General features: G+C 44.5%; 1 protein-coding gene across 3 annotated transcripts; it reads right to left on the bottom strand.

The window, feature by feature from the left end:
• Nucleotides 1-74,671: 74,671 nt before the first annotated feature.
• Nucleotides 74,672-184,216, bottom strand: LOC147008747 (semaphorin-3G-like). Of its 3 annotated transcripts, none has more exons than XM_085864051.1 (18): nucleotides 183,869-184,216; nucleotides 183,355-183,494; nucleotides 170,439-170,626; nucleotides 168,697-168,759; nucleotides 168,390-168,509; nucleotides 167,952-168,045; nucleotides 163,177-163,302; nucleotides 162,020-162,162; nucleotides 147,202-147,316; nucleotides 138,710-138,779; nucleotides 137,413-137,560; nucleotides 137,051-137,285; nucleotides 134,955-135,046; nucleotides 133,525-133,566; nucleotides 130,901-131,058; nucleotides 130,533-130,600; nucleotides 128,793-128,932; nucleotides 74,672-74,698 (listed from the first exon to the last, which is right to left on the bottom strand). In XM_085864051.1, exons 2-18 carry the CDS (start codon nucleotides 183,470-183,472, stop codon nucleotides 74,687-74,689), a joined length of 1,932 nt encoding a protein of 643 aa, XP_085720177.1. In that variant the 5' UTR covers nucleotides 183,473-183,494; nucleotides 183,869-184,216; the 3' UTR covers nucleotides 74,672-74,686. The 3 variants fall into 3 exon arrangements, with proteins under 3 accessions (XP_085720177.1, XP_085720175.1, XP_085720176.1); XM_085864049.1 differs by lacking the exon at nucleotides 74,672-74,698 and adding an exon at nucleotides 124,151-126,836 and having other exon boundaries at nucleotides 183,869-184,214; XM_085864050.1 differs by lacking the exon at nucleotides 74,672-74,698 and adding an exon at nucleotides 124,151-126,836 and having other exon boundaries at nucleotides 183,933-184,214.
• Between the last annotated feature and the right edge of the window lie 104,142 nt (nucleotides 184,217-288,358).

Genomic DNA, 288,358 nt, shown 5'->3' with positions numbered 1-288,358 from the left:
ATACCAATTTTTTTTTTTAAATACCATTGAAGCAGCTTCCTGAACAAGGGTTATGCTGGCTGGTTTGCCATTGCCTTCCCAGAAGTAGTTAAGGCAGGAATTTGGAATTTGTTCATGGTACTGGCGATAGTTCGCCGAGTCTTCACATAAGATAAGAGTTTCGCATAAGGGATCTTTAACGTCCATCAACTAATGCCGTGGCAGTTCAACATCCATCAAAGGGATAGCACACACATTGGTGAACCACCCGACCTGTGAAACACCGGGATGACAGTTTATCACTTGGTTAGGATCCAAACCCAGGCTTGACAGCTTGGAGGCAAGTGTGCATGCCTCTCGGCCATCCTACCAGCCCTCCTTGCTTGATGTTCAGCAATTAAGAGGGCAGAGCCTGGACAAACAATGCTGGGAAAGGCACTGGCAAACCACCCAGTTTCAGCCTTGGCAAAGAACTGCTTCAGCAGCACCAACGCTCTGAAAAGAGTATGGTACATCAAAATCAAATCAAAATGTATTAATTGACAGTTGCAATGTCTGCTTTGGAGGCTCACAGGACAGCTCAGAAGTAATGTATTCACTTTTGAGCTGTCTTGTCTGGGCTCGATTCCCGGCTTGATGAAAACTGTCACCCTAATGCTTTGCAGGCAGGACGTTGCACCAATGAGTGCACTGTGCTTCAAGGGGACGTTAATCTGCGTGTCCTGTCTGCGAGATTTCACTGATGGACGTTAAAAAAACTTTTGTAAGAGGAGGCCAGTGTGCTAGCACTTTGCCAACATTAAAAATTCCTGCCTTGACTATCACTGGGAAAGGCAAGGGCAAACCACACAATGTGTTCTCTGCCTTGGGACTGCTTCAGCAGCACCAATGTTCTGTAACAAAGATGGACACTGAATTGGCTTAGGATGTCTGCTTTGTTAATTCGGACTTTGTTAGAACTAGGGACATTTTAAAATAACAAGGAGCTGATACTCTACGTCCCCCGTCTTTTGGGTGGTATGAGGAATAGATCTGTGTAATATGAAAGCTAAATCTTGAATGGATTTTGAAATATCGTGTACATAAGCAAAGTTACCGAGGTGATTGCCATAGCAACATAATTCAGCCAATTACAGCCATGATCTGATCAGGTTGAGATAATGTCGTGAGAAATAGTTATCTGCAAGATGAAAGATAAATGTTCAACGGTTTTTGAAATATTGTGTACACAAAAGTACATTGACGGATAATATAATCGGTCATGGATTGACTGAGCTCATTTTAATGTCCCTCGTCTCTGACCTTGTCAAAGGGACAGGGGTCAAAAACCTCTGCTTATGGAATAATGAGGTGACACAAAATAGCTAAGGCAGTGAGAGTGGAGTGGTGGGACAATAGGATGCAACAAGCAAAGGAATGAGCAAACAGGAGGAAAGAGAAGAGAGAAGGAAACAGCAAATTGCCAGGAGAATGGGTGGGTGGAAAAAATAATGGGTATGGATGGAGGATAACCTGAGATGGTAGTGTACTGCCAACTTGAATTCTGCAAGGGAGGATTGAACAGGCTGAAGAAGGCAGTCCCACAGCCAGTAGAATGGAACAAAGGAGTGGAGGTGAGAAGAAATTCTGGATTTTGGAACTTTCACAAGGATGGCGTTGCGGAGAACACTTTTGACGAGGGAGCACGAGGGAGGGTCAGAGGGCTGACAGAGCAGATAGAGTAATATCAGAAGAAAGTCGGTATAAAACAAAGAAGCCAACAATGAGATTGTAATGAGAGAGCAGCAGGCCCCGTGCTTCTGCTTCTTTGTGGGGGATGCCGATGATGTGAAGAGCTTTAGATTTCATAGCGTTCAGGAGAGATGAGTATGACGTGGAGGGATCAGCCCAAAGAGGAGATAAATACTCCTTTGAGCTACCGACAAAGACCTAGTAGGCTGTGAGAATTTAAGGTTTACCAAGGAAGGATTTTGCATCATGTAGGATTTCTAGTCTGCTGCTGGTTTTGGAGGCCAGCTTTGATAGATGATCTGCCAAGGAGAAATCATGGCTGATGGTAAGGCCAAGAAGGTTTCGAGACTGTACTTCTTTGAGCGGTTGATTGTGCAAATAGATAGGTGGGTTAGCTTGATGATCCTTCTGGAGAGATGGGGTTACAATGTGAGATTTTCTTGTATTCAATTATATGTTGCAGGTGTCAGACCACCATTCCATCTTTTCCAGTGGAGAAGTAAGCATCTGCTGCCTGCCTATTGGTGGGATTCAGTATCTCCAGCATAATGTGGCGTTATCTGCACAAATAGAAATGAGCGTTGTATACAAGGAAGAGGAATGTGCCCAAGTCGCTTTGGCCTCTACTGCGAAAGATTGGAGGATTCCATGAGATATACACCCACTGACAGTACGAGTGGAGGAAATGAGGAAGGCAGAAAATAAGGTGGCCTGTATGCCGTAGGTATGCAGAAAGCTTGGCAAATCGAGCAGGGTGTCAGACTGTGTTGCATGTCTGAGATATATCCACAGAGAATAGCCATGTCTTCTTGTTTGAGATTCAGCACCTCCATCCATTTTTGAGAGAATTAGCTGAATAGCCAAAGTTGCTTTGCTGAGACATAATCCAAACTTATGATGAGAGCTTAGATGACTGTGTGGTGGTCAGGAATGAACATGGAAAAGACAAAATTCAAAAAGCGTCTGGTACGAAACAATCTCAAGGAACTGTTTCAGAAATTCAAAAAGAATAACCCTGGCTTGAAAGTTGGATTCGCGAAGTTCACCATGCTCCGTCCCTCGGAATGTGTCCTGGCCAGTTCAGGCGGTACACACAGTGTATGTGTATGTACGATACATCAAAATGTGAAACTCATCATGTTTGGTTCCAAAATGCCACAGATAGCCAAACTTCCTCGCTATCATCATGTGATAGCACGCATAGTTTGTAACCCAGCACAACCGGCATGTTATTTCAGAACTTGTGAAAGTTGCCCATCAATTGAAGACTTCAAAACCGAGCTACTGGGTGCTTATGAACTTGAGGATATTGATGAAATTCAGTTTAAACGGTGGACATCCACCGACAGATCTGAACTGAGCTCCATCGTCCTGCCTTTGGAAGAATTCATTAATCAATTCTGTGAACGCGCGGTGAAATTCGTGAGACACGACTTCATTGCCAAGGCCCATTCTCAGTTTCTGAAAAATAAGAAAGACGAAATTGGTGAAGGAGAATTTGTCATTATTGGAGACTTCTCAGAGAACTATTCGTTTGCCGTACAGGATGCGGCCCAAGGATTCCATTGGAGCTGCTCTCAAGCGACAATTCATCCCTGGGTTTACTATTTCAAATCGGACAATGGAAAATTAAACCATGAGTCGTTCACGATTATATCAGAATGCAATACTCACGACGTTGTCTCAGTCCACCTCTTCCAAAGAATTCCCATTGAACACTTAAAATCTAGCTTTGGAAATGTAAAGAAACTTTACTATTTCTCAGACGGTTGCGCTGGCCAATATAAGAATTGCAAAGCTTTCATAAACCTATGCCGTCACAAATCAGAGTATGGTATTGACGCAGAATGGCATTTTTTTGCCACAAGTCATGGCAAGGGCCCTTCAGATGGCGTGGGAGGTACAGTCAAACGAGAAGCAACACATGAGAGCCTGCCTAGACCTTACGACAGTGAAATTATTTCTCCAAAAGATCTTTTCGCCTTTGCTGAAAATGGTTTGAATGAAATGAAGTTCGGCTATGGGATGCAAGAGGCGTATGACGAGGAAGAACGAAATCTGGAAGAAAGGTTAAAAACGGCCAAAACCATAGCTGGAACTCAAAAACTTCATGCTTTCATCCCTATTTCTGAAACTGCTCTTCAAGTACCAAGTACGCGAATTCAGCCTTAGCGAGGATCACCGTATCGAGTCAGCTATTTCAAAATCTACACCAACTTTTAACGGGAAACTCTCAGGTTATGTCACAGTGCACTATGATGGAAAATGGTGGCTTGCCTGCATCATGGAACCCTTTCAGGACACTCATGAAGTGAAAGTGAATTTTCTTCATCCAAACGGGCCCGCAAATAGTTTCTTTTTTTTCTGACATTGAAGATCACTGCATTTTAGACATTTCTGATGTACTTCTTTCCGTAGAACCAAAAACTGCAACAGGTAGAACCTACACAATCAGTAAAAAAGAAACACAGCTGTCAAATAAAACATTGGTTGGCAAAAATCTTGACTATAATATGCTAAGAAAAACTCTTACTCATACTAGTATCGCTTCCAGTTCCTGCATGTGCATGGGGAAAATTTATGTACAATATACTGATATAGTGTGTTGGAAATCTTGTGTTCAAATATTGTGCGATGTATTGTGGCGTATTGTGTGTCCAGCACCCGAGTCCCCGAACAATAAAACCATCATCACACTTGAACCCATTGAGATCCCATTTTCATTTATGCTGAGGAGTTGGAGTATATGAAGGGGTATTCTCACACGAAAAAATCGGGACCATCGGTTTGGCTGGGGAGCGGGGGCCCAAGGTCAAAGGGCGCCCCAAACTATAACTTTTTGAATTACTGTTTCGGAGTGATTTTACTTAACGCGATTCGAAAGATCTCAATTTTACGAGCATTTTGATACCAAGATCAGCCAAATTGGACCACTACAACCTGTGATATGGTCTCTGGAAGATTGTGGGGCAGCCGGGGGCACCCAAATTTGGGGGGCCCCTAAAACGGGCCCCGATGGGCCCCGATGGGCCCACAGGTCTAAAGGTTGGTATTTTGAGTTTTTTCATCCAAGTGAATAAATGACCAGAATCTTCTTCTTTGAGCTTGCTCCCGTTAGGGGTCGCCACAGCGGATCAACCGTCTCCATTTCGCTCTATCCTCCACATCTTCCATTGACACTACAACCACCCGCATGTCCACCCTCACCGTATCCATGAACCTCTTCTTTGGCCTTCCTCTTCTCCTCCTGCCTGGCGGCTCCATCTTCAACATCCTTCTACCGATATACTCCGCTTCCCTCCTGTGCACATGTCCAAACCATCTCAATCTCGACTCTCTCACTTTGTCTCCAAACCGTCCGACCTGCACTGTCCCTCTAATATACTCATTCCTTATCCTGTCCATCCTCGTCACTCCCAACGAGAATCGCAGCATCTTTAACTCTGCCACCTCCAGCTCCGCTTCCTGTCTTTTTGTTAGCGCCACCGCCTCCAAACCATACAACATAGCTGGTCTCACTACCGTCTTATATACTTTCCCCTTCACTCTTGCAGCTACCCTTCTGTCACAAATCACTCCTGCAACTCTTCTCCAACCACTCCATCCTGCCTGCACTCTCTTTTTCACTTCTTTCCCACACTCTCCGTTACTTTGGACAGTTGATCCCAAGTATTTAAACCCATCCACCTTACCCACCTCAACTCCTTGCAACTGCACCATACCACCACCCTCCCTCTCATTTACGCACATGTACTCCGTCTTACTCCGACTGACTATCATTCCCCTTCTCTCCAGTGCGTACCTCCACCTCTCGAGGCTCACCTCAGCTTGCTCCCAACTCTCTCTACAGATCATGATGTCATCCGTGAACATCATAGTCCATGGAGACTCCAGTCTGATCTCGTCCGTCAACCTGTCCATCACCATTGCAAACAGGAAAGGGCTCAGAGTCGATCCGTGGTGCAATCCCACTTTTACCTTAAACCAGTCCGTCATTCCTACCGCACACCTCACCGCATATATATGTATGTATATATATATATATATATATATGTATATATATATATATATATATATATATATATATATATATTAATTCAGTGTCCCAACGGGGCTTGAACTCAGGATCTTTTGGGTCCCAAGCCACTGCCCTAACCACTGCACCAACACCAAGCTTGACCAGCATATGGGGAGAAAATGAGGTATTAGTGTCGGGAGGGTGTGTACACTTGACATGGAATGCCCCCCTTGCCTCCAATGGCAGTTATCATACGTTGATCACCATTCTGTAGATTCCATATATGATACAGTTCAAGACCTCAATGTAGATATAGCAAGTGTAGTACCTCTGTGCTATTCGGTTGGACAATCTTGATGTCCTCGATACTAACGATATCAGGGAGTGACTTCAGGAAGTGCAATTTGAAAGGAAAGCTGAAAACAAAAGAAAGCAATTCTTGTGAAATAAAAAAAAGGAAATAAGGTTGATTAAAAACAACTGCGTCAAAATTACCAAAGTATTTAACATTAGAGAGGTGCCAATCAAAATCACGAGGGTGTTGTGCGTGTCATCGATAAATTCCAGATTTCTGCTTTGGTCCGTCTACTGTAGGGCAATGGCAAACAAACCAGAATATTACAATCACCAGATCAACTCAAATCAGATGAAATACTGTAAATGCCTGCGATTTCAAGATTGTGGAACTACGTTACAATTGGCTGACAAAATATGAAAATTGTTAGGAATAAGACAGCGACTGAAAGCAATACAATTGAAACGAGGTGCTTAACGAAGCGGAAATTTCACAACCTTGGAGGTTTGAATCCAGGTCAGGAGTGAAGTGGCCAGATCAAGCTCGACGGAACTACTGGGATTCACATACATGCACAAGCTTTGACGGAAATTGCCAAGAGAGATTTTGTGTGACCTTCAAGTACCAAAGCTTCATCAATCCATCAACCTTCAACCTCACTATGAAGTCCCCTGTTGAACCAGATGCGCTCAATGCTCAAGAGTGTGTGGATGACAGGATAACCTAGTGTTAGCATTGGTCGTTGACTGCATCATGGGTTAGAGTCTGGAGCAGCTGGGTTATTTCCCAATGGGAAACTCAGGCCATTGCTCCAAGTGTCCCCCATCAACTTCAGCTGAAGCTCCTCAGCCACCCACCTGCAGTACGATGAAGATTCAGTACAGAGATTGAATACAGCTGGACAACCATGTCAGATTATGGGAAAAACTGCTTTGGCAAGAGCAAAGGAAAGTGTTATGGAACACCATTTCCTTAGGTAATGCTTCATTGGAGATGCCTCCTCGTGAATTGGCAAGCGTTTTTAAAAAGGTGATGTAATGATAATTATAAATGTGTAAATAGTGTAATTCATTTCTAGGCTGACCCTTTGGCATTCTCACTCTTGTCTCTCAACTCGATTTTCCTTTTCTTCTTTACCACCTCGTCTGTGAAAGAAATTTGAATAATTTTTATAGACTTGCATTCCATGGGTGTAGAAAGTGCAAAACTCCAAGAAAAAAATCAAAGAAAACAATGTATTCCTGTGTAGCTACTGTATAAAGTTCAACTTGACTGCTTATATAATCTGCAATTATCTGACTGTAAGAACTGTTACATGGTTGGCAGTAAGTTTCAAAAGCACTCATGAATAATTTAGTTTGGTCTTTCTCCAAGTAAAATGGCTCACCTTGTATATTCACCTCCTGATACCAGCTGTGTCATGAAAACCCTTCGTTTAATGACTTACATGTTATGAGGCATGCGAGTTAAGATAGGAAAGATAAGGCGTGAGGTGTCTGCACAGTGTAACTTGTGGCACAGAAACCCTTCCTTCTTTAGGGACCATTGCAGGTTGATTGTCTTGCTGACAGCCTATGACAGATGATAACAGGGTGCTCAGAGGGGGATCAGGACTTCCGGCGGCCCCATCCATCCTGCCGCCTGGAAGAGGCTGTTTGCTCTGTTGCAGGTAAGACCCTGGAGCCAGAGGGCTGGTTCACAGGCCAATGGGCTAATAGGAAGGCCGCACAAGGGGGATTCAAGTTTGGATGCCTTTCAGATGCAAACAATATGCACAAAAGGAATCTGGAGAAGCTACAATCAACTGAGGCCTAATGCAGGCACAGCTAATTCATGCACATGTTATTAACTGAACTCAGGAACATTCTGGTAACAGGACTCCATGTTTTAGCAATAAATGCTGGGAAACAAAAGCATGCACTCAGGCAGTCTTTCCTTTTCTGCCAGCTATGTGCCAAGCTTAAAAGCCAAGTTGAATCGCTTTCCATTCAAAGTCAATCATTATTCGCTCTCCAGTGCCATATTGCCTGCCCTACATGCTCATTTTATGGGCACTACCTTCCTCATCGAGATGTTTAATCTCAGGTGCTTCATACTACCGTTTTCCCACGAGTGTAGGTGTAGGGTCAAGGAAAATAAAAGCAAGAACAAAAGTTTGCTGTTCCTCGCCATTCTCCGTGACAGTTTTCCTTTCGACCCTCATCTGTGAGGATTAGAAAACCTAAATAAATACAATGGTGATGGAAACTTTGCAGCCATTGGAGAGTATTTGATCATTAACGCTGTCAAATTCTCTTCCCCCAAAAAACATGACAGAATTGTAGATCGGTACAAACAGTTTTCCACTTGCATTTGTTTATCCGTTAACATGCTCAAACTTGAACACTTACTTGTAAAGAGTTGACATTTTATACAAAGTTACAAACCCGAATCCTACATTGATGCAGAACCGTTTAGATGAAGGAAACAATGTGTAAAAGTCACGAATGATTTTAAAGAAATATCTTTATATCTCGAGTCTCGGTACTGCAAAGTCACAGGAGCCTGACATGTAGATTGTGCACACGTATTCACAGTGACACCTTTATAACCATACTATATAGAATTTTGTTTGTGCGTTTCACTTTAATATGTACTCCTAAACCGCTGGACGGAATGAGATGAAATTTGTTGGTTCTATTTGGGTTGTGCTCAGGAATGGTTTGGGCATTAAAAAAATTAATTGGAGGGAGGAGGGAGATGGAGCAAATTATCTATGGAAATGTGTATCGCGTAGTGCCGGTCTCGGTGGAAGAGCACATTATTTACAAGTCCCAGCAGTTTAGAGGATTATAATAATACGAGTAGGGACTCACAATGGAAAACGCGAGTTCAAGTCCTCAACCTCCCTCCGCCCCCACCTCTGTCATTCCCGTTGGGTGCGAGTGTTTCTGAGTTATAATGCAAATTTTCTTTTTTAGAAAATAAATCAAACAAGTCTGAAGACGACGATGGTTCATGAGCGGTATTTGACGATGTAGATTGTTTCAGAAGTCAAGGATGAGACAATGTGATAATGTTTGACCAAGTTATAAAAATGATCAACATGATGTGGTACGAGTGACAGGTTATTAGCTGCAAAATGTCGAAAACCCGGTTTCGTTCAACAACTTTAAAAATTTGACCTTTGCATAACCTTTAAAGGTCACAAAACAATGTTGTGGACATTAAAATAAAGAAACAGGATACGTGCTATAGCTTATTGGAGTTAGTTCATCGAAGAAGGTCGAAAACCCGGTTCGATTCCCACAACTTTGAAAATTTGACCGTTGTGGCCTTTAAAGGTCAAAGGTCAAGGATTATGACCTTTGGTGCAAAACTTCCTCCGGAACATTCCAGGAACAATATAACGTCATATAGGCTATATGGCATTTCGCACTCCTCGGATTATCCATACTTTGATGAAATCAGCGTAAAAACAAACTTGAAGGGGGCGCCACGGGCAAGGTGTTCGAGATAGAGCAAAATGGTTTCAAGACTTTAGGTGGGGAATGACCTCCAGATTATGCATAAAAAATATTGTCATCCGAGCTCTCAAAGTTTGGGCGGCCGTATGATTTTTATGTCAAAATTCACAATGTTCTAAGTTTTTGACCTTGTGACCTTGACCTGGGGACGAAATTGAAAAAAATCGGATAACGACAAGTTTTAGCTAATTCATTGTGCTATTCAAATACCAAAGAACCTATTCCATTCAGTCAATTCCCAAGAAGATAGATTTTTAATCCGACGACCCCCTAAAAATGGCTATTTTTTTGGGCGTGGCTCCGCCCACAATGGGCATAGCCATGCCCTCATCCAGGAAAACACAACTAGACATTGATATCGAACAAATAACCAAGTTTCATCAAGATCGGATCAAAGTCCACAGAGTTATGCTCTGGACAGACAGACACACAGACAGACAAGCCGGTAGGTGGACATGGGTAGTCGACTACCCAATAGAACCTGATGCGATGGGCCTGTTCGATAGGGAATGACCTGAGGATTAAGCACAAGAAAATTGATGATTCCAGCTTCAAGGGTTAATGCTGCAGATTGTTTTTTTCGTTAAAATACCCCCACATTTAGAGGTTTTTCAGCCGTTGCTAGGCAACGGAGTGGTCCATAGCAACGGTTCTTTCTCACACATAACTAGGACATACCATGAACCCATCATACCAGTTTTATGTATATCTGACTCATAGTCTCTGAGATAAAATGAACTTCGTTTTTTTTATTGTTTTCGACCAGGGTTCATTCAAAGTCTATCTTCTCCGACAGTTTTCATAGGATCCGGCTGGAAATTTTTGACAATATGGCTGAATGTACTGCCCACAGTCGCTCGTGGCCCGATTTTTGATTTTCGAAAAAATATTTTTTTTATGATTTTTCAAAAATTTAAAAGTCCCTTTGCTAGGCAACGGTGGTGTCCATAGCAACGGTTGTCATTTGCACACAACTTGGTCATGGTATGACCCTACCAACCAAGTTTCATCGAAATCGCCATTGTATTAACGGAGCACTGGATCGAACAGAGGGACAGACAGACAGAGGGACAGACAAACATATCGACGGAAACACTGATAATAAGGGTAGAAAAAAAAAATCTCCCAAAAAAATTTTTTGAGATTTTTTTTTCTCGACGAGATCGACTACCCAACAGACATAACAAATAGAGTGGTGACTCTGGCTGGCACTCGTGAACCAATTACGATTCTGTTATTAATCATTTAATATACACTTCCTCATACAAAGTTAGACATTTATACACCAGTTCATTTTCATATATACAGGAATATCAGATGAAGGATAAGCTTGGTGATGGCTTCACGATTAAGGAGGTTGGCTTGGGATCTTAAGGTCTTGATGTTCAAGTGCCAGCTGTGCCAAAATTGGAGGAAAAGGAGATGGGATAGAGGGAAGTGAAGGACATGGGAAGGAGTCTTTGAAAGATGAGGAATTTACTCAAGGGAAAGTAAAAAATGTGACATAGCCCAGAATTAGAGAGAATACACCACCATCTCATGTAATCTTCTACTCATGATCTTTTGTACCCCCTTTTCTCCTCTTTTAACTGCGCCCCTCTCACTTGCAAGTTATGAAATGTTTCTTCTCGTGCTCTCTCCTCTTTTCCTGTTCCTTCATTCCCTTGCTTGTTGTCTGCCAAACGTGCCCCATTATCAGTACATTACCTTTTTATCCTGTTACCTTGCTCTTCCATCCATGAGCCGAGGGCTAGTATTTTTAAAAAAGTGGAGCTTCTATGACCATGCATGTGTATTGTTTTGACAAGCTTTTCATGAAGCATGTTCTTTGGTCTCCAGAATGAAGTACAGCACATGTTTAACTTTATCATGATGATTAAATCCTGTCTTTATCATGATATCATGATGATGATGATTAAAGTCTCCCCCGTACAGCGGGAGATGGGGTTTTGCAATTGTGTGTGTTAATTATTTTTTTGAACTACAAATTGATATGAATAATAATAATAATACAATTCATAACAAGTTGTTTGATAGACACCAAGCTCAATTCAGTGGAAAGCAAAATGGACAGGCTGGGTAATATGTGTGCAATGTGCAGGGTAAGGTGTGCATGATTTACTGGTATTGTAAGATCGTGTAGACATTGTTATATGATGCAATGTGCAATGAGGACTGTGAATATATGATAACTCGAGAGGCTAGCACCCGTGGGAAAGCCACGGCCATAGCAGGTGTGACATTTGGACATCTTGAGTTTGATGCATGCAGCACGTAGAGTTTTCCAAAATGGATTCTGGCAATTCGGCAGATCCAGAAATGATGTCATGTGCACAATTTATTCACTTCACATAATATGTGAATACGTGTCCTTACAAAAACCTTCCATTTACTTCACCGTGTGTAGCATAAAAGGCTGGGAAAATGATGGTTTGTAGTTGGTTTATTAAAAACTTTAACATTTCAATACTTTGTCGTATCAACATGCATTATCTGACTGCCTATTTTCTTTCCACTGCATGGGTTGTAAATAAAACGTACCTTTCTTTCATGATACAAGATGTGTTGTTCAGTCTTAAAATGTGCGCAAATTCAGGAGTCCTCTTGAGTGACCAAAAATTACGAAACCTCTCCCTTTGTTTGGGTGGTGTATAGGCAATGGATCGCTGCCTCGATCGCTCCTGAAAATAAAAATAACCCTGGTTATATAGGTCAGATAGAATCCAATTGCAATGGCCCATAGGCTGACACAGTTCCCTGAAACCTCAGGCCTGAAGGCTGAGGCCTACACTTCGTGTCGCCTTCTCAAGCTCGTGTCAGCTATTGGCTCCAACCTTTCAATATTTCAAGATCCTTTTAGAAGTCGCCTGGTTGTTTAACCCTGAACGGGAAACTTATAGGGACGGCATGGCGATTGTGAACATGTTAATGTCTTAAGCTTACCATCGTACCAAGATGACGGACATATGATTTGATTTTTCAGTTTACAATTGTGGTTGGAGTCATGCCAGGAAGCCAATCTCTTCTCTGGACAGACAGAGCTTCAGACTGGTGGAGAATATTACAGTGGAGATACACTAAAGACGAGTAAAAAACGGTAAACATGTATATTGTTAAAGCTCTAAGTAGACAATATGAAAGTAATATTGCATTGCTGCCTTGACTGACTGTAGATCAGGCTGAGGTTGTTGATCTGATGTGAACAGACGGCTGAGGTTGTGGACACATATTTGGAAAGGTTCTGGACTGAAAGGGTCGAAACGTCTATGAACAATGGAGCCCAGCTGATGATTAGGCAGTTGGAAAAGGCCTGGCATTGATGGAAATTTTTGTGAATGTCGATGACCATTCTACACTGCTTCTTTTGGGTAGTGATCTGTGCCACTGCCCTACAGAGATATCTCCTCCTCCTCCTTCTCTCTCTCTCTCTGAAATCCGTACACTGAAGATGACTTTTCTATAGCGATGTAAAAATGGGCTTTTGGATAGAACAGAAAGGTTCATTTATTGTGAACAACTGGTTTGTGTCAAGACTTACCGAAAGACACAACTTCCTTGTGTAGGAAAACAAAACTCCCGTGTATCTGCTTTTGATTTCACCATGACCCGGGGTTTCTCTGCCCTGTGCTTGGAAAGAACGTTTTTTTTTTGTGATTTTTAAATTGCGGGCACTTCAAATCCAGAGCGCCCCTGTTAAATGTCTCCCCTCTCTCTATTCCAGCATTGTTCAATAATGCCTCAGAATGGCTTACACTTCTCACCGTAAAACTTGAAGCAAAACTCTCATCTTACAATGTCCTGCTGTATCTTTCCAGTTTTTGGCACAGAGGCCACAACAGAGACAACTCAGAGTTTTCATTTCCCTTTCACAAAACACAAAGCTGTTTTTTGTTGAAGGAATTTCTTCAAGCTCTGCATGTCTTTAGCTTGAGAAAAAGAAAAAAAACTGCTGGTTCTTTTTGCAGTTGCCTCATGTCAAACAGCTTTGTCTTGCTGGTGAGGACAATCAAGTCTGAAGGGATCATACGTGACTGCTTGTTGATGTAAGCTTTTGAAAACCCACATGGCTATTGCATGTTGCCCTAATTGAGGGTTTTCTCCACAATAACGGCTCAAAAGGTTCCCTGTTTTGGATTAATACCGCCTCGTACTTTCGGTAGAGGCATCTCCCATTTGAATTATCTTCATGTAATCTCGTACACCCGATGACATTTTGTGGAGAGGGAATTCTTTTCCTCCAGTTTCTTGACTTTCATTTTACATTTTTATCCACTATCTTGAAAAAAATTTTTTTTGCTTTATTTCTCTCTTTTAATCTCTTTGTAGATCATTTCTAATGTTCCGTTATTATCCAAGGTTTTTATCACTCATTAGATCTTCATGAAAACTACTGAAACCACTTAGGAATGGTTGCTGACTTCAGTTTTTGTAATCTCATCAGCACTGTGCAGTAATTTTTTTTTTTAGCTGGTGGTCTGTATTTCTCCCTCTTACCTGGGATTTATGTCATTGCAGGTAACCGAATTTATGTCATTGCAGGTTTCTGGATTGCGGTGCTCTTTGATGCAATACATGTATGTCCAACAAGTGGAATTTTATGGTTACTTCTCTTCCACAGAGAATGGAGGAAGGGAATATATGTTGGGTGGGATGGTTGAAGAAATTGAGGGAGGAAGGGAAAACTTTAGCAGCATTATAAAAGTTCTCTCATGCAATTTAAGTCACAATGACCTGTGGCAGGCCACAAGACCCAAACACAAGGCCTGGGTTGTGGGCAATCCTGGCTGCCAAAGCAGACAGCCTGGCCAGGACTCGCATGCAAGCTACCCGTAACAGCTCCTGACAGCCGCTGGGCGTTGGAGTGCGGCGTCAAGCCGCCCGCTTTCTCGCTGTTGGTCCATGGGGGTTACAGTAAGCCCTAGAATGAGCTTTGCATGCAGCTGGTGCTGTGTGTTCCAGAGATGCAGTCTTGATTTCCCTGCAGTTACCCTAGGGTAAAGTGTTTTTGTAAACTTTGGAGAGGAACTTGGGTGTGGCAAAGCTATAAAACCAATGAATCTCAAAAACTGATAATCATCAAGTCTGACATCAAATCATCAAGACAGTCAACCAGAATTGGTTTTTTTTTTAACAATCAGTTGTGTTCATCCATTTCTGCATCTCCATGTTGGTCTGTGTGAGTGGTGGATATATCATGCTGATGAGCCATGAAAATGATCCCTAAGAGAGTCTGAATAATCTGCAGCTTGATTCATTCAGCGATGGGATACGCTTGGGTTAGCTGTGGTTGGACTTTTGGGATTTCTGTGGCTAAGTGTCTTGAAGACTGAAAATTAATCAAAATGTCTGTCTCTGGTCCTTCTATAAACCAAGTCGAAGCTGCATCACACAATCGGGTAGAGTGAGGTGGTGTTGGATGCAATGAAGGCCTTTATCTGATGAAATACTTTGAGGTTTATAAACCATTCACCACCTGAGGGTTGAACTTAATTCACAATCACTGCTGTGCTCAGTAGAACTTGGTGGGGGAGATGTGTCACTGAGGATGGAGGGAACAGTTTTCGATATCAGGGTCTGGCTAAAGCTATGCAGATTGGCCATTCTGTCGGTTTATGTACCTCTATAATCTGACTACCTTTATCTTTGATTATGTTTAACTTGTCATCTTGTCTGTTGTTCTCTCTTGATTATAAAACTATATTTTTGGTACAAACCAACAACTGCTACTGCACTGCAAGTCCTATAAGCTCAATGAGTAGTTACAGGTCACGAAAGGCATTAATGTGACAAAGCAAATGAATGTGCACATAACCGATCCAATAAATATATAAATCAGCCATGACACCAGCACAAAGGTCTACTTTTATAAAGGATATCTTAAGATTTTTAAGGCCGACATGTAAATGCACACAGGGCAAATCAAAGCTGCATGAAATGGCAACAGTGATGGGAGAATTTACGCAAGTTAGGTTCGAAAAAACTACAAGTCTTTACCAACTCAACCATGAACCAATTAGACCCTATCAATAGATCTGTGGAGTGTGTAAACATTGAAATGAAATGAAATGTTTAAATGTAAAGGGAAATGAACCTCAAATGTCAAAAACAGAAATATTAGACTTAATCAGGAACAAATTTTCCACATATGAAAAAGCTGCCCCTGAGAGAGAGGAGGGAGGGAGGGAGATTGTGAAAAGCATGTGACACACATATGCGTTTCACAATGAATTTGTTTTGCGCAAATGTGGATGTACTGTATCGATAATATCATCGATTGGGGATATGCTATTATTGATTGAATGGGGGCATTGTATCAAATAGTGCAGATTTAAAAATTTCCATATATGTATGTTTCTTTACCAATCATGCCACCTGGCATATGGAGCTTCTTATGAACTTTTGCCACTTATGTCGGTCTTGGACCCATGGTCCAATTTTATTCCAGGTGACCTTCATTCCTTTCATTTCCTTCTCGACGGTACGTCACCAGGTCTCTCTTGGTGACCCAATCCTTATTTTCCTGTCTGGGGGCTAACATATTGCTCTTTTCGGAGTGCCGTGATGCTCCATGGGCAAACACATGACCAATCCATCTCTACCTCTGAATATTGATCTCTTCTATGATGGTTTTCCTCATTGTTAACCTTTTAACCTTTCTCACTAGCCATGTCAAGCCAGAAAATTCTCAAGATTTTCTTATGGCTGCTGAAGATGAAAGACTCCAGTTCGCTCTTTCTTTGGTGATTTTCCAAGATTCACATGTAAATAGGAGGATTGATTTCACATTGCTGTCAAAGATCTGACGTGGATTTTTTAAACCCACCTTGTTCTGATCGTTGTCCTCCTGAAGGATTCTAACTGGCCGATTGTGGAATCCTATTTGACTTCAGACAGAGTTTAACGTTTGTCCGATTTGATTATAAAATCCTACAAAAACCCTATCGACACTGATAAAACTGATGTCCACACAAGTCCTTCCTTGTGAAACAATTTATTTTCTAATTATCCAACATACACTTCTCACCCTCGTACAATGAACTTAAGAATACCCATTTGATTGCAAATATTATTTGGTTCTATTTCATTTATTCTTACTTTAGTTAACAGTTAGACCAACCCAATTCAATTCACTTCTACATTACATCAGAGAGTTTTATTCTAACTTGGTACTTGGTCAGTTCCAAGGAGTACAAGCCACTGAGAAACTATACTTCCTCACGTGCTTGCACTGAAAACAATTTTAGATTTCAAAGCATTTTATACTTTCGTGAGAGAGAGGTTGGGGGATATTCACCCAGACTGTAGACCTGTCCTTTAGACGAAAAGCCACTTCGTACATTTCTAAGCAAAGGTTCATTTTTCAGCTCGGTCACTCTGCTCCAGAACAACACATTTCTTATCATTTAGGGCAAAAGTCTTTTGGCCAGAAATGACAGCCAATTCAATTTGCAACATAAAAGTTACATTTCTGAAACTCCATTTGTTACAATTTAAAATACATTAATATAAATTTTTCCCCCACAGATCCTAAGCTTTGTTTTGGTGTTATACTTCTTTGATTTCCAAATCTCCTTCAGTGTCATGAATACATGCCTTTCCTTTTGTATCTGTTGTAGTACATCAGCATCTCCACCTCCTGTTATGGTGACAATGGACAACAGATATGTGAACTTGTCAACTTCTCTGATTGGTAAACTGTTGCACATTATGTTGTTGTTGGTATCTTTTGCATATATCATGTATGATCATGCTTTCTGTTTTTGCGATGTTAAATTTCAACCCCACTTTCACTGGGTACCCTTGCAGCATATTTACTCTGGTGTGTGTGTGTGTGTGTGTGTGTGTGTGTGTGTGTGTGTGTGTGTGTGTGTGTGTGTGTGTGTGTGTGTGTGTGTGTTTCCTCCATAACTTCAAAACCATAAAACCTAGCAGCCTGAAACTTTGCATGCAACCTCAGAAAACTCCAAGGAAGTGCAATAATGAAAATTGGGTGCTTTGGTCAATTAAAACACCCCCTTTGAAGATAATTAATGGCCATATTTAATTATATCCTTCATCAGGTGATCCTCAGCAACCTTGCTGTCTGGGGTCTTAAGGAGTTTCCTGGGTAACCTCGCTAGGGTCTGAAGCTGCCATATTTCTTGGCATGCTCAGCCTTACCTTGACTTGGAACAGGCTGTAACAATTTCTTAACGATGGAGTTTATTTTTCACTTTCCTCACTCAGAGAAAATTGCCTATTCATCATAACTAGAAATTGCTGGGTACATTGCAATGCTTATAAACGCCCAGAGATGCCAGCGTTTGTGCAATTATTTCATTTCTGCACATGCGATAACGTCGAGAAGCTTTTAAACAAAGCTGAATTTCAAATTTTAAGCTCCAGAATCAAACTCAGCAGCAGTTCCATCCATCAGGACCATACTCTATGCAGAGCGTTAGTGCTGCCAAAGCAGACACCCCCGAATCCCTGGCTATTGGGCACAATCCTGGACAGGTTGCCACTCCGACACAGGATAGCAGCAAGCCAGCACTCATTCTGCCGACATCAGAAGGATGACAGGCAGAGTCAACCCCACCTGGTATTAATTCAACAGCAAGTGGGATTTTAACTCAGGATCCTCGGATCCCAAGCCCACTACCCTTACCATTAAGCCAACACCAGGCACAACATATATATTGTTACGGATTTTAGAATCCGGTCTGATGAATGCATCCACACATCCAGGTCCTCAGACAGTTATTTTCTTCAATGCATGTTCAGATTAGCCCTATCCCCATGTCTGGTGGGATCTTAAATGTGATGCATTGAGAAGGGTAAAGGATAGATCCCGTCTCTTCTGGGAAGCTTTTTCTTCTTTACGACAGACACGTTTACACACATTTCTTTCATGAGCTCTGAAGCCCGCCCTCATTTTTCCTCAGCAACGTTCTTTCGCAAGCTCTGATGCCCGCCCTTATATTTCCTCAGCAACACTTATTTCACGAGCTCTGAAGCTCGCCCTCATTCTTCCTCAGCAACATTCTTTCGCGAGCTCCGACACCCGCCTTTTTTGAGAGCGCACGGGTAATCATGGTAATAGTGCGCAAGTGGGGTGGGGTGAGCTTGGGGCGGACTGCACCCGCGGAGACAGCCCACAGACATAAAACGAGTGGAGGTCCGTTCTGAGGCAAGAGGAAAAAGCGGAGGCGAAAGAAAGCGGGGGGAAAGAAAGCCAGGGAGGTAGAAGAGAATGAGAGGTAAGCTTGAGAAGCGAGCAAGAAGTGGGTGTAAGCGCGCAAAAGAGGAGAAGGAAGCGAGAGTGTGGTGCACATGTGGGTGTGAGCAGCGCCGCCAACAAGTGAGGCACGGGTCGGTCAGCAACACCAGGGTCTAAACCCACGATGGACGGTCTTGGTGCCCTCCAGACGTCGACTGGCGGTCGGGGCTATTAGCGAGAGGGTGCACGGAAAGGCTAGGTGCTGGCGACGTGACACGCACGCACACATTTCAGGACGTTTTCACTTCACGGACGACTACTTTCCGGTGAGCGAGATGATTCTTTTCCCCGCCTCCCCCCCCCACCCGAGTGATCTGTTGGGTACCCATGTCTGTGTTTAGCTGTAAATCAACCCCCGATAAGCATCTGCTCTTTGTCTCTTTCCTGGCATTTTGATTGATTTTGCTTTGAAATTTATTCTTTCATTTACATCAGAAAATAAAAAGTTCTTTCCATTTATTTATATTATTATTAATAAATCATTTGTCGATTTCCAACCTGTCCGTTTTTCTCCTTTCCTTCCATTGGTCTAGCATTGTCCGAACCGAGATAGACTGGGAGGCAATTACCACAGATTTGACCAAAAATAGTTGGCACACGCCAGTGGTTAAAACGCTCGGCCGCCATAATTAAAATCTAATCAGACAACATTGGTGCTTTTCCGAGGGTGTGCTCCCCGCTCAGGTAACCACGTGACCTCAAGTTAAACGTAATAATTAGACGGTGGACACGAGAACTCGTGGTTAACTGGGTGGCGTTCGTGGTTTTAAAACAACCCACTGTACCACGACGTTAATTGTGGGTGGTGGCCCCATGTCCGGCTCTAACGAGGACAACCGGAGATTAATCCCCGAGTGACAAGCTGGTGTCTCGGTACCCGTGGCCACAACAATACATATACATACATATATATATATATATATATATATATATATATATATATATATATATATATATATAAATATATATATATATATATATACAATGTTGTGGCCCGGGGGTCTGGGTGAGAAGACCACTGGGGAGGGGGGGAGTCCCACCAGACACCCCGGAATCGCAGGCCATCGCACACGGATAACTCCGTGACGCGGCAGGTCGCTAACCGACCGTGAACGCCAATAACTCAACCATGTGACTTAGGGCCCTCCGTCTAATATCGGTCACCTAAAAACAATCACTTGACCTAATTACCGAGGGACATGCCATCAGTACGCCTTGACCGAACCGGATCACATGCAACCGAGCGACACTGCTAAGGAACGTACCGGCTAAAAGGAATGGATTGTTGGGAATAAAGTCCCGGCTGGGCTAGGATACGGACCATGCTGGATCAATGAAAGAAAAGACAAAAACGAGCTGGAAACATTTCTATAAAAGGATTTATTTCTGGCAGGCGAGGAAAAGTATGTGGCACAGTGAATAGATTTATTGTTGTGTGCAAGTAGAGATAGAAAGAAAAGCGGGGTGCAACAATTCAACAAGCAACTTACAAAAGCAGACACAGAGCAGACTTATCCTGATATAATTCTTCTGCAATCTTAACTTAAGCGAGGACAGGCACTATGACACACACACACACACACACACACACACACACACACACACACACACACACACACACACACACACACACACGATGAAGAGGAGTTGATGAGAAGAAAATGGAGAGGAATTGAGGCTAACGGTCTCGTAATACCTTGCACGATTGACCGACCGCACCACCCAGTACGTTTTGGGGGGGAAGCTCCGCTGAACAATCTCTCGGTGATAGTTTGCGCAATGTATCCTGCGTGGCTATCCATAGAAGGGGCACGACCGTCAGGCGTGAGGGAGGGACTTTGGGTGGAGCCAGCAGCGAGGGGTGGAGAAGGCAGAGTCGAGAGCGAGTGGGCGAAGTGGCAGACAGGATCAGGTGGGTGGGTGGAGCCAGCGACGAGGCGGTGAAGAAGTCTGAGCCAGCAGCGAGTGGGTGGAGATCGATCCCAGGCCAGACAGAAATGAAGAGCAGGATGAGCAGGAACAGCAGACGGCCTCGCGCCTCATCCTTTATAGACCCTGCAGTGCAGGGCAGGGCACTACCCCGAAGTGATGTGTCATCACCCGAATCGGGCACTCTGATTGGGCCCCAGCCACTGCATGGCCCAGCCGCCATGACCGGAAGCGGCCTCACTGTACATCCGGCGAGTCATAGCTGAGCTGCGGAATCATCTCGCTCCGAACCCAATGATATGAATCGCCTTGCACCGAACTCCCGGGCCGTACCCTGGCGACCAGCCGAGGGTCGCATCGGCCCCGCATGCCCACCCAGGCACCCCGGTTAGTGCTGGTCAATGTGCTTGCTTTGTCCGTACGCCATGCAGCCCTAGATTTCCGAGCCGTACAGCATGCCTCTGCTTGGTAGCAGCTGCATTGAGGCGGAGGTGCGGGAGGATGTCTGTCATCCTCGAGAGACATTTGTGGCCGTTGTGGTGAGCGCAGACCGACGGTAAGACGTTATTGTAACCCCATGTGCAGACCCAAATGAAGAGATGCGCTATGCATGCCCCGTACAGTGCGCGCGGGTCCACTATTGCACATGTGGTTATTTATTACGGGGCTGCGCCCGTGTCTGCCATCGTGCTCGCGGTTATTTTATCACAAGAAGGCCTACACAAGGTTTGTGCTATGCTGTATAAAACCCTTCCCAGAGTTCCTCCACAGCTATAAAGACATTCACAAATAGTACACACATGAGAATCCCAATGCTACACACCCCCTCAGCTACCGGACCAGTTTCATCGCTTATTGGTTAATAATCAGCGACAGCGAAGACAGCAATGCATACCAATGAAGCTCCCAAGCATGTACCACGTGTAAACATCAAAAACAGTCAATATGTAAGTAAAGACCCACCCACATCTCTCTCCTGTGAATGGAGGGAATAGCCAATCAGCTCTCACCTCATCAACTAAACCCAGGTGGCTCGGATTATAGATACAATTGATCCCTCCCACACTCCTCCAGCCAAAGAAGCTGCATAAAGCAAATCAAGAAGACCTACACAAGGTAAGCACTATGCTGTTTTGAACCCTTCCCAGAGTTGGGTATGACTGGGTGGAGTGGGTGCAGAGAGTGAGGTGTTGGGGATGTAAGATTTGGAAGCAAACACAGAATTGAGGCACTCGGCCTTCTCACAAGTGGAGTCGGCTGTGATGCCATTTGAAGAGAGGGATGGGATGGAAGGGGAGCATACACCAGATACAGACTTACCAAGGCACCATTAGGTTTTCGAGGAGGGATACAAGTTTGAAAGTTTATTCTTGAGATTGGATAGATGTTGTTTTCTGGCTCTCCTGAGAGTGGACACACACTTGTTGCAGACTTTGTAAAATGAGCTGAGATTGTCTTCGGTTGCTTTGACTTTCCAGGAAGAGAAGGAAAGTTCTTTCAGAGCAACTGCCTCACCACAGGATTCAGTGTTCCATTGGAGGGAAGAAGCGTAGGATAACTGAAGATGAAATTGTATGGATCGGTGCATGAGAGAGTAGGTTTTTGCAGAATTCCCAGGCTGAGTTAATATCAGGGGCTGTGTATACAGTAGAGACGACCGGTCCTGAAGTGTAATGGCTGCTTGTAATCCCTGCCAATCTGCTTGAGTGAACTGCCAGACTCGATGATGCTAAGGCAGCTCTCTGAGAATTGCCAGAGAGATGTTGACTCTCACAAGCATATGATCAAAGGAACTAATTGGAGCAAAGGAAGAGCAGGAGACATTTGTGGGAAATTTCATCATCACCAAGTCCAGAAGGGAGAATATGGCATTTGGAGAAATCTGGGTCTGAAATTCACAGATTGAGGCAATCCCATGGAGTCAAATAAGTCCTTCGCTCAAGTTCCAAGCCTGATGAGAGAGATACTAACACCACTCCATGGGAGGGGGGGTCACCAGGTGCACATGCACCCCCCTTCCCCTCTACGTTTACAATTATGTCACATGATCATTGTGTGTGATATCACTGGACAATCGGCAATCGCATGTCTTTTGCTTTCACTCGGGAATTAATACGAGCTGTTATTTTTCGCCGCTGGTTCTGTATTAATCCCTGCGACTCAGTGTTTAGTTATGGCTCTGAAGAGAAAAGCAACATTTTCGGAATTGTGTCCTACAGCAAAGTGCAGTACAATCCTGAACTCTTTCACCAAGTAATTCAAAGTTTCAGTGGCTACATCATCCATTATTGCAATTAATGATCCGATGATCCGCAATGGCGAGTTTAGGTTTAGTGCTCGGGGACATTTTTCCGCATTTTGTGCTTGTCCGTTCGATATTTTCGTTGATTTGTATTGAAAACATTTTATGTATTTACATTATTGTTGTAAAGATCCATCGCAAAGTTTCCAAAATCATCAGCTTTTCATTCGAATCATTAGAATCAAAATCATTAGAATCGGTTCGTGAAAGGCCTGAGGCCTTTCCATCAAGTAGCTCGATATTCCCAAATTTTCCTGTGGACAATGTAAATTTATGGTCGGACACTGCTAGCTCTGGATAGATTAACCGGTTTTTCCTCGACTATTACATTGACTTGAATAAGGCTTGGTGGTATATTTCACAACAATGAGAACATCTTAACCTTAAAGGTCCCATGACACCCAAAACTTTCTGCTTACTTATATATTAACTTGACCTTCCTAGTGAAGAAATCACCAATGTTGTTGTTTTTTTTAATCAAAAATGGGATAATTAGACCAATATTTCGATCATTTATTGTGCTTTTCACAACTTGCTATGCCCCGCCCCTTAAAAAAGTTGACTTCACCGAACCGCAGCGTTGACGTCACATGCAGAAACTCGTACAGAGTGGATTGACTCGAGATCTCAAGTCTAGACTAGTCCGATAAATCCGTCATCCGTCCGACTTGTCCGATAAATCCGTCGTCCGCCCGACTAGTCCGATAAATCCGTCGTCCGTCCGACTAGGCCGATAAATCCGTCGTCCGTCCGACTAGGCCGATAAATCCTCGTCCGTCCGACTTGTCCGATAAATCTGCCGTACGTCCAACTCGGCCGATAAATCTGACGTGCTGTCGCTTTCTTTTATTATCCTCTCCTCTCCTCTCCTCTCCTCTCCTCTCCTCTCCTCTTTTCTCTCTCTCTCTCTCTCTCTCTCTCTCTCTCTCTCTCTCTTCTCTTCTCTTCTCTTCTCTTCTCTTCTCTCTCTCTCTCTCTCTCTCTCTCGCAGCCTGTGGCTGCTGGTTGCATCATTGGTTGGGACGCGGCTATGCCGCTGATGCAGTGTCCCCTTTACCAGTACACTGGTGCTCATTTTGCAAACCTCGGAAGGATGACAGGCTGAGTCAACCTCCTGGTGTATTTCAATTCAGCGGCCAACGGGGCTTGAACTCAGGACCCTAGGATCCCAAGCCGCCACCCTCACCACTAAGCCAACACCAGGCTTATTGTTTTCTACTGGCGCTACATGACAACAGTAGGAATAAAATAAATAAAAATGCAACAGAACGTCAGATTTATTGGACTACTCGAGACAATTGTGTCACAAGGTGTATTCTGCACACAAGTTGTCATCGTATCCGGACAGCGAGATTGCTTCGTTTTATGCGCGGAGAGACACGGCCGATGACATGCGCTGGCCTTGCTTGCGATTTATTCGCCGCGGAGAAACATGTCCACTGCGCTGCGTTGGTCACGTCACCTCACTAAAATATTTCTGATATTGAGCAGTATGCAAGTCGAATTTACATTATTGAATTACGAATAGGATTTAGTCTAACCAGTTGTTATTGCCAAGTCTTCCTTCGATGTCCTCCCGATCATCATGAACTCCGGGAATTTCATCGCCAGTTTCCTCTGCTTGTCCTGCTTCGGGCTCGAACTGCTAAGGCCGTATTTCATTTCCAGCTGCCTGAACTTCACCTCCCGTGACTACGTTATTCGACAATTCTCCATGTGATTCAGACCAAAATCCTTCATTTCTCTCACACTCACTGTCGTTACCAGACAAATCAAAGTCCATGTCATCCATTATTACCTTCGCATTCTGCGAAAGGTTATGTATTGGTCGCTGTGTATTTATTTATCTGTGAGTATGTGTGTGTATGCCTGGTGTTGGCTTTATGGTCAGGGTGGAAAGCTTGGGGTCCCATGATCCTGAGTTCAAATCCCCCTTGGCTATTGAATTAATACCAGGTGAGGTTGACTCTGCCTGTCATCCTTCCGAGGTCGGCAAAATGAGTGCCAGCATGCTGGTATCCTGTGTCGGAATGGCGACCCGTCCAGGATTGTGTCCAATAGCCAAGGAGACTGCTTCGGCAGCACCAACGCTCTGCACAGAGTATGGTCCCGATGGATGGATGGATGTGTGTGTGTGTGTGTGTGTGTGTGTGTGTGTGTGTGTGTGTGTGTGTGTGTGTGTGTGTGTGTGTGTTTGTTATTCGCAGAACTCAGAAAGTATTAAACCAAATCGCTTGAAATTTGGTGGGATGATGGGTTATTATCCAAGGAACATTTGATTAGATTTTGGGAGCGATCGGGTCAAAGGTTAAGGTCAAGGTCACGGAAAGATCAAATTCGTATTTTTACCATAGCGTGGTCAATTTTGATCTAATTGGCATGCAACTGATGCCAAAATGTTCAGAATTCATTGCCCAATCTTGGGATGGGCAACATGACACAATTACGTCATTACCCTTGTTAGCAGTTGGGGGTCAAAGGTCAGTGGGGTCACGACCATTCAAAATATGCGGTTTTTGTCATAACACGGTCAAATCAAAACCGATTTGCATGAATCCAACACCAACATGTTCACTGTTCTGTTCCCCCCACTCTCATGCCAAGAACAAAAAAGTAGCGGAGGCGAAGGTATGCGCTCTACCGAGTGCCCATTCTAGTTCAAAAACAAATGCTCGATTTTTTTAAAGCAGAAATGAACGAAGCGATTGAGTCGACCAATCGAATGTGGAAACACACAGGAAACCAATAGAATCACGTAGACCACCAACCCGAGTAATTAACGTGCAGTCTTTGTCAAAATGTAGTTGACGTCATGTGGGTTACGCCCCTTTCAGTAGAATTTTTAGGGGCGTTCCCGAAGAGGTTTGTTTTTTTAATTTTACATTTTACAGAATGAGTATTGTGAAAAAACATTGTCAGATCTGAAATCACGATGAAAAACTCCTACAGGACATTATATATATATATATATATATATATATATATATATATATATATATATATATATATATATATATATATATATATATATATATATATATATTGTTGTGGTTGACGAAATTCGCAAACCACCATTCAGGTCCCGTAGGTGAGATATCTCTGTAAGTATATGTGTAGTTAGGCCCAAACCCGTTGTTTAGAGGGAATAAATGTCATTCGTTCGGGCTACGACCCTTTTAGATAGCTGTTTTTCTTTTACTATCTTTATTTTGGACCAGCCGCCGTTACTACCACCACAACCACCACCAACCACGTCTCAACAGCCATCACACAACAACCACCAACCGCAACCCCGCTTCACAACAACAGCCATGACCCTTGCCGTCACATCTCGCTCTCGCAACCATCGCATCACCGCCATTCCCGCGCCGCTTGTGGGCACCGATCCTGGACTCGTACAGGGCGCGCACTGAGCAGCGGGTGCAAAAACACCAGCCTTTCCGAGAAATCGGATCAAGAACGATTCACGCCCACTTCTGTTCCGTCCTATCAGCGAGCGTGGGGCGATTTGGCCCCGCCTCCAGGTGCGTCGGAGTATAATCGCTATATGCAGATTCGCGGATCAAAAATCATTCACGCCCACTTTTCCTCTGTCCAATGGGGAGCCAGCCAGAGGTGAAGGGTCGAAGGTGAAGGAGCGAAGCCCCGGGGGCTATAAAGGGCCGCGTTCGCTCGCCGGAAAGGCAGTTGAGTTGGAAAGAGTTGAGAGTTTCTGAGAAGAGGAAAGCAGTTGGACGGAGTTGAGAAGACTGGAGAGTGGGAGAGTTTAAGGGACGACGTGGGAGCACGAGTTAGTTAGGGGATGCAGATAGAAGGATGGCAGAGTTCAGCGGTGAGTGTGTTGAAGAGTTGATGAAAGAAGTGGAAGCATGTGCTTGGTGAGTGAGTGAGGCCAGCGGGTCTGTGTGAATGGAGCGAATGGGGAATGCATGGTGCGATGAGTGATTGGGGGGAGGAGTGACTCCCGCCCAAGGGACCCCCGGGGTCAGTGTAGACTGAGTTAGTGGGTTAGTCAAATTAACAAATATGGAAGTCGTTTTGCTGTTGGTGTGAATGTAGGCTCGAAACCCATTTGGAGGGGTGCAGGAGCCCTGTTGACGGGCTGGGAGCGTGGCTGCGAAAGGTGAGTATCGCTGAGTGGGTACCCCGGGCACCAGGCTAGTCGGCCGTGGTAGGCCAAGGGCCCATGGGGGGCCGGGATAGCGTAGTGGGCACGGGTGCGTCTGCTTGGTGCGGGGGCCCAGGGCGCCATGAGCCGCGTGGGCAGTGTTGTGGGCACGGGTGACCCTCGGAAAGGGGCCCGGGAAGCCAGCCTGCCACGTGTGCGTTTCAGGGGAGGTTCCATGGGGGGCACTCCCTGGTGTTTAGGGAGCTGGTAGGCTCGGAGGCAGTGTAGTGCCCGGGGGTGCCATAGCGGGAGATTCGGCAGAGGGTCGTGCCTGCCAAAGGGAGCCACGCGTCCCAGCCATGAGACCGTGTGAGGGCACGGAGAGAAAATTGGGGGGCGAGGCCCGAAATTGTGAGGACACCAACACAGGCGACGGGAATCTGGGTTGTTAGAACGAATAGTTTAAGCGAGAGGCGCTTGTTGGAAGCCCCGGGGTAGTTTAACAGGTTAATGGTTAGGGTAGATTAGGAAGTGTACCCCTCCGCACCATCCATCCCCTCGCTCTCGTTGTGGGCCGCTGGACCCACTTTGGGTTAGATCGCTGAAGTCTGGGGAGGCCATTCTGAGGCTTCGTTGGGCCTCGGCGCAGGACGCTAGCTCTCCCTTGTTCCCCTCCGGGAAGGGAACGTAGGGGTTGGGAGTAGGCTAGGTGACAGGATAGGTTAGCCGAACAAGGACAGTACAGGGGGTTAGGGGACGATTTATAGTGGGGAAGTAAAAATAAAAAAATAAGTTGGGGCTAAATTGGGGTTTGACAAATTAAGGGAGTGGGTATAGACAGTGACAGGCAAAGGCGATAGGTTGGGAGGGAGACCGTAGGGTAGGTCCGAGCCCGCCTTCCGAGTGGCCAGCACCACCGCACTCCCTCCACCAACCTCTACTGAACGGCAAAGGCTGGCCAGCTTTATCTGCTGGCTGCATTGCTGCAAGGCAAAGGCCGGCCCACTTCATCGGCAGCTGTTGTTTGGAAGCTTCATCTTCATCTGCTGGCTGCATTGCTGCAAGGCCTGTGCCGGCTGGATCGTCTGCAGCTGCTGTGCTGCAAGGCCTGTGCCGGCCGGATCGTCTGCAGCTGTTTTCTGCAAGGCCTGTGCCGGCCAGTTCGTCTGCCGGCTGTGTTTGCCTGCAGCGGCCTTCTTCTGCAGGCGGTGTTTGCCTGATCACCTTTGCCATGCCATGCCCACTGCCCCTGTTCACCAGCCCCGTTCAATTTTTGCTTTGCCCCCCCGCTGTTCATTGCCATGTGCGCCAGGATCAGAAAGCAACAGTTTGCAAGCTGCGAGAACTGCCCTGTTGGCAGCTACAACACGCAGTGGCGGCCCGTGCATCGTGTTTGCGTCCATCCATTCATCCATCCATTCGTTGTGTTCATTGCGTGTGCCACTTGAGCTGGCACGGAGACTGCGTTTGTGCAGCCCATGCACCGTTGTGGTTCACTGGGTTCATTTCAAAAGGGAAGGCCTTGGACTGCGTGTGAGCAGCCGGCCACGTTCCCTGTCACCTGCATTGTTTGAGCCAGAGACTGCATGCGAGCAGCCTGGCTCCCTGCTAACTGCTTTCTTTTTGCAGAGTCCATTGATCCTGGGCCATGGTTTAGTGTAAAATTTGTAAGTTAAGGTTAAGATGTACTGTAAATATGAGTGCGCCCCCGGCATGTATGTCTTAGCGCCGGCAATTTTATTTAAGTCGTCCGTGTGAGTGAGTTTGTTTAGGTAGTTACTCAGCCCTTAGGTTATTTATTTTGGGGACACGAATACCATGAATGTCGCACTCAGGGATCCGTAGATAAAATGTACTAGGGGAAAACTACACATGATGGCACACGAAAATTTGACGACTCGGGACGAGTCTGTAAAAAAGGGAGGGGGTCGTGTTGTGGTTGATGAAATTCGCAAACCACCATTCAGGTCCCGTAGGTGAGATATCTCTGTAAGTATATGTGTCGTTAGGCCCAAACCCGTTGTTTAGAGGGAATAAATGTCATTCATTCGGGCTGCGACCCTTTTAGATAGCCGTTTTTCTTTTACTATCTTTATTTTGGACCAGCCGCCGTTACTACCACCACAACCACCACCAACCACGTCTCAACAGCCATCACACAACAACCACCAACCGCAACGCCGCTTCACAACAACAGCCACGACCCTTGCCGTCACATCTCGCTCTTGCAACCATCGCATCACCGCCATTCCCGCGCCGCTTGTGGGCACCGATCCTGGACTCGTACAGGGCGCGCACCGAGCAGCGGGTGCAAAAACACCAGCCTTTCCGAGAAATCGGATCAAGAACGATTCACGCCCACTTCTGTTCCGTCCTATCAGTGAGCGTGGGGCGATTTGGCCCCGCCTCCAGGTGCGTCGGAGTATAATCGCTATATGCAGATTCGCGGATCAAAAATCATTCACGCCCACTTTTCCTCTGTCCAATGGGGAGCCAGCCAGAGGTGAAGGGTCGAAGGTGAAGGAGTGAAGCCCCGGGGGCTATAAAGGGCCGCGATCGCTCGCCGAAAAGGCAGTTGAGTTGGAAAGAGTTGAGAGTTTCTGAGAAGAGGAAAGCAGTTGGACGGAGTTGAGAAGACTGGAGAGTGGGAGAGTTGGAGAGTTGTGGCGGCGGCGAAGGCAGTCGAGAGGGCGCTCGTGTCAGAGTCGGGGAGCTGCGCAGAGGGGAGGCCGGTAACGCGACCGAGGTCGCGGTGGAGTCGCTCGTCGCGGGACCCAAGCCAGCGAGATATCCTCTTTCCCCCGAGCATCAACAACCCCCTCCTGTTTCCCCCCGCGCTGAGATAGTGTGAGAAGGGGGCCCCATTCCCACCCCATTCCAGGCAGTGCCAGCGAGGCCCGCGGAGTCGGGGCGCCGCCGCCATTTTGCGGCTCATCACCAGACGGGTAGGCTCGACGCGGTCTCGGCCCCAGGCCCGTCTGCCCCCTTGTAGTTGAGGGTGGTCCCTTTTTCTTTTGCTTTGAGTATATGTGTTGTCGGCGCCGTCTCTGAAGTAAAACTGTATAAGTGTTGCCGTGTGCTCGGTAGTCGGTAGTAGATCTGCATTGTTGCATTTGCTTTTTGTGCAGAATTGTTGTGTTTCTTCTACTTTTACATTTGCTTTTGGTGTATAATTGTATATGTGTGCTTTCCGTTTGCTGCGGAATAAATGTGCTTTATGTTGAACTGTTTTTCCCGTTTCGCTTCGTCTTTTCTTTTATTGAATCTCCATCTTACTTCACGTAAAAAGGGTTGGTCGTGGGCTAAATACGCCCAATAATTAATCGAACCGTCGAGGTTGACGATAACACCGCTCGGTTATCCCGATAGTACGGAACGGGTCGCTTAAAGTGGCCCATGTCCGAAGTCGACCTGCGGCGAGGTGCGATCGCCCGGTCTACCCTCCGTGTGGGTACTTAGGTAGGTCGAATTTGGCGAGCAACCCTATCCCACGCGGGGGGCCGATTGGCACAATCGTGGTGAGGCCGAAAGGCCCACCCGTGACTAGTTCCCGGCGTTAGTCCGAGAGGGTCATGACGGGATTGTCCGTCCGGTGGGCGACGTGCCGCGATTCGAGTTACGTGGCCGCTCGCACGCCGGCGGGCGCGAAATCCGCAACAATATATATATATATATATATATATATATATATATATATATATATATATATATATGTATGTATGTATGTATATATATATATGTATGTATATATATATGTATGTATATATATATATATATATATATATATATATATATATATATATATATATATATATATATATATATATATATATATATATGAAATTTCAGTACTTTTGGGTGTCATGGGACCTTTAAGTGAAACCCCCTAAAATATTTCTGGATCCACCACTGCACCCAGCCAATTTAATAGAATAATACCATTCCTTTCGTGCTGTGAGGCACATAGGGCTGCTGAGGCAGTTTCATTGGCAAGGAGTATAGTCCAGGACGGGTCGCCACTCCGATGCAGGTAACCTAAATGGAAATTACCCCAGTAAGCTGGTACTCATTTTGACGACCTCAAACGATGACAGGCTGGGTCAACCCTATCTAGTGTTAATTTATTGACATGATCGGGGCTTGAACTCAAGACCCTAACTCAAGACCCTAGGATCTTAAGCCAACCACCCCCAGCCAATTTACATGGTAACAATTGAAATTGCCACATATGAGGAAGAGAGAGAGAGAGTTGGGACGAGTGGTTAAAAGTTGGTTCATGTTGTTTGAGAAAGAGAGATGCAGATGTTGTCATCACTGTTTAGGGAATGGTGCATTGGGTACGAGGTGGGACGTTTGTTGTGGGGGGAATTTGGGGGACGAGGTGGGAGTAGAGGGGAAGTCGCAGCCAGAGGTACTCCTGGGGGTTGGGAGGCGTAAGATCAGTACAGGGGCAGTGAGAAGTTGAGTTATTTTTGTGAAGTGCAACTCAGCTGCTGGGGCAGGGTTCAGGCATATCAAATCGGAGAAGACATTGGCCTGGGAGAGGCACAAAGGAGTGACAGACATCCTGTGGGAGGATGATTTCTGTTAAACAGACGATGTCCAGTTTTCGGCAGCATCCTGGATTGAGATATCAGGTTCAATTGCGGACCTTGGATGTTTGAGGTCCGCACAGTTCGGGATAGGGGAAGAAGCGTTTGGTGGGTGCAGGAGTCTTTGCGGGGGCTCGGTGAGAGGGAGGAAGGCATTGAGGGGCAGGGTATGAGGAGGAAGGTTTGAGTGGGTGGGGTATGGGGGAATATTTCAGTGGGTGGGGTGAAAGGAAAGCCTTGAGGGCATGGGATGAGGGGAAACCATTGAGGGGTGGGGTGAGGGGTTGGGGTGGGTAGGGAAAGCGGAAAGAGGGAACATGAAGTGGAGGGATGCCGATTCCAAATTGCCACATCGGACAAACGACAACAAAGATCATTGGTGCAGGAGGTTTGTGGACCAAGCACTTTAATGACAGAGAGTTTTGGAAAATGATCTTTGTGAAGAAGAAGAAGAAGAAGAAGAAGAAGAAGAAGAAGAAGAAGAAGAAGAAGAAGAAGAAGAAGAAGAAGAAGAAGAAGAAGAAGAAGAAGAAGAAGAAGAAGAAGAAGAAGAAGAAGAAGAAGAAGAAGAAGAAGAAGAAGAAGAAGAAGAAGAAGAAGAATAAGAAGAGGAAGAAGAAGAAGAAGAAGAAGAAGAAGAAGAAGAAGAAGAAGAAGAAGAAGAAGAAGAAGAAGAAGAAGAAGAAGAAGATGAAGAAGAAGAAGAAGAAGAAGAAGAAGAAGAAGAAGAAGAAGAAGAAGAAGAAGAAGAAGAAGAAGAAGAAGAAGAAGAAGAGAATTCGATTCGGGTGAAGAAGAACAACACATGGAGTTCTGGTAGCAAAATAAGGAAAACAAAGCCTTTTAAGATGTTGTAAAATGCTTTTAAAGGAAGAGGGAAGACTTGTTCGTATTCAATGAAGATTCAGTTTTGGAGATATTGATAAAAGGAAGAAAAAAGAATGGAGAACAGGAAGTATAGGCAGAAGGAAATTAAAGTAGAACAAGATCGCTGTGGAGTGAAGGAAAAAAAATTGTTTGTTTTTCTTTTTTGAAGCGAGGAGGGGAAATAGGATAAGATTGAGGAGGTCGAAGTAAAATATTTGGGGAAAAAGAAGCAAAACGAGGCAAAAGAAAACACAAAATGGACACAGAATTTTCACAGTTGCTATTCGAGAGGTGGCGAAAGTAGACCTTCAACAACACAAAAACAATTTTGACAAATACAGCACAAACAAGGTTCGATTTAACACAGAAAATTGGACGACATACAACAGCAACACAGGAACAAAGATATAACAGCAAAACACAACAAATCCGGTTCGGAAAACAGCTTTAATGAGGTTGAAGCGGCAGCGGAAGATTAGACCAACACTTGGATAAAATCCCCGAACCGGAAGTCCAAACTTAAACCGATCAATCTATTAATACTTCACTTCTCTTGCTGTTCGTGAAATTTCTGCAAGCAGGACATACAAGAATGATGGCCGTGCACTACCTGTAGAATGTCAGGTCAGCATGGTCCTTCTCGCACAACCAGGCAGCCCCTTTCTTCGGGATATCACTGCCTGCCCTGTGACACGGACGCCCCAAGAAAAGTTTGCATAAACAAATCCCGTTTGCTCTCTGCTGACCGGCATGGCACAGCCGGCGGGACTCTAATACAGTGGCAGCAATATACAAGGAAACAATAAACGTTCGCATATGATGACACTTGCCTGCAGGAATATGGGAACTCTGTCACACCCTTTGGAAGGACTGCGCTACTTTCAAGAGAACCTGGCATATTACAAGCAGCATTGTCTGAAACACTGTTTCAGGGTCAAGCTGAACTGCATGTATGTGAATACACCTTCTTCTGGTCTGGGAAAGATCTAAAGGACCACCATTCATTCAGTGTTGGCTTTGCGGTTACCAATAAACTAGTAAAGAAGTTCACAAGCCTCCCAAATGGTATATCTGACAGTCATGACACTCCGACGACCCTTGGGGCATGATCACTTTGTCACTCTGATGAGCGTTTTTGCTCCGACAATAACAAACCCTGATGAGAATAAAGAAAACTTCTACAGATCACTGTCAAACATAATTGCTGGCATCTCATCTGAAGATAAAGTTATTGTCCTTGGCAACTTCAATGCAAGAGAAAAGGCAGTATAAATTAAAATGCTGAGCTCTTGCTCGATAGGTGTACTGATTACAACCATACCATTGTACAGGTAGTGCCAATCACTTTCCACTTCCGGATAAGTGGTATACGTCATGGCAACATCCATGCTCCAAAAAGTGGCACCTTCTTGACTACTTTCTCGCATGACAAAGAGATCATTCTGACATCTGAATCAACTGTTCTTTGCATCGTGTTGAATGTTCTAATGATCATCTACTTCTTCGAGTGAGATGCTCCCTTACCCTCAGACTTTCTCTTTTGAAATCTGCCCCTAATGTCCTTCAGAAACTTAATGTGACAGCACTCACAAAGGCAGATGTTCGAGAACAACTTGCCACCAATCTAGCTGTCAGGCTAACAACTCATCCCAATGACATCGATGGCACTATAAACGTATAGTGGGATAAGCTGTGTAATGTGGTGTATGAAACCTCTGCCTTGATGTTGGGACAGCCGGCAAGACACCATGCTGAATGGTTCAATAGAAAAGATGTTCAACTTCAGCATCTTCTTGCTGCAAAACAAATGGCTCAGGCTGTGTTACTGTTTGGATATTCGATCAGAACCGAGGAAAAGGATTACAAAACTGCAAATCAATCTTCAATCTGGGATTTATAAAACTAAGGAAGCTTGGTGGGATAATAAAGCTGATGAAATTCAATCACTTGCTGACCAAGCCTCGTGTTGGCTTAGCAGCGAGAGCTGCTATCTGTGGCAGCTTAGGATCCTAAGGTCCTGAGTTTGAGCCCCGTTGGCTGCTGAATTAACACCAGGTGGGGTTGACTCAGCCTGTCATCCTTCTGAGGTTGGCGAAATGAGTACAAGTATACTGGTAGAGGGACAGCATCAGCAGCACAGCCACACTTCCAAGAAATGATAGCTACCCAGCAGCCAAGCTGCCATATGCAATAAGAGGAAGCCAAGCGGCCATACACAAGAACAGAACAGAACAGAGAATTTGCTGACCGAAATAATGCTCGAGGTTTCTTTGCTGTGCTGAAGGAAGTGTATGCACCAACTGGTAATTGTGTGGTGCCTATAAAGAGCACACATGGCAGTACACCACTCATAAACAGAAGGGTCACTTTCAGGATCTTCTTCATCATCCTTCACGCATTGTAGAATCATCTTTCGGTAAAATCCAACAACTACCACCACGACACGATCTTGATTATTCTCCCATAAAAACAGAACTCACGGATGTAATTAGAAGTATGGAAAATGGAAAAGCCCCTCGGTTTCATGGAATTCCAGTTGAAACTTACAAGCATGGAGGAGCCACACTGCAAGAGGCTGTTCTCCCATTTATTTCACGCATGCTGGAATAATGAGAAACTTCCTCAACAGTCAAAGATGCTTTGATCATCATGTCCTACAAATGAAAAGGGGATCGGCATGAGTATGGAAACGACTGCGGAATAGCTCTTCTATCAGCCGGTGGAAAAATCTTCGCAAAAATTGAATTGGCTACAGATTACTCCCTGAATATCAACGCGGTTTTCGTACAGGTCATTTCAAACGGAAGACCAAATACTGTATTGGAGTTATCCAAAAGAACTCGAATAATTAAGAGCAAAGATGGAGTCAGGAGGAACCTGGATAGGATTCGGGTTTCAGCTGCTACTCCATGACCCTCAAACCAAAGGCGCAGCAAAGTCAGCTTTACAGAAAACGTCCTGCAATAATTCATTTCTCCTTAGACAGATAGGTTCTAGAAAGAGAAAAATAGAGTAAAAGAGATAAAAGCAAATAAATGAAATATGGTATTCACTCTCTGACAACTTCAGGAAAAAGCGATTGAATGGCACCCGTCACTGTATCTGGTCTTCATGGCTCTCTCAAAATCTTTTGACAGCATCAGCCGCAGCTACCTCTGAACCATTCTTTATAGATATGGCTGCCCACCAGAGTTTGTCAAAATGATCCAACAACTTCAAAATGACATGAAAGCTCAAGTTTCCAACTGCAACAGCATATCAGAAAACTTATTAGTTGTACATGGGGTGAAACAAGGTTGTCTGCTGGCACCCACTGTTCTCAATGGTCCTGGCAGCTGTTCTGCACAACGCATCATTGCATCAAACTGTGTATGCCCACCTGACAACCACATCAAATGGGAAACTCTTCAACCTTGTCCAACTCGGGACCAAAAGCAAAGTCCGTCATGTTTGTGCATGAACTTATCTATGCCAATGAATTAGCCTTCGTTGCACACTCTCTGCCACATATTCATGAAATTACTGACATATTTGCAATGACGGTCAAATAATTTAGTTTAACAATCAACACGAACAAAATTCTTCACCAACCTCCCCACTTGTACAGTCCAGAGAACTTCAAATTCTACTTAATGGTATAGTACTAACCCAGTGAAAAAGTTCACCTACTTCGGCAGCATGGTTGCAAAAGACAAAACAGTCGACACTCAACTAACTATAACTATATACAAGCTGCAGCAATTGCCTTTGCAGTCTGGTATAGTCATAAAGAGGTATCAGCATTAAAACCAAGTGCAAAATCAACAAAGCACTCATCCTCACACCACTTCTCTACTTCGCTGAGATATAGACACTGTGTAGACAGCATATTAAGAAACCTGCAGCAGTGATGCAATGACATCTGTGGCAAATCCTTAGGATCTCCTGCAAGATCATATTACCAATGCTGAGGTCCTTCAGCATACTGATGCATCAAGTGTAGATACACCCCTCAACACCTTACAGCTTCACCAGACTGGACACACAGTCCACATCGATTAGGACAGACTACCAAAGGCAATTTTCTATGAAGAACCTTCCTCTAGTCCAGAGCAAGAGGTAGTCAGTGGCTGCGGTAAAAATATTTGGTCAAAAGGCATGTCGTAGCAGCTGACATTGTGGTCAACAGTTGGGAAGAGGTAACGCTGGACTGTGCACAGTGGCGTAACCTGGTCCAATGTTTAGCACTCAGAATTAGCAAGCTAGAAGCCAAAGGTGCCATAAAGCTTTAGCCAACCCTGTTCAGCTACAATCAGATGTGCACACTGCAGGTATCACTTCTGGATCCTCATTGGCCTTTGGTTCCACCAAAATGCTTTCAACTGCTCAATTTTCTCCTCATTTCTGCTCTTTTCCTCGAATCATTGAAAGCGAGGACAGCCAGCGATTACAATTACCACTCTTCACACCCCATTCATTTGATCTATCATCCATTGACTTATCATATTGTTACGAATTTGGAATTCGATCGCACACAACATTCAGGTTCCTTTAGCTGAGTTATGTCGATAAGTGTATGTTCCATAGACAGCTCACCTTCCATTGTTTAATGGGCAGAAATCGATTAAGTGCGCTGCGATTCAATTTAATAGTTAGGGAGCGATCACAACACAAAGGAAGCCGACCCTCCCCCTCTTCTAGGAAGAAGAAGAAGAGCCCTCCCGTCCCGTGATTCATGACGTAAACAACTCCCTCCCACCCATGGTTGTGCAGGCACGAGGGGATGAGTCATGCTGGGAGCGGGGGAGGAGTGGAGGAGGATAAAGGAAGAGATCCTCTGTTTGGGAGAGGGCTTTTTGCTTCGGCTTGGCTTTTTGTAGTAGGCCTTGGGGTTCTGCTTGGCTCGGGTTAGGGAGAAGGCTTTTTGGTTCTGCTTGGCTCGGTACGCTTTTTGGGCTCTGGCTTTGTTCGGAAGAGAGGTGGTTCACTTTTTGTGCTTGATTCGTCGAAAGAGAGTTGAGCTGGTTGCTCGGCTCGAGCTTGTTGGTTGTTCATCTAGAGAGGAGCGCGTTGCGAGAGTTGCGCGTGTTTTGCACTCTACTTCGTCGTCCGGTTCGGCTGGCTCTTCTTGGTTCGTGGAGCTCTTTGTTCTCTGCTTGGTTCCCGGCTTGGTGCGACTCCTTGGCCTCATCTTGGAGGTGGTTCTTCGGGGAAGCGACGCATCGACGCGAAGGATCGGCGCGTCGTCTGACCAGCACGTGTTCGGAAGCGCGAGAGGATTCGCTGGAGCTCGGGAAGGATCGCAGCTCACGGTGATTGAATTCAGCTCGCTCTCGCTGGAGCCCGGGTCCGAACAGCTTGAAGAGCACACGAGGTGGAGAGGTTCGAGATAGGTTCTAGGTTTCAGCTCATCTGTTCCTCCGAGTTGAAGTCCTTATTAAAGGCATCACCCACCATTTCTTGGGTTGTGTGTGTGTACGTGTGTTTGTGGGCCTGTCTAATAAGTGGGGAGCTGTTAAGTGCCTGTTTTGTATTTGCTTTACATTTCATAGTAGAACTCGGCTCTAGGTTTTTGCTCGTGTCCTGTCCCCTATCCCCATTCATTCATTGCTTGCATGCCTGTGTTCAAATAAATGTCCCCATTGTTAAATGTCACTTGCTCGTTGCGTCCCTTCCTCCATTGACTGCCATGAAGCGTTTGGGATATTAGCTGGCTGATTATAAGCCGATAAAACGTATATCTGGTCCGACGGGACTTGGCGATATATAACCGCTCGGCAATCGCATACGGAACGAGCTGCTTAAGCGGCTCGTTTTCGTGCAGGTCCCGTTGAGGTATAAACTCCCGGCATTTCTGTCTGCGCGAATAATTAGGTACATCGACAATTCGGTGATCGACCCTGTAGCACGTGGAAAGAAGAGTTGGCTGGTTTATGGTGTGTTAAAAACACCCGAAGCTGGGATTCGGCGTTTTTCCGGAAGCTACGACTGGATTGCTCGTTCGGTGGCCGCGCGGCAGCATTTGGGCTAAGGCGGTCGCCCGCACGCCGAATAGGCGGAGAATCCACAACAATATATATGGAGTAATCTCATTATTATCACTAGAAGCACCCACTCCCTATGGGAACAGTCAGGGTGGGGGGTTAAATTATTATCTTTATTATTATTAACACCATATCAGAATACCCACCCTGTGGGTGATCTTGTTCCAAGTATGTGCAACACGTTCTTCTGACACATCTCTTTATTTGGGTGGTGAAAAGGCATCAGACCGCTGCTTCAATTGCTCCCAAAAATATAAAAATAACCCGGTTACGTATATGAAGGAAACACATGCATACTTCTTATGTGTATATATAATCCAGCGCAGTTATATACAGTAGCTCGGATAATTAGAATTGCAACACGCCTCTCCCCAAAGAAAAAAAAATGGCAAGATGGGTGGAAATGTTTTTTTCCAAAACCTCATGGAATCAAACAAAACCAGGAAACACACCTTCGGGATGTCCTGAATAAACCCTGAAAGTTTCAGCATCCTTGGTCAAATCCTACCGGTTGAATAGATGAAGCATATATAATACACGTGTATTCATACATTCCCTCCATTATATGAGTGTATGTATATATTATATATATATACATATATACATATATACATATATAGATACATACATACATACATACATATATATATATATATATATATACATATATACACACATACATATATATATATATATATATACATACATATATATATATATATATATATATATATACACACATACATATATATATATATATATATATATATACACACATACATATATATATATACACACATACATATATATATATATATATATATATATATATATATATATATATACATACATATATATATATATATATATACACATACATACATACATACATACATACATACATATGTATGTATATATATATATACATATATACATACATACATATATATATATATATATATATATATACATATATACATACATACATACATACATACATACATACATACATACATACATACATATATATATATATATATATATATATACATACATACATACATACATACATACAGTGGGGAGAACAAGTATTTGATACACTGCCGATTTTGCAGGTTTCCCCACTTACAAAGCACGTAGAGGTCTGTAATTTTTATCATAGGTACACTTCAACTGTGAAAGACCGAATCGAAAACAAAAATCCTGAAAATCACATTGTATGATTTTTAAATAATTAATTTGCATTTCATTGCATGAAATAACTATTTGATCACCTACCAACCAGGAAGAATTCCGGATCTCACAGACCTGTTAGTTTTGTCTTTAAGAAGCCCTGCCATTCTCCACTCATTACCTGTATTAACTGCACCTGTTTGAACTCGTTATCTGCATAAAAGACAGCTGTCCACATTCAATCAATCAGACTCCAACCTCTCCACAATGGGCAAGACCAGAGAGCTGTCTAACGACATCAGGGACAAAATTGTAGACTTGCACAAGGCTCGGTTGGGCTACAGGACAATAGGCAAGCAGCTTGGTGAGAAGGCAACAACTGTTGGTGCAATTATTAGAAAATGGAAGAAGTTCAAGATAACAGTCAATCTCCCTCAGTCTGGGGCTCAATGCAAGATCTCACCTCGTGTAGCCTCAATTATCATGAGAAAGGTGAGGGATCAGCCCAGAACTACACGGCAGGACCTGGTCAATCACCTGAAGAGAGCTAGGACCACAGTATCAAAGAAAACCATAAGTAACACACTACGCCGTCATGGATTAAAATCCTGCAGCGCACGCAAGGTCCCTCTGCTCAAGCCAGCGCATGTCCAGGCCCGTCTGAAGTTTGCCAATGACCATCTGGATGATCCAGAGGAGGAATGGGAGAAGGTCATGTGGTCTGATGAGACCAAAATAGAGTTTTTGGTTTGAACTCCACTCGCCGTGTTTGGAGGAAGAAGAAGGATGAGTACAACCCCAAGAACACCATCCCAACCGTGAAGCATGGAGGTGGAAACATCATTCTTTGGGGATGCTTTTCTGAAAAGGGGACAGGACGACTGCACCGTATTGAGGGGAGGATGGATGGGGTCATGCATCGCGAGATCTTGGCCAACAACCTCCTTCCCTCAACAAGAGCATTGAAGATAGGGCATGGCTGGGTCTTCCAGCATGACAACGACCCGAAACACACAGCCAGGGAAACTAAGGAGTGGCTCCGTAAGAAGCATCTCAAGGTCCTGGAGTGGCCTAGCCAGTCTCCAGACCTGAACCCAATAGAAAATCTTTGGAGGGAGCTGAAAGTCTGTGTTGCCCAGCGACAGCCCCGAAACCTGAAGGATCTGGAGAAGATCTGTATGGAGGAGTGGGCCAAAATCCCTGCTGCGGTCTGTGCAAACCTGCTTAAGAACTACAGGAAACGTCTGATCTCTGTAATTGCAAACAAAGGTTTCTGTACCAAATATTAAGTTCTGTTTTTCTGATGTATCAAACACTTATTTCATGCAATAAAATGCAAATTAATTATTTAAAAATCATACAATGTGATTTTCAGGATTTTTGTTTTCGATTCCGTCTTTCACAGTTGAAGTGTACCTATGATAAAAATTACAGACCTCTACATGCTTTGTAACTGGGAAAACCTGCAAAATCAGCAGTGTATCAAATACTTGTTGTCCCCACTGTATATATGTATATATATATATATATATATATATATATATATATATATATATATATATATATATATATATATATATATATATATATTGTTGTTTCCGCCCGTTCGGCGTGCGGACGACCGCCTTTAGCCCAATTACGGCTGCGCGCGCCCACTGAACGTGGCAATCTAGTCGCAGCTTCCGGATCAACGCCGAAACCCAGCTACGGGTGTTTTTAACACACCATAAACCAGCCAACTCTTCTGTCCACGCGCTACAGGGTCAATCGCCGAATTGTCGATATACCTAACTATTCGCGCGTACAGAAATGCCGGGAGTTTATACCTCAACGGGACCTGCACGAAAACAAACCGCTGAAGCAGCTCGTTCCGTATGCGATTGCCGAGCGATTTTATATCGCCAAGTCCCGTCAGACCAGATGTACGTTTTATCAGCTTATTATCCGCCATAACCAGCTAACATTCCGAACGCATCATGGCAGTCAATGGCAGAAAGTGACACAACGAGCAGGTTAACATTCAAAAATGGGGACATTTATTGTCAATGCACATATGCAATGAATGGGGGAATGGGACAGGATACGAGCAAAAACCTACAGCTGATGTCTATTGTTATGTACACAATCATGCACTTAATCAGTTCTACTTCGGTAGACAAGGCGCCACAGACTTTCATCCAAAACCCCAGAAAGAAAGAACCGGGCTCGTGAGCCTTTATAATTGCTCGGAGCCGGGATGACCGAAGGGGTTCTGAGAGACCAAGCAGGCTTCCTGGCCACGCTTGCGGTGACTCGCTGGATCCTGGTTCGGCGACCCTTGGTGTCTGTGCCCGGACCCCCGAGCTCCGATTGGCTCCCCCGGTCATGCGGCCTCCACTGCGGCCTGGTCTAGCCGACGACGCACTAGAGAAGTGAATGGGTCTCGACTCAGGCCTCCTGGCTGCGCTAGCGAACCCCCAGCGAACCAACTGCCCGAACTCCAAACTCTCCAGCTCTCAACGGGGCATCTCTCCACTCCCACCGCCAACTGCAAGCCACGAACTCAAGCGCAGCACGAACTTGGAGTGCTCTCCCAACTCCACCCAACTCACTGACTCTGGACTCCAGACTCTATACTCTCTCCAACGGCCCAGCCCAACTCGCTTCTCGGCGTTCCAGCACGGCTCTTTATCGGGTCCGGGGGTGCTCGCTCTTTTACCTTCGACCCTTCACCCCCAGCTGGCTCCGCCCCTCTCACTTTCGATTGGCCAGCTCTTTCAGAGGGTAACGCCGTTTTGATCCGATCTTGCCATCAAAACGCGGCCGTGTTGGAGATCAGCGGCAAATGCGACGTGCTGGAGATCACCGTCAAACGCGGCCGTGGGTTGTCGTTGTTGTTGTGGTTGTTGTTGTTATTGTTTTTGTTATTGTTAATATAAAGATAGAAAAGAATAACACTCCCTCAAAGATGCACAGCCCGTTATACATTGGTGGGGAAATCTAACCCAAACACACTTACCGAAATAACTGACCTCTGGGGAACCTGAATGGTGTTCTGTGAATTTCCACAACAAGGTATATATATATATATATATATATATATATACATATATATATATATATATATATATATATATATATATATATATATATATATATATATATATATATATATATATATATATATATATATATATATATATATATATATATATATATATATATATATATATATATATATATATACATATATATACATATATATATATATATATATATATACATATACATATATATATATATATATATATATATATATATATATATATATATATATATATATATATATATACACTGCACATATATATATATATATATATATATATATATATATATATATATATATATATATATATATATATATATATATATATATACACTGCACATATTAACTTAACATATACATATGTTATACAATTACCTTACATACACCATACATTTTATTCAAATCATAGAATCTGGTCAAGCACCAGCATACAACGGCCTACTCTTTCAAGAAATATGATGGGAAACCTAAGCATGAACTCGGCTCAACTCTGTGCTTGGCTTTGATGGGGTCAGTCACAATCAAGCCAATAAGTTAGACAAATCGTTTTTGTATGTATTCATTTCATTCATAATTTTAATCCTTTATCTATTTGTTTGGTTGGGTTTAAATAAACGTTTTTGTAAAATATGGAAATTTGCTTCAAATTGACGCATCCACACGTTGTTTCAATTACACTTTCATAAGGAAATCCAGGTGTATTTATAGTTTCATTTACAGATTTACTGCCTTCAACACTTCGCGCAGGCATATCTGAGTCAACCTTTTAAACGCTCCTTAAGATGCAATGAGCTTCCATGAGTCATGTATCATGGCAAGGAGTGGTTTACAAAGGATTTTTTCTTTTAATCTGAATGTGTGGAAGCTGCTTCCAAACGACGACTGTAAAAACAAGGGGCAGTATCGAGAGAAAGTCAAACAAAATGCCTTTGGACAAGTTTATGCGCTTTCGCCTTTATCGCATTTCGAGTCACTCAAAGCAGATCCAATTTACTTACAAACTTACGACGTGCAATAGTAGTGTAAGGCAATAAGCTTGATGGCCCACACTTGCTTGAGAAGGTATTTGTGAGAAAGGCTCGCCTCAAGGCTCCAGCTGGTTAAGGAGAGACCTAAAAGTGATCATGTTCACTTTGACGGATGAGGCAGCCAAAGCTTCCTTGGAATGCACACTCAACCAGTGCCAGATACCTGCAGGGTGCAATCACCAAATGGCTGCAAGTCCTAGTTCAATTATTGAGAACATGTTCATGCATCTCATTCCTTGATATGTTTTTTTTTGCTTGAAGACTACATGTAAACAAATCTCACATTTATATGGTATTAACGACAGACCTGTATGCCTCGAGCCACTCCATGCAAGCAGTTCAGATGTTTGGGTCTGGGTTTGATTTTGACTAAAACTGCTGTCCAATGCAATGGAGGGTAATTAATTGTGGAGTACGTCATTCTTCGGAGGTCATGTTAAGTAAGTCTGTTCACGTGCTTTTTGCAGAAGTTAAGGTCCCCACAGTCTTTCAAAAATTGGAGATTATTGTGTACCATTGCACAAGCCAAATTCCAAATGTGAAATAGCGCTCTGCAATAACCTCAACAAAAAAGGTAATGTTTCAAGCACCTGTCAGCTGTTGAAATTGACATGATGATGAAAGACCAAAGCCCTGCCTTCGGCCCAATCGGACTCTAACGGTTTGCTCCCAATGCGAGGTCTGTGTAAAACAGTGCGTCTCTGGATTGATGACTTTGCTCGCCAAATTTTAACCCCTTAGAATCATCTTACATGCTTTGCTAATCCATTTTGAAGCAGCTGGTAACAATTCTGTGATGTCACCTAATGGGTTTGGACAAGCAGACAAACAAGTACTCTCTCATTCTTTCCAGTTTGTCTCTCTTTTACATGGAATTTCACACCTGCATAACTCTGCACTCTTTCTTTCTTCAGTATATATCCCAATTCTATCACAAAATGCATTTGAAATTGTCTTTCTTGTAGTGGCAGGGGGGTTCCTAGAGTATGAGGCCAGAACCTGGATCTGAGTTTGTCCAGATGCCTTGGAAGGAGTTTATTTCAGGAACAGGTAAGCAAAGAAGTAAAAAAATCACAATAGCCAAGCACATGAGATAACATATAAACAAAGTGTCCGACATGCTACATAAAAGTCGTTTCTTTTCCAAACACAATCAATCTGCCTGCCTCCATTTTTCTTCCTTTTCCTGCTTCCAACCAAACTTTCCAACTTTCCCTGCTTCCAGCCTGCTTCCAACCAAAGCTATTCAGGTGCGGTCCCTCTCCAAGGCCGGTTGCAAAAAATAAATTAATTTCAGCTGTTATGTCCATGCTTGGCCCATTTTGCATTACAAACCACAAGAACAGCTGAGGAACAACATCTTCACAATTGGTGGTCTAATTTGAATTTGATAATCAACTTTTTTCAAACACCGTCAATGATTTCAGGCACAATCAACAAGTCTTGGTTCTGACAGCAGGGTTGATGTGGCTTTAGTGAGCTGCTTCAGTGTGAAGTTGCCATTAACTACACATGCTATCGAAATTATTACCTCCGCCACCGAAGGTGGACAGAGGAAATGTTTTCATTTCTGTTCATCTGCCTGTGAGCGGGATATCTCACAACGTTGTGGACGGATTTGCACAAAACTTAGTGGGCAGGTTTCGTGTGTCACAAGGACGAATTGGTTAAATTTTGGTGAAGATCTGGACCCGAATCTGGATCTTAGAATTTTTTTAAAGTGAGTCTTCACCATTGTGAGATGCGGCCAAAAACGATACATAGCACAATATCTCAAAAGGTTATGGAAGGGTTATGACGAAATTTGGTGAACAGGTTGGGTGTGTGATGTTGACAAATTGATTAGATGTTGTTGAATATCCAGATCCTGATATGATAATTCTTTAATTTCTGAAGTGATTCTTCACCATTGAGAAATGGGGACAAAAACGATACATAGCATGATATCTCAAAGAGATGCGGACGGATTATGATGAAACTTGGTGGTTCAGTTGTTTAGGTGACAAGAACAAGCCGATTACATTTTGATTCAGGTCTGGATGCAGAACAGATATGGACGAAACTTGGTGAATAGGTTGGTTGTGTCGCAAGGACAAATTGATTAGATTTTGGTGAATATCTGAATCCGGATACAAGAATTATTTATTTTTATAGTGATTCTTCACCATTGAGAGATAGGGCCAAAAACGATATAGTACTGTATAGCATGATATTTCAAAAATGTATTGGGCCCGATATGTTCTCGTGGAATTAGGCATTATGTGGCGGGGATATGTGCTCTACCAAGTACCCTTCTAGTGGATCATGTTATATATCGACCAAGTGATATCTAGCAAGATATCTCAAAAAGTTGTGGATGGATGACCAGTGTGATGGAGGTATGCACTCGACTGAGTGCCATTCTCATAGTATGGGTCTTATTGTGCATAGTTTTCTGATGTTCATTTTGACCTCCACCACCGAAGGTGAAGGAGGTTATGTTTTCACCCCTTTCTGTCTGTTTGTCTGTCGTTTGTTTGTCTGTATACAGGATCTCAAAAAGTTGTGGACAGATCCGGATGAAATTTTGAAGATAGGTTCGGTGTGTGAAAAGGGCAAACTGATTAGATTTTGGTGAAGATCTGGATCGGGATCAGACTACGAGAATTTTTAAGCGATTCTTCACCATTGAGAGATGGGCCCAAAAAGATACATTACTGTATAGCATATTTCAAAAACGGATTGGACCCGATATGTTCTTCTGGATCAGGCATTACGTGGCGAAGGTATGCGCTCCACCAAGTGCCCTTCTGGTTTTACAATATTTTTTATCAATTTGATTTGTAAAAAAAAGTGGTGATGAAAGTGCCATTCAATTCTGCACAAACAAGGACTTAATCAGGCAGAATGTTCACAAACTTCCATCAGACATGGATTGCAAAAGACAGTGGGTGTGCCCAATACATATATATATATATATGTATATATATATATATATATATATATATATATATATATATATATGTATATATATATATATATATATATATATATATATATATATATATATATATATATATATATATATATATATATATATATTGTGACGAATTTGGGAATTCGACTGCACACAACATACAGGTTCCTTTAGTTAGCTATGTCGAAAAGTGCTTGTTCCCAAGATAGCTCACCTTTCATTGTTTAAATGTTCAGAATTCGATTAGATGCGCTGCGGATCAATTTAATAATTAAGGAACGAAACAATGGAGACGTCCTTCCCCCCTCTTCTGCCAAGAGGAAGAAGGGCGCTGCCGTCCCGTGACTCATGATGTCAACAACACCCTCCCACCCGTGACTGAGTGGGGGATGGAGCACGAGGGCATGAGTCATGAGTCACGCTGGGAGCGGGGGAAGGGCGGGAGAAGGAAAAGAGGAGTTCTTTTCTTTTGTTCGTGGGCAGAGTTGGAGAAGGGAGCTGAGAGTAGCCGTTCAGCAGACCTTCCGGTCCTGTTTGGCTTGGGTTAGGGTTGAGGCCTTCGGAAGCTTTTTGCTTCAGCTGGCTCAGTGAGCTTCGGCTGAGGCCTGGCTCGGGAGGAGGCTTTTTGCTTTGATGGCTCCGTGAGCTTCGGCTTCTGGTTGGCTCGGGAGAGCTTTTTGCTTCAAGCTGCCCTGTTTGGAAGGAAGTTAAGCCGGTCGCTCGGCTCGAGCTGCGAGTGGTGGCCTCTTCTTCTTGGTTCGTGGAGCTCTTTGTTCTCCATTTTGGTTCCCGGCTTGGTGCGACTCATCGACCTCTTTGTGGAGGTGGTTCCTCGGAGAAGCGACGGATCGACGGGAAGGATCGGCGCCTCGTCTCACCAGCACGTGTTGAGAAGCACGGGAGGATTTGCGGGAGCTCGGGAAGGATCGCGGCTTGGCGATTGGATCCAGCTCGCTCTCGCTGGAGCCCGGGTCCGAACAACTTGAAGACCATACGAGGTGGAGAGGTTCGAGATAGGCTGTGGGTTTCAGCTCACCTGTCCTCCGAGCTGGAGCTCGTTATTAAAGGCATCTGCCACCATTTCTTGGGTGTGTGTGTGTGCTTACGTGTGTCCGTGGGCCCGTCTAATAAGTAGGAAATTGTTAAGTGCTTTGTGTGCTGTAAAAGTTTGCATTGCATTTCGTATAGTCGGTCGTAGTTCTTTTGTCGTGCTTTTGTTGCTTGTATAATTGCATTCATGTTTTGCCTTGTTTAATTGCATACGTGCTGCATAATAATAAATGTCCTTGTGTGAATGTAAACCTGTTCGTTGCGTCCATTCCCTCATTGAGTTGCCATCTTGCACTCGGAATATAGTTGGTTTTTAAATTGCCGGTAAAGTGATCAGGTCCAACGGGACTGCGCGATAATACCCCGCTCGGTTATCCCAAAAGGAAGCGAGCTGCTTAAGCGGCTCGATCCCAAGCGGTCCCGTCAAGGTACAATCTCTCGGTAACCTACCCGCGCGAATAATTAGGTAAATCGAAGATTTGGCGATCGGACCCTGTAGCGCGTGGGTAGAGTGCGGACAAGGTTGTGGTGTGGTTAAAAACACACCCGTGGCTGGTTTCCGGCGTTGATTCGGAAAGCCGCGACTGGATTGTCCATTCGGTGGGCGAAGCGACCGCTATTGGTTAGACGCGGTCGTTCGCACGCCATTGGGCGGGAAATTTACAACAATATATACATACATACCACAAGGGGAAAACCAGAGATGTCAGGATAAGTCAATTTTGAAGAAACTGTAAAACAAAGTTTCAAGGCTTTGGTGGACTGTTTAATAACTGTCATATAGATTTCTTTTCCAGTAAAAGGAAGAGTGATCATTGGACAATCAAATTAAGCATGTAGCTTTTGCCAAGCTTCTGTGTTATTTAATTTAAGAGCAAAGGACGAATCAATGTTGCAAACTGACATCACTGGTTATTCCCTTGTTTAATAATTGCCATGCAATTTTAATCCAGGATGTGTAGCAAATTCATGCTTGTTGGTTATTAGCATATATTACATGACGTTGGTGATCACAGATTATTTTTTTCAACATTAAACGGTCATTGTTTTTTTGTTTGATTGGTGTTCAACGCCATACTCAAGGGTATTTCGCTTATATGACGACGGATTCTCCATTTCTTACTCCGTACTACTTAATATGATGGAAAACCGGGAGGAAACCAAGGATAAATACCGCGATAGCCGAAGTCACCTCATGTGACTTCCTCATATACCTAAGCAGGTTGATTGGGCGGTGGGTACATCGAATGAGGATGGGTACTCAGACGCGCTAACCATTAAGCCATGGCGTGGGTCCCATAAAAGTCACAATAAAGGTTTTACCAGGCTTGAACCACGATATGCACCAACTACGGAGCCCATGATATAACCAAATAGGCCATTGTAGTGCTCAGAGTTTATGCTGTGAAAGTTTTACAACCTTTCATTTTTTAGTTTCTCAACTCTGAATATTATGTTGGAACAGTTAACATGAATGAAAGGGAGATAACCAGGAGTAAAGTACTGACAACTCTGGGTTTCTACTTGTTCAACTTTGACAACACTTGTTTTTTCATTGCACGGCTAAACTTTACACCATATAAATTATGTGACACCCCTGGTTATTTGTTAAAGTAATATTGTGAGAGGAAACCTTATGTTGCCAACTATTGGCAGGTGCAATAACCCTGAAATTTATAAAAAGTGACATCTCTGGTTTTCCCCTTGTGGACTTCATATATATACATATATACATATATATATATATATATATATATATATATATATATATGTACATACATATACATACATACATATATATATACACATATATATATATATATACATATATATATATATATATATATATATATATATATATATATATATATATATATATATATATACACATACACACATATATATATATATATATATATATATATATATATATATATATATATATATATATATATATATATATATATATATATATATATATATATACACATATATTTCTACATATACATATATATATATATATATATATATATATATATATATATATACACATATATTTCTACATATACACAAATATATATACGAAGCCTGGTGTTGGCTTAGTGGTTAGGCTGGCGGCTTGGGATCCCAGGATCCTAAGTTCAAGCCCCGTTGGCTGCTGAATTAACACCAGGGGGTTGACTCAACCTGTCATCCTTCCGAGGTCGGCGAAATGAGTGCCAGTGTACTGGTCCCGGTGTATGCCCCGGTTAGAATAGGTGTACCATATCCCTTATGTGTCGTAAGAGGCGACCAGGGTTGGCGTCAGGAAGGGCATCCGGCCATAAAACATTGCCTCAAGAAAAAAAAGCCAAACCCCTGCACAGCAGGGAAAAATGGCTGTAAAAACGGTCATATATATATATATATATATATATATATATATATATATATATATATATATATATATATATATATATCTACATATATATCTACATATTGTTACGGTTGTGGAAATTCACAGGACACCATAAAGGTATCCTTGAGATCAGTTATGTCGATAAGTCTGTGTTCAGTTAGATTTCCCCACCGATGTTTAAAGGGATTTATTTGTGTAACCGGGTTGTGATCTTTGAGGTCGTGTTTTTCTTTTGCTATCTTTATTTTGGACCAACCGCCTCTCAACCACCACAACCACATCTCAACAACCACAGCCACCTTCTCCACAACCGCCTTCACAACAACCACCTTAACCACAACCACCCAACCACACCACCATCACGCCCACCGCAAAACGCCAGCCACGCCACCATTACGACAACCACCGTAACCACAACCGCCACAACCACCACCGCGTTTCCACCTCGGCACACGGTTGCGAGAAGCCTGGCATTCGTCGAGGGAGAACAGACGACGGCCTCACCCCCTCCCCCCAACGAATAACCCTGCGAGAGGAACAAAAAGCAAAGAAAGCTATGGAAAAGGCAAAAGAAAGGCCCCGATCCAGAAGAAAAAATGCCCTTCTTCTGGAAGTTTCCCGCGTGTGCTGGAAGAAGGGGTGGGAGGCGAGGGCGGGCGGAGCTTGAGATATAAGGAGGAGGCGCAGGCTCTGGAGTGTATGTGTGTGCGTACGCTGAAGCTTTTCTCTCTCTCTGGGCTCTGCATCGCGCTCGCTCGCTGGATCACGCTCGCTGGATCGCGCGCGCTCTCGCAGTCTCTTTGGAGGCGTGGATTGGCTCGTTGGTTGTGGGTGCTCTCTCTGGGTCGTGTGCGAGGAAGCTCTCGCGGGGAAGGTCGGATCGAGGAGGACGGAGCTCAAGAATTCACCATACGGTCACATTTTCTTTCTTTCCATTTCTGGGTTTTTGGGTGTGTGTTCGTGGCGCCAGTCCCATACGTAAAACTGCATAAGTGACTGAACATAATAACTATAGACATCGGCTGTAGGCTTTCTTCTTACTCGCGTCCTACCCCCCCTTCCCCCATTGCTTGATTGCATTGCTTTTCCTTGCTTGCGTAAATGCATTGCTTTTGTTTGCCTCGCCGAATTGCATACATGACTGCATGACTGCATATGTGTCGTGTGTGTAATGAATGTCCTCATGCGAATGTTGACCCGTTCGTTTCGTCCTTTCCCTCATTGACTGCCATTATTACGTACGGAATATGAGCTGGCTTTTTAATAGCCGATAAGATAATAAAGTCCGGTGGGGCTTGGCGATATACACCGCTCGGCAAATCGCAAACGGAGCGAGCTGCTTAGCGGCTCATTTCCAAGCAGGTCCTGTTGAGGTGGAAATGCCAGGCATTTCTGTCTGCGCATATAATAAGGTACATCGACAAGTTGGCGATCGGACCATGTCGCGCGTGTACAGAATAGCTGGCTGATTTTCGGTGATTAAAAACACACCCGTGGCTGGATTTCGGCGTTGTTCCGAAAGCTGCGACTAGGTTTGCCCGTTCGATGGGCGAGAGCGGCCGCCATTGGCTAAAAGCGGTCGCCCGCACCCCGACGGACGGGATACTACAACAATATATACATACATAATATATATATATATATATATATATATATATATATATATATATATATATACACATATACATACATATATATAGATATGTATGTGTATATATATATATATATATATATATATATATATATATATATATATATATATATATATATATGTGTGTATGTTTATGTGTATGTTTATGTGTGTGTGTGTATATATATATATATATATATATATATATACACACACACACACATACAGTGGGGAGAACAAGTATTTGACACACTGCCGATTTTGCAGGTTTTCCCACTTACAAAGCACGTTGAGGTCTGTAATTTTTATCATAGGTACACTTCAACTGTGAAAGACGGAATGTAAAACAAAAATCCTGAAAATCACATTGTATGATTTTTAAATAATTAATTTGCATTTTATTGCATGAAATAAGTATTTGATCACCCACCCACCAGTAAGAATTCTGGCTCTCACAAACCTACTAGTTTTGTCTTTAAGAAGTCCTTCCATTCTCCACTAATTATCTGTATTAACTGCACCTGTTTGAACTCGTTATCTGCATAAAAGACAGTTGTTCACACTCAATCAATCAGACCACAACCTCTCCACAATGGGCAAGACCAAAGAGCTGTCTAAGGACATCAGGGAAAAAATTGTCGATTTGCACAAGGCTGGGATGGGCTTCAGGATAATAGGCAAGCAGCTTGGTGAGAAGGCAACAACTGTTGGCACAATTATTAGAAAATGGAAGAAGTTCAAGATAACAGTCAATCTCCCTCGGTCTGGGGCTCCATGCAAGATCTCACCTCGTGGAGCCTCAATGATCATGAGAAAGGTGAGGGATCAGCCCAGAACTACGCGGCAGGACCTGGTCAATGACCTGACGAGAGCTGGGACCATAGTATCAAAGAAAACCATAAGTAACACACTACGCCGTCATGGATTAAAATCCTGCAGCACACGCAAGGTCCCTCTGCTCAAGCCAGCGCATGTCCAGGCCCGTCTGAAGTTTGCCAATGACCATCTGGATGATCCAGAGGAGGAATGGGAGAAGGTCATGTGGTCTGATGAGACTAAAATAGAGCTTTTTGGTTTAAACTTCACTCGCCGTGTTTGGAGGAAGAAGAAGGATGAGTACAACCCCAAGAACACCATCCCAACCGTGAAGCATGGAGGTGGAAACAACATTCTTTGGGGATGCTTTTCTGCAAAGGGGACAGGACGACTGCACCGTATTGAGGGGAGGATGGATGGGGCCATGTATCGCGAGATCTTGGCCAACAACCTCCATCCGTCAACAAGAGCACTGAAGATGGGGCATGGCTGGGTCTTCCAGCATGACAACGACCCGAAACACACAGCTAGGGCAACTAAGGAGTGGCTCCGTAAGAAGCATCTCAAGGTCCTGGAGTGGCCTTGCCACTCTCCAGACGTGAACCCAATAGAAAATCTTTGGAGGGAGCTGAAAGTCTGTGTTGCCCAGCGACAGCCCCGAAACCTGAAGGATCTGGAGAAGATCTGTATGGAGGAGTCGGCCAAAATCCCTGCTGCAGTCTGTGCAAACCTGGTTAAGAAGTACAGGAAACGTCTGATCTCTGCACCAAATATTAAGTTCTGTTTTTCTGATGTATCAAATACTTATTTCATGCAATAAAATGCAAATTAATTATTTAAAAATCATACAATGTGATTTTCAGGATTTTTGTTTTAGATTCCGTCTTTCACAGTTGAAGTGTACCTATGATAAAAATTAGACCTCAACGTGCTTTGTAAGTGGTAAAACCTGCAAAATCAGCAGTGTATCAAATACTTGTCCTCCCCACTGTATATATATATATATATATATATATATATATATATATATATATATATATATATATATATATATATATATATATATATATATATATATATATATATATATATATATATATATATATATATATATATATATATATATATATACATATATACATATATATACACATACATATACATACATATATATATATACACATACACACATATATATATATATATATATATATATATATATATATATATATATATATATATATATATATATATACACATATATTTATACATATACATATATATATATATATATATATATATATATATACACATATATTTCTACATATATATATATATATATATATATATATATATATATATATATATATATATATATATATATATATATATATATATATACACAGTCACCAGCTGCATTAGCCCCAAGAAGCAAAGTCAGTCTCTCGTTGCTGGCTTTATGGCCTGGTGCTGTCTTCTCCTCCTTGGCGATGTACGTATGACTATGCATAGGCTTCCAGAACAAGCCTGTCTCATCCACATTAAACACTTGTTCAGCACAGTAACCCCCTCCCTAATTATTGCAGCCAACGCACTTGGAAAAAACACTTGCTGCTTTCTCATCACCACTCGCAGCTTCACCTTGCACCTTAAGGTTATGCAAATTAGCAGGAGCCTTAAACTGCATAAACCAACCCCGACTGGCCACAAACTCTTCACTTTCACTCCCTTCCCCCTTTTCACTTTTCAAGGCCTCAAACAATCTTTTAGCCTTCTCCTGAATCAACATAAGGCTCATTGGGATACACCGTTGATGGTGGTATTCCAGCCAAAGCACTAATAACCTTTCCATGTCAATAATGAGACCACTACGCTGTTTAGTAATCACAGTCGATTTCATAGGAGCAGATCCTTTCACATGATCAAGGATGCGATCTTTATCCTTGATAATCGTCGCAACAGTCGAACGGCTAAGGAGAAGCAACTGGCCAATTTTCGTCGGTGTTTCTCCCTTTTCTGAGTGTTTAACTATGTCTAATTTCACTTCCATGGTGATGGCTTTCCTTTTCTTCGAAGCACTGCCATCAGAAGAGTATGCCTTACGCTTGGGAGCCATAATGAAGGGCAAAAATTTTCCAAAAAAGCAACACAAACGAAAAGAGCGAATGAACAACAATCCAAAATGGCGTACAACCGGGAAATGACCTTCGCCGTCTTCCTCGGTCTAGCTCCGCGTGACGACGTATTCTTCCGTCGTGCTCACCAACTAGTTCCCATGCGAAGTTTGTATTTACGATGCAAACCGCATAAGTCAAAATAATTTATTTCTTAATTTCTTAATAATTTATGGGAGATGTGTCGTAACCACGAAACGTCGTACGTCGAGAACGTCGTAACCCGAGGATTGCCTGTACAATATATATATATATATATATATATATATATATATATATATATATATATATATATATATATATATATATATATATATATATATATATATTTCGGCATGCCCCTTTTTTTGTTCCACCATCAGATTTTTGTTACTGCATGAAATGACACAAGCTTTGACATATATAGTAATGATATTATTGTCTTCCTTAAGAGGCCCCTCAAAATTCGTTTTGATGATTATGGTAGTTAAATCTTATTATCTATATTAATATTTCGGCACGCCCCTTTTTTTGTTCCACCATCAGATTTTTGTTACTGCATGAAATGAAACAAGCTTTGACATATATAGTAATGATTATATATATATTATATATTATATATTATATTATCTATATTTTTATATTATATTAATATTTCGGCACGCCCCATTTTTTTGTTCCACCATCAGATTTTTGTTACTGCATGAAATGAAACAAGCTTTGACATATATAGTAATGATATTATTGTCTTCCTTAAGAGGCCACTCAAAATTTGCTTTGATGATTATGGTAGTTAAACAGTTCATGTTCTCCATTTGCAAAATGGGAGGAATTATTGCACAAAAAAGAAATACAAATGTTTTCCATTTTTTAGAGGACCACTAAGATGAGTTCGTAAAATCTTATGTGGAGTATGTTATTATTAATCACTATAAGCCATAGTAAATTGCTCATGTTATTGAGCTGTCAATAAGCTATCAATCATAGACATATAATAAACTCACTTGAGTATTCATGTCTCTATTTCAATGCGTAATATCAAGCGATACCTTCATGATGACCTCATAAAACCGGTCTCGATGTCCGTCCGTCCGTATATCTGTTCACAATCAAACCGATCGTGATGCATTTTAAGGCTTTCCGAGAGCTTTGGAGAGATTACCTACACTCCCGCACGGTGCTGTTTTTATTATTCCTACTGCACTTCATTAGAACATAGATCGTGGATGGATGCGCAGATCCCAGGAGAACAACTATAGCTGTACAGACAATTCATATTATCGATGGATAAAAATGATATTTAATTGATATTATAATAAATTGATTATTTTAAATATCTTCAAATTTTGTGAGTTTTTAGTTTGTTGTGAAATATTAGGTCCTCCGGTCTCCGCATAGTGGCGTACAGGCTTAAGTCGTACTTCTGTTTACTACCGTAGAAAATCACAGAACCATCCGATCAACATGCTGTTAACAGTTTCAGAATCAGCTAAAATCTACAAGATATGAATATGTACACGAAACTGATCCGGCCTTTTGGATCACTTAAAGTAGGGTGCCCTGTAATTTTAATGCGCTCTATGGATCCTCCGGAACTCACGAATGGTACACGTTGTTGAGTCACTAAACTACGTGGTAATGTCATCGTAGTGGAGCTACTGTGGGACAGTCGAAGGAGAAAACCTGAATGATAATCAATGGATAAAAATGATATAATATATTGTTTAAAATACATTCTTGCTATCTGTCTTTTACCATATGTTGCCAGTGATGCCCATCAAAGAAGGGCACCTTTACTAGTTATATATATATATATATATATATATATATATATATATATATATATATATATATATATATATATATATATATATATTGGATCACTGGAGAGAGGCCGGAGAGGAGTCGCCAACCAGCGGCATAACGGTCCGAGGTGATCAGGCTCCGGGACAGTCCAAACGACGCTGAGGAACGGGCGGGCTCTTAAGAGAGCATCAACTCTGAAAGAGCAAAGGCCCGATCGACCGGGCCGCACGACGAGGCCTGGGCCGAGCTGCGGTCACGCCAGCTGCTGTGTGGACGGGACGTCGAGGAGCACCCAGCGCGTCGCCACGAAGGTGGCAGGTAACCAGCGCGGCCTCTCGGAGCTCCAGCGGTCTTCACAGCTCAGTGAACTATTAAAGGCCCATGAGGCCCAGTTCTTGCCCTTTTCTTTCCGGGGTTTTCTTTGAATGAACGTTGTGGCGCCATGTCTTTAAGTAGAGCTGTTAAGTGCATGTAAATAAATAACAATAGAACGGCTGTAGGCTTTGTTACTTGTGTTTTGTCCCATATGTGCATTGGTTCCATACATGACTGCATGATTGCATACGTGCATTGGTTGCATACATGACTGCATGACTGCTTACGGATGTGAAATAAATGTCATTGTCTAAATGTTCACCCGTTCGTTGCGTCCTTTCCCTCATTGAACTGCCGTAATTAAGTTCGGAAAACTAGCTGGCTTTTTAATAGCCGATAAAAGAATCAGGTCCAACGGGGCTTCGCAATAATACCCCGCTCGGTTATCACAAAACGGAGCGAGCTGCTTAAGCGGCTCATTCCCAAGCAGGCCCCGTTGAGGTACAATCTCTCGGTAGTCTGCCCGCGCGATTAATTAGGTAAATCGACCATTCGGCGATTGGACCCTGTAGCGCGGCGGTAGAGTATTGACAAGGCTGTGGTGTGCTTAAAACACACCCGTAGCTGGATTTCGGCGTTGTTCCGAAAGCTGCGACTAGGTTTGTCCATTCGGTGGGCGAGAGCGGCCGCCATTGGCTAGAAGCGGTCGCCCGCACGCCAACGGGCGGGAAACTAAAACAATATATATGAAATTAGCAAACTTCCAGAGATTTGGTTAAACTTCCAAAATCGACGCTGACTGCACAACTCAACACTTTTATTCCTCACTTTTCCCATTTGTGGAACTGCCTTATTGAGACTGCTCTATCCCATTCCTCTCTCTAGGGCTCCAAGCGTGAGCCGGTGCACCACCATCATGTTATCCCCCATTCCTACCCATAATAATCCTATCAAACCTCACCCTCTTTACTTGTAGGTTGATGTGCTTCCTGCACTCCTCTCTCTTCTCCTGGTCGTTCATTCATTCCATTTTTTTTTGTTTACCGCTGTCCACCTGTCAGTTCATTCTCTTTTTGTCCTACATCATCTCGCTCTTCTATGAGCCTCGATCTTGCAAAGAAAAAAAATATATACAGGTTTGGAACAAACATTATTATTCAAATGGGCTTTAGGTGAGGAAACACTGCTACCCAGTATTTCAGGCTATGCCAAGACCCCTTTTTAAGGATAACGACTGTTTAGCAACCAGTGCTTCAAGTATGCAACATGATGTATTTACCAAGTTTCTCTGTTTATGCCTTCACGTCAACACTCAGTCAGATATAGGAACTCCGACAATGCTCGTTCTCACTTGCATTTTGTTTGAGTTGCAATATTTGAATATAATGCCCTAAAATAAACTACATTAACTTGTAGTTGTTTAAAAACAATCAAATCAAAGTCGGAGTGAAATTTGCTCTTATATAATATTGATGTACAAGATGACAAATTTGCCAGTCTGTGTAGCAGGATCGCATATACTCTGGCGGTCGTGCCACAGCTCGAGGCAGTGTGATTCAATATGTTTACAATTTTTACTGCCCTGGGAAGGCAATGACAAACCACCCAGCATATCCCTTGCCAAGAAACTGCTTCAGCAACAAAGCTCTGTTAAGCGTCAGGTACAATGATGATGATGATGATGATGATGATGATGATGATGATGATGATGATGATGATGATGATTTTCCTCTCTTTGTATTCTCTGAAAACTTCATCACCAAAAAATGTAAAAAATATATATTTAATCTAAAAATATAAATAAATATATAACTAAATAAATAGATTACTCCCATGTTCTTCAAGCGGAATAAGCTGCATGAAGCAACCACAAAAGTCTACACATGGTAAGCCCTTTTGCTGTTTCAAACCCTTCCGAGAGTTGCACCCGAGCTCCACCCGAGGGAATGGGGAGGCAGCGCGAGGGGAAACGGGGAGGCAGCGCGAGGGGAAACGGGGAGGCAGCGCGAGGGGAAACGGGGAGGCAGCGCGAGGGGAAACGGGGAGGCAGCGCGAGGGGAAACGGGGAGGCAGCGCGAGGGGAGGGAATGGCGAGAGAGCGTGAGGGGAGGGAATGGGGGGGAAGTGTGAGGGAAGGGAATGGGGAGGCAGCGTGAGGGAGGGAATGGGGAGGAAGCGTGAGTGGAGGGAATGAGGATGCAGCGCGAGGGGAAACGGAGCGGCAGCGCGAGGGGAAACGGGGAGGCAGCGCGAGGGGAAACGGGGAGGCAGCGCGAGGGGAAGCGGGGAGGCAGCGCGAGGGGAAACGGGGAGGCAGCGCGATGGGAAACGGGGAGGCAGCGCGAGGGGAAACGGGGAGGCAGCGCGAGGGGAAACGGGGAGGCAGCGCGAGGGGAAACGGGGAGGCAGCGCGAGGGGAAATGGGGAAGCAGCGTGAGGGGAAACGGGGAGGCAGCGAGACGGGAAACGGGGAGGCAGCGTGAGGGGAAACGGGGAGGCAGCGCGAGGGGAAACGGGGAGGCAGCGCGAGGGGAAACGGGGAGGCAACGCGAGGGGGAACGGGGAGGCAACGCGAGGGGAAACGGGGAGGCAGCGCGAGGGGAAACGGGGAGGGAGGGCGGGGGGGAAGGGGGAGGCAGCGGGAGGGGAAGCGGGGAGGCAGGGGGAGGGGAAACGGGGAGGCAGCGCGAGGGGAAACAGGGAGGCAGCGGGAGGGGAAGTGGGGAGGCAGCGCGAGGGGAAACGGGGAGGCAGCGTGAGGCGAAACGGGGAGGCAGCGCGAGGGGAAACGGGGAGGCAGCGCGAGGGGTGGGAATGGCGAGAGAGCGTGAGGGGAGGGAATGGCGGGGGGAAGTGTGAGGGAAGGGAATGAGGATGCAGTGCGAGGGGAAACGGAGCGGCAGTGCGAGGGGAAACGGGGAGGCAGCGCGAGGGGAAACGGGGAGGCAGCGCGAGGGGAGGGAATGGCGAGAGAGCGTGAGGGAGGGAATGGGGAGGAAGCGTGAGTGGAGGGAATGAGGATGCAGCGCGAAGGGAAACGGAGCAGCAGTGCGAGGGGAAACGGGGAGGCAGCGCGAGGGGAAACGGTAGGCAGCGCGAGGGGAAACGGGGAGGCAGCGCGAGGGGAAACGGGGAGGCAGCGCGAGGGGAAACGGTAGGCAGCGCGAGGGGAAACGGGGAGGCAGCGCGAGGGGAAACGGGGAGGCAGCGCGAGGGGAAACAGGGCGGCAGCGCGAGGGGAAACAGGGCGGCAGCGCGAGGAGAAACGGGGAGGCAGCACGAGGGGAAATGGGGAGGCAGCGTGAGGGGAAACGGGGAGGCAGCGCGAGGAGAAATGGGGAGGCAGCGCGAGGGGAAACAGGGAGGCAGTGCGAGGGGAAACGGGGAGGCAGCGCGAGGGGAAACGGGGAGGCAGCGCGAGGGGAAGCGGGAGGCAGCGCGAGGGGAAATGGGGAGGCAGCGTGAGGGGAAGCGGGGAGACAGCGTGAGGGGAAACGGGGAGGCAGCGTGAGGGGAAACAGGGAGGCATCGCGAGGGGAAATGGGGAGGCAGCGCGAAGGTAAACGGGGGGGGGGGTAGCGTGAGGGGAAACAGGGAGGCAGAATAAGGTGAAACGGGGATGCAGCCTGAGGGGAAACGGGGAGGTAGCACGAGGGGAAATGGGGAGGCAGCACGAGGGGAAACGGGGAGGGTGCTCAATGGGAAACCGGGAGGCAGCGCGAGGGGAAACGGGGAGGCAGAATAAGGTGAAATGGGGAGGCAGCCTAAGGGGAAACGGGAGGCAGCACGAGGGGAAACGGGGAGGCAGCACGAGGGGAAATGGGGAGGCAGCGCGAGGGGAAATGGGGAGGCAGCGCAAGGGGAAACGGGGAGGCAGCGCGAGGGGAAACGGGGACGCCGCGCGAGGGGAAATGGGGAGGCAGCGCGAGGGGAAACGGGGAGGCAGCGCGAGGGGACACGGGGAGGCAGCGCGAGGAGAAACGGGGAGGCAGCACGAGGGGAAACGGGGAGGCAGCGCGAGGAGAAACGGGGAGGCAGCGCGAGGGGAAATGGGGAGGAAGCACGAGGGGAAACGGGGAGGGTGCTCAATGGGAAACCGGGAGGCAGCGCGAGGGGAAACGGGGAGGCAGAATAAGGTGAAATGGGGAGGCAGCCTAAGGGGAAACGGGGAGGCACCCCGAGGGGAAATGGGGACGCAGCACGAGGGGAAATGGGGAGGCAGCGCGAGGAGAAACGGGGAGGCAGCGCAAGGGGAAACGGGGAGGCAGCGCGAGGGGAAACGGGGAGGCAGCGCGAGGAGAAACGGGGAGGCAGCGCGAGGGGAAACGGGGAGGCAGCGCGAGGAGAAACGGGGAGGCAGCGCGAGGGGAAACGGGGAGGCAGCGCGAGGGGAAACGGGGAGGCAGCGCGAGGAGAAACGGGGAGGCAGCGCAAGGGGAAACGGGGAGGCAGCGCGAGGGGAAACAGGGAGGCAGCGCGAGGAGAAACGGGGAGGCAGCAAGAGGGGAAATGGGGAGGCAGCGCGAGGGGAAACGGGGAGGCAGCGCGAGGAGAAATGGGGAGGCAGCGCGAGGGGAAACAGGGAGGCAGTGCGAGGGGAAACGGGGAGGCAGCGCGAGGGGAAACGGGGAGGAAGCGCGAGGGGAAATGGGGGGGAAGCGCGAGGGGAAACGGGGAAGCAGCGCGAGGGGAAACGGGGAGGCAGCGAGAGCGGAAACGGGGAGGCAGCGGGAGGGGAAACGGGGAGGCAGCGCGAGGGGAAACGTGGAGGCAGCGCGAGGGGAAACGGGGAGGCAGCGCGAGGGGAAATGGGGAGGCAGCGCGAGGGGAAACGGGGAGGCAGCGCGAGGGGAAATGGGGAGGCAGCGCGGGGGGAAACAGGGAAGCAGGGGGAGGGGAAAGAGGGGGGCAGGGGGAGGGGAAATGGGGAGGCAGCGCGAGGGGAAATGGGGAGGCAGCGCAAAGGTAAACGGGGGGGGGGTAGCGTGAGGGGAAACGGGGAGGCAGAATAAGGTGAAACGGGGATGCAGCCTGAGGGGAAACGGGGAGGCAGCACGAGGGGAAATGGGGAGGCAGCACGAGGGGAAACGGGGAGGGTGCTCAATGGGAAACCGGGAGGCAGCGCGAGGGGAAACGGGGAGGCAGAATAAGGTGAAATGGGGAGGCAGCCTAAGGGGAAACGGGGAGGCAGCACGAGGGGAAATGGGGAGACAGCACGAGGGGAAACGGGGAGGGTGCTCAATGGGAAACGGGGAGGCAGCGCGAGGGGAAACGGGGAGGCAGAATAAGGTGAAATGGGGAGGGAGGCTAAGGGGAAATGGGGAGGCAGCGCGAGGGGAAACGGGGACGCAGCACGAGGGGAAACGGGGAGGGTGCTCAATGGGAAACGGGGAGGCAGCACGAGAGGAAACGGGGAGACAGCGCGAGGAGAAACGGGAAGGCAGCATGAGGGGAAACTGGAAGGCAGTGCAAGGGGAAATGGGGAGGCAGCGCAAGGGGAGGCGAAGGCAGCATGAGGGGAGGCGAAGGCAGCACGAGGGGAGGCGAAGGCAGCACGAGGGGAAGCGAAGGCAGCGCAAGGGGAGGCGAAGGCAGCATAAGGGCAAGGGAAGGAAGTGTGAGGAGAGGGCAGGCAGCATACCAGGGCATTACTGGGGTGACAAAACGTGCCCAAACAACAGCATTTTCATTTTAACCACCATGCTCTATATTAAACCGGGTGTGAGCATTTCAAAATTAAAACTCATGCTATCTACCTGGCAAAGGTCTGCCTGCATGCATGCCCCATTCCATTCGCATTCCTCCAACCTCCTCACATGGAGGCATGCACAAACCCCACCACGTCCATGTGTGCTTTCCACATACTTCTTCATTTTCAGCCACTGCTAACTATTAATATATTGCAGAAAGTATCAGTGCATTTATATTAATATTTTGTCATCCAAGCAGATCGCTCAAATTGGGAAAAAGTACACTGCATACGTAATTGACGAAAAAACAAAAAGGACCCCTGTCGACTGTATCCTCATTACTTGCAAAAGCAGGTTCGAGAGCACGGCGATACACAAAATAAAGTTACTCTTTCTGCACATTCCTAAATATTTTCTTCACTAAATATAATCGTCCTAACAGTAGAAAAAAAATTAAGTTTCATGCTTTTCTTAAATAAATACAGTTAGTTATAAAAAAAATCATTAATTTGTTTGAAATTTTCAGTTTTCACTCCAGATTTCAACACTTATTTGGTTCACTAGATCCGATTCTCAAATCAGATATAATGTTTCGATTATTTACCTTAATTAGTCTGTGAGAGTGGATCGTGTTTGCCAATCGAGGCATGTTTGAATAAGCCGAACAAAATGGAAATCAAGACCTCTGCAAGCTGACAGAGGGCTGACCAAGGATGAGTTGTGACAAAGGATAATTAAATAAGGTTGTTAATTATCTTCAAAAGTGGTGTTTAAATTAACCCAAACACTAAATTTTCATTCATGCACATCCTTGTAGTGCTCTTAGTATGTATGCAATGTTTGGGGCCCTTGGGTTTCATTGCTTTGGAGTTATGGAGGAGACACACTGACTGACTGACTGACTGACGCACGCACGCACACACACATAGACCACACTTATTATTGTGGATGTCTGATCGTTAATAGAGAAACTGTAAAGGTCTTCCAGGCATGAAGTTGTTGGGTGCTCATATTGCTGACAAACCTGGTGGTCTTTTATTCACCACCGCTTAACTCCCCTAACGCGAGGGTTAAACTCAGCCTAGTCCGGGCGCAGCCTCTGCAAATGAGCAAGGTCGAATGTTCTGGGCCGGGTTTGATGGGCAATAAAAGATGTAAAAATACAAGTCCCTCTTCAGTCCTATCAGCTTGCAGCTTCCCGCTAGCCTCAGCCTGCGCAAGGGCTGGACACGGTGATTGGGATCGGCTGCCGAGTGAAATAAGATGCGTTGGGCCATCTCAGCCATAAATCAGAAATTTGAGCCTCTGCCCGAGGCCTTCTCCTACTTCTCTGCAACCTGGGACAGCCGGAATTTCAGAGTCCTCATCAAATTTTCTTTCTTTTTTCTTTAGGCCCTTTCTCTTTTGGCACATTACTCACCGTTTGCTTGTCTGCTTGCTGGTGCTGCATTAATGAAGTGCAGGAGTCACTTCGCTATGCACTGTCAGCATCCTCATGCCCATGTCTGTTTGTTACTAGTGAAGGTTGGACTAGCGAAGGGGATATTTTTTTAAAAAAAGATCCAGATATCACCTTTTGCACCCTGGCCTGCTTCCTTCCTTTCTGTTGTTTTTCCATCACAATCCTCATCAGTGATGTAAGGTTCTTCAAACTCAAGCAATCATAACATGCTTGCCTTTTGGGTGTTGCCTGTAATATTGGCCGCACAATTTTTCTATTTTTATGTGGGAACAATATGTCATCCCAATTATTACCATGTATCTCATTTAGTCCTCTCTTAATACCCCCAAGGTAATTTTGGATGGGCATTAAAATGGTACCTAAGAAAAAGTGGTGCCAACCAAAATTTCCTCAACTGGGAAAAACATTGCAGTTAAATGATGGAGCGAAGTCTTGCCTTGTGACTTTGGAAAGCCACTGTACCCATTTGATGTGGTGTCACTTAATTCAATAGATGTAATGATGAAAAGACTTAAAAAAAAACAATATATACATATATATATATATGTAAATGTAATCATGACCTTTTGCAGTTTCATGATTTTGATCTCGCAACCCTGATTTTGGTCTCCTGGTCATTGTTCTTGTTGTATTGTATTGTTAAAAATGGGTTCCTCACCAAATTGTTTGCAGATACAACTTTCCGTTTTGCAGAGATGATCAGCGTGTGAATGATATCAAGCCATACAGTAATCAAGCATGAACAGTTGCTTGTGGATAACCCTGTCCTGTACAGTAAAATGCAATCGGTTTACTTTTATTCTGATCCTTAAAAGCAAAGGTGATTCTGGAAAGTGGGCCAATGGCACTCCTCCCTTTGCCCAATACAGTTTTGAACAGGCCCTTAATGATACACAATCCCTTGCCATGCATTGGCCTGAATTGGTAAGTACTTGCTCTCTTGGCCAGATGGAAAAAAACAGCCCTCAGAGATGCCAGTGATCATGAATCAATGAATGAAAAGGATTACAGATATGAAGGACGTGGATAATCCGAACCAGTTGGCTTTGGAGTTAGCAACAGCTCACAATGGCTTTACTCTTGCCAAAAAGGATGTCATGAACACAACGAAGCATGATTTTGGTCTCAACATGATCTTTTATACAATTGAGATGATGGCAAAAACTCGAGAGAGATGACAGCTCCTAACTCATCATGCAACTGAATAATCCATGTTGTAGCAATTATAAGTGCAAGGTTTAATTTACCACAAAAAAACATGTGTGTGTAAATGAAATCCATATCGGTGTTTTCAGTTTTATATAAACATTTCTAATCTTCCACTTACATGGTGAAATCCATTGGACGTTTGGCAAACACGAGTTCAATTATCGCTTGAGAATGAGACCGAGGGTTGCTGATATAATTTGTGACAAGACGAGAGATCCTTCTTCCCTTCGACCTTGAACTACTTTTTGTCCCTTGGCAACAAGTTGACGGCTTAGATCTCCCCATTGTCTTCGACATGTGATGGTCAAAGCCTTCCTTCCGTGCATCGAATACGTGCATTTGCAGATTCCAAGGATTACCAACAGAGCATCATTATTACAAAGGCCTGTGCAATCGAGTAGGTATTGTAAGATAATCCACTTATGCAAAACAAGATGGCTGGATCAAAGGATTCCAGTTCAAAGAATAAAGACAGAAACCAGGAATGAGAAATTAATCCCACAGAAGGTTTTTCATGGAGAATTTGCCGTGGGAATTACACCAAGCATTGCTCTACACCTATTGCAGCCCTCTTGTTGTCAGATAAATTCTGAGAATATAATGACTATTCTTTGCAATACAAGAAGAGGTTCTTCGATCCTCGGATTCTTTGTCACGAGCATGCTTTCCACAATTGCCGCTTCTTATCAAAAACTTGCAAGCACTAAGCGGTCCCTGCATTCAAACCAAACAAACTCCTGGACTGTATATTGTGGGGAATTCAAGGAATATGGTGGCCGTATGAGTGCCACCTTACCCACCAGGAGCGAGGGATAGTTTTAAAATCAAATTAAATGGGAATGTCTGGTTCTGGAGAGTGAGAGGGGAGGAAAAAGCCCTCTTTGCTTCTGGATCTTGTTAGGCAAACCAGGCCTTTGGTTTTTCCTGGGAGATTGCCTCCAAGCTTATGGCAATTCATGGTTGCTGCACCCAAGGGATGAGATGAAATATCGGCAGGGGCTAAAACATAAATTGTTTGTTTGATTAAATGGGCTGTGTTGTCCAATGGCGGCTTTTCTGGTTATAACATTGAATTAGAACGGTACTCGGTAGAGTAGAGCGCATACCTCCGCCAGGCTGAACAGTTTACGTTTTGTATCCCACTGATAGGCCGGAACTGAATCTGGACCTGAACCAAAATCTAATCAGCTTGTTCTTGTCACCTACCCAACTCATCCACCATGTTTGTCATAACTCATCCACAACTTTTTGAGATATCATGCTATGTATCGTATTCTTGGCCTCATCTCTCAATGGTTAAGAATCACTTTAAAATTCTCACATCCGGCTCCAGATTCGGATCGTCACCAAAACCGAAACAAATCGTCCTTGTCACACACCCAACCTCTCCACCCAGTTTTGGCTGAATCCATCCTTAATGTTTTGAGATATCCTGATCACAGACAGGCAAACAGGGGTGAATACATAATCTAAGTCCACCTTCGGTGGCGGAGGTAACAAGATGCGAGAAGACTTGGTGAGGGAAAAAGCTTAAATAGGTGTGCCGGGTTTCATTTTCAAATGAGTAGTTTCTTATTTATTACTAGTACTTTCAGTAATCTTTTCATTTTTCATATTTTGAAATGCCTCAGCTATTGAATAAAATGGTTAAAGTTATCCGCCATAAGAGATTACAAAGCGATGACGTTTCGAGCTCTGCCCTTCGTCGGAGCAAAGGAGGGGCAAGGTCCAAAACATCAGCACTTTGTAATTATTATTTTTACCGTGGATAAGTTTAACCATTTTATTCTCGTGTTTACATTGTCTAGTGCCACCAACGCAGACCCGTTATTTCTTTGCTGGAATTAGCAACTATTTTTAGGCCTCAACTATTCCCACTTTGTGGGGTCGACCGGGTGGAATTACTCTGGAGCAAGTCTTTTTGCAACCGGCTGTCCAGGTCTGACTTTCGCCTGTGGCAGGAATTTGCAATTTGTTCAGGGTGGTGGTGACAACTTGCCGACGCGTCATAAAGGACTGTGGGATCTTTAATGTCCACAAACAACCAATGTTTGCAGATGGCTCCTATGGCTTAACGTTCTTCCATTGGACAGCACACACGATTATGTCTTGCCCTGCCTGCGAAATGCCAGGGTGTCAGTTCAAAGCTGGCCCGAGATTCAAACCCAGACCAAACAGCTCAGAAGTGAGGGCACGTACCTTGAAAGTATATCTTGCCAGCCATATTAGACGTTTCAGTAATACTACTCTCTATCAAAACAAATTTTTTGTATTGATACAACAACCTCTGGTTTGATATTAAGTTACCAACTGCATTGAATAAGAACAGCTCTTTTCATACCAGCGAGCGAACAATGACAAATCATTTTTTGCAGGTGATAAGGTCGAATGCTTGAATTGTATAAAAAGCTTGGGTCTCAATCCCTCCCTCCCTCCCTTTCTGTTCCATATCTCCCTCTCACTCCTGACAACTCTCTTAAGCAAGTGAGCTTCTCACCTGCAAAGGTGGAGCAGTGACTGCGCAACCTTGATTCATCATCAACAGTTAGTCCTGATGCTCATCAATGCACTCTTCCTCAAATATTATACATATGAACTGTTTGTTTCTCTTTCACTTCTCTTCGGCAGATCATCTACTCCAACTTTTGAATATCATATCACCAATTTGGGTTATGTCCTGGCCACTCCATCCTATATATGGTCTTCATGCTAACTCAGAAATGGGTAGACACTCGTAAGCTCAGGCAAGAAGTCAGAGCAGTATAAATGGACACCTCCTGAGCATTCGACACCATCTGGCAGCTACGCCTGATTATTAAACATTCTATAAAGAGACTTCCAGCGTCCTCACTTTGACTGGCTCATGAATTTCTTCATGTTCACAAGCAACGTGTAGCTCTTCATGGTGTGTCCTTGGAGAATGTTGTCCCTCAAAACAGTGACTTGGGAACTACCATATTCTCAGTTTATATCAATAACATATCAGCCTCTTTGGAAAACCTTGTATTTCACTTTGCAGATGACTCCAGTATTTGCCAGAAAGTTTCATACTAATGAGATCAGGCTGCAGCCACATCCTTGTCCACCAATTTGTGGAAAATATGAAGCTGGTCAATAACCTGGAATGTGATTCAATACTTCCAAGTCCCACACTTTTACTCCATCTCGAGATAAAGAGTATATGGCTAACCCTCCATGTATTCTGTAATCAACCTTTCAAGAGGTTCTGTCTTTGGAGTTCTTTGGACTAACAACCAATCATGACCGTACCTTGGCCAATTACATATCCACGCTGGTCTTCAGAGCAGGGAGGCCATTGGAAGTCCTCTGCAGAGATAAGTCATTCCTTGGCTGCTCTTATTTCCTAACAGTGCACAAAGCCTTCACCCATTGTACAATGGAAAAATAAATGTCCTCTCTCGACTGGTGCTACCACAGATCTCACCTTGCGGTCCTGAAGGCAGTGGAGTTCATGGCAATGATGTTAATTTGCTTACTCAACAGGAGGCTGAGAAGCAATGCTTGCTCCCACCGCAGACAGGTTGGTGGCCTCGCAGTTTTTTATTGGTCATTTTGTTTTATCTTTCCCTACCAGCTCTCTAGATATTTGTCCCTCACAAGCCAAACCAGGTTGCACTCGTTCTGCTATCAACCAACACAAATCCAGGCTAACTGCACACCTCCACTCTTTTATCCCCCCTTCTTCTCTTGACTGTAACCAGACTTGGTGGTGTAATTGTTAGAGCATCTGCTCTGAGTCTGGGAGGTTGGTGGTTCAAACCCCAGCTGAGTAATACCAAAGACTTTAAAAATGGTGTGTGCTCCTTCCTTGACATTCAGCAGTTAAAGGATAGAGCAAGGACAAACAATGCTGGGAAGGCAATGACAAACCACCTGGTATAACTCTTGCCCAGAAACTGCTTTTGTAGCACCAATTCTCTCCAGACGAGGATAGTACATCAAAATAATAATTAAAAAATCTCTTAATTGTGGAATCACCTTCCTGAGTCTGGCCAATCATTTTCATTTTTGCACTCCTTTAAAATGGTGAGCCATCACCATCTCAAGTTATCTTCTTTTCCTTTTGCTGATCTTTTTATTCTCACTGATTCTCCTCTCCTGTCAATCCACCCTTCTCCACCTTTGCTATATTTATCAGCTTTTACAGTCTGCTCACATATTTCTTAACAACTTCTCCGACTCATTTCCCTTGTCCTGTCTGAATGTTCTAACTTATGCTGCCTGTACCCATGTTCAGACCTTCTCCATTTCTCCCTCCTCCCTTGCATGCCAACTCACTCTGCCCCAACACTACATCAATGTCACCACACTGTCATTCAGCTCTTTACTGAGCATTAATATCTTTTTTTAAAATGACTTTAAAAGAGCATCAAAGCATGCAGGTTCCCCCATTAGGGTAAAGTGAGAGCAAGATGATAACGTCTTTAAAGCTTTACATCTCATACATTTAAACTCCACATAAGTCAACCAGGAGAATCCCACAATGGTGTCAGGTGATGCAATTACTGATAACATGACAAAGTGATGATGGTTACGATCATTACTTTCATCAAATCTCTCGCCAATTCCTCTTTGGTGTTGCCAAATGGGATACAAGAAGAGGTTTTTAATGAATTGTTCTTAATGTGTCCACTGTGAGTATCTTTTTCATTCTTAAAATCATGAATTACGAACGCGATGAACGTCATCATCAAGGTGAAGAATGGTGTTGGCTTCACGGTTAATTAGTGACTGGCTTAAGATGCTAGGATCTTGAGTTCAATCAAGTCCCTGTCTTTTGTTGAATTAACACCAGGTGGGTTTATTCAGCCTGTCATCCTTCCGAGGTCGGCAAAATGAGAACTAGTTTACTGGTAACAAGGATACCCCATTGCATCAGTGGCACAGCCGTGCTCCCAGAAAATGATGCAGCAAGCAGCCACAGGCTGCATAAGAATAAATAAATAAATCAGCGAGGTTTTATAATATATGGAACTGTGCCATTTGAGGATTGTGATTCAAAGTGGGTTTTGTCTTCCTTCTTTAGCAACGAAAGCAGCGGAAATCGGTAATTTCAGATAAGGATACGAAATTTATGTTCCAGCCATGTGTGCGAAGGGGAACTTTGAACTTTTTATTTCCTCATAAACTTCAACTTGAATTTTCCTCAAATAAAAAGCATTATTCATTTCATGAGGGGAGTACAGAGTGAGGTGAGCCAAGATTCCAGACCTCCTCCATATAGGCTCCTCGGTTATATGTTCAGTATCCTCAATGTCCACATCAGAGGGCTCTCTGGCTGACGTATAACAGACAATTCCAAATAAAGAAAGTGTTCATTCTATTTAACAAAATGACCGGGGATCATGTAAAAATACAGAAAGGGTTTCTTTCCACACCTTAATCTGTATAAGATGTTCAAATATGAAGAAACAAAGACTTTCACAAATGGACGTGATGCTAGATAACATTAGGTGGATGTCTTAACTGATCAGATCTGCAATTCGTGATTGGCAGTTGCCACCCAAACAATGCCATAATCATTGGGTAGCACTCCAAAGTAGAGATGGAATGATACATGGTTGCAAAGTTGCTTTTCACTGGTCATCGCAATTTTTGCGGTGTTAGAACATGTCAAGTGGCTACGAGACTGTCTGATGGTCTTGTGACTGGCAACTGCAGAATCAATTACATCCCTGGACTGCGGTCTCCATTTTTAGCTCACCTGGAACGTCGTTCCGTGGAGCTTATGGGATGGCGCGTTGTCTGTCCGTCTTTCCTTCCATCTGTCAGTCCACAAATGCTTGCAAGTTCTTCTCTGAAACTACGCATATGATTTCGATGAAACTTGACCACAACGTCCATCACCGCGTATGTACGAAAGCTTTACTTGTTCATGGCTTTAAAAATAAATAAATAAATAAATACATGTCGGGCCCTGTATGGGGGATTGCCCCCCCCCACCCAAAAAAAATGTATTTGCTTTCTTCTCAGAGACTATACATGCAATTCCTGAAATGAAAACGAGAGAAGAACCTTCAGTGTAGGCTTTATTCCATTTGATTGAAGCCGCTTCTACGGGCACATCAGGGGATACAGGTGCAGCAAGGAGTACATAAGCAGTAAGGTGTACACGTGCAACTAATCACCGCAAAATAAATCAGTATAAGCCCGGAGTTCGATATACTCTCAATTCTCACCATTCAACGAGCACCAAGTGAATCGCCGCCGTAAACGACAATGCCCCTGGGACAATCCCCCCGACCGAGCCGAACCTCAGCTTTATCTATTCCGTGCTCGAGCCGTGCAACATGTGATCACACGTCACGACCTTCAATTCACCACAATTCCGATGAAACTTGACCACAACCTTCATCACCCATGATGTACCAAAGTTTGTTCATGATATTTAAAAAAATAAAATAAAATAAAAATAAGAAAAAAAAAATCGGGATCCAAGGGGGTATAGTGGACGGGTCTCAAAATATGTATTTGCTTTCTTCTCTGAAACTACACACACAATTTCAATGAAGCTTGACCACAACCTTCATCAGCCGTGATGTACCAAAGTTTGTTCATGCTATTCAAAATATATATATATATATATATATATATATATATATATATATATATATATATATATATATATATATATATATATATATATGTCGAAGGGTATTTACGGACATGGGGTTTGGTATCATTATTTTACCAGGTGAGCGCCCAGAGGTATTGTCCCTATGTTTGTATACATGATCGAGGCTCATGGAAGAGCTAGAGTGGAATGGAAGAGAACAAAATGGAAAGGGGGTAAACACCAACAGCAGATTTTAAGGAAGACGGAAATCAAGGACGAGCGATAACAAGAAAGCTGAGAATAAAATAACAAGAAGAGCATTACTGGCAGACTGTGTGTGCCCTGCAGAAACCTGGAAGGGACAGAACCAGGAGAGGGCAGAGGGTGCAATACCAAAAAGGAGGCGGTAGAATACAGAAAGGCCACCAACCTGCCAGCGATGTGAAAGTAACAGGCCGAGACACTCAGGTTTGTCGCGGGAGATCCAAATGACTTCAGTGCCTTGGTTTCCATGGCATCAAGAAGGACAAGATGTGAGCAGGGGAACTAGCCCAAAAAGGGAGAGCAGTACTCCAAGCTACAAATGAAGGCCTTGTAGGTTTATCAAAAGTTCAGAATGGCCAAGGAAAGACCTTTGTCTTTCATATCGCGCATGTTCTTCTTTATGGCTTCCTTGCAATGTTCACTGAAGTTGGAAAACGTCTTTCCAACTTCTTCTCTTGCACGCAACATTCAAATCTGGACGAGGTGCAACCCCCCATTCACACGCGTGAAGCACGGGGTGTGTAGTTAATTCCTGTATGCTATTCTTGCATAATAATATGGAAAGATTTTCTGCTCTTCCTTCTTGGCCCATTCGCCGCATTCCAGGTCCTCGACTTGAATCGTTTTGGGAGACAGAACAATAAAAATGGCAGTTCTGCAGGTTTTATATGGACATTTCTTGGCGATGAAGTTCATTTTATCGTTTCATGCGGAGTGTAATACCTTAAAATGTTGCATATTTCAGATCCGACTCACAGATTACAAGTCTTGGCAGAAGGAAGCCCTTTCTATCGAAGTGAGCTCAATTTCATTATACCCTCTATTTAATTATACCCTCTAACACAAAACAGCTTACCGTTCACCAGTCATGGCTATTAGCAAATATTTCTTACATACACTGCAGTGTTGCTTCTGCTCTTGAGAATTGCAATTTTTTTTAATGTAGATGTCTCGAACGGGTAACTGGGGCCCGGAGTTCATTTTCCAGTTGGGTATCCGTTTCCGAGCTTCCAGTGCGGATTCCTCATTTTGCCGACAACATCAATGTACAGGACAATAGCTCTTCTGTGAATGCTTAACCCAGGCGATCACATTACCAGCCACACCAAAACCACATTCATTTCACGATATAGCATTATCTTTGTGGAAGCTTTCCCACTATATATATATATATATATATATATATATATATATATATATATATATATATATATATATATATATATATATATATATATATATATATATATATATATATATATATATATATATATATATACCCTCTTAAGACAGGCTTGTGAAGCATCGTGTGGAATATACCAATTCCCGTAATGTGTCTTTTCGGATACAGGAATGCCATGTCACTCTTGACCACAAGTGTAGACCATGTGAGATTTGATACGGCATGCCAAATACTGCACCGTTGTTCAGAAACCTTATGCTACTCCCACTCATGTTAGAAAACACTTGGCCCCAGAGTCTAAGCATGGAAAGTATCCAACGTCGGCTGAGCAGCCTTTTGCACATCGGGTGGATTGCTGTCACCGTTAAACCGGGCGGAGGCAGACTGACATCTGTAGGAATCCGGCGCCCACTTGCACACAGGTTTTCCTGCTTTACCGAATCGTCAGTAGTTTAGCAAGGCCATTGATGTCACATTCATGTTTCTCCTCGTGTCGAAACAGGATTTCCTTTAATTTGACAACCCCTTGAGTCAAGGTTAGAGGATGGCTTCACATAAAGTTCTTCTCAATGGGGTGTACTGTGTCCTCTGCCAGTGTGCTGGAGCCATCCACCGGAGATTCGTCGAATCCTGTTCCTATTTAGGATATCGCTGGACCCGTACAACAGGTGAAAGTGTACACGTCACAAACACCATGGACACGTTCTTCAACAGACACAAATCCAAAAGAGCTGAAGCATCCCACATGGAACCCGACCTCCTCGAGTCCATTTACCCTGCCTCATACTTTCACCATCTTACCCAAGAAATCTTCACAATGTGGGCCTTCACCTTCTGGCCCTTTCCCTGTGATGATATTCGGTTATCTATCTTACAAGGCCTGTACAAAGCCACCTAAGGTACCTGTGCGAGTATTAATACTAATACAATCATCCATTTCGTCGACATCTACAGTATTCCCAAGACAATCATTCTGCTTTCAGCCTTCAACAACAATATCACCATGGTGACGTGATCTTCCTCCCTCACATGTGACATGCAAACCATGGAAACCCAATATTTTTCCAAATATCATTAAAAACACACAATATTTATAGTTAATGGACAATCATCAATCTCGGTGATATGCACAAACGGATTCTCTGAGTTTGCAAAGTTCACATTTTAATGAACTGATAAGGACGCAGAATAAGTATCAATATGATGGGTCGTGGAGGAAATGCACACATAACAGTAAAGTACATGAGCACGTACCTTACCTCAAAGTCCATAGGAAAGATTCTCATTGCTTTTCCTGCGGAGGCACGCACAATGACGTAAGCCATACACTGTGATGCGTCAGCACATACAAAATCGTGTGAAGTTCTTTCGCAAGTTCGACGCCTCATTCCTGGCTGTCTGTGATTGCGAATCAATAGATGAACATTCAAAGCACTATTCGACCTTTAATCCCCCCCCCCCGCGTTATACCGTTGTTAATTTTAGAATGTTGCTTAATAAAAAATCAATTTATACATCGATTTAAAGATATCTGTACTTTTTACTTCTCCCTTATGATATAATACATCATTTCAAACATATACGTCTTCCTCTTCTTATTATTCACATTATTCTTCTTCTTGTTATTCACATTATTCCTCTTCTTCTTTTGCTTCTTTTGCTTCTTCTTCTTCTTCGAAAATGGCTGCAATTTGGGGCTTCAGAAATGAGGTAATACTCCCTCGAACGCTCGGTGTGCACGTGCACAACCCCGAGAAACGGTGTTGTTCAGGGCACCATAAAGTATATCGTGTATGGTGTGTGCAAGAAAAGGATTGTGACGTAAAATGGCTAACAAAGCTTCTAAAAGAAGCTAAAAAATACTTGGAATAGTACCTGAGAGAAAGGGGTGTGCCTCCTCACGACGAAAGAATTTTAAAACTTTCTGATTTCAGGCTCACCGAAAGGACAGGTACCCGTACTGCAACGCCATTATGTTGTTCTGTCCTCCGTGTCTGTGTGGGCACGGGGTTATCGTGCAGGGGCCATTCCGGGCGAGCATGGTTTTGGCCCAGTCGGGCGCGTTGTGTGATGAGTGATATTAAAGTTGATTTCAACCTCATCAAGATTGGTGTTTTGGCCGTGGTGCTCCGCTGGGGATTCCCGTTAACCTTTGTGGCGCAAACTCCCAATGACGTGGGCTTGTGCAAGGCCCGAGTGGATGGGCGTGTGCTACCCGCTCCTCCTTACCTGAAAAATTGCGACCAGTGAGTGGAGTTCGAACCTTGTGGGAATGCATCCTGTGATGGATGGCAGACTTGGTGATTTATTTTATGGACGTCTGCAATTGGAAATATGATGCCATGTGTCATTACCAAGTAACGAGAACCACCTCTTTGAGAAAGGACATCTTTGTGACATGAAAATACAAAAAACTTGTGCCAACTATTATTTACATGGGGGTGAGATGCACCAGTTATATTTCCCTGAGGGAGACACCGTATCTGGTTTGGGTGCTTCTTAACAGCGTTGGGAACGTCATATGTTGGGCTTGTGAATGCACAGGGTAAGTTTAAAATCGACTTTTAAAATGATATTATTACGGGTGTCCGGTGAGCACGGGGTTCCTGCCACTCGACCTCTGACCCTGAAGCCACAAGCCATGGATAACTCAGTGGCCAGATGGGTTGGATTGCTAAGCATCCGTGGATGCCAGTTGAACCAATTAAATTCATCAGCATCCTCGTGCCCACAATTGCGTTACCTTACTTTATGAATAAATTACTCCAACTGGGGAACCACGCTCTCGACTCCACACCTTGTCTACCTATTACATAAGGACAAGCAAAACGGTGGGTGGGAGTTATTTACCTGATGGAGCGAATTGATGGGGGTACAACATTCCGTCTTTTTATTACATACGTGCCATACCGAACCAATGAAGGAAAACGACAACCGGGTAGGTTTGGAAAGTCTATCTTCCGGATTCATGGAAAAGGCACGTATTTACAGGCAGTAATAACGTATGTTCTTCAAACGATGCAGTGTCAATAATCAACAATCAAATGATGCAGTGTCACAAAGAAAGCAATTCGCTCTTAGCATGTAAAAGCCCCTTAAACAATTTTACTTATGCTCGAAAACAAGAAAACAAGCATGCCAGGTGCCACAATCATCTGGGAAAGGCTGATGGGAGGGGGAAGAAGATCGAGACAGTGCAAGGCTTCGGTGTGACTTCCTTCTTACCCTGCACAAACAGGCGGACTTGTGCGGATCCCAAAATGGAGGGAAGGAGGGAAGGTGGTGTGTAATTGTTACATGTACGGAGAGGTGCAGCATATGCGGAGTAAGTTTGGAGGAAATGGTGTGAGGCACGAATTAGTGCCTCACCTTCTTGGGGATGGATGTCAATCATTGATAGCTCATTCTAATCGATGATAACTCTTTGTGCATCTCAAGTAGACGAATTAGGGGGATCTTAGAGAAAGAAAGAAAAGATCGTGCAAGTCAGTCAGGAGTTGCTTCTGCGCATCAAGGACCTCATAGCGTCATTTGTTCCCAGACCTTGCCCCATGCTCATCTCGCCCCAGCGCAGCTAGTCTCAGGCCAGCAGCGCAGCTTCGTCCCAGACCAGCATGGCTCTCCGCACGAACAGAAAGGCAGCTTTCCTCCAACAAGTTCCTCAGCGCACACGAACAGCAGCCCCGAACAACTTTGGTCACTCGCCTTTTATTCCTCCCAGGCCAGGCATGGCCTTGAAGCAGCAAAGTTCATTTGAATGCCCTTTGACCCCACACTAGGTGTGGCTCCAGGGAGCAAGGGTTACCACATGATCTGTGACCCCACATGGGGCATCCTCGTTGGCTCGCACTCACCAACTCTCCAAGGAATCGACTGTGGTGGCATTGCTACAAAGAGCTTCTGGAATAATTGATCGCGGTGGCGCTGCAGCGGCATTGCTTTCTGGCACCGATATTGACTTGTCATGTGTGTACCGTTTAGCTTGTTGCATTGTGTGTCTAATTCGTGATGTGGGAAACATGCTGGGGGGTGCGGGGGAGGAAGGATTGGGGGTTGGAATTCGAATGGGTTTGATGACAGAAGGAATTGTTATGCATTGAAATGGGGCAAGGTTCTTTAACCAGTATGGGGCTCGAGAGGTGAAGGGCGAAGGCTTTTAGAGAAGCACGGAGAATGGAGGTTCGAGAGCGAAAGGGTGAGGAATTAGGATGGATGGATGGATGGATTGATTAATGGACAGATGTAAACCACACAGAGGGATAGAACACACACAATGCATCTTCTCCATCCCCCGTTACGAAGGGATGGGACCTGACTCGGCACACTTACTAATGAAATATCTAACGAAGGGTTTATTACCTGTTGGAAGCATCTCCCTGGGATCCTTCTCTTCCATAACCGCAACAATATTTATTTTTTAAATATTGGGGGGAGGGGGGACAAGAAAAATTATGCAGGATTTATTAATCTATTGTTAAAAGGATAAGTGTGTGTGTCTGTGGAAGTTACTGTTACCTCCACACATGGGTGGATTTCAAGAGATGGAAAAGTATCTACCTCCATTAGCTTGAGTATGTGCATGTATGTAACACAGTAACAGGAAATGGCAGGGACTCAACACCTCACATCCATCCATCGGGACCACACTCTGTACAGAATTTTAGTACTGCCAAGTCAGTCTCTTGGGCTATTGGGCACAATCCTGGACGGGTCACCACTCCAACACAGGATACTCGAACGGCTCAATCATCCCAGCAAGCTGGTACTCTATTTGCCAACCTTGGAAGGATGACCGAGTCAACCCCATCTGGTATTAATTTAACAGACAAGCAGGATTTGAACTCAGGACCCTAAGACCCCATTGCCCACCACCCGAATATTCCAAACCCACTGTCATAACCATTAAGCCAACACCAGGCATACGTCACATCCATTACCTTACATTTCTTGTTTTCCCAATATTTCCGTGAGTCCGATTTACACCAAGGAAAGAAACAATTAGAGTTAACCATTTTGATATTACCAGTCTTTCGTTTAAATGTCTAAAATAATAAAAAAATGCCTGAAAATTATGTCTAAAATACAATTTGAATTACAAATTTGACGTGAGCAATGGCAGGTAAAAAGGCAGGTAAAAAGTGCCGCATCATCAGAACCGACAGTACATGCGCAAAACGCCTCATTAGCATTCATACATCATTTTGAAAGCCCTGTATCATTTCCATGTTCTTGCATGGTTGGCCAAGGAAAGCTTGGCCCAAGTCTTTCACGAACTGACTGGCTGTGCTTGACATTCGACTATGGTCAGGGCAGGAATTTGGAATTTGGCCATGGTGCCGGTGATAGCTCTCTTACGACTCACGAAGGACAACGTGAGATCTTTAACTTCCACCAACTAATGCTGGCAGATAGGATGGCCAGTTTAACGTCCATCCAAGGGGCGGCTCTCACATTGATGATTCACCCTGCCTGTGAAACATCGGGATGACAATTGTGTTGGAAGACAAGTGTCCATGTGGCAGATGGCACTTGCTGGTCCTAGATCGTGCAGCAATAGCTGCAATGAAATTTGATTTAGTGTCCTCACCAATCACAATTAGGAGTACATCATTAACCATATATATGTATATTTATATATGTCCAATATATAAAGCTCATTCTAACCACTCATTGACTGACTGATATTAACGTTCGGTACTTTCTGGGTGATGTAGAGCTTTCTGGGTGAAGTTCCATGAGCCACCAGACATTAAAGCCAAAACACCGGGAAAAATCACAGAACCGTTGGACGACGTCTGGAAATGAAAATATCCGAAAATAAGTGCAGCCTTGCGCTCAGTGCAGGTGAGCAACCCGAGACAATGGGGAGGTCATTCCGCAACTGTTGCTATTTATTCGGTACCTACGTATGAAGCACGGTTTCGTTATTGCTTACAATGTGTAAGCATACCCCATAAGTATATGTACACAACTTAGATGTATTTATTGTTGCGAAAATGACTCCTCGTGGGTTAAAGATGCTTAAATATAGCATAGTTGTTTCCTTAACGTGAATGTCCAGCATAAGCGCAAAGTAATTAATTGTGATATTAGATATGAGTTGCATATGTAATAGTTTGACAACATCTACCCATCCTTATGTCTGTGTCTAAGATTATTAACGCTTTTGAGAATTTTTTTTTACCCTTCGGAACCTGTCCTGAATGTCCTTTTAAGACTTCACTATACAGCAAGATTTGCAAATGCAACAAGATTCGCTCATCAGTCAATGGTGAGTGAGAGGGGAGGGGCGTGGGCCACTGTGGCATGAGGTGGGGGGGCAGAGATGATAAAGGTGTGCACAGCAAGGGGGTGAAGGAGTAGATGCCCAGGACAAATGAAGAGCAAGCTGCGGAGCTCAGTACGGAAGCCTACTCAGTCAAACTACTCGCACTGAGGAAAGCCACGTCTCCATCCAGTCAGCCGTGCCTCTCCTCCTCTTTCATGGCCTACTTACAGTCACAGACAGGCCCTGTTCCTGGATGAAGTTCACCTCCTCTGTATCAGCTATGCTGGGTTTGGCATCAACTCTCTTCTGTCTTGTCTGTACCCATTCTGTCCCTCTCGTGGTGTGTCTGAGGATTTAAGGTTCATTTAAGTAAGGATCCCGAGAGATCATTGGTACCATGTGTGTTTTTGTACCATCTGTCTGTTTGATTGTTACTTGGCAATTTTTTCGTTTTTCTTGACATATTGATCACTTCTGTTTGTCTGTCCACACACTTTTATTTGCCTACAGGTCACAATTTTCAACTGATCTTCACGAAACTTTACAAAATGGTGGAGTTGGTGGTCTGACAGAATCCTATTTTTTGAGGTCAAAAGGTCAAAAGGTCATCATAGGCCAAAGGTCAACAACTTTTTCAAATATCTAAAATCCTCAATTTTCATCCAATTGACTTCAAATTTGAAGAAGATTTGCATATCAGGTCAATGAATTCAACCACCAACCATGTTTGAGGTCAACATAGGCCAAAAGGTCAAAATAGGCCATATTTCTAAAATCCTCAATTTTCATCCAATTGACTTGAAATATGAAGAGCATTTGCATATCAAGTCACTGAATTCAACCAACTTTTATTTTTGAGGTCAACATAGGCCAAATTTCTAAAATTGTCAATTTTCATCCAATTAACTTGAAATTTGGAGAGGATTTACAGATCAGGTCAATGAGTACAACCACTTATTATTTTTAGGTCAAAATAGGCCAAAAGGTCAACATTGGCCAAATTTCTAAAATCCTCAATTTTAATCTTATCAACTTGAAATTTGAAGAGTTTTTGCATATCAGGTCAATTCATTCAACCACCAAATATTTTTGAGGTCAACATAGGTTTAATTTCTAAAATTCAGAGATAGGGTCAAAAATTATATATATGTATATATATATATATATATAATGATGTCTCAAAAAGTTGTGGAGTTTAGTTATGATAGAACTAGGTGGATGAGTTGGTTAGGTGACAAAAACAAGAGGATTAGATTTTGGTTCAGATCCAGCCCATCAGTGGGATACAAAACATAAACTGTTCAGTCTGGGGGAGGTAAGGCCTAAGGTCAGGTCAGGTCAGGTATGGGAGCATGTGCCAGAACAGCGCGTCGCTGCGAGGCCTAAGGCTTAAGTCACATTTGCTCTACGGCGAGGATACGGCGGCCGTACGCCCTCTGAATTGACAGAAACGTGTGGCGGCTGCAGAATTTCTGAGGTGGCCTCAAGGTGGCCCTATGCCATATGGCTATATTTTACAGGCCATAGGGTCGCCATGGAATTATAACTTTTTTCATTTCTACGTTCGCCGTAGCAATTCGACAAGCCGAAACAAAAGAACTGGTAAAAAATTTAAAAAAAATAAAAAAAAAGAACCCACTCGTTACCGTCCGTCTGGCCGCACGTTCGCCTTAGGGCCCCCCTGCGGTTCCCTTGCAGTCGCCTTCCGGGCACCTTGCGTCTGCCTTGAAAATTCTATGGCCGCCGCAGGAACACCCTAAGGTCACCGTGCGACATCAAATCAAAGACCGTACGGCACCCCCACGTTTTCAGTCTCCACAATTTATAAATACGCCGTGCGGCTACCTTAAAAATAAAAACATATGTGACTGCTACATTGTGTGACCGTGGAAATACTGCGGCCGCTCTATAATTGCTAGTGGCCATAGATTTTGGAGACCCCACGGCCGCCGTGGCAAATGTGATTTAGGCCTAAGCGCTCTCGTGAGTGCCATTCTACTTCTGTTTTGCCGAGTATCGCTCGATGAGTGATTTTTAATTTGTCTGTTTGCTTGTTTGTCCACACAGAACGTGTGTATTTTGCTGCAACCAGCTGTTGGATTGACACGAAATTTTCACCATAGGAGTGACGACTCATGTAGAATGTTTTTATGATAATGACATCATAGATCACATGGTGTGGCAGCCATGGTGGAAAATAAGAAAATTTGGACTTCTCTATCTGAAACCGCACCAAGGAAAAAATTGAAACTTGGCATATGGCAAGTACTCCTCGTGGAGAATAAGTGTGATTTTTTTTTATGACATCATAGGTGCCTTCGTTATGACATCATAACTACATATCATGCTACACCTGATCAGTACGAAAATTTTTGAGGGTCATCGAGGGATAAATTGTTCCACAGAAAAAAATTGATAATGTTATCGGTCACGTGGTTCGGCAGCCATTATTTTTTCTTTTTCTTTTAACCTTCAAAAATTTTCTTCCCTGAAACGGCTGAACAGATTGAGGCGAAACTTTGCAGTTATAACTGCCTATTGATGAGGAACAAAACGTTCATACCTATCATGTCATAGATTACATCGTTTGACAGCCATATTGGATTTACCCTAAAACCTATAAATATCTACTTCTCCAGAATGGCTAAACAGATCGAGAACAAAATTTACACACATGTGACCCAAGCCTTGGGGATAGCAGGCTATTCACAAATAATTGATAGGTCACAATGTCTGGCAGCCATATTGGATTGAGTGAAAATCTTAACAAAATAATTTCTCTTGAACCGCTTCATCAATCAACATGAAACTTCACAACTATGATCTAGTAGTAATGGGCAATATAGGTTTTGAATTTGAACCACATTGGATACATGGTCTGGCAGCCAGAATTACTTAATTTTTTGATCTGGGTTCTTTTTGGGTTTCTTTGTTCTTTACAATAAGGCTCACTTGGAGGTGCCTGGATAGGTATGAGGGCAGAGGAGTCGCAGCTGAAACCTGAATCCTATCCAGGTTCCTCTTGATGACTTCATTTTTGCTTTTTGCTTGTTTGGGTTCCTTCTGATTACTCCGGCACAGGACTGTACCTATTTGGTCATTTGATTTAAACTGAATTTATTTTAATCCCATTCTGAATGAAATTGAATAATAATAAATTCAATGGGTCAGGGTGAGGTGTCCGATCAAAGCAGGGTTGCATAAAAGCGGGACATTTTGGTATCCGGTCATCACTGCCAGCACATATAAAGTGGCAGTTCTAGTTATGTCTATTATCAATTACGTAACAAACCAGTACACAAGCAACACACAAAATACACCACACAGACACTACACAAAACAAGTCCTGGTGAGGGTCTGCAATCTCTGATTGCTCTTTTTATTGTTTGTTCTGTATTGCTTCCTTTTGTTTCCTTCCGCCGTATCATGTCTCATTTAATAAATATACCTGGTCGCGGGGGGTGAATTCTGGCTGTGGTGCCTTCTTCATTTAGTGTTTATAGAGACCTGTGAAGGGGATCATTGGACTTTCACCAAAATTTAAACAATTCCTCCTTATCACACAACCAACCTGAACACCAAATTTCGTCCAAATCCATCCACAATTTTTTGAGATATCATACTCACAGACAAACAAACAGACAGATAGGGGTGAAAACATAACCTCCATCCACCTTTGGTGGCAGTGATAATACTATTGTCCAACCGGATGATATAGAGAGTAGCACACTCGCCCTTGAGCTTTCTAGTCTGGGTTTGATTCCCAACCAAACTATAAACTGTCAGATTGCTCCTTCTCAGGCAGGGTGATAGATCTCAAAGTGCATCGTCGCTCAAATGTATGTTCAGCAGGGTCTCTCGTATGCTTGCAGTGATTGGTGGTGGGTGTGAAGGATTCAGCAGTGACTTTCAATGAAGAAACAGCATGCGAGTTATTGCAATGAGCACCCTGAACAATTTCCAAATACCTACACCCAAAACTGGCTTGGAGAAGAGATGGGCACCGATTTGTCCATGGAAACACCTGCACAGCACCACCAACGACCTGTGAGGTCCTGGATTGATGATGATTGTTGGCCAAGTTCTTGGGAATGCTCTACGGCATGCCTTGAAAAAAAAAAAACTTTACGCATGCACCGGGTTGACAAGGTCCTCGAGCAAGACCCCTTTTTACCAGCTTCTAAGTTTCTAAAGTGAAACGTTTCACCGAGCATTTATGGTCATGTGACGTGTGAGCGCAGTGACCCATATGCTGCGGCCGTGATGGAATGTGTCGGAACGCACAGGGAAAGGGCCGAGAGATGCAATCATGGCGTAGAGAATCGGAATGGCACCGCCAAGCGTGTTATGAGAGCATGCCGAACAAAGTTCATTTCATATAAACGCGTGGACATTAAAGCAAAAACATTTTGCCTGTTTGTTCAGGTGAGCGAAGCAAAAGCAATTATGAGCAGAAGTTTTGGAATTTGCGAAACTTTTCATTTCATAGAAATTGGGTTCAAACCCCCTGCAGCAGTCAAACCAAGGTCCGGCACGAGGCAGTGTGATCTCTATGGACTTTTCTCAGCTTTCCTGCCCTCGAACGAACCAAACTTGAACTATATATTACAGTCAATCTCAAGCAGGTGCATCCGATGTTTGGGGGAACAGTATTGCTTTGGTGATGTTCTTCAAAAGGTGGTCGAACACCCCGACTCGTGTACATACATATATATATATATATATATATATATATATATATATATATATATATATATATATATATATATATATATATATATATATATATATATATATATATATATATATTGTTGCGGTCTTCGCGCCCGCCGGCGTGCGACGGCCACGTAACTCGAATCGCGGCACGTCGCCCACCGGACGGACAATCCAGTCGTGACCCTCTCGGACTAACGCCGGGAACCAGTCACGGGTGGACCTTTCGGTCTCACCGCGATCGAGCCAATCAGCCCCCGCGTGGGATAGGGTTGCTCGCCAAATTCGAACTACCTAAGTACCCACGCGGAGGGTAGACCGGGCGATCGCACCTCGCCGCAGGTCGACTTCGGACACGGGCCACTTAAGCGACCCGTTCCGTACTATCAGAATAACCGAGCGGTGTTATCGTCGACCTCGACGGTTCGATTAATTATCGGGCGTATTCAGCCCACTACCAACCCTTTACGTGAAGCAAGATGGGGATTCAATGGGGGAAAAGACGAAGCGAAGCGGGAGACAGTTCAACAATAAAGCACATTTATTCGCGACGAACGGAAAGCACACAAATACAATTCCACCAAATGCACACAAAAAAAGAAAACACAATTCCATTTACACAAAAAGCAAACATAAAAGTGAAAACACAGTGCAGAGCTAATACCGACTACCGAGCACACGGCAACACTTATACAATTCTACTTCACAGACGGCGCCGACAACACATACCCAAAACCAAGGAAAAGAAATACCCTCAAGAATGAGGTAGGCCTGGGGCCGAGACCAGGTCGGGCCTACCCGTCTGGTGATGAGACGCGGAGCGGCGATGGCCCCGCAACCCGCGGGCCTCGCGGACAGTGCCTGGCAGGGGGGTGGGAACGGGGCCCCCTTGGTCGCACTATCTCAGCGCGGGGGGAAACAGGAGGGGGTTGCTGATGCTCGGGGTATAGAGGATCTTTATTATGTGCGCGACGAGCGTCTCCACCTCGGCCAGGTCGCGCTGCCGGCCTCCCAGGGGTGCAGCTCCCTGCACGACGCGAGCACCCCCTCGTCCGCCCTCGCCGCCTCTCCACAGCTCGTCCCCTCCGTTCCGACTTCAACGCACACGACGAGCAGCTCCACCGCCCGCGAAGTCTTGACTCTCTGTTCCGACTCCTTCGCCTCGTTCCGACCTTTACTACTTACTGACTCTCTCGTTCGTTCTTGTTTGCGACTCTCCGACCCCTCGTTCTCGTTCTGCTGACTCTTTCGCTCCGACTTTTACGACTCCTTTGACTGACGAACACCGTCCTTTTATCCCCCCGTAACTTCGCCTTTGACCCCCTCCCTTTGACCTTTCAACTCGCTCCCCATTGGCCCGAGAAAAAGTGGGCGTGAAGGCTTCTTGATCCACAAATTTGCATATATCGGTCGCCCTGGGGGCGGGGCCAATTCGCCCCTCGCTCACCGATTGGACGGCAAAAAGTGGGCGTGTGTCGTTTTGGATCCGTTTTTGAAGCAGAAAATCCGTGATTTTGTACACGCTGTTCAACGTGCGCCCCACACGAGTCCAGCATCGGTGCCCATGAGTGGCGCGAGATGACGGTGATGCGATGGTGGCGAGTTGCGACGGTAAAGGTCATGGCGGTTGTGGTGAAGCGGCGTTGTGGTTGGTGGTTGTTGTTGTGGTTGTGATGGTGGCGATTGGTCCAAAATAAAGATAGTAAAAGAAAAACGGCTATCCTGAAGAGTCGCAGCACGTATAAATGACATGTATTCCCACTAGACAACGGGTTTGGGCCTAACTACACATGTACTTACCGAGATACCTCACCTAAGGGACCTGAATGGTGGTTTGCGAATCTGGTAACCACAACAATATATATATATATATATATATATATATATATATATATATATATATATAAATGTACATATATATATATATAAATGTACATATATATATATATAAATGTACATATATATATATATAAATGTACATATATATATATATATATATGTATGTGTATATATATATATATATATATATATATATATATATATATATATATATATATATATATATATATATATATATATATATATATATATACATATATATTGTTGCGGATTCCGCGCCCGCCGGCGTGCTGACGGCCACGTAACTCGAATCGCGGCACGTCGCCCACCGGACGGACAATCCAGTCGTGACCCTCTCGGACTAACGCCGGGAACCAGTCACGGGTGGACCTTTCGGTCTCACCGCGATCGAGCCAATCAGCCCCCGCGTGGGATAGGGTTGCTCGCCAAATTCGACCTACCTAAGTACCCACGCGGAGGGTAGACCGGGCGATCGCACCTCGCCGCAGGTCGACTTCGGACACGGGCCACTTAAGCGACCCGTTCCGTACTATCAGAATAACCGAGCGGTGTTATCGTCGACCTCGACGGTTCGATTAATTATCGGGCGTATTCAGCCCACTACCAACCCTTTACGTGAAGCAAGATGGGGATTCAATAGAGGAAAAGACGAAGCGAAGCGGGAAACAGTTCAACACCAAGCACATTTATTCGCGGCACACGGGAGCACACATATACAATTCCACCAAATGCACACAGAAAAGACACAATGTAATTTACACAAAAAGCAAATGTAAAAGCGAAAACACAATGCAGAGCTAATACCGACTACCGAGCACACGGCAACACTTATACAATTCTACTTCACAGACGGCGCCGACAACACATACCCAAAACCAAGGAAAAGAATACCCTCAAGGATGAGGCGGGCCTGAGGCCGAGACCGGGTCGCGCCTACCCGTCTGGTGATGAGACGCGGAGCGGCGATGGTGCCTCAACTCCGCCGTCCTCGCGGACAGTGTCTGGTAGGGGGTGGGAAAGGGGCCCCCTTGGTCGCACTATCTCAGCGCGGGGGGAAACAGGAGGGGGTTGCTGATGCTCGGGGTATAGAGGATTTTTATTATCCCGCGACGAGCGTCTCCACCTCGGCCAGGTCGCGCTGTCGGCCTCCCTGGGGTGCAGCTCCCGACGCGAGCACCCCCTCGTCTGGTGTCGCTGCCTTTCCACAGCTCCGTTCCGACTCCAACGCACACGAACGACCAGCTCCTTCTTGCAACTCCACCGCCCGCGAAGTCTTGACTCTCTGTTTCCGACTCTCCTACTCTCCGACTCTCCTACTCTCCTACTCTCCTACTCTCCTACTCTCCGCCTCTCGACTCTCGACTCTCGACTCTCCTACTCTCCTACTCTCCTACTCTCCTACTCTCCTACTCTCCTACTCTCCGCCTCTGGACTCTCCGACTCGTCCTTTCTTCTGACTGACGAACACGGTCCTTTTATCCCCCCGTAGCTTCGCCTTTGACCCCCTCCCTTTGACCTTTCACCTCGCTCCCCATTGGCCCGAGAAAAAGTGGGCGTGAAGGCTTTTTGATCCATAAATTTGCATATATCGATCGTCCTGGAGGCGGGGCCAAATCGCCCCTCGCTCACCGATTGGACGGCAAAAAGTGGGCGTGTGTCGTTTTTGATCCGTTTTTGAAGCACAAAATCCGTGATTTTGTACACGCTGTTCGGCGCGCGCCCTGCACGAGTCCAACACTGGTACCCACAGCGGGGCAAGAACGGTGGCGATGCGACGGCTGCGAGGTGTGACGTGAAGGTCGTGGCGGTTGTGGTGAAGCGGCGTTGTGGTTGGTGGTTGATGTTGTGGTTGTGGTGGTAATCATGGCGGTTGGTCCAAAATAAAGAGAGTAAAAGAAAAACGGCTATCCTGAAGAGTCGCAGCACGCATAAATGACATGTATTCCCACTAGACAACGGGTTTGGGCCTAACTACACATGTACTTACCGAGATACCTCACCTAAGGGACCTGAATGGTGGTTTGCGAATTTGGTAACCACAACAATATATACATATATATATATATATATATATGTACATAAACAAGTCAGTAAGTGACATGGGTGGTCGCTACATAATTGCATACTAGTCATACAGTTTTTGACGAATCGGGCTGAAATTTTTTGACAAAGAGGTTGATTATAGTGCGCATAAAAGCGCGGAAGCCGATTTTTGATTTTTGAAAAAATAATTTTTTTAGGATTTTTCAAAAATTTCAAAGTCCTGTTGCTAGGCAACGGTGGCGTCCATAGCAACGTTGCTCAAAAGCATACAACTAGAATACTAGATCCTGGTATGAACCTACCTGTCAAGTTTCATCAAAATCGGTTGACTCCTCTGGCCTCCAGAGCTGTCCATTACATACAAACAAACATACAAGCCGGTTGGCGACATGGGTGGTCACTACATAATTGCATACTAGTCATACAGTTTTTGATGGATCGGGCTGAAATTTTTTGGCAAAGAGGTTGATTGTAGTTCGCATAAAAGCCTGGAAGCCGATTTTTGATTTTCGAAAAAAATAATTTTTTAGAATTTTTCAAAAATTTCAAAGTCCCGTTGCTTGGCAACTCTGGCGTCCATAGCAACGGTGCTCAAAAGCATACAACTCGATCCTGGTATGAACCTACCTGTCAAGGTTCATCAAAATCGGTTAACTCCCCTGGCCTCCAGAGCTGTCCATTACATACAGACAGACAGAAAAACTGAGAATAAGGGTAGTCTAGCAGCGACCACCCAACAGATCACAGGTATATATGGATATATGCATCCATATTGTTGCAGCCACGGGTCCCGAGACACCAGCTTGTCACTCAGGGGGATTAATCCCTGGTTGTTCTCGGTAGAGCCAGACCTGGGGCCACCGCTCACAATTAACGTTGTGGTACGGTGGGTTGTCTTAGAACCACGAACGCCACCCAGTTAACCATGAGTTCCAGTGTCCACCGTGTAATTATGCCGTTTAACGAGAGGTCACATGGTTACCTGAGCGGGGAGCACGCCCTCGGCAAAGCACCAATGTTATCTCGATTAGATTTTAATTAGGGCGGCCGAGCGTTTTAACTGCTGGTGCGTGCGACGATTTTTGGTCAAATCTGTGGAAATTACCTCCCAGTCTATCTCGGTTTGAACAATGCTAGACCAATGGGAGGAAAGGACAAACACGGACAGGTTGGAAATCGACGAATGATTTATAAACAATAAAATAAATAAATAAAACCTTTTTATTTTCTAAGGTCAATAAAGAATAAATTTCAAAGCAAAATCAATCAAAATGCCAGGAAAGAGACAAAGAGCAGATGCTTATTGGGGGTTGACTTACTTACAGGTAATCACAGACATTGGCACCCAACAGATCATTCGGGGAGGGGGGGGGGGAAGAATCATCTCGTTCACCAGAAATTAGTCGTCCGTGAAGTGAAAACGTCCTGAAATGTTTGCGTGGGTGTCACGTCCGTCCAGCACCCAGGCCTTGCCGTGCACCCTCTCGTGAACAGCCTTGAACGCCAGTCGATGTCTGGGAGGGCACCGAGATCATCTGTGCGAGCTTAGACCCTGGTGCTGCAACACGGGCAGCTTCTCACACTTCACGAAACTGGTGACGTCCAATGACCCACATGGTCCATTGGTGACTGACCCACGCCTCACTTGTGGGTGACCGACCCGTGCCTCACTCACCGTCGGGGCTGCTAACCCCCACACCCGCACCACATGCTCACTTGTTCAAGCACTGGGAAGGACGAATTGTCTCGTTGTTGGCACTGGTCAGACACCCACACGCGTACCACATGCTCGCTTCTTCCACCACGCGCTTACACTCGCTTCTTGCTCGCTTCCTTCTCTCGCCCTTTTCCTCTCACTTCTCTCTCCCTTTTCATCTCACTTCTCTCTCCTCAGAACGGACCTCCAATCCGTTTTATATCTGCGGGCCATCTCGGTGGGCGCAGTCCGCCCCAAGCTCAACCCACCTAACTTACGCACGGTTACCATGACGACCAGTTCATTCCAAAAAATGGTGGGTGTCGGAGCTCGCAAAAGAACGTTGCTAAGGAAAAACAAGGGTGCGTGTCAGAGCTCGCGAAAAAACGTTGCTGAGGAAAAATAAGGGCGGGCTCCGACGCTCGTGAACGAAATGTGGGTAAACTTGCTGAGGAAAAATAAGGGTGTCAGCGCTCGCAAAAGAAATATGTGTAAATGTGTCTGCAGTAAAGAAAAAAATTCCCAATAAGAGAGGGGAACTATTCTTCACCATTCTCAACGCATCACATTTAAAATCCCATTAGACATGGGGATGGGGTTAATCTGAACATGCATTGAAGGAAATAACTGTCTGAGGACTTGGATGTGTGGATGCATTCATCAGACTGGATTCTGAAATCCGTAACAATATAGATATATATATATATATATATATATATATATATATATATATATATATATATATATATATATATATATATATATATATATATATATATATATATATATATAGTAATCCCTCGCTATATCGCGGTTCACCTATCGCGCCCCCGGTTCATCGTGGTTTTCACTTGGAACCTAACTAATTTTTTCTGCGGATCCCCCGGTATATCGCGGTAATAATATTGTGACGTCCACGGGACTTGAACAGTCCCGCCAACGTAGAATGAGCCAAAATGATGGAGGCGGTTTATTTATTTATAACCCAAACATGGCGGTTCTAATCGCTCTATCGCAAACGGGACGAGGAAGGTGGCACGAGTCACTTTTCACTGAGTTCATGATGTTTATTTGTTTTTACTATTAACCAGAAATAACAAGACTCGGCAAGAAAAGGGATCCGGGGAGATTCGACGGGATGGTGTGGGATCGGGCGTGGGGAAAAACACAGACAATTCCAATGAATATACAGATCTCAAACCCTCTAAGGCGCCAAGCACACACACACACACACACACACACACACACACACACACACACACACACACACACACACACACACACACACACACACACACACACACACAAAACGTAGCTATTTCTGGTGGTCAGGCTGGACCGCGGTGTGGACGCAACTGTCCCTGGATCGGCGTCGGACGAGCTGGCCTTGCTCTCGTCAGGGGGGGCAGGAGAAACCGTGGTGCTGTCGACCTCCTGGTCCTGGCCCAAGTCCGCTCACAGCCACCAGGGAACCAGTTCTGGCGCCAAGTTGCGAGCAGGAGAGGGAGGCAGGTCCGCCCGCCGTTCGACCCCATACTCCGAGTCAGCAGAACCCCAGAGCCAACGAAGGTGAGGCACGAGGCTCAGCAAGGCTCCAAGACACGATGAAGAACACGATCGAATCAGCACAACAACAAGGACGCTCTCCGCGCAACAGCCTCCACACCAAAAAAACACGATCTTTTTGTCCCGATCTTCTTCCTCTTCCTTTTCGACCCCGAACAGAACCTTTTTATATTCCTGTCCTCGTCACTTCCAATCGAGCCGTTTATTGGCCCACCGCCGTCGCCTTCCGCCAATCGTGATCACGGGGCGGAGCCATCCGCTGCACTGTCCTGTGACGTCACGGCCAGTCTTCAGAGAATACCAAAAGGGGTTTACGCAGACACACTTACCCTATCCCGTGTCCCTATCTAATTACGTGACATTTATCATTTCCCCCTTGAAGAAATTAACATTTACTAGACAACTTATCACCACTGAATTGCTACTTATTACATCGAGATCCTGGTAAACTCGAACAGCATGGCATACCTAATTAAACATCCTAATTACCCTTTGAATGCATACCCCCCCTCAAACGTAACAATATATAAAATATAAATTATTTAAGTAATAAATTATAACGCGCGGCGTTCGACCAGTCACACAACGCACGAGACAAAGTTTCGCTTGTGAACTTCGAATATTTTCTACGTTTTTTCTCCAAGCCCTACGATGCCGCCCAAACGCCCTACACCTTCTAAGGCAGTTTCCCAAACTTTTTTGAGCGCGACCCAAATCCGGGTGTGGTGAAAATCTCGCAACCCAAGCTTCAATCAGCGTCTTTTTCCGCCAAACATAATATCATAATAAAATCAGACAACTAGCGCTAATACATACTATATTAGTGCGAGAGGTGTAATTGCAGCTTCGTCTGCATGATGTCTTCGATGCGGGGTTTGATCTTGCTGAGCGCAATGCGCATGTCGTGGCCGGGGTCGAGGCGATTGCGCGCCTTGGTTTTGATGACTGTCAGCGCCGAAAAGCCTTGCTCGAACAGATACATGGTCGCAAAAGGGAGCAGAACATTCATGACTTCGGCGCCGATTATGGGCTTTTCTTTCTTGACCGCAGTCTAGAACTCTCCAAGTGACGCTTTGGCGTAGAGTTGTCGATGGAACTCGTTGTGATTCAGCTCGATGAACTCTTCCTGCAGTCCATGGACATCCTCAGACAGGTCGTCAACCTAGCCTGGAACAGATTCCTGATCCAGTGCTGGGACGCCAGATCTCTGTCCGGGATGTAGTGATCGAACTCGGTGATCAGGTTCTCCAAATGGTTCACCAGGATGGGCTAGATTGCATCGAGCGCTCCAATCTCGTCGTCCTACCACTCCTCCAAGTACTCGTTCAATGACAGAAACGCCGCTGTTCTTCCACGCTCCATTTTCCCCTTCCAGAACAGCAGCTTTTCCTTGAAGGCCGACAGTTTCTCGGAGAGTGTGATGATGTTTTGATCCCTGCCTTGCATGGATGTGTTCAGTTCGTTCACTGAGGCGAAGACGTCGTTGAGGTAGCAGACTGAGCATCCAGGGCTTCTCGTGGAACCGGATGGCATGGCGATGATTCTTCTCATTGAGGAATATCTGCAGCTCTGTTCGCAGCTCCACTGCACGACGCAGGACCTTGCCGCGGGAGAGCCATCTCACAATGGAGTAGAAGAGGAGATGTTGAAATTCAGACCAGAAGTCAACACACATCTTCTCGAACAGGCGAGAGCACGGCGCTGGCTTTGACGAAGTTGACAACCGCGACAACCTCCTGCATCACTGCCGAAAGATGCCTCTTCAGTTTGTTTTCCTTCAGCGATTCGTTGGACAGCATTTCGAAGCACAACACACATTGTGGCTTCACAGAACCACGATCACTGATAGAAGTGAAGCCCACATCCAAAAATGCTTGCTTGTAGGAACGCTTTGCCATCCTGCAAAACGAAATAGGTGACGAGATCAGTCAATGGAGTCAGTGTCAAGGCTAACTGACACAAAACACGCAACGCAATGTGGAGCAGAAAACTACGCTGCGAGGTCCAGCCAGCATGGCAGATCACACAAAACAGCGTCTCGACTTGTCGGTCAGCCAATGTGAAGTGACCGGACCGAGTTCGTCACCTCACAAAATTACTTCGGTTGCAGAGAGAGCGAGTAATTGGAAAGGCGAGCTGGTGAAACGATTAGCCTGCAGTTAACCGTTTTCGGCGGGTACAAAGTACTGATCGGTACTGAACGGCAAGAGTAGGTAGAAACGGAAGTGTCGCTGCACCTCGGGCTGAATTATCGAGTGGAACGGTACCAAATGGCACTGTCCTATGATGTGGCGTTTGCGCGATTGCCTTTTACCCGCTTGATTTATAAAAAAAAAAAAAAAATTTCCGGGGTCCTCGCGACCCATTTTTGGACCCTTCGTGACTCACGTTTGGGTCGCGACCCATAGTTTGGGAAACACTATTCTCAGGCTTCTGGCAAGGAACCGAAGCGCCAGAGGAAGGTCCTGACGCTCCAGGAGAAGGTTAAGGTGCTAGATATGCTTCGGGAAGGAAAAAGGTTTGCTGCGGTTGGACGAGCACTGCTAAACCGACCAGACCAGACAAGTCGATCTCCAGCACCTCAAACCCGATCACTGCCAAACCGACCAGACCAGACGAGTCGATCTCCGGCACCTCAAACCCGATCACTACCAAGCCGACAGGTCCAGACGAGTCGATCTCCGGCACCTCGAATCCGATCACTGCCAAGCCGACCAGACGAGTCGATTTTTTGGGGAGGAATCCATTCATCGCGAATTTTCACTTATCGCGGGGGGGGGGGGGTGGGTGGAACGTAACCCCCGCGATAAACAAGGGATGATTGTATATATATATATATATATATATATATATATATATATATATATATATATATATATATATATATATATATGTATATATACATACATATACATATACATACAAGATGGATACAAACAAACACAACATAATAGTGACCGAAGCTTTTTATGCTGCACTCTTCAGGGTGAAAATCGCAGCAAGTGAAGAAGGAAGTGAAGGCATGTGCTTTATATGCAGGTCTCAATAAGGTAGACACTGATTGCTTCAACCGATCATAGATGATCTCGGAACACATCTTCGTTGAATTAATGAACACAGCAACAAGGGAGGTGGAATTCAGTTTTAACAACATGATGTATGTTCAAACGGACGGTGTGGCCATGGGTTCTCCATTAGGCCCAGCTCTTGCAAATATCTTTGCAGGCTATCACAAAATGCAGAAACTTACTGGTCGGCAAGGGGTCGATTCCCCCATCGTATACAAACAGTATGTTGATGACATTTTTGCCTTGTTTGAGTCTCGGACGGCATGTGACAATTTCCAGGCATGGCTCAACACTCTATCCAGCGCTGAAATTTACCACGGAGCTGGAATCGTCAAACATGTTACCGTTTTCGGATGTGTTGTTTGATAGATCCAACCTTGGTTTCACAACATCCGTCTACCGGAAGCTGACTTTCACAGGGCAGTATACTCGGTGGGACTCCTACAGCTTCACGAGAAACAAAATTGCCTTGATCAATATGCTGGTTAACAGAGCACAGAGAATTTGTTCACCTTGTAATCTTCCTGCTGAAATTGACAAAATCATGAATATACTCGGTGAGAATGGTTATCCTGAGCATATAGTTCAGAGATACATACACAAGTTTCTAAACATGACAAAAGATCGGAAGATTGGGCCGGACAAATGTCCAGCCGAAATTATGACGCCCTGGAAAGGGCAATCATCACGAAGGCTTGAAGTACAAATCAAACATATTGTGTCCAACACGTTTCTGGCTGTGCAACCCAGAGTAATTTTTACCTCTCGCCGTTTGCTGACGTCAGTCAACAAGGATGTGCTTCCCACCTCACAAACCAGCAATGTTATTTATGAGTTTAAGTGTTGATGTGAAGCTCGGTACGTGGGGCGCACAACACTAAGATTGGCTGATCGGATCAAACAACACGTCCCTTTGGCGATTCTAAGAAAGATTGTGAGGGTTAGAACACAACCAGTGCGAGCAGGTAGAAATATCCAGCAACCACCGGCCACTGTACCTGCTTCATCTGCCATTGCACAGCATCTGGTTGCCAACCCTGTCTGTGCAGACCAGTACAATGCAGATATGTTCAGGATATTGAGCCGAGGTCGGAGCTCGTTTCATTTACGTATGTTGGAAGCAACCTTCATCCTTACCACTGATCCAATATTATGTCGTCAAAAGGAATTTGTACGATCTCTGTGTCTCTTTCAGCATGGAAAGATCAAGGGAAGTACGGTAACAAATGGTGAATGGACCTTCGGGGAAACCCATCCCCCCTCTCTCCAGGATGTGGTTGCAAACGTCAATCATCGACGTACTCTGCTCCAGCCAATGGAAGCTCGAGGTGAAGATGATGAGCCGACCAATGGGCGTTCGGATTAACCGTGACGTCATTACGGTTGAACCAATCAGCATCTCCCTTATTGAGACCTGCATATAAAGCACGCGTCTTCACTTCCTTCTTCACTTGCTGCGATTTTTACCCTGAAGAGTGCAGCACGAAAAGCTTCGGTCAATATTATGTCGTGTTTGTTTGTATCCATATTAAAGTTCTGTAGTACCAAACATCTGTTTACATATACATACACACACATATGTATATATATATATATATATATATATATATATATATATATATATATATATATATATATATATATATATATATATATATATATATATATATATATATATATATATATATATATATATATATATATATATATATATATATATATATATATATATATATATATATATATATATATATATATATATATATATATATATATATATATATATATATATATATATATATATATATATATATATATATATATATATATATATATATATATATATATATATATATATATATATATATCAATACATAAACATATATATTGTTACGATTCTAGGAACCGTATGCATACAACATGCAGGTGTCCCAAGTCAGATATGCCCTGAAGTATATGTGTAGACAGAATCCCTCCTTGTGTGTAGTGGCAAATCGAAGGGGTGCGTTGCGATGTTTTTTTAGTTAGGGTAATAAATCTTTATATCCCATCCTCCATTGTGATCCACGGTACCCGAGTGCTTGCAGCCTTCGGTTCGCTGGCAACAACGTACCACGATCCACCTGTTGGCTCTGGAGGCTCGTTTTTCGAGACAGAATCTTCGCTGTCGCAGTTCCCATTCGGCTTCTCCAAACGCTCCAACTCCTTCTTGACGAGTCCACATGCGTGAAGTGGGCGGGCCTCGCCAGTGCCTGGCCGAGGCCCCGCCTTGAAAGGGCGGACCCATGGAGGCCCTGTCCAATCAGGGCTGACAGTGGCGTCGGCTTCACCAAAGCTTCGCCCCGCTGAGGGAGGTCTATAAACCACGACACCATCCTCAGTCTTGAGTTATTTGGGGGTCGTTCGTTGAGTTCTTTGGGGGTCGTTCGTTCTGTGCTTGGAGGCTGGAGTTGGTTGGAAAATGAACGAGTTCCCGCTGCTTGGCTCCGCTCACGTCTCACGCTGATGGCACGACGACTGGTCCCAGCCCACTCGAGCTCCTCCACGGACCCAAACTCCACACGGGCGGCTGTGGATCTGACTGCACGACCATTGGCAGGTGCCGCTTTCATGGAGCATCCCTTTCCCCGAGACTCAGGTACTCGAAAGAACTACGACCTCAGCCTGCCTCCCTCCCTGGCTGCAAAATTCCTTTGCCTTCAACTGGGTTTATTTTGTCCGAGTTTGTGTCTGAGTGTGTGGCGCCAGTCTAATAAGTAGAAACTGTATAAGTGTTTTCGTTCATTGTAAATTTTGCCTGTGCATTACCGCGTAAGTCTGCTCTGTGTTTGCTTCATAAGTTGCTGTAAATTGTCGCACTAGATCTTTCTTTCCCCTGCATAACACCCCAATAAACCTGTTTCTGTGCCACATAAATTTCCTCGTTTATTATAAATAAATTATTGTAGAAATGTTCCCAGTTCGTTTTCGTCTTTTCCTCCATTGGTCCAGCATGGTTCGGATCTGAGTCTTAGCCGGGTTTTTGGTTCCCGTTAATCTGCTCATCCCAGCCGGCACGGCTTTGGCAGTTCCACTCGACTGCACCAGAATTGGTAGTCGGTAGTCGGTAGTGGTAGAACCAGAGTTGGTAGTCGGTAGTTGGAACTCTGCTGCAGTCGGTAGAGTGACCCAGTTCGAGCAAGATGTGCCGAGGGCGTGGTTCCCCGGTAAACCACACCGCGTAGTTAATTAGGTAAATTGGTTCGAGACAAAAAGACCCTATGCTACGCGGTGGAGATATTGGCGTCCACGGTCGGTTCAGCGACCCGCCGCCTCACGGAGTTATCCGTGAGCGACAGCCTACAATTCCCGGAGTCTGGCGGAAGACGACGTAACTTCCCCCACCTAGCGGTCGTTCTCGCCACCGGTCCACGGCCCGCAACAATATATATATATATATATATATATATATATATATATATATATATATATATATATATAAAAATATATATATATATATATATATAAAAATATATATATATATATACATATACATATCTTCTTTCGGCTGCTTCCGTTAGGGGTCGCCACAGCGCATCATCCGTTATGATCCGCATACTGATTTGGCACAGGTTTTATGCCAGATGCCCTTCCTGACGCAACCCTGGTCGCCTCTTACGACACAGGGATATGGATTGGGTTTCGTCATGATTCTGGGCTGCCCTACACCCTCTCATAGCACAGCCCAGCACAGAGCAAAGCACCCGTCCTCAAGCGATCCTCCAACCCAAGCCTCCGAGTAGCCGGATTACAGGCGTACGCCACTACGCCTGGTATATGCATACATACATATATATATATATATATATATATATATATATATATATATATATATATATATATATATATATATATATATATATATATATATATATATATATATATATATATATATATATATATATATATATATATGTATACACATAGGAGGCGCGGTGAGGAGGAGTGATGGAAGGGCCACATCGGCTATTTTGGAGTTAATGCCATACAGCACTATTTTAACCCTTCCCCTGTCATCTAAGCCTATCATCATCATCATATCATTAAAAAAAAGTCGCTTACATCACTCCTCCTCACCGGGACTCATACATACATACATACATACATATATATATATATATATATATATATATATATATATATATATATACATATATATATATATATATACATATATATATATATATATATATATATATATACATATATCCATAAACATAAACATAAACATACATATACATATATATATATATATATATATATATATATATATATATATATATATATATTGTTGCGGGTAGGGGTCCGGTGGCGAGAACGACCACTAGGTGGGTGAAGTTACATCGTCTCCCACCAGACTCCTGGAATTGTAGGCCGTTGCTCACGGATAATTCGGTGACGCGGCGGGTCGCTTAACCGACAGTGGACACCAATACTCAACCGCGTAGCGTAGGGTCTTCCTGCCAGGTGTAATCAGTTTACCTAATTAACCATGCCGTTTCGACTTCCGGGGAACCACGCCCTCAGTAGGGCTTGCCCGAACCGGATCGCTCTTCCAACTACAGTAGAGTACCAACTTCCAACTCCGGATCGGATGCAGCCGAGCGGAACTGCCAAGGACGTACCGGCTAGAATGAACAGATTATCGGGGATAAAGACCCGGCTAAACTGAGATCCGAACCAAGCTGAACCAATGAAGGAAAAGACAAAAACGAACTGGGAACATTTCGACAATCATTTATTTACACTAAGGCGAGGAAAGTCATGTGGCACAGGAACGAGTTTATTGGTGTGTTATGCAGGGGAAAGAAGAGAGAGAGATGTAGTGCGACAATTTTATAGCAACTTACGAACGCGGACACAGAGCAGCCTTAACACGAGAATAATAAAAGCAAGAATTCCAAGAATTAATCAAAGAACTTGTACGGTTTACTTATAAGAAAGGCGCCACACACTCAGACAAAATAAACCTCATTAAAAGAAAAGGGGAACTTTCGCAGTTCGGAAGGGGGGGGGAGTTGAGGTCGCAGTTCTCGGCACATGAGAATTTCGGAGGAAGGGATGCTTTGTGGTGCGGCACCTGACAAAGGTTGAGTTGTTCAGCCACAACCGTACGTGTGGAGTTTGTGTCCATGAAGGAGCTTGAGTGGAGAGTGCGGGCCGCCAAGGTGAGACGCGAGTAGACACTTTGCAACTTCGCCAACGAACCCACCAAACTCTCTGACCACCAGAGAACCAACAACCTTTCTTCTTTCTTTCTCAAAACCCTTCCACCAACTCAACCACCCCCAGAAAACGAACCCTCAAATCCAACTACGAACTCCACAAATTCCAAGCACTCAACCCTCATCTGAGGATCGCTTCATACTTTGTCGACCCCCCTGGGCGGGGAGGGGCCTTGGCGAAGCTGACATCGTTATCATCCCGATTGGACAGGGCCTTCATGGGGTCCGCCCTTTCTAGGCGGCGTTTCGGCCAAGCCCGCCCACTCCACGCGTGTGAGGACCCGCCAAGAAGGAACTACTGCAAGATTTTGCCTCTAAAAGCGAGTCGCTGGTTAGGCGAGTAGGCGGTGAAGCGCTTGTGCAGGCCAAACGAGAGTAGCAAGCGAGAAGAAGGTACTGCGGCTCCAACAACAGGGGAACTAAAATAAAAGGGGGGAAATGATTTATAATCCTTACTAAAAGCCCATCGCAACGCACCCCAGTGTCTTCACACTACACACAAGGGAGGGATGTATCTGCACATATACGAATGGCATAACTAACTTCGAGACAACTGTATGTTTGTATGCATACGGTTCCCAGAACCGTAACAAAAAAAAAAATATATATATATATATATATATATATATATATATATATATATATATATATATATATATATATATATATATCTCAACATAAACATACATATACATATACATCGACATAAACATACATATATATATATATATTTATACATAAATATATACATATATATGCCTGGTGTTGACTTAATGGTTAGGGTGGTGGGCTTGGGATCCGAGGGTCCTGAGTTCAAATCACGCTCAGCTGTTGAATGAATACCAGGTGGGGTTAACTCGGCCCGTCATCCTTCTGAGGTCGGCAAAATGAGTGCCAGCTTGCTGGTATACTGTGTCGGAGTGGCGACTCGTCCAAGATTGTGCCCAATGGCCAAGGAGACTGCTTCGGCAGCACCAACGCTCTGCACAGGGTATGGTCCCGGTGGATGGATATACTGTATGTATGTATGTATGTATATATGTATATATATATATATATATATATATATATATATATATATATATATATATATATATATATATATATATATACACACATACATATACAGAGTGGCCCTCACGTTCCCCATCTGGCATTGAAGGTGCAGAAGCATGTGACCTTAGGCCTTTTCAGGTTCCTCTCAGTGATCTCAGGTGGTTCTGCCCCCCAGAAAATGTTGTTGTAGTTGTTGATGGCACCTTTCAAGTGGAAATGGGCTTCATCACTGAACCAGATCAGGTTGATCCAGTTTGGGTACCACTCCATCCTGTCACTGAGCCAATTGTACATATCAAGTCTCCTTCTCATGTCATTTTGACTCAGTTTATGCCCAATAGAGATGATGTATGGGAAAAGCTTCAGTTCCTTAGTGAGGATACGCCAGACTGATGTTGGTTTCATGCCGAGCTCCCGGGAGCACCGGCGGTGGGACTTCTTGGGATTGTCCACTGCAGAATCCCGCAAGGTATCGATGTTGGCTTGGCTCTTGGTTACTGATGCTGATCTGTCACTGTTGCCCTTGCTCTGGTTGTGCACTGTACCCTTGTGCTTAAAACATTTCACAATACGTTGAAAGAACCTCCAGCGGGTGTCTACATATTATTTAGTCTCATACCACAGAGCCACCACTTTTGCCTTGTGCTTCACTGCCAATGGCATAGTTGAGCTACGGAGCTAGAAATCCCAGGGAATAAATACAGCGATAACATCACCAAACCCTGAAAAGGAAAACGGTATTGGTCAAAAAACAAATAAATGGCAGGAAGTCAAAGTTGTATCAATCTTTTTGAAACACCCTGTATATCGTCTTCACAAACTACTCCAGAGTCTTAAAAATAAAAAATGCATATAAAATGTGAACAGGTTAGATTAACAGAGAAAATCAGATGATTCTGAGTTGCATAACTATTTAACCCCCTTTCCCTAATTAACCCTAAATCACTTCAGCAGAAAATTATTTGTTTGAAAGGTTACAAAATAAGTGTAATAGGTTTCACCTGTATGTAATCAGTGGTTTAACTTAAAAATTAAGCAACTCCACTTATCTAAGGAGTTATAAGGTACAACTCACTTGGACAACCAAAAAAGCAAAGATGAAGATCAAGGAGCTTTCCAAAGAAGTCAGACATGGAGTAGTGGAGAAGCACTGTTCAGGGGAGGGTGAAAGAAGATTTCAGTCACTCATTATCCCTTTGATTCGGGTGAAATCCATCAAGAAGTGGAAGACAAATCATACCAACCAGACTCCACCCAGATCAGGACGTCCATTCAAACTCAGCAGCCGAGCAAGCAAGAAACTGGTTCGGGATGTCACTGTAAATCCAACAATGATTTTACGATCTGCAAGGCCCTATGTTTTAATCTAAATGGGGGTCAGTGTTCACTGTCCATCAATCAAGAATATCCTATTCCCTCCATGGAGAGGTGACAAGAAAAAAGCCATGACTGAAAAAGACGCATCTGAAAGATTGTACGGAGTTTACGAAAAAGTATGTCCATGATACTGCAGTTATGTGGAGAAATGTTTTGTGGTCAGACGAGACAAAAATTGGACTTTTTGGTCTAAATTCAAAGCGTTATGTCTGGTGCATGTTAAACACTGCACATCAACCAGTTAACACCATCCCTCCTGTCAGGCAAGGTGGTGGCAACATCATGTTATGGGGCTGCTTTTCATCAGCAGGGACTTGCAAGCTTGTCAATATATAAGCGACCAAGGACGGTGCAAAGTACAGGAGAATCCTTGATGAAAACCTGATTGAGTCAGTCAGCCATGAATCTGAAACTGGGAAGGACATTTACATTTCAGCAGGACAATTATCTGAAGCACAAAGCTAAAGCCACACTGGAGTGGCTGAATAGGAAGAAAATAATTGTTCTTGTGTGGCCCAGTCAAAGTCCTAACTTAAACATTCATGGCGAGATTTGAAGATTGCAGTCCATCGACGATCCCCATCAAACTTGGCAGAACTAGAGAAATGTTCACGTGAACAATGGACAAAGATTTCACCACTCACTGTGAAAAGCTGGTAGAGACTGACCCACAAAGACTCATAGCAGTCATTTTCTGCAAAAGGTGCTTCCACCAAGTACTGACTTAAGGGGCTGAATACTTGTTCAACCAGTGAATTTTGATTTGTACATGTTATTTGCAACTATTCCTGACATGTAACCTCCTTCAACAATAACAGTGTTTAGTTTGATCTCTTCAGTTATGAATAAAAAAGTTCATTGGGAAAAATTGTTTCTAAATAATTAAAATTTCATCTAAATGTGGCATTATTGGTGGGGGCTGAATACTTTTTTTGCAGGCCACGATGTATATATATATATATATATATATATATATATATATATATATATATATATATATATATATATATATATATATATATATTTATATTCTTCTTCTTCTTCTTTCGGCTGCTCCTGTTAGGGGTCGCCACAGCGGATCATCCGTTTGATCCGCATAGTGATTTGGCACATGTTTTACGCCGGATGCCCTTCCTTACGCAACCCTGGTCGCCTCTTACGACACAGAGATATGGTACACCTATTTTAACCGGGGTATACACCGGCCCTGTATACTGGTACTCATTTTGCCGACCTCGGAAGGAGACAGACTGAGTCAACCCCCTGGTGTATTAATTCAGTGGCCCAACGGGGCTTGAACTCAGGACCTTTTGGATCCCAAACCACTGCGCCAACACCAGATATATATATATATATGTATATATGTATATATATATATATATATATATATATATATATATATATATATATATATATATATATATATATATATATATATATATATGTATGTATATATTGTTGTTCGTCTTCTCCCGTTAAGGGTCGCCACAGCGGATCATCCGTTATGATCCGCATAATGATTTGGCATAGGTTTTACGCCGGATGCCCTTCCTGAAGCAACCCCGGTTGCCTCTTACGACACAGGGATAAGGATTGGGTTTCGCCATGATTCCGGGCTGCCCTACACCCTCTCATAGCGCGGCCCAGTGCAGAGCTCCCGTCCTCAAGCGATCCTCCAACCCAAGCCTCCCAGTGGCCGGATTACAGGTGCACGCCACTACGCCCGTTTTATATATATATATATGTATCTACATATTCGCCTTGGTTTTCCAGGTTCATAATCAGACAAATTGTAACGAGGCATGTCTGAGGGTAATATATATATATATATATATATATATATATATATATATATATATATATATATATATATATATATATATATATATATATACATACACATAGATAGATATTACCCTCAGACATGCATCGTTACAATTTGTCTGATTATGAACCTGGAAAACCAAGGCGAATAGAAGTCGAATAAAGTAGGAGTCATCAGAAATTCCACCAAGTGAAGGCATTCTAAACTTCACAAAGACTTGTCCAGTCTCCCAATAGACTTCATTTTAACAGGGTTCACACATGAAAGGCAAAAGAAGAATGTGCACGGTTGGTCGGAATCATTCTCTCAGTGTTGATAAAGTCAACAAATTGTGTTAACATATGAATGCGAGAGAAATGATGAACAAAAGGAATCTGGATCAGCTCACGTCCACTCTGCGACTCTCCTGCGATCAAACAAACGTCATCCCTTCTCTCGTTCCCACAACTTTCAGGTCATGGTGGAGTTGTAAATAAGAAGCTGGATGTTGTAGAACATCCGTGTTATTCACATGCTTAGAGAAGCAGGTTATTTATTTATTTGTTTATTTATTTATGCAGATGTCTAGGCTCATAGAGGAGCTAAATGACAAAAGGGCCACCAGGTTCACGGGCAGACTGACAGAGTATCAAAGGGGAATAGGTGGGCTGGCAAGATATCCTAGCGGTATGCACATTCACCTCTGAGTTGTCAGAGGCATGAGACAACAGCTATGTAGTGCACAGATGAGAGAAAGAGGGATGCAGGAAGAGAGTTGAACATTCAGTTTAAAATTTGGGATGTGTCACTTGACTCAAACCTCATATATGTGGGAGAAAATGTCCATGGCAAACATGGAATGGGTATCGCCAGGCTGACATAGTTCCATTTCAAGAACCAACGTTGGCCCAACAGTGACTACTCTGTTGGGGCTAACATCGATTTGATCAATGGTCGAACACTGTTGGATTTAATCATCCAAGCGTTTTGGAGTGTTATTGGGGGGGGGTGTATGTATCCCACCATACTCCCACCGCCCCCCCCTCCCGTAACACTCCATAATGACTTGGACAGAGTGTTACAGGGGAAGTGGTGGGAATGTGTATGTCCAAACATTATGGAGTGTTACCAGGGGTGGGGGGGGGGGGCTGGGGTTGGGAGGGTGTATGTCCAAGCATTATGGAATGTTACGGGGAGATGGGAGTGTTTCCAGTCCCGTGATGTAACGCTAGATTAATCAATGACAACTTTGTTCCGTGCACCCTTTATTTAAAGATGCATGTATTTAATGGTACAAGTATTTTGTATATTCATATCCTTTCAATAAATTGTACGATTTTATAAAAACATATTTTTATAATCACCAAGATCAGTGCAATCTAAAATATAAAATAATAAAGAAATTTAAATTGCAAAAGTACGAAATTAATATTGTTGGTGCAGTTTTGATGATTATTCCATCATTGCTTTTTTGACAAACACTTAATCTCATTTGCAAATAAAGCAATCGAACATATATACAAACAATTACATCACTCAGAGTGATTAGTCCAATGACGTCATTACAGGGATTCTGAGGCTACCTGGTCTTATTGACGGTACACTGTACCACCTTTACTTTTGTACACCGCTCCTTCCCAATTCCATATCTCGGCAATGCATGACGTCATCGCCGGGCGCCAAAGGGAGTACTGTACTTAGTTTTCACTCCGTGTTTTTCTTGTTTGTTTGTCTGGGTGATATTGTTGTGGGGCCGGGTATCGGTGGCGAGCACGACCACGAGAGGAGCAGTAGAGTCAGCTCCACCGAACACACCGGAATTTAGGTCGTGACCCTAAGATAAGTCCCAAAGGCACGGGTCCCTTACAGGACCATGAATTGCCAATAATTCGACCGTGTGGGGTCGGGTTAATTGCCAAACTTCAATATACCTAATTACCCACGCGGCAAAGCTACAAGGGAATTCGCACCCTCGGCAAACCTCGAGCGGGATGAGCTGTTACCGTGCTCGAACCGTGTGCAACCCGAGCGGATGGTTACCGAGGCCCGTCGGTCCAAATGAACAACTTACTGCCTCGCTATTCCTCAACACGCTCCGTGCTAAGCCAATAAAAAAAATGACAGGGAACGAGCTGGGACATTCAACAATAGGGAAGTTTATTACAATAATAGCAGGGCGGGAAGCACGTAAGGGCAGAGTTATCCGAATATCAGGCAGGCAATATACAGTGAGCAAAAGCACTTAACAGTTCTACTTAAGAGACGGGCCCACACGCAGAAACACACCCAAAGCAATGGACCCCGTCTGGTCTTTATTGAAAGCTTCCAGCTTGAGGAAAGGTGAGCTGGAGATCAGAGCCTGTGCTTGGACCTGTCTGACTTGTGCGGTCTTCGACGATCTGGCTCAGTGGCGGGACTCAAAGCAGCAGCTTTCACATGGCGTTAAGGACGAAGGCACCAGGAGTGGAGCGGCAGACGCCAGCACGATCGGGACGGAAAAACAAGCGAGGAGGCGGTGACGCAGGCGAAGCAAGTGATTCTCCTCAGGCTCCGACACACAACCAGGCTCCGACACCAACACTAACATGAACACGAACCCACACAAGAACACCCCTCCAAAGGGAGCCTGGTCTTTTATCTGCTCCCTGAGCAGTGCGGAGCCTCGGTGTCAGACGCTCTGTGCGCGCTTTGTTGGACAGGGATCAGGTGTGTTGACATGCTGTTCGCTCCTGATTGGACAGCAAGGGGAGCCTGTTAAAGCGCTAGTTCAGTGGAGGAGTTGTGAACGGGAACACGCTGTAAAGCGCTAGTTCAGTGGAGGAGCCGTGAATAGGAACGCGCTGTAAAGCACTAGTTCAGTGGAGGAGTTGTGAACGGGAAGGCGCTGTAAAGCGCTAGTTCAGTGGAGGAGCCGTGAACGGAAATGCGCTGAAAAGTGCTCGTTCAGTGGAGGAGTTGGGCCACGATGGGCCAGGCACGCACGGCCACGCGCACGGTCTGCGGCACGGGTCGTGGGCGAGCGTTGCAATGCAATCACTCGGGCGGCGGTCTGAGCACTCGAGGTCGTCTACGGTGTGTGGGGCGAGGGTCATCGCCCATGCTGCCCATGTTGAACCTGGTTTCAGTTGGACCTACGGTGACAGGACCGATGCCAGTGAATGTCGAGGTGATCGGGGCACTGATCGGGTGTCGAATTGAGTCCACTCGTGCTGCCCGCGCATCGCGCACGTACACCGGCGAAGCGGTTGCGCCGCTTGCAGCGCCCGACGTCTCGGTGCTTTACCGGGGGCGAAGCGCCCTACTCACGGTGTTTGTGGTGCGAGGGGAGGGGCCCGTCCTTTTGGGTCGGGACTGGCTGGCGCACCTCGGGCTGGGTCTCCAGTTCGTACCTTCAGGTGTGCCGGTGCTCTCTTCGATGCTTTCGTCGAGTACCGAGGGCGAGGTTCTGGCGGCGGGAGCCGCGTCGATGCAACGGGAGCGGCCGTTCGTTGCTGCCTGCAACGGCGGTGTGCGGTTCGGGAGCAGCAGGGGCCGTGCCAGCTCTCGCGATGGGCTCTCGCGCGTCGGCTGCGTGCATGGTGCGAGGTGCGGTGTTGTTCAGGCAGCTTCAACAGGTTGCGGTGAGCCCGTGGCGTTAAAGGAAGTCGCGAGTCACAACATCGAGTCGACAGCCAAGAGACGGACTCGTGATGTGGGTTGTGGGTTGCTGTTCATTGCGTATTTGTTTTTCCTTGCTCTCGTGATGCAGTTTAACGTTGTTGAGATAAATGCCAGCAGTTCCCGTGTGAGAGTGAGTTTGGTGGAGATCAATCGATGGGATTTGTATTATGATCAATGTGATGTGGGGGCTTTGAGACAGGTGGGGGCGAATAAAGAGGGTTTATTGGCCTCCAGTTGCCCCAGGCCACGGGTGGTTGTTTTGTCAGGTGCTGGGATTTTATCAAAAGAACGCGCTGTACGGAAAAATGAGTTTGCAATGGTTCAAATGTTATTCCTATTGATTTATGACGAGCCTATGGTTGGAGTATGCTTTGAATGGAGTTGCGACCGTCTAACGGCCGTGGGGGTCTCGGAGATCGACTCAGAGCCGGGACTCGTGCGCTGGTCGGCGTTACCCCCACCTCTGCTTTCAGCAAGGTCAGACGTGCCTGGCGCCTGGGGCGTGGCTCTCTGGGTGCGCTCAAGGCCGTTTTGGCCATGCGGTGGAATCTCAACTGATTATGGTGCGTGGGGTGTTGGGGAGTGTTTGTTGCTTCCAGCCAAGGGTGCTGTTCAGCGCCCCCACCAAGGTCAGTCGGGTCTGGCGGTGGCGCCGCGGGTTCCAGACAGCGGGGGTCCGGCCTCGAAAGGTTTATCTGTTTCAGGTCTGGCTGGGGAGAGGTGCCGCCTTATGGGCCGGAGGCGTTTGATGGTGCCGGGGGAGGTCGGGAGGTCGCCGCGACCTCGCCAAGGGCCATGTAAGCATGAGCCGCCTGGGGGCGTTTTCGCTGTGTAGTGCTGCTGTGCTTCTCCAGTAGCTCGCTTCCACGCATTATATGATGTGATTGACGGTTGACTTCACGTCCCGATCAGGACACGAACTGTAATGTAGAGCTCGGTAAGCGGCTTAAGCACTCAAGCACTCCAACGGAACGCATGACTTGGCAAGCGATTACCAATTGCCATTGAAACAACGATGTACCCGGAAATGCCCGTGCAATGTCAGAATTGGAGAAAATGGTTGAGCAGGCCAAAAAAACATGGCGGCTTCAGGCCCCAGCGAGGTTACCAAGGAAACGCCTTAAGACCCCACAGAGTGAGGTGGCCGAGGATCGCCTGATGAAGGACAGAATTAAATAAGGCCGTTAATATTATCTTCAAAAGGTGTGTTTTAATGAACTCAAACACCCAATTTTTACTCTTGCGTTTTCTTAGTATGCATACAAAGTTTTAGGCTGCTAGGTTATATAGTTTTGGAGTTATGGAGGACACACACTAACACACACACACACACACACACACACACACACACACACACACACACACACACACACACACACACACACATACACACACACACACATACACACACACACATACATACACACGCACATACACACACATACACACACACATACACACACACACATACACACACACACACATAGACACACAAACACATACACTCACACACATACACACACATACACACACACATACACACACACACATACACACACACACACACACACACACACACACACACACACACACACACACACACACACACACACACACACACACACACACACACACACACACACACACACACACACCCTTTTCTTGATATAGATGGAGGTAGTGTACTTTCAATGTACCTCTACTTGTTTCAAATGTACTATAATTGTAGTTCGTCGTACCTGAAACAACGGGATAAATCGCATCCCGAGATTAAGGTATGAAATAGGGGGAGGGGCGGGGTATGAAATAGTGACGTCATAGTTTAGCGGGGGTCTTTTGAAACGGAACGTTACAAAGGGGCGTGGTTGTCAAATTTGGGCGAAAAATGCATGACGTCATTTTTGAATGGCCCACAATACAATCACCCATCCATACTCAACCACCTACAAGTCCTGCCATGATTCCACCGAGGTTGGCAACGTGCACACGACCAATCGTGATGATGACAACCAGCGTCGATTTGTCCAACAGAGCTGTGACAGCTGGGTGGTCTTGTCCTGACCAGTCGACTGTCAACAACTGACGTCATCACTTATTGTTAAGAAAACGCGATCCCTTAAAAGGTGTTGGTGAGCAGGAGTCGTCATTAAGCTCGTGTGGTTGGATCAAAATAAAGGTCAACCTCCGATTCCAACATCAGCAGACGGTGTTGGATGTGCAGCGGCTTCGGGGTCACGCACAAGCAGTTCGCTCGCTCAGTTTCATGGGAATGAGACGAGAAACAGATGTATCAATCTCGATACACATCGTAAATCCATTTTTATTCGCTTGTCTAAACGTTCCTCTTGCAAAGGGTCATTAGCAAGTGTTCAAAATGGAAAACAAAACTTTGCGAAGAAACGTTTTCGACTACTAATTACAAAGCCGTTGTGCGTGGATTGTCCAAATCAAATCTGTGCCTCTTGGGTTTCTTTGAGAAAATTCACGGTGTTGAGGTTAGCCTGCTTAACGTTCCCCTATAAACCACCTCCCATCCCCCCCCACCCCCGCTCATGATGCAGATAAACAGAGGAAGGTTCAAGTCCCATACACCATAACATGCTTGTGTTGTCGTCCACTAATGTCCTTGCAATTCACAATAAATTACAATGTTGTCGACTAATGTTTTTGTCCTGTTTGTGATTTACGTACAAACTATACTATGAGACTTACATCAACATAAAAATTTATTGATGGACAAAATGATGGGTATGTACCACAAGCTTTGTTTCACTGGGGCTGAGATGGTGCTCCAAATTGATCTTTGTACCTCCACAACCTCTTTGTCTGTATGTTGTCTGTCAGCATTATATCTTAAAAAGTTATACACCGATTCAGACGAAAGTTGGTGGACATGGTGAGTGTGAGACAAAGACGAATTGATTCGATTTTGGTGAAGATGCGGATCCCGACAAGAGAGTTTTTTCAGTGATTCTTCACCATTGAGAGATAGGGCCAAAGCCAGATTTTGCACAATATCTCAAAAAGTTATGGATGATCCGGATCCGGATTCGATACATTTTTCATTACCTCCGCCACCATATGAGAACAGAGGTTATGTTTTAACCCCTGTCTGTCTGTCTGTTTGTCTATATGTCTGTGAGCAGGATATCTCAAAAAAGTTGTGGATGGATTCAGATGAAATTTGGTGGGCAGGAAGGGTATGTGACAAGGACAAATGCATTATATTTTAGTGAATATCTGGTTACGGATCCGGTTACGAGAATTTAAATTTTTTACGAAGTGATTCTTCATCATTGAGAGATGGGACCAAGGAAGTAATACATATATATATATATATATATATATATATATATATATATATATATATATATATATATATATATATTGTTACGTTTGAGGGGGGGGGGGTATGCATTCAAAGGGTAATTAGGATGTTTAATTAGGTATGCCATGCTGTTCGAGTTTACCAGGATCTCGATGTAATAAGTAGCAATTCAGTGGTGATAAGTTGTCTAGTAAATGTTCATTTCTTCAAGGGGGAAATGATAAATGTCACGTAATTAGATAGGGACACGGGATAGGGTAAGTGTGTCTGCGTAAACCCCTTTTGGTATTCTCTGAAGACTGGCCGTGACGTCACAGGACAGTGCAGCGGATGCCTCCGCCCCGTGATCACGATTGGCGGAAGGCGATGGCGGTGGGCCAATAAACGGCTCGATTGGGAGTGACGAGGACGAAGGATAAAAAGGTTCTGTTCGGGGTCGAAAAGGAAGAGGAAGAAGATTTCAACCAAAAGATCGTGTTTTTTGGTGTGGTTCCCTGTGGCGGCAGAGAGCGTCCATGTTGTTGTGCTGAATCGATCGTGTTCTTCATCGTGTCCTGGAGCCTTGCCGAGCCTCGTGCCTCACCTTGGTTGGCTCTGGGATTCTGCTGACTCGGAGTACGGGGTCGAACGGCGGGCGGACCTGCCTTCCTCTCCTGCTCGCAACTTGGCGCCAGAACTGGTTCCCTGGCGGCTGTGAGCGGACTTGGGCCAGGACCAGGAGGTCGACAGCACCACGGTTTCTCCTGCCCCCCCTGACGAGAGCAAGGCCAGCTCGTCCGACGCTGATCCAGGGACAGTTGTGTCCACACCACGGTCCAGCCTGACCACCAGAAATGGCTACGTTTTGTGTATGTGTGTGTGTGTGTGTGTGTGTGTGTGTGTGTGTGTGTGTGTGTGTGTGTGTGTGTGTGTGTGTGTGTGTGTGTACTTGGCGCCTTAGAGGGATTGAGAACTGTATATTCATTGGAATTGTCTGTGTTTTTCCCCACGCCCGATCCCACACCATCCCGTCGAATCGCCCCGGATCCCTCTTCTTGCCGAGTCTTGTTATTTCTGGTTAATAATAAAAACAAATAAACATCATCAACTCAGTGAAAAGCGACTCGTGCCACCTTCCTCATCCCGTTTGCGGTAGAGCGATTAGAACCGCCATGTTTGGGTTATAAATAAATAAACCGCCTCCATCGTTTCGGCTCATTCTACGTTGGCGGGACTGTTCAAGTCCCGTGGACGTCACATTGGTGTCAGGGTGTTGGATGTTCGAACCCCTCTAAATTATATTTGGTATCGGGAGAATATACCAAGATTAAAATCTCGCCACGAATTGGAATATAAAATTACTACAGAAAAGCGCGCGAGCGCGGGAAAATTTTGGCGGGATTTTTCAAATTTAAATTAATTGGCGGCAAACGGGACTTCTGCACCATGGCGGATGTGCAGATGTTCGAGGAGGAAGGCCACGTGTCTGGCAGCGAGTCGGGGGAAGAAGGGAGAGATGGGGGTCGGGTTGGAACCTCCCCCGTTCGGAGCGTGGACCGTGCTTCATTGCCCGTAACGGGGCCGGCAGCGCCGGAAACCGGTGCGATGACGATCCAGACAATGTTGGAACGTTTAATAGGGGACATGACGGTACAAATGGCAAATCAATTCGTGACACAGAGGGCAGAAATGACGGCACAAATGGAAAATCAATTCGTGACACAGAGGGCAGAAATGACGGCACAGAGGGCAGAAATGACAGATCAATTGGGGGTAATGGGGGTACAGTTGGGTGCACGGATTGATTTAATGAGGGATGAATTGGGGGAAAAGATGGAGAAAATGAAAACTGAGATGCAGGAGTGTGTGGATGTTAAATTGGGAGAAATACAAAGTAAATTCGAGGATAGATTGGAGGAAACAAAGGTAGAAATTACATTGGAGGGGGAAAATATACGGAAAAAATTGGTAGATAAAATTGATGCAACGAACATTCGGGTTGATAAAGTGGATGAAAGCCTGGAACGTCATCGCGCCTGTCTGGATGCTCGTATGCAGCTGCAAGTTGAAGAGTGGGGAGAGCTGAGGAAGCAAGGGATGAATTTGGCGGAGGAGGTAAAAGGATTGGAGGCTCGTTTGGACGAACAAGATAAAATTATGAGCCAAGATGAAGTCTTGGATAAAGGCCTGGTAGAGCCGTCTTTTGTAAGTAGAGTGTCCGGGTTGGTTGAGGAGCAGCTACAAACTCGCGAGGGAGCCTTGGAGGAGGTTGTGCGGGCCCAGAAGATCCTGCGGGAAGAGGTGAATCGGTCCATTCAACGTTTGGAACAGGAGGCAAAATTGACCCATCAGACCCTCACCACAAAACATCTTTGGCCACAGTGGGCTCCGAAATTGGATACGCAGCCACAAGGGTGTTTGATCCCTAGGCTGGATTCGGACAAGGGAGAAACTGAGAAGCGGGCCACCGTAAAAGTGATCCCCCTGGTAAATGTCGACGGGTCAGAGAGCGTTGAAGCTTTTCTGACGCAATTTGAGTGCATTTCCCGACTAAACGGGTGGAATGAGCGGGAACGTACAGGGAATTTGGTGGCAACGTTGCGGGGACCAGCCGCAGATGTGTTAAACGTGATCGCGGAGGGGATGTTGACCAGCTCCCACATTTGCGAGGCGTTGAGCCGTCGGTTTGGGTTTGCAGCAAACTGTGATCTGGTGCGGGCTCAGCTCCAGCACTGCAGATTAAAGCCGGGTGAGACAGTGCAGGAGCTGGCACAGGACATTTACCAATCAGTCAGGATCGCGTATCGGGACCTTACAGTGGAGGCATGGGACAGACTGGCACTCGAGAAATTTTTAGCTGCTCTTCCTGACCCTGAGGTCCGAGCGCTAGTGGAGTGACAGGACCCACCCACCGTTCACCGAGCGGCTGAGTGCGCGGCCAGGCTGGCCTCGTGGAGTCGGCCGGGTTGGGTGCCCGAGAGGCCATCGGTGACAATCCGACAGGCGGAGATTCAGGATCAGGGAGGGGGGCTGGGAGAAATTGGCATTACCCAAATGCTTCAGAGAATGAATCCTCCTGCTGAACCGCCAGGTCTATCCGAGGTGCCCTTACATAGGTCGAGTCCGGAAATCACTGTCGGGGGTCGGGGAGACTAGATTGGGCTGAGCATATAGGGCCATGCTCGGCTGCTGAGATTGTGGCGAAGTGCCCTCCTTTGGTGGAAAAAAAATGAATTGTGGGAAAATTGGCATGGGTTTGTAAGTTCTGCTGGGTTTTAGAGTGACAATAGGGACAATGGGTAATTGGTAACAAAGCGGGCACGAGTGGCTGTCCAATGGCTGGTGCGTGGATCGGGTGAGGAGAAGTGCTGTGTGAGTTGCTTCAAGTTAAGAATTGAAATGTATGGTGCACACATTGATTTTTATTGGACATGGTGTGGTAACAGGGAAGGTCATGGTCGGCGAAGTGTTAGAAATGCAGGTGTTACATGTAAGGCCGATGGGGTGGGGGAATCATGTGGGTTTTGTGGGTGGGGATGATGTGCTTGTCCACAGGGATTGCTGAAGCTCACGGTGAGCGGGAATTGCGACCCCCTTCAAGGAGATTCACCCCTGGTGGCTAATGGTGACAGTGTCTGGAGCCAACTGGGAGAGGGTCTGGTTGGGCGACCAAGGCGGGGAGGACCTTGGCGACCCAGGAAGGCCAGAGGAGCCAGTGAGACCCCTTCCAGAGTATTGTACGGGATTAGAGCTGATGGCTACCAGGGGGGAGGGAATCAAAGGGAGCGGGGCGGAGAAACGTCCGGGTTGAACTAAAGCTTACCTGTGGGCATGGTTGCACCTGAGATGCCCCCATCATCTTGTGGTAACCCACCCCACGGCCATGACGGGATTCAGCCTGCATGATTAAAATGAGGACCATGACCTAGAAATGTGATGATGACCATGGTGTGAATGTTGTGAAGATGTGTGAGTCCCACTCGATCCCGCACAATTTGACATGTGCAGCAAGGGCATGATGTCCGCATAATTTTGGGGCAAGCAAATTTGAAAATTGGCTCCCCAGGTAACGCTGGGTCTATTAGCATCCACTGGGGGAGGCGGTCAAGTGTAAATATCCCGTGAATAGTGTCGTTAAGGCTTAGAGTAGGAATGTAAAGTATAAGTGTTGTGTTTTTGTGGAACCTTTTGTTTCCCCTCCCCAGATCACGAAGAGTGCTGGGCAAGAGCGATGATCTAGAAGATGGAGTGCAACTTCGCTCAGTGCTCTCATGTGATAAAATAAAATAAAATAAAATAAAAACAAAAAAACGAATGATTGTTTAGGCGAGGATAAGGCCATAACGGGGTTGTACATTAAGCAGGATAGGTAAGTTAGCTGCGACTCGCTGCCCATTGCCCCTCCTACTTTATTTCGTTAGGTTAATTAGGTGTGAGTCAGTAAGTGTTAAGGCTGGTACGGTAGCGCCTGTGATATACCTTGCAGGAGCTGCGGTACCAGAGGAGGGGGCAGTGTTACGTTTGAGGGGGGGTATGCATTCAAAGGGTAATTAGGATGTTTAATTAGGTATGCCATGCTGTTCGAGTTTACCAGGATCACGATGTAATAAGTAGCAGTTCAGTGGTGATAAGTTGTCTAGTAAATGTTCATTTCTTCAAGGGGGAAATGATAAATGTCACGTAATTAGATAGGGACACGGGATAGGGTAAGTCTGTCTGCGTAAACCCCTTTTGGTATTCTCTGAAGACTGGCCGTGACGTCACAGGACAGTGCAGCGGATGGCTCCGCCCCGTGATCACGATTGGCGGAAGGCGATGGCGGTGGGCCAATAAACGGCTCAATTGGGAGTGACGAGGACGAAGGATAAAAAGGTTCTGTTCGGGGTCGAAAAGGAAGAGGAAGAAGATTTCAACCAAAAGATCGTGTTTTTTGTGTGGTTCCCTGTGGTGGCAGAGAGCGTCCATGTTGTTGTGCTGAATCGATCGTGTTCTTCATCGTGTCCTGGAGCCTTGCCGAGCCTCGTACCTCACCTTCGTTGGCTCTGGGGTTCTGCTGACTCGGAGTACGGCGTCGAATGGCGGGCGGACCTGCCTCCCTCTCCTGCTCACAACTTGGCGCCAGAACTGGTTCCCTGGCGGCTGTGAGCGGACTTGGGCCAGGACCAGGAGGTCGACAGCACCACGGTTTCTCCTGCCCCCCCTGACGAGAGTAAGGCCAGCTCTTCCGACGCCGATCCAGGGACAGTTGCGTCCACACCACGGTCCAGCCTGACCACCAGAAATAGCTACGTTTTGTGTGTGTGTGTGTGTGTGTGTGTGTGTGTGTGTGTGTGTGTGTGTGTGTGTGTGTGTGTGTGTGTGCTTGGCGCCTTAGAGGGATTGAGAACTGTATATTCATTGGAATTGTCTGTGTTTTTCCCCACGCCCGATCCCATACCATCCCGTCGAATCGCCCCGGATCCCTCTTCTTGCCGAGTCTTGTTATTTCTGGTAATAATAAAAACAAATAAACATCATCAACTCAGTGAAAAGTGACTCGTGCCACCTTCCTCGTCCCGTTTGCGGTAGAGCGATTAGAACCGCCATGTTTGGGTTATAAATAAATAAACCGCCTCCATAGTTTCGGCTCATTCTACGTTGGCGGGACTGTTCAAGTCCCGTGGACGTCACAATATGTATATATATATATATATATATATATATATATATATATATATATATATATATATATATATATATATATATATATATATATATATATATATATATATTGTTGCGGGCCAGGGGTCAGGTGAGAAGAACACTAGGTGGGGGAAGCTACGTCGATTCCCACCAGACTCCCCGGAATTGTAGGCCGTCACACACAGATATTCCATGACGTGGCCGGTCCCTTAACCGACCGAGGACGCCAATAACTCAACCGCGTGACCAGGGGTCCTCCCGTCTATGGGTTAATCGGGTTACCTTATTAATTACGTGGTTTAATTACCGGGGAACCACGCCCTCGGTACACCTTGCCCGAACCGAATCACTCTAACAGATCGGATCACTTTTCTGGATCGGATGCAGCCAAGCGCCACTGCCAAGGACGTACCGGCTAAAAGGAACGGATCGTTGGGAATAAAGTCCTGGCTAGAGTCGGATACAGACCATGCTGGACCAATGGGAGAAAAGACAAAAACGAGCAGGGAACATTCCTAATGATAATTATTTATTATCAAGCAAGCAAGGAAAGGTATGTGGCACAGTGAAGATTTATTGGGGTATGTAACGTAGGGAAAGAGGAGAAAGGTGTGGTGCGACAACAATTCAAGCAACTTACAAAAGCAGACACAGAGCAGACTTGACGCAAAATTAATAATAGTAACAACAATAATGATCTTCTACAGATGTACTTAGCAGACAGGCGTCAGCACACTCAGACACACACAGAAAAAGAAACCCCGATGAGAAGGAACTTTTGCAACCAGGGAGGGAGGGGATTGAGGTTATGCTCTCAGTACCTCGGCGTTTCGGGGGAGGGGATGCTCCGAGGTGCAGTACCTGACAGTAGTCGCGTTGTCTCTGGCCCAAGCCACACGTGTGGAGCCTGTGTTCTGAAGGAGGAGCTTGAGTGGAGAAGGGCGGAGTCCAGAGTGCGACGGTGGAGTAATGGGTGGAGACCAGAAACAGGAGGCGAGGTCGAGATTGTGTGGGCGGAGACTAGAAGCAGGAGGCGAGGTCGAGATCGTGTGGGTGAAGACTAGAAGCAGGAACACACCGTGTGAAAACCCCAACACACACCACACCACTCACCACGTAGACGGAGGAGCTTCTCCATCTTTTATAGAGCCCGAAGCTCGGGGGAGGGATCATGCCAAATTTGTTATCATCGCCCGAATCGGGCGCTTTGATTGGCTCCGACCCCTCACGTGGTCCGCCAGCTTGGACTGGGTTTCGGGTAGAAGTTGGTGCAGCAGATCCTCCATGGCGGCACGGCAGCCCGCCCACATTACAGCGAAAACGCACGTGACTCGCCGCACATGTCAGGTTTCGGGTCGACGTTGGTGCAGCAGGCAAATTTACCTCAGGAGTGATCGGAGGGGAGGGTACCGTGGGTTGTCGTGGAAGCTCAAAGCGACAGTCCAGCACCGAGTGTACGTTTTTTGCCTCAGAAATTTTGCCTCGGATTTTGCCTCAGAAAAGAAAAAGAGAGTGGGAATGAAATGGAGGGGAAAATGATTTAATAAGCCGAACGATTACACCATCGCAACGCACTCCCTGTTGTCCCGCTACACAAAAGGGAGGGAACTATCCACCCGTATATTAATGGAATAACTATCTTGGGACACCTGTCTGTTGTATGCATGCAGTTCCGAGAACCGCAACTATATATATATATATATATATATATATGTATATATATATATATATATATATATATATATATATATATATATATATATATATATATATATATATATATATATATATATATATATATATTGTTGTGGTTACCAAATTCGCAAACCACCATTCAGGTCCCTTAGGTGAGGTATCTCGGTAAGTACATGTGTAGTTAGGCCCAAACCCGTTGTCTAGTGGGAATACATGTCATTTATGCGTGCTGCGACTCTTCAGGATAGCCGTTTTTCTTTTGCTATCTTTATTTTGGACCAACCGCCATGATTACCACCACAATCACAACATCAACCACCAACCACAACGCCGCTTCACCACAACCGCCACGACCTTCCCGTCACACCTCGCAACCGTCGCATCGCCACCTTTCTTGCCCCGCTGTGGGTACCGGTGTTGGACTCGTGCAGGGCGCGCGTCGAACAGCGTGTACAAAATCACGGATTTTGTGCTTCAAAAACGGATCAAAAACGACACACGCCCACTTTTTGCCGTCCAATCGGTGAGCGAGGGGCGAATTGGCCCCGCCCCCAGGGCGATCGATATATGCAAATTTATGGATCAAAAAGCCTTCACGCCCACTTTTTCTCGGGCCAATGGGGAGCGAGGTGAAAGGTCGAAGGGAGGGGGTCAAGGATGAGAGGGCGAAGCTACGGGGCTGATAAAAGGACCGTGTTCGTGAGTCCAGAGGCGAAGAGTAAGAGAGTAGGAGAGTCGAGATCAGAGAGTTAAGACTTCGCGGGTGGTGGAGTTGGCGAGAAGGAGCTGGTCGTCGTGTGCGTTGGAGTCGGAACGGAGGGGACGGAGCTGTGGAGAGGCGGCGAGGGCAGACGAGGGGGTGCTCGCGTCGTGCAGGGAGCTGCACCCGAGGGAGGCCGACAGCGCGACCTGGCCGAGGTGGAGACGCTCGTCGCGGGACAATAAGAATCCTCTATACCCCGAGCATCAGCAACCCCCTCCTGTTCCCCCCCGCGCTGAGATAGTGCGACCAAGGGGGCCCCTTTCCCACCCCCTACCAGACACCGTCTGCGAGGCCCGCGGAGTTGAGGCGCCATCGCCGCTCCGCGTCTCATCACCAGACGGGTAGGCGCGACCCGGTCTCGGCCTCAGGCCCGCCTCATCCTTGAGGGTATTCTTTTCCTTGGTTTTGGGTATGTGTTGTCGGCGCCGTCTGTGAAGTAGAATTGTATAAGTGTTGCCGTGTGCTCGGTAGTCGGTATTAGCTCTGCATTGTGTCTTCTCTTTTATATTTGCTTTTTGTGTAAATTGCATTGTGTCTTTTCTGTGTGCTTTTGGTGGAATTGAATATGTGTGCTTCCCGTGTGCCGCAAATAAATGTGCTTTGTGTTGAACTGTTTCCCGCTTCGCTTCGTCATTTCTTTCTTTGAATCCTCATCTTGCTTCACGTAAAGGGTTGGTAGTGGGCTGAATACGCCCGATAATTAATCGAACCGTCGAGGTCGACGATAACACCGCTCGGTTATTCTGATAGTACGGAACGGGTCGCTTAAGTGGCCCGTGTCCGAAGTCGACCTGCGGCGAGGTGCGATCGCCCGGTCTACCCTCCGCGTGGGTACTTAGGTAGGTCGACCCGGCGAGCAACCCTATCCCACGCGGGGGCTGATTGGCTCGATCGCGGTGAGACCGAAAGGTCCACCCGTGACTGGTTCCCGGCGTTAGTCCGAGAGGGTCACGACTGGATTGTCCGTCCGGTGGGCGACGTGCCACGATTCGAGTCACGTGGCCGTCAGCACGCCGGCGGGCGCGGAATCCGCAACAATATATATATATATATATATATATATATATATATATATATATATATATATATATATATATATATATATATATATATATATATATTTCCGTCAATTGGCCCGGGGACGTGGTGACGTCAAGCGGACCGCCTTCCTCACCGTCGTGAGGCTCCTCCTTGAACTCCGCCCACCAAACAGGCAGAGGAACCTTATTCTGCATGGGCTCCGCCCACGTACGTGCCGACACGCCCGCAGACGATGGCGTCGGTGTGAGGAAGCGAGGTGAAGGCGTGTTATTGTAGTTGATGGTGGTGTAAAAATAAAAGAAAACCCTAACTATCAAAATAACTCACAGCGCAAGTACATTTATTCACCCATTAAATGAGGGACGGGGACCCTAACTAAAAAACACATACTTTTATTTTATTTTATTTTATTTTATTCAAACTTTGCAAAACAAATTCCAAGCAAACCCATGACAAAAACGGAAGTGGTCAAAGACGTGTTGCATTTCCTACAAAACCAACACCAAAATCTTCTCAGGAATCCTCCCCACAAGATAGCTGACAACACAGCCCCCAAAAGGCTTCCAAATTTCAGTGCCCCTGGTTTTTCACTCTCCTGATCTCTTCCTGTCAGTTCCACTCAAGAATTGGCGTGGTAAACTCTCTTAAAGGGACACGTATTCAGGTGCTCGCCCCCATTTAGAGATCACCTCTCTTAAAGGGACACTGCTATATTTAGTTAATGCCAACATTTTGTGGTCAACTCTCTTAAAGGGATACTGTTATATTTAGTTATTAGCCAACATTTAGTGGTCAACTCTCTTAAAGGGATACTGTGATATTTAGTTATTAGCCAACATTTTGTGGTCAACTCTCTTAAAGGGATACTGTTATATTTAGTTATTAGCCAACATTTAGTGGTCAACTCTCTTAAAGGGACACTGTTATTTAGTTATGAGCCAACATTTTGTGGTCAACTCTCTTAAAGGGATACTGTTATATTTTGTTTTTGCCAACATTTTGTGGTCAACTCCCTTGAAGGGACACTGTTATATTTAGTTATTAGCCAACTCTGTCTTTCGGAGACACTTATATTTAGGTGCTAGCCAAAATTTAGTGGTCAACTCTCTTTTATAGAGACACTGTTATATTTAGATGCTTTCCAACATTTTGTGGTCAACTCTCTGTTATGGAGACACTGTTATATTTCGGTGCGAGCCAACATTTTGTGGTCAACTCTCTTTTATAGAGACACTGTTATATTTAGGTGCTTTCCAACATTTTGTGGTCAACTCTCTGTTATGGAGACACTGTTATATTTAGGTGCGAGCCAACATTTTGTGGTCAACTCTCTTTTGTGGAGACACTGTTATATTTAGGTATGACCCAACATTTTTTGTGGTCAACCCTCTTTGAGGGATACTGTTATATTTAGTTATTAGCAAACATTTTGTGGTCAACTCTCTGTTGTGGAGACACTGTTATATTTGGGTGCGAGCCAACATTTTGTGGTGAACTCTCTTTAAGGGATACTGTTATATTTAGTTATTCACCATCATTTTGTGGTCAACTCTCTTAAAGGGACACTTATATTTAGTTATTAGCCAACATTTTGTGGTCAACTCTCTTAAAGGGACACATATTGAGTTATTCGCCAACATTTAGTGGTCAACTCTCTTAAAGGGACACTGTTATATTTAGTTATTAGCCAACATTTAGTGGTCAACTCTCTTAAAGGGACACTGTTATATTTAGTTATTAGCCAACATTTTGTGGTCAACCCTCTTTAAGGGACACTCATATTTAGTTATTAGCCAACATTTTGTGGTCAACTCTCTTAAAGGGACACATATTTAGTTATTCACCAACATTTTGTGGTCAACTCTCTCAAAGGGACACTGTTATATTTAGTTATTAGCCAACATTTTGTGGTCAACCCTCTTTAAGGGACACTTACATTTAGTTATTAGCCAACATTTTGTGGTCAACTCTCTTAAAGGGACACTGTTATATTTAGTTATGAGCCAACATTTTGTGGTCAACTCTCTTAAAGGGACACTGTTATATTTAGTTATTAGCCAACATTTTGTGGTCAACTCTCTTAAAGGGACACTTATATTAAGTTATTAGCCAACATTTAGTGGTCAACTCTCTCTTTATGGAACACTTATATTTAGGTGCTTGCCAAAATTTAGTAGTCAACTCTCTTTTATGGAGACACTGTTATATTTAGGTGCCAGCCAAAATTTCGTGGTCAACTCTCTTTCAGGGACCCTGTTATATTTAGTTATTAGCCAACACTTTGTGGTCAACTCTCTCTTAAAGGCACACTGTTATAGTTAGGTGTTCGGTGATATTTCACTACCTGGTTACATATAGCATGATATTTCAAGAAGTTGTGGATAAGTTATTACAAAATTAGGTGAATGACTTGGATAGGTGACAAGAACAAGCCGATTCAATTTCGGTTCAGGTCTAGATTCAGATCCGGCCTCTCGGTGGCAGACAATACATAAACTGTCCAGCCTGGTCAAGCTCAGCACTCTATCAAGTGCCGTTATAGTTTTATTTGTTATCTCTTCCACCAAAGGTGGATGGAGGTTATGTTTTCACCCCTGTTAGTCTGTGAGAAAGATATCTCAAAATCTTATGGATGTATTCAGACGAAACTTGGACAGGTTGGGTGTGTGACAAGGACTAATGCCGTTCTAGTTTTAATTGCTGTCAGACCCCTCCAGATCACCATCTTGATTTTACTGGTGTCCCTATCATCAAATTATATTATTTTGTGTCTCATCATTATCAATGCACCAGACTTTTTAAAGGACGTCGGTGCTGCAGAAGCAATTTCTTGCCATGGCTTATGCTGGGTGCGTTTGCCATTTATCATCGCAGGCGTCAGTCATGGCAGGAATTTGTAATTTTTTCATGATGCTGGCGACAACTCGCCCAACTCTTCATGAAAGACACCGTGAGATTTTTAACGTTTACAAAGGAGCATTAATCCTCCGGCTTCCCATCCTTCCGATGCACAGCATACACATTGATGTCTCACCATGCATGTGAAACACCAGGATGACATTTTATAGCTGGGTTGAGATTCGATCTCAGGCTAGACAGCTCACAGGCAAATGTGCATATGTCTAAGCTATCCTGCCAGGCCATTATATCTTCATACAAGTTTGGATTATCAAACTGACACTTTGTCCTGGGCATCTTTACTAATCCACAAATAGGATGTAAAACCTGTATTCTTGTTGAAAAAAAGAAAACAACAGGTTCATCAGCTCAGGCCTAATTGTCTACAATGTCAAACTCGATCACAGCAAATAGTAAATGTGATCAGAGCAATTATCCTGAGGTTATTATCTTGGTATTCGTCTATATTTCTGCCGTTGAGACATTTGTGTTAGCACAACGTTCCAGATTCTAATTAAATACTTATTTTCTCTTGGAGCAAGAGACAAGTTTGTAAACAAAGTAACCGGGAGTGGAGGAAACCCCCAAAAGATGGCAATTATGGATGCCATCAGCCCACCGTCAAATACCTTTTCGAGTCACAAATTGAAGGTACACCATACGGTGAAGCTTCGTCTCAAGAACATTTGGATTCTGTGTCTAAAGGAACTCAGTGAGACAGATTGCAGACAAGCGTGGCGATGTTGAGGCTGGCAACTCGAACCGTGTCTCGGATGGATATGTTCGGTGTTAATCACGCCTGACAAGCAGACTTTTTCTTGTCTTGACACCATGTTGCAGACTTGAGACAAGAACAGCAGGTAGAGCTCACCACGCGTACGTAACCAGATCGGCTCAAGTTGGAAGTAACTGCACGCGTTGATGTCGTGAACCCTTTTAGTGTTGCATCATGGAACCTCAGAAATGTCCGCCAAACACAATGATGTGTACTGTAATTGCATTTTATCATGGCCTAAAGTACATGATGTAATTGTACAATGTTAATTCTTACACCAGCCCGTGTCTGCTGCAAAAAGTCCGTCCAAAATACACTTTGGTTTCAAACAATAGCGACGAGCGTATCTTGAATTCCATCGCAGCCCCCACATTGTGCACTTATGATCATACATCAGGGCCTAAAGCAGCTAGGAACATGAGGAACATGCATGATTAATGAATAGCTTTCCTGGCCTCCACTCTGCACAGTTCCAAAGCAAACTCAAACGCCCTGGAAAAGTAGCTAATGCTGAACTCACAGCAGTTAGGAAACAAGCTTTTTGAACTTTACAATCTCTTAGCCTAGTGTATACAAAATGCCTCCAAGTTTATTACAATATATATAAAAAAATAATAACAATAAATGATTTGAGAACAGTTGTTAGATCCGAAGTTACAGAGTACACAAATATACAGGGAAGACACCGGCGTTGCATTAATACAATTGTTTTGTGTTTGGGTCGAACGTGGAACTCACGGGACGATACAAACAACCGACTGGGTGTCGAAAGCATCACGAATGGTAAATACTACCAAAATATAGCGATTATACTTGATAGTTTGAACAACGGCCTGAGAAAACTGTTGTAGCCACGAGCTTCAAAATGTGGACTTGAGTACGAGGGGAGCTCAAAAAGTTCCAGCAATGAGAAACACAACCAAGGTTTCATTATTTCTTTACTTTCAATACAAGTATGCATAATTAGTGTAAAATATGTTGTTACTAATTATGTAGACATATATTGAGTTTAATTAACCAGCCTGTTTTAATCCACTGCAGGAAGAAGGCCTTCCTCAACATAGTCCATCCTATTCGGTTCAATGCGATTCGAGACCATTCCATCCATCCATCCATCCATCCATCCATCCATTGGGACCATACTCTGTGCAGAGCGTTGGTGCTGGTTAAGCAGTCTCCTTGGCAATTGGACACAATCCTGGACGGGTCGCCACTCCGACACAGTATACCAGCATGCTGGCACTCATTTTGCCGACCTCGGAAGGATGACAGGTCAAGTTAACCCCACCTGGTATTAATTCAACAGCTGAGTGGGATTTGAACTCAGGACCCTCGGAACCAAACCCCACCACTCTAACCATTAAGCCAACACAAGGCATACATTCGAAGCCATTGCACCGCAGTAAACGCTTCAATTTGATCTCTCCATAAAAACCTTTGGTCGACCTTTCACTTCTTGCGGGGCCTTTTCTAAAGGTCATCAATTTGTAATTCTTGTTGTACGCAGGTTGTCCATTCTACTTGCTAGGTGTCCGACAAGGTTCCATTTCGGTTTCTGGATTGTGAGCGGAATGTTATGGAATGTTCTCCCTGGAAAGGTAGTGGCAGCGAAGGGAGTGGATATGTTTAAATGGGAATTAGACTGGTACCTGGATGAATCGGAGATTGTGGGGTATGGGGATATTGGCAGGACTTGTAGGGAGCTTGTGTGTGGGTGGCTGATTGATACTGGGGTTTGTGCAGTGGAGACGTGATGATGAGTCAAATGGCCTCCTCCTGTGCCAAAATTCCTCATGCGTATCCTCAAGTAATGTTGTTCAATGTTTGATCCGTTCATTTCTCCTCTTGTCCTCTCTGCTGGTTGGACTAACATATTGGAAAAAACAACAATAACGTTAGCGTGTCTCGGATGATTTAGTGAGAGTGTCTCATTCGTGCAACTTTTCGAACGCTCCTCGTGACCACCTGCTCAAGAGTAGAACCCAGACCCCTTGTGTTGCACCGCAGTACACCACCTGTTTCCTACCCACTTTGCCATTATGTCATTATTTCTTCTCCGCAAACATATGACAATGACGTTTCGCAGACATACATGTGGAAATATTGTCGATTAAGTGTACAACGAGGTTTCATCTGATCGTTAAAGCCACCGACAGGCACTACATGTTTCAATTCAATGAAAACCTCGCAACAAAAACCTCTCTCGAAACAATTTTTCTTGCAAAGGCTGTCTTATAGTCTGGTCCTTGTCCAAAATTCTTGTGCTGCAGTTGACTTTAGGTCAGGGCGAATACTTGACAATTGTTCACACAACTCAGGCCTTATAAACAATGTGCCATTCAAAATCAGCCTTATGAAGTCCAGTCATGAGGCTTCTGCCTCAAACAGTACCGCCAAAGGCTTAATTAAGCCTCCTGGCCTGCTTGGGCTTGGCTGCCCTCGGAGTCCGGGTACGGTGACGCCTCCTCCTCTTCTTGCTTTCTTGTCCTAGTGCCCACTTTCCGCTCGATCCCTTGCGTCCGGACCTGCCTTTACGGAGCCACGCAGCCTTACAACCAATATTCTGACAGAAATCCTGGAGATGCTGCGAAGTTCCCAGAAGGTGCATGACTCCTTTAAACCACGGCTGTGATACGGGGGCCCGGCCTACTGGCGAGGCAGTGCAAGGCTGCCGAGACGAGGCCACTGCAGCAAAAGGTCTCTCTTTCTTGTCCCCGGCTCGCTCCATGAGTCCTTCTAAGCGTGCGTTGGCAATGACTTCGAGACGGTAGCGACCGACTGTTTGTGAGAAGCCATGCTCGGCAGCATGGCAGGAGTACAAGCCACTGTCAAGGCGATGTAGACTGCGGAACAACAGGCCCAACTCCGTTGCCATGACACGCTCGTCCGTCTTGACCTGCATTGCACGTGGACGAGAAGGCGAGAATAAGCATAAAATCAGATCGTCCGTTTCTCTTTCATCGTACTTTTCTATGAACACGAATGCGGTAAAGATTATGTGCAATAAGGACCGTCTGAAGGAGAAGTAATTTAAAGCCGGAGCTCTGGAGTTTTGGAGAAAGCTTGTTGAAATAAGCACTGGGTGACGGGAACTGAGGGGGAAAACAACAAACTGTCTGACGTGCCATACTTGGGCAAAGGGAAAAGAGCAAAGGATATGGAGCAAAGCAGAGAGGTTGTGAAGGGAAAGAAAGGCAGTGTGTGTGTGTGTGTGTGTGTGTGTGTGTGTGTGTGTGTGTGTGTGTGTGTGTGTGTGTGTGTGTGTGTGTGTGTGTGTGTGTGTGTGTGTGTGTGTGTGTGTGTGTGTGTGTGTGTGTGTGTGTGTGTGTGTCGGGAGCACCGGTGGTAGCAATGCCGAGGCGCTCTCAAAAGCTGCTCATGCTGCCTGGGCCTGCTTTATGTTATCCAAGCAGATGCGAGTTCAGGAACCATGTGTTTAGGAGCCAAGAAGAATAACTCCGGGCAGATTGCTTCGAATAAAAGCTCCCACTGGTCACGAGTAAATCCCTCAGTACGAATTCCACATTCTGTGAGAAATGATACCTCGGAGAGAACGTCACGATAACAACATGCTTCCTGCACGTCTGCGTCCGAGGCATCGTAACGTGCCCTCCTGACATTGTACACAAAACGGATATTTATTGCTCGAGAGGAGAAACAAAATCGAGTGAGTTGAGAGTGTATAAAAACCCTTGCCAGCTCAAGGTCACCCAGATGAAGGTCTTCCTTTGAATGGAGCATCGAGTTTGAGCCCACAAAACCTGCTCATCATGACCTCATTTTTGAGAATTTCTCTTTTCAAACATCATCCCTTCTATTATACATACATACATGTGGGTGGAGGTGGAAAGAACGATTGAACAGTGATGCCCACCTGTAGGTCGGCCACTCGTTTGCCTCTTGGATTGGCGATACACCTTGTGGGGCCTGGTTGCTGTGCTTGGCGGTGTTGCTAAGCTGCATTTTGCTGCACCGACTATCGCCAATCGAGCAGTTTTTTAAGAGAGGTTGAGCTGTGGTGCATGGCATTTCAAAAGTGTGACGTGCAAAGTGATCTGAGTTTGTGCTGCAGACGGAAGACTCAACTGCGTATCACTGACTCCTCCATTGGCGAGGGTAAGCCTTTAGTGGCTAATCATGACTAACGATTCCCCAGGAAACCAATCGGCTTTCAAGAGTCCCATGGTTGCTCGCTATCGCCCACCGGCACTTGACGAGTGTGGCGCGTACGCCAAATACCCCTCAACACTAACCGAGGGAGGTCTTCATCCTGCAGTACATTGAAATAGGCTGTTTATGTTTTCTTTTTTTGTATTTAAATATCTTCTAATGACAAATCCCAACCATAGACCTTGACGTTGAGAAACTTGATATTTATTTCCTGAGTTAGGATATTCAGCCAGAATTACTTGATTTCAAAACTACGTGTAACCAATAGCATGTAGTGAGAAGCTGAGTACCATGGAGCACCAAGTACAACTCCAGGCACTCATTATTCATTCCCAATGTTTGTACATTAGGAATGTACAAAGTTCCCAATGTTTGTACATTAGGAATGAGTAAATGAATGATGAAAGTTGTCCTTGTGGAAGGATGATGATGAGATCTGAAAGGCTCCAATGAGTTGATGGCGAGATGACAAGGTAACAGCTTAAAGAGTTGATCCATCACCATTTTATTATGGAAATTTAGGATAGGCACCATAAGCAGCACTTCTGACATCCCATAAGAGAAAGTTATATTAAGAAAAAAAGACCCACCAAAAAACAATTACCCACCAGGAAGGGTTCTAGCAAAGCAGGCTTGTGAACCGTAGGTTCAAAAAAACAAATCAAACTTGTTATTAGCCCACCTGCCCACGCCTGCCATTGTGGAAGTGCTGGACGTGCCAAGTGACCGAAGCCTGGAGCGAACGTGGTTGACATTCCAGGAGCGTGCTGTTCCTTTCAACCCCAAATACCAGGTGTTCTGGAAGCCTGCTGGCCAGATCTCCTGGGGGTCAAAGGCATCAATCTCTCAGGAACAACTTGTAATGAACACTACTCAGAGCACAATGTATTTCACACTACAAGCGAGAGAGGGGGCGGGGGGGAGAGAGAGAGAGAGAGAGAGAGAGAGAGAGAGAGAGAGAGAGAGAGAGAGAGAGAGAGAGAGAGAGAGAGAGAGAGAGAGAGAGAGAGAGAGAGAGAGAGAGAGAGAGAGAGAGAGAGACAGACAGAGAGAGAGAGAGAGAGAGAGACAGAGACAGAGACAGAGACAGAGACAGGGCTGTCCGCGATCAAGTATTCACCGAGTTGCTATAGTTCTCGACTTTTAGAGACTTACTACTCACCTCTCTATTTGCTGTCAGTCATAAACATATTAGACGTACACTTCTGACTGTCTGTAACGACCAATGTTTTGGGAAAGCAATGCAAGTTAAAGCAATTCCAAAGACTTCAGAGAAAAAAAAACAAACAAACTGTCCAACTCTCTCTTTTCATTCTCTCAACAAATGGAAATGTCACTACGAACCACTAACGCTTGCCAAATTGATCCTGTAAACCTGGTTCCTGGACCGTGATAACCGGAGTCTCGTAATGGCCGGTGGCTGAAACCTGCAACATTTGTCCAAGAATGGTTGTTGATTTCAGCTTTTAGAATCTCACATGAGCATTGCACACTGCGGTTTAGGGTGGTGGACCACGATCCTGGCCGAGGCAGATTGATCTATCTTTTATGTCTGTCTGTATCTTTTCACTATTTCTCCTCTGACCTCTCCCCTCTCCCCACTCCCCATGTGCACTACACCCCCCCCCCCCCGACAATACATCTTCTCGGTACCTCTAAAGTGGCAATGAAAGCAAAACCTTTGCCAGGGTATGGCCTGCAATGACCGACTCAGCAGGAGGTATCGTGGGATCGACAGATAATGCTCTCAAGCAGATGGTAAATTGTTTCACCCCATTAATGAAAGATGGCATGCCCGAGGATAGAACGCTTTGCTTTAAGGTTCGGGGATTTCTGATCCCACACGGATTTACGCTCAACAATTACGGCACAAGCTGCTCTTGCATGTGCTCGTGTGCTGTCAACTAATGTTATGAGAACATACAGCATTTGAGTTGACCTGTTTGGTATTCCCATCTGAGCACTTCACTCACGATGCGTCTTGCATCCTTGGTTCAAATCCCAAATGCTGCATTCATTTGTTCAACGTCTACCAAAGTCCTTGCAAATCATGTGAAATTAAAATGACATCTCATAATATATTTGTCCTATCTGAAAATCGATCCACAAGCATCTGCAAAAGAGCAAAACGAACAAATGGCAAATTCACAACAGGATTATTTATTTGTATGCTGCCTGCCGCTGCTTGGCTGCATCATTTTCGGGGTCGCGGCTGTGCCACTGATGTAGTGCCCCCTGTTACCAATAAGCTGGTACTCATTTTGCTCAATCTTGGGAGGATGACGGGCTGAGTCAACCCACCTGGTGTTAATTCAACAGATAAAAAAGGGCTTTAACTCAAGACCCTAAGATCTTAAGCCAGCCATCTTAACCGTTAAGCCAACACCAAGCTAGGAATAGGATGATCCTTACACCAGCTTACCTTGATGGTTCTGATCGAGACATTGAATGAACGGATCTCCATTTCGAACATTTTGTCGTCTGAATCTCCTGCAAGAAAAGTTATATATTTTCAGACACTTATCAGCTTTTTAAACCACAAAGTTAATCGTTAATTTTTTTTTTTGAGATTGAACTGCTTTCAAAGCTGTTCAAGCTTTGATCTGTTATCTGAAGCACCACTCTCGTGACATCCTCTTCTCTTGCTTCCCGATCCCCACCTCCCCCAGGCTCCCCCCACCCCTCCCCCCCACATAACCTACTCTCTGTCATATTATTTCTTTCTGATATAATCGGTTCCTTTTGATGACTCCAATGTAGTGTTTAGTCTTTCGTTTGAACATGTCTCACCTTCGAGAAAAGGACTGGTACGTTGAACAAGCCATCCCATCCCAGGCACAGTAAGGGTCTCTAGCCAAGCAGCACTCTGCACACTCGTTTCCATAACGTGCACACTCGCTCACTGCCACGCGAGCCACACCCAACGTTGAACCCACAAACAGTTGGCCCTACAGGTGGACGGGGAGAGGGGGCATCCCAAGGTATGTAAGTTCAAGTTATGACCCAAACAGGCTCTGTATCACCAGATGTTCCCACAATGCACTTCTCTCATTCCTACTGTACCCTTTTTCCCCCACTCAACTGTTGAAATTCTCATGATGCACAAAGCCTGGATCTACAAGTACCTCGTTGTTTATAAGATCGATTAATAAAAGATGAACAAACAAGATGGAATAGAAAATATAACAATACTACAAAGCATCTGAAAATGCAAATCCCGCCCGCTTTGTGTTCTGACTTCTTCTGTATGTTAAACGGTACCTTCGACCTTTTGACCAAATTCTTAATTCGAATTCTCCGTATTCTCATCACAAAGCCTTGTTAAAAATTTGATAACAAAGCTCAAATAATCATTCAAATTTCATGTCAATTGTATGAAAATTGACGATTTTATGTCATGTTGACCTTTTGACCTTTTGATCAAATTATTAATTTGTCTTCTCCATTTTCTGTTCATAAAGCTTTGTTGAAAATTTGATGACAAAAGCTGAAATGGGAACAAGTTGCGGCCCGGACAAACACACAGAAGTGATTGCAAAACCCTGTCTTCAGCTGTGGGGGGGGGAGGGGTGGTTTCGGTGGGGGGAGGGGGGGCTAACAAGATTGTAACATCCTTAAACTGTCAATGCTGCAAAAATATCGACTATAAATGTACGAGGTGTGTGAGTGTGTGTGTGTGTGTGTGTGTGTGTGTGTGTGTGTGTGTGTGTGTGTGTGTGTGTGTGTGTGTGTGTGTGTCGCACGTGAGATGCTTTTTGTGTCTATTAATTACATCCTATTGGAATGTACCTTTTGACCCTTTAGATTGCCGAGACCCCCTTCGATCTTTGAAGACCCTTTAAGACCTCCAGAACCATTAAGACCACAAAGACCCCGAAAGACTTCATTATTATTATTCAGGTTCCAAGGCTTTCAGGCTGGAAAACCTATTGTTTTGTTCAGATGAGCAAAAACGCCCAAGGCTATGAAGACCAATGAAAATTTGATCCAACGGACCAATGGGACCCCCGAGTATATATAAAGCTCCATCATATTAAAAGAACTCGAGAGTTCATAGAACACCTTACCCCATGCAGTCTTGAGAAAAAGGACATGGGCGTGGTCTATGAGCGGTAAATTTGATTGGTTGAGACAATGTAAAATGCTGCAATATTTTTTCCACGTACTGCTAAACGGAAAGTTTTTATAAGTGCCAAAAAGGTGATTTGTGTTCTGCAGTGTTAAGGTATGTAATTAAATTTAAATAGAACAAGTCTGGAGACAGTGATGGTTCACGAGCAATGTGCATGGTTCGCCTTTTTTATTTTTTGACCTTCGAGGGGATGCCACGGGCAAACTGGCGGGAATTGGGAAAAGCGTAAATGATGAAAGTTGTAGTAATCGAAGAGCACGACTTGCATACCAACTTTCATTCAAAACGGTTGAAAACCCCTAGGAGCTCGATACCCAATTTATTGATTTTTTTGACATTTTCTAAGTTCGTGACCTTGTGACGAAAATGAAAACTCAAGCTCCGTGGGGCTATGCAGGTGCCATTGGGCTAACCAAATACCGAAACCCCTGCCAGAGTTGACAAACCCCCTCGGAGAAGATGGAACTTGAAACCGGCTACCCCCTAAAAACACATATGGGCGGACCACGCCCATTCTCCGGAAAACACAACTCGATCATGATATAAACCTCGCACCCTAATTTTATCAAGATCGGATCAGAACCCACGGAGCTATGCTCGGGACAGACAGACACAGACACACACCCATAACGAATATAGTGGTCACTTACTGGCTCGTGAACCAATAAAGATTTTAAAGTTGTAGAAAAATCCTTCTTTTTTTTTTTTTAGAAGTTTACTGCTGTTGAGGCAGCATCTTTTACACCACCCTATGTAACATGTTACATGAGTTATTCGTGCCTGTTGTTTGTATCCTCTGTAACATCCTTAAAAACAGTATGTTTCCTGTTTTGGAATGATTTTCAATTCTGTTTGACTGCCAGGCAGACGAAATTGTATTTATCTTACTCTTACTCTGTGCATGAGCGATCGGGACGAGATTCCGTAAATTTGCCAAATTCAGAGCCAAAGTACCGCTAAACTGCAGGTTCCTGTTCCAATTCATGTTTTGATTCATGTTCAAAATACAACATTCAATTGAAATTAAGTTGTTCCTCGATCATAAACTGACGTCTGGAGACAGACAGACAGACAAAGTGAACCGATTGCTTAACCCCGCTTTTCACTTCGCACGCACAGGGTAAGGAGCAAGAAAAAAAACAAACAAACAAGAATTGTGTCGATAGGAATGTGCAGGAGAAACAAAGAAAGCTGCAATAGTTATAAAAGAACACAAAGAGTGATGGAAAACTTGCATCTTTTGAAATGGAGGGTTCATTGGTTCATGCGATAGAAGGCTTACCCTTTTAACAGATATTTTCATTGTGGTGATGGGCATGGGAGTCTGAAACAAACACACAAACACCAAGCGTTTGAAAATCGGTCGATTCCAAAATGAATGCAAAACAGATTGTGTGGTGTTCTCAAAAACAAGATGGCAAATCATAAAAGTTTTCTCATGGACTGCTTGAATAGGGGGAAACTTGCCAATGATGGGAAGGTCCCAAAGATGGAGTATGGCAATTTTCCTTTCACGATCATTGCAATTGGAAGGAATTTTTAAAAAATTACTTCCAATAGATTCTTTTCTTTCTCTTCGTATGCAGCAAATGGCTGCTGGTAGCATCATTTCCTCGGGGTGTGGCTGTGCCCCTGATGCAGTTCCCCCTATAGGTTAGAACAGGAATTTGTAATATATTCATCGTGCCGGCGATAGCTCGCTTACTCTTCGCGAACGACACACACCGTGGGATCTTTGATGCATGTGGAACACCAGGGTGACAGTTTATAGTTGGGTTGCGATTCAAACCCAGGCTAGAGAGCAGGGAGGTGGGTGTGCATACCTCTAGTCCAGGCTATCCTGCTAAGCCACTCAATAAGCCGGGAACGTCTCATGTCGAATACTTTAAAAATCTCTTCCAATTGCAGCGATTTTGTTTTAAGGAAAAATTACAATTGTCTCGTCTTGCATGCCGTCACAGTTGGGCAACCTTCCCCACGGACGTCTGAAATTCCAAAAGTTCCAGGCTTTTGCCACGAGATTTGATTCGATGACGTAATAGCAAGAGCTGCACATTATGATGTCACACACAATTTACTGTTATAAAAAGAGGCACACATGAAGATTTCATTGGAAAAGTCAAACAGTTATGCAATATAAAGTCGCACGGTGACACAATTCGAGGAGTCGCGGAGAAATGAGTTGGAAGACTCGCGGCGCGTGATAACGCAACAGGATGAGCACCGTTTAGCGATTCAATAGAAGTAGCACAACATGTTAAAGAACTATGAAGAGTCACATGATGAGATGTGAAGACTTACATGTGTGCTGTCCTAAATGATGATGCATTTTTGTTATCGCCCAGTTGTTTCCCGGTGGATTTGGTCAGACTGATGATCAAGAGACTCGAGTTTGGGAACAAGGCAGGGAATGTCAGCGTTGGCCAAGAGCGGGATGCGTTGCTGTTTAAACAATTCTATCCAAACATTAAATTTTGTTTGACATCCCACAATTTTGTTTGGTTATCTTCTGTACTGTGGTCAGGTTTTCTTCTCGATTTCCACTCCGTCCATCTGATAGTGATTTTGTATTTTCTAGAACATCTAAGCATGCAACCATTTATCCTCCACCTGGTCAGGGGTTGCGGAAGGGTGGTGTGACCATTGAAATGACGGGCTGGGATGAAGACAGAGAAGAGGAGGACTCGGGAAGAAATCACAGCATCTGATTACCTTGAATATCTGCATTTCTTCGAGTATAATGGCCTCAGGTTCCCCAGACTCCATCTGATTGATGGAAACCACCTTGAGAACCTTTCCACAGTCTGCAAGCAACATGCAAAGGTCCATGTTAAGTGCTGTATTACAAGTGATGTAACATTCCTTTACGGTCATGTTTTGAAAAGTCTTTTAAGGCTGTCACTATTTCCACCTCGAGCTACGTGGTTGCGTAATTATTAGTTTTTTTTGCTTGGGATGTAAAGGTCAACGACAAGAAGCAACAACCAACAATGTGCTGTATTGGGATGGGAAGGTCTTCAACAACCATCGAGCAAGCATCACGCCAGAGCTTACATATAAACAGCTGGTGAATTGCAACATTTCGAGCAAGTTTCATATATACAGTCTGACAGCCATTGCAATAACAGAGGACGATATCATCGCCCGACTCCCATAAGGTGTTCGAAATAAATCTTAATTTCTGAAAGTAAGAAAACCATGATAAATTGTGTGAATTGGTCGGCAATGGCGTGAGAACACATGCATTTGATTGGGCCAAACACATTGCATGCAGCCCAGTGCGTACACTGCAGGGCGATTGAATACATGTGTATTTATTTCCCAACATGCCTTGTGCCATTTCCCACACGCTAGTCACGCGCCGTCCTGAGTTTGGAATCCCGCACCGCTTTCTCCCTACATTTTACATGGCGCAAGGGCCTACTCGAGTCCCCGGACACGGGCCAATACGCGGGCTATCTACACAAATACGAGCAGAGAGCCAAGCTTCGACTCCAGAGAAAGTACCGGATCGTGCCAACTGCGTTATCCCTGCGTCCCTAGACCCCGAAAGTAGCAACATCTGGAGTTGTGCCACCAACGCCATTTCCCCGTGGGACAATTTCCCCTCGATATCTTTTTTTTTTTCCTCCTTTATCGCTCTATTTATGATAAGACTATAAGAAAGAAAAATATTTCAGCCCTGCCGGTGATAAAATACCCATTAAAACACCGTGCCCGCAGTTTAACCAACAGCGCAGAAGAGATTGTAAAAAGGTTTTTGAAAAATGACCCGAGCAAAGAGAAAACATAGAAAGTGAAAACTGTTGATGCCGATGTTGAATCGGCCGATTATATCGTCATCAAAATTTGGAGATTAAGTAACTTGGGCCTGTGCTTTCAAACAGCGGTCTCAGGCTCACGGAGGTAGTTTTCACTTACTTTACTTGGAAGGCGAACACATGGGGAGGTATGTGTATTTTTACAGCACTTTCACATGAATGGCAAATTCGGTCGACAAATCCACAAAGTACAGTAATATATATATATATATATATATATATATATATATATATATATATATATATATATATATATATATATATATATATATATATATATATATGAGATTTGAACTGTTGGAGAGTGTAAGGCAGGAAAATGGAATTTGGCCTGGGTACGAACACACAATTGCTTACCGTTTTTGAAATGTAGCACAAGAAGATTAAAAAAAGGACAGCCGGCTTAACCTCACTTCGAAAAGTATGGCATACTCCGTGATGTATGTATGGCAACACCAGGTTGACACTTAGTTGTCTAGTCATATTCCTTTGGGAATGAAACTCAGACGAGACAGCTCAGGGACGAATTTGCTACTTCTGAGCTATCCTGGGAATTCAATTAATTTGTTCAAAAAATTTAGCACAGTGTGGTCCATATGACTTGTTACCATCATGTACATCTTTTAACCCGTTTAAATTTATAAATATAAATAAATAAGTATATATATATATATATATATATATATATATATATCAATATTAAAATAATGCACGTGCATGCACAGACACACCCACGCACACACGTACACACTTACGGTACTTAGTTATTCACAACACAACTATCAAGAGACAGAACAAACTGACAAGAGACTGTTACTTGTCAGCAGGTGGTAGAAAGCAGTATGGATACCTTACATGTTCCTAAATTTAACAATATTGATATCATTCCGTGTGATGGGTCATCTGACGATTGATTTGCGTTAAAATTAATACTTTTCCAATTGTTTTGAGCATCACTCATGTTTGAACATCGAGCCCCCAATTGACCTGTTCCAAGGAAGATGACATCGTACACTCCATCCGCAGCCTCCACAAGGTCCACAGTGAAGCTTGTGAAGCGACACTCCGGAGGCCCGGCGCTGTGCCACACGGGAGCACCGTGGGACGGTAAAACGGCGCGTGCCATGAGTGGATGCACACGGGCAAAGTGCAAGACGGCATCGGGGTAAGATCGGGTGCCACGGAGTTGGGCACCCGGCCAACTGGTGATCCTGCTCGGACACTGTAACACACAGGCATCCAAGATGATCTCAGTGGGAATAATGGCAGAGTGAAGGTGGGAGGTATTGCGTGCAGTGATGTTGATGTTGGTGGGCAGGATCGAGGAAAGTTGGTGTTGTTTCACTCACAAATCCAGGGCGTGGGTAGGGGACCTTTTCTTGACGTGATGCGCCCATGTGTCGATAGCCGGCATACTGCTGGGCATACGGCCCGCTAAATGCATCGCGCACATCCACCATGCGGTATACGCACACGGCAAAGCCATGGAACACGTGGCTGAGAATGGGGAAGGGTTGAATGAGGCACCCGTTGGATTGGTTTCATGGGGAATAACGGAGATTTGCTTTGAACATATTATGTTACTATTGCTTTCTTTCCATTCATTTTGTAAGGGTCGTGGCGGAGTGGAACACATTTTACAACAAAGGCGTTTTCGGGCATGATGGATGTTGTGGATTAAGGAGTGAAGGTCGTGGATCCGAGATGAAGGCCTGAGATATTTTCTCTGAGCAGTGTGCTGTGTCCCGCTGAGATTCCCTGCCGACTGTTGTTCCTTTCCGAGACCGAAACTCCCAAAATCTTAATATCATGATAAACAAGTTGGGTCACCAAATTAATATCGGATTACTTAGGCTTGAAACATCAAGAATATTGTTATTTAGAACTAGAGCAAATATTAACTCGAGAGTGCAACACGGCAATGATGGGCCAAATGGCGTCATTTCCTTGCACGAGACCGTGTGACCACTTCTTACACTCAGTGTAGTCCCGCGAAGACTGAGGACCCTTTGTATGTTAATTTCCATTCTGCATACTGAAGATGTATCTTCAAACGCAAGCACAATCCAAGGTCTGCCCCTCTCCTCGCCAAATGATGCTTGATCACTCAAAGCACCGTTATTTCATGTTTTGACAATGGAATTAATTGGTCATTGCAGCATGATGTTGATGAATAGAGGAATTAGGAAGAGATGGGATCCACTGTGAACATTTGAACACACTACTTGATCTCAAAGGTTGTATCTTGAAGCTTAAAATCCTGCAAGGTCTTAACATCAATGGCACGCTCATTCTACAGATCTGTCAACGCCTGCGCACACGGTGTGAGACTCACAAATCAAATCCTTTTCTCATGCTCTCAAACAGACCAACGATTATCTGCCCTTTTAAAGCAAAAGTCAGGAAGAAAACATATTGTTGATGAACCTGTTGTAAAATTGTTGGGCAATCTCACTAATGGTGCCAACAACTCTGTGGCACAACCATCAAAGCAGTCATTCAAGAGCCACGTTCATCGGAAAACCTCACAAAGGTCAGGATCACAATAAGCTATGTATTAGAGAAACAACATCAATACAGATCACCAAAAAAAATGAAGAAATAAGTCACATGACATGCTTGCACACGAAGATCTACAAATCCTACCTTACTGTGCTGAACAGGCCGTAGATGATCGGATTCTTTTCATCACGTTCCGAAAGCACGAATACGTCAACTGAGAAAGGAGAAATGGTATGGTAAGCACATGATTGAGATTGACGTAAGCCATAACAGTGTGCTCAGCCCAAACAGGGACAATACTTCAACATCAACAACTGGAGAGTTCATAGAACACGATACTGCACACGGTGTTCAGGTATATACTTCAATTTTAATAAAATAATGATTCCAAAGACCGTGAAAAAATAATATAAAGAAGTATATAGTTCAATATACACTGTAATAAGACGATGGTGAGTCGCAGTTCAGGAGATGGAGGCTTTATTGATCCCCATAGAAAGCAGCTTCAATCGGCATCGTACATAGCCATATCGGCGGCCTCTTCTTCACCCCAATACTGCACCCTCCCACATCCCACGCCCACTTCTCGTGGCTGCGCTGGACAGCTCCTATTGCATACATCACCCTTTAGAACATGTCCAAGTACTACAAAACTGGTTCTTGGAAGTATTATGAAGGCGATTTGTGTTCTACAGTGTTCAAGTATAAAATTCAACTCAAAGGTTTAAAGAGGTTTAGAAGCATATAAATAAATTAATTCTGGGTTTTACCACCATTTTACCCAGTGCTTATTACATCCCCCTCTCCAACACGTTACATTAGTTATTCGTACCTGTTGTTTGTGTCCTTTATAACGTCATTAAGAACAGTAAGTTTCCTGTTTGCAATGATTTATAATTTTGTTTAACTGCCAAACAGGCAGACAGAGTAAAAAGAAAAAAAATTATCTCACTCCTCTCTGCGCATGTGCGATCAGGACAAATTCAGTCAAAGTATGGTTATATGACAAACATGTCTTCCAATTCGTGTTCAAAAGATAACATTCAATTTATATAAGTTGTTCCTCGATCATAAACTGACGATCATAAACTGATCAGATGGACAAATGAACAGACGGACATGAACCAATTGCTTAACCACACTTTTCGCTTCCCGTGCACGGGGTAATAACAACAGTGTAGACGTTTGACAAAAATGTCTCATAAAGCCTTCGTCTATGTGCGTCTTTCAAAATGACAATCTGCCCCAGAATGCTCGGCACGCATGCACAGAAATCCCTAACAACAGTGGTCATTGGGACAGGGAATGTATATCGTGTGTGACAAAATAGGATTGTTACCTAAAATGGCTCACAAAGATTCTAAAATAAGTTGAAAATACTTGGAAAGTATCTTAGAGAAATGGCAATGCCTCTGCAGAACAAAATATTTGGAGAACTTTCTGATCAACTTGCCTAAAAAGTTGATATCTTGCATTCTGTAATGCAAAACTCCCGAGGATGTGGATCCATGCAAGATATGTGGATAGGTTGTGAACGTGCGCATGCGACCCGACATGCCAGATCATCACTGTCAGTGGGTGGACTTTGAACTTTGCGGGATTATTTTGTGTGAGCATGGCAGGCTTGGTGATTTATTGAATGGATAGCTGCAAGGGCCGATGACGTCATTACCAACATTCAGGTAAACTTCCCAGAGGCAGACATCGTATCTGGTTTGGGTGCTTCCCAACACTGATGAAATCAAGGTCATATCTGGGGATTGTGAATGCACAGGGTAAGTTTAAAATGATGACATTTACTATTACTCATGTTTGTGAGGACGGGGGTGGATCTGGTGTGAATGGAAGCTGCATGGGCTGTGAGTGCCGTTATAAATATATATTTACTGTTTGTTTCCAGGGCGACAAGAGGAATTATACTTGATTTTTGCATCTATTGGTAAAAGGAGAAGTGTTCGTCCATGTGTGTGTGTGTGTGTGCGTGTGTGTGTGTGTGTGTGTGTGTGTGCGTGTGTGTGTGTGTGTGTGTGTGTGTGTGTGTGTGTGTGTGTGTGTGTGTGTGTGTGTGTGTGTGTGTGTGTGTGTGTGTTTGTGCGTGCGTTATATTTACTGCCATCACTTGCTTATACTAACAGGAACTGGGATGAACTAGACACCTCCCATCCACGGATATTTCTCATATTTCCTCTATCGCCGTGAGTCCAATTTGCATTAAGGAACAGAGCAGTTAAGCATTTTGAAATTGTCACCCTTTCATCTAAATGCTAAAAATTATGTTTAAAAGACGATTTAAATTACACCACGACCCTGACATTCGCGAGGGATACGTTCCGGGAAAACCCCATGAACGTTGAAACCGCGAATGTGGGGGCATTGTTTCAATGGGAAAGGGGGAGATAGGTTCCAGGGATTTCCCAACCCACCAAAAATCCATGAATGTTGGGGAAAATCTCATGAAAATGCTGGAAAATGCTGTGGAAATCGACGACAATCTGCGAATGTCAGGGTAAAATGTGCGAGTGTTTTGTCATTGTTGCATTACGATGAGTAGTCTGCACATTGTTTGTATGGGATTTTTACAGGAGATGCTGTATTTGGTAGCTGATAATAGATGTTGTGAGCAATGTCATTGTGTAATTAGTCCGTATGTAGATTCCTGCTAATTACACTAATAGATATGCTGAACATTTCCATTCTTTAACTCACAGGACTTGACGCCTTTCCTATCTGCAGGCAGATTATGCTGAGCGTTTTTAAAATGTTAACAGCTCAGATGGTGCTGTTTGTAGCAAGATGGTGATTGACACAAAGATGTGCTGAATGCTTCCATTGTGTAATGTCCATATGTGGCGACCTGGTAATTACTGGATACATCAATAAATGCTGTTAGTGTTTTCATTCCGTAAGTAACTCACGGGGAATGACGTATTAAATTGGTGAGACATCCCGCGAAACTACAATACAGAACGTACAGACCATGATCAGGAAGCAGGTCATGTTCGTGGCTCATGGAAGATTTTTTTTTGCATACGTACAGTATTGTACAGTACATACATCCAGCTGCTTTGTGCATGGCTCATGGAAGATATATTTTAGAACTGTTATGCTCGTGGCTCGTGAAAAAAAAAAATCGCCACGAAAACAGCGAATACGTAAGTAGGAGCGTTTCCTGCGAATGTAGGAGCGTGTCACAAATTATAATCAACTGCGAATATGCGGAACCCGCGAATATGCGGAACCCACGAATACATGGAACCGCAAATGTCAGGGTCTGGGTGTACACATTTTGCATAGTGACAGCAGGTTAAAAGTTCCCAGCGAGCAGAACCGAGTCACTCAAAACGCATACATAGCACATGCACAAAAGGCCTCGTTAGCATTCATACATTTAGAAAGTCGAGTATTGATAAGCTCTTTGATTAATTGATGGCTCCTCTGTGATGATGTTAACATTTTTCCCAAAACAAGGATCATCTGATGTAGAATTTATTATACTTTAATTTAAAAACTTTTTGGGTTAAAGGAATGAAATTCAGACTCACAAGAGAGCCAGAGTCGTCTTATGAGTGCTTTATCCAGTAAGTGTAAAATCAAAGTCAAATGATGAAATAATGAACTCAAATGAAAGCCAAAGGCATGTGGATTCCCCAACATTTATATGTAATAAAGCAATTTATTATCCTGTAAATTTTACAAATACAATCAAATTCATTGTGGCTCCAAAAAAAACAAAGCCATTGACTTTGAACAAACGCGCTTTACAAACTATTCTGCCAGAAAACTAAATGATTGATGGACCGAAGCATCCAGGATGAAACATGGTCCAAAAGTGTGTCGTTGATTTATGGTGAATCAAAACAAGCATTGGGCCTACTGCCTTTGCAAGTTGATTTGCTCAGCTTTTAGGTATTGAATGTAATTATGGCACAAGTTAAGGAAGTTCCATTATCAGTTAAGGAAGAAGGACGTTGAGACCCGTCTGACAGCACCGGTCGTTGGTCGACGTTAAATATCCCAAGGTGTCCAACGATTTACAAATGCCTGCACTTTCAGTCGATGTATTGGCGAGCGTCCAGGATTAGTTCTAGCGTTGAAACGTTTCTCGACTTCTTGTGAATGCCCCAAACACTCTGTCAAGATTACCGGCCTCCATTAATATGATTGTTATTATTATTTTACACATATACCCTCCAACGTTGCACTTTTGGCCATTTTTAAACAGGGAAACAGCGACTGTTTAGTTCAACATATTTTGGGTAATCACACTCATAATGGCTTTCTTTCTTGCAGCAGTGAGGATAACCATGAATGGTGAACTAAGACCATGATGATGTTTGGCAGGTGTTTTTTTTTTTTTCTTCTTCTTCTCTTTTTACCATTTATCTTTCACTGACCATATTCTATGATTTGAGGCCAATATTAAAGTTCCAAGCCCGTCTGTCTCAGTACTTCGACATCTGAAATAAAGCCAACTTCTGAAGACTGATGTATAATGTTTCCACATGATGATCCACCTTGAATTCATGTCAATCATGTCTCTCACCCACAATTGGATGGAACGACCAATTGGCTCGCAGCTAATCAATTATCGCTAGCTGTGTTTGTAGGTCCACTTCCAGCAATTCTACCTCATTCAGAACATGAGGATATTACACAGTGAAGACTATGAGCACTTTTTTTTTTAAACTGGCTGCTTGAAGTAGGAAATGTTTATTTTCCATTTGCGAATCACACTGCTAATATTGAAGTTCTTATAGATTCCAACAAACTGGAGGACCTGTTTCCCTCATGACCCAAGTGCAGACGCAGAGCATGTGCAGAAGTGGTGCTGCACGACTCAAAAAAAAAATGAGCATTCACATACTATAAACAGCCTCGGTTTGCAACAATTACCAAGTCCATGAGCAACTTGCTTCAGTGTCAATTGCGTTGTTTCTGATGATCCACAAGAAGCTGCTGCATATCCAGTGGAGTTTCTGAACAGCATCATTCATCTGGATTGCCCCTCCACAACCTTGAGCTCAAAGAATGGGGAAACTATTATCCTGTTGCTAAATTTGAATCCAAAGGAAAGACAATGTAATGGCACGAGACTTCATGGTTCGAGAAATTCTGCCTCATCTCATCAAAGTGAAGATCCTTTCAAGCCAACTCAGAGGAACAATTGCACAAATTCCAAGTGTTGTGTCGACACCATTTGATACGAGCTTTCCATTCACTTTCAAAGAATGCAATTTCCAGTAAGGCTTGCCGATTGTTTGACCATCAAAAATGCACAAGGCCAATCCTGAGAGTGCATGGGGTTGGATCTCCCTCAGCACGTTTTTCGTCATGGCCAACATCAAGTTGCGTTACCCCGTGCAATGTCTTTGAGGGGGATTAAAGTCCTGATTCCAGATGGTAAAAAAAACAAGAAAATTTGTCTACACAGAAATATTCGTTTGAAAAAATAAAAAAAGAGCCTTTTTGAATATAATCGAAACAGATATTTTTTTAAAGATCCTACCGGCACAATTTTCTTTGATCTGGAGTTTCCCTTTTTTCCATTTTTGCACTCACCCTAATCATCATGCCTCCACAACTGTCACTCATTTTAAAATAATATATACAATGAAGGAGTGTGAATGAGAAAGCTATGGTATGGCCTTACCTATTTAGCAGTTCATTGGAGGCTCATGGAGGAGCTACAACACAGAATGGACTAGGATGTAGCAAAATAAAATAGAATGCCACTCGGTGGAGTGCGTGCCAACGCCAGGCTGAACAGTTTACAGTTTGGATCCCACTGATGGGCCAGATTTGAATCTGGATCAAAGCCAAAATCTAATCGGTTTTGCTGTCCACCAAGTTTCTAATTAGCTTAATCTAATCCAACCTGTCCACCAAGTTTCCTCCGAATCCATCCGTAACATTTTGAGATATCGTGCTTTATATAGTTTTTGGCTCCATCACTCAATAGTGAAAGATCACTATAAAATTCCAGCATCTGGATCCGGAACTTGATCTTCACCAAAATCGAATCAATTCGTCCTCGTCACACGCTCAACCAGTCCACCGGATTTCGTCCGAATCCATCCATAACTTTTTGAAATATCCTGCTCACAGACAGACAAACAGACCAATAGACAGACAGACAAACAAACAGGGATGAAAACACAACCTACGTCAACCTTCGGTGGCAGAAGTAAAGAACAGTATAAATAGGGTGAGCGGGAGGGGGGTAAACCAACAGCGGTGTTGAGAGAAAAAAAATAGAGGGAGAATAGAGAGATCAGGGACATGGGGAAAAATGAGAGCCAGGGGAGAACAAGATAGATAGAGACACACATTCTGAATCACAGAAGTGGAAGGAAAACTGGAAACCCAGAAAGAAGTTGGCTTGGAGAACGTTAATGGGGGTAAAAAGGATCATGGTTGTGGATGGGGCATGACCTGAGATGATGGTTAACAGCATTCCAATAATATTTCAAAATTCACCAAACTACTTTTTGTTGTGAGATTTATCTTGGTGGCGTCCATGCCTCCCTATATGTAAATAAAATAATTATTTCCCATTTCCCCTACATACATAAACGACATGCATAAAGTACACCATTAAAAAACCGAACATGTAGCATTGATAAAGTATTTGCTGAAGGATTGCTCCAACATTCATTACAAGTGATTTTTGGCACGAGGGATGTGCAGAACACCTGATTGCAAGTTTCCACATAATGTAATTTCCTCACGCAATCATCATTCAGCATGTGCAACTCATGCACCCTTAGGCTTTTCGAGGTGACGCGAGGCATTCTGAGCAAATTCAAAACAGTCTTTCCGAGACACCAGCGTGTGGATCATCCAAACACACTGATTACATTATTTAACAATCAATTACTATGCCATGTCTGCCAGAAAATGAGAGAAATCAAATTGTTGGACAAGCAGGGTCTTCCATTGGCCATGTTACACGGCACTTTAACGTGAGGGGAGGAACTTTATGACCTCAGAAGATGCTATCAAGCCACTGGATCAACAAGAGATGAGGCAAGAAGTGGACATCACAGGATAACGACTGCCTCACAGTAATGATACATTTGCACGACCCATCTATGCAATCGTTTTCAAACTGGTCAGATATAATTCTTTGAGCAGGTAACACATCTCAAACCCCCACCTTCTAATAACCCCCTAGTAACATATATGTGGATGAGTCCCAGTTTCAGATGTTTTTTTTAATTTGTATACATTGTCGAGGCTCGTATGAGAGCTAACACAACGCACAGTAAGGGGGGGGGGAGCATGAGACAAGAGGGGCGGGAGAGAGAAAGACAAAAGAGTGGGGAACAGAGATATTAGGAGATCTGTGGAAGGGAGAGGGATGGGGCGGGGAACACAGAGGATACAAAATGGACACTACAGGGACTTTCAGGAAGGAAAGCAGGGAATTTGAAGGAGGTGGGTTTGGGATGGATTCACGGGGGTAGAAAAGATCGAGGATTTGGATGGGGGATGATAAGAGGTGGTGGTGAAGAGCTGTTTAGAAGGCCTGGAGCGAAGGATGGGATTGAAGAGAGTGTGGGAGTTTATTCCAAAGGCGGGAAAAAAGAGGAATGATTGAGTGAAGGTGAGCGGTGATTCGTGATTTTGGTAGTTTTACCAGAAGGGGTTTCTGGCGGACCTTGAGCGCCCTGTGGAAATATGGGGGGAGGGACATATCGTAGACAGAGCAGGGGGGCAAGACCGGAGAGGAGACTGTAGAAGACAGAAAGACCACCGACCTGCCTGCGGTGAGAGAGTGAGAGACCCAAAGACTCAGCCTCATCGTGGGAGATGTCAATGATCCTAAATGCCTTGGTTTCCACAGTGTGAAGCTGAGAAAGGTGAGAGGCAGGAGCACCAGCCCAGAGCGGAGAGCAGTACTCCATCAGGTTGCATACGAAAGCTTTGTATGTGGTCAGGAGCTCAGGTGGGCTGAGGAAGGAGTTTGCACGACAGAGGATCCTCAGTCGGCGACTGGCTTTGGCGGCCGGATTGGAAATATGACTTTCCCAGGAAAGACCATGGCAGATAGTGAGACCCAGAAGCTTGAAAGAAAGGACTTCTTTCAGAGAATTGTTGAGAAAGTAGATTTGGGGCGGGGGGGGTTCTAAACGGTCCTTTCGGAGAGACATGGTGAGAGTGTGAGATTTGTCTGGATTTAAAGACATGTTCCACGTGTTGGACCAGTTTGTGATTTTATCCAGATCTGCAGAGAGCAAAGAAGCTGCTGCTTGCCGGTCTGAGGGATGACAGATGGTACGGCAGAGGGTGGAGTCGTCAGCAAAGATATAAACAGGATTTTCCAGAGAGTCAGAGAGATCATTGATGAAAACTAGGTTGATACAATTATTTATTTTATTATTATTAGATACAAGTACTTATTTTCTTAACTAGGTGTGTATGAACTCTCATTTTCATCGATTGTTCATTTTTGGTGAATTTTAAAAATCTTTCCCACCTTGTGAGTGATTAATGCAGGATGGTCATAATTGTATTCAATGAACCATACGGTATTGAAAGAAGTAAAACTGAATGGCTCGACCACTGATTGTGCACTGACCACACACATTCCTCAGACTTGTTAAACTTGGTGAAAAGAAAATATCTAGACTCACCAAGCTCGTCAAAGTGTGTGTCAATGCCATCTGGGCCAGGTACGGAGCATACAAGGCGAGTCTTGGTAAATGTCGTCCACTTGTTCACCAGTACACGTTCACCTCCAGCGTCGTTCTGCACAACATGTGCAAAAGATACATGATTCATGCAGTCTATCTACGTGATAATTCAGAGGAGGATTCTGAATCTGATTTCAACTTCAGAAAAGAAATACGAGATAATTTTGCAAATATCATTGTGTTCAACATAAACATATATTTGATATTTGTGAAAAATATATTCGTTTTAACTTTCAAACTCATCTCTCTGCCCAAAAACCTGGTGTCTCCTTGTTAAGTCTGTCTCTGGAGTATGGTCCCACTCCATCCATTGCCTCGCTTCAAATGGCACCACAGCCGACACCGCTTGTGAGAAGGCCGAATGTCTCAATTCTGTGTTTGCTCCAGATATTGTCCCCAACCCCTCCGTCTTGGTACCTATCTTTCCCTGTCATGTCCAACTGCTCCTGGACTCTGCCTTTTGCACCTGAGAAGGTGGAGAAGGTTCTTTCAACCCTCGACTTTGACTCTGCTACTGGATCAGACAGCGACAGCTCATGTGTCCTAAAAAACCTGCTCTGCTGCTCTTGCAAGTCCTCTCTCTGCTCTTTTTACCCTATCATTTGCCCTCGGTCATCTTCCATCTGCTGGGATATCAGCACACATCACTGCATTACATGAACAAGGTGCAAAAACCGATTCCCTTAATTACATATCTATCTGCTTATTTCCAATCATCAGTAAGGTCAAGGAATCCATCATTGCCGTTGACATATAATCATTCCTTTTCGACAACAGCCTCATCTCAGATCATCAATTCCGATTCAGACCAGGTCACTCAACCTTGGACATGCTGCTTCGACTCTCCCAATAATGGTTGGAGGCCCTCAATGTCAGCCATGAGATCAGGGTCGTCTCTCTAGACATATCTCGAGCTTTTGATAGTCTGGTATCCTGCCTTGCTCTCCAAACTCTCTCCTATGGAATCCAAGGCCAACTTCACTCTCGAGTGACTCACCTCCTCCACTCTCATACCCATGTGGCTCTCAACAGAATCCTTGACTTCCTCTACTTTCATTGCCAAGTGCCTGGTGTTGGCTTAATGGTCAGGGTGCGGGGGGGGGGGGGGTCTTGGGATCCGAGGATCCTGAGGTCAAATCCCACTGAGCTGTTGAATTAATACCAGGTGGGGTTGACTCTGCTTGTCATCCTTCTGAGGTCGGCAAAATTGAGTGCCAGCATGCTGGTATTCTGTGTCGGAGTGGCGACCCGTCCAGGATTGTGTCCAATAGCCAAGGAGACTGCTTAGGCAGCATAAATGCTCTGCACAGAGTGTGGTCCCAATGGATGGATGGATGGATTGCCATGTGACTCTCAATGGAATCCTTTCATCTCCTCTTCTTGTCAAGGCTGGAGTGACCAAGGAAAGTGTTCTCCGCCAAGTTGTATTCCTAATATTCATCAACAATCTCTCTGACCCCGGAAAATCCTCTTTATCTATTTGCCGATGATTCCACCCTCTGCCTTGACATCCCTCATCCTTCAGATAGGCAGGCAGCAGCCTCTTCCCTCTATTCAGATCTTTACAAAATCACAAGCTACTCAAACAATAAACGACTTTCAAAATGATGTATGAATGCGAAATGAGGCCTTATGTGCATGCACATTGTGTGTGTTTACGCTGACTCAGGTATGCTTGTCGGGCACTTTTAACCTGCTGTTGCTAGCACAAAATCTGTTATTCAAATATGATTTTAAACATCATTTTTGGCATTCAGACAAAAGAGTGGCAATTTCCTCATGGTAAACATACTTGTTCTGTTTGTGAATGCAAATCAGACTCACGGAAATACTGTTTTGCAAATACGTAAAATATCAGTTGATGAGAGGAGTCGGGTTCGTACCATTTCTTGTTAATACAATTACCTTGATGTAGCTGTAGTTATAATAACACACACACACACACACACACACACACACACACACACACACACACACACACACACACACACACACACACACACACACACACACACACACACACACACACACACACACTTCTTTCACCAATAGATGCAAAAATCTAGAAAAACTTTTCTTGTGGCCCCAGAACCAAACAATATATATATATATATATATATATATATATATATATATATATATATATATATATATATATATATATATATATATATATATATATCGACTCCTTCCATGCTCTTCTTGCCGAAGAAGCTGCATAAAGCAACCAAGAAAGGCGACCAGGTTAAGCCCTTTGCTGTTTCAAACGATTCCCAGAGTTCCTCCACAGCTGTAAAAAGATTCATAAATAGTACACACGAGAATCCCAATGCTACACACCCCCTCAAATGGCAGACCGGCTTCATCGCTTATTGGCGAATCATCAGCAACAGTGCAGACAAATGCATACCAATGAGGTTCCCAAGCATGTACCATGTGCAAATGTCGAAGGCAGTCAGAACAGGCAGCACACCATGACAAATGTTCTGTACTTACCTTGGTAGCCTTTCTTGGTTGCTTTATGCATCTTCTTCGGTTAGAAGAGCATAGGGAGGAGTCGATTTATTTATATAATCCCAGCCATCTGCGTTTAATTGATTAGGTGAGAGCTCATTGGTTATTCCCTCCATTCACAGGTGAGAGATGTGGGTGCGTTTTTCTTTATTGTATATATATATATATATATATATATATATATATATATATATATATATATATATATATATATATATATATGTACAGTATATATATAAGGGTCCTCACAACTTACACAACTCTTATTTGTCCAAGTCTCCCTCTATTTTGTCCATCAACCCTGGTGTTGGTGTTTCCCCCCTCTCTTTATACTGTTGCTTTTGTTCTGTTGTGCCTTGATCCATTCTGTGTTATAGCTCTTCTACAAGCCTTGATTTTGTATACAAAAAATAAAATTGGTTCTAAATCAATTTTATTATCAGTCTATGAAGAATGCTTGTAATCATGAGAAAAAAAAAACATTTAAAAAACTTAAAACCTGTTGCCATCTCTTAAGGTTTGTTGCATAATTCATTTTATTAGCGCAAGACAGCTGGGTTTAGTAACCACTTCCATGTGTCTATTTTTTTTTTTTTTTTTTACCATTTGAGCTTCAGTGTGTCTGTCCAGGCCACAACGATTTTACCATGTGAACTTTTGTCATCAAATTTTAACAAACCTTTATTATGAGAATATGGAGAAGACTAATTAATATTTTTTTTACTGTTATTATTATTATTTTTTGCTGTTGTTTTCATCAAGTTTAGTTTGTGTAAAAGGTGGACGCGGATGCTACATTTTGAGATACATTCCAGTTAAAATTGTAATCACCACATTCATCATTTGCTTTAAGGCTCAATCATTTTGTATCTTTGGCCATCAATGATGTCACTAGCCATGCACACGGATACAGAAAGGAATTTGTCATTGACGAGGGATAGCATTTATGTCTGAAAATTTTAGAACTGCTGTACATTTTTGTCAGAGAATAAGTCGATATCATGGAAACAATACTTCACAGCAATACCTTGTTATAGTATAATTAACCCAAACAGCAATATATAACAAAATAATCTGAATAATTTTATTACCTCCACCACCAAAGTGGATGGAGGTTATGTTTTAACCCGTGTCTGTCTGTTTGTTTATTTGTGAACAGAATATTTCAAAAAGTTGTGGACGGAATCGGATGAAATTCAGTGGGAAGGTTTGGGTATGTGACAATGACGAAGTGATTCGATTCTGGTGAAAATCTGAATCCAGATCTGAGAATTTATAAAGTGATTCTTCACCGTTGAGTGATAGGGCTAAAACGATATATGACACAATATCTCAAAAAGTTATGGACGGATTTGGACGAAACTCGGTGGATGAGTTGGTTCGGTGACAAGAACAAGCCGATTCAATTTAAGTTGAGGTCCGAATCCAGATCCAGCCTATCAGTGGGATACAAAACGTAAACTAATCAGCCTAGCGAAGGTTTACGTTCTACCGAGTGGCCGTTTTAGTTTGTACAAGTTATTATTAGTCAGCTTTATCAGTTGACGGTACATTTCAAGCTCTCGTGATGTCATTGGAATTACCTGCATGAAAAGTTTAAGGGGTACAATGAAGTTCATTTCTTCAAGGTATGACTACAATTCTTAAAAGTTTACATTGGACTCCATCACAGACATGACAAAGACCTGCGAACCACCAGTTGTATGTGACAATCACCGTGACGTGACCTTCCTCCAGCTACGGAAGCAACTTCATTAAGGAGGATTTCGTGCAGAGCGTCTCGGCTTGCATTGGGACATTTCCCCTTCCGCACAGCTGCTCGGCCACTCATTTGGTATTACGTTTCAAATCACACGATCCTTATTGCAATAATACATGAAACAGATGTACAATGCAAGTGAACGCAAATCACTCTACGAATAGGCCACGGCGTATCATCTGGCCACGGATGGAAATCCATGTTTATTTTATACCGTGTGCCATGAACAAGCTACACAGGCAGCACACCGTGACAAATGTTCTGTTTAGAAATAAGTCAGACTGGTTTTCAACATCGAAGAGGGACCTCTAAAACGTGCAATGCACAGGACTTGAATGTTCACTGGAAGGAAATGAAAGAGGAAGAATGAAGGGAGGAAGTGAGGGAGTGTGAAATAGCTGTTTGAGGGAAACAGAAGCAGGTAAAAAATTTTTTATCTGCTGCCATGTTTTTAATCACAAGGGTTCCCTAGGTCGGAATGTTGGGGGAAAGATTCCACGATGCACAGAATTTGTTTTTGCTGATATTATTGTAACCTAAGGCTCATCATGGAGGTTGTACATAGATCACATGCAGGAAATCAACAGGGTACATTTCCCTAAATTACAGAACAAATAAGCAGAGAGAGAGCGGGATATAAGCAAGGTCAAGCGAGGTAGTTTGAATGTGGGATCACTGCGGGGTGGGGGAGGTGGGAGAGGAGTCAGAGTGGTTGCGATGATGCAGAGAAAGAGGTTGCAAGTGCTGTGTGTGCAGGACACCAGATGGAAAGGAGACAGGGTGAGGAGATTGGTGGGAGGATACAAGTTGTTACATGCGGGTGGGGATGGAAGTAGTAGCGGCGTGGGAATAATAGTATCGGAAGAGATCAGTAAGCAGGTAGTCAGAGTGGAAAGATGGGAGGGACAGATAGTTAGGGCATGGTTAGTTGTGCAGAGGCAAATCGTGTGTGTTATGTCGGTATCTGGACCAAAAAAACTGGAAGGACTGTGGTGGAGAAGCAGGAATTCAGGGACACACTGGAGTGGATGATGGCAATGGTTGAGCTGGAGGTGATGCTGGGCATTGCGGGTGACTTTAACATGCACGTAGGAGTAACGGAGCCTTGGGAAGAGGAATGTGTTGGTAAATTTGGGTGGGGAACAAGGAATAGAGAGGGACAAGAGCTGGTGGAGCTGGTGGCGAGAAATGGGATGGCCATAGCCGGTTCATTCTTTCAAAATCGGGGAAACCACAAGATTACCTATCGGAGTGGACAACATAGACCAGCGTTCGATTTGGTGGTGGTGATGAAGCAATAGTTGCGGATGGTTAAGGATTGCAAGGCCGTGGAAGGAGAGCATGTTACCACCCAGCACAAGCCTGTGGTGTTTGTGGTTCGGATGGAGAAAAGGAGAGAGGTTAAAAGCAGGGGTCGGAAGATTATTAGGTAGGGGAATTGTAGGGGAAACGCCGTCATAGAGTACATGGAAAGGACGAGGGCGAGGTATGATCAAATTTATGAAGAAGAAGAAGTTGGTGAAAATAAGGAGGTTTGGATGAGGATAGAGAATATCAAGGGGAGGAGGAGGCATCTGGATGTGCGTTTGCTGCAGCTGTATGGGCAGAAGAAGAAAGCAGCAAGAACAGCCGACAAGGTGAGGAATGATATGGAAGGGGAGGTGTACAACAAGTTGCAAGAGGAAGGTGGGAGGAAGATGATATATAAATTGGCTCGTGACGGGGATGAGGATGGTGAGGACATGAATCGGGGGGTGGGGTGGAGGTGATGATTAAGGATAGTGGCGGGAGACTAATGACTGAGAGGGGGGCAGTATTGAAGGTGTGGGAAGGATATTTCAAAGAGCTGTTGCACCAGGAAGGAAGCAATGGCCAACTGGAGCTGCCAAGTTATGTAGAGGGGAAAGTGAAGATGGTAGAGATCACAAAGGAGGAAGTGTGGACAGCATTGAAGAGGATGAAGAAGGGAAGAGCACCAGGCATTGATGAGGTTGCACAGAAATGATAATTGCAGCGGAAGAAGTCGGTGGTCAGTTGGACAAACACTTTTACTCCTTTTTATAGCGGCCCCAACTATTCCCACCTTATTATGGGGTTGTCCTGCAGATGTTATTGTCCCATCTGACACGAACTGATGAGCCAGTCTGAACATTCAAACCAAAGGTGGCAGGAGTTTGGAATTTGTTCAGGGTTCCGGCGATAACTCGCCAACTCTTCCAGAAAAGACAGTTGAATATCTAACATCCAACCACTTTTTTTTGCATACAAAGTCAAGGCTCATGGAAGAGCTTTGAGCCTGGTGTCCCAACTGTGTTAACTAAATGTTAGCACAGTTGGAACACCGAGCTTAATGTATATCCGAGGGACGGCACCATTCTGCCTGGAAAGTAAACATCCGACAGTTCATTTTGTCGGATCAGGAATTGAACTCAAGAGCCTTCAGCTCAAAGGCAAGTGCACTACCTCTTACCAGATACAAACACAAACACCCACCCACCCACCATCAATCAGTCAGAGAGCCTGAGCTTGATGGACGTGTCGCAAATTGAATATATAACCACGACTAACAAGGTTATACAGAAAGGGGGCATCTTGGCCAACCTTACTCTTCCAATGCAATTCTAATAAAAAGGTTTAATGGACTTTGGTTTCAATCTCCCTGAAAGCTAATCAGCACAGTTGCACAAGACAGCTGGTCCCTGAGATGAGCTGTTTTGGGACTTGGTTTTGTTCACAAAAGGCCACCTGCCAGCCATTGTGAAGCCACTCCAAAACAAAAGGACAGTACAGTCCTTTTGTAGACATTTAGACTGATTTTGCAACGTACGTTGGGCTGCAAAGACCAAACTTGGACATGTTTGATGTTGAGTGGAGAGGTTCGCTTGAAGACGGTCATAAGGAGAATGCATGCGTCAGACTTCTGCCATCTGGCAGATTTCTGCTTTTTGGCTTCCAAATTCGTCAGTATTTTCATGGAATATTTTTTGTCAGCTGTTGCTGTCGTGACATTGGGTCTGTCTCGGGGTAGTTCGATTTCAATGTTAACTAGAAGGGCACTTGGGGGAGCGCATACCTCCACCACGCAACGCCTGATCCACGAGAACATATCGGGCCCGATACATTTTTGAAATATCATGCTATACAGTACTATATCGTTTTTGGGCCCATCTCTCAATGGTGAAGAATCACATAAAAAATTTAAATAATTCTCGTATCCAGATCCGGATTCGGATCTTCGCCAAAATCGAATCAATTCGTCCTTGTCACACACCCAAACTGTCCATTTTTGTCCACAACTTTTTGAGATATCCTGCACACAGACAAACAAACAGACGGACAGAAAGGGGTGAAAACATAACCTCCTTCACCCTCGGTGGCGGAGGTAATAAAAGCACCTTTAAATTTACAAAAGGGTTTGGGGCATCTATATAATTATTTAATTTCCATCACCGTGGAAAAACATCAGGAGGTGTGTTGGGCCGAGTCTTGTCCCTCATCTATATTAAACAACCTCTCCGATTCCCTGGAAAACCCTCTCTTCCATTGTGCAGATGACTCCATATTGTGTCGCACAGTACCCCCATCCCTCTGCTCGGCAGACTGTAGCGGCCTCACTCGCTGTCAATCTGGAATTGATTCGATGCTGCTCTGACAAATAGAACACGTCCTTCAATCATGGCAACTCCTTCAGTCTCACCCTGTTGCTCTGGAAGGTTTGTCAAAAGAACCCACCTATCAATTTTCATGGGCAGCCACTGGAAGAGATTCAGTCCGACCTCTCCTCGACTGACCATATCGAAAAGTTTGCCTTCAAAGCCAGCTGCAGACGAGGCATCCTCCGTCATTCAAGTCGCTTCTTGAAAGATCTGATGTAATCGCGACATAAAAGACCACATGAACCGGCACACCCCAGCATTAAATCTGTGTCTCCTGGATTCTGTACAAGATAAAGCTGTTAACATTACTAACATCTAATGCGATGAAGCCCCGTTGCTCTTTCTCATCCTCACATTGAAGGAAACTTGGTGAACTCTGTTCTTTAACTGCCTGACATCCGGTCTCGGTCTCTGTGTCTCGGTGTCTCGGTGTCTCGGTCTATCGGTCTCTATCGGTCTCTATCGGTCTCTATCGGTCTCTATCGGTCTCTATCGGTCTCTATCGGTCTCTATCGGTCTCTATCGGTCTCTATCTCTCTCTCTCTCTCTCTCTCTCTCTCTCTCTCTCTCTCTCTCTCTCTCTCTCTCTCTCTCTCTCTCTCTCTCTCTCTCTCTCTGTCCTCCGATCCTCCCTAGCTCCTGCGGTGATGCACGCATACTTCCAGGAACCCCTTTTGGGTCAAACTCCCCAAAATCAAAGCTTCTCCCATACACCTCAACTCTTTTCTCCCATTTTTGGAAACGCATTCCTGAGAAAGTTCAATCATAGCCTTCCCTCGAGGCCTTAATGCAAGAGGTGCAACACCGTCTTGTGCCATCTCCAATCCGTACGTGCGATCTTTTCCACCTCCATTAACCCGACCTTACGCAAAACCCTTATACTTGCAGGTTGCTGTGTTTCCTCCCCCTCCTCTTTTCCTGTTCGTTCATTCCCTTGCTTGTTGCTTCCCAACTCTGGCCTCACTGCCCTCCTGTCAACTTGATGCCTGTTTTACCCCCCCACCCCACGTCGCCTCCCTCTTCCCTGAACCTAGAAAACAGAGTTTCAGTGTTTGCCTCGTGTTCTGTACACCCTAACAATAGCAATTGTTTTTCATCAAATCGTGTGGTTTGCGATTTACCAGCTGTTGTAATTCTTTCAACTGAAAAAAAAAAGAGAGGTTTCCACAGTCACAGAGTTTGGTTGAGAAAATGCTTTCAGGAAGTGCTTTAACAAGGGTAAAGATGCTGCCACAAATAGTTACCATGGTGGTTATTTAAAAATTCTCCAATCATCCAGTTTGGAATGCCTCCCATTCTGATCGAATTGCAGCGCTTGACAAATCCAGGAACCTCCAGGTGCTTTGGAAGACCCTGCCTGCCATGGTCTTGTTTGTCCTGTCCAGCCAGCAGTGGAACCCGCACAAACCGAACTCGGAACAGCGAACAGTATGGTTTGTGGTCGCGGGATTGTGAGCAAAACGTGGCAGTGGCTGTTTTGTTGTTTATTTATTTAGTCAAGCTTTGTTTAAAGCCCTCTCAGCTGCTCATTGTTAGGGGCTGTGCTCTTTGGGAGGGGAACATTGTGTTGACTCCACCATTGAACCGGTGTGTAGGATTACCCTCTGCTTTTGTTTTGGCCAAGGCGAAACCTCAGGGGTCTTTAGAACCCACAACTCCGACCAGCCCCAACGCAATGACGGCATTTTCACAGACGTACATCAATACAAAGATGGACCAAATCAACGTAGCTCAAATCATGTGTCGACAGCGAAAAAGCTTTCATAAAGGCTTGCGTCAACAACCAGTCTTGGAAGGGCAATAGCGAGACAGAAATGCACAAACAACAGTTACTGCTCTGGCCTCAGAGTCCAGGAATTTCAGACGCAAAGCCAGCTCCACCCTTAACCGCAGCAGGAGAGAACTCACTGCCAGTACGTCCTGCGAACCTCTCAAGTAGAACCAACTTCGAGTAAATGAGGCTGCGGATCAAACGACAACTCCCGACATGGACTGTTATTTCAAACCTCACGATCTGATGTACGCTCGACTTTGCTGCAACTCCAGCGGACCCCTTTGTAGGCTCTGAGCTGATACATTAGCTCGGTGACCTCGTGAGTGATGGCTTTCCAAACGAAAATCGCTTATTCGAATTACGCTGTTATTATTATCACATGTGCAGAAAAATGTGTGCTACATGGACATCCTTTGCATGTTGAAACCTAAATCCGGTTTACAAAACTTGCCAAGGGTCATAATACACGATGCCGAACACAACAGCCCAGATGGGGGTGGAAGGATGGGTCAATTGCAGAATCCTCACGACGGAGTAGGTTGAACCGGCGTAAAGCAAATACTTTGGAGATCGAACATGGCAGTTATACTGGTACTAATGCGAAAGATCACAAGGTCTCAAAACAATCGTGGCAAAGGTAAGGGTCATTTGGCCCATCATGCCTGTGGCGTATCTATGTCTTCGCAGTCCAGCTGCGGCGGGTCGTGCAATTTATAAAGCCAGCCGCAAGCAGAGCGGCTTCTTTGACGGGTTCTCCTTTGCAAGGTTATTGGAGGATCTTTATCGTTTGTATCTCAAGTTAAGACAGGACAGCTGGTTTTACATCCCCAACCAAAGGTGGCATGCTCCGTGATGCAGCACCCCCCGTTTGGCAGTACATCAGAACAAAAGTTTCTCGTCAGGTGAAGCGGCGCAAAGGATCAAAACCAGACTCGAAAGCTCAATGGTGACATTGCTCCAACTGGAAGATCATCCCCTTGCATCCTTTACAGCATCAGGCATCGTACCTCATACGACGGTTCGGTGACCAAACTGGAAGGTCTTTGCATTTCACGGCCAAACCTTACAAACCAAGCAGTGTGGAGGAAACGATGTGAAATTCATGTCGTTGATCGGTTTGATTCTCATGCTCTTCGTCACATCGTCCAATATCATAATGTAGTCTCGTATGATGTTTTTCAGGAGCTGATCATTGCAATCCATCCATTGGGACCATACTCCATGAAGAGCGGTGGATCTGCCTAAGCAGTCTCCTTGGCGATTGGGCACAATCTTGGATGGGTCGCCACTCCGATGCAGGATACCCAGCATGCTGGTACTCATTTTGCTGACCTCGGAAGGATGACAGGCAAAGTCAACCCCACCTGGTATTAATTCAACAGGTGAGTGGGATTTGAACTCAGGATGCTCGGATCCCAAGCCCACCACCCAAACCATGAAGCCAACACCAGGCATAAAAATTGTAATGATGTAAAAGATCGATTTTCATCCGCAAAACGATTGCTCAGAGGTGTGCGAGGGAGGTTCCACCAGATTCATGATGTAACAACACTTCTTCAAATGATTTTATCGGAAGATTGACACCAATTAGATGGGCTTCCTGGACAGGACATTCTCAGTCAGTCATGTCAGGAACCTCTCTGTGTGTGCAGTATCAAAGAGCATTAGGGACTGCGTCTGCTTTGAATTTGTGCGCTCTCGTGTTGAGCAGTTAACGTGGACCTCAAGGTAGTGCTTCACCTGCACCATTCTCCAGCTTGTGGAGCTGCGCTCGCTCATCATCAAACTCCATCCTCATCTCAATATCTGCCGAAGATCTCAAAGGGAAGGATTGGCGACGAAGAACAATATCCTTTGTGTTCCTGTGACGTATGTGTCTCTTCTCCACGAGCCTTGGTCAGACTAGAAAGAAAAGAGAAGCACACGTGATGTCGAGATGTTATTCCAAAATAAACCGCAGTTTCCAAACAGGCCTCAAGCTGTGGACCAGCAGCTGCGGTAGTGGTGTGGCTGTGATGTCATCAATCAGATGGAATCCCAAGAATGAGGTTTTTGTGAAACAAGCTCTGAATTGCAGAGGTATTTTGTCAACCTAATGGGGTTTCTTTGCTTTTAGAGATCTTTTTTTCGGGGGGAATGAAAACATTATATTCCGCAAAACCTCAGTGAAAATAAATCTCGGCCGAAGGAGGTGGTGCAGCGGCGTTGAGAATCTCGGTTTACGTGAGCGACGAAAGAATAACTCAGGAAAAGCAAAATCCCACCTGGAGCCCCTGGAAAAGGGATTGTGCTCCATTTTAAAACCATAAAACCGAGCTCATTCACAAGCTCACCTTATTCCCGTGCTGCGCACCAACTGTGACTGATGTCTATATTTTACGGTGTCCAAGAAAAGGGGAGGTGGTTGTGTTTGGACGCATTTTACATATTTCTCCTGTCCCTCCATCAACTGTGAGGCTATCGGGGCCACCACGGTTTAAAGTGACACCGAGTAGGAGAGGATTCTGTTTCTGGCAAACTGTAGTCACATATCCTTTCACGCAAAATGAAGCGCCCTTTCCTTTGGACATTAGCCGTGTGAGTTGTCCCGGTGCACTGTGACCTCGACGGTACCCTGGTAGGCCGACAAGCCAGAGAATGGAGCTGGAAGAGTCAATGTTGAGTCGTGTTTAGACCCCATAATCAAGAAGCCAGTGCAGGAGTGACCCAAAACCTGAGTGTAGCCCGTGTGCGGTCTGTTGCAAGATAGTCGAGTGAAGTGACGTTGTGCGGAACCGACACTCACAGCCTCACTTTCTATGGTTTCAGGATAACTGTGTAGTTAATCGTTACTATCTGAAAAATTGCTCATGGACCAAGCCCAGCTATGGTTTATTATATTAAGGTGCAGACAGTTTGTGTGATTTGAAGTCGGTTGGTGGATTGTATTCACACGAGATCACACACACACACACACACACACACACACACACACACACACACACACACACACACACACACACACACACACACACACACACACACACACACACACACACACACACACACACACACACACTTATACGTGACATATTGCACATGTTATATAGACACACTATACGTGAGATGTTGCACATGTTACACACATGTAATATGTGACGTATTACACGTTATAAACACATCTGTTGTAGCTGACATATACATATTATATAAACACGTTATACATGACATATACATATTACACACACATTATACATGACATGTTGCACATGTTATACATGACATTGACATATACACATGTTATAGATGACACATTATATATATATATATATATATATATATATATATATATATATATATATATATATATATATATATATATATATGACATATTGCACATGTTATACACACACATTATACATGAAATGTACATATTACATATACACGTTATATATGACATATTGCACATGTTATACATATGTTATACATATTATATACACACGTTATACATGACATATTGCACATGCTATACATGACATGTACATATTATATACACACATTATGTATGACATATTGCATATGCTATACACACACGTTATACATAACATGCACATATTACATATATACGTTATATATATATGACATGTAGCACATGTTATACATACGTTATACATATTATATACACACATTATATATGACATATTGCACATGTTATACATGACATGTACATATTACATATACACGTTATATATGACATGTAGCACATGTTATACATTTAATATACACACATTATATGACATATTGCACATGTTATACATGACATGTACATATTATATACACACATTATATATGACATATTGCACATGTTATACACACACGTTATATGTGACATGTAGCACATGTTATACATACGTTATACATATTATATACACACGTTATACATGACATGTAATTATTACATATACACGTTATATGTGACATGTAGCACATGTTATACATGTTATACATGTTATACATATTACATACACACGTTATACATGACATAATACATATTATATATACATGTTATACATGACATAATACATATTATATATACATGTTATACATGACATATACATATTATATATACATGTTATACATGACATATTGCACATGTTATACATGACATAATACATATTATATATACATGTTATACATGACATGTACATACTATATACATGTTATACATGACATAATAGATATTATATTCACATGTTATACATGACATAATACATATTATATACATGTTATACATGACATATACATATTATATACATGTTATACATGACATAATACATATTATATTCACATGTTATACATGACATAATACATATTATTTATACATGTTATACATGACATACATATACACATATTATACGTGACATATTGCACATGTGTCGACACATATTTAACACCCAAATATCACACACACACACACACACACACACACACACACACACACACACACACACACACACACACTTATATGTGAGATATTGCACGTTATATACACACACTATACGTGAGATGTTGCACATGTTACACACATGTTATATGTGACGTATTGCATGTTATGAGCACATCTGTTGTACCTGACATATACATATTATATAAGCATGTTATACATGAATTATGCATATTACATACACACATTATACATGACATGTTGCACATGTTATACATGACATAGACATATTCACATGTTATACATGACATAATACATATTATATACACATATTATACGTGACATATTGCACATGTGTCTACACACATTTTACACCCAAATATCACACACACACGGAGGTGGATACTGCGAGACGTGAGAGGGCTGTTCCACCTTCTGAAATGCGCATATGGAGATAACAACCAACTATGCGCGTGCACACACGCACACACACACACACACACACACACACACACACACACACACACACACACACACACACACACACACACACACACACACACACACACACACACCATTGGCTATTTCTATAGGCCGTCCTCTCACCCTCTACATTTTATTGATGTACGCACCACGCAAACACGTGCGACGCGTGCCCTCCGCGCCTTGCTCCTGCCATCAGAGCCAGTGGTTGTCTCGCTGAAGAAGAAGTATACCTTGTCATCATCAGGATCGTCCGTCTCTGGAATGAGGCGCGAGTACACGAACCGTGGCTCTGAGAAAGAAAAGAAGGAGTGGAAGGGACATGGAGGCAACACAGGTTGTGATTTCCTGAAATCTCTGTCCTTATTCATTTACCTGTGACGTGTATGTCCCAATACTTAGACAATTATAAATCCATTAACACAATTTTACACTTGTATTTCTTTTAAAATGTCTTTATCAATTTGCCAAGACTTGGTAGCTTCAGCTCGAGGAGTGAATGTTAGTTGGGGTTTACACCCCATAAGTCTCTGTTGTGGACTCAGACATTTGTTGCACAGGGACTTTTATTTTTGTTTGTTTGTTTTTATACATAGTTGAGGCTCGTGGAGAGGGAGTACGAGTACACTGAACGAATTAGGACACAACTGGACAAAAAGAACAGTTGAGAGAGGGGGGGGGGACACTAACAGCAGAGTTGAAGGCCAAGATAGAGGCAGACTTGGACAAACAATGGGTGTGGGGGGGGGGGAATGAGGGGCAGGAGAGGATAAGATGGATACAGAAGGAAACTCAGGAGAGAAAACTGGAAATTTGGATGGATCAGGGCTTGGGGTGAACGAGGATAGAAAAGATTATGGTTTTGGATTGGAGATTATCTGAGATGTTGGTGAACAGCTGTCTTGAAGACCTGGAAGGAAGAATGAGATTGACGTGAATGTGGGAGTTGGTTCCACAGGCGGGGAAAAAAAGAGGAACAAATGAGTGGAGGTGAGCATTGTTCCTGGATTTAGGGAGTTTCACTTGAAGGGGGTTGATTGTGAACCGTGTGTGCCCTGCAGAAACCTGGGGGTGGTGGGGGGGGGACAAAGCATGGAAAAAGCAGAGCGTGCAAGACCAGAAAGGAGGCGGTAAAAGGTAGACAGAATAAATGAAGAAAGGGAGTAAATAAATGAAGGAGAAAGTCAGTAAAGGAGACAGGGAGTAAAGGGAGGATAGGAGAAAAATAAGTAAATGAAGGAAGTGTAAAAATTGCTCGAGAGAAAGTCTGGAGCAAGAAGAATGAAGGGCAACAAATAGTACAGACCATGCAGCAGGTGCTGGTCTGCATGCTCTGTTCTCATCGTCTGCTGGTGTTCACCACAGCTGGAGCGCAAGATTGCTGAATCCTCCCCGAAGAAGTCGGCGAAGAGCCCGGTGAACAGCTGCTGTCCTGAAATGAAGCAGAGATCTTGTTCAGTCATCCTACTTTCACCACTTATCTAACGGCTTGGCATTATTCACGACAATGGTTAAACAGAACATTAGAAGTTTGTTCATCTTTCTTGCATCCACATTCCACTTCTGCCGAATACTTGAAGACAGGAGCAACCGTTGCGGTATGATGGTCGCACAATTCCAATTCAAAACTTATTCATTTTTCGCTCACCTGCACTTTAGTCAGGTGAGCTTATGTGATGGAGCAGTGCTCAAACGTGGGTGAGTCAATCAGTTAGTCAATCAAACACTTCAGTCATTATTGTTTGAATCAATCACACGATTTTGATGAAGCTTGGTCACAAGCTTCATCTCTGATGCCGAATGAACGTGTATTGACCGCATCAAAATCTGCACTCATCATGGGAGTCTACAGCGGTTTTTTTGACCTTCACCTAAAATAGTTATTTGCTCTTTACTCCAAAATTTCACACACAATTTCGATGAAACTTGACCACAACTTTCATCACCCGTGACGTACCAAAGTTTGTTCATGGGAGAAAAAAATTAGGGTTGACGGGGGGGGGGGGGGTTTGAGTGACTGTTGCTCTCGATCAAGGTGAGGTTCAAAATGTGCAGTCCGATTTTCGTTTTTGGGCTACGATATCATCAAACTGTTCATTTGGTCAATTATCTTGTATTTAAGTAAACAGTACCCCTAGTAATTCAGTATTGAGCAAGGTAGGACCGAACCCGAGTCGTTCAGAATGACCTACTGTAACATTGGAAGGGAATACGAGTCAAACACGGTGAGTGCACTGGCATCCCGTACAGACCAGACCAGTCGGGGCAGGTACATCATCCCAATCTGAAGGTCATTAATGAGCCATATGGGATTTTACGAACAATCCAATAGTCAGGACAGGTCGGGTATAGGAGCATGTGCTGGCAGCTCGTCGCTGTGTCCACTTTCTGTCGGTACTCCAGGGGTCTCTGTCTGGCCATCTCCCAGACAGATGCCTGGCCCATCCCCATCTCCTTGAGATGATGATCAACCTGCTGCAACCACGAGGCACATGGTCAGCCCATTGGCCTCCTCCACTCACGAGGCTTCCTCGCTGAGAGAATCTGGTGAGCAGGATCAGCGTCAGGAAAACGAGCCACATGTCCATACAGCCGCAACTGACGCTCACAGACTATGCAGGTAACAAATCTCATCCGAGTCTCTCTCAGCAACCGCTCGTTGGACACAAAGTCCGACCAGCGATAGCCAAGGATTCTCCGAAGAGACCTGGTACCAAAGGAATTAAGGATGTCTCAGATCCCTGGTTAGAGTCCAAGTCTCACATCCGTAGAGCAAAACTGGAAACACCAGGCAACCGAAGACTTGGACTTTCATCCTCCGGCACAGGTACCGGCAGCACCACACCCCATGATCCAGTGAATCCAGGACTCCCCAGGCCCGACCCAGACGGATATTGTCCTCTGACTCACAGCAGCAGAGACATGAATATCATTGCCAAGGTAAGTGAATATCTCTATACCAAGGGAACTGAAACCTCAACATTCTCGCTACAAACAGGTCCATACATGATAGCAGCATCCAAGATGTCATTGAAAGCCTGGATCTTAGTTTTGACCGAGGAAACCCGCAATCCCAATGGCTCCAACTCCTCATTCAGCACCTCGAGGGGCCCCAAAGGGATATCCAGAGTCTCCACAAAGATGACTGCATCATCTGTGAAATCAAGGTCAGAGATCTTGGCATTCCAAAAACGATGCACCACAACTTGATCTCTATCCTCCCCAGAATCCAGTCCAGACAAATGCTGAAAAGTGTGGGGGCCAGTACACACACTGACGAACTCCAGTAACAACTGGAAATAAGTCAGAGATGGTACCACCACATCTCACAGCACTCTCAGTACCAGAGTAGAGTTCAGACATCAGATCGATCAGTTTTGGTGGCACCCCATAAAGACCAAGAATCCTCCAGAGGACATCCCGATGCACTGAATCAAACACTTTACAGAGATCAACATAGGCTGCAAGCAGCCCCTGCTGAAACTCTCGTCTGCGTTCGGTGAGGACCCGAAAAGCAAGGATACGGTCAATTGTTCACCTCTTTGGTGTAAAGCCTGACTGCTCTGGACGCTGATGCTCAAGCAGATGGTGGCGAACCCTATCAAGAATTATCCGAGCAAAGACCTTGCCCGGCACTGAGAGCAAAATCACCCCTTGGTCGTTGTTGCAGTTTTGGCAATCACCCTTCCCTTTCCAGAGAGGGACAACAAGGCTCCTCTTCCAGTCAGTTGAGATGATGCCTGTGTTCCAGGCAGAGCACAGAACTGCATGCAATGACATGAGTACAGCATTTCCACAAGCCTTGAGAAGTTCAGCATGGATGCCACAGATCCCTGGAGCTTTACCCCATTTCAACCGGTTCACCGCAGCCTGTGTTTCCACAAAAGAAGGTGTATCACAGATGACTGGAGGGTCAGAAATCAGGATAGTAACACCACTGACGTCCAACTCAATAGCTGGTGGGTCAGCATGGTACAGCCGCTCAAAGTAACTGGCCCAGCGGGCCTTCATTTCAGACTCCTCTGTCAAGAGCCTACTACCCTCCGCTCGAACTGCAGTACACCGAGGAATGGGCTTGGAGGAACGCAATGCGCGAATTCCCCTCTCAGCTGAATGAGAATCCCTTAACCACAGGTGATGCTCTACCCCCTCACCGATTCCTCGCACATAGGCCTCCTTATCCACCCTTAGTGCACGTACAGTTTTACGCCTCAGCTCCCTGAACAGCTCAGCTCTGCCATTCAGCCTGGCCCTGTGACTCTGGTCAATAGTATCCAGTGTCCTTTGACAGACAAAATTCTTCTTCGCCCTATGGTGAGTTCCAAGACATCCACCGGCAACAACAAGGACAGTTGTTTTGAGGGCACTCCACAACTCTTCAGGATTCCCCAAAGCACCCAGGCCCCCCAAATCCCCACTCAGCCTGTTCGCAAACTCCTCAGCTACCCTCTCATCCTTGAGCTTGCCAAAATCAAACCTAGGCTGGGATGGCACCATTCTCCCGGATTTAAGCTGCAACTTCAGAGTTTCTACAACATGCCTTTGGTCGGTATTGAGGAACAGAGCACTCCGGTAGACCCTGCAGTTCTGAATCATCCTCCAGCGGCCATCAATGAGTCCATGGTCAATCTCCTTTGCCGCACCACCAGCATTGGAATACCAATCTCGCGATGAGCCCATGGGCGCTGAAACCATGAACCAGCCACCTTAAGTCCTTGACTTCTTGCAAAGTCAAGGAACTTGGTGGTATTCTGCTTCACAGTTCCAGACCCATGGGGACCAACACATGTCTCATAACTATCCCTCTCAGTTTCAGTTGATGCATTGAAATTCCCCAAGACTACAAGAGTATCTCTCCTGGAGCACTGATCAACCACAGATTAAAGCGTGGCACAGAATGCGTCCCACGGTGAGATCACTCACCTTTGTCAGAGCATATACAGAGACCAGGGAAACGACACCCAAGGAGTAACGAATCCTTGATCTCATAATACTCTCCTTGACCGGTGTTACCTCAATTATCATGGGAGTCAGCTTATTGGACAAAGCTGCAACAACTCCTTGAGCATGGTAACAATCAGTGACCAGACCAATGGTAAGTGTAACCACCCACCATGATCTCACCACTATCCGGTCTCTGAACCTCATAGAGTGCTGCAATACCGATATTTAACACTTGAGCTCAGATAATAACAGAGACAGGTGATCAGCCTCTCTTCGGGATAGGACATTCCAGGCCTCCACCTGAAGGGACCACCTCAGGTTAACCAAAAGAGATCACAGTATGGTGGACAACACCTTAGCACCACCCTGACACACACGACTGCAATCTGACCAAGGAAGGCTACACCGTGGTTTTCCTCCTATCATCAAAGAGGGGGGGTGGTCCCGAAGGCTTTCCCCCAATCCCCTCATCCGGTGAGCTGCTCTGCGGTGGGCAGCTGCACAGGAGGTGCTCCCACGGAGTAGGTTTTCAGATTTCTTTGTGCTTTTAGAATGTTTTGCGGAATGAAGGGTTTTACAGTGGCCGGAGTGCAAATCCTGCCACCAACATCTTAATAGAAAGTAACCCAACTGCAGGAGGACATCCGCAGACACACTTGGGCACTAGATATCGATGGCCGTTGGCTCACAAGGAGCTCCTCCGCCCTTTGACAGGTTTTGTTTTTAATCCTGCTGGGTGTCCATATCCAAACACCCTCCTCACCAGGAAACCTGGTGGGGGACACGGTTTAGTCGCCGACAACCCGACCATGGAACAGGTCAGTGCAGGTTTGCATGGTACCTGCAGCAAGTCACAGATCTAATCTGACCTGACCTGACAATCCAAGAGTGCTGTGGCAATTCTGTATAAATATATTAATATTAAAAATATAAAAAAATATTAATATATTAATATAAAAAAACTGCCTTCAGCTGGATTTTAACCCATAACTTCCAAGAACTCAGTCTCGTGTCCTTACCAGCCCACCACTGGTCCAAAATTATCAAGATTAGCAGAATACTGCTCGTAAATTTTAATCAAAACCATTATCATCATCATCATAAACATGATGATTACCATCATTATCATCATCTCACCGGCCACGGTAGACGTGAAGGGTTGGTTCGTGTCAAAAGGACATTTACCACGACCACTCTCTTGGCTCTGTACCTCCAGCATGAATTTGTGTTCCTGTGAAGACCATGACACGATAGTTGAACAAAGTACAAGCTCACACTATATTCTTGAGAAGAACACCCCACCATGGTAAAGCGATATGGAACCTCACAGTGCAACCTCCTGAAAATTACTCTGCTTTGTCTGGGCCTCAAATTATTTATGTGGTACAAGAAAAATTCCAGGACTTGTCTGGTAATGAAGACATTCCTGTGATTCATATAATTATAGTATTGTTGTTGTTTTGTTGAAACAGTCAGCAGATGCTGTAAAGTGAATGTCAAACGGATCCCCTGAGCTCGTGTCCATCTGACCAGGCCTGGCTTGACTAGGTTAGTCTAGATACAAGGTTTTCTTACCCGGGCCTTGTGCCCGACGTAGACGAAGGCACAGATGGGCTGAAAGGCACCGGTACCACAAGCAAGCAAGTGTGTCTGGTTGAACCGATGGAGGACACGAACTAGGTTCGAGCAATCCGTCTGTCGCAGCACAGTGGTTGGGGGTCACATGATGTGCATAATACATTATCATTGCAAACATGTCACATCACCGTGGCAGAAATGTGTGTGTGTGTGTGTGTGTGTGTGTGTGTGTGTGTGTGTGTGTGTGTGTGTGTGTGTGTGTGTGTGTGTGTGTGTGTGTGTGTGTGTGTGTGTGTGTGTTTACCAGCGGATCTTTTCTTTGCACAATGCACAGTTCCTTTTGCATGGGTGCCACAGGCCAGCTGATCTGAGCAATCACAAAGGGGAAGGTCAGGAAAGGTGGGTTAAGGGTGAGGATGGGGCACAAATCCCTGGCTAATGATTTGCTAAATTCCATTTCAGCAAATTGACCCCATAGAAATTCAAAGGGATCTGATGGCAACCCAAAATATCTTTCAAATAAATGTCACTGCACGTACTGCCCTCCTTGGGCACAAAAGATATCTGCTTCTTCTGATTTGTGATCGTGGGACAGGGTGAGGAAGGAGTAGATAGACATCACAGGCGGGCACCGATTGCAGCGCCGTCGAGGGCGGTTTAGGAGGCGTCAGAATCTCACATCCGATCTGGATGTTGATAATAACAAACAAAGACAGTCCTTCTTGTAGGAAATACGTCAAAGGTAAAGCTACAAGCGCGTCTAGACTCCCGGCCAAGGTTAGACAGAGGCCGGAGCAGTGTTTCCACAATAAATGACCAAATAAATGCTAAGCAAAAACAATTGATTATTTGAACCCTCGGCCTTTACGAGGGGAAAACTAAGTCTCTGACTTGATATTCTGCCTTTGGTGGGTTGCCCTCCACACAATCTAGTTTGCTCAGTTAATCAACGAGGTATCTGCACAACATGTTACCGAACTTGCTAGGTTAGAATGTTGGTGTTGGGCTTTGCAGGTTAAAGGATTAACATCTGAACTGGTCGGTTTAATATGAGGTGTAAAGGCCTTCCTTCATACCGATTTTGCTCGAGGATTAACCACAGAACAGATGTTTGGATTCCATTCGGACAATTAGTGATGGGAACACCAGATTATCGTTGGTGCCTGGTCCTACGATGCAGAGTTGTATCTATTGCCTATCAGTGTACCTTGTCTCAGTAAACAAGCATGTTTGGCCCAGAGAGAGAGAGAGAGTTTTGCTAGTTCCTTTTGTGCAAACACTGTTTTTAGGTGAAAGCCATGGAAATCAGTCGGTTGTGCTCCTGGCGTTGAAAAATTAGACACGGTGACATGTAAGAATGCTGCGGTAAGGTGTTTTCTCCAGTAAAAAGAAATAAAACAAGTGCTGTTTTGATTGTAATTTAATTAAGAGGGTTTGCATGCCTGGTGCTAGAAAAATATTAGCACCAGGCTTCCAAAGCAGGATTTCAGCAGCAACTATTGGAGTTTCAGAATTCACAAATCACCGCGTGGCTGGTTCATACGGTACTCTGTCATCTGTTTGAGCGCATGCGGACTTTCATGCTTGTTAATTTCCTTGTTTGTCTGTGCCTGCCAAGCTCTCTATCTGGTAAGAGCATATTGACTAGGATTCAATTACCAGCTCATTATGCTGGCTTGTGTCAGTATTGAGGTTCAGCTATATGACACTAATGTGGTGCCGCCATAGATTATGGCAGGAATTTGGTCAGGGTACCGGCACACATGGTGGTTCACTCTTTTCAAGATGTAGCGTGGGAACTTGGCCGGGGTTTGAACCACCGACCTCCCAGACGAAGAGCGGACACTCAAACTATTACACCACATGGTGGCATAGGTCAGCACACTACCAATGATACCTCGCAATCCCTTCTTGCCAATACGTGTCAACGATACAGAACTTCCATCACCAATATCCCCATAACCAATCACATGTGCTGTGGACTGGCCGGCTATGCATGTGATAAACAGTGGTTTAGAGCTTGATGTGCTTGTGTACACATTTTACCTTGCGAACATCTCCCAGATCATCGAGTCTGAGCGAGTAGAGTGCGTCACGTGTTCCAAGGAATAGTCTTTCGTGGTATTCATCCAAGAGAAGTGCACCCAGCCAGAGATTGGACCCACCACTCGAAGTTGCACCGCTGTCTCCAACATCAGCATAGAGGATGGAAGTTCGGTTCCATTCCAATAGATCTGCAGCCAGCGAGTCAGGTCCATGAAAGTCGTTTATTTATGCACACTCTGATGTTTGTCTTCATCAATACAAAGTGGAACAAATATTAAACAATTATTTTCTCAGCCAAAGTCAGAAATGTAAGCAAACACTGAAACATTCCTGCTTACAGAATGAGTGATTTTACCAAAAAAACCTCAAGTGTGGGCCATTTTATGCAACAGAAGAAAGTGTGTGAACTGTACACCAGATTGGGTGTGACAATTTTACACCATGTTCATATGAAAGGTCTTACAGAGGCATACATCAAAAATGCATTTAAAGAATTCTTACAATTTTCATAATCAAGCGTCACACTGTTGTACTGTGACGAGGGGCGATCGGTTCACAATAATCTGAGACATGGCAGCCTCATTTACTTTTCAACATTGATGTTTTATAAATAGTAAGGAAATAAATAAATCTATATGTATGTGTATATATATATATATATATATATATATATATATATATATATATATATATATATATATATATATATATATATGTTGTTGCGGGCCGGGTGTCGGGTGAGAAGACCACAAGGTGGGGGAAGTCGTTGGTGCCTGGTTGGCTCGCTATCTCAACTATCTCGGTTCCCTATCTATCTCGGTTCCCACCAGACTCCCCGGAATTGTCGGCCATCGCACACGGACAATTCCGTGACACGGCGAGTCGCTTAACCGACGGTGGATGCCAATAAATCAACCGCGTGACCTCTGTTCCTCCCATCTATGGGTTATTCAGGTTACCTCATTAATCACGTGGTTTAATTTCCAGGGAACACGCTCTCGGTATGCCTTGTCCGAAGCAGATCACTTTTCCAGATCGGATGCAGCCGAGCGACACTGCCAAGGACGTATCGGCTAAAAGGAACGGATCATTGGGAATAAAGTCCCGGCTAAGCTCGGATTCGGACCATGCTGGATCAATGGAAGAAAAGACAAAAACGAGCAGGGAACATTTCTAATAATAATTTATAATCAGTGGGAGAGAAAGGTATGTGGCACGATCAGGATTTATTGGGGTGTGTTGTGCAGAGATAGGGGAGAGAGGTGTGGTGCAGCAAATAAACAGGCAATGTACAAAAGCGAACACAGAGCAGAGTTAACGTGAAAATAATATCAATAATAATGACAACGATCTTTTGCAGTCTTACTTAAGCAGACAGGCACCAGCGCGCACACACACACACACACACACACACACACACACACACACACACACACACACACACACACACACACACACACACACACACACACACACACACACACACACACACACACACACACACACACACACACACACACACACACACAGAAAACCCGATGAAGAGGAAGTTTTGCAACAGGAAGGGAAAGGAGTTGAGGCTATGTTCCCTGTACGTTTGTGCTTGATAGCACGAAGCAACACCAATACATTTCGGGGAGGGGGGGGAGGATGCTCCGTAGTGCTGGTGTCTGACAGTGGGCGAGTCGTCTCTGTCTTCAGCTGCACATGTGGAGACAGTGTTCGGAAAGGAGGAGCTTGAGTGGAGAAGGGGCGGAGTCCACAGTGCGTGGATGGGGTGGTAGGCGGGTGGGGCTGACATCGTGTGGGTGGAGATTAGGAGGCGGAGTCCAGATAGCAGGAGGCGGGTCGTGGTGGTGTCGACAAGGGCGAGGCGAGAGCGGGAGAGAGGTGGAGAGAGAGAGAGAGAGGCGGAGGGACCGCTCCGACCCCTACAGGACCCACAGCATGGGGGGAGGGGTTACCCCAAAGCAAAACGTCATCACCTGAATCGGGCGCTCCAATTGGCCCCTATATACATATCGATCCCCCATCGTTGTATCGATATATACATATATATATATATATATATTCATTATATATCATGTGAAAATTGTCATGAGCCCCTCATGTGGCTCGCCAACTTTGACTGGAAACCGCCTCACTTCGTTTCCGGCAAGGCCATCTCAGACGGTGGCAATATTCCGCTCCAACCCCACGACATGACACGAATCTCCCACACTGAAATTGGCACGCGAATCGTCCTGCAAAGACCCCCGGGCCACCCCCTGGCAACCGGCAGAGGGTCCCGCATGCCCGCTCGGGTGTTCGGCAGCGCCGATCAACGCGCTCGCTCCGTGCGCGCCAACGTAGCCCGCACTGTACATTCCTCGGCTCGATCGCAGCTTCGCTGGCTGTTAAGACAAGATGACGTTCACCATCTGTGGAGAATCTGCTGCTGCCAGCGAGGGCCGAAGATACATAATTCTGGATAAATCCATGCACGTTCCACGAGCGGCGTACGTGTCTGCCTTCGAGCACATTCCATACAGTGCGCGCGGGAACGAGGATCTCTGTGCAGCAGTTCCTTCACAGCGGTGCAGCACGTGCTGGCCCCCATGAGGCCCACCTCACAGCGAAAGCGCACGTGGCTGATTTACCTCATGAATAATCAGACAAAAAGAAGAGTAGGGACGAAATGAAGAAAAAATGAAGTGAGCAACCCTAGCTATGAGATCATCGCAACACACTTCCTTGTTGTCCCGCTAGACAAAAGGAAAGGGACTATCTACACGCATATTGATGGAATAGCTGTCTTAGGACCACTATCTGTTGGATGCATGCGGTTCCGAGAACCGCAAAAAAAAAAGAAAAAAAAAAATATATATATATATATATATATATATATATATATATATATATATATATATATATATATATATATATATATATATATCTGATGTTAATCACAATTCAGGGTTTGAAACAGCAAAGGGCTTACCTTGCATCGCCTTTCATGGTTGCTTTATGCAGCTTCCTTCAGCTAGAAGAGCATAGGAGTCAATTTATATATTTAAGCCGAGCCACCTGGATTTAATTTATTAGGTGAGAGCTGATTGGTTATTCCCTCCATTCACAAGTGCAGGATGTGGGTGTATCTTTCTTTATCATCTATACTAATAAATGTCAATGTGTGTGTGTATGTGTCAGTGTGTTAGTGTTCCTCCTTCATTACTCCAAAACTATAAAACCTAGCAGCCTGAAACTTTGCATGGATACCAAGAAAACTCCAAGGAAGTGCATGACTGAAAATTGGGCGTTTGGATTTATTAAAACATCCCTTTTGAAGATAATTACCGGTCTTATTTAATTGTATCCTTCATCAGGTAATCCTTGGCCACCTCGCTGTCTGGGGTCTTCAGGCTTTTCCTCAGTAACCTCGCTGGGGTCTGAAGCCACCATGTTTTTTGGATTGCTCAACCATGCCTTGACTTGACTTGACAGGCCGCAATGATTTCTTAACAATAAAGTTATTGTTTTTTCACTTTCCTCACTCATATTATCGAATGCCTGTTCATCATAGCTACGAATCACTGAGTATATTGCAATGCTTATAAATGCCTGGAGACGCCAGCGTTAGTGGCTTTATTTCATTTGCGCATTTGAATAACCGAGATAATATGTTAAATTAAGCAGAATTACAAAATGTAAGCTCCAGATTTGAAAGTATCAGCAGTTCCGACTCCTAAAAAATTGTTGATTTGTCCAATTTGGACATTGCACAGGCGTTTCTGGGTGCATAGTTGTATCGACGACAATTGGTAATTACTTGCCAAGCCAGGCATTCCGTTGGAGTGCTTTCTTGAGTGCTTAAGCCACTTACTGAGTGGTACAGTTTGTGTCCTGATCGGGAAGTACAGTCAACAGTTACTACAAGGTAGAGGTACATATACAGCACACATGGACGTGGTACATAAGGGTAGATTTGAATCTGTACGGACTCTCCACGGGTGTGTGGACATGCCATGCTTGTTACGGGTGCCATGGTGATAAAGTTTCATCCCGTATCTTATGGAGGTTCTATTAGGTTTTCCTTTGTCCTTGTACCTGTTTCTAAAGCATTTGGTTATCAGATTTGCCTTTACAAAGGTTAAATGTTTCTCTTTGTGAGTTTCAAAGCAAAAAATATTTGATAACGCTCAATTTCTGGGCCATTTACCGTATTAATGCATTTTCTAAATTACCGAGCCAATTTTTTTTTCCACCCATCACACACATCGGTTTATATCGATTAATGTTTGTGATCATATCCTTGAAATGTCGATATAAATGTAACGTTGTTTTTCGATGAGAGCTACTCAAAGATTTTGGATTGTATACAGTGCGTACTGTTGGTAATCACACTGAATCCAACCTGCCGATCCCTGAAAAAATTGCCAATATCGGCCATGCGTGCGTGTGTGTGTGTGTGTGTGTGTGTGTGTGTGTGTGTGTGTGTGTGTGTGTGTGTGTGTGTGTGTGTGTGTGTGTGTGTGTGTGTGTGTGTGTGTGTGTGTGTTTATGTTGTTCACAAAGCACAACATATTCTCTCTGATAACTCCCCGACCCCCCCCCCCCATCTCTATCTCTATATCTCTCTCTCTCTCTCTCTCTCTCTCTCTCTCTCTCTCTCTCTCTCTCTCTCTCTCTCTCTCTCTCTCTCTCTCTCTCTCTCTCTCTCTCTCTCTCTCTCTCTCTCTCTCTCTCTCTCTCTCTATCTCTCTATCGCTCTAGCTCTCTATCTCTCTAGCTCTCTGTCTCTCTCTGTCTCACTCTCTCTCTCTGTCTCTCTCTCTCTCTCTCTCTCTCTCTCTCTCTCTCTCTCTCTCTCTCGCTCTCTCTCTCTCTCTGTCTCTCTCTCTCTCTCTCTCTCTCTCTCTCTCTCTCTCTCTCTCTCTCTATCTCTCTATCTCTCTCTCTCTCTCTCTCTCTCTCTCTGTCTCTGGACGTATCAGGACAGTGGTTATGTGTGGGTGGTGGTTATCTGCATATTTGTCTGGACGGTGGTTATGTCCGGGCGGGATTTGTCTCCAGACATGTCTCGATGTTATTTATCTTCGGATGTATCCAGATGGGCATTTGTCTCCGGACATGTCTGGGCGGCGTTTGTCTCGAGACGTGTCTGGGTGTTTATGTCTGGACGGGAGTTTGTCTCCAGATGTGTCCGGGTAGTGTTTATGTCCGGACGGGAGTTTGTCTCCAGAAGTGTCCAAGCGGTGTTTTTCTCCTGACAGCTTGGCTCCGGACGCATCTGGGTGGTGTTTGTCTCCAGACGTGTCGGGGCGGTGTTTGTGTCTGGGTGGTATTTATCATATGACTGGTTGAAAATGGATTTCAGTAATTATTTTGATTCCATCTTCATTGTCATTCTATGCAGAATCATTTTGATGAGACAGTATGAATCATAATTGACGCTCCACCACACGTCTACCTTCCCTTCCTCTCACCTCTCGCTGCCTTCCCTGCCCACTTCCCATTCCTCACTCTCCCTCCCTCCTCACTCTCCCTCCCTCCTCACTCTCCTTCCCTCCTCACTCTTCCTCCCTCCTCACTCTTCCTCCCTCCTCTCTACTCCACCCCTCCTTACTCCCCTCCCTTCCCTCTCTCTTTCCCCCTCCTCTCTTTCCCTCTCTCTTTCCCCCTCCTCTCTTTCCCTCTCTATCTCCTCACTCTCCCCAACACCTCTCGATCTCCCCCCCCTCAGTGTTCCTGTCAGCTAAGCGATGGGTGGTATTTGCTAATGTTTGTATATATATATATATATATATATAAAAATAAATATATATATATATATATATATATATATATATATATATATATATATCTTCTTCTTCTTTCGGCTGCTCCAGTTCGGGGTCGCCACAGCGGATCATCTGTATGATCCGCATAGTGATTTGGCACATGTTTTACGCCGGATGCCCTTCCTGACGCAACCCTGGTCGCCTCTTACGACACAGGGATATGGTACACCTATTTTAACCGAGGTGTATATATACATATATATATATATACATATATATATATATATATATATATATATATATCCATAATATATATCCAACGTAATCCATTAATGTGTGTGCCATCCCTCGGATGGACGTTAAACACGAATCCCGTGTGCTAGCATTCATTGTTGTACGTTTAAAGATCCCACAGTATTTTTCACAAAGAGTAGGTGAGCTATCGCCGGCACCCTGGCCAAATTCCAAATTCCTGCCCAAACCAGCAGCGGGTATTGCATCAGCGGCACAGCCACACCCTCAGTCAATCATGCTCCCCTGCAACTTTGTGCTGCAAATGAACGAAAAGAAGAAGATTGTCGTCGAAAAATTCAGCCAACAGAAATTGGTTCATTGCCAGACATGGATTACAACTACCACATCTTCAATTAAGCACTCATCCATCTGCCAGACATTGTGGAACTTATGGGAGGCCAGACGCTGGACATGTACAGATTGTCAATTCCAGAGTGACATCAGGATGACAACAGACTTGCGTGAGAAATTGTTCGAGAGAATTATTATCACCGGGTCCGCACTTCTTAACCACGTTCAACAAACAGAGCCACAGCTTACGGACGACTGAATGGTTGTTTGTAACAGGGTGATGGCACGCATTCATTCTGGGGTAGGAGGGTTGATCTTCCTGGATGCTCCTGGAGGCATTGGGAAACCATTTCTCATAAACCTCATTTTCACAAAGGTCTGTCCTTTGTGATGTCGCATTGGCATTATGATGTCGTGATGTCGTTTCACAAAGGTGATGTCGCATTGGCAGGTGCAAGCAGTGGGACTGCTGCCGTGCTTCAAGGCAGACGAACAGCCTGACAACAATTCCTTTGAGGTGATCACGATGCCGTTCAATTTGCAAAGCTGCTGTTGAGGATTGAGAGATGGTCAGGGGCCTCATGTTCATGATGGATATTTCATCAGTGTACCACAGAAATTGGAGACCATGATATCTTCAGCCAAAGATCTCCCATCGAGGGTGGACCAAAATGTACTGCAACACTAAAAAAGACATGGAGTGTCTGTGTGAGCATGCAATCCTTGCTCCACACAATGAATCAGTAAAAACAATCATCTGAGAACTTATGCAAAGCTTCCCAAGGGAGGCAACTTCCTACAAATCGGTGGACAAAGCTATTTGTGACGATGAAGCAGTTGCTTACCCCCACAGAGTTCCTGAACAGCCTGGAGCCATCAGGCATGCCACTTCACCACCTCCTTCTGAAAATAGGAGTGCCAGTCATGTTCGTACACAACCTCAACCCACCAAAGCTTTGCAACGTAACTTGAGTTATCATCAAACATTTGCTGCAGAACTGCATAAGTCACCATCGCCGCTGGACCAAATAAAGGAGAGCAAGCCGTGATTCCAAGGATACCCATCCTGCCACCAAACAAAGGTTTGCCTTTTGCCTTTCAGCGAATTCAGTTTCCGGTCAGAGTCTGCTTTCCGCATGACCATCAAGTCCCAAGGACAAAGCCTCAAGGTTGTCAGCTGAAGTCTTCAAGAGCTCACATTCACACATGGCCAGCTGTACGTGGCGGCAAGCAGATTGGGAAGCCCCAAAGGACTTTTTATACTGTCTGGCCACAGATGCCATCACATTCTATCATATTTATCAAGGTACATCGTAATTAAATAACTCGCAATATAGTATACCAGGAAGTTCTTCAGTGGGACCAAGTCAGTGGCACCTCATACTCAGTTCGTCAGTCATTGTCACTACGATACAAAAAATAAATAAAATAAAAAAAATTTAAAAACAAAGTTTACCCAGGTGAAGAACAGGTATCTCTGCTCGTGTACAGTATGTATGTATGTATATATACAGTATATGTATATATACATATAAACACATAATAATCCTCATCATACTTTATGGCATCTTGGACGATGAGTTTCTTCGTCGTGGGGTGGGTGAAGATGTGTTGCAATACCTTCAGAGGTGTGGGTTTGATTATAATCAATGGATGCTCAGTGAAACTTTGCACACCATGTGACAGTGGAAAACCTGTCCAGGATTGGTTCATCGGCATGGAAACGTCGATGACCTGTTGTGAATGCCCAAACGCCCCGTTAAGAATGTGGGCCTCCACCACTGCCTGGAACTAGTGCAAGTTTCTTGTTCATAGGATTTCAAGGCTCAACTCAAAAGAGAGAAAAAAAAGCATCAATCGGGGAGGCTGAGAGCAAATCTGAGCGGGAGTTGACTTTTAGATCTTGCAAAAACCTTTCTGTTATAAAATCTGTGGCTTCTTGAAGCTCCCTCCTCCTCTTCCTTCTTCTCCTCCTCCTCCTCCTCCTGACCATCACTCTTCATCACGAGGGCTCGTAATGAAAAGAAACGTTGCTGATGTTGCATTTTGAGCATTATACTGCTGGTATTAAACATTTGAAAAGACAAAACCTTCCTGCAACACTGATGTGGAGGAAGACAGGTAAGCCATTGACATATCTCATTAAAATGTGGCCTCATTCTACACATAATTGTATCTTCTGTGGTTTCATGAAGCTCAAAGTCTTATAATCTCAAAACTAACCAGAAAGGCACTCGGAAGAGCGCATATCTCCGCCACACAATGCCTGATCCACTCGAACATCTCGGACCCAATACATTTTTTAAATATCATGCAAGATATCATTTTTTGACCCCATCTCTCAATGGTGAAGAATCACTTTAGAAATTTAAAAAAAACATCTCGTATCCGGTTTCGGATCTTCACCAAAATCGAATCAATTCATCCTTATCACACACTCAACCTGTCCATCAAGTTTCGTCTGAATCCGTCCACAATTTTTTGAAATATCATGACGTATATATATATATATATATATATATATATATATATATATATATATATATATATATATATATATATATATATATATATATATATATATATGGAGAAGAGGAAGAGGGTTTGGATAAGGTTGGGTTAATTGAAGGTAGAAAGGATCAAGGGTATGGATGGGGGATGACATGATATGTTGGTGCACCAACTTGAAGCCTTGGAGGGAAGATAGGTGATTGAACATTGATTGATTGAAGTGGTGTTGTATAGAACAGTGGGATTTAACAATGGGAGAACAATGGTCCATCAGAGAACGTAGAGAACCACGTCCAAACATAATAGACTCAACTAATGGGAAATAATGATGAGAAGTTTTCACAACATCAATGTGAGGAATGTCTTTCAATCACGTATCATGATGATGAGGATCATGATGATGATGATGATGATGATGATGATGATGATGATGATGATGATGATGATGATGATGATGATGATGGAATGGGTAAATAACACCGTGCTCAACAACTGACACTTCACAAGATCCGAACATTACATCATCAAAGGTTTCACCCGTCACTTCTCGAATCACTTTGTTTGGAGTTTATTCACGTCCAGCTTTTCAACGTCGAGTTTCAAGTCAACTCTGACATCTTCATGAATCAAGTCACAAGTTCACATTAAAACATTTTTCTCTCGGTAATGCAATATGTCTATATATCAGACGACGTAACTGTGACATCATCGGCTATGGCGCCGTGGCAGGCAGAGACGTATTATATTCAATTGTCTCAGCACTTTCCTCAAAACTTACATCCGAAATAAAACTCGATAGCAACTTGGGCGAGTCACAGTATTTGAGGCTCGAGTGTGAAAAATCGACTTGCGAGCCATATCAAGTCCTCAGCTGGAATGTCCTTCATCATGAAGTCCTGAAAAACACAACTCGAGTCCTACAACTGCGGCAAAAAAAGAAGAGAGAGCATCCATCACCAAAGGTGCGAGGCGTGCATTAGGGTGTTTATATGTTTTTGTGGATTTAAATTCGAAATTCCACCCAAAGTGACGTGGTCACCGCTGTGCAACGAAGAATAATGACCATTTGGACAGCCGTCGGGATAGACTTGACAACCTTTCTTTTCCTTCCTTTAGTCGCGTCCCCAAGACCCCGCCATCGGATCACCGGGAGGAGAAGCTGCCGGGAAGCAAGAAATCCACAAACACTTTGAGTATTATGGATGCTTGCAAGTTTGTGAACCGGTAAGCGCTTTTTCATTCCACGAGGCTAACCGGTGAAGGAGAAAACGAAGACTTGTGTTGGAGTTCAGTCGGTGTTTGTTGTTACGGCTGACAAATGGCAGCAGTTCGCTGCCACAGCAGCGATAGATCATTGGGACTTGAGAGCAGCCGTAAGGCAAGTGACGCGTGAAAACGGCACAACACGAAGAACGACCAGAACAACGGGAGCTGCCTGAGGGACACGGAAAAGGCTGTCGTGAGTCAGGGACGCCATTTTGGCTCCCGGCCGAGTGTACTCCCAGCAGTCGTTGCTTATGCTCCATAACACATCCTGCGAGACTTTTCGTCGTGAAGAGCTCCTCGTAAATCGCTTTATGCTATTCCAAATGATTTCCTGATGGATTTTCGAACGCACATCTTGCAACGACAGGTCTGGGGCCTACCACTTCGATAGTACGTGACTCGACTTCCCAGGACCGTGGCTCGGCGGTCAAACAAGTAATCGCCTTGCGGAAAAGCAAGTCCATCACGATTTCTCACAATACCGTTCCGTGCTTTGGCTTACGAGGACGGCAAGAGAGTAGTTTTCCTTTTTTTTGTGCGGCAAAACAATACTGCATGGCACTAGGTAATGTGTGGAAAAATAAAAACATTCGGCCTAGCATTCCTTCAACCAGCAATGCTTTTCTTACTGATTAAAAACAATCTTTCCTTCTGCTTGAAAGTATGATAAATCCACTTACATCTTCGGGTGTAACAATCCAACAACATACGAAATGGAAGGCCGATAGCAATCCGCCGGCGAGAAACGCTGAAAAAGAATGCTGATGTTTCATGGTCTCGGAAGGACTTGTTTGTGTGCACGAGTTCAAGGGGGAATTCGAAAACGAACATGATAAACTTCTGCCTTTCTGATGGTCTGAGGCTGATGTACTTGGTGGATGGAGGACCGACAAAGGCTTTATGATGGCCCCAGACCAATAGACAGGGCCGACAGAGCATTCTCCTACTGCATAGACGAACGCACAGCCGCTCATTCAAAGGATCTATTATCCCAGAGCGGCGGGAAAGAAACCCGAGCAAGGGGTAAGTTTATTTAACTTTTTTTTCCCACCAAAAAAGTTTGTTGCCGACGTCAGTCGTCGGGCCTCCTATGCGGGCCGGCGGGAGAGCCACCGGGGGCAGCAGCTTGTTTATCCGAATTATGTGCACGGCCGTGAGGTTGCAAGTTCCGAGGCCGCGACACGCGTCATGTCGCGGGTTTAACAAGCACAGAGCCGGGCAAGACGTGCAAGATGGATACAAAGTTTGGGGGCATCACGGCAAGAATGGGTAGGAATTGTGGGGTGCGTTTGTGGTTTGGGGGGGAGGGAGTTGGGTTGGAGTGGATGGTATCTACTACCATTGCGATAGTAAGTACATCCTGGTTGGGAGATTGCCCAAAAAAAATCTGATGTCATATGTGATAAGTCCTTGCCAGAGTATGAATGAGAAAGGGTACACATAATTGAGGCACCATTCATTCAAAAAAAGCAGATTATCTGAAAATTATGGATTTATTTTATTTTTTTAAGTGACATTGCCACTTATTTATCATTTATGCTTGGGGAGTGGGGGTTCGGCCCGTTGGGTACATCTATAGTGCGCAAGGTGAGGGAAAGGAAGGCGGAGGTGGTGGAATGTTTTCAATAGTTACACCATACTTGAGTATGTCATAAATATATATAGCACCAGAACCTCCATTCTTTCCCGAGGCAAAGACTCATGCCTCACTTCGACGCGCAAGTTGTGGTCCCAATTAGTAAGGAGCGCGCTCACAGAGGGTGCTGTCCTAATGCTGTAAGTGGAGACACCAATGCGCAATTACGTCTTCCTCGGCACACCGTCGTGGCACGTCGAGCGCGTGACAACAACGTAGTGGAGATACCTGAAGGTGTACTCGAACCCGGAGCATGCAGGGTGGGGGAGGGGGGAGTTGATCCAACCCAAGATAAAAGGTGAATTATTGAGCTTTTCACACAACAACTCTCATTAGTTTGCTGTTGCTATTTGACTTCTATATGGAAGCTAGCGCTGCTGGTAGCATCGTTGGCTGGGGATACAGCTGTGCCGCTGATGCAGTGCTCTTAATTACCAGTACACTGGTACTCATTTCGCCGACCTCGGAAGGATGACAGGCTGTCAACCCCACCTGGTGTTAATTGAATGTAAAAAAAACAATGGCTCAGACTCAACACCCTGTCAACAACAAGCTTCTCCATATGGAAGAGAGATATTTAATGTGTTAGTGACGCGGTGCATTTTTTCATTGATTATTTATGCATCATATTTGATGGCATCAGAGACGTTTAATTGGATTTAGAGGTCCTTGCCAACAATGGCATTCCTTTGTGAGATACATCCATCCATCCATTGAGACCATACTCCACGGAGAGCATTGGTGCTGCCGAAGCAGTCTCCTTTGCTTATTGGGCACAATCCTGGACGGGTCGCCACTCTGACACAGGATACCAGCAAGCTGGCACTCATTTTGCCGACCTCAGAAGGATGACAGGCAGAGTCAACCCCACCTGTTATTAATTCAACAGCCGAGTGGGATTTGAACTCAGGATCCTAGGATCCCAAGCCCACCACCCTAACCGTGAATCCAACACCAGGCATTTGTGAGATACACATGGACGGATACAGACGGAATATCTGAGTATATAATTACACAAAGTTACTGTATGCTCTACGATGCAGCACACCCCTTCCACGCCACCATGCCAATTGACCTGAACTCAATACTCAGGGAATCGAGCTCAGTAGGTATATCGTGTTGCTCTGGCCACAAGCGTCGCCAAAATCACGGGTCACACCTTTGTAGCTGAGGCGGAGGCGAGGCAGAGGAGCTCCGCGTCCCACTGCACCGAGAGAGCCAAGGAGGAGCAGCAACGCTGGAGTGGCTCTGCCGAGATAGCGCCCTGTGCCTTCCATGCCTGGAGCAAGACCCAAGCACCTGTGCATGGAACAGGAGAAACCATGTTGTCTGCTTTTTCGCTACCAAGATCTTACCATTAAATGGGGGGGGGGGGAGGTCACAAGGAGCACCAGGTCTACTTGGTAATCCATGGTCTAACCAACCATCAAATCAAATAAATTCACTGAATTTAAAAAGGAATCTTCAATAATTTGGTGGTCAGGTCGATGGAGATCCTTGATCAAGAGAAAACATCCAGATCCAGACACTGGTTCAAACAGAGCAAAATTTGATTCAGTAAACACCATTAAGATAGACCATGATCATGATGGTGTGACACTAGAATCAAGTGCGATGGTGTGACAGCAGTGTATTTACAAATCTAGATGTAGTGACTAGATCATTGAACGTACAGCTCAGCCGGACCAGGTACCGATGGCGTCGCGCAGCCGAATCCAAAGACCCAACGGCTCTTACCGCGCTGGTCCAGCCTTCACACTTTCTGCTTGAGAGGATCAACAGCGGGATATTTGCAGCATCGGCACAAAAGTGTCAATTTCTCGACACGCAGGTTCACGGACACAGGAGCAGCTCTCGGTGCAGACACTAAGCCACGACTCGTGTAGTTAGAACCAAGAATCCAAAGCCACTGTTTCAGATGTCAGCCCTAACCCCGAGCCCCCGGTCCCACCCCGATGTCCTCCATTGAGCGGGGCTCGCATTCGGTGCTCAAAAGTGAGTGGTGTAATGTGCGGTCGGTTCTCCCTGATGTCAGGGCGGGGCCGAGAGAAGGAGCTGGGTGTGGCTGGGAAAGGGGAGGAGCCAAGCAGGCAAGGGTAGGTTAATGACATGGAGGTTAGGGAAGGGACCAGTGCCCTGCTGCACTACCAGGCCCGACCTGCTAGAGGGCGACTTGGGTATTCGTCGACATGTGGACTGTGGCCAAGAGTCGTGCAGCCCGTAAATCTCCCACGAACCGAACTGATTGAATGTAAATGAAGATTTGTAAATATGTTGGATGTCAGTTCAACAGAAGATTCAAAAACAACACCACCGTTAATACATTCATATATCATTGTCATCCTTGGATTTTTATCTGCGGTAGAATAGTGTAAACCTTGCATGTGGTGGCCCCAAAGTCCTCCTGATTGGACCGCGTCGGTGGTTTTGTTGAAGATTTTTTTTACCTCCGCCACCGAAGGTGAAGAAGTTTATGTTTTCACCCCCTTTCTGTCTGTCTGTTCGGCGGTGTGCAGAATATCTCAAAAAGTTGTTGACGGATTCGGATGATATTTGGTGGACAGGTTGGGTGTGTGACAATGATGAACTGATTCGATTTTGGTGAAGATCCAAATCCAGATACGAGAGTTATTTAATTTTTTAAGTGATTCTTCACCATTGAGATGGAGGGCTCAAAAACGATGTATGGCACGATATCTCAAAAATGTATTGGGCCAGATATGTTCTCGTGGATCAGGAATGACAGGGCGGAGGTATGCGCTCTACCCAGTGCCCTTCAAGTTAATGCTGTGATGTGGTGACAGTCCCGGTAAGTATAAATATACCACTTTTAACCAGGATTCACCGCAGAGAGCAAATATGAGAATAACCTTTTCCTGGAACTTCATTTGAAAGCGAACGGAGCCATTCAAATAACCTTTGTTATTGGGTGTAATTCCATCACGGAACAAAACGAGAAGGGTGCTCAGTAGAGCGCATCCCTCCGCCACACAATACCGAATCCAGGCCACCCAGAGAGCCGGGCACAATAACTTTTGGAAATATCATGCAAATGTCGTCTTCAGCCCCGTCTCTCAATGGTGAGGAATCATTAAAAAAAACATTTGTAGCCGGATCCAGATTCGGATCTTCACCAAAATCTGATCAGTTCATCCTTGCCACGCACCCAACCTGTCCACCAAATTTCATCCGAATCCGTCAAAAACTTTTTGAGATATCCTGGACACAGACAAACAGACACAGAGGTAACTAGAAGGGCACTTGGTCGAGCGCAGAGTCTCACCTCACATGCTCCTTCTGAACAAAACACCATCGTTACCTGCACACGCTACTGTTATGGTCCACTGCTGTTATTGCCCAGGAACATAAGGACGAAGGAAACACCGGTTCATCCAAAAGACTCTGCCCGATGTCAGTTTAACGTGATATTCCCGGTGATGTCCAACACCGATGACCACATTAGTTTTGTCCCAACGCCTCGACTGTGGATCTTGTACCGACACCCTGGTGCCGACACGAAGGGGCATGAGAGGTTTGGACGATTGGTCGTAATGCACGTTAGTTTTTGCCCATACTTCAGCGGCGTTAGCATCACATCTGCCACTGTGGTGAGAAAGCACGTTGATGTCCAGGAACAGCGGTTCGTGTTGGATGCCCGAAGAGGATCTCAGCCGGTGAATGTCCAGATGTGTGTGGCGTGTTATGCCATTCAAGCAATCCACGGCAAATTGTGTCGTCGTTGAGATTACCGTTGTACGTCGTCTTAGCGACAAGTGTCTTAATGGCTTTGACTGCTGCTTCTGCATGTCCATTCGAGCGTGGAAAGTGTGGTGTGGAGAAGCCATGGTTGACTCTTCAATGGTCCATTAATTTCTGGAATTCATAGGATGCAAACTGTGGGCCGCCATCAGTTCGAAGACGAACTGGGACACCCAGGTCCACAATGAATGACCCCAGAGCTCGGATGAGGTCACATGATGTGGGGTTACGTGAGAAGACATAGATGCATGGCCACCCAGAAAGTCGGTCGACGTAAATCAGACAATATTTTCCTGCGTGGTAAAACAAATCAGCAGATACATCCTCGAATGCCCGCTGCTGTGGTGTATCACTCATTAGCGGTTCCCTTCTGAAGGTTGGCCATTCACTCCTGACACACAGGACATGAGTGAGTCATGTTGGCAATATCGTTGTTGATATTTGGTCAATAAACAGTCTGTCGAGCTTGCCATTTCGTACGTTCCATGCCCTGATGCGAGTCTCATCGTCGATTCAATACCTCCGTACGTGCTTCCCGAGGTATGAAAATGCGCTGACCACAGAGTACGATGTCCTCGTCTACTGAGTGCTGATCACATACCCCAAAGTAGGACTTGAGGCGATGGTCCCACTCATTACGATTTGCAGTAAAGCCGGTGTTAACCGCATCAGTTAGTAAACTGTATTTCTCATCGCGTTGTGCTTTAGCACAGAGTTTATCGACTATATAGGATCACGTAGATGATCTTGACGTCCATCATCGACGTTCTCTGCTTCCGCCAAGATGACTTGGTGTACCTGATGTTGAACTTGTTTCTCCGCCTCTTCATCATCTGGCAATGGGCTATCCACCGGGTGGCATGCTCATTTCCCTTCCTCCAAGTCGCTGTAAACATATTGAGAGACAATTTCTCCACAAGACATTGTAGGTGTGGGTTATCAATGGCATCCAAAGTGGATGTGTTCAGTATTGGTTCAAGTGGTTTGTGGTCGATAATGAGCTGAAATGTGGGTAGGCTCAGTAGGTAGTGGCAGCATTTCTTCATGGCCCAAACTACAGCCAGAGCTACGAGCTCAATCATCGCATGACGATACTTGACATCACTGAGATAACGAAACCCACACTGAACAAGTTTCCATGGATCACCGAGTCGCTGGAGCAACGCAAACCCAAGTCCGTCAAGCCGAGACGCATCAGTCTTTATCATCGTAGGTAACAAAGGGTCGAAATGTGCAAGAATAGGTGGTAATGTGAGAGCAAGAAATGCGCTGTCATGATCAGCAGTCCAATCAAGGACTGATCCCTTCTTCAGTAAGCTATGGAGAGGATCTGACGCAGTCGAAATCTCAGTGGAAAAACTATCCAACTGATGAACCAAACCCAAGAATAATCGCAAGTCGGTGACGTTGGTAGGTGTAGGAAAGTCTGCAATAGCACTCAACTTGTCTGAATCCAATGCGACGCCGTCACAATTGATGATATAGCCACAAAATTTGACGCTGTCCTGAGCGAAGTGAAATTTCTGTCGGTTCATTGTGAAGAAAATTACATTCCACACCTGTTGAACATGCACATTGAATGTCGGTCCAAAAGTTAGCATATCGTCAACGACCCTGACCGTATTTTGGATTCCATCAAGAGCAATGAAACTTCTGTAACAATGTTCATCCCCACTCGCGTCGAGGCCCATTGGAGCTCGTAAGTATTTGAACCGACCCCATGGTGTCATGAACACGGGGAGGGATTGGCTGGCCTCGTCCAGAGGAATTTGCCAGTATCCCTTAGTCGCATCATACACAGGAAAGAAACAAGCGTTCTTCACATGCAAGACTGCCCCAGCAGGTGTAATGAGGGGCTATACAGGGCGCTTGACATGGCGGTTCAGCATACGGAAGTCCACGCAATGCGACCGTTCGGTTTCGGAGTAACCAAAAGTGGGCGGCACCAATCCGAAAGCTTGCTTCCCATTGGAAAAATGGATACCCTTGTTCACCATGCCATCGAGTTCTGAGTTAACCTGATGCTGCCAAGCCAGTGGAAGTGGGCGTGCCTTCAGCAGCTGGACAGGTATTGTGTCATCCTTCAGGTTAATACACATAGCACCGCCCTTCATCGGTCGGATTCTATCGTCCATGGTAAAAACGTCTGCGAATTTGGCTATCAGATGATCACGAACCTGCAATCGATGTTGCTGAGTCCGCTCGTCACCAAAATCCCACATGATGGAGTTCATTGGTGACATCGAGTGTGAGTCCTCATCAGATCGGCTGACTGTGCAATGTTGTACATGATGTGTTTTCATATAACCCGCTTCATCGAATGATCTACCACAGTTGCACCATGCCAAGTTGTTCAACAAATAGAGTGCCAGACAGGGTATTTGGACGCCATCACACACATATGCAGTTTCACAAACAGATTTATCCCCATGACGGATAGAAACGTGTGAGTAGTGAGTACCCATGCACTTCATTGAAGCACGATCAGCGTTCACCACTCATAGATCGTCACCATCATCCAAGTTATCTGGATATATGCCAAGTTGCTGCTGGTGTGCAGGACCGATGGTAGTTTCCTCAGCACCAGTGTCCGCGAGTGCCTCCAGGGGACCAAGATAATCACCCTCAAAGTTATCAATGTCTATGTGAATCCACGGTGAATGTTGCTTCCTCTGCAATGTGTGGAACGCATCAGCGATGAAGACAATCCACAGTACAGCTGGGGGTTTATTGTTGTCAGTGCTCTGTCTAGCCTTCCATGCAGGCTTATCAACTTTTGATTTTTGACATACATGAGCGAAGTGACCCAATGTTCCGTACTTCTGACACTTCTTATCATGAGCTCGTCAGCTCTTTGAGTTACTACAGGCATACCCCCTCACCTCCCCCCCCACAATTTCCACATTTAGTGGTGTTAGGTTGGGACTGACTGCGACAACAAAATGGTCAATGAGAGTTCTTCGCGATGACAGCTCGGGACTGACGTCCGGACATCATATCATCAGTCTTCCTGCTGGGTTCTTCGCTGCGACAAATGTCCAGAGTATGTTGTAGTGTGAGATCTCTCTCAGCCATCATTAGCTTACAATGCACCTCTGAATCAGATATGCCAGTGATGATCCAAATAACAAACTGTTGTTCAACAGTCATGGATGAGAGATCACAATTGGCAGCAATTTCCTTCAGTGCACAATAAAATGAGTCAAAGGTCTCTCCATCCCCCTGGTGCCACTCATGGAAACCACCCAGATTGTGCATGATGTGGTGCTGTCCTCATAGATGTGCTTCAATGCTGGCGAGTACATTCTCGTCGGAAAGCATGTCCGATGTGAAATCGATATCAATGGCATTGTTGAGGACTGATCTCATGCCCAGTGTCAGACACTTCTGGAGAGTTGCTAACTGCTCATGACCTTGCATACGATCGAGACATGTGATGAGGTAGTAAACATCCCATTGTTCTCTCCATGGAAACAGAAATGGATACATAATACGTCATGCATAATACCAAGGAGTTTTTACAATATCCAACAACAATCAAACGAAAGACCAAGAAGGAACCCGAAGAAGTAAAGAGCAAAGATAGAGTCATCAGGAGGAACCTGAATAGGATTTGGAGTTCAGCCGCAACTCCACAACCCTCAAACAATTTTGCAGCATGCAGGTGCAGCCAGGTGAGCCTTACAAAAAAATTTCTGCAAGAATTCACTTCTCCTTCAACAGATAGATCAATAAAGAAAGAAATAGAAAATTTGACTTCCGGTTCCGGTTTTTGAGCGATGGTGGTTTCTCTCCAGGGGTCTCTGCCGACTTTCTCAAAGATAAGTTTTTGGTTGTTTTCTGTCGCGTTTTGATTGTTTATTTCGTTGCCTCCATGTTTACTGTGTGTTCCTAATTTGGTTTTGTTTCAAAATTTGTGCTATTTGGTGAGTTTTTGTCGGTCATGTCATTTTGGGTTTCCCTGAGGCCTACCCGTCTTCCCATTTGTGTGCACGATCGTGTTTATTTGTATTTTCTCCACTCTTCCCTCCACCCTCCTTCTATCCCTCCCAGCTATACTCTCTGTTTCATGTCTTAAAATATAAAAAAATACAACAAAAAATCCTTTTCCTTTCTTACCTTTTACCCCCATGTAACCACATAACTTCCTGTACCGACTCCTCTTCCTCCTTCCTGTTTTGTCGATCTGCAATCTTCCTTCTCCTTTTCCAAACCCACATTCACCATATACCTTCACGATTTTTATTTCAACTTTTCTTTTCCCAAATCTTACCTAATCTTTATCAGAAAAAAAAATGTGCTGAGGATACAGTAATTAGTGGGTTCCTACTGAATGATAAACATGAATATGTGAACAAAGTTCAGAAGTTTGTGGACTGGTGTGACATCAGTATTTAGTTCTGAAGAGGAACAAGACAAAGGAAATGATTTTTTTTTCTACATCTTAGCAGGTATCCATGACCCTTTTATTATTCACAAACATAGTATAGAACATGTTTCTGAGCATAAGTATTGGGACGCAGTGATCGATAACGAATTGAAATGGAGTGAGAATTCCTTCGTGTTGGTCGGCGAAGCACACTAAATATTGTACTTTTGAAAGAAATTGTAAGAGTTCCATGGCGAGAAAAGCATTTTGGGTCTTTTCTATCAGTCCTTGATTCAAAGTACTCTTACTTTCAATTTGATAAGTACATTTGGTAATTTGTTAAAAGAGAATGCTGAGAAATTGGAAAGACCAAGGAAGATTGCCCAGCACACAATACAGACAAACCTTCACTCGATTCCATATGGCTACTAGCATCCCTATCCATCCAGCATGAATCTCTGAAATGTTGGCATATATATTCCTTTGGACTTTCAAGAAAGGAAATTGCACAGTGAATATGGAACGACGTTTGAAGTGAGGGTGCCAACTCTTGATATGGAAAACTTTGATGGGGGGGGGGGGGTTGATGATGCACTGCAACATAGCCTTTCGAGAGCGGTCAGTGCTGCTGTTGAAGCAGTTTGCTGCCTTCGGTTATGTTGGGTGGTTTGCCTTTGTCCTCTCAGCAGTCAGGGCAGGAATTTGGAATTTGGCAGTGATAGCTTGCCTACTGATGGAGAAGGACACCATGGGATCTTTAAGGTCCACCAACTAACGCTTGCAGTTGAGAGGTGCAGTTTGACGTCCATCCGAGGGATGGCAGAAATTGATGAATCACCCTATCTGAGAAATGCCAGGATGACAGTTTAGAGCTGAATCGGGATTCGAACCCATGCTCGAGAGCTTAGCGGCAAGTGTACATACCTCTGGCCTACCTGGCAAACCCCTTGACAGTTGAAGGATATCAAAAGATAAGTTTTGTGCATCTTTGCACCAAGATAGGCAACCTGGCTCCAACGGCACACACTGTAAATTTGTGAAATTCAAAACGAAATTAGTTCAACATAAAGGTGAGAAGTTTTGTAATTTTTTTATTCTCAGGTTAAATTTAGTGAAGAAGGAAGCTTGAGGAAGATTATATAAAAAATTACCCTCAGTGAGTAAAATCTGTCTTGTAACCAGACAGGGAGTAAAAGAGAAGGGCGAGCGATCCAACGTCACGCACTGTGTGAGCAGAAGGAAATGCAAAAAAAAATTAATCAAGCTTGCAGTTAGAAAATATCGACAATGAAAAGCTCAAAATGAAAATGATGAAAATTCCATGGAACATCTGCTTTCTGTAAACCGAGAATACATAAACCAAGCATATAGAACATTATAAATCAGGTATATCCAGTAACATTGGGAGAAGGTAAAACACATCCCTCCGGGGATTCGAGTTTGTGGTCCACCCCCATCTCTATCCCCAAAGTGTTCTACACCCATGAACCCTCCCCTCCGTCCACTCTCCTCTTTTTACTGTTCGTTCATTCCCTTAGCTGGTGTCCACCTGCTGCCACACTGCCAGTTTTTTGCCTTCTACCCTCTGTCACCATGTTTGCTCTTCCATGAGTCCTGACATTGAATATAAAACGATCCAGATGGAAAATCCGTAAAGGCATTGCCAAGAAGCCCATGGAAGCAAGCGATCATCGCACACAAGAAGACTCATAGCTAAAGTCTGCATATTATCAGATTCTATGCATGCATTGCACAAGTTCCAAATCATGACAACAGATACATCTGGAGGATAAGATGAAAAAGTTAAAGAATTCAACAACTTTATCCCACTTCAAGATTAATGCCAGGAGAGGCAAGCTGTAAATCACACTGTGTGATGAATGCGAGGCAAAGATGTGAGTACACTTGGGGAATTTACTATCTTTCGAGCAGAAAACCCAAACACTGGAATTTCGAAATAGAAATCCATGGAAATAAGACCAAAACAGGTGTGTGTGTGTCTCATCTCAGATGCTACATTTGGTGTGCAGTAGCATTCTCTCTATCGAGTGCAGCCTGTGGCTGCTGGTTGCATCATTGGTTGGGACGCGGCTATGCCACTGATGCAGTGTCCCCCTTACCAGTGCACTGGTACTCATTTTGCCGACCTCGGAAGGATGACAGGCTGAGTCAACCTCCTGGTGTATTAATTCAGTGGCCCAACGGGGCTTCAACTCAGGACCCTAGGATCCCAAGCCGCCACCATAACCACGAAGCCAACACCAGGCTTTACAGTTGTATTATATCAGGGTGATCACAAAAAAAAATTAAAAATAAAAATGGTATGCCTACCCATACAATTAACTTTCATAAACCTTCATTTTTATTTAAAATGACAAGTTCTTTGGTCCACATTTGCTTCACAAGATACATAATTACGAAGGAAAGTTTCAGATGGATTTTGTTTATGTCATTGATATGATTGAGGTTAGAGCACATGCTGCAGATGTCGGCCTCTCCGCTGCAAGCACACTTGGATTCGAAGAGAAGACTTGTTTATTACTCGGACACATTCGGCTACAGTGATTGAACGGATTTTATCAGTTATTGCTCTTTTGAGAACATCTATGGATTGTGGCCTCCCTCAGTAAACATCCTTCAGCATCTAACCCTGAACTCAGTTTGAGTGTTCTTGATGGATTTCGCTCTCAGGTAGCTAGATTTGGACTGAAAATGATTATTCTTTCATTGTCCATGGCATGTCGAAAACTAGAAGGGCACTTTTTGACGTCGCGACGTCGCCAGATATGCCTCCGCCCACATTATTACATCATTATAATACTTGCACCAAGTTTGATTTAAATCCCTGAACCCAGATTCAAAATATTAAATAATTCTGGCTGCCAGACCGTGCGTTCAATCAGGTTGAAATTTAAAACATATATTCCTCATCACCACAACATCATAATTGTGAAGTTTCACTTCGATTGATGAAGCGGTTCAAGAGAAATAATTTCTTCAAGATTTTTGTTCAATCCAATATGGCTGCCAAACCACGTGACATTAATTAATCATGAACACCCTGGTTTCCCGTAGATTTGGGGAACATATATGTGAAGTTTCCCCTCAATCTGTCAAGCTGTTCTGGAGAAGATGGTTTTTAAACGTTTTAGGGTAAATCCAATATGGCTGCCAAACCATGTGACCTATGATATCATAGGTGGAGAACTTTTTGTTCCTCATGGAGAGGCGGTCATACCTGTAAAGTTTTGCCTCAATCTGTTCAGCCATTTTGGAGAAGAAGATTTTTCAAGGTCTTTATGTTAAAAAAACAATATGGCTACTGAACCACGTGACCGATGACGTCATCAATTTTTTCCAATGAACGGTTTCAGAGATACAGAGGTCCAATGTTTTTCCTTTTTTCCAACATGGCTGCCACACCACATGACCTATGACGTCGTAATTATCATTTAAACATTCTACATGAGTCGTTGCACCGATAGTGAAAATTTCGTGCCAATCCGATAAGTGGTTCCAGAGACAACGGAGAAAATTATCATGGATTGATGTTACGTACGGACAATCCAAAAACATAATGCCTCTGGCGACTTGATCAGTGGAGGCATAGATATAAAATAAAATAAAAATACGGGCAATACACCTGGACACTCACCTGTTGAATAATGTTACTGAGGAAGTCAACGTAGGACAGAATCAACAAAATGTACCAATAAATCAGCAGAATGTTCTCGCAAATACCTATTTTGGAGGGAAACGCCCATCTCTCCCACCCCCGTAAACCCCCGCAGATTCCGATTTTTTTTGAATCTCGTGAACAAACTTTGGTACATCATGGGTGATGAAGGTTGTGGTGAAGTTTCATCAAAATTGTACGTGTAATTGCAGAGTTGTTGCAAGTGTTTGTGGACGGACGGACAGACAGACTACATGCCATCCTATAAACTCCGTGGAAGGAATAAAATAAAAGTTCCAGAAGGAATAAAAATGGGGCTATCTCGACTGAATCTAAATCTGCTGACTGTACACGATCTCCACTTTGCACACCTGCAAAAAGTAAGAGGATGTTATTAATCTGGAGGAAGTTATTCCAGTTAAGGTCACTCGGTGCTGTAGTTTTTTGTGGTCACTCTGTATGGTACCGTGGGTTTTCATCCTTTCTGCACTTGCAGGGAGCCCTTGACACTCGTCTCCAAAACCAGGGAACCCAAAAGAAAGGGGATTAATATTAGTCCATTTGCCGTTATTACGTGTTCCATTGTCAACCTTGTTGATGTGGAAAGTGTTTGGTTTTATGATTGTTTTGGACTAACATGGGTCCATTAATAAAATTCAGGTTGGTTGCCAGGGTGGCCACCTTGGGGAACTCCTGCAATTTGCATGAATTCAAGATGGCCACTACATGTCAGACGATGGGGCTAAGTTTTTAATCGGTCAACATATAATCCTGTGTAATATCTCTTTTCCATATGATTTTGACATGAGGAATTCAATTTTGGGGTTATTTTTTACGTTCAGGAATAAATAGAGGTTCACATGAGATGTCCATGACTATTTTCTGCTGAAAATTATGCAACACCAATGCAAAAGTGAAGTCATGAATGGTTCACAACAGTATGTTGATAAACAGAAAGCATACACATTGTCATCTCATCATATTGGACATCTTAGGAACAGAGAACATAGAGCCGAGTTGACAACTTACGTATTGTTCATTCCCATTCATTGTACTCGTCCCCTTCTGTATCCTCGTCTCTTTCCAGTTCTGCTTCGACACTCCCTTCTTCCATTTCACTTTCACTGTCCTCCACAGTCTTGTGTGGGTTGAAGCACTTGTCACTGCAACCACAAGTGCAGTATAGCGTGCAGGAGATATTTGCATGGTGACAACTGCAGCTTGCAGTACTGCAGGCCTTCCCCTCTGCTTTGCATCCACACCGCACAACATCCATGAGGTCCAAAGGGGCTGGTGGAGTAGCAGAAGTTGCTGGCACTGGGATTCCATCTCTAATGTCCCATCCATATTTTGTAATGTCAAGTTCAGGTGGGGCCTGCTGATCAGCTGATTTTGCAAGTACTGTCTGTAGATGTGCACGCAAAATATGTAGGAAGAGATTGATCTCAGTTGGAGGTAATGCCATGGGCTTGAGGGGCTTGCCAGACTTCCTCGTGTACATATAGTACCTCATCTCACTCATCGTGGTACCTTCTGGCTGACCATACAGGGCACAGAAGAATGTCCGCCCTGCTTCCATGAGCTGTTCATGGCTTGCGTTCCGCTCGCCAAGTGCGGAGTACAAACCAGGGAAGTTGCCAGCTCTCAGTGTCTTCAGGACTGACACTTTGCCCTTGCTGTATGGGTATGACGTGGTATCTGAGCCAGTGATGTCGTGCATTCCCAAAAGCTGCAGACACTTGGGGCCAAGCTGGTCACAGGTGGTGTTGATATCCCAAATTGCTCCATCCCACCTTTCCATCTGCACTGTGGCCTGGATGTTGCGCTGGTAAACCCAGTAAACCATCAATACAAAAACATCAGTGTCATCAGAGAGGATACGTATCACTCTTGCATTACATTCAGCAGCCATGAGCAGGTGTGAGATCATTGTAATGTCTGCTTCATCAAGGTTGAACGCACCATGGCTACGGCTCTCCACAGTAACTCCTTCACCAAAGTTATAGGTACTCAAAACCTTGGACAGCTGCAACTTGTTCTGCTTGTTTTCCAGGAGGGCGTCTCGACTAGGCAGGGGTGTGTTTATTGTGAGGTCATAGTTGATGGAACCAATGCCAGCACGCCTCACTTGTTCATGGTCCTTTGCAGAAACATCATAATATTTGTCAAAGACCAAGATCTTCTGACCAGCAATGGTCGAGAGTCTTGTCTTGATGGACTCAACTAAGACTGACACAGTTCCCCTGAAAGGCCAGACAATATGATAGAGAAGTTGGCTCACGTCAACAATGGTAACATCTGGTTGCAGAGGCTGTTGAGCCTGAACACAAAGTTTGTGTGCCAGTGGTGCTTTGTTGCCTTTCCTTAAGCACCCATATTCATCAATCAGTGAGGGGCGTACTGCGCAGAGCTCAAACTGGAAGATAGGTCCAAGCTCCATTTGTCTTTGCTGTCCAATTGTCAGCAGCCTGAGGAAGATGGTTTCTAGATCAAAGATCGTCTTGTCCCCAATTTTCACTCCTTTCTGTAAGTGCTCCATTGTCTTGATGGGGCATGAGATGGTTGCATGGAATCCACCTGGAAGGGATGCATGGAACTCTGCAACCATTTTCTGACCGATAACCACGGAATCCTCAACATTCACTTCAGCTTCTCGGGGAGCAATTCGACCATTGGCAATGTTGTACAGATGTCGTGAGCGATTCTCAAGAGGATGAGACGCATTCGAAAATTCAAGTAAAATCCGGTGCCTATCATCTGCATCAAGTTCTCTCCTCTTCTTCCCCTCCTCCTTGTGACGTGGTCCGATTCTTGTGTCCTTTTCTCTCACTTGGTCTTCATTGTCCTTGTTTGAGGAGTCAGGGTAGATGTGCTCCATTGTATCCGAGATGTAGGCAGTGACAAGAAAGGAATCAATCCACTCTGCTACCATCTCTGGATAAAGAGTCATACCCTTAAGGCCACCCTTGCCAATTATAACAGCAGTTTGTTCACCGAACTGATCAGAGCTCACACCATTCCAAATGCCTTCCTGGTGATGACACACAAAAGCAACTGATATGAGCTCTGACTTGGCATCTGGTGGCAGCAGATAGCGCATCTCCAGAAGGTGATGGGTGATGTAACGGGCATAGTGATGGTGACCAGCAACAAAGAAGTAAGGAAGCATGCGTTCAAGTGTTAGCTGTTGCAGCAGGAAGTCTGCCTCCCTCTCACTACGCAGAAGTTGATGAACAAGCAGAGTAGGCTTGATAAAGTTATCAACCCAGTGCTTCCCAGTTGGGTGCTGTCTGCATGTCTCAAGGTAGCTGTACAACTCCTGGAATGTCTTAGGGCCGGTGGTGAGGAAGGAAATGAGAAGGGCAGTCGAAACCATCTGGAAGGCTCTCATTGATCGAACACAGGACTTGCCACTCATGATTCCTGCCAGGCCCCCGAATGCTGAACTGATGAGAGTCTCAACACCAGACCCACGCATGAGTTTGCCAATGCAACCACAGAAGGACTGCACAGTGTGCATTATCCCAGGCCTCAGAATCACATTTTTATAGCGATCAACGTCATGCCACTTGATTTGGCAAGCCACCACGTAGAGCTGGAGATCCACAGAGATGTGGACATAAGCCATTCCCATATCAGTCAATGACTTCTGAAGATACTCCAGTGAAGTCACGACAGTGTCTGGATGAGAAGCTTTGGCATCAATAAGGGGTCCGAACATGTAGGTACTTGCTGGCTTTTTTTCTGCATGACTGGTGAATCCTTATTGGTTGTTGAACCCACCCCATTCCATGGCATTCACCTGTGTGCTGACTGTGTTTAGCCACTTCATGTCCTTTTCCTGTGCAGCAGCTAAACTCGCTTGCCGGGCACACACTTCTTGGTAGGAGAATCCAGAGGATGCATCCACAGCCGGGGGGTTCACTTTGGATGGCCCAGTGTAGTGCTGCAGAGGAAGGCTCCCTGATGAGCTGCTGCTTGTCCGAGACTGGGCAGCTTTCTTAGACAGTCGTGGGATAATAAGGTTGCTCTTCCCTGGGTGAGCATGCCCATACTCAAGAATGTCTACAGGATGGGGTTGCTGAAATTCATGTGAGAGGACATGAGTAGTGCGCCGACCATTAGGCGTGAACACTTACAGATCAAGATTATCAAACCAGGCAAAAATCACGCCAACAGTTCTACTCAAACCCATGAATTGGTGAAGAAGCTGAGCATTGTCACCGAGAAAATGAGCTGTGGATTTCCTGAATCTCAGGACCTCATCATATGACGTTGTGAACCCATGTTCATGAAGGAGCTTGAGAAGATCAGAACTGCCATGGCAGTGCAGTAGTTTGACAGCCAGTCCTAATGTTGTCTGATTTCTGGTACCTGTAACATGACTTTGAATTGACTGGCTCAGGCTTAGAGATTTCTTGGTCATTTCACCACCAGACACCAAGTCTGAAATCAACCTCAGTAAAGTTGGGCTTGTTGCCTTGATTGTGTTGGCTTGTGTAAATTCTGAGAGGTCATAATTGGCACTGTTGTACTTGACTGAGCGTGCCTCCTTCTTGATCTGCCTTACCACAGAATCAATACTCCTCTCATCTGCATCATCCACTTTAACCATTTTCAGATGGTGAGCAATGGACTCACGGAAACCAACAATGGTAGCACATCCATCTACCCAAACTAACATAACGTCCTTACTCATGCAGTCTGTTAGTTTGCTAAACATATCACGTCGAGTGAGTTTGCCACCAAGATCACAGTACAGGGAATGCAGTTCAACGCTATTCCACATATTTGACCTGTCACAATTCATTCGCTCTATGACGTTCTTTAGGGCACTTTCTTCTGCAACACCAGTTGGCAAATCAGCATATTTAGGGACTGTCATGAAACTGTTATAACAGCGTACATGGGATTTGCACTCAGCCACAGGGAGATCAACCAAATATCCAATATGTAACTTGACCGTTCTGGCTACTTCATCATTACGTTGCTCAGCAGCATTAATGATGGCATCTTTCATAGTTGGGATGGGATTACCTTCCTTGTCAAAACGTTCTTTCGTCATGCACTGATGAACACGATCCCATCTTTCTGGATGTTTGTCATCAACAGGTAAACATTCTTTGCCACAAAAAATGCAGTCACGTTTGTAAACAAACGCACCACTGCCTGTTGCCTGTGTGCGAGATCTTGTTGTCACTGTAACACAATCATCTTCAGCTTTTCTTTTCTGTGATTTACGAAGTCTCTCAATTTTTTGTTTTGATGTGGAAGTACAGTAGCATCCTTTGTGACATTCTATGCGAATAACATCACCACCACCATCAACAATGTCCTGTAGTTTAGCACGTAGCTCTTCATCTCCACGGGCTTTGGCACAGGAGATCAATGTCTTGATCCCTTGATCAGCGAGTTTCTTCAATTCCCCTCCACCATGACACACGGGAAGAATGCACCTTGAATCAGCCATATCTGTAAAAACAAAACAATTAATTAGTAACTCGCATTAATGTCGTATGTGAGCGTCCAGTTGTCAGAATAGTGACATTGTCGTCATTCAAAATGTATCTCACACGGCAAACAATTGCCAGGAACTTGAACATTGACCTAAAATTTACTTCTAATCAAAAAAATTAGGTTAAATATCGATTCCTCGTGCCAAAGTTAGATGGAAAAGATGTCTCATGTGTAATTTTAAGTTCATTACCTAAAAAGTTATATTTTCAGCCCGGTCGATGACGGCCATCTTGTATTTGCGCAAAAATAACAGATTTCCCCATGATTGCCATCCGGGCAACCAAGCTTAATTTTGTCTATGCATGCCTGTGAACAAGAAACCACCATAAAACCATACACTTTTGAGGACAACAAGGTTACTTCTCTGGCAAATGGACTATATCTGACCCAGAAAGGTTTAAGTTTGACACATTCTGGAAAGATAACGGTGAATAATTATATGAAAAATTAAATTAAACGGAGGGAAAATATTTATTTCAGGATGAATTTTTCCTTATTTTTCTTCTTCCATCAAATGTGATATTTAACTTATTAAACTAAAAAGCAAATTTTAATCACTCTTCCTCATTCTTCCAGCTCATTCGCTAACTCATTCCACCCGACATGTCACATCATTCTTCCCTCTCTCAAAAATCCCAATTTGTTTTTTCCTCCTTCCCTCACAACTTTGTTATCTCTAATCTCTTAAAATTCAAATCACAATTTAAAATATTTCAAATCCCTCTACTCTCATTTTCAAATATCTTTCTCCCAAATTGCCTTTCTTCCTCACTCGCTCTGCGTTTCATTCCTAAATATTCTGGCAAACCCTTATGTCACAATTCCCCATCCCGCCCAATGAATGATCTTTTATACCCCATTAACCCTCCCCAAGCCAATGCTTCTCTCACAAGTTTTTTTTTTAATCTCTCCTCGTTCCCTTCTTCCACTTTTCATTTATTTATTCCACTGGAAACACCCGCTCGACCCTTCGGGAGCATTGGCAAGTCGTCTTCCCCCGTTGGCAAGTCGAGAGGGGGGATTTGTTGTTGTTTTTTGTCCCTATGTCCTGATCCTGGGTACTACCAACACAGATGCAACATTTGGTGGACATAGATCCAGCCTTGTTTTTATCTCGCCTGTTCGAAGAACAGAGAGCTATAGCGATACCCCTGGCGTGAGCGTGAAAATGTTAAAGTTTTTGGTGCAAGTTATTTCCTTTCTAATGTTTTTATCTACCACACTATTGTTTACTGATTACAATATACAAATACATATATTGCTTTAAAATTATTTGGATCAGACTTCACTGCAATGCTTTGTAAAAAATATTATTAGACTCGTCTTTTAAAAACGATAAATGTATAAACAGGCGAGCATTGGGTGGCTTTGACACCAATTCTGGTTTTCTTTGATGTTTTTTCAGATGTCCAACATCTAACTTGGTCATGAACCCCAGGAGTCTGCGAACCCCATATTGAAAATCGTTATATTATACCATAGCGATGTTATGTTATTGCTTTAGAAATCTTACACCACAAATATCCTTGCGTTGTTCCACTCTTCACCAAAAATAACTTTGTCGCTCAGAAAATGTGTTTGCTCTGTTGAAAATGAAAACTGTATTAGTGAAATAATATTGCACAACGCGTTCGTGTTTTGTGAACTTTTCAAGAGGAAAGTTTTTTGAGAGCGCTCTAAGGCTCACGAAGGAGCTCGTAGGAGCTCAATCGATCCAACAGGAACTTCCGACGCCAAACAACCCGGACAAATATGGACCGATGGACCTTCAAGAAAGTTAAAAATAAGTACATATATAACCCAAGTCAACTATAACAAACATGGGAATTAGAAGTGACTTGGAACTTTTTCCCAACCAGTCATGGCAAAGACCCAGGTAATGCCATCCCATCGAGGTGGCACCTTGAAGTGCATTGTCTACCAGAAAAGCATGACCAGGTGTTAGTTTTGCCGATCCTGCAAGTTATCTGGTTATAACATCACCGCTTTGGTGTTGGATGAGGACCCAGTTAGCGACTCCACCACCATTCCGCCAGCTCGAATTTTAGCAATAAAGCCCTCTGTGTTGTACTTTATCAAATGTCATCTGGGCTGGCAGTATGGTCTGGACTAGAGGTATGCACACTCACCTCCAAGTCATATAGCCTGGGTTTGAATCCTGACCCAGCTATAAACTGTCATCCTGGTGTTTCACAGGCAGGATGATTCATCAATGTGCATGCCATCCCTCGGATGGACGTTAAACTGGAATCCCGTCTGCCGGCTTTAGTCGGGGGACGTTAAAGATCCCACGGTATCTCTGGCACCCTGAATAAATTCAAATTCCTACGCAAATCTACAGGGGGCTCATCAGCGGCATAGCCGCGCACTGTGCTAATGACGCTAGCTTGCTGTTGGCTTAGTGGTTAGGGTGGCCGGCTTGGGATCTTAGAGTCCTGAGTTCGAGTCCCGTTGGCTGCTGAATTAACACCAGGTGGGGTTGACTCAGCCCGTCATGTCATCCTTCCGAGGTCGGCGAAATGAGTACCAGTGTACTGGTATAGGGGCACAGCAGCAGCGGCATAGAGCGGCATAGTCGTGCCCCAACAAAATGATAGCTACCCAGCAGCCAAGCTGCCATATGCAAGATGATGATGAAGAAGAAGCCAATGATGCTACCTTGCAGGCTTGTGCTGTCTTTGAAGGAAGAAGAAATGGCTTTTGAAAGTCTAGATAAACTGCTTCCATTGGATGCCCTCTCCTCTATCCAATCAGAAAATGCTTGAAAGCCGAAGAACTCCAATACATTTATGAAACATCGACTCCCTTTAGTAAATCCATGCTAACTGTCTTTACTTAGTTTAATATTTATATAAATGGTTTTCCCTATCGAGAATCCCTGCCAAAATTAACATCTCTAACATCTTCCCCACAACTAAAATTAAACAAGCTGGTCTATAGTTCCACAATTAATCTCGGGATCCTTTATTCAATAACGGTGTTACATTGGTTAGTCTCCAATGCCATGATGTACAGTATACCTGTCCTCATTCCAATTATCTGTTAAAGATATCCTATAACATCACCATTATCTGCTCTGACACCTCCTTCAATACTCTGCCAGATTAATATTATCTGGCCCTTAAGCTTTAGCCCCTCTTATCTTCGCAGGTGTTTATTTATTTATTGCACTCCTACCTGGAACTCCTTTAAAAGTCTTTCTACATCTCATCAAGCAATTCTCTCAGTTACTTGAAATTCCCCTGACTGTTCCTGTAAAAATGTTGAAGCAAAATAATTATTTAATAATCCTTCAAACCCTCACAATGTTGACTCACCGCAGTGGGAAGCAACGAGAAGCTGACTGTTCAGGCTCTAACCTTTCAATGGAGCAAAAGAGGGATACGGGATAAAGGTGAGACTTGAAATGGGGTTGGAGTGAGTCAGAGGTGTGTGCATGAGAGTAGGGTCAGGTAATGTTAAAAGAGTTGACAGAGGTACCTGACATCTCCCATGCAAAATCTGATTCCATGGGGTGGCTCCTTGGTGCAATAAGGGGTGAGGGGTGAGGTCCAATGGCACCCAAGCTTCTGCCTTGCTTTGACCATGATACTCCTCCACCTCCCTCTGTCCTCAGCCAACTCCCTCCACTACCCAACCACCCCTACCTTATGGATATCCCTCCTCACACAATCCTCCCATCTCAACTGTGGTCTACCTCTTCCTTCTAGCTTGCTCCCTCAACCGATCCGCTCTTTTTGCCATTCTCTCTTCCTCCATCTGCATGAAGTGTCCAGCCCATCTCAGCTGGCATTTCACCAATTTTCCCATAAAGCTCATCTGCACACCAATCTCTTTCCTCAGTTCATCCATCCCCTTCTATCCACCCCCTTCACTCCCCCAATCCTCCTAACCCAGTTGTTCTCAAAAACCTGCAGCCTCTGTTGTCTTTCTGTCAGTGCCACCGTCTTCAGGCCGTAAAGGTAGGCCGGCGTTACACACGACATCAGAACCTTCCCTTCCAATTGTATTGATATCTTTCTGTTTGCCATTACCCCCTCCACCCTCCTCCATGCATTCACACCCACTTGAATCCATCTCCGTGCCTCTACCTTGGACTTACCATCCCCGGTCACTGTTCCTCCCAGATACTCAAACCTATTTCCCTGTCTGATCTCCTACCCCTCTAACCTGATATTAATTTCTTTTCTCTGCTGCCTGACCCACATCACCTCAGTCTTCTCCACACCAATCTTCAGCCCATGCTTCCCAAATGCCTTCTTCTACTCCGCTGGTACCTCCTACATCTCTGGCCCACTCTCCACCACAACAGCCAGATCATCCGCATACAGCATTGTCCCCATACTACCTCTCAAGCTCACCTTCCTGCATATCAGCTCCATTACCATGATAAACATGAGAGGGCTGAGAGAGCTTCCCTGCCTCAAACTGATGTTCACGCAAATAAAGATCCCCCCAAATCAATACTCTTCCCTTACCCCATGCCCTTCTGAATTCTTCATGAACTCTTCTTTCCTGCTGTTCCTTCATACCGGTGCCCTCCAAAATCATTCCTCCCATCCCGAAGCTCTATTCAAACAGAATCCACGACATTAATGTCCTCCGAATCTCTTTTCCCCAGACTGCAACACTCCCTCCTACTTTCTCTTTCCGATCACACATATACATCTTTATCTAACAGCCTTCTCGACCTTTCCTCCAATCATGTTATCAGTTGCAGTTCCTCCCTTTCTATCCTCTGCAAACTGGTTCAAAACAGGTGACCAAGCAATTATGACCAAGTTTCACACCCCATTTCTGTGTACAACAGCTGCATCAACACCTGCTCCGTAAACTAACTGTAAGTGATATGGTTAATCCTTCTGCTTAGCTGCTTATTCAACTGCCAACGTCTTCAGCCGTCCCAGTAAACTCACCATATTGGAATGCAGGTTCCTGCAAAGAAATCTGGCGAGGCAAAGGGGGCTACGAACACATTTACATGCCCCGAGTGCAGGCAGTCATTCATATATGGTTGAACCAACGATCCCCCCAAAAAGATGGTTAACCTATAGAGTAAAGACAATGGCGCGCCATCGTAAATCCCCATGCTTCCCAACTAAAGGAACATTGAAAGATGGGAAAAAAAATTCCACCAGGAATGACCCAATATCAAATTCTGAGTTTTTTTTATTTAAAAAATCTTCTGTTTTGACCCCTGTGACCCTAAGTGCCTCCACACTGGGACATGAACCAGGGTGAAATCGCAAAAATCGTTACATATTTCATGCGTCTCCTAATGTCGATTGCATTTCCAAAAGTTCCTTTAGAAATGTTTTTAAAATGTACGGTAATTGCATTTTTTGGTATTTGACCTTTTGCCTCCACCAAGGGCCCCAGGGGGTGAGCCCAAATATTTGTTATACTGCCCTCGCACCTTCTTGCCATGTGGTGATCATAACTAGCAAGTTTGGTGAATTTATGCCCAACCGTGTCGGAGGAGATAGCGTGACGGACAGAGAGACAGACAAACAGACAGAGCCGATTACAATATCCGCCTGGTTTTGGTTGTTTTGTTTTAAAGCATGGTTGCCATGGTATAATGATGACTGGTTGCCTAGCTATAAATTGAAAATTTGTTTTCATCTAACCTGTGATGAAGACAATGGGATTGTTGATGATAACATTATTCTCTTCTTGGAATTTCCATGAATTGCTCACCTGGACTGAATCCACTTCTTCATATTGTGATAGATACTCTGTGTTACACATTGTTGTTCGTATACAACACCTTTCATACAACATAATTCCATCACATCATTGTAATAGTTGTGTTCCTTTGATATCAGGATGTGTTTCATATTAATAATAATAATAATACTATTCCTTTTGTGCTGTAAAGACACATATGGCTGCAGAGGCAGTTTCATTGGCAAGGAGTACAGTCCTGGACGGGTTGCAACTCCAACGCAGGTTACCCCGAATGGTTATTACCCCAGTACACTGGTATTCATTTCACTGACCTCAGAGGGATGACAGGCTGAGTCAACCCCACCTAGTGTTAATTCAATGGTTAAACAGGGGCTGAAACTCAGGACCCTTTGGTCCCAAGCTAGCCACCTTAACTGCTAAGCCAACACCAAGCTTCAGGATGTGTTTTATTGAAATACATTAATTTTTTTTACCATTGTTCATATATTGGTCTGTGAAATATAAGATCAAATATTCTTGAGAATCAAGTAGTTTTAGAGGAATTTGTTACCCAATGAAGCCGATTCAATCAGGGGTTATGCTGTGAATACACCAGAATTGCAGAACCCATGGGTTTAGGTGGTATGAAAAAGATGTAGAAGTAGTAAAATTTCATTCACTCTTTGGTTACCCTCTCACATAATATTTGAAAATGAAAAGCTTTCTTAGATTGAAAAAAAAAACAGGTACGACTGTTTCTCCCAGTACGTAGTTGGTCCGGGCCTTCAAAATAACTCTGCCAGCTGGCTCTTGTAATTCGGTCACGATAGATCCATGAGAAGTCCACAAACACCAGCTGAGTAAGGAACTTCATGCCCGCAACTCCTCTGTTTGTTCAAGGCATGGCATGCTCACAGCACCCTCAACGTGCTGTGGGCAGGCCAAGCCTTTGAACATACTGGTACATGTTGTGGGTGTGTGCTCTCACCTGCGGCTACGTGCCATGCTTATGCTGCAAGGAACACAGGTATCTTCAGCTGTCAGTATACATGCATAAAAGGTGTTTAACCTATCTGTGTAAAGTTACGTTATTCACATTTTCACTTCCATTTAGAGTTCCGAATGTCGCTCGAGGCTTGTGGACGAGCTCCAAGAGGATTTTTAAACCTTCAGGTCGTACGAGAAAACACACGCACATGCAAACACCCTAAGGTCATTGACAACTCCCATTTTGTTTTTTCCTAACCAAAATTGGCTCAGTCCTTTCGACTTGCCTGTGCTATAAAATTATGCAGAAACATCTCCCCTGTCCATGATATTTCTATGAACATGAGTATGAAAGGTGCAGTTATGAGGGTTGCCTTATAGGAAGAGAACCCACTTTAGGTTATTGATGTTGGCTGGAAAATGGTACAAAATTGCGGTGAGGCCTCGAACACTCCAAAAATGACGAAAGTGATGTGAAATGGCAGTTTATATCGGTTCGCCGTGTAAGTATACATAGCTATGGGGTCGTGAAAGGGTATTCCTATCCAACCGCGAATTGCCAACCAAATTAATGGCACAATTATATTAAAGTCTCAACTCGCCTTGTATCGGGAGGGTCAAAAGTTTCCTTTCAAAAACCAGGTTTATACAGTATTTGCAGAAAAACCTGCTCTGAAATGAGTGCCATGGGTGAAACTGCAGGACTTTTTAAACAAGGACAAATGTGTCCAAGAGCCACGTCCTAAAGGTTTTGTCTTCACCAGAAGAAGAAGAAGAACAAGAACAAGAACAAGAACAAGAACAAGAACAAGAACAAGAACAAGAACAAGAACAAGAACAAGAAGAAGAACAACGCCGAGCTCTCTTAGAGCCACGTTCGCTACGCGAGACGCGGCTAAAAAAGGCAAAAGGAGATTTTCCTTAGGAGGATTTGGGAGCATGCTCCCCCGGAAAATTTCTAAAAATTGATGTTAAAATATGCATTTTGGGGAAAAACCTGCTCTGACAAGACTGCCATGGGTGAAATTGCAGGACGTTTTAAAAAATACACCCGAGCGGGAGTGACGGTCATCTCTGCGAGAAATAATGTTTATATGTGTATGACATAAGATAAACGCGGAAGGAAACCGGAAATTTCGCAATCGCACATGGCGATTATTTGACGAAGCAGTGCTAAACACCGGAAATATCAAAAACACAACAACACCGTAAAAACTTCATATGACTGGACACCTGTCCCGTCGTGTCGGAAGCCGATCAATATTCGTGTCAAAAGAAGGATGGCGTATATCAAAGTGCTGGAAAACAATGGAGATCTCTGTTTTTTTTCCAGCACTTTGACGTATATTAAACACATAACGATATGCCATCCGATATTTTTCGATTCTGATAGCTTCTATGACCTAGGCTTATGGCGATTTTCCGATTTGGTGGGGACATTCGGCTATGAGTGGGGGTACCTAAAAAGCTATGCTATGGGCAGGCAGGCAGATTATATAATAGGAGTCACAAACCGAGAGTTAACGAATACCAAGCACGAGAACAACCTTTACAAGCATGAGTTCCTGTTACTAGGGTGTAGTATTCTCGGGTCAGGAGGGATTTTTGGCCAACTTTGAAGTCACGTGATGCGAAAACGAAAGCGAATATCGAAAATCCGGCCTGACCAAATCTCGATATTGCCCCATAGATTCATATGCCACAATCAAATTCAAGATAACTTAAGAAATGTAGGGCGAGATAGATTTTGAAAATCTTCATTTTGCAACTACATGAAGCAGTTTTCGCAAAATTCAAAGTCACGTGACGTGTACGTATTCGAAGATATCGGTATTCTTTCGAATGGACATGAAAGACAAGGTCAGCTGCTATGCAATGACACCATTCACTAACTTTTACCATGCCCAGTAGAGAATATATAGCCTCCTGAAGGTAGGGCAGTTTTTGCAAACTTCGAAGTCACGTGACGTGAAAACGAAAGCGAAATTCGAAAATCCGTCCTGACCAAATTTAGATATTGTCTCATACATTCATATGCCACAATCAAATTCAAGATTGCCTGAGAAATGTAGGAGGAGATAGATTTTGAAAATCGTCATTTTCACATTTTTTACCAACTTTGAAGTCACGTGACACGAAAACGAAAGCGAATATCGAAAATCCGGCCCGAACAATTTAGATATTGTCCCATAGATTCATATGCTACAATCAAATTCAAGATCGCTTGAGAAATGGCGGAGGAGATAGAATTTGAAAATCGTCATTTTCGCAACTTCAAAGGCCTCGTGACCTTGACCTTCGGTGACCTTGAAAGTCATACCATCGTGTACGTCTCATCGACCTCTATCAGGATCACTAATGACCAGATCTCCCGCTTCAACTTCATTGTGAACGGACGGACGGACGGACGGATCGAAGGACATCGACACCCATATTATTAGGTCATGCTCGAAGAGATGACCTAAAAAGGCAAAAGGAGATTTTCCTTAAGGGGATTTGGGGGCATGCTCCCCCGGAAAATTTCGAAAAATTGATGTTAAAATATGCATTTTGGGGAAAAACCTGCTCTGAAATGACTGCCATGGGTGAAACTGCAGGACTTTTGAAAAAAGGGAAAAGGAGATTTTCCTAAGGGGGATTCGGGGGCATACTCCCCCGGAAAATTTCGAAAAATTGAGTTCAAAATATGCATTTTGGGGGTGATCCTGTCCATAATGTAACAAAAAAAACATGATGCAAATGAAAGTGATATTTGGGGAATAATTTATTTTTTCACCTGAACATTCATTGCCGGAGCCTGGTGTTGGCTTAATGGTTAGGGTGGCTGGCTAAAGATCTTAGGGTCTCCTGCTGTTGAATTAACACCAGACGGGTTGACTCACCCCATCATCCTTCCGAGGTTAGCAAAATGAGAGTTCACCCCTTTGGCTTTGGCTAGCTCGGAACCTCTTTCTCGCCATGCAATTCACTAATGTGAGCACCATTCCAACGTGAGAAGCAGTTCGGACAAATCTGCTGGCGAGGAAAAGCGGATATGCAACACTGACGTTCACACATGGTCTTGTGCATGGTGGACATCTAATGAGGGTAACGCAGTTGCAAGCTTTTGTTCCCAGCTAACTTCGACAAAAATAGCTCATAATAAAAACTTCACGGGAGTAATTCACATAATCGTGGTCATGATGCGTTATTGCGTTCGATTACAACCCAACCAGATGAAATGGGTTAAGAAAAGAAAGAGCATATTGGAATAGCACTTAAATTCCCTCTAATTGTGACGTGCCCTTTTGATGACGAACATCCGGAAACCTCCATTATGGGTCGTTACAAAAACACGGATTTGCGTAAAATACGTAATCGGTTTCACCCATGTCGACTGACTTTTACGGCAAAACAAGTGTCTGCAAGAACAAGTTGTAAATTCTGAATCTATTGGAGACGACACACACATCTGGACAAAACGTAAACAACTTGGAACAATCAAAGCTCTCCAGTCCTCTCTGATTGACTTATTAAGTGACAAGCCGGTAGGTGACATGGGTGGTCGCTATATAATTGCATACTAGTCATACAGTTTTTGACGGATCGGGCTGAAATTTTTTGACAAAGAGGTTGATTATAGTGCGCATAAATGCGTGGAAGCCGATTTTTGATTTTCAAAAAAAAAAAATTCGGATTTTTTCAAAAATTTCAAAGTCCCGTTGCTAGGCAACGGTGGCGTCCATAGCAACAGTGCTCAAAAGCATACAACTAGATCCTGGTATGAACCTACCAGTCAAGTTTCATCAAAATCGGTTGACTCCTCTGGCCTCCAGAGCTGTCCATTACATACAAACAAACAGACAGACGGAAAACCTGAGACAAAGGGTAGTCTCGCGACCACCCAATAAGGGTAGTCTAGTGGCCACCTAATACCTTCCATAGCACTCTCTTCGATGATAATGAGTAATTATACAATTCCCTTATATCGAGACAGGTATAACAATACAATTCAACCACTGACATTGAAAAAAGTTTAATTTTGTTCAACATTGACTGTTTTCACTGATCCAACATGAGCTGGACCTCGCAATGAAACATGTGGACAGAGTTGCGATCAAAGAGCGTTTGAAAAAGTCTGGGTAAGAGATGTGTCTGAGGCGACGGAACTTCAAAACGAGTGATTGGTCATTGCCTGGTTTATCATTGGAAATCAGGCCAGCGAACCCAATGCTGTTCCAGGCTGTCGAGGTTGGGTTGAGCAAAGTGCATTTGTTCAATTAGTCCGATGAATATGAGAATCGGAATGCTAAGTTTAAACTATCATCGATGCATGATCTCTGCGGCTTCACCTGTGAGCCATTTGAGAATCCAGATCATACCCAGGTGACAAGGAGAAGTAATATAACATTTTGACAAATTATAGAGTGGTTGAAGCCAAAATAGATATATGATTTTTTTTTAATTAAAAGCCTCAAAACAAGAAAGATAACAATCTGGGAGTGAGACACACTTGATTGCTACAAGAGAAACTAGAAGGTCACTCGGTAGAGCGCATACCTCCACCCCGTAATGCCTGATCCACGAGAACATATCGGGCCCAATACATTTTTGAGATATCGTGCTATACATCGTTTTTGAGCCCTATCTCTCAGTGGTGAAGAATCACTTAAAACAAGAAGCGAATACTTCGATATCGCGTGGCTGGGGGCAGTAAAAGTCTAGGTTAAGAATGATGAAACAATTTTGCAGTTATAAAATTTAAATGGAGACACGGTGAATTAGCATGCATGATGGGAAGAGTTGTGACGTTGGACAAATTTCTATTTATAGCCCTCAGATCAAAGGGACGTACGCGGCCATAAGTGTGACAAAAGACGTGAGAGAAGACACAGGACAGAATAGCCAATTATATAACAGCGCGATGTCGCCGCGTTGTAAAAATCGAGTAGTCGGATCTGGATTCAGATCTTCACCACAATTGAATTAATTTGTCATGGTCACACACCCAACATATCCACAAAGTTTCGTCCCAATCCGTCGACAACTTTTAGAGATATTATGCTAAATATCGTTTTTGGCCCTATCCGTCAATGGTGAAGAATCACTCAAAAAATACCAGTAGTCGGATCCGAATCCGGATCTTCACCAAAATCTTATCAGTTCGTCCTTGTCACACACCCAACCTGCCCACCAAATTTCAAGTGAAACGGATGAAAATTGAGAGTTTTATAAATTCGGTTTGTGTTGTTATTTTGACCGATGTTGACCTCAAAAATAATTGGTGGTTGAAATCAGTGACCTGAAATATAAATCCTCTTCAAATTTCAAGTCAATCGGATGAAAATTGAGGATTTTAGAAAGAACACCTAAGTTGTTGACCTTGAGCCTATGTTGACCTTTTCGTCCATGATGATCTCAAAAATAATTGGCTAGTTGAATTCAGTGACCTGAAATATTGTTACGAATCTAGCATCCATGATCACTCAACATTCAGGTCACCGTAGCTCAGTTATTTTGTGAAGTAAATGTGGATAGATAGCTCCCTTTCCCCTATGTCTAATGGGAATTAAGTGTACGTGCGCTGCGAAGTTATTTTATAGATAGGATTTTTACCCCAACAACAACAACCCTCTGCTCGTGGCATTGTCCGCGCTCTTCAAGCGCTCGCCGGCATGTGGGCGTGTGCGTGGGCGGAATTCCATGCCCCAGGCGGTGTGGATTTCGCACCAAATATGGGCATGGAGCGCTTCATTCTGGCTTCGCGCCAAATAAGGGTATGCGTCATTATCCGCCCAATGGGCGATGCGCAGAACAAAGCCAGGGCAGTCCTTTTCAAGAAGGTGGAGCCGTGACACGCCGTCCACCCAATGGGAGCAGGTGATCCGGCCTCAAAAACGACGGGAAAAGATTGATGATTGCGTCCCGTCCGCTCGAGCGCTCTTCTGTCTGGGTCTGTGGCTGACTGGATCCCGCACACCCGAGGCGTCTCGTCTGGCGCATTACAACAAATGGTCGACCCTCTCATCACGGGAGATCACCTTGTCTCGCCTCCTCTGGGTTTGGCTGCACTGGTCCGTTCTTTCGTGCCTGGTGCTCCAGGAAGGTGCGGTCATCCAGCCGTGCGAACGCGGCCAGGTAGCCAGCCACATTCTCTTCCCTCAGCTTGTCTTCCCTCCTGAGCTGAAGGGGCAATAAAGACCTCGAGGTCCATCTCTTTCTGGGGTATTTGTGTGTGCATGTGTGTGTGTCCATGGGCCCTGTCTCTAAGTAGAATTGTTTAAGGAATTGCTTGGACATTTGATTCCCTTCTTCATTCGGATAACTCTGCCTTTAAGTGCTCCCCTCGTCCCCCGATTATTGTAATTAAATTTCCCTATTGTTGAATGTCCCAGCTCGTTCCCTGTCATTTCTTTTATTGGCTTAGCATGGTGCGTGTCGAGAAATAGCGAGGCAGTAAATTGTTCATTTGGACCGAGGGGCCTTGGTAACCATCCGCTCGGGTTACACAAGGTTCGGGCACGGTAACGGCTCGTCCCGCTCGACGTCAGTCAAGGGTGTGAATTCCCCGGCAGCTTTGCCACGTGGGTACTTAGGTATATTGAAGTTTGGAAATTAACCCTACCCCACGCGGTCAAATTATTGGCGATTCATGGTCCGGTAAGGGACCCGTGCCTTTCGGACTTATCCGAGGGTCACGACCTAAATTTTGGGTGTTCGGTGGAGATGACTCTACTGCTCCACCTCGCGGTCGTGCTCGCCACTGATACCCGGCCCCGCAACAATATGTATCCTCTTCAAATTTGAAGTCAATCGGATGAAAACTGAGGATTTTAGAAATAACACCTTAGTTGTTGACCTTGGGCCTATGTTGACCTTTTGGTTTATGTTGACCTCAAAAATAATTGGCTGGTTTAATTCAGTGACCTGAAATATAAATCCTCTTCAAATTTCAAGTAAATCTGAGGAAAACTGGGGATTTTAGAAATTACACCTTAGTTGTTGACCTTTGCCCTATGTTGACCTTTTGGTCCATGTTGACCTCAAAAATAATTGGCTGGTTTAATTCAGTGACCTGAGATATAAATCCTCTTCAAATTTCAAGTCAATTGGATGAAAATTGAGGATTTTAGAAACACCACCTAAGTTGACCTTCGGCATATGTTGACCATTTCACCTTTTGACCTCAAAAACCATAGGCTTCTTCCGTATGACAAACTCTACCATGTGGTTAAATTTCGTGAAGACCGGTTTAAAATTGCGACCTGTCAGCGACAAAGAGACAGAGACAGACAGACAGACAGACAGACAGACAGATAGAATAACAAAATCGATGTTTTTTTTGTATACCTTGTCGAGGCTCGTGTGAGAGCGAACACACAACGCGCAGCAAGGGGGGCATGAGACAAAAGGGATGGGGTGGGGAACACTGGGTATACAAGATGGATACGACAGGGACTTTCAGGAAGGAAAGCAGGGAATTTGAAGGAAGTGGGCTTGGGTGGATTATCGGGGGTAGGAAAGATCGAGGATTTGGATGGGGGATGATAAGAGGTGGTGGTGAACAGCTGTTTTGAAGGCCGGGAGGGAAGAATGGGAATGAATAGAGTGAGGGAGTTTATTCCAAAGGTGGGAAAAAAGAGGAATGAAAGAGTGAAGGTGAGCGGTGATTCGTGATTTTGGTAGTTTTACTAGAAGGGGTTGTTGGTGGACCTTGAGCGCCCTGTGGAAATGTGGTGGGGACAAATCGCAGAGAGAGAGCGTGGGGGGGGGGGGCTGGAGAGGAGACGGTAGAAGACAGAAAGACCACCGACCAACCTGCAGTGATTGAGTGAGAGGCCCAAAGACTCAGCATCATCGCTGGAGATGCCAATGATCCGAAATGCCTTGGTTTCCACAGGGTGAAGCCGAGAAAGGTGGGAGGCAGGAGCACCAGCCCAGAGGGGAGAGCAGTACTCTATCAGGTCGTGGACAAAGGCTTTGTAAGTGGTCAGGAGCTCAGATGGGCCGAAGAAGGACTTTGCACGACTGAGGATTCCCAGTCGGCGACTGGCTTTGGAGGCGAGGTTTGAAATGTGTCTTTCCCAGGAAAGGTCATGGCAGGTAGTGAGACCCAGAAGCTCGAAAGAAACGACTTCTTCCAGAGGATTGTGGAGAAAGTGGATGGGGGGGGGGGGGTTCTAAACGGTCCTTTCAAAGAGACATAGTGAGAGTGTGAGATTTGTCCGGATTGAAAGACATGTTCCACGTGATGGACCAGTTTGTGATTTTATCCAGTGAACGAAGAAGCTGCTGCTTGCCAGTCTGAGGGATGACCGATGGTACGGCAGAGGGTGGAGTCATCAGCAAAGAGATATAGAGGATTTTCCAGAGAGTCGGAGAGATCATTGATGAAAACCAGAAAAGGAACAGGGCCCAGAACGCTACCTTGAGGAACTCCAGCCTGGACAGGAAGAGGGGGATGAAAGAACTCCATTTCAGGCCACACGGTGACTGCGACAGGAGAGGAAGTCTGCGAGCCATGAGTGGAGATGGCCTTGGATACCATAGGAAGAAAATTTGGTGAGCAGGGCAGGGTGCCAGACTGCATCAAAAGCACGTGATATGTCCAGGGATATGGCTCGGATTTTTTGTCTGGCATTGAGGACCTCCATCCATTGTTGGGAGAGCAGAAGCAGCATATCCAGGGTAGAGTGACCTGGTCTGAAACCAAATTGATGATTGGAAATCAAGCCATTGGAGAAGAGGAAAAATTTAATGTCTGAAGCGATGATGGATTCCATAATCTTGCTGATGATTGGGAGAAGGCTGATTGGTCTGTAGTTGCAGGGATCTGTTTTTGCACCTTTTTTATGCAGGGCAATGATGTTTGGTGATTTCCAAGCAGATGGCAGATGACCTTGAGCAAATGAGAGGGTGAATAGAACAGAGAGAGGGTGAGCAAGAGCAGAGGAGCAGGCTTTGAAGACACGTGGGCTGATGCCGTCTGGACCGGTTGCAGAATCTGAGTCGAGGTTCAACAGCAAGCTCTCCACCTTGTCAGGAGAAAAGGACACAGAGTCCAGGGACAGTTGGGTGGGACTGGGTAAGGTGGGTAGAGAAAGTGATGGGTTTTAGACACAAGATTTAGCTGCAAACACCGAGTTTAGGCATTCAGCTTTTTCACGTGCGGTATCAGCAGTGCGGCCATTTGAGGTAAGGGAGGGGATGGAGGGGGAACATACACCAGAAACAGATTTGATTAGACGCCACCACGTTTTTGAGGAGGGAGAGAGGTTTGAGAGTTCAGACTTGAGATTAGAAAGATTATGTTTTTGGGCTCTCCTGAGGGTAGATACACACTTGTTCTGAGCTTTATGGAAGGAACTGAGATTGCCCTCAATTGGGTTTGCTTTCTATGAGGAAAAGGCAAGTTGTTTCAGGACAACTGCCTCACCACAAGCTTCAGTGAAGCAAGGGCGGGAGGAAGGGTCGGACAACTGAAGACGAGAGGGGATAAATCTGTGCATGAGGGAGAGCAAGTTTCTTTGAAAGAATTCCCAGGATGAGTTGATGTTGGAGAAAGTAGTGATAGGAGACCAGTCTATAAGTTTGATGGCTGCTTGGAGACCCTGCCAGTCAGCTTGAGTGAAATGCCAGACTTGACAGCGGTGAGGTGGTTCTCTGATAACAGCCAGAGAGATGTCCACTTTGACAAACACGTGGTCAGAAGAACGGATTGTTAGCGAAGGAAGAGTAGCAGATATTGTCAGGGAAATTTGTCAAAATCAGATCCAGAAGAGATGGAGTATCATTGGTTGAGATCCGGGTTGGGAATTTGACCGATTGAGTCAGTCCCAATGAGTCGCAGAAAGCTTTTGCTGAGGTGCCATGACAGGTGAGAGAGGTACCCACACTTGCCAACTGGCATGATGACAATTGAAGTCACCACATATGAGGAAGAGAGTTTGGATGAGAAGATAGAAGTTGGTCCATGTTTTCGGATGGTGAGGCATAGATGGAGTCAGCACTGTTCGGTGGACGGTACAGTACACATATAAACATGAGGTGGGAGTGGAGGGGAAGTCGTAGCCAGAGGTATTCCTGGGTGTGTGGGGGGTGAGGGCAGTGCATGGAGAGTGAGGCATAGAGTCTTTGATGAAGAGAGCAACTCCTCCACCAAGACGAGGCTCAGGTCTGTCATACCAGAGGAGGGAGTAACCAGGGAGAGATATTTGGGAGTCAGACATGTCTTGGGGGAGGAAAGTTTCTGTTAGGCAGATTATGTCTGGTTTGTCAGTGGCAACCTGTATGGAAAGATCTGAAAGGTTTGAGCGAAGGCCCCGGATATTTGAGGTCCACACTTTTAATGAAGAGGTAAGGGAGGAGGCTTTGGGTGCAGGGGGTGGGGGAGGGGGAGGGGGAGGGTAGGACAAGGGATAAGGGGGGAGGTAAAGAGGGTTGATGAAAGAGTGTGGGGGATTGCGGAATAGCTAGGGGAGGGAGCCGAATTGGGAGGAGAAACGGCTCTGTGATGCTGGCCGAGAGGTGGGACAAGAGAGGGGGAAGAAGGCACTCCACCATATGAGGAGGTGGAGTGAAGAGATGGAGGTGAGAGGGCAGTGGAAGGAGGCAGCTTTGTGGATGAGGGGGGGGCAACTTTGAGAAGGATGAGTGAGGGGGGGGGATGGTGGGAGAAAGGTGAGGGGGGAAGTTTTTGAGAGAGGTAAGAGGGAGGCTTGGAGGGAGAAGAGTGAGATGGTTGCTTTGAGAGTGAGGGGTGAGAGGGGTTAGTTGGCACTGAAGTTGGAAAAAAAAGAATGGTTGATGGAAAGCGAACATTCATAGCAAACTGGGGTTTTAAAAAGTTTTAGGTCAGAGATGTGATTTAACACAATTCTTGATGGATGCAATAAAGGCGAATTCAGAGAATGGAGTGAAGAAACGCTGTAACACTTGGATTTTTTAGGCAAGGTATGAAGGAGAGGTCAAATTGAGAGCAGTCTGTTTAAATAGCAGAAGAGTAGTGCATTATGATACAGTAAAGAGTACGGCACGTGTGAAAGAGGAAGATGAAGAATTATAAGAGATTGTTTTTGTTATTATTATTAATGTTTGAGAGAGTTTTCAACAGATTCGGTCATGGAAGTTGTAGAAAAAAAAATCCAGGAAGAAGAAGAGGAGGAAGAACAGGAGTTGAAGAAGAAGAAGAAGATTCAAGGCTCGTGAGTCTGCAAGGAGAAAGGTCGCGGTTTTTTATTATTTTTTTGATTTCAGATAAGAAATAGTGATTAGTTGGGAGGGATGGGGATGTTAGGAAAGTGGGGGAGATAGAAATTGAAGGTAATGGGGAGAAAAAACAAATAAACACGATCGTACACGGAGGGGAACCGGTTGGCCTCAAGCCTCAAGGGTAGGTCTCAAGCACCGGATAAGACAAGGTCGACAAAATCTCACAAAATAGCACGATTTTTGAAACAAAACCGAACTAGGAACACACAATAACATTTAGGTGAGAAAAATAAACAGTTAAAATGGGACAGATAACGACCGGAAACTTAACTTTGAGATCGTCAGCCGAGAGCCCCGAAGGAGACCTGTCGACGCTCCAAACCCAGAACCGGAAGTCAAGTCAAGATGGCGGAACATGTAATCACTTCACGGAACATGTAATCACATGATTAACCAATACACTTGAAAAAATCTTCGATTTTGCAAGTAACAAACAAACAAACAAACAGACAAAAGTGGTGAAAACATAGCCTCCTTCATTGGCGGAGGTTATTTAATATTATTGTCAGATTTAAAGTAGACGGATTTCTCCGTCTCTGTTTGTCTCTTTCCGCCCATTGGTTGGACAGCTGGCCTGACTCAACCCACAATTGCAACCTAAAAAAAAACATACGTCCACCATATTGGTGATTCAGGCCTCAGGATTCAGTACTCTGGTGTTGGCCGTTGGGCCAGTGCAATTGGAATCTGTCTGAACAATCAAACCACAGTGTATTATGTATGCATATAACCAGTGGGCATGTTTTAGCTTCAGGTACATAACCACATTTATTTTTATTTTTGGGCATGATGGAGGTAGCTGTCTGTTGCCTATACACCGCCCAAATAAAGGGATGGTTAAAAAAAAACTCTGAGAAGGGGATTTTTGAACACTCAATATTTTTCGTGATTTTCGTTTAACCTACACACCACCTATACACCATCCAAATAAAGGGAGGGGATAAGAATCCAAAATATAGTGATTTTCATACACTCAAGATGACTTCTGAGTTAATGTACATTACATTTGAAGAATGAACGTCATCTATCATGAAAGAAGGGTACATTTTAATTACAATCGATGCAGAGGAAAGAAAATATAGTTATGGAGGTAATGCATGTTGATACTTCAAGGTATAAAAAAATTAACAATGGAAGTCTTTAATAAAACTCATTTAGACAGCCATAATTTGTGATAAATAATATATATGTATATATATTTATTTATTAGAAGTGATTAAGGGAACACCATGATAATCAAGGAATGCGAGCAATTTGTGCAATATATGGTTTTTAGCCCCAGTTGGACTCAGTCAAAAACGGGGACTTATGGATTTGGTCTCAATTTTTGCGTCTGTGCGTCTGTGCGTGCGTCCACAACCATATATCTCGGACATGTATGGACCGATTTTGTTCGTACATGATACAAGGACAATACATGATGGTATACATATGCATCTCATTTTGTTTCATAATGCGATCAAAGATGGCTGACTGGTGGCCATTTTTGTTGTAAAAAAAACTCAATGTTGAACAGGTCCTCAACCATTTCCCAAACAAGCATTTACTGATGTTGTTCGAACTTATCACACAGGTAATGAATGATGTTTTAGGTAAGCACATCATTTCTTTTCGAGATCAGATCCAAGATGGCCCACTGGCGGCAATTTTAGTTGTAAAAAAACCCAATGTTAAACATTTCCTCAACTATTTCTCGGAGTTGCATTTACCGATCTTGTTCAAACCAGGCACACAGATAATGAACGATGGCTTACATATGCACATCATTTTTTTTTTTCAAGATCAGATTAAAGATGGCCAACTGGCGGCCATTTTGTTCCTTAAATGTGTCCCCAACCATTTTGTGGAAATGTATGGTCCAGTTTTATTCAAGCTTGGCACAAACACAGTGCATGATGGCATACACGTGCACCTCTTTTTTTGCTTTTGCGATCTGATTAAAGATAGCCGACTGGTACACTGGCGGCCATTTTAGTTGTAAAAAAAACAACCCGGTATCGAACACGTCCTCAACAATTTCTCGGACATGCATTTACCAATCTTGTTCAAACTTGGCACACAGATAGTAAATGATAGCTTACATCTGCATGTCATGTTTTGTTTTGTTTTTACTATCAGATCCAAGATGGCCGACTGGTGGCCATTTTGTTACTGAAACATGTCCCCAACCATTTCTCGGACATGCTTGGTCCGATTTTGTTCAAACGTGGCACAAGCACAGTACACGGTGGCATACACTTGTACCTAACTTTATTTTGCGATCTGATCAAAGATGGCTGACTGGTAGACTGGCGGCTATTTTACTTGTACATAAATATGGACTAGCCCTTTAACTCCATCCAGCAAAATTACTAAAACATCTGGAGCTATGACATTTTATGTATTTTTTCCTTGTTCTACGTAATTTCGGTTTTAGCGGAGTTTTTTTCAAGGCTGATTAGTGTGAAAATACAGAAGGGTCGCCCATCATTTTTTACAGGCCTTTTCTGCTTGCATAAATGTCCGGTATTAAAGCAGTGTATTATTCATGACGATGAGAAGCGGTGCACTATTTCATAAACCGCTTTTGATTACTGCTAACAGGCCATAACAAATTTGCCTACATTTCTTTATTGTTGCTTGACAATTATTGCAGTAACACTGCAATTCCCTTTGTCGTGACATCAAGATCAATACAATGGTGTAACTGTAGCCTACTTAAAATCGACTTTATTATTGAGTTCTTATTAAATTATATTATTGAGTTTTTCAAGTAAGAAATATAGAGTTTTATCTGCTCATTATACAAGCCTAAAATATGCCAAAAAGTAACAGAAAGACATTTGTTGATTGTGATGTTGCTGAACGTGGCCTGCCTCACACCCATTTACTGCTTATTCTTGATGGTGAACAGCACATGTGAACCGACGTACACAAGATTGTCAGTGCTGAATTCCCTGACCCTGACAAGCCACGAATGCAACAGCTTTTTGAATGCATCAAGAAATACATGCTACATGGATCTTAAGGAGAGCTGAACCAGAATAACCCTTGCATGGTTTCCAGCGTCTGTTCTAAGAAATTCCTGAAGGAGTTCTGTCCTCATACACAGCTTGGCGATTATTCTTATCCAACTTATAGCCATCGAAGTCCAGCTATGGATGTCCATAAAGCTATGGTCTGGGTATCTGACAGGGATGTATACATGGCCAACTGAAGCGTTGCGCTTACAATCCATGGTTGTTTCTGAAATATCCCGCCCACATCAATGTCGAATAATATGCCCCAATAAAAGCCATCAAATACATGTTACAAATACATATTTAACCGTGCCAATCCATATCGAGCATTTGCTGCAGCAGCACATGCTATGCTAATTGCCAATTTCTTGATAAACCCTGAAGATATGGCTGCCAGAAATATCCTCCATTGCAATTTGCCTAAACACTTCACCTGGCAAAAAAAATCGTTGGCATTGGTGAGTAGTTCCCGCTAGGTCAATAGAAAGAGTTTTCAATGTTCACTCAAGCCCAGAAGAAATCTTCTACCTGCATCTTCTTCTTTATCATAAGACCGGTGCGATGAGCTTCAAGGATTTGAGCACAATCACCGGTAAAGTCTGCGAGACCTTTAAGCATGCTTGCTAGTTGCTAAACTTACTTGAGGACGACAATGAATGGATTATGTGTCTCGCCAAAGCTGTACGTACCCAGTCGCCAACATGCTTAAGGGACCTGTTCATAACAATCCTATTTTTCTGTGAACTTACAGAACCCCTGTAGCCATACAAGTGCTATTTTGATGATCTATCTCATGATTTCTATTATCATCGACAGCAGCAAGGACTGTCTGGGCAGATTCTTCAAGATGCAGTTGGAAGCGATGTAGCTTGCGATCTTCATGATCGGTAGGACAACAGGGACAAATGACACTCGAGTTTGGTCTTCCTCAAGGAGATTATCAAGTCTGCAATCAGTATGACCTTGGCATAGAGGAAATTGATCCTGCAGCGGATGACTAAATTTAACGAATGCGTACTACATCTTAACAACGATGAACAAATTGCCTTTGAAGCCATTAAAAGTAAAATTGATATCAGGGAAGGTGACATCCTTTTTATTGACGCACTGAGTGGAACAGGAAAGACTTCTTTTCGATCCGATTCTGTCGTATGTTCGAAATCAGGATCGAATTGCTCTTGCTGCAGCTTCTTCGGAATCAGCTTCAACACTTCTTAAGCTCGGCCGCACTGCGCACTCCCGTTTTAAGCTTCCCATCCCACCTCAAGAGAATTCTACCTGCAATATTACACCACGGAATGCTACTGGTCGTCTTCTTGAGGCTGCAGACTTTCTGGTGTGGGATGAAGGTCCTATTAGCCATCGTTTTCTTATTGAGGCTCTTGATTGGTCACTCCAAGGCATCATTGCAAATGATTCTTTGCTGGGTGGGAAACTTTTAATTCTTGGAGGGGATTATCGTTAAATTCTACCGATAGTCTGACGAAGGAGATGACCAAACATCATCAATGCCTACATGAAAAACTCTCCATTGTGGCAAAATTGCACAACGCTAACTTTAAGAACAAATATGCGTGTGCTCAATCAACTTCATGTTGCGGAAGAAGGAAGTCACGAACAACTCGGGCATAACGCTTGGTTGTTGCAGATTAGTTGTTGGTTGTTGCTTGATTGGTTTGTTGTTGCTTGATTGATGATTGGTTGTTACAGCTGGGTGATGGACGCCTGCCTTCTGAGGAGGGTAATCTTTGTGATGACATCATTGCATGACCATCTGATCTTTGTTTGAACTCGGAAGATGACATTATCAACCATGTGTATTCCAGACTTGAAGAACCGTCTCTAATCGTACAAATTCTGAGTGGTTGGCTTCACGTGCGATTTTAATCAGGATGAATAACATTGTTGATCTTCTCAACAGTAAGACCATTTACCGCCTGCCGGGCGAAAGTTTCATCGTCAAAAGTGTCTTCTTTGGCCAAACAAAACCAATCTGACCGACCTTTATACACCTGAATTTCTCAACTTAATACATATTTCAGGTCTACCACCACAGAAGATGTCACTGAAGGTCAATGTTCCCATCATGTTGTTGTGAAATCTCAAACCTCGCAATGGCCACTGTAACAGAACACACTACATCTGAACTAAGGTTACTGATGTTCATCTTGAGGTGTGAATGCTAGGTAGGGAGCATGTCAGGTATATTCTCCTTATCCCTAGAAATATTATTTTGCCTTCTGACAGGGATCTTCCTTTTCAACTCTGCTGACAACAGTTTCCGGACATGCCCCCCTTTGTGATGACGGTCAACAAAAGCCAGGGTCAGAGCCTGCGGCGGTGTGGAGTCCTGCTTCCCAACAGTGTTTTTACACACGGACAGCTGTACATTGCGATGAGTCGAGTTGGAGACCGACACGATCTTTGCATCTTTTCCAACCAGAATGAATTCTGGATAAGGAAAGGTACAGAATATGATTAGATGTTGGTGAAGATCCGGATCCGGATAACTAGAATTTTAAGGTGATTCTTCACCATTGAGAGATTGGGCCAAAAACGACATATACAGCACGATATCTCAAAAAGTTGTGGACGGATTTTGACGAAACTTGGTGGAGAGGTTAGGTGTGTGACAAGGAAGAATTGATTCAATATTGTCGAAGATTCAAATCCAGATCCAGATCTGATAATTTTTTAGTGATTCTTCACCATTGAGAGATAGGTCAAAACCGATATATAACACGATATCTCAAAAAGTTGTGGACTGATTTTGACGAAATTTGGTGGACAGGTTGGATGTATGAGAAGGACGAATTGATTCGACTTTGGAGAAGATCCGAATCCAGATCTGGATACGATAATTATTTAATTTTTAAAGTGATTCACCATTGAGAGATAGTCATGTACAGCATGATATTTCAAAAATGTTTTGGGCCCAATATGTTCTCGTGGATCAGGCATTACGTGGCGGAGGTATGCGCTGCACCGAGTGCCCTTCTAGTTTATAGTGAGATCGAATAAGCTCAGGGGCGGATCCAGGGAGACATTTGGGAGTTTAATAGCTCCCAAGAAAATGTTCCTTTTTTTATACTTAAAATGGAATAATGTATCCCAGTAAAGTCTTTTATAATTTATTTCAATAAACATAGGTTTATTCACCTATGTGTAAAAATAGAATTACCAGGAGGTACCACCTTCTTTCACCGCCCCCCCCCCCCCCCGAACCTCAATCCCCAACTGAAATAAAACGTTTTTTTCCTGATTCCCACTCTTGTTAACAAATTACAAAGCATATATGAAAATGGAAATAAAGGTGTTGCCCCAAGAAACCGAACTTACAACGTTTGTTTCAGTGAGATGTACAAAAATTAATGATCGGTTGGTAACAGGAAACAAAATGTTTCTGGAATAAAATTTTTTGCAAATATTGGCTGTCAAAATGTATTTCTGTACTTCAACAAATATAAGTTATGTTGTTCAACTACCGTCAGTGAAGCAATGGGTCATATATACTCGTGTGTTGAAAAAGCGACAAGATGGTGCAAAGGTTGCACACTTTGAGCTCTCCAGTTTGGGTTCCATTCCTGACTTGACTATAAACTGTCAGATCGGTGATCTGCAGGTAGGGCAATACATCACAAATTGCTGGCATTAGTTGGTTAAACATCGCACGATGTCCTTCGCAAAGAGTGAGTGAGTTATTGTCAGCACCCTGAACAAATTGCAAATTTCTGCTCTCATAAGCCCCAGTTGAGTGTCAGGCCTGGCCAGCTGGTTCATGAAGGACCTTGGCCAAAAACGATTCTGAGACGACCCTACAAGAACGTGGGAATCACTGGGCCTGTTGAAGAAGTACATTATAAACTAGAAGGCCACTCGGGAGAGCACATACAGTGGGGAGAACAAGTATTTGATACACTGCCGATTTTGCAGGTTTTCCCAATTACAAACCACGTAGAGGTCTGTAATTTATATTTTTATCATAGGTACACTTCAACTGTGAAAGACGGAATCTAAAACAAAAATCCTGAAAAATCACATTGTATGATTTTTAAATAATTAATTTGCATTTTATTGCATGAAATAAGTATTTGATACATCAGAAAAACAGAACTTGATATTTGGTACAGAAACGTTTGTTTGCAATTACAGAGATCAGACGTTTCCTGTAGTTCTTAACCAGGTTTGCACAGACTGCAGCAGGGATTTTGGCCCACTCCTCCATACAGATCTTCTCCAGATCCTTCAGGTTTCGGGGCTGTCGCTGGACAACACAGACTTTCAGCTCCCTCCAAAGATTTTCCATTGGGTTCAGGTCTGGTGACTGGCTAGGCCACTCCAGGACCTTGAGATGCTTCTTACGGAGCCACTCCTTAGTTTCCCTGGCTGTGTGTTTCGGGTCATTGTCATGCTGGAAGACCCAGCCACGCCCCATCTTCAATGCTCTTGTTGAGGGAAAGAGGTTGTTGGCCAAGATCTCGCGATACATGGCCCCATCCATCCTCCCCTCAATACGGTGCAGTCGTCCTGTCCCCTTTGCAGAAAAGCATCCCCAAAGAATGATGTTTCCACCTCCATGCTTCACGGTTGGGATGGTGTTCTTGGGGTTGTACTCATCCTTCTTCTTCCTCCAAACATGGCGAGTGGAGTTTAAATCAAAAAGCTCTATTTTGGTCTCATCAGACCACATGACCTTCCCCCATTCCTCCTCTGGATCATCCAGATGGTCATTGGCAAACTTCAGACGGGCCTGGACATGCGCTGGCTTGAGCAGAGGGACCTTGCGTGGACTGCAGGATTTTAATCCATGACAGCGTCGTGTGTTACTTATGGTTTTCTTTGATACTGTGGTCCCAGCTCTCTTCAGGTCATTGACCAGGTCCTGCCGTGTAGTTCTGGGCTGATCCCTCACCTTTCTCATGATCATTGAGGCTCCACGAGGTGAGATCTTGCATGGAGCCCCAGACCGAGGGAGATTGACTTTTATCTTGAACTTCTTCCATTTTCTAATAATTGCGCCAACAGTTGTTGCCTTCTCACCAAGCTGCTTGCCTGTTGTCCTGTAGCCCATCCCAGCCTTGTGCAAGTCTACAATTTTGTCCCTGATGTCCTTAGACAGCTCTCTGGTCTTGCTCATTGTGGAGAGGTTGGAGTCTGATTGATTGAGTGTGGACAGCTGTCTTTTATGCAGATAACGAGTTCAAACAGGTGCAGTTAATACAGGTAATGAGTGGAGAATGGGAGGGCTTCTTAAAGACAAAACTAACAGGTTTGTGAGAGCCGGAATTGTTACTGGTTGGTAGGTGATCAAATACTTATTTCATGCAATAAAATGCAAATTAATTATTTAAAAATCATACAATGTGTTTTTCAGGATTTTTGTTTTAGATTCTGTCTTTCACAGTTGAAGTGTACCTATGGTAAAAATTACAGACCTCTACGTGCTTTGTAAGTGGGAAAACCTGCAAAATCGGCAGTGTATCAAATACTTGTTCTCCCCACTGTACCTCCACCAGGCTGATTAGTTTACATATTGTATCCAACTGATAGGTCAGATCTGGATTTGGACCTGAACCAAAATTGAATCGGCTGATTCTTGTCACATAACCAACTCATCCACCAAGTTTTATCCAAATCCACCCATAACTTTTTGAGATATCGTGCTCTATATCATTTTAGCCCGATCACCTAATGGTGAAAAATCACTTGAAAAATTGTCAGATCCAGATCCGGATCTTCACCAAAATCGAATCATTTCGTCAGTGTCATATATCCAAGCTCTCCACCAAATTTCGTTTGAATCTGTCACAAATTTTTACGATATCCGGGTCACAACAAACAAACAGACAGACGTGAAAACATAACCTCCTTCCACCTTCAGTGGCGGAGATAAAAAAAAATGAGGTATAAAGGACAAAGGAAAAGTGTAATTCGAAGAGTGTTGAGTCGTCCTAACATTTTTGAGATGCTCCATGTTTTCCCCAGGCCTTGAATTCAATCCTTTTTGACCTTAAAGGACCAGAGTTGTTGTTGATCAGGCTGTTTTATGGGAGAAGAGCAGTTTTACCAAACACACTTTGTCTTAAAATGCTACAGCTACGTGTCTTTGTGAGGCAGTCATGGCTACCGCAAATGGCAAGGAAAACAAACGCTTTGGACCCACGTAAATCGTGTGATTCCAGCACAGTGTTTACTTTCCTTGCTTTCCCATCAATGCTGTGAGTGCCTGGCCAGGCCTGACCAAACTCGTTTCCTCGAATAGCTGGTTTTCTAAGTGCATCCCGGGTTGAAGGTCACGTCCAGCCGATGATATGTGTCATTGTGATGTGACGTTTTGTGTACTTTAAGCTCAGCTCATAAATGTGTGCAAACAGGTGGAGTGAGAGTGCCTAAAATTTCTATGGCAGGAAGCGTGGTGTGGCTTTTTGTCAGCTTGCAAGTCGATTGAAAGAGATAAAAAATATTCGAGTTCCTAAAACCCTAAAACGTTTCTACAAATGTGTACACGAAAGCAAACATTCCTCATTCAGGCATCTATCTACAACAGTGAAGCCTTAAATGCGACTTGTATGTGAAGAATGTCGACCTCTGTGGTGCATTGCAGGCAATGGTCTTCAAAACTGGTTCAAAATGACAAGAGAAGCTTAACGATAAAATAATTGACTGTTCATGACATCTTGTAGTGTTACTCTCGCACCAGCTCTTGCGCAGATGTACGGGAGCAATGAAAAATGTGGCTAGGGACCATACTGAACATCTGGAGCTGATGATCAAGGAGTATTTGGTGCAGATCGTCGATGTGTGAGTATAAACAAATGTATTATGGTGTTGAATAATGTCATTGCCATTGATGTTGTACTTTTATGTTAGTGTTGCCATTGTGGTGTAGTGACACCAAATTGCATAGGTGGACATTCCACCTTCGGAGGGGCCAAGTAAAATTACAGGAGGGTGACCTTCCCAAGAGAATGTTTAATATGGAGACAACCTGAGGCATGAAGTGCAGAGGAGAGGTGTATGCCAGGGGTCTTACCCCAGAAATTTATATATATATATATATATATATATATATATATATATATATATATATATATATATATATATATATATATATATATATATATATATATATATATATATATATATATATATATATATATATATATATATATATATATATACCAAGCTCAGTGGCATAATGGCTAGAGTGCCACTCTAAGTCTGGGAGGTCAGTTGTTCAAACCTCATCTTATAAAATGGTATGTGCTGCTTCCCTGCATGATGCTCAGCATTTTAAAAGGACAGGGCATGGACAAACAATGCTGGGAAAGCAATGGAAAACCAAGCAGTATAACCCTTGCCAAGAAATTGCTTTGGCAGCACCAATGTTTTGCAGAGTATGGAACATCAAAATATATATATATATATATATATATATATATATATATATATATATATATATATATATATATATATATATATATATATATACACACACAATATATATGAGGGGCAGTCAATTTGTAACCTTAAAATGGTGACATAAATTTGAGAATGTAATGTGTGTAGTTATCGATGATATATGTTATATCTCTGGGTAAGAGTCATGTTTTGCCTGTTTTAGATCTGGCAACATTGAGCATATGATGTCAGTGGAGCAGTTCCAAGATGGCGGCTACCTTAGAAGCATGTCGCAGGGAGGAGCAACCTTCTGTCATCCCTTTCTTGAGAAGTGAGGGTGTGAATCCCAATGAAATCCATTGCAGAATTAAAATGCAATATAGTGACATGTTTAATCGCTGCAGGAGGTGTATGACTGGGACAGGAAGTTTCAAAATGGAGTGTCATTGTGGCAGACGCTACTCGCCCGAGCCAGCCTCACTCAGCCAACACACCAGAAATGGTTGCAGGAGCTGAGCGTGTGCTAAGGGAAAACCGTCATATTACACTGGATGAAGTGGTGTCCCAATTGAACATGAGCCATGGTTCGGCACACCATATCATTCACAACGTGCTGGGGTTCCACACAGTGTCTGCAAGGTGGGGGCTGCGACAACTTACACCCGAACTGAAAGAACTCCACTTTTAAATTTCCTGTCCCATTCATACACCTGTCGTAGCGATAAATATGCTGCACCATGTTGCATTTATCATTCTGTGATGATTTTCACTGGGATTCACACCCTCACTTGCCAAGAAACAGATGACAGCGTTGCTCCTCCTTGGTGTATACTTTTAACGTCGCCACCATCTTGGAACTGCTCCACTTATGTCATACATTCAATGTTGCCAGATCTTAAACAGGCAAAACATGACTCTTTCCCATAGATATAACATATGTCGTCTACAACTACACACATTACATTCTAGAATTTATATCACCATTTTAAGATTACTTCTTGTGTGCCATATATATATATATATATATATATATATATATATATATATATATATATATATATATATATATATATATATATATATATATATATATATATATACACCTACTTGGGGCTTCTCAAGAGCACAGCCATACAGCCGAACACCTGCCTTGCCCAACCTTCAAAACATACCGTGAGTCCCATCTATCAACACACCGCAAAAATCCACCATTTTTTTTTTCACTTACTTGGAATTTTTTTCGTTATCAGTACAATATCTTGGGTTTTCCACAATTCACTTAACTTACTGCCACATACGTCATATTGTTGTAGAATCGGTAGCGCTTAACAGCACTGGAGTCTCAGGCGTTATATCGCCGGCTAGTTCGGCACAGGTTTCGGGTCACGTGCCTATGATTACGATACCAAAGTACCCCTGTGCCTTGCCAGTTGGGGATAACAGCTTGCGTTGCCTAACAATTTGCAATCACTCTCGATACAATTTTCAATCAAAATTTTTACATCCCAATATGGCCTGTTTCTTTGGCTCATTGGAAGGGGAGTGAGGGAAGGAATCCCTCATTACCCATGACATGACCCCACCGCCTTTCTGCCACAGCTCAAAGGGGTCACGTCTCAATTGGGGTTGTGGTCCATCCCCTCCTCTTCTCCAGGGTTCGCGGAAGTTAGGTAAACCCCAATCGGGGGAGCGGCCTCTCCCTGTTCTCTCTATCTCCCTGAAGACAGATAAACCCCACTCAGCTCGCCGAACCCCTCGTGTCCTCAGAGAGGTTTGAAGACCAAGTGACACATGGCGGTGTCGCTGCTGGCCCCTTCCTATTCTAAAATGGGTACGGGGAGTATGTGACACATGCCAGTGCCGCTTGCTACTCATCTGCACTCTACCCCGAAGTTCCTTTGAAGCTGAGAGAGAAATTAAAATCCAATTTCTAAAGCCTGCTCCTGGATGCAGCACCTCTAACTCTGTAACAACCCATGCGGAGCTGTCCATTATGGTTTCTGTCCCCTGTGTAAAGTTCTGTCCTGGTGGCATTTCTATTTCCCCTTGCACCTCTAACTTATTTCCTACGTCACCACTCATTCCACGCTCATGACTCCCACACAAAGCAAGCTCCACACATTCCAAGGTTATGTGTTCACATTCCACACATTCCACCTTGCCTGTGTACTGACCAACTGCCTCGCATTCCAGGGCTACATTCTCGACCGCCACGTGAGTACACATACGTTTCGGCCTTGGCAGCACACACCGGTGCTGTAGTCTGGACTGTGGGCTCACAGCATTCGTTCACAGGCATTCCACACACATTCAGGGGTCACGCATACGTGCACCCCCTCGGACAGAGTCTCTTCATTAACATAAAATCCAATTCCTAACTTAAGCTCATCGTCCGCACCATGTATGCATGTGCCCACGTACCTGCTTCGTTCCAGAGTCACCTCGGTCCGGTCGCTTCTCTCCAGCAGGTTGCTCATCATCGGTTCGCCACACTCCTCTGGGGCTGTCAGCTCCACATGCTGGACCTGCTCAAAATTTGTATCATTCGTCAACAACCCCGCATGCTCCCTCAATGTCTCTATCCCCAGGGTTTGCTCTAATTGTTGTTTCATCCACCGAGTGATGTCAATCAAGTCCCACACCACTAACATTCCTCCCTGTGGTGATGTCACACATCCCACATTATTGTGCTGTCCTACTTCGTGGCTCCATTTTCTTTTCCATTTGAGTCATTCTTCCTCTCTGAGCCTTTTTAGTTGTTCACTATCTTTCCGGAGTTTTTCCATCTCCGCGTACTCCAACCTTGCTCTCTCCTTTAGTTGGTCAATTTCAAATTCATATTCTGTTTGTTTCCTATCCCAACGTCTCTCTTGTTCTTCTTTCTCCAATCTAGTCGTTTTTCTCAATTTACTGATTTCCCTTTCCTGCTTCATTCGTTGTTCTTTCACTACTTTCTTCCATCTCATTCTTTAATCTTGCTTTGGCTTCTAACTGTCCAATCTGCACAGTGTGGTTCCTTAACGTTTCATTCTCCGTTCTCCTCTCTTTCCTCACTTAACATCCTCAACTCGTTTTGTAATTCCTTCTCTTTGTTTTGGTGTTTCTGTGACTCAGAAGCTTTTTCCCTTAATTCCTTTCTCATCTCCGCACCTCTTTCGCATGCTTCCTCCCTCATTTCGTCCATTCTCTTACCGTATCCCTTGCTAATTTCCAGTTGACGTGCCAGTTCATTTCCCCTCTACTCGGATTTCCAAAACTGTCTTGACTTTTCCCACAATTCTTCCCTCCTTTGCTCCAGATATTTTTCTCCTCTTTTTATCTTCTGTTCTAAGCTTTCTCTTATCTAATTGCCTGATCTTACCTTTTTCTTCAGTTGTTCCAATTCCAAATCGTGTTCTCGTTTTTCCTTTTCCAGCTTTATTTTCCATTCTTTTTCCAAGTTCTTCCTATCCTGGGAGTTACTAATTTGCTCCTCTATTATTTTGTTCAGTTCGCTCTTCTCTTGTTCCAACTTATGGGTACTCCACTCTACTTTCCTCATTTCTCCATGTAGTTCCTCGACTTTTTCCACCAATAGATTCCGCGTGTTTTCCAAGTCGAGAATCCGTTCTCGTTCCCATCTGGAATCTGTCTTGTCTTGCAATGCGTAGGTTAAGTCATTTTCCAGCCACCGAATTTGTTCCTGTGCATCGGCCAATTGTTGTGATTCCCTGTGCACATAATTTTCCTGAATCTCGTCTGCCTGCCGTAGTAGTGCCTCGTCCAATTTAATTAGTAACTCCTCAATATAATTCTCATCACACTCCACCTGTTCCAAGGCATTCGCCAATCGTGCATGAAGCTCGTTAATGTACGCGTCGTCGTCCTGCTTCGTTTGCCATGACGCATGCTGTGACCACGTGGTTTGAACCAGTGGGTGGGAACATTTTCTTCGTGCTGTGCGGCTCGTTACGCTGTTCATACTAACCCTCTCCCACTTCGTGTTGCACTGAGGTGGAGCCTCGCCACCATTTTTGTTTATAATTTTGAAGTTTTACACCCAATCGGCTCAAAATAAAATCAAACCAAATATGGAATTTGCGAGCGACGTTTTTTTTTTTTTAACGCGCCTCTCGTAACCAATGATCGGGGTGTGAAATGCACCCCAGGTCCAAATCTCCACTCCCTGACACCAATTGTTGTTGAATTGGTGTCCTGCAAATTTATGGAGGTGGAGGGGTTCGCACCCCACTCCTGACAGCCAATTGTTGTTGATTCGGTAGCGCTTAACAGCACTGCCATCTCAGGGGTTATATCGCCGGCTAGTTCGGCACAGATCTCGGGTCACGTGCCTATGGTCACGATACCAAAGTACCCCTGTGCCTTGCCAGTTGGGGATATACCCAGGCTACAGACTGGGTTTGATCAGAGACCGAGCGAAGTCTGCCGCAGTCCGTAGCCAGTTTGGTTTTAAATACAAATCGAGCGATTGTTCTTCAGCGTGAAACAGATAAATTCAGGGCGGCAAATTTCGTAGGTATCAGCCAGATTTATTGGGGAAACATCGGGGAACACGACACAAGCAAAGCATTCGCGATAACGTTATAATTCATCTATAACCCGTTCTTATCTCGGGAGCTACGGATAAGGGTTTCGCAAGGGGCCCTAGCAAAATAAGCCTTAGGCCTGGACAACATGCATATAAGACACGGAGTACTGGGTGGTGCCTGATGGACGAGAGGAAAGGTGTGGAAGGCACGAATGCGGCTCATGACAAGCCGATGTCGTCGGATTCGAGCACCCAGACCGAGCACGCAGCGTGGCAAAATGGCGGCAACAGCCTCTTATCGGCCCAGCTCACGCACACAGCCTCGGTGCGTCCAGCCCCTGGGAGGTCGACGGCACAAGAGAGTCAGATCTATGATGTGTTCCAGATGGTTCTTCACAAGGTCCAGTATGCAAATCCAGGCCTGGCCTGTACACCAGACTAGGCCAAATCTGGGTGTTGGACTCTGCAGGTGGATCGATGGGATGAAAAGACGTGGTCGAGCTGTGCAGGGAGTAAGGACAGTCAGAGGCTTTGTGGTTGGATTCAGGATGAACCTGGGGATGACCTGCATGCTGGATCCATGGCCAAGGAGGAACAGCCGGTCAAGTCACTCCTCATAAAGCAGATCGCAGACAGGAAAAAAGCAGTTCCTCTTGCCTTTCGGGGCGGGCTTCTCGGACCACCTCCGGGGACACATGATTGGTCCATCGTTCGAGTTTGCAGCAGCTCTCCGCCAATGGGTTGCTGGCACGTCTTGTTGACTGGCTCTGTCAGGGTGCTGGGTGGGGGCTGGTTAAGAGGGGGGAAGGAAAAAGAAAGCGCCTCTCGGTACACCACCACTGTATGAACACTGGACCGCCTGCTTCACCTTCCGACACACATTTAACGTCCGATAACCAAACAACCTGGCTACACATGCATTTAAGGGGGGATCTGGGCTAATCCTATACTTAATAACACACTAAGGGCTCATTTCCGCAACAATATTTCAACGTAATCAGTGATAATTTGACAAGATATGCTTCAAATTAATAAAATTGCATTTCTTGTGATTACCACAGAGACTCTTAAAATGTTATGCCAAAATGTCTTTGATACATTACTTGACCGGATTTTCCTCAAAGCTCGAATAAAGAGACGCATATTGTTGGATAAAGTAAAGCAACAGCAGGTTGAACGTGCCGTGGGAACAAACCGAGTGTGTGCATTGTGTTTGAGATATTTGTGGCGATGAAGCAAACCTGCTGCCACGTCATGGCCGCCTCTGAGCTCATCATGGGCACGCGGTGGTGGCGTGGAAGCGTTTAGCAATGCACTTCCTGTGTGGGGGTCATTGCCTGCAGATAAGGGAATGTGGTGGGGCCGTGGGAGTCGCAGTAAAGTCTGGGTATAAGGGTGAAGGTCAGGCTCATACATATGACCATCATTGTGAGAGATGGGGGGTAAACAAAGTTGTTATAGGAATGGGAAGATAAGACAATTGTACAAGTTTTCATTGTTTTGTGTTGTTGTTTGTAATTACAATTCGTTGCAAAACATTTTTTTTTTAACTCTGAAATACCCTTTAATTAATTTGATAACTTTTCATATTTAAAATAACCTTTCATTAATTTTGTCTAATTACCTCCGCCACTGAAGGTGGATGGAGGTTATGTTTTCACCCCTGTCTACCTGTCTGTTTGTTTGTTTTTGAACGAAATATTTCAAAAAGTTGTGGGCGGAGTTCGACGAAACTTGGGAGAGAGCTTAGGTATGTGACACCGACGAAATGATGAGATTTTGGTGAAGATCTGGATGCGGATCTGGATCCGAGAAATTTTAGTGGTTTTTCACCATTGGGAGATACTGCCAAAAACGATATATAACAGGATATCTGAAAAAGTTGTGGACGAAACTTGGTGAGCAGGTTGAGTATGTAACAAGGAAGAATTGATTCGATTTTGCTGAAGATCCAAATCCAGATCCGAGAATTTTTTAACTGATTCTTCACCATTGAGTGATAGGGCTAAAACTTTGTATATGTATAGCATATCTCAAAACGTTATGGATGGATTCGGACGAAACTTGGTGGATGAGTGGGTTAGGTGACAAGAATAAGCCGATTAAATTTTAGTTCAGGTCCGAATCCAGATCCGACCTGTCAGTGGAATACAAAACGTAAACTAATCAGCCTAGCAGAGGTATGCGCTCTACTGGGTGCCTTTCTAGTTCTGCCCCGTGCTCCACAAATCCATTGTAACATGATGGTGAGTTTATTAATAAAATACTATATTTGGTTTCTAGACTTGGTTGTGTAATGGTTAGAGTGTCCACTCTGAGTCTGGGCGGTTGGTGGTTCAAATCCTGACTGAGTCATACCAAAGACTTTAAAAATGTTATGTGCTGCTTCCTTGCTTGACATTCAGCATTTAGAGGATAGAGCATGGACAAACAAGCAAATGGTGGTAACCATTATGCTGGCTTTGATGGGCTGAGATTGGTCTCCTTTGTTGAAGTTCCTTGTCAGGAAATGTGTATGTATTATAATCTTGGGTAAGCTTGTCCATATGCTCCCATCTAAACCCCCAATGCATGTTGGGAACTCAGGTTCAGATCCCATATGTTGTATTTTTTTTTGTCCATCGACGACTAATATTCTTGTAAGTCATGCAAAATACATTACTGTCTCAAAACGTCCTTGTTTTGCATTCATTCATTCATGTTGTATGCTCGTTGCATCATTGCTGGGAGCATGGCTGTGCTGCTGAAACAGTACCCCCTGTAGGTTTGGGCAGGAATTTGGAATTTGAGCAGGGTGCTGGTGATAGATAGCTTGCCTTGTCCTGCATGTGCTACAAGATGTACAAGATAATCCGTGCCTCTGTGAGCCTCAGACCAATCTAAGTAATTAAAATAATAAATAAATAGATCGATAGGTAAATGTATTTCTATACTAAAACGGCACTCGGTAGAGTCGCGCATACCTCCGTCAGGCTGAACAGTTTGCGTTTTGTATACCACTGATGGGCGGATCTGGATCCGTACCTTAACCAAAACCTAATCAGTTTGTTCTTGTCACTTCCGCAACTCATCCACCAAGTTTCGTCCGAATCCATCCACAATTTTTTGAAATATGCTACGTCTTGTTTTTGGCACCATCTTTCAATGGTGAAAAATCGCTTTAGAAATAAAATAAAACTCTCGTATCCAGATCCAGATCTGGAACTTCAGCAAAATTGAATCAATTCGACCTTGTCACACAACAAACCTGTCCATCAAGTTTTGTGCGAATCCATCCACAACTTGCTGAGATATCATGCTCACAAACAAACAAACAAACAAACAAACAAGCAGTCATAGACTGGTACTTACGAAATCGTCAACTTCACCTCTGACCTTGTCTCATAAAAGCTGTCTCTTGGGAAGGTAGCGATGCAAACCAGAAGTTTCTACGATAATTCTGTACCAAACCATCAAAAATCGTAACGTCGAGCGAAGCAAAAATCTCCATTTCTCCACGCAATTATTTAATATTATTTTATCAGTCACAAAACCATAATATTCGGCCATCCACCAACAATCCTTACATAATCCGATGGCTCAGCGAGTCAGGCATGCGACAATAACCTTTATTGGGATAAAAAATGACTTTTAAACACCATCTTTATCGAAAACACCGTCAGCGCGCACACGGAAAACCTTTGCGTGACTCAACGACGCCTCTGCTCGAGCGCACTCCATCATGTGACGACCCGTGACGTGTCGAGTGAAATATTTTTTATACAATCTTAAAACGTCTCCAAAATATCCGATTTTTACCAGAATTTCGACAACCGAGTTTTAAGCATCCTAAGCGATCGCAAAAACCGAAGACAAAATTAAAATCGAAGTTAAAACGAACTCGTAACGTCGAGCGAAGCAAAAATACTCCATTTCTCCACATTAATTTACGGAATTATGTTTGAGCTCACGGTGACCTTGACCTTTGACCGATTTTGACCAAAATCTAATCAGTGCTAGCCATCACTCTCCTGAATTACGTGGTGTAATTTGACATTGGTAGCTTCTTCCGTTCTCGAGTTATCGTGCCTACAAACAAACAAACAAACAAACACACAAACAAACACAAACAAACAAACAGAAACGGAAGTGATCAATATACTTAAGAAATCTTTAGATTTCGTAATTAACAAACAGGTGAACACACAACCTCCACGCCCCTTCGATGGCGAAGGTAACAACACTACTCCTCCCTCGCCCTCTCTTCTTCCACCAATCCCAAACCCCCATACCTCCATACCATGGCCAATACACACAGCTGCTGTGCACGCTGCATTCAAACTGCATCATCTGGTCACCTTTTCGCCAAGCAGATGGAAAATGTGGCCACATCATGAAGGTTTTATTTTTCCACATCAATAACTGCTCATTCATGCTTGAATTTGTTTTGCTTTCACACACAAGCCAGGGATTGAATCGATCACATCGTTTCACTCTACTTAGTCCAACATCCCAAACTCTCACTCCCTCGGTGCTCACAATCGATCTCTCATCTGACCTTGTTGTTCCCCTCTCACTCTCCCTCAGAAACAACCCCTTACATTCACTCCCAGCATGAACTGGTGCTCTTCCATTCCCAGAGCTTCTTTCCTTCCCTCCCGACCTTTCTTAACTCCAGCACTATTGTTTGTTCCCCTCGGAGACAAACAAAACAATTGTGAAAGTTTATATTTCAAGTCATTCCACTTAATTAATAACTGATATATAAACGTGAATAAAACCAGATTGTGTGTTCTCATAAATAAAAAATAAACATTTTAATTGGATTTCCGAGATTATTATTTGAAACATTCTTTTTTTTATGTTGAAGGCTACAGACGCGGACTGAATAGTCCTCATCGAAGCCAAGCCTTAGGTAGAAGAACTGCATGAATGGGAAAAGTAAGGAAAGGGAGAATAGTCTAAGAGTTTTTGAGAAAGTAAAAAATCTGCTTTTTGAAAAGGGGAAGGTCATGGGTGTTTGGGAAGACGTGAGAAGGTAAAGAGTTCCAGAGTTTGGTAGTGGAGGAGAAGAAACAAACATCATAACGGCCCACCCTTGAATTGCCAATGGCCACACAATAATCATGTGATGTAGTGGCTTGTCGAGTATTCCTTGGTGTCTCTAATGGTGGAGGTACACAAGCAGCAAGTTCTTGCGAGCATAAACTGAATTAATATCTGTATAAAAGAGAAAGAGAGCCTACTATGCGGTGTAATTTGAGCAGGACGAGTTTTGAGGTCACATTGGTGGAGTTGACAAGTCGAATAACTTTGAATTCGATTCGGTTCAGGTAGTATGTGGAGCTGGAACCTCCCCAGATGTGAGAGCAGTACTCCATACAAGGACCAATCAATCCTTTATATAATTGGAGCAAATGTTCAGAGGAGAAGAATCTTCGACATCTGAACAGGACTCCTAATTTCTTCGAGGCAGACTTAGCTATTTGAGTAATGTGTGGATTCCAGGATAAATTTGATGTTAGAGTAATACCTAGTGGGTTTATTGTATCACATGGTGTAATTGTAGATCTTTCAAAGGAGATTGTAGAGTTGAGAGGAGTTTTAAAGAGAGAGATGGGAAGAAATTGAGTTTTTGTAGCATTAAACTTAACTTGATTACATTTGCCCCACTGGGAGATCTTGTCCAAATCCGAATTTAAAGAGGTGGCTGTGATGAAACAAGATGTAGATCGAGTGAGGAAAGTCGGGGCAGATGAGAAAGACATGAAGGAATATAATGTTGAGTCATCAGCATATGAGTGCATTTGGTTATTTGTGGAAGGAAGAAGGTCATTGATAAAAAGAAGGAAGAGTGTTGGAGAGAGAACAGAACCCTGAGGTACACCGCTGTTGATAGGGAAAGAGGGGGGGGGGAGATGTTGAACAATCAACAATTACAGAGATAGCGCGGTCGGAGAGAAAGCTCGAGATGAGAGAGCAGAGTGAAGGAGGAAAGCCGAAAGAGGGAAGCTTGGATACGAGACCCCGATGCCAAACTCTATCAAAGGCTTTTGAGATATCAATACCTACAACAAAGGATTCCCCAAAGTCTCTCAAAGAAGAGGCCCGGACATTCGTAATGTATGAAAGGATATCACCTGTAGATCTTGCCTTGTGAAAGCTATTTTGGACGTCAGATAGAAGACTGGGATTCAAGATGCTTGAGAAAATGGGAATTGAGAAGGTATTCAAATACATTGGAAACAGTAGAAGTCAGAGCAATGAGACGGTCGTTAGGAGGGATTGTGAACGATCATCCTTCTTTAAAATTGGCTGTACTAAGGCATGTTTCCAGGTAAGAGGAAAAGTTTGGGTTTTTAAACAAAAACGAAACAAACGAGCAAGCACGGGTGCAAGTTCTGAAGCACATTCCTTCAAGACACGGGGAGGAATGCCATCTCACCCGTCGGCCTTGCTTATGTCCAGAGAGAGAGGAGTATTTTTTTGACTGCATGAAAAGAGATTATAGGGAGGGACAAAGGATTAGTTAGGGGAGAAAAGAGAACCAAAAAGAGTTGCTTTATCGTTCGGAGAGACAGCGATAGTATCATCGGAACGGAAAAGCAAAGGAAAGGTAGAGCAACAGAAGTTGTTGGAGATACTTTTAGCCAAGGACCAGAAAGATCTATTAGTGGAAGAAGATGAGAGGTTGTCGCATTTCTTTTGAATAAATGCTTCGCTTCACGAATAACATGTTTGTAATGATTTCTGGAAGGTATGAAAGCTGAATGCGAGTCGGAGGAAGAAGAGTTTTTCCATGTCCGACATGCGGCATCCCTTACACGAATGGCCGCAGAGCAGGAATCATTGAACCAAGAATTGGTCGGAGAGATAGACTTGAAAGAGATGGGGGATATAAGCCTCCATTCCTGCGACAATAACCTCTGCTATACGTTCAGCAGAGGTAGAGGAATTGTCCGAGGAGAGGAAGTAGTCTTTCCAGGGAAAGTCAGAGAAGAAGTTTCGTAAACCAGTCCAGTCAGCGTTATTGAAATGCCAACACTGGCGTTTCATCGGAGCAGTCGGATGAGAATAAGTGGACGTAAGCAAAGTGATGTTCAGAAGATTGTGGTCAGAAGAACCAGTTGGAGGTGAATTTGTGTCGTTGTAGTGCAACGGATTGGAAGTGAAGAATAAATCCAAAGTGTCGGTAGTGTGGTCATGACGATCTGGGACATGGGTAGGGTGGGTGATAATTTGTTCCAAATCATGAAGAATGGAAGATGTAAGAACTTCAACTCCCTCACCATCCGTGCGCGAAGATTTCAGCCACTCCCTGTGGTGTACATTGAAGTCTCCGAGATAGAGAAATTCTGCTTGAGGGTGTTCGGATGTCATGGCCTCATAGCAAGAGTTGAGATCGTCAAAGAAAGCTATAAAGTTTGTAGAATTGGGAGAGCAGTAAGTGAAACAGAGAAAGATAGTGATGGTCGGGAGACAAATCTTAAGCCAGACGACATCAACGTTTGGAGATTCGAGGTCCACAAGGCGTACAGCAGGCGCGTTGATGTTGGAGTAGATACAGAGTCCTCCATTGAAGTGAAATCGTGAGTGAAGTTTGTAGTTCGAAATGTTATAAGAATTAACAAGAACGTCATGTGACAATTGGGTCTCGAAGAGAAGCAAGATATTAGGAGAGGAGCTTGCGAGATAATGTTCAACAGCGAAAAGATTCAAAGAAAGAACACGGATGTTGGTGAAATAAATTGAAAAAGAGTCAGGTTGGTTCAAAAGGCAAGGGTCTTGGGAGGGACCGACACTACGACTGCCTGACCCCCCCCTCCCCCCACCTCTCGTTAGCAGCAGAGACGGGGTTCCTCTGTATCCATCATTCTATTCCTCTCTATCCTCATCTCTGTCATTTTAACGCGAATTATTTAATTATTTTCGAGACACGGTCGGCATGATTGGTCAAATGAAGCCCCGATCACGTGACCAAAGCATACCATCCTGGGTTTTATTTTCATAGTGTCAACTCTGAGCCAACATTTACCATCTGCCTCATGCCACAGGGATGATTGCACAAAAAAAAAATAAAAAACACACTGCCAAGTTCTACTCGGCCACATTACGGGGGGGGGGGGGCAGCGCATAGTTTCCCCTATTCGTCTGATATTACCATCATTTTTGTGTTGGGATCGAACCAGGCTCGGTTGTTTGAGAGAATCATGTGATAGCACAACACGACGATGCACTTGCCATTGAGCTGTCAGTCTGGGTTCGATTCCCGACCCCACCTACAAACTGGACGATTGGTGCTTTCGCAGGGAGGACGTTCGTTACATTAATTAATGTGTCATCCCTCTGAAGCAGGGTGTTGCCCCTGCCGGCATTTGTTCATGAACTGAAAATATCACATGGTGTCTTTCCCAAATAGTAGGCAAGTTATCACCGGCACCCTGAGCAAATGATCATTTCCCTCCTATACAATCACATGATGTCCGACTTCAGCCATTCTGTGCGTGGGATGAAGGCCAAACACTGGGGGGAAACTACTTATTGAGATATCGGCCTGTCTGATGTGTGAGGTCATAAGGACTTTTGTAACAAACTCAATAATAACACCTCTTTTTTTTGCATCCATTGTCGAGGCTCTTATGAGAGCGAACACATAACGCACAGCAAGGGGGGCATGAGACAAGAGGGGCGGGAGAGGGAAGGACAAAACAGTGGGGAACAGAGACACGAGGAGATCTGTGGAAGGGAGAGGGATGGGATGGGGAACATGGGGGATAGAAGATGGACATTACAGGGACTTTCAGGAAGGAAGGCAGGGAATTTGAAAGAGGTGGGCTTGGGGTGGATTAACGGGGATAGAAAAGACCATGGTTTTTGATGGGGGAATATAAGAGGTGGTGGTGAACAGCTGTTTTGAAGGCCTGGAGGGAAGAATGGGATTGAAGAGAGTGTGGGAGTTTATTCCAAAGGTGGGAAAAAAAAGAGGAATGAAAGAGTGAAGGTGAGCAGTGATTCGTGATTTTGGAAGTTTTACCAGAAGGGGATTGCTGGCGGACCTTGAGTGTCCTGCTGAAGCTATTGGGGGGGGGGACATATCTCAGACAGAGCAGGGGGGGGGGGTGGCGAGACCAGAGAGGAATAATACCAGAAAGACCTATTTCGACAAAATAAATAACAATAATCATCATCATCATGTTCCATGCTCTATACAGACCATCAGTTCTGCTAAAGCAGTTTCTTGGCTCAGGTTACAATCCTGGACTGGTCCTCACTCAGACGCAGGATACTCGACTGTGTGTCAGAATTTACAATTTGACCAGAATGCCAGTGATAGCTCACCTACTTTTCGTGAAGGACACCATGGCTTTCTGGTCCACCAACTAATGCTGACAGAAGGGACGCCCAGCTTAGCGTCCGTCCGAGGGATGTTAATAATAACAACTGGAAGAAGAGGAAGAAAACAGTTGATTTAAAATCACAAACAATTCCAATACAAGAAGCTCACACTTTGAGCAAGTAGTATCAAGCAATGTGATTAAGATCAAGCAATATAATGTGTCTCATTGCAACTGATATGAATATTTACAAATGCAAGTCTGTACATCCGAGGAATAGGCGCAAGGAAAGGAGGGAATAGAAAAAGCAAAGAAACACAACCAAGGGGCAAGGTTTATGTTTTGTATGAACAGTTTATGTAAAACAGGCTGAACAGGTCACGTTTTGTATCCCACCGATAGGCTGGATCTGGATTCGGACCTGAACCAAAATGGAATCAGCTTGTTCTCATCACATGCTCAAATCATCCACCAAGTTTCATTCGAATCCATCCACAACTTTTTTGGAATACCATGCCATATATCGTTTTTGGCTCCATCTCTCAATGGTAAAAAAAAAAAAAATCACTTTAACAATGATAAAATTCTCGGACCCGGATTCGGATCTTCATCAAAATCGAACCAATTCGTCCTTGTCACACACTCAACCTGTCCGTCAAGGTTCGTGCGAATCCGTCCACAACTTTTTGAGATATCATGCTCGCAGACAGACAGACAAATAAAACAAGCCGGTCGGCGGCGATGGGTCGCCGAGCATGGAAACTATAAGATATAGAGCAAAATGGATGTCATATAGCGGATAGGGAATCACCTTCAGATTATGCATATCAAATCTCATCCAATTCCATCTACTGATAACTACTTGGTATCCATTTGAATGAAAAGTACCAAAAATGTGGTTTGAAATCGGAAATCCCCAAAGTTCGAGGGGGTGCTGTGGGTGAACAAAGATCTAAATCGAAAATCCGGCTCGATCATTTGTGGACAATGTATTCCAGACGATTAGTGTGAATTTTCATGACCATCCGACCATAACCCTAGGAGTAGTAGCATTTGGCGTGAAGGCACCTCCAGCTCTCGCATATTATCGATTTTTGCACTAATTGACCTTTGACCCCTGACCTAAGCGAAATCGGTCAATATGTCCTGAGGCAAAGTTGTAGTACTCATTGAGTACCATGAACCTGCAAAGTTTCATTCGTATCGATGCGCTCACCTGGTCGCTAGGGGGCCTTCAATTTTCGCGCATACCCTAATTGTAGGGGGAGCTGCGGGTAAAATATTCCATATATCACAAAAACCGGAATATATTTGATAGAGCATCACCTCTAGACCATTCCTGCTAAATTTCATAACCCTACTTGGGATAATGGCTTTCAGAATTGATTTCGCGTGAACGGTACCGATTTTGAAGGTTTTTTTGGTTGTTGCTAGGGAACCAAAGCGTCCCTAGCAACCATCACAATTTCCAAAGCACGAGGTCATAATATGTACCTACCACCCGAGTTTGGTAAAAATCCGCCCACGTTTACTACCAATTATGCTGATGACAAACGAACACACATCCAAACAAACAGACAGAATTACTGACAATAAGGGTCACCTATTTCGGCGACAGGAGAGTTTCTGTTGTCATTGTTAGAAAGTGGGGGATGGGTTGGAGAGTATGGGGGAGTGCTGCGTTGGGACAGTTGTATCAGGGGCAAGGGGTAAAGGAGATTGGCAGTTGGACCGGTCTTGCCTTGATCAGGCACAAGAAGCCGCAGTAGTTAAATAGTGCATTTGAACTTGCACTCGGTAACTGTATGGCTAAATTGTTTACAGTGACAAAGGAGAAGAATTGCTCCTCATGGTAAGCATAACACAAGGGTATCCACAGTGCACTACCATGGAGCTCCACCCAACAGGGGAACTGTGCAAGGCTCTCGTGATTCACTGAAGTTTACATCAACAAATCAATGTCAGGAGTTTCAGATTGAATTGTTGTTTGTATTGGTCTTTTCTCAAAAGCAAGTCTGTTCCTTTGTACACAGCACTTGGCTGCAGGCTTTCATCATTGCTTGGAGCGTGGCTGTGCAGCTGATGCAGTGCCCCCTATAGGTTAAAGCAAGAATCTAGGAACTTTAGGTTGTTGGCGATAGCTCGCCTACTCTTCGGGAGGAACGCTATGGGATCTTTAACGTCCTCCAGCTAATTCCAGCAGATGGGAAAAATCAGCATAAAGTCAATCTGAGGGACGGCACTCACATCGATGCATCATATCGGTCCATCGCCCCGCCTGTGAGACCAGGATGAGAGCGCATAGCTGGACTGATATTCAAATCCAGGCAAGACAGATCAGAGGCAAATACACATACCTCTCGGCAATCCTCCAAGCAGCCCTTGAAAGAAGCAAAAGTTCAAGCCAAAAACAGAGCACATTCAAATGATATCTACCTTCAGGTGTTGCAATTACAAACAACTGTCACTTCGTTAGAGCAAGTCAAAATCAGATATCTGAGGAGTTGTAAAAAGTGGTTACAGAGAATGATATTGTACATCAAGACAAGTGATTGGACAGGCGAAGGGAGGGTGGGGGAGAGAGAGAGACAGAGACAGAGAGACAGACAGAGACAGAGACAGACTTAGAAACTCCAACAGAATGAAATCATTTGAGTGGCCATTTTGAGGCATCAGAACCTCATGGTAGAGTAGCCATAAGAAATAGAAATAGGAGCAAAGGAAATTGTTCCAGCCATCAGTGACCTGCTTCAATTGTAGCAGTGACGAATGAAATTGCATCAATAGTGATCTGAGCTACAATCACATACTCTCCGAGGAATGCGTGGCACAGCACAATGTTGAGCTTTAAGTGCCAGGCCTGTCAGTCGCAAACTTTCCATCTCGATATCGCCGCCGGCTTCTTGCCCTGACGAGGGAGGAACCGAGTGCAGAAAACTGTCCAAGACCATGCGCCTTTCACAAAGGGCTGTCTGTTCCTCCTGAGGCCTAATTCAAGGCTGAGTTCTTGACCCCGGGGTCATGTACGGGACTGCCTTACTTCCGAGTGTGCAGTGTTGCACACATGGGTGCTGTGTGCGCAGACTGTCAAGGCATAGCGCGTGCAAGCAAAGTCAAAGCCGTGGGCAACAAAGACCTTCCAATATACCGGCGTTCTAATTGTTTTCCTTTCTCCAACAGGGCAAAGTTCACGGCAAAGGAAGAAGTTCTTTAGGTCAAGAAAATTCGATTGCATGGTGGGTATTGGGAACACACGAGAACTAAAAGGGATAACAGGGAGAAAAGACAGGAATGTACAATAGCTGGAGAAGCCAGCGAGTCTCCAGACACCGTACAATTAGTTTAAAACCACGGTCAAGGAACAATCAAATTATCTCATACGTTTAACTTTGCCACACCCTGCTATGCCCCCCTCCTTTGAGGATTCCTCGCTCCTTGCAGAAGAAAGTCATGGCTTCATCACAACCCAGCTGGGTGGTCAGCCATCATGAGGAGTTCAGGGCAGGGACAGAGCTGTACTTTGACCCCGGTATTGCGGAGTTCCCAGCAATGTTACCATTCCCAGCCTTTTTGAGATCATAGCTTGGTGCGATGGTAATAACGAAGAGGCTAAAAGGCTGGAAGCTTCACGCAGGCACGGATCCCGTCTCGCGAGCGATTCAATTTGGGGCCTGTTGGACTTGTATGCTTCTCACCGCTCCTCCGATCAGATGCACCATGGAAGCTGCACCAGCGTGGCTTTTCTACCTCGTCCCAGATTTTATTGCCTTAAAACCATCAGTAGAAATTCCGGGTGGTCCCGACGTCTGAGTGCACCACACGTGGATATGCCCCTGACCACAGGGCTTCGGATTTAGATGCTAAACCAAAAATGGAGATTGTGCTGATGAAATTAGAAATTTGGAACGGCTTCCCCATCCCGATTGTTATAATGGGGAAAAAAAGCCCAAGATTTATGATTCCTTTTGAGAAGCCTACACTTTCAGGCATCTTAAAAAGGACGTGAGTTCCCCTACAGGGAAATCCAATGCGGTGGGAGGTTACTAGGGCGGCCCACCAGGCCGGCACAATGGTTGCCAACCTATTATTGTTGTTTGTTTGTCCGTGCTCTATCCTTTTTAAATGCAGAGATTCAAGCAAGAAAAGCAGCACCTTCCATTTTTAACATCTTTGGGATGACTCGGTCGGAGTTCGACCGCCAGACTCGCAGCGGACGAGCAAACCCTTTATTATACGCCACCGAGTCAGGTTAAAATAGAATTATTAAATTAAATGAAGGTTTAAAAATAAAATCGAAGGCCAACATTCAAATTATAATCACAAGGTAACCATCAAATTGCACCTTTGAGCCAATTGTCCTGGAAAGAGTGTAAAATAAGTCATGGAGGAGGACACCTTCTGAGATCACTGACCGTGAGTCCGTGTGACAGCACATGGTAGGTCAGATCAAAGAGACCCGGTATGCAGTCAGATAGACCAAGCCTGCAGTGTGTTATCGTTTTGTCGTCGTATCGTTGGATCACCCTTCCCAGCACCGTGATGGACAACCCCGTCTGTTAAAAGCAGCCTTACAACAGCAGGATACTGGTCAGAACCTTCGGCTGACCTTTGACCTTTAATCTAAGGCTCTTTCTCTCTCATTGGGCATTTCTTTCTGGGTTTTTTTTTTTTCTCCCTTACAAAGTCCATCGCTCCCTTGAACTCAACTTCCACCCTTCCATCTCCAATCGCTCTCTTTGCACCGCCGGAATGTCTTTTGATGTGCCTGGACATCTCACTCATGCACAAACCTCATCCAAGGTGAAATGTAATGCTTATCAGAGACGGGCGCAGCTGTCCGTGGCAGGTCTGCATTTTTTTCTGTCACTTTTCATAAGCATACAAGGTCTTCACATGAAGCAAGTGCAGCCCGACGGAACCGTGACAGCAGAACTGGTTCAACTCAAAACTTTCTTGTTTTCTTTTTCGATTTAGTAACGTCCCTTAAGATGGGATTCCTGAAAGCCATTCTTAGAAAATGTTTTCTTGTTGGCATAGCTAGGATAACAATATCTCGGATAACTATCATTGTATAAGTCATGACAAGGGCTATTGTGAGCTAGCAAAGCGTAAGCGGCGAGAACTGTAAAGTTGATAATTGTTTATTGTGTTTGTCTTGTTTTGTGTTCAGCTTTGATTTGCCAATTACCTTTTTTTCCACTTACAGACAGGCTCATGGAAAAGGAAGTTTAAGTCTAGACAGGAATTTTAATTCGCACCCCCCCACCCCCACCCCTCCCCTCGTGGGATTGTAGACGAGAACAATTATGGAAACATTTTCGTTGTTGCTTACAGCTCATTACGAGATCACATCACAGATTGATAAACGGACATCTATGTATTACGTACGTAAGGCGAAAGCGTTGGGTTCAGTTTAAGATGGCGAAGTTAAAAATTCGGAAAAGTAAGAAATGGGCAAAATGATGAGAATTGAAGGAGGATTGAGGGTGAGGGTGAGGGTCAGGGCAATATGACGAAGAGGAAAGGAATGAAGGAGTATTTACGGCATGGTTGAGGGAGGAGAGGAGTAAGGGTTCAAAAATGGCATAAATGTGACACCTAATAAATGGACAGCTTCCAAAAGTATTTAAACTTATAAAAGTTTTCATTTAGGCTTTCGTTGAATGAACCATTACAACCAATGCCCGGATCCCTAAATCTTGGTCGAGTTGAATTTTCTTCCCTCAAAGTTCATGTTTTCACAGGGACGGGTTTGTGCGAGAAGTTCACATTTGAATAAAATTATCCAGTGTGATCAATTCAACTTTAAATAACACACTTTATCCCAGGCAGCTCTGCAATATGACCTTTTGTCTACAGTATTGAAGAAAAAAAAACTTCCCTTTCCCTCCATTAGTCCAAGCTGTGATTGCGTGATTGCCCAGAATGGACGTCTCCAAACAGGTCCAACTGCACCAGAGCTAACAATACGACAATGTCGCTTCATCTCCATCTTTCTAACTGAAGTAGTGCCGCGAGGCTGCAATCGAGGCCGGGTTGCCATTTATTAATTGCTCACAGATGGCCTGCAAGCAATTTTAAGTGCAGGATCGCTATGAATCGCATGAATGGAGCCGAGTTAGAATCCCCTTAGAATAGGAGGCCTCTGCGAGGCCTGTCATGGCTGATTCTGGAGAAAGTTGGGGAAGGCAACTAACTCTGTGGCGTTCCGTCTGTTCGAGGGCCAACAGTGGAGGTCAGGGCCAGACAGGCAGTGTTGATTGGTGAAGTCGGTGCGACATCCAACATTGTAATTTTTCCCACTTGTGTCACTCAATGGGAAACCGTTTGAAAAGGGTTGGATATTGTTGAGATGACCTGGTGGGAGAGGAGTTTCAAGGAAGTGGATTTTTTTTTGTGTTTTTCCAAATTTCACCCTCTCTCTCTCTCTCTCTCTCTCTCTCTCTCTCTCTCTCTCTCTCTCTCTCTCTCTCTCTCTCTTTCTCTCTCTCTCTCTCTCTCTCTCTCTCTCTCTCTCTCTCTCTCTCTCTCTCTCCCACATGCTAAACAAGGCCAACTCCGGCCTACTAGCAGGGCCTGGTCGACAAATGGCGTCATGTATGGCCCATGAGAACGATAATTATTCGAAGCCGATAATGGCTTTTGCAACAGAGGTCAAAGTTGTAAAAATAAAGGTTTATGGCACTGATATTATTAGAAAAAAATATGGTAGGCTGCGTCAGCAGACAATGTAGGATACAATTATGCTGTTTAATTATGTCAACAATCACCGTCTGAACTATTATCTTAATGATGTAATTTCTCAACGATGTTTGTTTTTCTTTTGTTTGGTTTTCTTTTTTTCGGTTGGCCCGCAGTCACCCCGTGTTTGCTGCATTGCCTGTTTATTTGAGACGCCATTTTGGTGAGGTAGTTACACTTGCACCAACAATAGGCCATATGGCGAACGGCCTGGATTACAGGGTTTGTAGCAAACCAACTTGGTGATATATTAATGTCCTTGAAAGTGAAAACAAGATTCTGTTATGACAAAATGTGTGCCTGTGGGATTGTCAGACACTTTGCCTGCGTGGGTGCATATCCATCACCTGTTGGGTCCACATGAGTTTGAAATTTATTCAAGTGTTTGCATCCAATGGTTGTGCAAACCGTGGGATTTCCTCCTATTCAGCACGACAATTGGGCGGGATTCACCGATTGGTTTTATAACATAATAATGGCACCAGCCATGAGAGCGAGGTGGAGCAAGATGCCCCTGCTGGGAAAAGAGGGACATGGTGCCAACACCCCATATATTGTTGTGGATATGGCTCCGAGGGTTTAAAAAAATGTTTATTGTAACATATGGTAGTTAGTCCCATATTGAGTGTTTAGTAAAAGTAATTAATTGTGATGACAAATATGTGTCACTAATTCGAAAAGCAAGAAATGGGAAACCCACCCCATTGTGTGTCTAAGATTAGATTACATCCTGTTTGACCTTAATTTCATGGTCTTACTTTTATTTGGTTGTTAAATGTGCTTTAAAAGGTGTTTGTTCGGCTGTAATGCCCGAGTCTAGGCAGGAAAAGGGTGTTACGTAGGTTGAGTACCAAAGGAACCACGACTCAACTTGGTAAAGGAGTAAGCCCCAACCCCCTTTCCCCCTCCCACTGTCAGGACTCATATCAATGGCAAAGGGGAGGGGCATGAATCGTCATCTCTGGTGCCAGTATGGAAGGTTATAAAGGCATGTGCTACCTAGAAGCGACAAGGAGAGCTCTGAGCGCTCGATGTGGAAGGCTGCACTCTGGCTGGCAGCACAAGGAGTTAAGCCTCGCCTTGTTCTTCCGGCGTCACACTCCTCCATCTGGGGCGTATCCCTCCTCCTCCTCTTCCTCTACGGAGCCTTAAGAGCTCGATCAAAGGGCTGGACATTGCCGTTCCCACTCCTGTCAAACAGCATTATCGGGTTTGAGTATAGCCACCAATGTTGTCGTTGTTGTGAGCCCCCAGTCATTAGTCGTTTTTGTCTCAGCCCTAAAGTCTGAAAGTTTAGGTATACAAGGACGTTTACCGTCGATGATGTGTTCCCTGGGGCATGTATTCGGAAGTGGGCAATATTGTAGTATTAGTTTTTATTCTCATTGCAATCGCTGTTTCTGCACAATCATGCTTTCTTTTACACCACACAAATATAATTGTTGAACCTGACTTGGTGTCGACTCATCCTGCCTGCTCACAGCGTAGCCATCTGGCGATCCCGAACCGCGAGGAATTGGGCAACATGGGACACTAGTTGCTCGGCCAGAAGATGAGATCTTCCCCATGCTGTGCCGGGAGAGGAGACCCTCTCGGCTCTCATGCCATATAGCGATATATAGCATGGTTCTTAAAAGTATGATGAAAGCGATTTATGTTCTACAGTGTTCAAGTATATAATGCAACTTACGTAAATGTTTAAAGAGGTTAACTGGCAGAATAAAACCCGGAATAAATAAATTCCTTGATTTACTCCGCCTTTAAATTTAATTCCGGGTTTTACCGCCATTTTACCCAGCGTTTATTGCACCACCCTGTCTAACACATTGCCAAAGTTCTACATGCCTGTTTGTGTTCTTAATAACGTTCTTAAAAAACAATAAGTTTGCTGTTTGGAATGATTTTCAACTTTGTTTGACTGTCAGGCAGGCAGAGAGACTAAAAACATGAACTCACTCCTCGCAGCGCATGTGGAATCGGGACAAATTCAGAGCCAAAGTCAGGTTAAACGGCATATTAGTCTTCTGATTCGTATTCAAAATATAACATTCAATTTAAATAAGTTGTTCCCGATCATAAACTGATCAGATGGACAAAGGAATGGATGGAAATGAATCCACTGCTTAAACCCGCTTATTGCTTCGTGTGCGCAGGATAATAAACCTTCACCAGTGAAAATTCGGCTTCAAGTTCATAATAAAACTCTCTCTCCACTCAGAAATCATGATATGAAGCAAACGGCGAGCAATATGGAGAAAACTGAAGAACTTGCAAAAAGTCCCGTGATAAAAACAAATCCGAGACCTCAGAGACAAACTGCTCAGGGAAGCTGTGGAACGTCTGTGAGTCACAAAGAAGACCACTTCTGACGAGCAAAAGTATGGTGAAAAATTCAAGTGATGAAGTCGAATCCACAAGCAGTTCACGTAAGAGACGTCCCAAGAAAAGTGATATTTCGCTGGGTATAACTCCAATTCAGTGGGAACTAGAATTAAGCTCCTCGCAAGACTGTAAGCCCTTCCATCCTCTTTGTACCGTCCTTTCCGTTAAGTGACGTTATTCTCCCTCGATGAAGATCGGCAGAGAAATAAAAGAAATCACCTTTTCTCCTTCCGAAGCCAAATCAAAGAGTGGGAAAAGTACCCAGAAAGAAAAACGATGATTAGTGGGTTATAATAGCACAACCACGCTTCATGGTAAAACGTTCACATGACTATTGGAATGATTTCGCAGGTGGCAGGAGACACGAGAGCCAGCTCCCACTTAGATCGCCGGTGAATAAAATGAATAAGATGAGTGATCAATGCCAATATGTGTAGTGTTGAATGAAGGTAATGCCAAAGGTGTAAAACTGGCTTCCTTGCGACATCATGCTGTAAGAAAACATGGATGTAGGTACAGAGGTCAGGGTGGACCTGTGATCACCTGTGCTGGGCCCTTGAAGGTTGAGGTTGTGGGTTCCTCATGTGTTCTCTCAACCAGTGTACATAACTGCTGGGATCCGAATTGTAATCGGCTTGAGTGTTCTGGTAATAGTTGACGTTACTCCAAACATGGCCACCCAACGTGACATGAAGGCACGGACTACAGACTCAGTGGAGATGTCTGGGATTGGTGTAGCCTCTGGACAGCGAGTGAAATGGTCGATGCATGTGATGATATATGCATTACCGCATTAATAAGACAGTAAGACAATAAAACAATGTCAACATGTACATGATGAAATCTGGCATCTGGTATTAGAAAGGTGCCAAGTGGTGATCTTTTGTAACGATATACCCATGCTCTAACATCTCGGTTAATGCCTTTCCAGACAATGTTCAGTCAATAAATGCTATGTAGTTCTGATGTCAGGGTGAGATTTCAGTCAATAAATGCCATGTAGTTCTGACACCAGGGTGAGATAAATTGTGTGAGGCATTGAAGACCACACAGTGAAACTGAACAGGGATGGAGGAGCGAGGATTGCCTGTAGAAGTGTCACAGATGATGGTGCCGTTGCAAGTAGGGAGTGGTACCTTGCCAAGCTGCATTGAAGTATCCGTCAGCTGCTGCATTTCCTCATCTCCTTCCTGTGTACAGGCAATGGCCTCAAAGTCAATGGGCGAAGAAGGTATCAAGGACATTGACACTCAGTCTTGACAAGGCGGCTGCTGAGTTGTTCTTGCCATTTATATGACTCAAGTCTGCCATGACCTTGGAGGTGTAGACCAGGTGACTATCCCTCTGGAGAAGTTGATCAGGTTTGGAATCTAGAGTAAAAATCAGTGGCTTGTAATCAGTATGGATGTTGAACTGACATCTCTCTAGGAAATTCCAAAAGTGTTTGATGGTCAGGTAGATGGCGAAGAGTTCGTATCCAAGAGTACTGTCACTAGTCTCAGCAGGTTGCAGATGCTTGGAGACAAAGGGGATTGGTTGCCATTCTCCAAGTATGTGTTGCTGCAGTCCACACAGCTCCTACTCCCACATCTGATGCATCTGTTAGTAGACAAGTTGGTGTATCCATCTGCCTTTGGATGAAAAAGAGTTGGTTGAGTGAATGCAGATTTCAGCGAGTTCTTCTCACCAAGGGTGATAGCCTAATTATTCTTCTTGTTGTTTTAAAGGAGGTCAGTCAAAGGCTGGATGATGTCAGCACAGGTGGGATGAAATACCTGTTAAAATTGATCAGGAAAATACATTCTCTCAACTTGCTTAGTGAGTCAGATGCTTGGGAAGTTTAGGATGGCTTCGAGTTTCTTGTCGAGTGGGCGGACGCCATGCTCATGCTCGTGACGATGTGACCCAGGAATGTGAGTGATGAAATCCCAATCTGGCACTTCACTGGGTTGATGATAATGCCATACTCAGAAAGGCAAGTGATCAAGAGTAGTGGATGTTCTTCATCCTCTTATTGAGAATCACTATCAATAAGGTCATCTAAGTAGGCAAATTTCAAAGGGAGACCATGAGTCACCACATCAATGAATCATTGAAATGTCTCTGTCTCATTTCATAGTCCAAAAAGCATGCGCACAAACCTGAATAGGCCAAAATGTGTGGTGACGGCGGTCTTGGGGACGTCAGCGATCTCAAAAGGTATCTGATGATATGCTCAAGCAAAATAAAGCTTTGCAAATACTCGCTTCGCATGTAAGGCTGCAGAGAAATCCGGCAGACGAGGTATGGGATAGCAGTCATGGATGGTGCAGCGGTTGAGAGCACAGTAGTTTCCACATTGTCTCGAGTCACCCGGCATCATCTTTTGGTACCCGGCATCATCGGAAGACCAGTTGCTGCAGATGAGCAAACTATTCCAAGCTCAAGCATGTGGTTGAATTCCACTTTTGCAAAGTTGAGATGATCAGGAGCAAGGCGATGACGACAAGCAGCCACTGTAAGTCCACGGGTCTCAATATGATGAGTAACTCAGTGCTTTACTGCAGTCTCAGTCGAAACAGGACACGTGATTTCATTGAATTTTTAAAGAAGGGCATCAAAACGTGAAGTACCCCTGGCTTAACAAACATCGGGATAGAGGGAGTATGGAAACGGATCCCTTTGACAGCTTGTTTAGTTGCAGAGTCAATTAGCTTGTGGTGTTTAACATCCATGAGCAAACCAAACTGCCTCAAGAAATCTGCCCTGATGATGGGTCTGGTGAACTCCGCAACACTGAAAATTGAAAATCAGTGGAAAACTCCTCCAAGTCCAAGGTTGAGAATGAGGGACTTCTCACCATAATTTGTTATGGCAGAATTGTTAACAGCTTGCAGGTTGACTGGCACAGGTGAAAACTTGTGCTTATCCACTCGGGGTAGAACCCTTACCTCAGCACCAGTGTCAACCAGAAAGCGTGTAGGTGTTCTTATCCATGATGTAAAATAGGTGATGAGTCGTGTCCATGTTAGGCTGAAAAGTCACTGCTAGTCGCTGACTACTTCGTTTCCTTGGTTGGAAGAAGGGTGGGTGGTAAAAGAGCGGGGAGGAATGCACTAATGTGTGCCTGGGCAAAAACACCAACGATTCCAACCTTCACTTCCTGAGTGGTTGAGTGTTCGGGCTGTGGCTGCACAATGACCGATGCTGTTGTGTGTTCGACACCAACAACAAACCGACATCCGTTTTGGTTAATTTAACTAACCAACTAACGAAGATTACACTAACCCTGGGTTCCCTTGGGTGGGATTCACTCCTCCCCACAATCATTCGTTCACTCATACTCGGGCCCGCTGACCCACATTCACTCACCGTATATTTTTCTCTTTTTCAATTCACACTGACGCTCCACTAGCTACGTTCCCCTAATTCGTGCTCCCCGTCATCCCTTACTCAAATGCACGTTCCATTTAATTCTATTGCTAATTTACGTCCCCACTGCACGTTCCATGTCTGTCCATGTCTCCAATCAAAAATTCTAACCTAAATTCTCCCAACTGATGCCACCAGGCCCCATGGAGGACTGCTCATACCCCCATGAGGCCGGTCTATCTAACGCTAAACCCTTCCCCTAACAGTTAGGGCCTAACTAATGCTCCTTTGCCCACGACGAGGATGTTCGCGACATCCTGGCTGGGCTTCGTGTACTCGTAGCAAGGCTCGGCCATCCTTGCGTCGCCAGGACGGCGGTTTACAACTTGCTCGTCCACTCCGTTTGGGCGATACGTGAAGCCACAACGTCGCCTCGTTAACTGCACCAACCGCTCGCCCCCGAGGTATTCCCCATGCGAGCCAACGTGCGTTACTCGCCCGTCCTCCGTGCTGCGCGATCCCCGCGGATGACGTCACTCGCACACGGGACGCTCCGCGCGCATTACCACACACACGGGCCCGGCGGTGTCGCCATCGGCACTCGCTCCGCGAACAGCACATCGAGTCCTACACACGTGCACACATGGGGATTCGTGCTTTCCGAATTCACTCGACCCAATTCGCCTCCATTTTAGCCGTCCGCGCGGTCTTGCACCAAGCGCCACGTGTTTTCACGCCGGCTTCCGATAATGCAATCGTCCTCGGTTGGGCGGTTTGCGAAACACGGAACGGACCTCGCACGCGGCATCCCGCGGAGCCGGCGCGGTTCCCGAAATCGTTCCGTGCGTCTCATTTGGCTCGCCACCCACGTCTCCCGTCTGGGTCGGTCCATGTCCCATTTCCACACATCACACATGCCATGTCATTTGCACGATAATTACCTTCTGGCACACACTCCGGGACAATCATACTGAGGGCTCGTGTTGGCCCAAAATATCTCGGGGTTTCTATCCCCCCCAAGCTCGGCACGTACCCTTTCGCATCATGCAAGGGCTCCACCTCGTACGGCCTTACCGGACTCACCTCGTCACGGCCTTACCGGACTCACCTCGTCACGGCCTTACCGGACTCACCTCGTCACGGCCTTACCGGACTCACCTCGTCACGGCCTTACCGGACTCACCTCGTCACGGCCTTACCGGACTCACCTCGTCACGGCCTTACCGGACTCACCTCGTCACGGCCTTACCGGACTCACCTCGTCACGGCCTTACCGGACTCACCTCGTCACGGCCTTACCGGACTCACCTCGTCACGGCCTTACCGGACTCACCTCGTCACGGCCTTACCGGACTCACCTCGTCACGGCCTTACCGGACTCACCTCGTCACGGCCCTACCGGACTCACCTCGTCACGGCCTTACTGGACTCACCTCGTCACGGCCTGACCGGACTCACCTCGTCACGGCCTTACCTGACTCACCTCGTCACGGCCTTACTGGACTCACCTCGTCACGGCCTTACCGGACTCACCTCGTCACGGCCTTACCGGACTCACCTCGTCACGGCCTTACCGGACTCACCTCGTCACGGCCTTACCGGACTCACCTCGTCACGGCCTTACCGGACTCACCTCGTCACGGCCTTACCGGACTCACCTCGTCACGGCCTTACCGGACTCACCTCGTCACGGCCTTACCGGACTCACCTCGTCACGGCCTTACCGGACTCACCTCGTCACGGCCTTACCGGACTCACCTCGTCACGGCCTTACCGGACTCACCTCGTCACGGCCTGCCTCGAGGGAGCATACCGTCTCCCCTTGTTCCTGTGGGAGGTTAATCCGACCCTCGCATCGGGTCTCAAGACATTCCACAAGCTCAATCTCAATGTCCCTTACCTTCCCCTCTATCTGTGTTTGCTCCTCTTTTACTTTATGTAATTCGTCTTTTACTCGTTCTTGTCGTTCTATCTCCCTTTGAATCTCCGTTAATACCTCCTTCGCCATGCTAAAACCCTCCTTTGTCTCGTCCTCGTGTTTCTTCAATCGCTCCCCCAATTCTTGACTCTCCGTCTCATCTCTTTAACCATTTCCGTCATTTCTTCGTGCCTTATTTTACACTCTTCCTTTACGGCCCCCAATTCCCCCTTTGTTTCCTGCTGGCCTTGTTTTAAAATTTTTTTTTATCGCGGTCGTGTTTTTCCCAATCTCTACTTTTAATTGCCCTTGTCCTTTCTTAATTCCCTTCATCCCCTGTCCGAGTTTATCCACTTCTCGTCCAACCGTCGTTATCTTTGAAATGAAAGCGAGAGAAGAACCTTCAGAGTGTAGGCTTTATTCCACTTGATTGAAGCCGCTTCTACGGGCACATCAGGGGATACATGTGCAGCTAGGAGTACATGTGTAGCAATGTATACATGTGCAGTAGATCACCGCAAAATAAATCAGCAATTAGCACGGAGTCCGGTATACTCTCAATTCCCACCATTCAACGAGTACCAAGTGAACCGCCACCGTAAATGACAATGTCCCAGGGACAATCCCCCCGACCGCGCGGAATCTTGGCTTTATCTATCCCGTGCTCGAGCCGTGCGACATGTGATCACACGTCACGACCTTCAATTCACCACATTCTCCCCGTCTTTAAAATGTAACTAGAGGCCCAACTAACACGCCATGATTACTTCAGCGCTACAGGAGTATACATTTCAAGCAACGCGAACTATCTAAACTACAGAAGCATACATTCCAAGCAGTGAGGATTATTTTGAGTTGTAGGAGCATGGTAATGAGCATCGATATATGATATAATGAGCATATAGGAGCATGAGCATCGAGGATGCCGATAATCCCCTTTACAGATCGAGTCGGCGAGGGGGTTTTATCCGTCGACCTCTCCGGGAGTAAATGGCGGTTTCACTTGAGGGAGGCTTTCGATCCTCTTGGTGAGCCTCGAATCGTGCCGGGGATGACTCCTCGATCGCTCTCGGGTGGAACGCGGCAGCTCCGTCGCCACCATTCCAGGGTGGAGTTCCTGGGGGGGAACACCTGGGGAGGGAATGTCAGAGGGAGGAGTGCCAGATGGTGGTGTACCTGCGGGAGGAGTACCTGAGGGAGCCAAATGGCGAACCGACACAGTGGTCTCCCTGCCATCAGGAAGTCTGACATGAGCATACTCTGGATTAGCATCGATGAGTTCGACCTCCTCCACCATGGGTTCATACTTGCTTTGTCATACCGGGCGTTTCATGAACACTGTTCCGGGATAGGTTAGCCAGTTGGGCACCGATTGGCCGTCAACATAACGTCGCTGGTGAGTAAACATTCGTTCGTGAGGAGTTGCATTGGTGGACGTGCAGAGCAAAGAGCGTATGGAATTCAGAGCGTCGAGAAGGGTAACCTCCCACTGCTCGGGCCCCAGTCCTCTCGATTTCAGCACCAGAGTTGCGGCTTTCCAAATGATTCCATGATATTGTTCCACCTGCCCATTACCCTGTGGGTTGTAACCCGTCGCTCGACTAGTTGCTATGCCGAGCTCCAGTAGGAATTGTTTTAGCCCGGCTGACATGAAACACGGCCCTCTGTCTGAATGTTTGTACAACGGTTTCCCAAACATAGCGAAGAGGTCAGACAGACATTTCACGAAAGTGCCCGAGGTCATATCCGAGCACGGAAATGCGAAAGGGAACCTTGTGTATTCATCAACAACAGTGAATATGTATCTGTTGTCTGTCTCGGTCGGCAGGGGCCCTTTGAAGTCGATATTTAGTCTCTCGAAGAGAGAAGTGGCCTTGATCAATCTGCCAGAAGCCGCGCCATAGAATCTGGGTTTTAGTTCAGCACAAACAGGGCATGAAGCATTCATTTGTTTAATATCTTCGATAGAATAGGGAAGGTTTTGTCTGCGCACGAAATGTGCCATTCTGGTTACCCCGGGTGGCACAGAGACACATGGAGGTCTTGCAAAGCCCGACTGATTGTCGCCGAACAGTAGACCCGAGAGAAGGTATCTGCAGCAGGGTTTTCCCTCCCGGGCAGGTAAACAATGTCGTAACTATAGCAAGCAACTAGGTCTATCCGCCATCTCATTATTTTTCATTCTTAATTTTCCCGTTATTTTTCCAATCAAACATGAATGCAACGGATCGCTGGTCCGTGACGAGTGTGAATGTGAAGTGGTTTCCCAGTAAATAGTGTCTCCATTTACGTAGGGCTTCGACAATAGCATACGCTTCCTTCTCTATTGCTGAGTGTCTCTGCTCGCTTCCAGAGAGAGTTCTCGAGAAGAACGCGACGGGTCGTCCGGACTGATTGAGCGTCGCGGCTATCGCGTGATCGGAATCGTCCGTTTCTACCACGAAGGGCACCGAGCTGTCGATCGATAATACCACGGAATTACCGATATCATCTTTGAGGCTGTGGAAAGCTTTTACAACAGCGGCATCTGGTGGGAAGTTTTTGCAATGCACTAGGGGATGTATTTTCTCGGAGTATTGGGAGATCCATCTCGCATAGTAAGCGAACATGCCGATCACCCAGCGCATTGTCTGCAGGTCCTGAGGTGGGGGTAGCTCACGAAGTGGGCGCAATCGCTCAGGATCAGGCTTAATCGTGCCGTCGGCTATTGTGTAGCCGAGAAGGTCAATTGACCTTGCCGAGAATACGCATTTCTCGTAGTTGAGGGTCAGATTATATTTTCTAGCAATGCTCAAGAATCTGTCCAGATTCACATCATGTTCCCCCCGATCCTTACCGCACACCGTGACATTGTCCACGTAAACAAAAGTGTCTTTGAGGTTTTCATCCGAGATGATGTCGTCCATAACTCGTTGGAAGCAAGCTACTCCATTCGTGACACCGAACGGAATCCTCCTGAATTGGTAGAGGCGTCTACCTGCCTGGAACGCGGTGTAAGGTTTGTCTTCCTCTCGGATGGGAATTTGATGATAGGCGCTTCGCAAATCGATGGTGCTGAATATTTTATAATTGGCCACACGTTCGACCATCTCGTCTATGCGCGGCAAAGGGTAGGCATTTGAGATGGGTGAAGCGATTGACCGTTTGAGAGTAATCGACAACCATTCGTTTCTTATGATTCTGGTTGGTGGTCACTAACACCTGCGTGCGCCATGGCGAATCGCTCGGTTCTATAATACCTTCTTCCAGTAATCGCTTGGTCTCAGAAGTGATGAAGTTCATATCGGCAGTGGTATATCGTCGCGATTTGACCACTATCGGTTTACAGTCCGGCGACAAGTTAGCAAACAGCAGGGGGGACGATACCTCTGCGGTGGTCAGAGCATTTAGAATTAGACGAGGTTTGCTTCCTCCAAAGGGTATTTCGACGCTCGTGTGCTGCTTGAGGACATTATGACCCAGAATTACGTCTGCGCATAAATCACGAAGCACCAGTACCCTTACATCCAGATGCGTGTACCCTTTTACGTCCAATTCAACATTGCAGTACCCTCGTACGCGGGACTGTAGTGATGTGGCGGCCATGCATACCGTATTGTCTGTCAGGTGGATCTTCCATTTCCTGCCCTTCGCTAGTGAGCTGTTGACGAAACTTTCAGAGCTACCAGTATCAATCAGAGCCTCAGCCATATGCCCGTTAATTCGCACGTTGATGATAACCTTGGATAGATTCCCCGGTGAGGCTGCAGTTAGTTTCTTTTGTGAGTAGAGGGCCGCAGAAGTGGGTTTATTTCTCCTTAGAGTAGATTTGCATACCCTGGCATAATGCCCTTTCTTGTCACAATTCATGCATGTGGCATCCCTGGCGGGGCATTTGTTGCGGAGGTGTCTTTTATACCCACAAAAGAAGCATTTACCAACCGAAGTAGTTGCTGAGGAGTTTGACGAGGTCTGGGTATCCGATTCCTTGGGTTTTTCTCCATCCTCAGTGTCAGGGGTGCCCTGCGGGGCTCCTTGAGTTTCCACCGTAGCGGCGTTCATTAGCAGCATCGGTGTCCCATATGACTCAGATTGCTGCTGTGCCATATCCATAGCTCGAGCCTGGTCGGCTACCTTTTCAAGAGTGGGTTGCGCTTTCTCCAGTAAGCGTTGCCGTATGGGGGCTGACCTGAGCCCTTGGATGAACGCTTCTCTGGTCGCTTCATCTCAGTGTTCCTCGGCGGTTATGGCCCGGAAACTGCAGTCTTTTCCCAACTGCCTCAGAGCTTGCAGGAAGTGATCGATTGTCTCCCCAGCTGCTTGCTTGCGTGTGTTGAGAAGATGTCGTATGTACACCTCGTTCTTGCGCTTCACGTAGAGCGCCTGCAGCACGTCGATCGCTGCATCGTAGGTGTCACACTCCGAGAAGAGCCTGAATACACTGGGCGAGACATGATTCACAAGGGCGGCCAATTTGTCGGCTCCCTCTTCGATGATGGTCAGATAGTGTGAGAAGGAACGGAACCAATGTGACCATTTCATTTCCGAGTCAGTCGCGTTTGGGTCTGCGTCGAACCTCTCCGGTTTGTAGATCTTGTCCATCGTTGGTTGAGAGCTGAGGGAATCAAGTGGAATAAATTGAAATGAAAGCGAGAGAAAAACCTTCAGAGTGTAGGCTTTATTCCACTTGATTGAAGCCGCTTCTACGGGCACATCAGGGGATACAGGTGCAGCTAGGAGTACATATGTAGCAATGTATACATGTGCAGTAGATCACCGCAAAATAAATCAGCATAAGCACGGAGTCCGGTACACTCTCAATTCTCACCATTCAACGAGCACCAAGTGGACCGCCGCCGTAAATGACAATGCCCCAGGGACAATCCCCCCAACCGCGTGGAATCTTGGCTTTATCCATCCCGTGTGCGAGCCGCGCGACATGTGATCACGCGTCACGACCTTCAATTCACCACAATCTTATCCGTCACTTCCTCCTTACCCGTCTCCATTGTGATCCAAACACCTTCCACACTCCCTTTCAACTCGGTCATTTCCTCACGTACAGTACTCATCTCATCCGCCATTTTCTGATCCGTGTTTTGCATTTCACCCTTTACCTTTGCCAGCTCCGCCTTCATTTCTTCCTGACCCACCTTCATTGGTGTTTGTAAGTGTATTCCAATGGTTTGTATATCCCCCTTCAGTGCTTACGTATTCGTATCCATTCTTTGAATTAGTATTTCCAACATCTGTCTCATGTCAAATGACCCCGGCGAAGCCGATCCGCCACGGATCCGACAAGGATCGTTCGGTCCTCCATGGGGGAAATTTGATGCAGGGGGAACTCCGGCATTGACGCCGTTGCCCCCAATGCTCCCTCTGGGGCTGCAGCGAAAGATCTTCCTCAAAGGTGTTGTCCTGAGCCACGGATTCCTTTAAAATTATATCAGAACCCACCGGTACCAGCTCGTCTTCGTCCGCCATGGTTCGCACCGAGAATTAAGTAAAATTTGACTGCTCTTAATTTCGGAGGGAAAGAGGGGGGGGGGTTGCCAAGCACACCCCTGGTCAGAATCCTGTAAAAAAAAAAAAAATTTTAATGGCACCGTGCCAACTCCTGACACCAAACTGTTGCCAGTTTGGTGTCCTGTAAATTTATTGTGGGGGCGGAGGGGTTCGAATCTCACTCCTGACTACCAAACTGTTGCGGGCCGGAGGTCCGGTGGCGAGAACGACTACGAGGTGGGGAAAGTTACGTTGATTCCCACCGGACTCTCCGGAATTGTAAGCCGTCCCTCTCGGATAACTCCGTGAGGCAGTGGGTTGCGTAACCGACCGTGGACGCCAATACCTCCACCGTGTAGCGTAGGGTCTTTTTCTCTAGAACCAATTTACCTAATGAACCATGCGGTGTCATCTACCGGGGAACCACGCCCTCGGCACATCTTGCTCGAACCGGGTCACTCTACCGACTGCGGTGGAGTTCCAACTACCGACTACCAACTCCGGTTCGGGTGCAGTCGAGCGGAACTGCCAAAGCCATGCCGGCTAGGATGAGCAGATTAATGGGAACAAAGACCCGGCTAAGACTCAAATCTGAAGCATGCTGGACCAATGAAGGAAAAGACGAAAACGAACTGGGAACATTTCTACAATAATTTATTTATAATAGACGAGGAAATTTATGTGGCACAGAAACAGGTTTATTGGGGTGTTATGCAGGGGGAAAGAAAGAAGATGTAGTGTGACAATTTAAAGCAACTTACAAAAGAAGACACAGAGCAGACTTACGCGGGAATACACAGGCAAGATTTACAATGATCGAAAACACTTATACAGTTTCTATTTATTAGACTGGCGCCACACACTCAGACACAAACTCGGACAAAATAAACCCAGTTGAAGGCAAAAGGACTTTTGCAGCCAGGGAGGGAGGCGGGCTGAGGTCGCAGTTCTTTCGAGTACCTGAGTCTCGGGGAAAGGAATGCTCCATGGTGCGGCACCTGCCAACGTTCGTGCAATCAGGTCCACAGCCGCCAGTGTGGAGTTCGGGTCCATGGAGGAGCTTGAGTGGGCCGGGACCAGTAGGCGGGCCTTCGGGGTGAGACGTGAGTGGAGCCAAGCAGCGGGAACCCCGTCGTTTTCCAACCAACTCCAGCCTCCAAGCACAGAACGAACGACCCCCAAGTAACTGAATGAACGACCCCCAACGAACTCAAGAAACGACCCCCAAAGAACTCCAGACTGAGGATGGTGTCGTGGTTTATAGATCTCTCTTAGCGGGGAGGAGCCTTGGTGAAGCAGATGCCACTGTCCGCCCTGATTGGACAGGGCCTCCATGGGTCCGCCCTTTCTGGGCGGGGCCTCAGCCAGGCACCGGCGAGGCCCGCCCACTCCACGTGTGTGGACTCCTCAAGAAAGAGTTGGAGTGTTTGGAGAAGCCGAATAGGAACGGCGACAGCGAAGATTCTGTCTCGGAAAAACGAGACTCCAGAGACAACAGGTGGACCGTGGTACGTTGTTGCCAGTGAACCAAAGGCTGCAAGCGCTCGGGTACCATGGATCGCAATGGAGGATGGGATATAAATATTGATTACCCAAACTAAAAAAAACATCGCAACGCACCCCTTCGATTACCCACTACACACAAAGAGGGGTTCTGTCTACACATATACTTAAATGGCTAAAGTGACTTGGGGCACCTGGATGTTGTATGCGTATGGTTCCTAGAACCGTAACAATACACGCACATATATATATATAATATATATAATATATATATATATATATATATATATATATATATATATATATATATATATATATATATATATGTATGCCTGGTGTTGGCGCAGTGGTTAGGGCAGTGGCTTGGGATCCAAAAGGTCCTGAGTTCAAGCCCCGTTAGGCCACTGAATTAATACACCAGGGGTTGACTCAGCCTGTCATCCTTCCGAGGTCGGCGAAATGAGTACCAGTATACTGGGCCGGTGTATACCCCGGTTAAAATAGGTGTACCATATCCCTGTGTCGTAAGAGGTGACCAGGGTTGCGTCAGGAAGGGCATCCGGCGTAAAACATATGCCAAATCACAATGCGGATCATACGGATGATCCGCTGTGGCGACCCCTAACGGGAGCAGCCGAAAGAAGAAGAAGATATGTATATGTATATATATATATATATATATATATATATATATATATATATATATATATATATATATATATATATATATATATATATATATATATACAGTGGGGAGAACAAGTATTTGACACATTGCCGATTTTGCAGGTTTTCCCACTTACAAAGCATGTTGAGGTCTGTAATTTTTATCATAGGTACACTTCAACTGTGAAAGACGGAATGTAAAACAAAAATCCTGAAAATCACATTGTATGATTTTTAAATAATGAATTTGCATTTTATTGCATGAAATAAGTATTTGATCACCTACCAACCAGTAACAATTCCGGCTCTCACAGACCTGTTAGTTTTGTCTTTAAGAAGCCCTCCCATTCTCCACTCATTACCTGTATTAACTGCACCTGTTTGAACTCGTTATCTGCATAAAAGACAGCTGTCCACACTCAATCAATCAGACTCCAACCTCTCCACAATGGGCAAGACCAGAGAGCTGTCTAAGGACATCAGGGACAAAATTGTAGACTTGCACAAGGCTGGGATGGGCTACAGGACAATAGGCAAGCAGCTTGGTGAGAAGGCAACAACTGTTGGTGCAATTATTAGAAAATGGAAGAAGTTCAAGATAACAGTCAATCTCCCTCGGTCTGGGGCTCAATGCAAGATCTCACCTCGTGGAGCCTCAATGATCATGAGAAAGGTGAGGGATCAGCCTAGAACTACACGGCAGGACTTGGTCAATGACCTGAAGAGAGCTGGGACCACAGTATCAAAGAAAACCATAAGTAACACACTACGCCGTCATGGATTAAAATCCTGCAGCGCACGCAAGGTCCCTCTGCTCAAGCCAGCGCATGTCCAGGCCCGTCTGAAGTTTGCCAATGACCATCTGGATGATCCAGAGGAGGAATGGGAGAAGGTCATGTGGTCTGATGAGACCAAAATAGAGGTTTTTGGTTTAAACTCCACTCGCTGTGTTTGGAAGAAGAAGAAGGATGAGTACAACCCCAAGAACACCATCCCAACCGTGAAGCATGGAGGTGGAAACATCATTCTTTGGGGATGCTTTTCTGCAAAGGGGCAGGACAACTGCACCGTATTGAGGGGAGGATGGATGGGGCCATGTATCACGAGATCTTGGCTAACAAACAACCTCTTTCGCTCAACAAGAGCATTGAAGATGGGGCGTGCTGAGTCTTCCAGCATGACAACGACCTGAAACACACAGCCAGGGCAACTAAGGAGTGGCTCTGTAAGAAGCATCTCAAGGTCCTGGAGTGGCCTCGCCAGTCTCCAGACCTGAACCCAATAGAAAATCTTTGGAGGGAACTGAAGGTCTGTGTTGCCCAGTGACAGCCCTGAAACCTGAAGGATCTGGAGAAGATCTGTATGGAGGAGTGGGACAAAATCCCTGCTGCAGTCTGTGCAAACCTGGTTAAGAACTACAGGAAACGTCTGATCTCTGTAATTGCAAACAAAGGTTTCTGTACCAAATATTAAGTTCTGTTTTTTGATGCATCAAATACTTATTTCATGCAATAAAATGCAAATTAATTATTTAAAAATCATACAATGTGATTTTCAGGATTTTTGTTTTAAATTCCGTCTTTCACAGTTGAAGTGTACCTATGATAAAAATTACAGACCTCCACGTGCTTTGTAAGTGGGAAAACCTGCAAAATCGGCATTGCATCAAATACTTGTTCTCCCCACTGTATATATATATGTACCCATCACCCCAACACCTTATACTCGACACTATGTGTATATATATATATATATATATATATATATATATATATATATATATATATATATATATATATATATATATATATATATATATATAAACATATCTATATATTACTAAAACTCTCATCTTGTATGTATGTATGTATGTTCCCGAAATACAGCCAAAACGGTACACAATAGCGCAACAATTTTCGGCCCACATTACTGACCATTCTCCTGTGGTGTGCAGTATCAAGTTTCGTTAAAATTGGGCAACGAAAAAATTATTACAAAATCAATTCCCGATTCAGTCAAGAACTCTTCGGGATTATTTGATCAATACAAACAACCTTAGCGGTATAGTTCGCTGGAGCTATCTTTTATTTTTATTTTTATTTTTTCTTAAAATGATTTTTTATCAACCGCTATCACAACGGGAACCCAACGGGTTCATGGGTTGTCTCGTATTTCTATATCGCTGTCCTCTCTTGCTCCCCCTCCCTCATCCCTCGCACCTCCTCCCTCACCGTCCTCTACATGTGTGTGTGTGTGTGTGTATATATATATATATATATATATATATATATATATATATATATATATATATATATATATATATATATATATATATATACTGTAGATATAGATATAGATATAGATATATATATATATATATATATATATATATATATATATATATATATATATATATATATATATATATATATACTGTAGATATATATATATATATATATATATATATACTGTAGATATATATATATATATATATATATATATATATATATATATATATATATATATATATATATATACTGTAGATATATATATATATATATATATATATATATATATATATATATATATATATATATATATATATATATATATATATATATACTGTAGATATAGATATAGATATACATAATACATCACACACACACACACAGACACATATTATATATATATACATAGATACACATTGGGTGGTCGTGAGACTACCCTTATTCTCAGGTTTTCCGTCTGTCTGTATGTTTGTATGTATGTATGTTTGTTTGTATGTAATGGACAGCTCTGGAGGCCAGAGGAGTTAACCGATTTTGATGAAACTTGACAGGTAGGTTCATACCAGGATGTAGTTGGATGCTTTTGAGCACGGGTTGCTCTGGACGCCACCGTTGCCTAGCAACGGGACTTTGAAATTTTTGAAAAATCCCCCAAAAATTATTTTTTGGAAAATCAAAAATCGGCTTCCGCTCTTTTATGCGCACTATAATCACCCTCTTTGTCAAAAGTTTTCAGCCCGATCTGTCGAAAACTGTATGACTAGTATGCAATTATGTAGCGACCACCCATGTCGCCTACCGGCTTGTGTATCTACTGGCATGACACATATACAGGCGCAGGCATGATGGGCTGAATGGCCTCCACCTGTGTCTAATTCCCTTGTATTTCCTTGTATTACATGAAGGGGCACTGCATCAGTGGCACATCCGTGTCCCAGTAATAATGCAACCAGCGGGCTGAACTCAGAATTGAATTCCAGTCTAGCATGCACTCTCTAACAAGAAGTGGTAACTTGTCTGTCTTAACCGTGGCCTCATCGCTCAACTCATCTCAATCCATTCCCACTCCTGCTGTTCCCTCTTCAGCAGTCTTTCCAGCATCGATTGCCATCAGAACAAGTTGTGCAATGTTCCTGTTTATGATGTGTTCCACACCTCATCATATATTGTTACCTCTGCCACCGAAAGTGAAGGAGGTTATGTTTTCACCCCTTTCTGTCCATTTTGTTTGTTGCAAAATCGAAGATTTTTCAAGTATACAGGTTAGTCGGTTTTGTTATTCTGTCGGTCTGTCTGTTTGTTTTTCTGTTTGACGCCTACAGATCATAATTTAAAACCGATCTTCACGAAACTTCATCAAATGGTAGAGTTTGTCATAAGGAAGAAGCCTATTGTTTTTGAGGTCAAAAGGTCAGCACAGGCCAAAGGTCAACAACGAAGGTGGTATTTCTAAAATCCTCAATTCTCATCCGATTGACTTGAAATTTGAAAAGGATTTCTATTTCAGGTCACTAAATTCAACCAGCTAATTATTTTTGAGGTCAACATTGGTCGAATTTCTAAAATTGTCAATTTTCATCCGATTCACTTGAGATTTAAAGAGGAGTTGCAGATTTGGTCATTGAATTCAACCACCAATTATTTTTGAGGTCAAATTTGTTTTATGGATTTTGCAAATATCGTGCTTGCATGACGTCGTCATCTTGTTTGTTTGTGTGTCTGTGAACAGTCTGTCTCAAAAACTTATGGACGGATTCGGATGAAACTTGGTGGACATGTTGCGTGTGCAACAAGGAACATTTGATTCAATTTTAGTGAAGATCTGAATTTGGATCTGCATCCGAGAATTTTTTTAAGTGATTCTTCACCATTGGGAGATTGGGCCAAAAACGATATATCACATGATATTTCAAATATATATCGGGCCCGAGATGTTTTCGTGCATCAGGCATTGCGGGGTGGAGGTATGTGCTCTTCCAAGTGCCCTTCCAGTTGCCCTCGCCGAAGGATTCGGAGAGGGTGTTGCATTTGGGTCCGTTTGTTTGTCTGTCCGTCTGTTTGTCCGCACAGAACTTTCGAGTTTTTCTCCGAAACCGCTTGTCGCATTCAGACGACATTTCCACTATTGGTGCAATTACAAATGAAGAATGTTTCAATGATAATTATGACATCATAGGTCACGTGGTGTGGCAGCCATATTGGAAAAACGGAAAAACTTTGGAACTATCTCTGAAACTGCACCAAGAAAAAATGTGAAACGTAGCACATAGCAAGTACTCCTCATGGGGAATGAGTGTGATTTTTATGACATCATAGGTGCCCTCGTTATGACGTCATAATTGCATATGTAGAACGCCACATCCGATCAGTTTGAAAATATTTGAGGGTCATCTCGGGATAAAATGGTCCACAGAAAAAAAAATCCATGATGTCATCGGTCACGTGATTCGGCGGCCATGTTGTTTTTCTTAAAAAAATACTTTCAAAAATCTTCTTCTTTGAAGTGGATGAACAGATCGAGGGAAAACTTTACACATATGACCGCCTGTCCATGTGGAATAAAGTTCACACATATGACGTCATTGGTCACATGGTTTCGCAGCCATATTGGATTTACCTTAAAACCTATATAAATACACCACTCAAAATAAGTCTTGGCAACGGTTTGCAAACCCTGATTGCTCTCTTTTTCTGTGTTCTATGTTTTGCATTAAAAGCACATAAAGAGGGCCCTCATCAGGGAAACAACTCTGCAAAAAGGAATCACATTCACATGAGTGATAATAAATATCATTGCACATTGTAATCAAAGGTTTCACCAGTACAGGGACAGCCCTTATCATTGTTAGCTGCTGTTAATTTTTGGCCACTGGGCATCGAGGCTTCGGATAAGGGATCATTAATAGAGAGGGTATCTGCAGTCATCTCAAGGAGTATGTTTGGCTTGAAGGACCACTTAGCCTGTTATTGGTCACCTGGCCTCTTTCTGATCGTCTGAGTTTCCTTGAATTTTCTCGTTTAGTTTCTTTATCTGACATAGGCAGCTGTTTCAGCTCCAAGCTTTACTTTATCAGCACAGCAAAAGGGTTAGAAAGAAACAAGGTGAGCACATCAAGGTCCCAGTAATAAAAAAAAATGAATTTAGCTGCGATCCAACTCGTGAGATCACATTGAAACGGTGACGTCAAGTGCAAGACAAAGGCAATTAATGAGTCAAAAGAGTGGGAGGAAGACGTAAGAAGAGTGAATACAACATCAAGATACACAGAAAGGATATAATAACCCAACACATAATATCGTGATTGGTTGCCCCCCTTTGTATCCGAAGAAGGCCGTTCACTTGTAGCAGTTAACCCACCCTGATCAATTAATTGATAATGCAGAAGCTGCTGCCAATACAACAACCACACTTTAAGGTCACTGGTGTGTTGGACCTTCCAAGACCAGACTATACTTGCTCCCCACATTCCAGCTAGGAGCTTGCAATTTGCTTAGGGTGCTGGTGATAACTGGCCAACTCTTAGTGAAGGACACCATGGGATCTTCAAAGTCCACTAGCTAATGTCAGCAGACAAGGCACTCAGTTCGTTTAACGGCCATTTGAGGGACAGCACACCCATTGATGCATCACCCTCCCTGCACAACACCAGGGTGACAGTTTATAGCTGGACCGAGATTCGAACCCAGGCAACACGACTCAGAGGCGAGAGTGCATACCTCTAGGGCCTAGGCCATCCAGCCAGCCACGTGTCAACACATACTGATCGTGCAGCAATGCGAGTCAGAAACGGGTCATTGTGATTGGGTTGTCAAATTCTTTTGAAGCCATACACTCTCGAAACAAGATATATCTAAACGGCCGAGAAAACGCCCAATTTTTTTAAAACCAAGACCGTTTACACCACTCCTGCTGCCATTTGCCTCGCACGACTCCGGTTTCAGCTCGAATCGCAGGAAACATGGCTGTGGGTTCCAGCAGGGAACACGAAATGTTTTGGAGGCATTCCTTGGGGGGTTTTACACCGGCATGCAGTCACGTGTACTTTGACGTCATAAAGATGCATTGTGAAGCTGATTTATGAACTAAAAGGGAAACCACCACCACCATCGAACCATGGGGGTGCAATGTTATGTGGTCGTGCGAATTACACACTCTGTGGGGCCACACTCATTCGATCCTGGTTAGTTTATTAAATATAAATGTAAGAGATACCCGAAAACCTTCACAAACACCTGTTTTATGGATTAATTGAAGAAGGCTTATTCACACTTACCTGGGGTGGTGTCATCACCAAGCATCACAGAGGTCTTTCGCACCATAACTCAATGTGAGCGACAGCAGTGCTTTGATGTTGGTGCTTTACACGTGATTAATAGCTTAGCTGCTGTCCCATAATCTTGAGATATAGTTAAAAAGTATCTGATGGCAAACAGGTGGAAAATCAGTTTCCACCCCCCTGCGTTTACTGATCCAAATTCACCATTCATCTCACAATTTTTTCTGCAAATTTTCCATTACCTAATCTGATGAAAACTCTCTCAAAAATTAATAATAATAATAATAATAATAGTAATAATAATAATAATAATAATAATAATAATAATAAAAACGAGCATTACCTTCGCAAACTTTGTTGCGAACGTTATGTTTTGATCGCTGTGTATTTATTTATTAATTTGTGAATGTGTGTGTTTGTTTGTTATTCGCATAACTCCAAAAGTATTGAACTGAATCGCAGCAAATTTGGTGGGATGATTGGTTATTATCCGAGGACCATTTGATTACATTTTGGGAGCGATCGGGTCAAAGGTCAAGGTCAAGGTCATGAAAAGGTCAAAATCGTCATTTTGCCATAGTGCGGTCGATTTTTATCCAATTTGCATGCAACCAATGCCAAAATGTTGTGAATTCAATGCCCAATCTTGTGATATACGATATGACACAATGACGTCATTACCTTTGTTAGCGGTTTGGGTCAAAGTTCAGGGGGGTCAACGACCTTTATTATCATAACGCAGTCAATTCTTATACAATTTGCATGTAAGTAGATTCAAAATGTTTAGAATTCAATTCCCTATCCTGTGATGTGTAATATTTGACAGTGACTTCATTGGTGAGTTTAAAGCATTGGGGGGGGGGGGGTGTCACTGAACTTATTTCTTATAATGTGAGCAGTTGTCATCAGATTGACTTGACATCGACACCCAAAAAGGTCAGGGAGTTCATACACAAATTGTACAATGTACGTGAATCAGTGTCAAACAGCAGGAAATTTAATGTTTTTAAGCCATCATAACACATATGAGATGGCAGATGTGGTATGGGATTAAATACCCTCACAATCAACGGTTTCTGGGGGGGGGGGCAAAATGTAGCGTTGGCGAAGGTATGCGCTCTACTGAGTGCACGTTCTAGTTTATAATGCTTCATCTTCCTCTCTCACACATGTGGATCTCATTACTGCATCATAATGCACGACTCTTCTTCTATTTCAACAGACTGCTCTCAATTCGACCTTTCCCTCATACCTTGCCCAAAAACTCCAACTGTTACAGCGTTTCTTCTCTCCATTCTCTAAATTCACCTTTATTACATCCATCAAGAAATGTCTTTAATCGCATCTCTGACCGAAAAAAAATTTAAAACCCCAGTTTGCTATGAGTGTTCGCTTTCCATCAACCATTCTTTTTTTACAACTTCAATGCCAACTCATCCCTCTCACCCTCCCTCTCAAAGCAACCATTGCACTCTCTCCCTCCAAACTTCCTCTCACCTCTCCCAACTCAACCTTCTCCCACAACTCACCCCCCTCACTCACCCTTCTCAAAGTTGCCCCCCTCACATTCACAAAGCTGCCTCCTTCCACTGCCCTCTCACCTCCATCTCATCACTCCACCTCCTCAAATCCTTAACTGCCTTCTGCCCCCTCTCCTGCCCCCTCCCCCAGCACCACAGAGCCTTTTCTCCTCCTCATCCGACCCCTTCCCCTCGCTATTCTTCAATCCCCCACACTCTTTCAACAACTCTCCTCCCCCCCCCACCTCTCCTCCCTTGTACTACCCTCCCTCCCATCCCCTGTACCCAAAGTCTCCTCCCCTCCCTCTTCATTAACAGTGTGGACCTCAAATATGTGGGTCCGTCGCTCAAACCTTACAGCTATTTCCATAGAGGTTGCCACTGACAAATCAGACATAATCTGCCCAACAGAAACTTTCCTTCCTCAAGACGTCTCTGACTCCCAAGTATCTCTCCCTGGTTACTCCCTCCTCCGGTATGACAGACCTGAGCCTCGTCCTGGTGGAGGAGTTGCTCTCTTCATCAAATACTCTATTCCTAACTCTCCATGCACTGTCCTCATTCCCCCACAACCCCCAGGAATTCCTCTGGCTACAGCTTCCCCTCCACTCCCACCTCATGTTTATATGTGTACTGTACCGTCCACCTAACAGTGATGACTCCATCTACACCTCACTATCCGAAAACATGGACCAACTTCGACTTTCTCATCCAAACTCTCTCTTCCTCACATGTGGTGACCTCAATTGTCATCATGCCAGTTGGCTAGGTGTGGGTACCTCTCTCACCTGCCATGGCACTTCAGCAAAATCTTTCTGTGACTCATTGAGACTGACTCAATCGGTCATCTTCCCAACCCGGATCTCAACCAATGGTACTCCATCTCTTCTGGATCTGATTTTGACAAATTTCCCTGAAAATATCTGCTGCTCTTCCTCCGCTCCAATCGGTTCTTCTGACCACGTCCTTGTCAAGGTGGACATCTCTCTGGCTGTTATCAGAGAACCACCTCAGCACCATCAAATCTAGCATTTCACTCAAGCCGATTGGCAGGGTCTCCAAGCAGCCATCAAACTTATAGACTGGTCTCCCGTCGCTACTTTCTCCAACATCAACCCATCCTGGGAATTCTTTCAAAGAAACTTGCTCTCCCTCATGCACAGATTTATCCCCTCATCTTCAGTTGTCTGACCCTTCCTCGCGCCCTTGGTTTACTGAAGCTTGTGGCGAGGCAGTTGTCCTGAAACAACTTGCCTTTTCCTCATGGAAAGCAAACCCAACTGAGGGTCATCTCAGTTCCTCCCATAAAGCTCGGAACAAGTGTGTATCTACCCTCAGGAGAGCCAGAAAAACAACATCTTTCTAAGCTCAAGTCTAAACTCTCAAACCTTTCTCCCTCCTCCAAATTCTGGTGGCGTTTAATCAAATCTGTTTCTGGTGTATGTTCCCCCTCCATCCCATCCCTTACCTCAAATGGCTGCACAGCTGACACTGCACATGAAAAGGATGAATGCCTAAACTCTGTGTTTGCATCGAAATCTTGTGTCCAAAACCCATCGCTTTCTGTATGCATCTTACCCAGTCGCACCCAACTGTCCCGGATTCTGTGTCCTTTTCTCCTGACAAGGTGGAGAGCTTGCTGTCAAACCTCGACTCAGATTCTGCAACCGGTCCAGATGGCATCAGCCCACGTGTCCTAAAAACCTGCTCCTCTGCTCTTGCTCATCCTCTCTCTGTTCTATTCACCCTCTCATTTGCTCAAGGTCATCTGCCATCTGCTTGGAAATCAGCAAACATTACTGCCCTGCACAAAAAAGGTGCAAAAACAGATCCCTGCAACTACAGACCAATCAGCCTTCTCCCAATCATCAGCAAGGTGTTGGAATCTATCATCGCTTCAGACATTAAATCCTTCCTCTTCTCCAATGGCTTGATTTTCGATCATCAATTTGGTTTAAGACCAGGTCACTCTACCCTGGATATTCTGCTTCTGCTCTCCCATCAATGGATGGAAATCCTCAATGCCGGACATGAAATCAGAGCCATATCCCGAGACATATCGCGTGCTTTTGATGCAGTCTGGCACCCTGCCCTGCTCACCAAACTTTCTTCCAATGGTATCCAAGGCCATCTCCACTCATGGCTCGCAGACTTCCTCTCCTGTCACAGCCAATGTGTGACCCTCAATGGAGTTCTTTCATCCCCTCTTGCTGTCCAAGCTGGAGTTCCTCAAGGCAGCGTTCTGGGCCCTGTTCTTTTTCTGGTTTTCATCAATGATCTCTCCGACTCTCTGGAAAATCCACTTTATCTCTTTTCTGATGACTCCACCCTCTGTCCTTCCATCTATCATCCCTCAGACCGGCAAGCAGTAGCTCCTTTGCTCACTGCAGATCTGGGTAAAATCACAAGCTGGTCCAACACCTGGAACATGTCTTTCAATCTGGACAAATCCACCACTCTCACTTTGCCTCTCCGAAAGGACCATTTGGAAACCCCCCTCCCCCTCCCCATCTACTTTCTCAACAATCCTCCTGAATAAGTCCTTTCTTTCAAGCTTCTGGGTCTCACTATCTGCCTTGATCTTTTCTGGGAAAGCCACATTTCCAAGCTGGCCTCCAAAGCCAGTCGCCCACTGGGAATCCTCCATCGTGCAAAGTCCTTCCTCAGCCCACCTGAGCTCCGGACCACATACAAAGCTTTCATCCACAGCCTGGTGGAGTACTGCTCTCCTCTCTGGGCTGGTGCTCCTGCCTCCAACCTTTCTCGGCCTCACGCTGTGGAAACCAAGGCATTTCGGTTCATTGGCATCTCCCACGGTGAGGCTGGGTCTTTGAGCCTCTCAATCTCTCACCACAGGCAGTCTGTGGTCTTTCTGTCTTCTACCATCTCCTCTTCGGTCTCGCCCCCCCCCCCTCCCGCTCTCTCTGCGATTTGTTCGCACCATATTTCCACAGGGTACTCAAGGTCCGTCAACAACCCCTTTCTGGTAAAACCACCAAAATCACGAATCACTGCTCACCTTCACTCCTTCATTTCTCTTTTTTCCCACCTTTGGAATAAACTCCCTCACTCTGTTTAATCCCATTCTTCCCTCCAGGCCTTCAAAACAGCTGTTCACCACCACCTTTATCATCCCCCATCCAAATCCTGGATCTTTTCTACCCCCGTTAATCCACCCCAAACCCACCTCCTTCAAATTCCCTGCTTTCCTTCCTGAAGTCCCTGTAATGTCTGTCCATCTTGTATTCCCCATGTTCCCCGCCCCATCCCTCTCCCTTCCACAGATCACCTAATGTCTCTGTTCCCCACTGTTTTGTCCTTCCCACTACTGCCCCCCTTGTCTCATGCCCCCCTTGCTGTGCGTTGTGTGTTAACTCTCATACGAGCCGCAACAAATACAACAAAAAAAACAAATGAAGAAGGTTGGAACTGCGGCCTTCAGCCGTGATCAGTGATCAGACGATGCGACCATTTGCGTTGAAGAGTACTGTGGCGTAACATTTTCAACAACTTACCTTCTACTTTTACTTCAATAAATGGGATTCTAAAATTACTGGAGAAGAATACGACTGAAGGAGTGTTGAGTGATGATGTCACCCAAGACGAAAACATCAATATCAATGAAACAATAAAGTGGGACCGTCATGGTGCTCCAGGTGTTTCAAAGAAATCTTATAAGTTTTCAGGTTTAAATTGATTTTTGTTTAATGTCAATATCAAAGAAATCTCTGACGTCATATACGTTGAGATGTGTTGTGTGGGGAGGCGGAGAGGAGTGCAATTTGGTTTTGCTTGATTCAGAAAGGTCAAACCATTTCATCCACAACTGGAGAGTTCATAGAACTCCTCACCCCATCTGTTGCAAGAAACAAACACATGAGCGGGGTTTACGAGTGGTAAATTTGATTGGTCGTGATGATGTAAAACACTGTAATATTTTGTTCAAGCACTGCTAAATGGAAAGTTTTTGAAAGTGCCAAAAAGGACATTTGTGTTCTGCATTGTTCAAGTATATAATTCAATTGAAATAAAATAAAGATTTTAAAGGCTGTAGGAAAAATATTTTGGAACTTTACCGCCGTAAATGCGTGTCCTTTAAACGACCTTATTTAACATGTTACATTAATTTGTCATGCTTGTTGTATGTGTCCTTTATAACGTCCTTAAAAGCAGTAAGTTTCCTGTTTAGAATGATTTTCCATTTTGTTTGACCATCAGGCAGACAGACAGAGTATAAATATTTATCTTACTCTACTCTGCGCACGCACAATTGGGATGGATTCAGAGCCAAAGTTACTGCTAAACTACAGTTTCGTTTTCCTATTCATGTTCCGATTTGTGTACAAGTTACAACATTCAAATGAAATTAAGTTGTTCCTTGATAATAAACTGATGTTTGTAGACAGAATAGCAGACAGACAGACAGACAGACAGAAGTGAACCAATTGCTTAATTCCACTTTTCGCTTCGTGTATGCAGGGTAACAAAGGAATGAAGGAAAGTTAATACCAGCTCAAGATATTGGATCTGCCTTGCACTAAACACATGGTTGTGAAAATTTCTATAATTCCCATTCAATCAAGGTAAGTGAGGCTTTGAGACAGCGTGCAATCTCTCGCGAGTGAACACCGTCCATCCACGACAGATCCGTGAGCATTGTCCTGCATAGAGGAGTCTGTGTCTCACTGTGCTCTATGCACGGGAACTAATTATCTTGGTACTGCATATTAGTACGAGCTGTATTGCATCCTTGATATTGAGTGGAGCTTAAGTTATATCCAAAAGGATACTGTAATATTCCTTCCAACAAAAATGTCCAAATTCAGAAAATATCTACAAGCTTATATGACAATGTACATTTATTAAAAATACAATATATAAACGAGAAAGAGCAATCGGGGATTGCAGACCCTCGCCAGAACTTGTTTTGTGTGGTGTATTTTGTGTGGCGTTTGTGTACTGGTGTGTTACATAATTAATGAGAGACAGAACTGCCCCTTTATCACTGCTGGCAGTGATGACCGGGTACCAAGATGTCCCGCTTTGATGCAACCACGGTTTGATTGGACACCTGACCCTGACCTATGACGTTTTCCATTATTATTCAATTTAATATATAATGGGATAAAAAGAAAAAAATTCAATTCAAATCAAATGGAAGACCAAATAGGTACAGTCCTGCATTGGAATCATCAGAAGGAACCCAAACAAGGATAAATCAAAGATGAAGTTATCAGGAGGAACCTGGATAGGATTTGCATTCCAGCTGCTACTCCTCTACCATCAAACCCATCCAGGCACAGCCAAGTAAGCCTTATTCAAAGTAAATAAAAAATAAAATAAAAAACCCAAAAAGAACCCAGATCAAAAAAATATATATTCCTGGCTGCCAGATCATGTGTCCAATCAAGCTGAAGTTTAACTCCTGCATTCCCCATCACTACTCCATCATAATTGTGAAGTTTCACCTCAATTGATTAAGTGGTTCCAGAGAAAACATTATTTAATATTTTCTTCAATCCAATATGGCTGCCAAACCATATAACCTATCAATTATTCCTTAACAAACTTGTACACACACAAGGCTGCGGGAACATTTCTGTGAAGTTTCCCCTTGATCGGTCCAGCCATTCTGGAGGAGACGATTTTTTTATAGGTTTTAGGATAAATCCAATATGGCTGCCAAACCATGTGACCTATGATGTCACACGTGTGAACCTTTTGTTCCTCATGGATAAGCAGTCATACGTGTAAAGTTTCACCTCGATCTGTTCAGCCACTTCAGAGAAGAAGATTTTTGAAGGTTGTTTTATTTATCTTTTTTAAACAATATGGCTGCCAAATTCCGTGACCAATAACGTCATCAAATTTTTTTTCTGCAAACTATTTTATCCCTTGATGACCCTCAAAGATGTTCACACTGATCGGATGTAGCGTTCTACATATGCAATTATGACGTCATAACAAAGACACCTATGACATCATAAAAATCACTCTTATTCCCCATGAGGAGTACTTGCCGTGTGCCAAGTTTCAATTTTTTTTCCTTGGTGCCGTTTCATAGATACAGAGGTCCAAAGTTCTTCCGTTTTTCCAACATGGCTGAGCACACCACATGACCTTTGATGTGTGGGATATTGGTCGTTCTGCTTACCATGGAGCAATAAGGCAGTCCGACAGCACCTCAGGCGACAGAGCAGCCCTATTTAGGGAGGACACTGCCCTCCCCAATCCGGGAACAGGACTAGAAAAGGTGTCCCAAAAATTGTTTGTTCCACTGAACCCGGTTAGCAAACAACGGCTGACGGGTTATCTCTTATTGCGGTCGAAACACAAGGAAAATAAAAACTAAATGGAAAATTATGACTTTTGCAGCTTGGAATATTCGAACTCTCCAAAGCGAACGAACTGTGGAACGGAGAACTGCCATTATCGGAATGGAACTAGATAGATATGGTATCGATATTGCAGCACTGAGTGAAACCCGACTTGCAGACACTGGTCAAATCTGTGAAAATACATCCGGTTATACTTTTTACTGGAGTGGTTTTGCCATCAACAGAAAAACGGATGCACGGGGTCGCTATTGCCATAAGATCTACGATTGTGAAGAACCTGTCAAGCGTACCGAAAACAATAAGTGAGCGGTTGCTGTCTGTCAGACTCTCAATCAGCAAAAACATAAGTGCAACTATCATCAGTGCGTATGCCCCCACCATGACAAATGATGATGTCACGAAGGAAGCTTTTTATAATCAGCTCGATGAATTGCTGCGTCAAATCCCAAAGGATGACAAAATTGTCCTCCTTGGTGATTTCAACGCTCGGGTTGGAACAAACCACGCAGAATGGCCTGAAACACTTGGTCGGCACGGAATTGGCAAGCTAAATTCCAACGGTCTATTACTACTATCAAAATGTAAAGAATATGGGCTGACTATTACCAATACTATGTTTCAGCTACCGACAGCACACAAAACAACCTGGATGCATCCTCGAGCAAAACATTGGCACATGATCGACGATGCAATCGTACGAAGTCGTGATCGCAAAGATGTGACTATCACAAAAGTTATGCGTGGTGCTGAGTGTCAGACCGATCACAGAATGATTCGAATGAAATTAAAGATGGTCATTCACCCAAAGATCAAAAAGTCCAGTTTTAAGGCAGTAAGAAAGTTGAATGTTTCGACTCAAAGGTCAGCAGAAACCTGACACCAGCTGGCCGAAAAAATAAATGGTGAGCTTACTGCAAACCCAATAGATCCAAATGGCACAGTGACCAACGAATGGAATATCCTGCGTGATATGGTCTACAACACATCTAAGATGATGCTTGGACTGAAAACCAGGAAACAACCTGACTGGTTCTCAGATAATTCGGTAATTATTCAGAGGATAATTGACAACAAAAACGAAGCTCTTAGAGCATGGCTATCCAGTAACACACGATCATCGAAATTGAAGTTCCAACTTTGTCAAAGGCGGCGGCAAAATGAAACGCGCAAGTTGAAAGACCAGTGGCTGTCCCGAAAAGCTCAGGAAATACAACAATTGGCGGATCGAAATGATTTAAAGAATTTCTATGATGCCATAAAAGAACTGTATGGCCCTTCTGCACATGGTGGTGCCCCCCCTCTGCTATCTCAAGACGGCAGAAAATTGTTAACCAACCAGGCAGAGATACTAGGTCGCTGGCAGCAACATTTTACCGAGCTCCTCAACAGACCATCGCATGTTGATCGGCGCAGCAGAGACCAACTGCCTCAAAAACCTGTGATTCAGCATCTTGCAAATGAACCAACTGAACAAGAAATTCATAAGGCTATCAATTTGTTATCAAACGGCAAGTCACCTGGTGAGGATGGGATTCCAGCTGAGATTTTCAAACATGGTGGCGAAGTTCTAATCACACGTCTGCACAGCCTCTATTGTCATATTTGGCGAGACGAAGAAGTGCCCCAACAACTGAAGGATGCTCTCATTGTTACTATCTTCAAACGGAAGGGCAGCCGTTCGGAATGTGGAAATCATAGAGGAATTTCCCTCCTAAGTTCATGCTCCAAAATACTAACTAAAATTATTCAGATCCGTCTCGTAAATTCAGTTCGAGACGAAAATGTTTCGGAGTCGCAGTGTGGTTTTCGAGGTTACCGTGGTACCACGGACATGGTGTTCTCAGCTCGCCAACTTCAGGAGAAGTGCATCGAGCAGAATATTGGGTTATATGCGGTTTTGTTGACCTAACTGAAGCTTTCAATACAGTCTCACGTGTTGCGCTCAGGCAAATTCTTCTCAAAATTGGCTGCCCACAGAAATTTGTAAGAGTGCTACAACAGCTACATGATGGAATGCAAGCTTGAGTGTGTGCTGATGGTAAGTTCTCCGAGGCATTCAATATCAGCAACGGGGTGAAGCAAGGATGTGTTGTGGCGCCTATCTTATTTGTGCTGTTCTTTGCAACCATGCTCAAGGAAGCCTTGAAAACAAATGACAACGGTGTTCACATAAAATTTAGAACGGATGGTGGCAATTTCAATCTGCGTCGACTCCGGGCTAAAACCAAACCCACTGACCTGCTTGTGAGAGATCTCCTGTTTGCCGATGATTGAGGATTATTTTCCCAAACCGAGGAGGGCTTACAATCGCTCATGAATGCTTTCGCAGTCGCATCTTCTAATTTCAGTCTAACGATCAGCACAAAGAAAACGGAAGTCATGTATCAACCACCACCAGGTGTTACACATCACTCGCCCACGATCCTTGTCAATGGAGAAGAGTTGAAGACCACCAAAACTTTCCCTTATCTCGGAAGTATCTTGTCTGATGATGGACAGCTTGATCATGAAATTGTCAGCAGAATCTTGAAAGCCAGCTCCTCTTTTGGCAGGGCTCAGAGAACGCGTTTGGAACAGCCATGACATTCAAATTGCTACCAAAATAGCAGTCTATCGGGCAGTAGTTGTAAGCACACTGCTGTATGGAGCGGAGACGTGGACGGTATACAGTAGACACATCCGACAGCTTGAAGCTTTTCAGCAAAGATGCTTGAGAAACATCCTGAAAACAAATTGGGAAGAAAAAGTTCCGAATATCAAAATTTTGCCAAAAACAAAGTGCTGTAGCATCGAAAGCATCATCTGCAATAGTCTGGTCATTTAGTCAGAATGAATTTCTTGCGTTTACCCAAGTCAATCTTTTATGGTGAGCTAAGAAATGGGTCCAGAAAGTTGGGTAAACCAAGGAAACGTTTCGAGGACATGTTGGCCGATACAACGAGGAAGTGTGATATCCCCGAGTCATCATGGGAAGAACTTGTCAAGAATCGTTCGCAGTGGAGGGGAAGAGTACACACCGGGATGCAAAGGTTTGAGAAAGTTTGGGAGCATGAGATTGTGCAAAAGGGACTGCGGCGGAAGGATCCATCCAAGGCAGCGGAAACCGGTTTCTGTTGTGGGGTTTGCGACCGACCTTGTGCAAACAAAGCTGGTCTCACTGCCCACAGTCGCGTCCATCGGCAAATGAACCAATCGACATAGTCGAAAACGACACGTCATCCATCAGTATCATTCTACATGAGGAGTCACGCCTACGACGAAAATTTCGGCTGAATATCTGAGGAGTTGGCTCCGACAAGTGGTTGTGGGAAAAAGATGAAAGTTCTGTGCGGACAAATAAACAGACAGACAGACAGACAAATGAAAAATCACTCGTAGAGTGACACTTGGCAAAACAGAACGCACTTAGTACAACACATACCTCCACCAGGATAAATAGTTTACATTTTGTATGCCACTGATAGGTCGGATCTGAAACCCGACTTTAACCAAAATCGAATCGGCTTGTTCTTGTCACCTAACGAACCCCTCCACCTCGTTTTGTCATAACTTGTCCACAACTTTTTGAGATCTCATGCGATACATAGTTTTTGGCCCGACTTCTTAGTGGTGAAGAATCACTTGGAAAAATTCTCAGATCCGGATCCGGATTCGGATCTTCACCAAAATTATGTGTTGCTGCCCTTGGCCGGTGAACAGCATACACAAAAAAACTTCAGAACGATTGCATGAAAATTGTGGCCAAAAATCGTGTGACAAGCAGACAGACAAACAGACAAACACAGACAAACGTGTCAGACCAACATACTTGGCAAAAAAAACTTTTCGCGAAGTAACAAACAAACAAACGGACCCAAACACAATACCCTCTCCCTCCGCGAGGGTAACAAGCTTATATTACATTGGAAAAATATTACAATGTACAGAACATGTGGGTGACACATATTTGTAACTCCTGTTGATTGTATGACGATGCATGATCGTGGATTTATCACAAATTGATCTTCTTTCTCTTGCTGCAGGAAACTGTGTCCTGCAACAATAGCAAAACTTGAAGTGGAAATCGTTTCCACCTAATCTCTTTCTTTAGACAACAAACCTTTGTTTTTAGACTTTTGAATTACTTTGCTGGACTCAATCCTGGAAACTCAGGACTCATTATCCCACAGAATGTTGTTCTACTTTGGAGGAGTTCATTCTGTTCAAACCTTGAAACTCAAGACTCATTGCTCCAAAGTATGTTGTTCTACTTTGGAGGAGTCGGATGCATTAAAACATCGAAACTCAGGACTCATTATCCAACAGAACGTTGTTCTACTTTGGAGGAGTTGGCTCTGGATAAATCTAGAAACTCACGACTCATTGCCCCAGAACATGTTGCTCCACCATGGAGGATTTGACTGTTTTCAATCCTACAAATGGAGGACTCATTTCCCCATACCATGTTGTTCTACTTTCGAGAAGTTGGCTGTGTTAAAACAAAGAAACTCAGGACTAATTGCCGTGATATCATGTTATTGTACTTGAGAGGAGTTAGCTTTGTTCAGATATAGAAACCCAGGACTTTTTTCCCCATAGCATGTTGCTCTACTCTGGAGGACTTGGCTCTTTTCAATCCAAGAAACTCAGCACTCATTGCCTCATAGCATGCTGTTCTACTTTAGAGGATTTGGCTCTGGCCCAAAAGACAGGTGCCAATGTTTTACTCATCAACAATCGTTTCAAAAAGAAAGATTAAAGAAATTAAGAAAACACAGATAGAAGCGCCAACCGATAAAGCTGGAAACCCTGTGGGGTATTTGAATAAATTCCCACCCTCAATGACACTTCTAAAAGTTTGCTCAAAACCACAAACTTTCACCTTGTAACTTATAAGAAAGTTCAAAACTTTACCTCCCGAGCTGATAGGCTGACTGTCGACTACATTAGTTTACAAAAAAAATCTCTAAAAGTTCCAAATGCATATTTATAAGATGATGCTTCAGGTTCACTCTGCACAATCTGATTTTCCTGAAGCCGTCCATAGGAGGATGATTAATATTCCCCTTCATTCCTCATATTTGAAACATCGCAGTTATAAGACAGCACGTGGATTTTTCCTTTGGGCTAAACTCACCACCCTTGTTTGACCTCAAGTCTCACCTGCTCATCAATCTTTATTCATTCGTTCTCCTGTCTACCTATTATCATATAGTTGCCAGTCCCTGTCAACTTATTTACTTTTGTTTATTTCTGTCTGCTTCTGAACCCCATCTATCATTACCCTTCCCTGGGAGATTCTCCGGTGACTTGCCACCATCACATCATCCGTCTTTTCCTGAACCCCTGTGACCTCGTGTATCTTCACTCCTCACGTCCCGAAACCCCAGGCCCGGGCGTGGTGAGAGAGGTTTGTTTGAGATTTGGGAGATCAGAAGGCATGGCTGGTTTGGTAACGATTGGCACAGAAATGCAGAGCTTGTGCCAATGCCAAAGCACTCTTGTTCAGCCTGCAGCTGGGACAACACAAAACGCCCTTTCTGTATATTGTTTCCTCCTGTTTGTTTCTGGGTTCTTTTTGCACGAAGAATGAGTTTTTCTCATCCTTAGTCTGCATGAATACTCCTGGTATAGCACGGAAGAATAATGTACGTGGTATTCAAGCAAACTGAAGGTGATAGAGATAGATGGGTATACCTTGGTAGGATGTGGGAAGTGGGCAGGGGTGATAAGGGAATGAGTGGTGTGAATAATGTGTGCAATCTATGACTGTATGAAGAGGTTAGTTGAGAGGATACAGAGGAAATGACCAAAAGAGAGGTCGTATAAAACACCGAGAGGCCACCGGCTGGAGAGCAGACCATGTGCCTTGACCTCTTGATTAACAATTCCAACATCCATATCCAGAACACTGCCCAGGATTCAAAGAGGGATCATCTTGAATGCCGATCTGGTTGCCATCTTGTAATGGAGTTACGTCTCGAAGAGGGAAACGAGACAGTTCTTGGTTTTGTTAGAGTTACAGGTCGGATTAAACAGTCAGGGATGTTTACAGCAGATAACAGATTATGTCGAGGCCTGATTGAAATGTTTAAGATAATGAGAAGACGAGACGCTTTGCTTGTTTAGGTACAAGTACAGGTGGCTGTCTTGGCATGCCTCTTCAAACCCTTAACCCGTCCTTCCTCGTAAGCACCCCCATTTAAAATAACCAAATCATTTAAATTCGATACATGTCTGGCTTCATGGATTATTGTTTATATTTCCTGTCTCAACAATATATTTACATTGCCTGGCTGGTTCGCTGTCTGCTCTTACTCTTTGCGGTTGGACATGCTCGGTGGTATGCAAAAGTGTCGAAATGGGATGTCGAACAGACACAACAGGCCAAATGGCCTATCACTGTCCCTTGCTTTACTTCCACTGTATTCACTCATCCTTCTGCTATGCAATAACGGCAAAAACACAAACAATTTGCTCTGTGTTCTGAACTTCAGCAAACTTGAGGCCTCGTGCAAGTACAACTCCAGCTGAATAACCAAAATATCTTTGGATTATCTCATGAGGCCAAGCTCCTGCCTGGCAACCCGAAATGCTCAGCTTCTTACATCTACAAGAAGATCCACCGGAGCACTGTTGTCCTGGAGTCTGGGGTCAGCCTCAGATTGAGATTTAAAGGACAGGCGGACATTACTTTAGGACCGAGATATATCGGCGTGGGACTGGAACACAAAGCATGAAAGCTTATCTTTGAACAAAAAGAAAAAGAACCCTTTTATAATCTTTCTTCCTCCATTCTTTGTATCCCTTTCAACCTTTCATTCGTGTTTGTCGTGGATAATTAGGGAAATCTTTGTGTTGTCCAAGACGACAGGAAAGCTCCGCTTGTGAGATCTTGTGACATTCGCATAATATTTCTATCAGAGCTCATGATACATCATGAGAGATGTTTGAACTATAAAGGTGAGTTAGCAGCATTGTAGATATAGTGGAGATTTAAAAAGTGGAGAAAGAGAAATTCATTACAACCACAAAGCCTGGTGTTGGCTTAGCTGTTCGGCTGGTGGGCTTGGGACTTTAAGGTCCTGAGTTCGAGCCCCTGTTAGCTGTTGAATTAACACCAGGTAGAGTTGACTCAGCCTGTCATTCTTCCTGGCAATAGGGGCATTGCATCAGTGGCACAGCTGCGCCCTTCGCCAATGATGCTACCCGCAGCCTCGTGCTGCACATGAATCAGCAGAAAGAGGAGGATTACAACAACAAACCCAATTGATAAGCAGTTAAGGGGGTGAATAGGTTTAAATAGGAATTAGATAAGTATGTGGATGCATTGGAGATAGAGGGGTATGAGGATATTGGCAGGACTTGGAGATAGCTTGTGTGTGGATGGGTGATGGGTACTGGGGTGGGTGCAGCACAGACATGATGAGATGAACGGCCTCTTTTTGCGCCAGAGTTCTTTGTGTGTATCCAAACCATTCTCGAAAAGGGAATTTTCACCATTGCTCATCAAAAATTAATAACCATGTACAATGCCACAAATAGGTAGACTGTCGAGGCAGACCGACAACATGATGTAAAGAGTCGTAGAAAGAAAATAAAGACAGCAAATATTTTCCGGAATCAAGGCTCTTTTTTTTTCAGCCTGCATTGCTGATAAATCCATCAAATGCTCCACGTACTCTCACCGACCCAATATGTATTGTTTAGTTTGATGTATATGAGCTCGCGAAATAAAAACGATGCGGTAGACACCTTAGATGTGTTGCGGCATACAGCAGCATTGTTGGTGTTTTAGAAGCCATGCCCAAGGTGCTAATTGAGTCCAGGAATGAGAAAATGAGAGGGTTTCCTAGCTGGTGTCCTTGGCTACCGGCAGCATGCGTAATTTCTAACCAACGGAAGGAAATCTATGAAGATCCGAGCTGGAATTGGGTTTCTGGGTCTTTCCCCCAGGCCGCAACTTCGAAAGCCCCGCCACCCGGTGCCTAATTGGCCTTTGCGTGCGGTCCTGGCATTCCCCGGGCAGACCCGGTGAAGCAGGAGAGAGACAGCTGGGAATGGTTGCACCAACCCCAACACCATTACGCACCAAAGCACAGCATGAGGAAACGCTTTGCAAATGGTGCGTTACCCGTTCAAACCGCCATCTCAAGACTTTCCTATTTGCATCTTTCTCCCGACTTAGCAAATCAAGCTGTAGTAGCTACGTCGTGGCTCCCAGGAATGATGATGGGATTAGCAACCGCAGATTGATGTTTCTGTTCCTGAAAAAATAACACCGATTGGACTTTCATACAAAGTTCATCGAGGGTCTGCGCAGAGATTAGGTTGAAGAAAATATCAAACAATGATGGGCAAAGCTGAAAGCATTTATTTATTTGTTTTTTGTAATTAATTCCAAACTTCTGAAGAAATTTACATTGAGCTCAGGAAAGTTATTCCAAAAGGAAATTGACCTTTGGATATCACCTGGTGCACCACTCCAAGGCATCCCACAGATGTTCCATGAAATCAATACTGAAAACTCAGGATGGCCAGGCATAGTTAGCCCGAATCTGGAGTGAGCTTGATAAAAAAAAACAGTTCTATATACCATAAGGGAGTCCTGATTTAAATGATGCTTCTTCTTCTTTCATATGCAGCACAAGGCAATGGGGTAGCATCATTGGCTGAGGGTGCATTCCTGCCACTGACGCAATGCCTTCTGCTGGTTATGGCAGGAATTTTCTTAACTTGTTCATGGTGCTGACGATAGCTCACCTACTCTTTGCGAAGCACATCGTGTGATCTTTAACATCCACAGACAAATGCTGGCAGATGGGATGCCAGTTTAAGGACAGGGATGGCACACACATTGATGAATCATCCTGCCCATAAAACACCGGGATGACAGTTTATAGCTGGGTCGGGATTCAAAACCAGGCGAGACAGCTTTGACGTGAGTGTGTGTACCTCGAAAACCATCCTGTCAGCCCTAAATTATCCTATAATCCTTTAATTGCCCTATTCCCATCCAGGTGGCAGGAACAGGAAAAATGAACTTATTTTTCTGTGGTGATGCCATGTTATTTTCATGATCTCACGTGTCAACATCATGGTGTACCAGTCACAAATGGTGCACTTTTGGTGTACAGAAGTTGCCTTTTTCGCCGTCGATCGGATGCAAATGCTTGGGTACTCATTTGTTATTAAGTGCGCACGTGACATACCAACTAATTTGGCGTTGCTTTCCCAGAGGAAGAAAAAACAAACAATTCCCCAGTGCTGACACCAAGGTATTATGAAGGAAATCATCCAGGTACGTACCCCGGTAGATGCCACAGGCATTTGACGATGTCTGACAATAAAGTTCCAGGATTAAAGCAAGAGAATAATTTCATTGTAAACGTACCAATTGTTTCCCAAAGTAATCTCCCTGAGAGTCGGTACACGCTTGCCAACATCACTGCAATGCTTCAAAGCACCTTGGAAGTCATCAAAAACAGCCATTCAGCTCATTGGTCATGGCTCTGGTTCTCTTCTATTGATGCAAAATGAGTTCCTTCCATTGGAGTTTCAGACGTCGGTCAGATCAGAACAACATTCCCACACTTTTACCATTTTGGAAAACGATGGGCATCCTGACCACACGTCATCATTCAGTCCATTCTCCCGTCTGCAAACCTCTTGGCCCACTGAAGCGCACATGATCTTGACATTGCGTCTTCCCTGTGCATCAGCTTCAACTTGTCGAAAATGTCCGTGCCACTTTAGTTTAGTTTTATCAAAAACTTGATGAGGATCCTCTGTTCCATAAATATGTCATTCCTCTTCAGAACAGCATTGCCATGCTTACAATTACAACATAACTCCAGTACGGCTACAAAACACAACCAATCGATACAATTGATACACAGTACTGACGGGGAGATTACGGTGCACATCCAATTACAAAACCCAAGCGAGTGCCGTCACCAATCGGGAACAAACATCAGTCCTGGAACTTTATTGTCAGACCTCGTGTGTACAATTTGATGCAAACGGATGAGTAAATCAATCAAAGATAGAGCTGCTCTCACAGTTTCGGGAATTTCCTCTCATACGCAGATACTCCACATCATTGCGAATGCATCACTTTGAGGGGAGTGCATGTCAGTGAGAAACCCTTGGGAAGAAATTGAAGGTTTCCAACAAGGTGGCATTAGGTTTGCACAGGTCAACCACATCATGGCCTGCCAGCCATTTTCTCTACTGTTAAAACAAA

Source organism: Eptatretus burgeri, chromosome 18 (genome assembly GCF_056783735.1).
Source record: "Eptatretus burgeri isolate ZD-2024b chromosome 18, Ebu_testis_v1, whole genome shotgun sequence".
Lineage (NCBI taxonomy): Eukaryota > Metazoa > Chordata > Myxini > Myxiniformes > Myxinidae > Eptatretus > Eptatretus burgeri.
The sequence above is the reverse complement of the archived record's forward strand: the minus strand, read 5'-3'. Positions and strand labels throughout refer to the sequence as shown.

Bases quoted from the DNA above. Each gene is read 5' to 3' on its own strand.
- LOC147008747 (XM_085864049.1), bottom strand. From the start codon at position 183,472: ATGGAAGGCACAGGGCGCTATCTCGGCAGAGCCACTCCAGCGTTGCTG. The intron at 138,780-147,201 runs GTGAGTCTAGAT...CTCCTTTCTCAG, and splicing joins CACACACTTTGACGAGCTTG to TTGACGTATTCGTGCTTTCG. The intron at 126,837-128,792 runs GTGGGCTAATAA...CGTGCAATGCAG, and splicing joins ACAATGGCAGGCGTGGGCAG to GTCAAGACGGACGAGCGTGT.